Below are 288,358 nucleotides of genomic sequence, written 5' to 3'. Positions count from 1 at the left end.
AAGGCTGCTTTTAGGCCTAGCTCACTCTTTTATTACTTTTGTTTTCAGGTCGATTTTTGGTTTGCAGTGTTGGCCCCTTAACGCTTAGTGAATAGAATAGAACAGAATAGCCCTTTACTGTCAGTGTACATGTACAATGAAACTGTGGGTGCTCCACGCCAACTGTGCAAGAATAAAGTATAAATAGTAGGACAATAGGAATAAATGACAAACAAGAGGAATATAAGAAAGAAAGAAAGAAAGTGTACTTTATTGATCCCCGTGGGGAAATTCCTCTCTGCATTTAACCCATTCACTCAGTGAAGCAGTGGTCAGCCTTTGGGCGCCCGGGGAGCAGTAGGGACGGTACCTTGCTCAGGGGTACCTCAGGGTAGCTGTTCAGGGGAATCGAACCCCCGACCTTCCGATCATGGGGCCACTACTCTACCTACTGAGCTATCCCTTCCCCTATATATACAAAACAAGATCATATTTGATATGATTTTTTGATTTTTGAAATTTCTGCATCATCAATGTGATTTTCCCCCCTGAAAAACCTGAATAAATTGCAAAAAAGAACAAAAAAAGCCAGATATAGCAAATATGACACAAATAAAAGCTCATATATACAAAATCAATATTTAATTGATTTTTTTAGGCTCTAAAGGGTCAAAGGGTTAGCCACACTAACTTCTGTTTTTGCCAATATCGCGATGAGTCCTGCCCTCATGCCTTTCAGAAATGCTTTACATGCATTCTCCTACTTAGCACAAGAGGCTGTCTGTGTAAACAGTGGCCTTTTCAAGCTCTTCAAAAGAAATCGACCACCATGTTGTTTTTCAGGGTCAGACTGGCTCTCACACGGAGAAACATGGAGGACTTTAATTTTCTCCGATCAAAGTGAGCTGTATAGAGGGAAGGCTTAAACGAGGAATTGAAATGACGTGTTTGAGTCTCAGCTTTAATTCTTGGCCAATTTTCCCACCAGGTGCTCTTGGGGAGGAGGGGGGAGTATCGCCAGTACTGCAGGCGATATAATAACACAGTGCTGCCATAAAAATAACAGATAAGCTAAGGGTATTCATTAAAGCTAACGGCACTGTAGTCTGTTGTGCAGTGTTGTTGTTTAAAAGAAATGCAGTGGTGACGTAATGTTTTTTGTCGTTGTTGTTGTTTGATTTGGGAAATCGAGCTGAAAAATTGCACTGTCACATACATTTAAATGACGTAAGCATACTCATTCATCCTGTTGTCCATGCTCCACTCCAATTTCCCAGGTGCACCGGGCAGGTCTTAACCAAGCAATGATAATTATGAGCTAGTTGGTTTCTGCATTGTGCATCACACAAAGGGGATTTGCTCCAAACTAAGGTCATGCTAAAAAAAACAGGCCTGCGCACATTGCACATAAGCCTGGGTGTCTGAATTGCTGGTTATGTCACGACGTCATTTCTTTTTTTCTTCTTTTCTTCTCTCTCTCCATATTAATCATATCAAAAATAGTGGCGTAACAACAGTAACCACAGGCCAAGCAATAATAGTGCTTTACAAATAGTAAAAACTATCATTAAATATAAGGCACATGCAAAATTATTAATAACTAGCATTTATTTCAAGGGTTAAGAAATACTGTTTTCTCTGCACAAGAATGTTTTTTCTGGATCCACACACCTTTGGTGCCCTTCTCACTCTGTATGGATTAGCAAATGGTTTGTTTCTGTGGTTATAGACACCCAACCCTAAAAGCCTTTATTCACACTGTTCTTGTACAGCCAGACATGAAAGTCACCCAACCAGACTGCAAACATAACAACAGCTACACTCTCCATTGTCCCTAAAGCTAAGTGTCTCTCTCTATTTTGTTTTGGACTGAAAATTGCCACACTTCAAAGCAAGTAAGCATTTGGGTCAAACTTTGTTATCAGATTTTCCAAGCTGTTGTTGACATATTAAATTCTCATTTCGAGTTGCTGGAACAGCCGACATCCTTCAGACTTTATTTGGTTGTGTTTCTCTTACTTTGAGCAGAAAAATAATGGCCTTTATCTGGAATAAACATGCTCACTTATTAGCTGATTCCCAGCCAAAACCCATTTCTTGTTCGCTTCCCCCCTTGTGGGTGCCGGGCTCTCTTCCAGCGTTGAACTTTCACAGCCTCAACAACAATATGAGAACAGAGACAATAAAAATGAGCATCTGCATTACTTTCTGCACTGAATGTTTTGGATTCAAACAGGAAATCCCACATCGTACACACAATCTGCTGAAAACTGTCACTATGTTTTGTCGTGGAAAATATGTTGAAAGTGAGTTGAAAACAAGTTTTCAGAAAACAATCAGTGACATCACAGTACCTACATCTGTCTTTTCAATCAGCCTAATCCAGGAGTAGGCAACTCCAGGCCTTGAGGGCCAGTGTCCTGTAGGTTTCAGATATCACCCTGTGTCAAAACACCTGAATCAAATAATTAGCTCATTCCCAGGCCTCTGGAGAACTTCAAGACATGTTGAGGAGGTAATTTGGCCATTTGAATCAGCCGTGTTGGATCAAGGACACATCTAAAACCTGCAGGACACGGCACTCGAGGCCTGGAGTTCCCTACCCCTGGTCTAATTAGTACAACTCATTATTCAGTAGCAGGTGGAACCAACTACAGCAATAGCTTTAATTTTTATGTATGACTTTATCACTCTTCATGACAACATTGGTTCAGTTGATTGAGGTTTGTGGGTATTCTCTTAAGTGCCGACTACAGCATTTCAATCAGGCTGAGGTCTGGCTTTGATTAAGCCATTCCAGCACCTTGATCTTTTCTTTGTTTCCTTTTTCAGTAACTCTGCTGTGCTTTGAATCATTGTCCTGTTGCATGACACAATTTCTTCCAAGCTTTAGCTGTCAGGCAGATAGCCTCACGTTTGAAACACAGTTGTTTCAATGACTGCAAGGCACCCAGGTCCTGTTGCTGCAACACAAACCAAAATAATCACCCCGCCACCACCGTGTTTGACACCTGGTGTGAAGCGTTTCTGCTATGCTGTGTTTGCTGCTGTTCATTATAGGCAAAGAGCTCCAGAAGTCTTGTGATTTCTTCAGATGTAACTTTGTAAGCAGTGCTGGCAGAAAGAAGAGACTTTCTCCTGACAAGCGTTCCAAACAAACCATATTTGTGCAGTGTTTTTTTCTAACTGTACTTTGATGAATGTTATTTATATTGTCCTAGGCTAGCACAAGCCTTTATGCTATACTTAATTTTGATGTGGAAAAACACAGATGTAATGTATAATATTAATAAGGTTTGCATTAAGGTGAGCCCATTAAGCACTACTATTGTGCAGGCCTCTCTTACAATAGAGATTCGTGCCTTTTAAACCAGTGTAAGCACAGTGGAAAATGTCATTAATCATGGCTGGTTTACTCACTGGTAGGGCAACTCTTAAATGAAAAATTGATGTTATTAAAGAAAGAATGAATAAAAGAAATGTAATTTCTATATGCTACAACGCAACACAGCGGACAGAACATTACAAAATGAAAGACAAAGCATTTCTCCAGAAGTTTATTGGGTACGTTTAAATTATATATGAAGATGCAATAAACTAGATTTTGTGAGTAATGTTAACTAGATTGGCAGTTAAAGACTTGGAGTCTGCAACTTAGTGGCTACGGTGTCAGAGGTCACCACGCTATCCATTTCCTCAGTGACCCTTGCTTCTCCATCGGCAACCCCTGACATTTCACCCCAGTTTCCTCCTGGCTGGACCCACCTTCTAGGAGCGGTCTCCAGGGAAAGTTTGAAGGCTGTGCTGAAAGGTTAAAGATCACTCAAGCTACTAATAGTAAAAGTGGTATTTTAGCACTATTTAAGTGCTATTATTTAACTTTAGGTCAGTTCGACTGTGCAAATTACAAAGCGCCCAAACTCAGAACCAGTTTTAAATCCTCAGCATTTTCACTTTTCATTCACACAGTCAGCAAGAAACAAATTCTCATGATTCCTGTAATTGTTTGGCGACAGATAACACAGGATATGGAGAGGATGTAATCCTCTGAATCTGAACAGCTTGCTGATAAATCAAAAGTAAATATATTTGTCTTGCAAGTAAATTACCCCTTTTCTTTGGATGTTAGGGTAACCAAAGTGTGCAAATTCATTGTGCTGGCCATGCCTTTAGAGTAGTATTGCACACAAACAGTAGATTTCACCACTCTCTGCTCTGTTGGTGGCCTTTGCCACAACAGCTGTGTTTCTCTAAAGTTTCTCTGCTCAGTAGAATGACTGGTACGCATGCTTTTCCTAAAATGTTTCATGTTGCATGTGAATAATGAAAGTATAAAACTGATTTTACTGGATGACTCTCAGAAGATTTCGGCTTGTCCGATCATGTATGATTTTTTTAACGCAGCGCTTCAGGGTGTGTAACTTTGAGTAGATAATGAAATAATCGCTGTCAGCAGGTACTGAGTGTGTCAATTCAAAGTCACAGCAGGGTGTGATCAGTGCAAATCTTCAATGCCAAAAAGGTCTATATTTTATGAACCACACCTGCCCAGTCTTTAATCATCACCTTCACTTTAGTTTTCAAGTTAAACGCACGGGTCACTCCCAGTCCAAGATTTGAAGTGTTGTTTTCTGCTGTGGCGTGGCATGGCATTTTACAGAAAGCGGTCAGCATAATGAAAATGCTCTTTATCATTATGGTCTCTGTGTTTATGTGTGTGCGCAAGTGTTTACAGGGTGAGCAAGTGTGAAATTGTCTTCAGCACATGTTTTATTGTGTTCCATGGCAGGGGCAGTGGAAGCAGCGGTCGACAGGCTGCAGTTACGCCTTTTCCTCCAGACTCTTTCCCTGTTCCTTCCACAGCTGTTGCAGCGGTTCAACCCTTTTCCGACCTATGGCTCGTACACACAGAGAAATACTCGGTGCTTGTTATGTTTGCAAATGCATAAAGAAAGCAAATCACATTGCATTAAAAAGAAAAAGCAATCGCCTCATAAAACCCTGGCATTTGTAAAGACCTAACACTGAAAGATGTTAGGTTAGAATGACAATATTTACGAACTATTCAAAAAGTGGCACTCAGATCAAGCGGGCAATGTGGCTTGAAATAAGTCTGTGCATGGTTTCCGCAATGATTCTACGACTGTGTGCGTCACATAAACAGGATATCTAGAGAGGAAAAGCTCAGGGTGGGAAAAGACAGAGGTGGGCTAGGATTAGAAGCACTGAAACAAATGCATGAACAAATAATTGTACAATTGAGAGGAACTACTGAATCACCACACTGAAGAAAAACAAACATCCAACTCCAAATGAGAAGATAACTGCAGACTAAACTACTTTACCAATGAAACACTGCTGGGAGCTGCAAACTGTGATGTTGAGATAAGAACATAATCACTGAAAACCAGCCTTCTGCCACAACGTCTTATTATTATTATGCAGCTTATCTTCTCAAACTTGGTCTAATCCGTTATTGTGGCACAGTGTGCAGTTACATAACTTGGAACAGCATCAATAAGATGGAGGAGTTCTCACACATACTGGAAGACCATCATATGATGGGCACAGCAGACTACAAACGCACAATGAAGTGCAAACAGGTGCAACAAGTCCAGCTGGAAAACAGTGGGCTTCCTCTTAAGCTGCTTAAATGAAGTCAGAAAGTTTCAATCTTTTGGTTTTTAGGGCGAACAGTGGCGTATTGTGCCAAAGCATGTCGAGAGGCTGATTTCTACTCTCGGGCGGTGACCCTCTTTCCAGACAAAGTGTTTCCCCTCACCATCACTGATTCACAAGGTAGCGCCTATTACACAACCGACGGGTTGAACGGGGTTAGAACAGGGGAGGTGAATTACTGATGGATGATCCATTTTTCTGGATAAAAGATTTTAACAAAGTGGATGACTTTTGCGTGAGAACGGAGCTCAGCACACGTCCTATTTGCTGGAGGCTGGCTACAAGTCAATTATGCTGTAACTGCCAGTGAAGAGGAAAACCCATTGGAAAGGTCCAGAGGAACTGAGAGAGACAAACAAGGTTATTATAGTTAGCGAAAACTAAGAAACTACAAGTAGATTTTAATTGAATTTAGTTTAAAATGTAAATAAAAAGTAGACGTCTGAAAAGAAAAAATGAATGAACATCTTTATTGAGACTCTGGATGTCTTTAAGTCGACTGCTTTCAAAAGGTTTTGTGTTTTTATTGTACTGATTTTCCTAAACCTTGCCTCTGACACATGCCCTGCATACAATAACGATTAAAAAGACTAAAACTAACACAGAAATGAATAAAAGCTGAACTAAAACCAAACACTTTCAAAGAATAAAAACCAAAATACAAAACTATCATAAGTCTGGAGAGAAACCAACTGCCAGGTCGACCCACCACGTAGCCGGATTATCGCTTTATTTGGTGGAAAAATTGAAGATTTATGAGTAACTTAATCTTCCAACTTGTGACACTGTTAGGGACTGTACACTCAGTAATTATACGATTAGACTCTGACAGCTTATTTGTGTGTTTTTTTTTTTGTTGGATCTAAGTTTCCATTTGCTCTTAAACAAACAAAGGGATAGGCCGTGACAAGTGTTTCCAGTAGAAATGAGGAAAGAAGTCGAGAAAGAGTAAAGGGTGTGTTTGCAGTTTTGCGCAGCAGAGATTCCTTCTCGGTCATTAATTGCGAGAAATAAACAAACAAAAACTAATTAAAGAGCATAAAACAAAACAATAAAACATAAGAAGTGGATGTAATTGACTCACAAAGTCTTAACAAGCTCATAAAAGTCGAGTGCATAAAACAGTGCAGAGCACCGTCTCCAACTGTTTGACCTAAAGCTGCTACACTGGTTACTAAATGATAGATGGAATAAAAATATCAGGAAACCAGCTGTACAAAACAACCCCATGTGTACAGGAGAGCCTTTCAGATAGTCCAGGACCGCAGCTAGCCAGGGGGAGTCTCCTCTAATCCTTCCCCACCCCAGACATCTCGTCTCTGGGATTGCATGCCACTCAGTGCACCCTCAGGTGGATCTAAATTAGATCTGGCAAAGCCTGGATCAGTCGAGTATTCCATCAGAAGAGACTTTTCATGGTAGCTAAACCCTGGAAAAGTCACATATTCACTCACTAGCCATTTTAAAATACTGTTATTATTATTATTTGCTCTACAAAATGCAGGAGAGGTGCAAGTTGTGTAGAGAAATGAGAATCTGCATTAGCATGGCTGCTGTTGTCAGTGTTAGAGATTCCCAGAGGGGGACTAAAAACAGGGCTGAAGAAGGTTGTCTGTCAGCCAGTGTTATTGATAGAATAGACTGACAGCTGCTGTCATGAAAAGAGCCGCTGTGTTCTCTGTGCTGTCACTCTGCTCCTCACAGAGAAAAGGGGAAGGAGGGACACGGGGAAAGATGAGCTGGCAGCGTGAAACGAGAGCGGTCAGAGAGTCAGAGGGACAACAGGTGATGACTGCAGAGATTTACGGGAGGCATCAGGCAGGTCCCGACACCTTCACAGCGAGCACCGGCTCTAACCTGTCCCATTTCTGCTCTCTGGATGCAGACACAGACAGGGTTAACTTCTAAAATCACTATATAAAAGTACTTATAAGTGTTAGTGTGTGACTTTGTGCTCTTTTTTTTCCCTCTAACCACAAAGAGACACATCTGAGAGATGCCTGTTTGCTGTTTTCCACACGTGCTAACTAACTTTGGATCTAAAAATGAGAAAGCGATGAGTATTAAACCTAACTTGAAACAGAAACAAACAGGCCACAGCAGTGGATTTTTGTGCATTCTTGTTTTGTTGAGACACAGCTTCAAACCGCAAGATGTATGCCTGTAAAACATCAGTCTGCACCAAAAAGTGCCTTAACTAAAGGCTGTGAACATGAATCAAACTACCACTAACTGATGATTAACCATACAGACAGCTTGAAGTCCTATATCTGCCTGCCTATCTGCTAAGGTTTGCAGTTTTTCTAAGCACATTTCATTTCTTTGGAAATTCGACTCTGACAAAACAGGGAATAAGAATGAGTCACTTCAAAATAAACCTTTACATATGTGAAAGCGATTGAACTTTATTTTACTGTGCCAGCGTGTCAGTCACAGCAGGTATGCTTGTAGTAACACAGCAAAGTTGTGGCTCGGGAAATGCTTTTGTTCTGTGTCTTTCTTCTGTCTGTCTTACAGATAGAAAGATGATAGTGACAAATATGTCTAGTGCCTCAGGCCATCTAACCAGGAAAAGATTATACTCAAGCACAATTTGTGCTTGGCTTCCTCTTTGCCATTGAGAAAATCGTATTCTGTTTTACTATTACACTCTTTGGCCTCTCTGGGAAGGTCTATGTTAGGCACTGGAGAGGAAAGTTTGTCCGTTAGTCGAACCTGGTTACAGCAGAAACAGTGTGGTTTTTGTCCTGAACCAGCTTTTGATCCCTTCAAGGATATTTGAGGATGTGTGGGAGTTTGTCCAACCCCTCTGCATGTGGTTTGTGGACTTGGAGAAGGTATTCAATCGCATCCCTCTGAGATACCTTTGGGATGTACTTTAGGATTATGTGGTGCTCGCGATTGCTACAAGCCATCTGTCTCTGTGCAACCGCTGCAGGAGCCTGGTTTTCATTGCTGGCAATAAGTTTGCGTGTTGGTCACATTTGTCACAGATTCTGTTGATGGTTTCTGCGGACAGAATTTCTACGTGTAGAGATATGGTGAGGAGTTCAGTAGAGCCGCTACTCCTCTAAATCAAAAGGAGTTAAGCTGTTTCGAACATCTGGAAAGTATGACTCCTGGTCGCTTCCTGGGTGAGGTGTTTCAGCCATGTCCCACTAGAAGGAGGCCCCAGGGCAGGACACATTGGAGAGATTACATCTCTCTGCTGGTCTGGGTACACCTCGATGGTCCCCTGGATAAGCTAGAGGAGATGACAAGGGAGAGAGAAGTCTGGGTGTTTTGCTTAACTGCTGTCCATGAGCCAGCTGGATAAACAGAAGAAGATGGATGGATGGATGGATGGATGGATGGATGGATGGATGGATGGATGGATGGATGGATGGATGGATGGATGGATGTTTTCTTATTAGCAATCTTGTGAAGCCATTTGGTTTTTCCCTGATATTTGTGTTCTGTGTGAATTCAGGACTTCTGTCTGGCTCTCTTTCCTTTCTTGCTCGTTGTAGTTTGTAATCAAAGGCAAGTTTAGCAGATGCAGATGGGACATTTATTTGCCTAGATGCAGATGATTTTTTTTTTTTTTTTTTTTTGCAGCTTGCTCATTATAGTCAGAATGTTCCTCGTAAAATGTAATCATCTTAAAGTAAAATTCAACTTCTTTGTGAACTAACACTTATCGTCAGTGTAAATAGAATATATGAGTTTTGAATTACAATGCCTCAACAACGCTCTTCTTCTTTCAGCTGCTCCCTTTAGGGTTCCCCACAACTGATCCTCTGCGTCAGTCTCATCCTATCCCCAGCATTCTCCTTTGACATACCAGCCCTCTCCATACGCTCCTTCACTACATCCATGAATCCTCTCTATATTCTTCGCCTTTTCCTCCTGCCTGGTGCCATCCTTTGTTCACTTTAACCACAATCTCACCTCTGCAAATCCCAACTGTCTCATCTTCGTCTCTCTACTCTATCTTTGCCATCTCAACCATATAAGCCAGCTCTCCTTCCACTTACCAGCCATGTCCCCTGTATTTAAAGTCCCTAGTCTAACCTCTACACACCTGCCTTCATTTTTCATTTCATGGCAAACACCATTCCTCCTGATTTATCCAGGATTGGGACTGACATTAGCTGTATACTTGCTTGCAGCTCCCCTGCGGCTGGGTTAGTGCCTCAAGAAGGTTACAGCCATAAAAATCAAAAGGATCCATTAATGTGAAACTGTAGACAGGTTCTGAAATACTTGATGTTCAGAACTGGAAAGAGCAGAGGAATGTGAAAATTACTAATTACAGAGCAACATGTGTAGAGTGAGCTCATGTTCTGCAGACCCAGGATTTCATAGTGCTCTTTTTTATATGGTATCAATAATAATGCTCCTCTGTTTTAAAGGGAGAAGAGCTAAAAAAGCTTGTTTCGGTTTGTGGATGAGATGAGAGGCTCCACATTTCCTCTGATCTTGAACTGGATAAGTGCTTATCAAATGGATGCAAAGCTAAAGTAGTGGTGACCAAGAATAAAAATATAGAGTCGAAATGAGCATAATACGTACCCGTTTAGGTACGAATGACTGAATGCAACAAAAATATTCAACAAATAAACAAATAACCCCCGAGTAAAGCATTCCAAAACACTGCTAATAATGTGGGTCATCAGCTTGCACTGGATCTTATCCGAAAATAAATGGGCTGAAATAATTTAGGCCACTCATTTGGTGGCAGAATTTTCTGGGCTGGTATTTTAGCAGCACAACGGACTCCAAATATCTCCCGGCTTTGCTGTGATTTTGATATCACCATATCCAAATTGACGTGTGATCGGACCCCTTGCTCTCGGACGCTTCCTAAAATAGCTTGTGTGAAAGCAGGGTCTGTTGTACGGAGCTGTCACTGACCCTTTCGGCAGGGGAAGATGCATTCACACTGACTGCCTTCCTTGTGACCGTAGCCTGCACAAAGATAAAGCATGTCACATTCAATCGCCATAGACACACGGTACCCATGACATCATCCTGTGCACAAGAGGCCGACGAAGCGGTGTGAAGAGTGAGAGCAAAGCAGAGGAACGTGAAGAAGAGCACACAAACCAGGCGCCCTGTGCATGCTTTGAGCACACAGAGCAAAACCAACATGGGCAGTGATGTCAGCTGCTTTCCCATAGAGAGGCTATGGGAAAAAACTGGGGTGCAGCCCCCCTTTTTAACATCTTCTAGCATAAATGGCATATTAATCCCTCACATTTAATTGGAAAAGGTAACATTAAATATGTCACTCAAAGAGTTGTTGTACATAACCACTTAGTTTGAATACAAAACAGTCACTAAATTCTGATGCTGGTTGATGTAAAGCTTTAAAACCATAGAAAGGATTCTTGCAGTTTTGTGAAAAAAGGAAGAACATCTTAGTAGTACATTACATCACATTTCCAACTACAGACCCATGTTGCAGAAATAAAAAGATCTAAAGCACAGTGTCTTAGGCCAGTGTGCAAGGCTCCGGATCTGAATCTAAGAAATGGGTTTACAAAGGTTGCCCTCTGTTGGTGATTATGAATCCTGCAGAATAGTTGCACCAAAAAGCTGCATACCATGCAGCTTGTACACCCAAGCTGACTGCCTGTGCTGACAAAGGTTTTTGAAAACCAATTTCTATCTTAATTAATTCAGAATTTATGCTAAAGCTACACCTATTGTGTTGGGGAGTCATGCAGGTATTGAAATTATAAATAGATGGAACGAAAAACAACAAAAAACCCTGTACACCCCCACCCCTCTTTGTCCCACAATGAAACAATCCCAAACATTAAAGAAATTATATGGCTTAACATTGTCCCTAACAAATATCTGGAATATGTGGAAATTATTTTCCATTCCTTAAATTTTTCTACACTTTCAGCTGATCTGCTCATTAAAGTATGCACAGTTGTAAAGTGTAAAGTATTTCCCCCCCTTCCTGATTCCTTAGGTTTTTGCATATTTCTCACAATCACATGTTTCAGATCATCAAACAAATTTTAATATCAGGCAAAGATAACCTGGGTAAATAGAAAGAAAGAAATTTATTAGGGGAAAAGTTATCTACCTTCCTCCCCATGATGAACTAACTGTGATTAACCACGTTTATCAAAAATAGTAAGGTCAGTTTCTCCAGCCACACCCAGGCCTGATTAATGGCCTGTCGAACCAAGAACTCACTTAATAGAACCTATCGGAGAAGTGAAGTTTGCTAAAAGATCTCAAAAAGTAACGCATCATGGAACGATCTAAAGAAACTCGAGAACAGATAAGGAACAGTCACTGACATTTATCAGTCTGGAAAGGTTTGGAAAGCGATTTCTAAGGTAATGAGACTCCAGTGACTCACAGTGAGAGCCATTATCCACAAATAGAGAAAAAAATGGAACAGAGGTGAACCTTTGCAGGAGTTGCCGGCCTACCAAAATTACTCCAAGAGAGCAACGATGACTCAGCCAGGACGTCACAAAAAACCCCAAATCAACATTAAAGAACCGCTTCACACGTCTCAGTTAAGGTCAGAGTTTATGATTAAAAAATAAGAAAGAGAGTTGGGAGAGTTCAAGGAGAAAACCATCGCTGACCAAAAAGAACACAAAGACTCGTCTAACAAAACATCTTGATCATATATTTAGGAATTTAAGGAAAATAGTCTTTGGACTGACAAGACAAAAGCTGAACATTTGGGAACGTTTGAGTCCCATTATATCTAGCATAAAACTAACACAGTATTTGGTCAAATGGAGCATCATACCAGCAGTCAAATACTGTGGTGGTAGTGTGATGGTCTGAGGCTGCTTTGCTGCTCCAGGACAGGGACGACTTACCGTAATTGATGGAACTTTGAATTCTGCTCTCTACCAGAAAATCCTGAAGGAAAATGTCTGGCTAGCACTTCATGTCCTGAAGCCCAAGCCTGTTTGGATTATGAGTGGGACAATGATACAAAACACACCAACAAGTCCACTTCTAAATGACTTAAAAAATAAGAAAAACAAAAACAGAAGCAAAATAAAGATATTTTAGTGGCTTAGTCAAAGTCTGGATTAAAAACAGGTTTCGAGGGCAATTACTTTTTCACAAATTGGGATTTATTTACTAAAATAAATCATAATTTATCTAATTAATCTGTGTCTAATATTAAGCTTTGCTTGATGATCTGAATGATCTGTGACAACTTGTTCACAGTACTGTATAATTGCATAATGTAATTCTTGAATTGTATTTTAGGTAACATCACTACCACTTCAGTTTTTGCGCCTCTTTTATCTACATAGCACAGCCGCGTAGATCTTCAGCTGTACATTGCGTAATTTAAACAGAATCCACCCACTGTTATATAATGTCAGTGTCTCACATTATTCTCCTTCCGTGTTACCGCCAATCTGCACGCCAGACTCGTGCGGCTGTGGTAACACGTTACAATCCATAGATGATCTGCCTCGTGAATCTTACAACCGGTTCTCTGCTGGCTTTTTCCATTTGCACTCCGTCTCACTGCACCAATGTGTTCTTCCGCGCAGCATCGTTCCTAATGTGTTTTTTAAACTTTAGTAAACAAAGAAATAACACGCGATAAATGAAGAAAAATGTAATCACAAATCTTCTGAAATATTTTTATATCGCTAAGTGCGATATTTATTACAGTTTTACACACGTGTCTCGGTAACGGCGGTGAACGGATCTAGTTTATCTCAAAAACGAGTTCCACCCATCTCGCCATTTTATGATTCACTGCTGCTTTGTTGGGAAGGGGAAGCTAGCAAGAGCCATTTAACAAACAGCACGTAACATGTTAGCTTAAAAACGACCTCTTATTAACAGCAAGACAATTGATTGGGTATTAGCCAGCTGATACTAACCACTGCGAGATCTACATTTGTCGCTTTAGGGGGGGGAAAAAAATATACGTTAGGACATTAGTTTAGCTAAATCTGCATAGCTATTCGGGCAGCGTGTTTGCTGCTTGTCGCAATTTTTTTTTCTCTGAAATTGTTATCTGCTAGAGGACACATTGACGACCACCGTGCAAGACTCGAAGACCGAGGAGATGGCGAGCTCAGTGGGAAACGTGGCCGACAGCACAGGTTTGCTGTTTTTATGCAAGTAATTCTACACAGAAGGCAACAAGGCAAGCTTCAAAGACGGTGTCCTTGTGTAGGTTTTTCCCCCTTAGATGCCATCGAGCTAGTATCTAACAAATAGACCTTAAAAAAAAAAGAAAATTGGTAAACTATTTTAGCCACGTTTTTATTAAATTTGTCTTTTGTCCAACGTGGAAGAACATGTTAGTAATAGCAACGCGGGCTCAAATTTCTACCTCGCATCGCGACAATAAAAGCGCTAAAGCTAACGTTAGCGTAATTTAGCGGTTAGCACAGGTTTGCGTCGAAGTAGCCGTAAATTGTCTGCTAGTCACACTTTAACGCAGACGAATCAGCATTCCACGAAGGTGCTTTAGCGGTTTGCTCGGGGTGCACCATTTTTGTTTCATGTTTAAGGGTCGCTGTAAAAGCTAAGTTAGCACAAAGGGGCTTGACGATGTCTTTGAAATTTGTAATCTGGGGGCCTTGCTACTGAAGTTGGCCCCGCATGCCTCACCGCTTAGCACAGATAGCCTTTAGGCTAATGGTAGCATTTATCCCAAAGGTTATCGGCGATACTGATACCAGAATGTTCTGAAACCCGGCATTTACGCGCATTGTGACTGGTGATTTAAGCAATTTAAGCTATACTCTTTCCACAAGTAATGTTACGTAAGTGTCATGAACGCTTGAGCAAACCGGATCTACTGCATTATTAGCCCTGCAATAAAAGTTTAACTGTATGCTGTGGCTTTGTTTTCTCTGCCCCACCTTGGAGTAACTATTTCGTTTTGTTGGAGCAGAGCGTTTTGATGTGTTCACTACCACTGTGAAGTGGTAGTTATAATACCATAGTTGTATGTAAAACTATTACACAAGGCCAAAAAAAATTAGAAATTGTATTAGAATAAGTTACAATAAAGTAATCTGGTGTTTTGTTGTTGTTGTTTTTTTTAAAAAGTACATATTTGATATGTGAAATTACTAAACATCCAAAATGTGTTATGGAGGGTTTTTGCCAGAACTTTTCACACCTGTTTCATCCATCTGCCTGCCTGTTTTCCCATCACACACTATTTTCCTCCATTTTTTTTATTTGTTAGACTTTATTGTGAGTCCTACAAACACAATAAAATGTAAAATCCCCAAATGTGTATCATGACACCCCCCCCCCCCAACCTTGTTTTATGTTGAGTTCAAATTGTTAGTCACTCTTCTTAAATAAAAGCATTTGTCTTTTTTTCCCTCTAAAAAAAAAAAAAAAATTCTGTTATCATTTGTCTGATTTTAATTTTTTCCATCACCTCTAACGTGTCGTTTTCCCCCTCCTTGGCTTATGTTGGTGCTCCAGAACCAACAAAACGTATGCTTTCCTTCCAAGGGTTGGCTGAGCTGGCGCACCGGGAGTATCAGTCAGGAGATTTTGAGGCAGCTGAGCGCCACTGCATGCAGCTGTGGAGGCAGGAGCCTGATAACACAGGCGTGCTGTTGCTCCTGTCCTCCATCCACTTCCAGTGCCGAAGACTCGACAGGTGAGGTGTTGGGGGGGGTGGAAAAGCACACTGGGCATGTGAGCAGTAGCAGAGAAAAATGGGTCGTCTTGGCTTTGAGTGCACACACTGGGGAGTCCTGTGGAGCAGCTGGGCTGTCTTGTGCAAATCCTGTTATGTGGTTTAACTTGGGTTTTGTGCATTTCTGGTGGTGGGAGTGTAACCTTTCTTTTCAGGTGCTTGGGTCTTTCAAGTAACATGATCTAAATGCTTTTTCACTCATTTCAAATCCTTAAATGTGGACAATGCCAGTAGCATTACAGTCTTGTAATGCTGTTGAATTTGGTATTTAACCATAATATAAATGCTAAACTTAACTTGCATGCTTTTGTTGTTGACCCCAAAAACTGTTGGTTAGTAAAAATGTTCCATGACGGCTCACGGGATCAGATTGAACATGGTGATCTTCTTCGCAGTATTTTCATCATAACTTATGTTGGGCTGTACTGCCTGCACGAGAATTAGTTTGCATAGTAGACATTTGAATAAAGAGTTTTGCTCAGGTGCTGTGGCCCATGTTAATGTGTCTTGATATTTGGGATTTTCATCATATTTGACAATGCATCTTAAACTAATTTTCTGTTCTTTAACATCTTGGGCCTTGCTGTTGTTTCTACACAGCAGTTTGAACCAACTGTGTCAGCTCTGGAGTGTAACCGTTTGTGCATAATCTTTCCTTGCAGGTCCGCTCACTTCAGTACCTTGGCCATCAAGCAGAACCCAATGTTGGCTGAGGCCTACTCCAACCTGGGGAATGTGTACAAGGAGCGTGGGCAGCTGCAGGAGGCAATAGAGCATTATCGCCATGCTCTGAGACTCAAGCCAGATTTTATCGATGGGTACATCAACTTGGCTGCAGCTCTGGTGGCCGCAGGAGATATGGAGGGAGCCGTGCAGGCTTATGTCTCCGCATTACAATACAACCCAGTGAGTTAATTTATTTTTTCTAAATTATATGTGCCAATGCCCTGTACATGTATTTAGTTAGAATGGCCACAAATCGGCTGTTTATTGAAATAGTAATTTATTTATTTTTTTATCTCCACAGGATCTATATTGTGTGCGCAGTGACTTGGGGAATTTGCTTAAAGCCCTCGGGCGTTTGGAAGAGGCCAAGGTATGTTACAGCGCGTTGGCGTATATTTAGATGTGGTGTTTGTATTTTTGTTGTAGATCTTTTTTCTTTCTTTCTTTTTTCCTCCTTGTCCATCAATTTTGTTTTTAGTGTCACTCACTAAGACCATAGATGTTTTTCTTTTCTACTCTTTGACATTTTTAAAGCAGTCTTACTATTCAACCCACTTGCTTATGTGAAGGACAGAAAATGGAAGCATCTCCTCATTTTTCAGAGTTGCAGTGAGCTTCTTATCCCTTTATTTTTAACCTTTTTGAAGTACTGGACTGGAATGGGTCAACACCCATATGAGGAAATCAGGTTTTCTGAATTTCTTTAAAAAAGAACAATACACATATTGTATTTTGTTTTTTAGACAGCTTACTTTTATTTTGTTTTTTTTAGTATACACATTACATTCGTCTCTACCCTATATCACTTTTAGTCCCAATGTCCTTTGCTTTACACAGACCTCTTATCGGAGATCAGTCCCTTTCCCTTTCAGGAAGAAAGGCTGGAATTTCAAAATTCACACAGCTGAACTAACCTCGGCCCATGCATTTCCATAAAGTTGACTTTGGAGGAAAAACGCTGGCTCGGTCTTTGAAGAAATTATGAACTGATGAGAAGTTAGTTTATCTTTGCAGTGCAAAAGATAAGATGGTTTCTAACCTAACTACTATACTCCTGTATTGTTTTTTTTTTTTTTTTCTTTCAAGTGCCCTTATGACAGGTTCTTCTCAGTTTGCTGTCAGTTTGGGGGTGCTACACTTCAATTTGTCACTTTTAAATGTGTCTCAATATTCTTGGGGGGGTTACCTGAATTGGGTTAAATTTGCGATATGGAGTTGTCCCGCTGGTTACAGGCCATCTTATTTCGTGCTAGAGGGGGGTAAAGGAGTGGGGAGGAGCATCAGGGAGTCACAAGCTCCCCAGCTCTGTCGCTCCGCCCCCCGCGCGCTTGCTGAGGATTGGTGGAGTGGGCGCGCTCAAAGCTGTCTTCCTGACCCTTCAGTTTGATTTAATCAGTGCTTGAGCACATTCCCAACAGTGCTTGTCCGCACATATACATCAATTTTTGGATCCACTTGATGGATTTTATCCAGCTGGTTATCTCTTCAGATATCCACTGCTTTTGAATTGTTAACTGAACATATGGATTTAAGAGCAGTCATTCTTACATGCCTTAAAGTGGCACAAATGGTGTCAGGCAGACAGCTTATCATCTGTACTCCACCACCTGCGTCAGATGCTGGGTTAGAAAGACAGAAGCACGCGCAACAGCGATGACCTCTTTATTTCAGAGCTGTGGAGGCTTCTAGATACAAATAATTAAACCACAGACTTTTCTCCATTGGCCAGGACTCAAGAAAGCAGGCCAGGATAAAGAAATCAAAGTTCTATAAATATTTCATGAAAATGCAAAAGAAAAGAAAAGAAAAGCCATGATTAATACTTCTTCCCTTTTTCTTCAAATATGTAATATTATTCCCAAAGAAATGGGATCAGTTCATTTGGGCAAGATCAAGCCAGTAACTGCCCTCCTGTTCTGTGATTGTAAAAACTGAATTGGGAATTAACTGGAAGCCTGACTTTCCCTAATACTGCACAGATCAAAGCCTTTCTTCCCTCCCAGTTACCCCTAAAGCATTCCTTTTGTTTTCTTTGAAATGAAACATTCATTTGCATGAATGAAAACTAAGACTAGTATTATAGTTTTTGTTTGTTTATTTGGACGAAAGTGCTTTTTTAAAAAAAAAAAAAAAAAAAAAAAAATTTATTTCCATATTTTAAAAAAGAATGTATTGTTTGAGAACTTTTACTAACGATCTTGTTTTCTGATTTTGTCTCTTTTGGTTTTTCCACAACTGATATTGTTATTTAGAAGGTTTCAGGTGGGTGACACTATTCCTGCGTAGGTGCCTGGCGGAAAGGAACACTAGGGCAGCCTCAGTCCTCTCCTCTTCTTCCAGCCAGCTGCGGCCACCACTCTGACAAAGTCCAAAAATATGGTAACGGGTTTGTAACTGCCAACAAAAGAAAAACCACCTTACTTCATGCTTGAGCTCCTCTGTCTTGTGGCTTCCTTTTGAAGAGCAAAAGAAAAAAGTTAAAAAAAAAAAAAAAAGACGTAGTAGTAGTAATAATAATAGTAAGAAGAACATTACAGTAAGCATTTCTTAAAATATGCTATACTAATTACCCAATTTTATATTATGTAAAAAAACAAACAAACTTGGTTTTGGAAGCATTAATCATGAAAAACAAGTAAGAACCCTCTAACTCTTACATTTTGGTTATTTTTTTCCTGTTTTGTTTTGATTTCCCTTCTTTATTTGGAGTTGCAGCGTTCTGATGATCATGCAGATAGTGCGCTGTGAGTCTGCAGTAACGCAGGGGCTGCGCAGCGATATCTTCCAAGCAACCAAAAAGGCGGAAAGCGCAAGCGTGCGGCTCCCCATACCCTTCATTCCCTTTGGCCTGTTAGTTGTGGACCTCCCCCCGCTTGCAACCAGCCTGGTTGCCAAGTGCCCCTAAATTTCAAGTGTAATTGGCTTATGACAAAACCAAAGACAACGTTTTGTGACAAATGGCAGTGTAATTGTCTTAGCATTTAACCACTGCCTAATCTCTGTATTCAGAGACATTTTGTGGGTGCTGAGTGTGTGCCAGTCTGGTGTTGCAAGTGTTCAGTCAGGGGTTGTTGGTCTGCAGCTGTTTCACGTGGCCATTCAGCAAGCGTAGCGGCGAAATAAGAACCTTTGCCAGGAGCAAGGTCATGCAAAGAGCATAATATGGTGCCAGTGGTGACCCACGCAGCGCGCTTGCGTTTCTTGCGCATGCATTACAGGGACTTTCACCTGCACATACTGCCCAGCATCCCAGGTTGTGAGATGCCTTGCTAACATCAAATAGAGATTTAATGCAGTTCGTTTGTTGTTACTTTGAATTTTAACTGATTGTTGTTATTAGGGTGGGCAGGCAGCAGATTTTACTGGGTCTAGCAACCACTACATTTGGTAAGGATGTGGTCATAACTGGAGGATGAGGGCCTATGTGTGGGTGTCGGTCGGATCCGCGCAGCGTAGGAAAAAGCATTGCAGCTTTGCGCGGCAGACTTGTGCGCAGGCGAGCCCATGCTGTAGACTCACTTTTTGCCATCATGGAGAATGGTCACTAATTTTGCTTTCTCTTGCTTTTTGTTTTCTCTTGCTTTTATTCTCAATCTTTTTTTTTTTTTTTTGTTTATCAAACCCTTTCCCCCCCTTCTATGCACTATACCTCTCCCATTCTACCTCTTCTCCTTTCCTGTGGTTATTTTAAACCTATTGAAGGCTTGTTACCTGAAAGCCATTGAGACTCAGCCCAACTTTGCCGTGGCTTGGAGCAACTTGGGCTGTGTGTTCAATGCCCAGGGAGAGATATGGCTGGCCATACACCATTTTGAAAAGGTCAGTTGCATAGTTTTTTTTTTTTTTTTGTAATATTTATCAAACTATATTATGAGACACCTTAACAGTATAAAATATAGTCTTTTTCCTTGGTTTTTAGGCAGTGACACTGGATCCAAATTTCCTTGATGCATACATCAATTTAGGCAATGTTTTGAAGGAGGCCCGCATCTTTGACAGGTGAGTCTAAATCATGACAGATTTTTCTGTCAACGCACCACCCTACCACATTCCTCGATACCTCGTTTAATTAAGTCAGACAATGTTCATTTCACCACATCCTTGTCTTTGCTGTTCATAGAACTGTTTTTTTGCTTTTGTTTTCTTGTTTTTATTCCATTGACTGGGCAGGGCAGATTTGCTGTGCTTACTGCTGTCACAGCAGTAATGCATCTGCTTGTGGGTTTTTGTTTTTAGGTTGTAGCATACATTTCATTTTAAATGTTTGCAGAATATTCATAACTTTTATCTACTTCTTCCAGAGCTGTGGCTGGATACCTGAGAGCCCTGAGTCTGAGCCCCAATCACGCTGTTGTCCATGGAAATTTGGCCTGTGTCTACTACGAGCAGGGCCTCATTGACCTGGCTATTGACACCTACCGCCGTGCTATTGAATTGCAGCCCCACTTTCCTGATGCCTACTGCAATTTGGCAAACGCTCTAAAGGAGAAAGGAAATGTAATGTGTTTTTTGTCTCGAATCTTGAGTACCTCTGATGTCATTAAACACTTACTGAGTTTTTAAAATGCTATTTTCCCTAACAGGTGTCTGAAGCCGAAGAGTGCTACAACACAGCTTTGCGTTTGTGTCCAACTCATGCCGACTCCCTTAACAACTTGGCCAATATCAAGCGTGAGCAGGGCTACATCGAGGAGGCAGTTCAGCTCTACAGAAAAGCCTTAGAGGTGGGTTTAACATTGTCAAGATAAACAGATTTGAAATTCACTTTTACAGTAAAAATGATCATGTGATGATACTTAATCAAACTTTATTCATCAGGTGTTCCCAGAGTTTGCAGCAGCTCACTCTAACTTGGCCAGTGTGTTGCAGCAGCAGGGAAAACTGCAGGAAGCCCTCATGCACTACAAAGAGGCAATCAGGTTTGTAAATGAGTGCTGGAGACAACTGTGGACTTTGGAGTTTATGCCTGAAATGAGCTTTCTTTTTCTTTGTTGGGCTCATGTTTAATCACTCCAGTAACTTTTCTAAGTGAGAATGGCAGTCTTAGTAAATCAGTAACATGTCTGAACCAACTTTAAATGGATGTTTGATTTGTAGCATTCCTAAAAGTCCTGTTGGCAACATTTAGCGAAAAAGCTGCTATCTTAATAACTGATGCTAAGTAACTCAAAGTTTGTACATGGAAATAGAGCAGTTAGTATACTGTGAAGCCACCTGACTGTTGCCAGATATGAGTGAAAAACTAAATCCGTTAATTTCTCTCCTGTGAAACTCCTATGACTGTTTACTTTTGTGTAAAAAGACAGTCTGTGGTCTGTTTGAATTTTAGAATCAGCCCCACTTTTGCTGATGCCTACTCAAACATGGGGAATACACTAAAAGAAATGCAAGATGTTCAGGGAGCTCTGCAGTGTTACACCCGTGCCATCCAGATCAACCCCGCCTTTGCTGATGCTCACAGCAATTTAGCCTCAATCCATAAGGTAGGAATATTTCTTAATTTTACTGTTCATATTCTCTCTCTCTCTCTCTCTCTAGATGATGGATAGATGGTTGCTTGTGATGCTGCTTTTCACATTAAATTTAAAGATATATTTTCAGACACCTAATTAAAAATTGAGCAATGGATACTTGAGTTGGCACCCATTTGTTAGTTTAGTGTGCCTTTTTGGAGTTTTAATTTTTGTGTTGTTTGTATTTATTTTATTTTTAGGATTCTGGAAACATCCCAGAGGCTATTGCATCTTATCGCACAGCCTTGAAACTGAAGCCTGACTTCCCTGATGCTTACTGCAACTTGGCACACTGCCTACAGGTGTTCATCTGCTGTTATACTGCACTTCTTTTCCAATTTTATCTATTTTTTTCACTTCTGCTGTTATCAGAACAAATTTTCTGACAGCTTTTTGTTTTGTTTTTGTTTGTTTTGGGGTTTTTTGCCCACCACTTTTTCAGATTGTGTGTGACTGGACAGATTATGATGAGCGGATGAAAAAGCTTGTGAGCATTGTGGCAGACCAACTGGAGAAGAACCGCTTGCCCTCAGTGCACCCACACCACAGCATGCTGTATCCGCTCTCTCACAGCTTCCGCAAGGCCATTGCTGAGCGCCACGGAAACCTTTGCCTGGACAAGGTAGACAAAATGATCAAAGCAAGTAAACCTTTAATATATATTTTGGGAGGGTGGAAGGTGGCTGGTGATGGAAGTGCCTGCAGGGTACGGGGAAGGTAAGGGGTACTGGGTATAAAGAAGTAGAGAAGCTGGTGGTGAGTGGGTCGCTTGGAGTGATGAAGGTATTGGGGGGGGGTAAGAAATGATTTTCGGGCAAACAAATTTTTATGTTGTCAGTCAAACGTCTGCCATGTAGACTTTACTGTCCTATTGTACACGTATTCTTATGACATTGCTTACTCCACAGATTAATGCACTGCACAAACCGGCTTACGAGCATCCTAAGGATCTGAAAGCTAGCGGTGGACGTCTGCGCATTGGATATGTAAGCTCTGACTTTGGCAACCATCCAACCTCCCACCTGATGCAGTCCATTCCTGGAATGCACAATCCTGAAAAATTTGAGGTAATTTCAACTCAGAATTGTTTTTTATGGTTTTAAAAAAATGGTGCTTATTACACTCTGCAATGTATTGACACAGGGTTGACTAAAGTCTTCATTTTGTTTTCCTTACCCCAAAGGTGTTCTGCTACGCACTCAGCCCTGATGACAGTACCAATTTCCGTGTGAAAGTGGTCGCTGAAGCTCATCATTTCACGGACCTCTCACAGGTAACTCGTAACATGTTGTTTCCTCAACAGTATCTTTCTATTTATAACACATCAACCTTGAGCATTTCTGTTTGTAACTTGGAAGGCATTTCAACCATTGTACTGTCAGATGTAATGTCAGGAACTCTAGCCATTTACACAAACTGTAACTTTTGTCTCCAGATACCTTGCAATGGCAAGGCAGCTGATCGTATTCACCAGGATGGAATCCACATTCTAGTGAATATGAATGGATACACCAAGGGAGCGAGAAATGAGCTCTTCGCCCTCCGCCCTGCCCCTATTCAGGTAAGCCTTATATGTAAATTGTTAGCCTGTCCAGGGGATAGCCATATTTATAAGCATGTGCAATATACTGACAGTGAAAACGCACAGCTAACAATTTATACCTATTAAATAGGCTATGTGGCTAGGTTACCCTGGAACCAGTGGAGCTCCCTTCATGGACTACATCATCACAGACAAGGAGACATCACCTACGGAAGTGGCTGAGCAGTACTCGGAGAAACTTGCCTACATGCCCAATACCTTCTTCATTGGAGACCATGCCAACATGTTCCCTCACCTCAAGGTTTGTCCAGCCTTACAATGCTGCAGATTGATTCTGTGAGCTGTCTTGTTTTCCTAAAATTTTACTTTCACTGTTGTAACTTTATTTCTGACCAACAGAAAAAGGCAGTGATTGATTTCAAGTCTAACGGGCACATCTTTGACAACCGCATCGTTCTTAATGGTATTGATCTGAAGGCCTTCTTGGACAGCCTGCCAGATGTCAAAGTGATAAAGGTCAGTAAGGAAAAATATCCAGAACCTTTATTAAAACAGACTTTAATCGAAACAATAATTCTGATTGTTGATGAAAACTTTTCTTTTTTTTTTTTTTTTTTTAAATCACCAGATGAAGTGTGACAACAACCAGGAATCTACTGGTGACACAAATGGAGCCCTGTCCATGCCTGTAATTCCCATGAACACAGCAGCTGAAGCAATCATCAACATGATCAATCAAGGCCAAATCCAGGTCACAATCAATGGCTTCACTGTCAGCAATGGCCTAGCCACCACACAGGTAAGAGTCACTTTTAGACGTACACTCTTGGCCTCTTCTGCTTCATGTAAACTGTCTGGACACCCTGGTCACTTTCCCATATATTGTCACATGCTGCTTCTTTTTACAGAAGTATTATAGTCAGTGTTCCCTCATTTAAGATCTTCAACACTTTAAAACAAATGTAAGCCTTAAGGCCACTCCACGAACAGCAATATTTTCATTCCTCATGTTTAGATCAGTAACAAAGCTGCGACTGGGGAGGAGGTGCCACGCACGATCGTTGTGACAACCCGTTCTCAGTATGGTCTCCCAGAGGACTCCATTGTCTACTGCAACTTCAACCAGCTCTACAAGATTGATCCACCCACCCTCCAGATGTGGGTCAATGTAAGTTTGGACTGTCCTTATTACAAAATGGACTTGAATTCCTTTAACTAAGAAATTCTTTTTAGTATTAAAGGGTGTTTTTAAAAAAAATAAATCTCTTAACATTTGTCTTGTTGCAGATCCTAAAGCGCGTGCCCAACAGCGTATTGTGGCTTCTTCGCTTCCCTGCAGTTGGCGAGCCCAACATCCAGCAATATGCTCAGAACATGGGTCTGCCAGGCTCTCGGATCATTTTCTCTCCTGTGGCCCCCAAGGAGGAGCATGTGAGAAGGGGCCAGCTTGCTGATGTGTGCCTAGACACTCCTCTGTGCAACGGTCATACCACAGGCATGGATGTTCTCTGGGCTGGAACACCCATGGTCACCATGCCTGGTGAGCAGAGTTTTCAGGGATAGGCTTGGCTACCAATTGTTGCCATAGTACAAGTTGAAGAATTAACAGATTTTAAAAAATGTAAAGACATGAGCGTGAGAAGGAAAAAGAATGTTAATTGAAACCTGTTTTCTTTTAAAATATTGATACCACTGTAGGTGAGACTCTTGCATCCCGTGTGGCTGCCTCACAACTCAACTGTCTGGGCTGCCCTGATCTAATAGCTCAAAGCCGCCAGGATTATGAGGACATAGCAGTCAAACTGGGCTCCGACATGGAATAGTAAGTATATGTATATCCTAAACACTACTTTTTTTTTCTCTTTTTTTTTTTTTTTTCTTTTTTCTTAAAACATCCTTTGTCACCTGCCAACTCTGATTACTCGCTCTCCTCCTATAGCCTGAAGATGGTCCGAGCACGTGTTTGGAAGCAGAGAATCTGCAGCCCTCTTTTCAACACCAAGCAGTACACAATGGACCTGGAGAGGCTCTATCTGCAGATGTGGGAGCACCACAGTAATGGCAACAAGCCAGATCACTTGGTCAAACACCAGGCAGTAGAGGCTAGTGAAAATGCTTGAACTGGAAGCATACAGAATTCTTTTCCCCAGCCATTTTAAACCCCCATCAGCACCATAGTTTGAATGGTCCGTTTCCACTCCAGCCCCTTCTTGTCGAACTTTTGTCTGTATCGCTCTCCTTTGCTATTAATGGGACTCTTGTTTTCAAGGAGCCTACACATGTTCACATTTGTCACCCATTTACACTGATCGTTGCCTCTCACATCTGCATCTACTGAGCCAGATTGATCCTGAGACATTCAGGCAACTCTTCTGAGACTCTTGTCCTAAAACACAGTATAGGTATTTGGTGAGCATGAAAGGATCGTGAATGCCTGGCTTCCCTTTTTTTTTTTTTTTTTTTTTTTTTTTTTTCTTCCTTTTTGGTACTTGGATGGATCGATGGATTTACTTTCTTCTGTCATTGTGCATATGGGACTAAGTGCAGCTTGTGGAGAGAATTTCCAGCCGTCATTACTTGTTGATCTATTTATAAATGGATTAAGCGTGTTGTATGTTTTTTTTTTTTTTTTTTTTTTTTTTTTTAATGACATTGTTGCACCAAGAAAATTGTACCTGACATGTTTCATCAGCTTTAACATGCAATTATAAAATATAAATTGCAACTCCTCTTTAGTTTGTTTTTAAGCTCCTCTCACATACCTGCAGAAGTAGGTGTTCTAAGTTTCTGAAAATATGACAAAATGAAAACTTCCAAATGCCAACTTCATTAAGCAAGGACTGTTTATTACAAGGACTATTTATTATCAGGACTATTATCAGTTCTTTACTTGTTCATAAGACTGGACAAATCTAGATAAAGCAACTCCTGTTAAGTCAGCGGGGAAGACCTAAATGTAATTTTAGATTACATACCTTATACATTCTTTTTTTTTTTTTTTTTTAAAAATCACACAAACCTGAAGCAGGCTGGTAAGTATTTCTAAGCCAATTTTCTTTGTTTTAATTGTCTGTTTACCTGTATGCTGTCAATGATGCCATGAGGCCCTATATATAATAAATATTGAGATGGCAATCACTTTGTATGGTGTTTTGTACTTGATGGTAAAGCCGGTGAAAAACTGAAACCCTACCCCTTTGTTTCTTAAATCCTCATCAGTGTGTGGTCAGCAGCACTTTGTTAAACATGGCAGATTTATGTACTTGTATTCAGCTGTGCCTTTCTGGGTCCATTGAAGTTGGCTGAGAAAATAAACTAATTTCCTGTGCCGAAATCTTCAAACAATATTGGCATTTATGGAAGTGTAAAAAAAAAAAAAGTCCTGCATTCACAAGCATACCAGTCCCAAAACCAGGTGGAAGAGGAAATCGAGTTGTTAAAAACCAAATGGCTGACAATTTATTTATTTTTTTCCATGTTTTTATTTGAACAATAGTGGTAAATTGTTTTTCCTCTGGATATTTATGTTACAAGCACTTAATATAAGTTACCAATCCTTTTTCTCATTGTCATTGGAGTTCAACATGCCATTCGCCTTTGCTTTATGTAACTACTGACATAAGTTAGCAATCTGCATACCTGTGCATGATCTGTGGAGCGAATGTTAAAATTCTGAGTCATAGTTGACCAACATTCTAATCTAGAATACATAGATGATAAATTCACTGACTGTAGGACAGGTGGCTGTCCAATAAGACGGTCATAAATCATAGATAATAAAAATATTTAATATATAAATGCATGGTTGGTACGTCTGGAGCTACTGAAAGCCATGGTGATTCCTTGTCAGACTGATGCATGACAGCCAACCAAGCCAAGTGATACAGGTAATACCAGACTTTTATATTATCTGGTAAGATGAGATATAACAAATGTGCACATAGATCAGTTTAAACGGCTAATTTAAAAGTTTAGTTAGCCATGATATTACAGTGTGACTAGTTTGTTTTGGGTGACGTATAACGGCTTGCTGTAATTCATTTCTACCACAGTAACTTAAACATCAAATTGATAGATTATTTATTTTTTCCATTAAAAGTAGAATTGCATTAAAACCTCAATTGAACTTTATCTTCCTGTGGAATTTGTCTACGTGAATATTTTCCTACAAACGTAGGCGTGGACAAGATGGTTCAGTGCCACTCCGAATGCGCTACGATTGGTCCAATATCACGGTGACAACTTCCGGTGCAATGGAGCACAAGATTTGAATTTAACTTCGTAGTTGCTTCCCTATTCTCTCAGCCACTCTTCTTCTCTTATAATAGAAGCGCAATTGGTAATGAAATAACAAATATTGTCGGGTTTGGGGTTTTTTTTATAAGTCGGTAATTCAGTGTGTGCTAATGGGGGAAAATGAACCAGCTAGCTCTTGTTAATGTTAGTTGATTAACGCTAGAGACCCTGTTGCTAACGGTAACGCTAACACTGCTCAGCTAAAGGCTGTAACGCCTCAACCATATAGATATATTTTGTTCCAACCAGAAAAATTAGTTGGTTAAATGAAAAATGTTTGGTAATAACTATCAATTAGCCGCACTCTGTGGTTTTATGATGTTATAAAACACCAGCTTGATGTTAGCGCTGGAGCAAACTTTAAATGGCTCGTGCTATTGTGTGCTATTGCAGACTTGAAGGAAACTATGAACGATGCTACGTCCAAGTCTTTTCACAAAGTGGCTAAAAGAATGGGGTGGATGGATGAGGGAGGACTGGAGGAAACAGAAAAGAAGGTTTGCTGCATACTTTTTTAAACCTCTAAATTATCGTGGACTTCATTAAAAACTGGTAAACACACACTGGCGCTATTAGCCTGGGTTGCTGGAACAGAGAACAGCTCACAAGTACAGCGTTTGAGACAGAGGAGATATGATCGATCGTCTCCCTTTTAGCTTCATATATCAAATACCTTTTAAGAGAGATACATTTTTTTAAATAGTAAGTCGACCCACGTCCAGAATATTTTTTCCGCACTTTTACATCTGAAGAATTGTTTCAGCATAAATATCTCAAAACTATTAAAGACAAACTCTTCAAATTTCAATGGTCTATCTGCCATAATTGTAATAAATGGTAAATGGCCTGTATTTGTATAACGCTTTACTTAGTCCCTAAGGACCCCAAAGCGCTTTACACTACATTCAGTCATTCACCCATTCACACACACATTCACAAACTGAATGTGTGTGTAATAACTGTAATTTGGGGCAGATGCATCAAAAACTGTGTGATGTCTGGCTACTTAAATAAATATTTGTATAAAAAATGATTTTTGAATGGAGTACAGTTGTATTTCACAATGTCAATTGAAGCCTGTAGAAACATTCTTGGTTACAAAAATGCTATTTTCATTCAACTTTTATGCTGGATTGAGATAATATGGTAAACACCACAACTGATAGTCTAATGTCAAAATGTTGGTACTCAGGTAGCACTTTAATAATGTCTAAGAAAATAATTTTGTTAAATATACAGATTTTTTTTTGGGGGGGGGAGACTCACTACGGCAGGGGTAGGCAACTCCAGGCCTCCAGTGCCAGTGTCCTGCAGGTTTTAGATGTGTCCTTGATTCAACGCAACTGATTCAAATTGCTAAATTACTTCCTCAGGATGTCTTGAAGTTCTCCAGAGGCCTGGTAATGAGCTAATCAATTGATTTAGGCCAGTTGACCCAGGGTGATATCTAAAACCTGCAGGACACTGGAACTCGAGGCATGGAGTTGCCTACCCCTGCACTAAGGTATTAAAAATGCAATGTAGCATTTTCATATACATAAATTCTTGCAGCATTCTGACAGTTGGCATGCTGATTATGTGATCCCTGCTTGCCTGTAGCAGACGTTGCATTCGGTTTGGGGTTAGGGATAGGATCTTGTTGTCATATGGACAAGGTAACTTGGACTTGCAAGACTACTCATCTGAAATGAATTTCTAATCCTCTTTTTATCACTCATATTGGCCCTGCTATATTTGTTTTTATGTATAAAATATTTTACATCAGTACTTGTTGCATTTTTAATGCCTCTTAGTATATTTCAAACTTAACCTATTATCATACTCCTTGGTCGCAATGTGTATACTTGAAAAATGGGTTAAAAAATCCTTTTCAACTAAATTTCAACAGCTACATTTTTTTTGTGCTTGTGTGTGTGTGTGTGTGTATATATATATATATATATATATATAAGTAAATGATTGAAAATGAATAAATAAATAAACATTATTGTTGTTGCTTCTGTTTGCAGTTGATGAGTAAAATTGGTAAGAGTCGTCATGCTGGTACAAGTGGTCATGGATCAGCAAGTGAGTGGAGAAACTCTGCGTTGAGTGAATCGAGTGACGATGAATTTGACAGGTGTAAGTGTTTGGGCTTTTTTTTTTAAATTTTATGAATGTACAATGCTTAAAGGTGTGACTTTGGTTTCATGTATGGATTTAATTTTTTTTCCTATTACCCTTTAATGCCTTAGTTCTTATGGAAAAAGCCACACCCAAAGCTAAAGCCACTTCATACAAGCCACGCAGTCCTGCAAAGACAGGCAGGTATGAAAATGTTTTCATGAAGCATTTTGTCTTTTTCTGATCTAGATTTTCTATCTGATTTGTACTCTCACACTAATGACTATATTATGATATAATTAAAGTATTTAAAAGGACTTTTATTTTTTTCAGTTCAAGCATTGTTGTGGTGAGCTCAGATGATGACGATACCACTTTTGAGACATGTAAGTGCTAATGTCATTCTTCTGGTTAGATTTTGTCTATATATCCCACCACGGAGTGATTTTTATTTTTATATATATAAAAAATTCAATTTTTGGATATTTTATCTTTGCTCATTGAAGTTCTTCAGCGTACAAAAACTCCCAATACCAAACCCAAGAAGACATCTAAAAGTGGCAGTGAGGACAGGTGAGTCTGATGAATTTTTATCCTCCACTTTTATTTCCCGTCAGAAGTAAATGTCATTTACTGCTAAACATTTTTCCCCTGGGTTAATTTCACAGCCTCCATAATTTCATAGTTGGCGACTACTCATCAGATGATGACTTTGTTGAGCCAAAATCATCTTTCAAAGGTAATTTTGCTGTTGTTCCTCACTTCCAGCATGATCCCAATTAATGTCGGGAGATGTCACATGCAACAATAAATGACATAGCCTTCACATTTACCTACCATTTGATCCCGGGAGGAGAAACAACTCCCTTTGGAGTTACATCAGCAAGGCAACCTGTTGTGTTGCTTCTAATATAACAGTGATATTGATTTAATTCATTAATAGGAAAATGAGCTAAAATCTCATCTTGGGAAGTTGCACCTGACTGATCTACGGCATAGATTATCAGTCAGTCACAGCCAGTTGTTTATGCCTATGTGACAAAGTGTTCACTTGCTGTGTGGTTTACAAACCGGGAGAGGGTTATTCTTCGCTTTGCAAATTATTTTCTGGTTGTGTACAAAGCTTTTGTTGCTGTATCAGCAGTCTTGTTTTTTCTTTTCTTTTCTTTTTTTTCTAATTTCTTGTTTTTTCTTATTTTCCTGTTACTGTTTTTTAAAATATGTGTCAAATGCATATGTAAAAGTCTGTTAATTTATTTTTTTGTCTCTAATTTTTTTGTAGTTCCTAAGAAGACCAATACTCCAACATCCCAGCCTCAAACAAGGCGACCCCTGTCTCTGTTTAATTCACCTGTCTTTGTAAGCAATGATGAGGATGATGATAATATTGTGGTGAAGAGCACTTGGAGAAACCGTCACACGAGGCCCAAGTCACTGCCAAAGACCAGAGAGAATACTCCTCTGTGCAATGACGATGAAACTTCGCCGTCACTCCCCTCTCCTCCTGCTCCATCTCCTTTGTGTCATCCTTCAAACGAAGCTAAAACATTAGTGATCTCTCCCAAGCGCACTTTTTCAGTGCCTTCTAAGCTGGATGATTCAAGCAGTTCTGAGGAGGAGTTCACATCCCTGCTGGAGAGACTGAAAAAGAAAAACAATTTCATAGGGAATTCATTCCTACCGAACAACAGCAAAGGTACAGTAACTGCTTAATTCTGAATGTTTGAATCTGGCAGTCTTTTGTTTTTTTGTCAGGCTCACATCTCTTGCTCTCCTTTTTCCAATTAAATTTAGAGAGCAATAAGGAGCCTGCTGGGACAGTGTCAGTTCCTCCTGTATCCCAAACACCAGGCTCTAAATCATTAGGTGTGAAGACACCCGGAAAATCATCAATCTTGAAGCCCGCCGTCAGTCAGAGCGAGCCGAGACACGGTCCAACCAGCAAGTGCGTCAGTTTTGGAGACGAATAGTGGATGCGCTAATTGGACACCAGATATTGAGCCTTTTTCTTTTATACATGAACATTTATCTTCATTTTGCTCTGTTCGTTTCCTTCTAGGAATGTGCTGTGTAAGACCCCAGGCTGCTTCCTGCAGTTGCTCACAAATCCCAGCTCCAGCTATGCGGGCAGCTTTAAGCAGAACAAAGAGGCACTCACAAGTAAACTCTACCAGCTGTACAACACCACAGTGTTTGAGAGTAAGGTAATGAAGAGTCATTGTTTACTAGACTGTTTTCCATTTGAAGTTGAGGAATATTTAATTTGATGCACATGACATAAAAGAAAATCTCCAGACTTTGTGAAATACCCCTTGCTTTCACTGGTTGCCTAAAGTCCATTGGCAGCCATAGTAGAACCACCATCTGTAATATATCGTGCGTTACATTCTTAGACATAAACAAGTCAAGGATGGGTCACATATTGAAGCTGCAAAGCTCTCTGGTTGTTTTGTGTAGGATAGCTGGTAGGATAGGATAAAATGCTCTCTTATGAGTTTCAAGAATGAAGATATGAACTGTGAGCAAAGGCCTGAATCTCCCATGCAGTTCTTTCAATATTGATGTACAATTTAAAACTCCAGTATTCTTTTCAGTATTATTATTATTATTATTATCATTATTATTATTATTATTATTAGTAGTATTGTAAATTGAATATGATGAAACGCTCTGTGTAAAGAACAAAATATTTATACTTTGCATTGTTTAATGTCTTTGTTAACAGAGTGAGTTTTTGTTTTCATTTATTTCTAACTTCCTTTCTTCTTAGCTCCCTGTGAATATGTCAGTGACCTGGAATAAGAAAATGCGTAAAACAGCCGGCTACTGCGTTACAGGACAGGAAAAGGGTGGAGGGAACCGCTACGCCCGCATAGAGCTGTCAGAGAAAGTTTGTGACTCTGCAGGTAATGGCTTACTAAGGTCCCCTAAAATTATTTGCTCTTACTTGTCAGGGAAGCTGCAACCCTGTGGAGCTTTAGAACCTCTTACTGTGCTCTGTTGTTTCTGAATATGTGCGTGCGCATATATGTGGTACCTCAGCTTGTATGACAACATTGTCTTTGTACTTCCCTGCTAGATCGTCTCAGGGACACACTGATACATGAAATGTGTCATGCTGCAACATGGCTGATTAACGGTGTAAGGGACGGGCATGGAAACTTCTGGAAGCTCTATGCTCGCAAAGCAACACTGGCACATCCGGAGCTGCCGATGGTCACGCGCTGCCACAGCTATGACATCAAGTACAAATTCCAGTACCAGTGCACTCGCTGCAAGAACACGTATGTAAACTAAAACCACTTACTCTGTTTTACTCCTGTGTGTGTTTCCAGTGCGTTTGAGCTCATTTCAGCCTGATTAATGTCTCTTTTTTACTGTGATTCCTCATAGGATTGGCCGTCATTCCAAGTCACTGGACACGCAGAGATTTGTGTGCGCCCTCTGCACTGGTCAGCTTGTCTTGTTGACGCCTTCTAAGCCACGTGCTCCCACGCCTTTTGCCAACTTTGTCAAGGAAAATTACTCAAGTGTACGACAGGAGCTAGCAGGACAGAGTCATGCAGAGGTGATGCGGAAACTTAGTGCAGACTTTGCCTCAAAGACTAAACTGAGTCAAAGCTGAGCCAGTATGTGTCCTTTACACAGGCAACCTGTGAAATATCTCAGTTAGATAGTCTTACATTACTGAGCAGCTATGATTCTCAATGGGTTTTTTTCTGTTTGTCTGTTGATCATTAAAGTTGCTGTGACTGGAAAAACCGAATGAATAGAAAGTAAATGTCTCTGATTTTGTGGTTGTGTAGATGATAGCATCAAACAGTGTCATACTTAATAAGTGACAGTGCCATGGTAAATGTCTGATATGAGCCTTTTAATGCTGTGCTGGGGCGATTTTTTTCTTTTCAAATTTAATTAATTTTTTTTGTTTGTTTGTTGTTGTTTTTTTACACCTTCAAGTCTTCAAATAAAGTTTAATTCTTTAATGGGGTTTTATTTATTCACTTATAGTGGTTACTGGCAGTTTGGATTATCAGCCTTCATCTCACATTATAACAATGAAACAGTTTAAATCAGGGGTGTCACAGATTTCTATAGATTTCTGTATTTTACACATTTTCTTCTTACAGTTCAAGCTCAAAGAGTAATTTCTTTCATTTACTACAGCAGGATTTCTTTTTCATATAGAAAAAGTGAGACAGTGTTGAAATTCTACTTTTTTTTTCTTATTTGCCTGTGTTGTAACATGAGTTGGAGGTCTGGTTTAAAAAAAAAAAAACGCAGCTGCAGGGTCTTGGTGCTTGAAATGTCACATTTTCTCTGTAATAATTTTACATTGTGTAGTGTGTGTGTGTGTGTTGTCATCATATATGAAAAGCAACACATAAAGGTTAAAATATGGATAATATAAGGCACTATAAACATGAAATATGAACTATAATAAATATGACAAAAAAGGATTTTGAGCCTTGCACTATCAGTTTTTCACATAGTGTCTCTTATATAACAAATGTCCAGGTGTTTTAGGCCCAGTGCAGTAGATAGTAAAGCAGTCCACTCCACCCTTGTAGCAGTTGTAGTCAGCTACTGCTTTGGGCCTAGGGCCGGGCACCCTCTGACACTCACCATCTTCTCCCTCCTGCTATTGCAACAATTTGTCAGCTGTGTAGACAGCGTGGATGTTGCTGTAGATTGAAAGTACTCTGTGTCTAGGGCTGTGTACATTTATATTTAAAAATTGATTCAGGATTTAATGAATCGATATCGCGTTATTCAAGCTAAAATTGATTTGAATTGGAAAATCAATTTTTTAAACCCACCCCTACAGTTAATACAGATTTTTAATAGGAACCTTTGAAAATACTCAAGGACACCTTACAAACAAATTAAATAACAAATTCAAAGTCTGGATAATAACAGCTGGAAGACACAAAAAATCAGAGGCAACAACAGGCAAAAAGCAAGAAAGGAAAAAGATCCGCAGGGACGTAACAGTATTAGAGGACAACCTCCTAGGTCTGATTTTCATACCTGCATTAGTTTACTCATAATGTTGAAATTGTGCGGGGGAAAAGGCAGATCACAGGTGCCTGTCCTCACCTCTGCAATGCTGCCGTCTCCTGCAACCCTGCATGTTTCTAAGGTTTGTTTTCTCCCTTTTTATGTTGTTCTTGTAGTTTTTGTCCTCAGATGAGGTTTGAAGTGTCTGTGTGGTGCAGCTGGTCGGGTCTGTCTCTAGACAGTCCAGGCTGCACCCACCTGTAAAAGGTGGAGGCTCACCAGGACAAACACAAGTCACAAGTTCCTGGCTCTTTTGACTCCTCTGTAGATGGGTTTCTCCGAGAAGGGAAGGGCAGTGAGGCACAGCTCCCCGTCTCCCGGCTCCCTCTGCGAGGCCCCACTTCTTGGGGAAATCCGTTGCAGAGGAGCAGTGATAGCCAGGAACTTGTGAGCTGTGTATGTCCACTCAGGCATCATTCACACCTGCTCTGTAGGTAGTTCGTGTCAGAAGGAGAAGGCACAGCAGAGGCGCCGGGAGACAGAAGGCGGTGCCTCAGTGCCACACTCCTTCTGAGACTTTAAGAAAAAAAACAATCTTATCTTTGTTTATCCATATATATACATATATATATATATATATATATATATATATATATATATATATATATATATATATATATATATATACATATATATATGTATACAGACATGTAATCTCCTAATGTGCTCGATAACCACTTTTTCTCTCTCTTTTTTGTTTTTATTCCGTTGGTGTGATTGAGTGTGTGTCTCTGTGAGTGTTTGCGTGTTTGTGTGTGTGTTGTGCGTCAGTGCCTCTCTCCTTTTGATAGTTAGTGATGCTCCAGAAACAGTTCCTACAAGCTCAAAATCAACTTAAGGAGAGGCAGTTCTTTGAATTGGCTGCTTAACTGGCTGCTTCGGCTTTTCACCAAATTGGCCTCAACATCATGTTCTTAAAATCACATTTTTATACAACTAAATCATCAGTGAACATTTTAACCCCACTCGGTCGCGACAGATGGCCACCCCTTCCTGAGCCTGGTTCTGTCGGAGGTTTCTCCCTTTTAAAAGGGAGTTTTTCCTCCCCGCTGTCGCCAAGTGCTCGCTCATTGGGGATTTTGGGGCTTTTTAAAAACTAACCTGTGAAAAGTTCACTGGCATATTTGCGAGTCAAATTTAATAAATATGATTTCTGGGACACTAAGGCCAACCATAGACTAATTTGAACAATTGAGAAAAAAATAAATGAAAAAATTGGAAAAAATAGATGTGTCATTGTTCCATATATTCATATATTTCATTTCAAATAACATACCATTTGATATCAACATATTTTTGTTACTTTTGCAGTGTTGTGATGTTATATTCTCACGATTCTGTTCATTTTATGAGTCTATCCTTCTGCCTTGCTTCACATATTTAATGCTGCTTGGCTAGCTTTAGTCATGCTAGCATCAGCACAGGTAGAAACAGAGAAACATCAGTGAATCGGCCATGCATCGGCCCATCTAAATATAAATGGAAAAGTACGAAAATAAAAATATAGATAACTTTCAGATTATTAAAGCTATCAATGTTCCCAGTGTTCCCATGGTGAAAACACATTATTTCATATTATGTTCAAGTCAGTTGTTATCCAATTTTAAAACTATAAAATACAATAAAGTCTATTTTTATTTTACTTTGTTAATAAAGAGATTTTTCAAGGATTTTCAGAAATACTAATGTTATACATAGCAAAATATCTGTAGCTGTATGACAGCCATGTATAGTAGAAGTCCGAGATATTTCCACACTCTAGTAGCATTATGACCTTCAATTCAAACCTTTTCCCACGCTGTAGATTTCTTGCAGCGTTTGTGTTTGTACAAAAGTGTTGTATTTTTCAGCCCCCCCCCAAAAAATGAAGGTATCTCACCTGCTGGTTACTTTTCAAATTTTAAAGGTATATATACCAACTTCAAAATTCCTTTTGACAATCAAAAACAATAATAATTTTAAATTATAATATAGTTAAAAAAAGAATTAACACAAAGCTGAAACTTAGCTTTAGCAAAGTTTCCTTTTTTTATTTAAATAAAAATTGAATTACTCTTGTTTAGAGGCTCTAGACGAACTTGATCCTTCACCCAGGCCATTTTACCCTTCTAGAAAACTTCCAGAAGGTTTTCTCTGTCTTTGAGTTTTTCTGGACATGTTTTCTCTCAATTTAGAATAAGAAAAAATATTTCTTAATCTCGACATTTTTTCTCCTTATACCAACTCCGGTGGGTTTTTCTTCTTCTTCTTCTTCTTCGGTGCTTAACGCCAGCTGGCATCCTTTTTGGTGTATTACTGCCCCCTGCAGGATTCTCCAGTGCCTTCAGTCTGCTTCTGGATCCTCAGTCCAGCCACTTTGAGGTCGCTCAGTGCTGTCACCCTTCCTGTGCCACTGTCCTCCCACTTCACTGTACTTTCGACATTATGTACTCGAGCCAGCCGCCGTAATTTCCACCACGTACTTTGTTATGGAAATTAGAGTTACCTACCGTGTATGGCAATGGGAATGATTTGTTTTTACAAATTTCTTAAAGTATGTTTAAAAAGAACAAAGAAAACAAAATGAATACATGAAATACTATACTATTGCCTTAGAAGTAAATACCGCTCAGAGAGTCAGCTTCCTTATCAGAGGTGTGTCTTGTCTTGTTGTCACTGAAGTAGCTGACACTAACAAAATGTTCATCTAATAGAAAATGGTGTTTGAACTGCTTTGAATTGTTGTAACATTTAAAAAATCTAAAAAAAATTGTATTCTGCTCGTCTGTTGAGGTTTTTATTTCTTCCCTTTTTTGCCCTTTTTAAAACTCAGTGCTGGTAAAAGGTTATCCTTTTAAGTATCTGATAAAAGTACGGTAATGTTTGCAGAGGTTGAAAGAGCACGGCATTGTTTTCTGTGAGTCTGCCTTTGCTATTAAGCAAATATTGACAGGTAGAAAACAGCTCTGTACAGATGACCCCCCCCACCAACACCAACGTACACCTGCTCAGACGTTTGCACTAAGCAAATGCAATCAGGACCACATCAAGAAGTGAGTACTTTTTTTTCTCCCCTGTTTTAAAAGTGGCAAAGCTCAACACACATTCTGGAGACTTGCCACTGGATTCTTTGCCCTAAACTAACCAAATGTATTTTCCTGTAGGAGCTAAACATCAGTGGAAGCTTTATATCATGGATGTTGCCTGCAATGTGACAGTGCTAGAGGCCCAGGAACAGATCAACTCCACAATCTACCACCTCATTAAGATGGTCAGCATGTGCGTGAGCTACAGCCTGAACACGATGCTCAGTGTTCCTCTGCTCCTTGTCATCCCGCGCTCCCCGTCACTCCTCAGGCACACTCGGTTCTTGCTCCTCATACACCTTCTCCTCTGCAATAATCTCCAGGTAGGTCTGCACATTTTGATTTGGGATTTTTTGTTAATTAACCAAACCCTTCTTAGATAATATTCTCACAAACATTTGAGCTAAATCATCAACATCAATGCTTTTTCAGCAACTCATCTGGACAATCAAAGAAGTTCTTTTAGGATGTGGGGAAGGTTTTTCTGTGACCCAGTATCTGATCTTCAGCGCTACTAACCAGGCCTTGTCATTGGTTTGTAAATTCTATATTATATTTGTACAGTGCACTGTTTGTTAGTGACTCACAATATACAGCATTTTCTACTGTCATTTACTCTGGAGAATATCACTTGTTTATTTTATGTATTTTGTTTGGAGGCCACATGACAACATGCTGTTTTGGATAGGGATAGGTGTTACTTGGGCTTAATGCACAACCAGTCTGCATATATGCTCACTGGCCACTTGATTGGTTATATCTGTCCAGCTGCTTATTAAAGATCACATCTACTCAACACAATACACTGAAGCGTAGTCAAGATGACCTCCTGAAGGTTAGACTGGCCAGACTGCTTCAAGCTGGCAAAACGTCAGGCAACAGTGACTCAAATAATCACTCATTACAACCAAGATATGCAGAAGAGCACAGAACCTGTCAAACCTTGAGGCAGAATGACTACAGCAGCAGAAGACCGCACCGGGCATAACATCTGTCAGCTAAGAGCATGAAACTGAGGCTACAACTTGTACAGGCTTGTTAAAGTTAGATAACAGAGGACTCCAAAAAGAACATTTGTTTGTCTGATGAGTCTCGATTTCTGCTACAACATTTGGATTGTGGGGCCAGAATTTAGCATGAACAACATGAAATCATGGATCCATCAGTTCAGGATGGTGGCAGTGAAATTGTTCTTGGCACACTTTGAACTCCTTGGTACCAACTGAGCATCATTTAAAAACCATAGCCTTCCTTAGTATTGCTGCTGTACTTGTCCATCCCACAGTGTACTCATCTTCTAATGGCTGCTTCCAACACGATAACACACCATGTCACAAAGCTCACATCATCTCAAGCTGTTTTTTTGAACATGATAAATGTTAAATCCTCAAATGCTCTCCACAGTCACCAGATCTCAATCCAGTAGATCTCCTTTATGATGTGGCGGAACACGAGCTTCTCATCATGTGTACATGTGCAGCAACGATGTGATGTCATCATGTCAATATGGACCGGAATTTTTCTAGCACCTTGTTGAATTTATGCTATGAAGGCATTTCTAAAAAAACAAAACAGGGTCCAGGTTTAACAAATGAAGAGGCTGGTGAGTGTAGTTGGGTGCCCATCATCACACACAGAGTAAACTGATGGATAAATGTATACTTTAAGTGTTAATAGCTTTTTTAAGACATACTTAAAATTATGTCAACCTCGCCTGTAAGTCATTGCTTATAACAGTTATGAAACTTACTGAAGAAAGAGGAAGGGCAACACAAATAGCGAACACAGATAAAGTAGAAATGAGACTCGTTGTAAATGAAGGGTATTTTGGAAATGCTGTGATAAGACTTTATATCTTTACTCTTCGCTTAGGTGGAGCTCTTCCTTAGCACCGCTCTGGCTGTGGATCGTGTCGTAGCCATCAAGTGGCCCCTACACTACGAGTTCTTTACATGTACAAGAAGGAAGGGAGCAACTGTTGCATCCATATGGATGTTATCAGTCTTGCTCAGCAGCGTGGGTCTGTGCATCAGCGTCACCACCATCCAGGTCAGGTTTACCCTTCCCCGCTGTAGATTTTTTGTCTTGACACCCTGCCTATCGATGACATCGGCTCTAGGGCTTTACTGCACTGTGGGCACTGCTCTGGTGCTGCCTCTCTGCTACCTGACCATCCTGGCATGTTTCTGTTTGCTCTGCTGGGACATGCGTGCAGGTCTGTTCTCCACCACCAGAGCTTATGTCACCCTGACCCTCCAGGCTGTTCAGACCATCCTTTTTTCAGTCCCCGTGATCATGGGCAGCTACCTGATCCCCGGATACCTGCATAATGATACTATCGACATAGCAACCACCATCATCTACAACCTGGGAGTGTCACTCGTCCCTCTGGTCTATGGTTACCGCTCTTGGGAACTACAACAGAGGATACGGCAAGCTGCACATCTGAAACTTAGCAGCCAAAATCAGTGATAACTCATTTGAGGAGTTTTAAAAGTTTAAAAAACTTTAAATGTATTTGTTTGAAAAAGCACTGATTAATAGCTCAGCCAGTATGCTCTCATGCTTAGAGTAGAAGGAAGACCATATCATCTGTGTATAATAGCATCAGAAAAAAAATTAATTCAAGCTTTTATGATGCAACTTAAAAGAATCGGAGATAAATCCAAAGTCAAGTCACTCCAATGAGCAATACTCATTTAAAAAATGAAAGTAAAAATAAACAGGACACGAGGACAAACTGCTTCAATGGGTTTAATTTTAACTGAAATACTGTTGTGCTGTTTATATAATTTAATTCACAAGACATTATGTAAAACATTCAGGAATATAGAGGATAAAATACACACTAAAGCATGACAGAAAATATATTAACAATCACTTTAAGAGAATGGACCAAAAACTGTATATAAAAAAACAAGGAAGCAGCTTCTGCACATGGAAAGGGAAGCCAATGCAAACTGACTTCAGCCTGCATTTCCTTCACAGGCCACTGGGGGCAGCTCTTGTAGTTCCAAATGTCTTTAAACAAACTGTTGTAGTACTTATTTGACCTATAAGCTCAGTAAACAGCTTCCTCATTAAATAAGGGTCTCAGACACATGTTTCACATCAGCATGGTAACTATTTGACCACTTAAAGGTGGTCAAACCACACCTTTATTGATAAATACAGAGGTGTCAAAGTTGTCATTAAAGTTACGTGGAGGCATTCAAAGGTCGTCTTTAAGGACGAAAAAGTTATTTTTAAAAAATGAAATGGGCAAATTGTTCAAGTGAAGGCTTCTAAACAAGGTTTCACAAGGCTACGTCCATGTTTTTTTATATACAGCCTTAAGGTCTTTACACACTGGACGCATAAAATCTGTGCGAATATTTCCTGGGTTAAAAATATTTTATCGGAGTCACCTATTCTTAATGCAGTTATTCACACTGACAGCATAATTTGGCGGGACAAATCTGCAGCATTTATATCTTTGAAACAAGCTCGATTTTTTTGGGGGGGGGGTTACATTTGGTAAGAAGTGTGCTGTACCTCTAATCATTCACACTACTGAATATACAAATAGTTAGATAACAGTATTTTACCTCAGACACTGCTCTGGGTCAGTCGGCTCTCTGAAATATTTTCTCTGCCTTCACGAATGTGTTCCCAACTCTGCCAACAAGAGCTCAAACTGCCCCACTGACATCCTGATATATGTCTGAAAGCGGTCGTAATACAGCTTGGATGAACCCAGAATCTCCCAGGACCGACTCATCATCGCTTGATGTTGGTTTTGAGGACGAATTTCCCAGAAAAGTTTGGAACAGAAAAAAAATCTAAATTTTATGTCACTTTTTAAAAATGCACCCAGTGTGTAATGGCCTGTAAGTGAGGGATCCAAGAGGATGGTGTGCTAAGAGGCAGCTTCCCTGATTGTGAGAATTGCCCCTTTAAGAGGCACAGGCACAAATCCACAGGCAGCACGGAGATGAGACAGAGTGCTCTCCAGTCGTCAGTGGTTAACAAACACCTTCACTGCATTGCAAATTTTCCCAGGAAAACCAGTATAAAAGAGCTGAAACATGAGATGGTAATGGGAGTCACCAGTATACGAAAGTGAACAGACACTGCTAACATAATGCACAAAGTATCACACAAAGCGCTGGAATGTACTATGTGTCACTGTATTGGTGCAGGCATGATGAATAACCCTTGTAATATTATCAATATATATCCTTCATAAATGAATGCAGCATTCTAACAGGTAAGAGGGTGTACTCTTACAGTTTTGGCAGTATGTTGTCATGTAACTCAAAGAAGGATGGTTTGGCATTTTGCTAGACTTTTTGTTCAAGTCTTTAAAGGTTTCTGTAATGATTGTAGTTTGTGAAGCTTAAATGTCTTGGTTGATAAAAAAAAAAAGTATGGCACTATACAACGATAATAAGGTTTTGTTTTCTGGATAAATGGATGAGCAGCAAAACACCCTCACACTGATCCAGCCTGGTCCACCCAACCTTAATGCCTTCCACTTGCTTCAGTACAGGCAGGTTTTTTTCATAATGCGCAGGAACTCCTGCTGGTTCACTTCCCCATCTCCATCCCTGTCCGCTTCATCTATCATTTCCTGCAGAAACACACAAAACACGAGGAAATGAAAAGAAGAATGGAGAGATGGAGAAACCAAAACAAGCTGGCTTGATAGCATTCACAAGCAAATGCTATGTTGACATTATTCTAAATTGCCTTCAGAGCGTTTGGCTTTGTCAACACAACCCACCAACTAGATACAGTAATATGCTTTTGATATTTTATTATTAGCTGTTTTATGGCATGATATAGAGCCTCACCTGCAGCTCTTCATCTGTCAGGTTCTCCCCAAGCTCTTTGGCTACCCTCTTCAGATTCTTGAATGATATCTTGCCCGTCTCGTCGTCATCAAACAGCCGGAAAGCTTTTAAGATCTCCTCCTTAGAGTCTTTTTCAGCCTAAAATTAGAGAAGAGGGAGAGTACTTTACTCCGGACAATAAAACTCTTTAGTAACATAGAAGTAAAAGCAATGCAACACAGGTCTACCATTTTCTGTGTCATGACAGTGAGGAAGTCTGCAAAGGAGATCTTTCCTGTGCCATCCTTATCAACTTCACCAGTCATCTTCTTGATCTCCTCTTTCTTTGGTTCAAATCCCAGAGCTCTCATGGCAACCTGGCACAGAGTAAGAAACACAAACATTCAAAGTATACATAGGTAATTAACTTTCCTTAGCAGTAGCAGGATAAATTATGTATCGTATCAGTGGTACAAAACAATAACAGTTAATCTGGTCTTTAGCAGGTCTTAAAATGAGGGTAAAAAAACTTCAAATAAAAGACCGCTTCCAAACAATTATTCCAAACAGAGTCCATCACTGTACAATGGGAATATGTGTCTCCTTATATATTTAAGCTCTTAAAAAATAGTGAACAAAGTCTTTACTTTGGGCCGATAGTCATCATTTAAGTTTAACTTAAACAAGTTTTGGCTAAACGAAGCACTAAATGAGGAGTGTACCAAATAACTATATATGCAGCTAACTGTACATGCAGACATCAGGGCATGAGTCCTTTTACCTTAAGCTCCTTCACATCGATGTATCCAGAGCCATCAGTGTCAAACAGCTCAAAGGCCTCCCTGATCTCCTGCTTCTGTACCTCCGTCAACTCTGGCTTGGGGGCTGTCTTCTTGCGAGGAGGGGGCACCGGACCCTGCAGGGATGGTCTCTTGGCAACGGTTGCCTGGTGGTGGGGACACAGGAGGAAAAATATAAAGTATTGTATTCAAAACGTGTTTTTCCCCATACCTTTAATAACCACTGCCGGTTTACAAGTTATACCAGTCAGATGCCACACACGAAAACGGAATTACGTAATTACTAGATGATGAAATATGTTCACTCACCATCAGTTGCTGTATGTGTACCTGGCAAATCTGGCTGCAGATCTTTTAGGCCAATCACTGTTTTCGTCTGGGCTGTGACGCTGTCATTTTGGGAAGGGGAAGACAACAAAGCGGTTTCCAGTTTACATCACTGCTTTAATGACACCGAGTGTGGGAGAAATATGTTATACAGTAAAGCATCGTGCTTATTTAGCTGTAACAGCCTACCTGCTAAAATGTGGATGAAAAAAGAAAAGCGCAGCGAACCAGCTTGTGTCACGAAGCGGGTATTTGATTTGTTTACCCTTTGTGCCAGCGGACAAGCCAGTGGTTCCTGGCCGTGGAGGAGCTAAAGAAAGGATGCACTGAGGCACAACGAGAAGTAGAAATCAAACGCAACAGTCGGGAAAAAAGCTGATTGGTTGGTGGAAATCACGGGGTTCTTTACGGTAACAACATTCACAGCGGCGCAGAAGGTGTGCCACGGATAGAAGCTGCTTGGAGATAATGTGGAGATCTGAGAAGTCATACCTAAATAGATATGATCTTATTTCATTATGTAAATGGTGTGATTCCTCGTGGTAATCAGTTTAATTTCCTCCGTGCTAGGGATTCAGATTATAAACACACTGAGTCTAAAACAGTCTGATGAGATAATAAATCAAGTCAAAGTCAGCTTTATTGTCAAAAACCATTAGTACAGATCATAGACAGGAATTTGAAATTGCAATGCTCCCACGGCCCCCAGTGTACACTAGACAACATAAAGATAAAAAGAAAATAAAAGTCTTATATACAACACAATATAATGCAATCTTGTATAAACGCATCGTTGCTCGCAATAATGCACAATGATAATAATAATAATAATGCTGATAATAAGGATGAGCATGACGTGGAAAAAGCATAATTTTCTCCAGAATCGATAAAGAAGAACATGAAACGAGAAGTTATTAGTCCACGTTATATGGAGTTTGATACTGCAATTAGAAGGCTCTTCTTATTTTATTTATATATCTCTTTATTTAATTTTTCAACACACTTTTCTACACTCTGTGATATTTGCATCCAATGTGAGCAGGTTATTTATGCTGAAGCACAGATCTTGTAATATATGCACCGAGATAGTGGAGATCTGTGCCAGAGATGCCGGCAGGATCAACAAATTAATCCACGAGGCTGGAAGCATCATTGGCCAGAATCTGGAAGCGCTGGAGTAAGTGAGGAGCAGTGGGTCACTGATATAACTGCTCTCAGTCACGCACAATCCATCACCCCTGCTTCATTCCACCCAGCAGACCTCATTCTCCCTCAGACTTGCTGAACCCTGCTGCCATAAAGAATGCTTCAAGAAATCAATTCCGCTGTTCTCTGTAAAACTCTCACAAACACACGTCTGTATTATACCTTCTTGGCGCTGTTTCTCAGACTCACGGTGTGCATATTATTTATTCATGCTCTTTTGCACATCTTAGTTTTATATTTTTTTTTCTTTAACGTCATTTTTTCTATTCTTCATTTTTATCACTGTTGTATATGCAAACACGCCTCACATTATAAAGCCTTCACTCTGCCTGCAGTACTTTCATTTTTGGCAGTTGTGTAAACCTAGGTTGAGTGGCTTGTAGAACAAAATGTTTGAAGTAAGGCTGAGATGGTTTTGACATGTGCAGAGGAGAGATAGCGGATATACTGGAGAAAAGATGTTGAATATGGGGCTGCTAAATATCAAATATCACGATTTTCATTCTGGTTCCTTGAAGTTAGATACTTTTTCAAGGGGCGTGGTTTTTGAGTTGGGAGGCGGCTGAAATAAGCTTCTGCCATCTGATTGGTCAATATGGTGGCGTTCTTTGACGTATCCCAAATACTATTGGCTTTTCGCAAGGGTCAGCTTCGTGACTTGACCAATGAGAGAGCAGTTCTCTCTCAGCTGATTGAACAGTTCAGGTGGGTCGTGCGCGGTTTCCTTGGGCTCGCTGGGTTCATGTATATGACACAGGAGTCAGTGTCGCGTGCTTCTTGTACGAAAAGTCGTCACATTTATCTTGTCTGCGCTGAGCATCGATTTTCTCCACGCCAAACTTGTTCCCACGCTGCCTGAGACCCACCACGGTTTACTTACTTGTTGGTCACTTCTCATTGGTTTGCCATGGCTACACGTGTGCGACCGGTGAGTTAAAACATCATTATCAGCCCAGTTGTGCTTTGATCTTTTGTGTCAGCGCCGTTTATATTCACTTGCACGTGTCAGTAATCGCCCCCTGCTTGTTTTGATACAGAGTAGTAAACGGTGTGCGGTCATCGGGGGGTCCGGTTTCTTGGGCAGACACCTGGTGGAGAAGCTGCTGGACCGAGGCTACTCTGTTTCTGTGTTTGACATCCGTCAGAGCTACGAGCTGCCTGGCGTAACCTTCTACCAGGGAGACCTGTGCGACAAACAAGTGAGGCTGCTCTTTCAGATCTCTGAGGGCTCAAAGGTCAAAAAAAAGAAAAAATTGCTAAATCACAAAATATTGGGTGATAATCGGGTTAAAACACCTTAAATTATTGCTACCAGGTCAGTTTAAAGAGTAAAAGACTTAAATATGTGCAGTTTGCTAAATAATTCTTGCACCAGATACCCTTAAAACAAAACTCCTGCCCTTGGACAAACAAATGCAAACCAAATTTCACCAGGTGCCTGCTTTGTTCTGCTCCAGGCTCTGCTGGCAGCTTTGAAGGATGTGTCCTTGGTCTTTCACTGTGCCTCCCCATCGCCTGCCAGTGACCGTGCTCTCTTTGAGAGGGTCAACATCCAGGGCACACAGACTGTTATCCAGGCCTGCATAGAGTCTGGAGTACAGGTGAGGGAGAGCATTTAGGTGCCTAAAGTTCACTCAATAGAGAATAAGAGAAGACAAAGTTTCTTTAATGTGCAGTTTTGTTTTGTTTTTTTCTTTGCCAGAGGTTGGTCCTGACCAGCAGTGCCAGTGTGGTGTTTGAAGGGACCGACATTAAGAATGGGAGAGAGGATCTGCCGTATGCCAAGAAGCCCATTGACTACTACACAAAGACCAAAATTGAGCAGGAGAAGGTAGGCAGGAACGTAGGAGTTTGTTGGTGTGACTGGTGAGGCCCTGTAGTTGGCACTGTAGCCCAAAGGCAAGATAGAAAATTTTATTTATTATTTTAAACCAAAGTAGAAGTGAAACGAAGGCTCTAATTTCCACTTTTTGGCACAGTCAGTCATACATTTTAGAGAGAACAGGGAAAATAATAAACAAACTCTTCATATGCATTTCATTTGAATGAATTTACAAGTATAATTTAGCCTCTTGTTTTCTATTGTCACATTTTTAAGCCTCATCTAGACTGTTTGTATCTGTACAGTTAGATACATAGAAAAAAAACCCCTCATATTGATAATGGCTGAACAGAGCTGCTGGAGTAATTATGCAGATTAGGGAGATGCAAATGTAATTAAATAGAATAAATTAAAATAGATAATTTAAAACAAATATAACAGCATAAGGAGGAGAGAAGAACGAGAAACAAAGACCTCACAGTGGTGTGTGCATGAATGCTTGAATATACAGATATGTGTACTGTTTCCAATCTGTAAGTTGACTCATCTCAGCATGCCATATTATGATGAATAGATCTTTTTTGAACTCTCAACATATTATTTGTCTATCTGACATAACTTCCTATCTTCATTACTCAGTTGTTATACAATGGAGGGCCATGTTTGAGCCATCTAACTATGATACACTTTATTGTTGCAGTTAACAGAATTCTATCAATTCCCCTCAAGTATTTGACCCAGCAGTACCACCTTCAGGTCTTTTTATGAAGTTTTGGTGGTATACCTCTTTTTCCATCCATCCATCTTCTTCCACTTATCCAATTCACGGTCGCGGGGGGTTGGAGCCTATTCTAGCTGTAATAGGGCGAAAGGTGGAGAACACCCTGGACAGGCTGCCAATCCATCACAGGACTAATACATGAAGACAGACAACCATTCACACCCACAGCCAGTTTAGAGTCACCAATTAACCTAACCTGCATGTCTTTGGACTGGGGGGGGGGAAGCCAGAGTACCCAGAGTACCCAGAGTACCCAGAGTACCCAGAGTACCCAGAGTACCCAGAGTACCCAGAGTACCCAGAGGAAACCCATACCCACAGGGAGCATGCAAACAAATAAACATATAATAGCCTACATTTCACTTCTTTTGCTTTTAAATGCATATATACATGCATTCTTCACTTGATCTTGTTGCATTATTTTGTTGAGATCCAACATTTAATCTGGTAACATTTTAATGTTAATGTTTTCTATATTAACGTAAGTTAGGTTAAAAACTGTTCTTGAACCATCAGAGCCAATTCAAAGAATTCAAATCTAGTCACTGCTAGAACAGCTGCCTTGTGGAAAAACAGGTTTTTGGCTTGGATGCACAGCCTATGATACCTGGCATCTAAATGATGAGGTTCAAAAGCACATAGGCTAACATTTTTTTTTACTTACTTTGTTATATACTTCCACAGTAATGTGATTACCTTTTAGATTCAATGCAATTACGTCAAGGGGACCAATTGCAACACTCTGACTTCTTGCGTTAAAATAATTTAAATAGTTTTCATATTAGTGACAATGTTACCAATTGTATTGTTAGTTGGTGCACATGTATATGTCCCTTTTGTCAAAATGTGGCTAATGTACTTGTTGTAGTCTCTCATTTATGAAGGAAAATGTAATTTTTTTTGTCTCCCCTGTTATAGCAAACGAATACCCAACAATGCACGATAAAGGTGCCCTCTAACTTTAGCTCACTACCCTGTTTGCAGGTTTATTTTAAAAGTTTATAAAGTTTGATTAAGAAAGTCCTTAGTTGAAGATGTCTGAAGATGACTGTGTTATAAAGGCTGAATTCGTTTCAGCCTTTCAGTTGACTTAAGACCGCCATCATTGGGTAAAAGCAAGTCCATATCTGATCAATTTTTTTGTACCTGTTTGGAGTGAATAAAGTCTTGTTTTTTTTAATGCGTATTAGTGCAGAGAGAGTCCAAATGTTACATTTATTTCCCTCCAAATTTTTATTCCTTAATTCTTGTTTCTTGTCCATTTGCTATTCTGTGGGTTGTTTGAGAAAAGCGAGGCCTTCTAGGGGCTTAGAGCTGAAGTCTGGAAGTTGCAGACACTCTTTTGCAGCTGTATCCTGTTCTGTTTTTTGTGTTTAGTTGGTCCTCAAGGCTTGTGACAATCAAAAGGGCTTCCTCACAGTTGCAATTCGGCCTCACGGCATCTTTGGTCCTCGAGATCCACAGCTGGTTCCCATCCTGGTGGACACGGCTCGCAGGGGCAAAATGAAATTCATCATTGGGTGAGTCATAGCATTTTAAATATTTAATAATCACTCACGTAAAAGAAACAGCTTTTATCTGATTAAACACACCTAACAAACTGATAAGACTAAATCATAATCACTTCAGCAACAATCATGGCTGATGATCTGAAGGTCTGCTGATTTTTGTCCAATCCCTGTGCTTCTTTGACGACATTAGTGCACATGTGTCATAAGAGCTCCTAGTAAAGCCTGCATAAGCAAAAAGACAAGAAAAACACCCCCCAATATATTTTATGTATTTGAGGGAGCCAGCAGCTGCTGCATCTGCATGTGCTGCCTTCAGCATAAAACACTGTGATGTGTTGTTTGTGGTGTGGAAGGCTGGACTCACAGCATTTGACAGAAAGTGACAACCTGGAGTTGTAGGATTTGAAAGCGAGGCTTTCTTTGGTCTTGAGTGGGTTTTGATGGTGAAACAAAACCGAGTTGAATCAAGGATTTTAGCATTCTCTTCTAATAAACAAGGTAAGTTATCAGTGGAGTATTGATGTTTCTGAAATATGAAGCTGAAAGCAGCCTTGAGAAATTGGCTCAGCCCACACAGCCATGTGAAAAACAAAACAAACTTGAATTGCTTTCTGTATGACGTTATCAATCTCTCACATAAAAGTGGAGGAATTTTGGCCCACTCCTTTTTACAACATTGCTTCAGTTCATTGATGTTTACCCACAACTCTGTTTAAGGCCTTCTATGGCATTTCAGTCAGGTTGAGGTCTGGACTTTGACTGGTTCATTGCAACATGATTCTTTTCTTTTTCAGCCATTCAGCTGTGTTTGGGATCATTGTCCTGTTGCATAACCCAGTTTTGCCTGAATTTTAGCTGTCAGATGAATGGCCTCACATTTGCCTTTAGAATACTTTTCATGGTCGACTCAATGACTGCAAGGTGTCCGGGTCCCATGGCTGCAAAACGAGCCAAAATCATGATTCCCTCCATTACCACGTTTGTGTTGGTATGATGTGTTTGGGTTTTGTCAAATGTGGCACTGTGTATTCTGGTCAAACATCTCAACTTTGGTTTGGTCCATCCAAAAGAAATTGTTCCAGAACTCTTGTGGTTTTTTCAGATGTAATTATGCCAACCTAAGCTGTGCTGCCATGTTCTTTTTAGACAGAAGAGGCTTTCTCCTGGCAGTCCTTACAAAAAGCCTGTACTCGTTCAGCCTTTTACTAATTGTAATGTCATGAATTTTAACATTTAACATGCCAACTTACACATGTACAGTCTGAGATGTAGCTCTTGGTTTTTTTTGTTTTGTTTTGTTTTGTTGTTTTGCAGTTTTTCTGAATATTACTCAATCTGACCTTGGGGAGAAGTTACTGGATCGTTCACTCCTGGGAAAATTGTGGCATTGTGTTACCACGCACCTGACTGTTCAATGCCGATAAAGCGCTAAAACTTTTGCTTCATAGCAGTGCTCACGCTTGCTGATGATCAACTAATCAAGTTCATGTGATTAGCAGCATCTGACTGCTACTTAACATTGTAATTCCTGTGGAAGCAGCATGGAAGCGTGCTACTACCACTAATTATTAGATCCTAGTACTTATTTTCAAAAAGGATTTCTTGATATTTTTCAGTTAAATAATTAGTTTTTGTCTCCTTCAGTGATGGAACCAATCTGGTAGATTTCACCTTTGTGGAGAATGTAGTTCACGGACACATTCTGGCTGCTGAACGGCTGAGAGCAGACTCCCCAATATGTGGGAAGGTGAGTTAAAATCAAATCCACAGCAGTGGTGGCACCAAGTGGTTAACATGTTTTTTGTTCAGTTAATTTACTTTAATTTTTCCCCATTTGTCTTCCAGCCATATCACATAACCAACGATGAGCCAATTCTCTTTTGGGACTTTATGTCTCAAGTATTGGTGGGTCTCGGATATCCTCCTCCCCGCTACTACCTCCCTTACAGTTTGGTGTACGGACTGGCCCTTCTCCTCTGGCTGCTGTCCGTCCTCTTGAGTCCTTTAATATCTTTCAAGCCAACTTTTACACCTATGAGAGTGGCTCTGGCTGGAACCCACCACTACTACAGCTGTAAACGTGCCAAAGAAGACCTGGGCTACACACCGGTGGTCAGCCTGAAGGATGCGATTGCACGCACCGTGGAGAGCTATCCTCATCTCAGATGCGAGGCTTGACAGGTGGCTGGAATTACAGACTGCTGAGACATGTAGAGCTCTGGGCATTAATACAATTAAACTCATAATGAGAATATTGTGATGTGGTTATACTAAATGGAAAATGATGGAAGTAACTAGTGATAGTTAAACTTCACCATGTGAAGGATTTGTATGTCTTTTTTATTTTTCATGTAGCATTTCCACCAGTAGATGGCAGCAGATGGTGTTGGTACTGGTGTCCTTGTTGCCATCTGATCATACACAAACTGTACAGTACATCTACTCTTAATACCAGTACAGTGATCACAGCTGATTTTTGTTGTCTTCTGTTCTTTTGTACTTGTAAACACTGAGATGCTGCTCTTGAGATTTCAAAATGCCTTCTTACATTCCTCTACATGCTCTTGATAGAACATATATATTTACATGTGAGTAATACAATATATGATTATATGTATGTTTGGCCTGGAACAGACTTTGCACAAGTTTCTGACTTGCTGTTAAGTGAAATGTTCAGCGATACTGTAGACAGTCTTGTGCTTACATATTTGTTCCAACTGTCTGGGCAGAGAGCCCTTTGCTGATTAAACATGACAATGCCCTCATGCACAAAGTGAGGTTTTCTCAGGAAATGTTTTTCAGAGTTTGGAGTTAAAAGAACTTGAATGGCCTTCACAGAGCCCTGACTTCAACCCCGTCACATACCTCTGGGACAGGTTAACTGGCTGATTGTAAACCAGGTCTTATTGCCTAACATCAGTGGTTGACCTCGCTGATCCTCTTGTAGCTGAAAGGGGACAAATCCCTGCAGTCAGGTTCCAGAAGTATGTGGAAAACTTTTCTAAGAGAATTGACTGCACCGTCACTGCAAACACCCCCACACAAACAAGGCTCTCAGACACATCCTTCCACCGTAAACTTCTACAGAATTTTATTGAAACACTAATTGGTTAGAAATGCATCTGCAGTGTGGGACATTGCAGAAAAAACAAGTCCTATCTTGTTTGGCGTCATGACAGAAATCAGTATTTTAGCAGTCAATACATTTGGGTTTCTCTTCATTACACACTGTGTTGAAGCCAAGAGGCTTTTCTTTGTTGTTGTTGGGGTTTTTTTTGTAGTTGTAGTTGTGGCAGTTAGTGTAGGTTTATTATCTGCTCTTTGCTTACCTGGCAGCACTTTTACAAAGTTGCCCACACCTTACCCGCAGGCAGAGCCATCTGTTATTTTTATACAGTCTCTGCAGTCTGCTATAACTCCACACTTCCCCAAGGGGGAACTACTGTTCAAGTATATCCTAAACAACACTCTCATATCATTATGGATTTTATTTTTTTTTTACTTTTTTGGGACTGTCCATATTCCCTATGAATATCCACCCATTCACATGTCTTCATCCAGTTTGGGCTGGAACATCTCAGCTGTCATAGGGTGAGGGGTGGGGAACGCACTGGACGCACCTGTTTGTCACATGTCTAATAGAGTGATTCACGCTTACACCTACAACCAATTTTAAATCACCATTGTGCCTAATGTGTAGGTCTTTGGACCTACATGGGAGGAAGCCGTAGTACCCACAGAGAATCCGTGAACTCCACACAGAAAGGTCACGGCCAGGCATTGGATTCAAACCCAGGATCTTGTTCCTGCTGCTATGAGAGAACAATGCTAACCTCTGCACCAAAAGACTTCATTGGGTCAGTATCTTGTGTTGTTATCCACGGGGACAACATCCTGAGGAGAAAATGAGCAGAATTTGAGTGCACCGTTTCTTACATTGGAGCTGATGTGAGAGGAGAAATAAACGCAGCCACCAGTAGCGGTTTTAGTGCATAGGTAAATGCATGCACATCAGTCTAATAAAATTCTGATATGACATTATCATGTGAACTAGATTAACATCCACAGGTTCCAGTCACATTGTCACGCTGCAGTGGCACTCAGCTGTTAGATGCTGGATGTCATAAGCATGGCGTGTGCTTTGATGAGTCAGGGAAACACTGTGTTATTCAAGCACCGTCATTAAATACAATGATGGGCTGGGTAATACTAAAACACAGCTATAATCCTAATATTTACACATCCATCTCCTACATGGAGATGAAAAAGTTGAGATACTAATGAAGTCGTCGACACTGACGTGCTTCGTTTTCACAGCGTTAAATGTATAGGTTACATTAAGTTTGTCTTTTCCCTGTTCAGCATTTTTGTCATTCCTTGTCTTGGTGTGGTGAGAATAAGGTGGGGGTTAAGTTCAGATACTTTGCATTCTCATTATAATTCTGAGCCAGCAGCACCTTAATGATTCACTTGCTAGAGTCAGAGCCACTGGGCAAGGCCGTCTGACTGGTTTCTTCTACAAGGGAACAGGGGAGAGAGATCAGGTGAATAATGCACGTTAGCATTTACACTTGCAAGTGTGCTCACCAGAGCGAAACTTTGGCACTCAGAGTTGCCAATTTCCTCTTCCACCTACTTTCTGTGACGTGTTGTGAAACCTATCTACACCCTTTCTGTGATTTTGAAACGGCCTTGTAAATATGTGCACAGATTGTTTATGGTTCTTTGTGCTTTTTCTAAGGCACAGTGTGCTTTCAGAAAGTTGAAACTGTGGCCAAATGCTCAGAAAGTGTTCTTTTGCCATTTGTAGGAGAAAAAAATTGCTCGACAATTGCAGGCACATCCTTGCCTTTCTCTTACACAAACATGGATATAGTCGCTCGGATTGAGCAAACATTTTGTTTACAATGGGCTTTCATCTGTTTTTCTTCCTAGGATATCCTGCGTATTGCAAAGCACAGGGTAATCCATAAATGACCTTTACCAGAGTCTGCTTATACAAGAAATTCAATGTTCAGGCCAGCATGCATGACTTTTCCTTCACAGAAACACACGTGAAAGTATAAAACACCTTTGCTTTAAGAATAAAATTAAGAATGTTCCATGCTTGTGTTCTATTTTTACTGCCGACCGCTGTTTCTCTTCATTATCTCGGTTCTGTGCCGTGTTCTTGATCTTGTTTTAATGCGTGTGCTTCCTGGGTTTTCCTACCCAGTGAGCATGAGACGAGCGTTTCCCAAAGGAGATGTTGCTGTGTGTCGCTTCGTTTATGTATGCCATGCAGTGCACCTTGTCTTTGCCCCTATGCCTTGCTCGTTCAAAGCATTGATTGCCAGCCACCTGTGCAACAGGTATGTGCTTGCTGTCATCCATGAACAAAGCCCAGATGTAGTAAACAGAAATTCATTCTTAGCAACCTCTCTTACGCACATAGACACACACAAGTGGATAGACAAACACACGCTGCTCCACCCCATATCTACCTCCCTTGACTGGCTGGGCTTGTTAGTGCTCACGCCTGTACCTGTTGGCTAATACGTCGGGCTGAGACACCTGTTAGACAGAGAAAGACTCTTCGTCTGTTCACACCAACCACACTCACTAGGACACAGATTCTCAACAAATCTTCCTGTGCTGGATATAAAGTGACAGCAGGTAGGAACTCTGGTGTTCACTTATTCATGCTATGATAGTTCGTGTATTTTAAAAGTGTCAGAGTGATCGGATTGGTTGGGTTACATAAACTGTTTGTTGAAAGTGTTCATTATGAGTGTCTGCCCTCTCATTTTCTGGGTGTTTCTTTGCCATGATTGCTTCCTATCGTGCTCGGGGCTTGCTTTAAAATTCTATTGGCTTTCATTAATCATTTATCTCTTATAGGCTGATGTGCTAAACCTAAGATAAATATGGTCTCTGAGCCCTCAGTTAGTTCTGTCACCAATATTCAGGAAAATCCTCAAGAGATATTTTGTCGACTTACTCCAAAGGGAATGAATTCACAGCCTAAGGAAGGACTTTTTTTTAAAGTGATATTTGCATTCTGACTTTAGCAATACTCCACAGTTTTGCATAAGCTCTACTCTGTGTCTACTTTCAGATAAGGGAACGCTCGTGATTGTTTCATTAGTATTTTCCCCTTTCTACTGAAGTTCCCCTGAGGACGTGGGCTTGCCTCTGAGCAACTCGTTTCTGTTTTCTGATTCTAAATAACTGGGGCTCAGTTCATTTGGAAATGAGTGAATAGAAAGCGATATTTGTGTAATCAGGTTAACCTTATGTGGGCCAGTTTATATTGTTACAGAGTGTCAGATACACAGAATGCCTATCTGCGTCCATTCATATTTGGTCAGTCGCTGCATATTTTGGAAAGTGCACAGACAGGATCGTCGGCATGTTTTAAGGATGAAACTGAGGAATGTTTGACACAGCACATGTTTCTCAGTGGGAGGGGACATAGTATGGGAACAAAGTTGCAACTCGCTGTTCATGTCAGACGACTTGTTTTGACAAAATGCCAATCATCTCTCTGAATATAAAATTTAGTGGCCTGCAAAGAAAAGAGAAGAAAGAAGAGAGCGAGAACCCCGTGAAACAAGCATGTCAAAAGGTGAGCAGATTTTGATTTTAATGTGAGATGATGTGTTTCCTCCAATAAAAGCTGGGAGTATTATGCATCTGTGCCGGGCTCTTGGCTATAAATTCACTTATTACCCTGATTTAAGGCAAACTACAAGTGGTTGACGATATAGTGTCTGCTGACCCAAAGGGGGACTGTATATCTTAGAAGCTATCAAGCAGACAATTATTAAGCTGTCGTTATGATGCATATAGTGTGTATCATATTTCAAATGTGAGCTTGTGCGTGGGTGTGTGATGTGCACATGTTTGTATTTCAGAGGGAGACAGAGCGGCCGTGCTGCATACCACCAAAGTCCGGACGAGGCTGAGGGGAGACGCCAGCTGGTTGCAACGCAGCAATGACTCTAAGGATGAAACGCAGGAGGAGAAACCATGGTAAACACCCCTGTTTAAGCAGGATACCCATCATCCCATTATCTTCTACTCTGTCACAAAATAAATAAATAAAAATAAGATAAAACCAAGTTCCATTGCAGGATAGCGGAAGTTAAAGCCAGCCGTCTGAGCGGAGCCCCTGCTGAGACCAGTCCAGTGTCTTCGCCAACAAATTCTACTCCGCCACCAACCAAGTCTGACACAGAGAGGTAAACCCAGGTTTTTAATGTCACAGGCTTATCTGCAGTTCTTTGAAACATGACTGTGCTGATAACAAGTCTCTGTTTTGAGTTTAGGCAACCAACATCCGGATACCTTATCAGGTAAGAGAAAGGCTTCTGATATTCTGAGCACCACCATCTGGGTTATAAATAACATTTACCACAAAGCATATAAAAACATGGTATATATTTTTATATGCCTTTTTATATATGGTACATATAAAAAGGTATGTATATCTATATCTATATCTATATCTATCTATATATATCTATATATATATATATATATATATCTATATCTATATCTCTCTCTCTCTCTCTCTCTCTCTCTCTCTCTCTCTCTCTCTCTCTCTCTCTCTCTATATATATATATATATATATATATATATATATATATATATATATATATATATATATATATATATATATATACATATATATATCTATAGATATAGATATATATAGATACATGTATGTATATACATGTATCACCATCTGGGTTATAAATAACATTTACCACAAAGCATATAAAAACATGGTATATATTTTTATATGCCTTTTTATATATGGTATATATAAAAGGTATGTATGTACACATATATATATATATATATATATATATATATATATATATATATATATATATATATATATATATATATATATATATATATATATATATATATATATATATATATATATATAGAGAGAGAGAGAGAGACAGAGAGAGAGAGAGAGAGAGACAGAGATATATATATATATATATATATAGATACATATATGTATATATGTATATTTAAAACAGAGATTTTAGTCAGCCAAAGTGGAGTCTGAGTCAACATCACAGTGAACACTTAAAAATAAACAAATAAAACACACACACACAAACTGTATAAAGAAATAAGGGCTTGTTCAGGAATTTCTTTCTTTTTCTTCAGGGGTGTTTTCACTAAAGTGGACAAGCCTCCTCCATCCTCACCATCTAACGGCTTTAGGTAAGAGCAGCTGAACCACACAGCATCAACAAGCAGTTTGACCTTTCCTCCATTACTTATTATCTGGTTTTATTGCAGCAAAGCACCGCAATTCAACAAAAAGCCTTCAGAGACCTACAAGAAAATGTGAGCAAACGTAAATTCAGTTTAACTGCTGGCAGCTGGATGAGAGAGTCTTTTCACAAGGTGCATGTTTGTGCTTCTGTTCCTCAGAGCCCCCCACACTGTGCGGTCTGCTGCAGAGAAACAGGACGGCCAGCTTAGCCTTGAGGAGCAGGAGAAGCGGTAAGACTCTCCTTGCTTCCTGAAGTTAGACACCCGGGAAAGAGATTACATTAACATTATTCTGATTCATTCTGCAGGACGGAGAAAGCCAGTAATGTTCTGAGGAAATCTGCAGCCAGGCAACGGTCTTACGTGCTTTCAGCTGCAAAGAAATACGAGTACGTATTTTCTCATGCCACTATTCTACTGCTTATCTTGAGATACAGCATGCTTCTGTAATGCTTTCATAAAAGAACAGAGTGCATATGTTTAAAACTTCCCATGCAGTGGGAAATTCTTTTCACTGACGTGCCCTGCTGTGCACTTACGGAGGCATTCACACAGGCTTTGTGTTCAAAACTCTAAGGTCTCAAGAAATGCCCGACACATTGCTCATCAATAGCAGTCCAGCATTTGTGGCTACAAGGTAAGCCCTTTTCCTAGAGGCAAAAAGAAAAAATATGTGAAATATGTGCTCTACACTTGCATGCATTTCTACTTGTGCCATCATGTGGTTGACTTAAAATGTGCAGGGTGGAGATTACTGATGATGATGAGCCTTCTGAGACTCCTGCACCTGCCAGCACTGTGCTGCCATCCCCTGTTGTTCCTGTCACATCTGTTGCATCCAAGCCTGCGCCTGAACCTCAGAAAATGTAAATCCTGCACCATGTTTCTATTTCCAGTGCAACAAGTGATTTGAGTTTGATTCATTATCTCTGTGGTTTACAGTGCTGACACCACCACTGAGACAGCTGCTGCTGTGAGTGTTAATGAGCCGGTTGCTCCAAAGCTGGAGAAGAAGACCACCCCAGAGCCTGCAAAAGAAGAGGCCCCTCAAGTTTCTGTTACAAAAGAACAGCCAACTTTTGACACCAAGGTGGCTGCTCCCCTCCCTGAACTAATCAAAGATAGTCTTCAAGTAGCCTCTAAAGAGCCACAACACAAAGAGTCTGGGCAGACTAAAACGCCTCTGGTTGATCTTTCGCCACCATCAAAACCCCCAATATCATCTAATCAAAAGTCCCCTGAGTCGACCACTGCAGTGTCTCCTGTCCCAACCTCTGTCACCAAGTCACCTGCACCTGTGTCCCCTGATGTGACTTCAACTCCTGCAAAATCAGATGTCAAAGTGTCTCCTGTCCCAACCTCCACTGTCCCAACCTCCACTGTCCCGACCTCCACTGCCACCAAGTCACCTGCACCTGTGTCCCCTGATGTGACTTCAACTCCTGCAAAATCAGATGTCAAAGTGTCTCCTGTCCCAACCTCCACTGTCCCGACCTCCACTGTCCCAACCTCCACTGTCCCGACCTCCACTGCCACCAAGTCACCTGCACCTGTGTCCCCTGATGTGACTTCAACTCCTGCAAAATCAGATGTCAAAGTGTCTCCTGTCCCAAACTCCACTGTCCCAACCTCCACTGTCCCGACCTCCACTGTCACCAAGTCACCTGCACCTGTGTCCCCTGATGTGACTTCAACTCCTGCAAAATCAGATGTCAAAGTGTCTCCTGTCCCAACCTCCACTGTCCCGACCTCCACTGTCCCGACCTCCACTGCCACCAAGTCACCTGCACCTGTGTCCCCTGATGTGACTTCAACTCCTGCAAAATCAGATGTCAAAGTGTCTCCTGTCCCAACCTCCACTGTCCCGACCTCCACTGTCCCAACCTCCACTGTCCCGACCTCCACTGCCACCAAGTCACCTGCACCTGTGTCCCCTGATGTGACTTCAACTCCTGCAAAATCAGATGTCAAAGTGTCTCCTGTCCCAAACTCCACTGTCCCAACCTCCACTGTCCCGACCTCCACTGTCACCAAGTCACCTGCACCTGTGTCCCCTGATGTGACTTCAACTCCTGCAAAATCAGATGTCAAAGTGTCTCCTGTCCCAACCTCCACTGTCCCAACCTCCACTGTCCCGACCTCCACTGTCCCGACCTCCACTGCCACCAAGTCACCTGCACCTGTGTCCCCTGATGTGACTTCAACTCCTGCAAAATCAGATGTCAAAGTGTCTCCTGTCCCAACCTCCACTGTCCCGACCTCCACTGTCCCAACCTCCACTGTCCCGACCTCCACTGCCACCAAGTCACCTGCACCTGTGTCCCCTGATGTGACTTCAACTCCTGCAAAATCAGATGTCAAAGTGTCTCCTGTCCCAACCTCCACTGTCCCGACCTCCACTGTCCCGACCTCCACTGTCACCTGCACCCTCCTGATGTGACTTCAACTGCAAGTCAGATGTCAAAGTGTCTCCTGTCCCTGACCTCCACTTCCCAACCTCCACTGCAAAATCCATGTCACCAAATCACCTGCACCTGTGTCCCCTGATGTGACCCAACCTGCAAAATCAGATGTCAAAGTGTCACTGTCCCAACCTCCACTGTCCCAACCTCCACTGCCACCAAGTCACCTGCACCTGTGTCCCCTGATGTGACTTCAACTCCTGCAAAATCAGATGTCAAAGTGTCTCCTGTCCCAACCTCCACTGTCCCGACCTCCACTGTCCCGACCTCCACTGCCACCAAGTCACCTGCACCTGTGTCCCCTGATGTGACTTCAACTCCTGCAAAATCAGATGTCAAAGTGTCTCCTGTCCCGACCTCCACTGTCCCGACCTCCACTGCCCCAACCTCCACTGTCACCAAAGTCACCTGCACCTGTGTCCCCTGATGTGACTTCAACTCCTGCAAAATCAGATGTCAAAGTGTCTCCTGTCCCAACCTCCACTGTCCCGACCTCCACTGTCACCAAGTCACCTGCACCTGTGTCCCTTGATGTGACTTCAACTCCTGCAAAATCAGATGTCAAAGTGTCTCCTGTCCCGACCTCCACTGTCCCAACCTCTGTCACCAAGTCACCTGCACCTGTGTCCCCTGATGTGACTTCAACTCCTGCAAAATCAGATGTCAAAGTGTCTCCTGTCCCAACCTCCACTGTCCCAACCTCCACTGTCCCGACCTCCACTGCCACCAAGTCACCTGCACCTGTGTCCCCTGATGTGACTTCAACTCCTGCAAAATCAGATGTCAAAGTGTCTCCTGTCCCAACCTCCACTGTCCCGACCTCCACTGTCCCAACCTCCACTGTCCCGACCTCCACTGCCACCAAGTCACCTGCACCTGTGTCCCCTGATGTGACTTCAACTCCTGCAAAATCAGATGTCAAAGTGTCTCCTGTCCCAAACTCCCTCCCACTGTCCCTGTCCCGACCTCCACTGTCACCAAGTCACCTGCACCTGTGTCCCCTGATGTGACTTCAACTCCTGCAAAATCAGATGTCAAAGTGTCTCCTGTCCCAACCTCCACTGTCCCGACCTCCACTGTCCCGACCTCCACTGCCACCAAGTCACCTGCACCTGTGTCCCTTGATGTGACTTCAACTCCTGCAAAATCAGATGTCAAAGTGTCTCCTGTCCCGACCTCCACTGTCCCGACCTCCACTGTCCCGACCTCCACTGCCACCAAGTCACCTGCACCTGTGTCCCCTGATGTGACTTCAACTCCTGCAAAATCAGATGTCAAAGTGTCTCCTGTCCCGACCTCCATTGTCCCGACCTCCACTGTCCCGACCTCCACTGCCACCAAGTCACCTGTCCCAGTGCCTGCTGTAAAAGAATCTGGACTGAACACAAAACCTGAAGCCAAAATGGAACCAGAGCCACAGACTAAATTGTCTCCAAAACCAAGGTCAGATTTCCATTCAGTCCTGGCACATTTTGTAGCATCAACAGGTGGAATGGAATAAACTCAGGTGTTATGTTACTAGTTCTTGCATGAATTTGCGCTTTAATGTAACTGTGTTGATCTATAATTGTGCATTACAATTTATATAAGCTTATATAACCTATTAAGTTACTATTTGCTTTATATGGCATTTGGTTTGGTATTTTACAGACAAAGATCAACATAGTATAATTTTACTCTGTGGATTGTTAAAGATCACACTAAGAAACATTAGAAAAGGAAGCTAAATTACTTCCACTTAGACCAGCTACAAGAGTAAAATTCTCCTTGCACATTAATGTGTCCTTTCTAGTGCTCCAGTAATGTAGAGTACAGCAATAAAAACCTCACAGGGACCATTCATCTGCCTGGAGTAGTTTTACTTTGGGGTATTTAAAGCTGTTTTAGCTGGAAATATTTCTCTGGATGTAATTTTACTTTTATTTTCGTAAGTAAAAGCTCTTAATACTGCTTCTACCACTCCATCAATATAACATAAATCTACCTACCTATATAATGAGCCTCGAGCATGATTTTTAAGCAAAGCCATGTTTGTTATGAAAATATGCTTTCAGTGGTTTAAGTGGTTTTCTTTGTTTAGGTGTGTTTGCTCTCATTCTTTCACATGTGCAATTGAAAGCTGCTCTGGAATGTGATGTGTTTGTTGTCCATCTTGTTTCACAGCTCCACTGCTGACACACTCACCGCTCTGTCCGACACTCTGATTTCTTTCGACACCAGTTCATCCAGGTACTTCCAGAAAAGAAAGATGAAAGCCGGAGAAACCAGAAATGCAATGACACATTAGTTCCCACAGCCTCAACAAAATGCCATCTGATAATAAGGGCTTTTGTTTTTTTTTCCTCAGTAGCTTTAAGAATGATGAGACAGCCCTGGCAAACCAAAAAGGACACTCAGCGGACAATCACCCCACAGAGAACAGGTATAAAACCAACAACTTCCTCATTATTGTCATAGCAGTGTTGGCAAGAAAACTGATGAGGGCTAACTGCCACTGAGCTCACTTCAAAGTAATTACAAAATAATGCACATCTCAATTTCAGGGGCTCAAAAAGCCTTATACCAGGGGGTGTCTCTAATTATGCTTGATTAAGTGTGGCACATAAACATTTGATATAGAGCTATGTGCTTTCTTGCCAAAACAGGTGCACTAATATATCTTTTCCTCTCCCGTACTGCAGTGCTGAACAGAAGCCAGCTTCAGAGCTCAACAACTGTGAACCAATAACAGACGATCTCCTGGGTTTCAGTGATGGGTTTGTTAAAAATACATTCTTACGATTGCGCAATTAAAAAGTTGTCACGGTGGCAAATATTTGAATAGCTCTCACAAGGTGGCACTGTTGGGCTTCTTATAATCTGCCCGTCCTTTACCTCAACTGGCCTGTTCTAGCTCTGAAATCGCCACTGAATCGTAAATCCCCCTTTGTTCATCAACTTCTCTGCTTCCTCTTCCTCTGCTCTTTCTACATCTGCAGTCCAGAGGAGCCAGCAGAGCCTGTTCCCCCCAGCCCAGGACGCTGGAGTCAGGATCTGCTTAGTGGAATGGACAGGTAGAGGAAGAACTCTTTCTCCTAAGAGTTATATGTGGAAAAAAAAGAATAAAAATAACTTCCTTGTCAGTAGCAAACCAAAATACCACCTCAGCTTTCCTTTCCAGAGTTGGATGTAGAGTTTCAAGAGAACTCTCCTCCATATTTAAATTTTTCTGTTTGATGTCTTTAGTGAACCAAACCCAGTGAAGACCAGCGGCACTCTGGATCTCCTGGCAGATGATGTCATTGTAAGAGGCACAGAGGCACGCAGGTGAGAAAGAGACAGACTTGTGTGACGGCTTCTCCTCCCATCTCACCCTCCTTGCTTATGCATCCTTATTATTAAGAAGATCCCGGCTCGCTGAGTTGAAAGACTTTGATAAACCCTCATCCTCCTCCAGTTTGATCCACAAATCAGGGCTCCGCTCCTGTATAGCATTTTCTATTTTAACCTCCTGCTCCATGTTAAATAGAACCAAAGTCTCAAATTCCTGAAACGACTGACTTTGAAAGGGAAAGCCACGTTTCATCTGCAGCACGACTGGAAATAGAAGGGAATGTTCTGTACTGATTAGTATTGCCGCTTTGTTTTGTCTCCACCAGCCTCAGCATGCAGCGAGAGGAGGAGAAGCAGACCGACAAGACAGCCAAAGAAACACAAAGGTAGCGGGAGATGACAGGCTGCTCTTAAACAATTATCTATCTATGCACAACTGTTCCTTCTAAGAAATGCATTCCATACACACATGCCTTGTAATGATTTATACCAAGTCTGCCTGCAGCTATGCTGCCAGCCAACCCCGCAGAGACACAGAGTCACTATAATGACCAAACTGTGATCATTACCTAAAAAAGCATGACAGCACACAAAGCTAAAGTCTGTGCTTTGTTCAGATGGTTTTTGTGATTGCTAAATAGTTGAGTGCATCTCGAGCTTTTCTAAAGGATAGACATTTTAAATAGTGTATGAGAACAACCACACTAACCTTTACTTGCCCTCTCTTCTCTTCCCATCATGCCATTCATCTGTACCGCCCTCCTTACTTCTATCTCACCGCTGTGCAGTGAAGAGGACAATGCGGATCCCTGGAGCTCGCATGTGACAACGGTGACAACCGTAGTCACTGAGTCAAGGTAGTTTATTTACTGTCACATGTCAAATGCAAACCAGTGTGCTTAAAAATAGTACATAATAACACACGGTTTCACTCCAGCTTGGTAATATAAATGACCGGGTTGGTGTAATTGTTCAAGGGTTAATCTTAGGTGAAGAAATCCCAAAGTCCGCTGATTTTGCTGTTCAGCAGTAGAATAGTGTTTCCATTTGTCAGCGACATCCTGATTCTGATTTTGATTGAGTTTTGCCCCACATCCCTCCGTGTTTCTGTTTACCATTCAAACTGCATTAAATCTTTCCATTATGAGTCAATGTGATCAGAATTCCTTCGACACAAGATGGGCAACGCTGACAATTGAGAGTGAAATCAGTGTGAAATTGTTTTTCAGCTCGGCTGATCCATTTGATCCATATCCGATAGGGACCACATCCCCTAACAGGTAATCATATTGGTTTGGAGCTGTGACTGTTTTCCTGCAAGACAGATAGCATCTCAGCATGCATAATGCAGCAGTTTCTGATTATGAGCCACTTTTCTCTATTCCAGCTCCTCTGACCTGCGCCAGCCCCTCTCTGATAGTTCCATCAACAGGTACGGGAATGATAATGCAAATTCCCTTTTTCGATACTGTAACCTCTGTTTGTGGCGCCGATTTCATCATGTTAGCACACGGTTTCCTCATTGCTACAACTGCTTTAGTTTATAACCTAATGCAAGAATTGTTATTCATAATCAGTAAATATGACACAAGAAGCACCAGGATTCTGGATTTATTGACATGCTCACGCTGATTTACTTATTTGTTTTCTTTTTTAATTTTAATTTTAGTGCATTACCAGCTTCAGTGGAAAAGAGCTCAGAAACAAAGTATGTTAGTTATTGCTTACGTGTTTCAGCTAAAAAAAAAAAGTAATATTGTGAGTATTGATGACATTTTTAGCATTAGGGGGTTCTACAAAGTCCTCCACAATGAGTTTTTTATGCACCCATTCATACACTTACACACCAATTACACTGGAACTGTGAGGAAAGGGAGATTGCCTGCCACTGGGAAATCTATAGAAACGTTCTCTGGCACCTGAAACAAAGTTGTCCCTGACACTGACAAAACAAGGTATTGAACCAACTCAGTTGCATACTTGTGTGATGAATCTATGATTGAGAAATGGGAGTGGAAGGGAAAGTGCAGACCCACAGAAATCCTTTTTTCAAACCTTCCTGCTTGAGCGTTGTCTGATGTGCTTCATCTGTCACAACTCCCGAATCCTTTCCCTCTCTCTCTCTCACTCGCTATCTCTCCCCACTTTGGCTGTTTTAGCATCAGCACTCAGCGGTCATGGAAAACCAGCACAGCCCAGGAGTCGAACACAGAGGAGAGGTGATGACATGCTTTGATGTACTTTTGCACCCCCACACTATACACTCTGTGCTTCATTCATCTGCTTTCACCCATCCGTGTCCATTGCGTGTTAAAAGCCTTTCAATGTCTCTCCCCTCTCAGCCAAGAAGCGCAACCAGAAGCAGAAGGCCAAGCTGAAGATCAACAGACGGTCATCATGTTTGAGAGGAAGTAAGTCATCTTGGATATTGGCTCCTTTTTATTTCTGTAACCTCCTTCCCTTTTCACCGCGGTGAAGTAGCGAGACTCTTGCAGCGCCTTGCTCACCGAGTCGGAAGACATTGCGCACTGGCGCTGAGGAAAATAGGTCAGACATATATTTGTTACAACTTTCCTCCACAACTGTGGTAAACAAATCCCCCCCCCCCCCCAGCCTTTTTTGTCTTTGGAAGAATAAACATCATGTGAACTGGTCATCTTCCAATGCTGCTATGTCTTTGTTTGTTTGTGTTCAAGGTCCCTTGAGAATGACTCTCCGTGGGACCGATGGACATCACCGACTGTCTATACCATCACCACAGAAGAGGAGGAGGAGGATGAAGAAGAAGAAGAAGAAGAAGAAGAAGAGGAGGAGGAGCAGGGAAGGTATCTTCGGTATGGTTAAGCTCATTAAATGCACATTACAGCACCTTTTTGAAACTATTTTAGCAGGATGTGATTATAGCACCTTAAAATTCAGCGGCTGTCAAGCATTTAATTGAAAGAAAGCTGAACACAAGATGAAACATCCTCCCGGCTCAGTCGGAGAATAATTAACTTTTTCAGTTTGTTCTTTTTTTTTCTTTTTAAACTTTAATATTGTCTTATCTTTACCTGTACAAACTCATTATAATGCAGGAATTTCCTCTGTTTTGTAGCACTGAGGATACACAGACGGTCACAACCATCACTACTATCAGGTAGGGAAAAGGGGGTTTTTGCGTATTGAGAAAACTGTAGAGATTAGAAGGGCTTAGGTTAAGAGCATGAGAGATGTATAAGTGAAGTTTACAATCACACTGCTTGGGAGGAGGGCCTCAGATCAGGCAGTGCTGCAGTACTATAGAAAGCAGACCACAGCTGGTCAATAAACCGTGACCCCGGTGGAGCTGTGAGCCAGAAAGATCAGTTTCATACACATTTTTAAAAAATGCAGCAGTCTCGCTTGCTGGATTGCGTCCAGCTTATTGACTGCTTCAGCCTACTATAAAAGTCTAACACAGTTTTCTTTACTTTCCAGGGAGATACGCAGCGAGCCTGAGCCCTCTATGGATCGGTAAGTTTATGATCTTGTAAAGTCAGACAGCGTAATGCAGAGGGTTATTTTCTCTCTCATCTGTTGATTTTCTCACTTTTGTAACAACACTGGCTTTTCCCTTTTTTTCTCTTTTAAATCCTTTCATGCCTCTAGAAATTTGAGCAATGGAGCGCTGCTGCATGAAACTTACATTTACCTGTTCTTCAACGAGTGGAATAAATGGTTATTTTATGAAATGTATCTAAAAACAAATGCACGCCATCAAATATTTAGCACGTGTGGGTTTGTGTTACGCTTTCACCTTCTGGATGTGCTTTTGTCTCCTTGTAAAGCAGCCATTTTTAGTAGGCGGTGAGAGATTTGGGCCAAATGCTTTAAGAGCGCAGCTGTATCCAGTAACTGAAAGTTACCTGTAACTCGTTTATGACACCCGGTTAGACAGATTTCCATTTCAACTCTATTACTGAAGTTGAATGACAAGATCTGCTCTTCCATTGTCTTTCAATTTGCCCTCATTTCCTTCCCTCTAATTATCAGCCTCCAGATGTCAGAATAATGATGTGTATTAGAGATGTCCTTTTGTCAAATCACAGCCCGTTAACCAGCGTGTCATTAACAAGCAGTGGCAGAAGTGATTATCTCCTGAGCTGCATTTGACAGATGTGGGGTCCTTCTCTACAACCCATCCCTGTAATGCCGTCATTGAGTGAAAGATGAGACTAACGTTGCTGCACTCTGTCTCCAGTTTCGATACCTATTCCAGGACCATAAGACAAGAGGAGCAGAGAGTCAAAACCCCAGAACCTGAAACCAAAAAGTGAGTGACTGTACAAACTAGAAATTTAATTTGGATTGACAGCATATGTAAGTGTGTCAGAATCCTAAATACACTCATGGGTGTGAACGTCAAGATAATTTGGGGCTGTTGAAAAGTATACATACACAGGCTCAGACATATACTTACACGCCCACTAATATTTGGTTAAATGTCCCTTAGCCAGTTAGATGCTAAGGACCCAGCTTTTAATCCTATTCCACAAATTTTCAAAAGGACTGAGGTCGAGGCTTTGGGAAGCTCATTCCAGAAGCATAATATTAGCCTGCCTTATCCATTCAAAAACCAGTTTTGATGTGTGTTTGGGATCATTGTCCTGCTGGAACAGCCAGTTGTGTCCAAATTAAATCCATCTAGCTGTTGGTTGGATGTAAAGGTGAAGAATTCAGAGGTGGTAGTCCTTTATTATTCCACCCACTTTGTGCAGTGTACCAGTACCACTAGCAGCAAAACAGCCCAGAGCATGATGCTACCACCACCATGCTTGACAGCGTTCTTAGGTTTGAAAGCCTCACCTTTAACTCCTCCAAATATACCTCTTATCATTGTGGCCAAATAACTCAATCTTTGTCTCGTCTGGCCATAAATCTTTTTCTCCTAAAAGCATTTGATCTGTCCATGAGGACAACCGCAAATTTCACTCAAGTTTGAAAATGTCGATTTTGGAGCAGGAGCAATTTGTGATAGTTTGAGTCTTCTTCTGGATTTTGGCAAAGTGGTGATTGAACTGATGAACCTGGATTCTGCAGTTGTTTAGAAATGGCTCCAAGAGACCCTCTCAACTTATGTAAATCTACAATTCTCCTTCTTGGAACAATGGAAAAGTCCAAGGAACTCAGCGAACATCTGAGTATTGGTCAGTCCAATGAGTATTATTAAACAAATCATTTTTATGCTGGCAAAGAGAAACTACCAGTCAGTCATGGTCACTAATGAGAAGTTAGCAAGCTTTGGCTTTGTCAAGTTAAAAGGCATTGTTGAACCTTTAGCACTACTTATTAAAATATTTGTGTATCCAAATTTTTTTAAGCCATTAAAGATGTATGTCGTACAATCATTCCACCCTGAAAAAAAAAAAAAAAAATCACCATGACATTCATACCCACGATGAGTATATGCAAACCTCTGACCACAATTGTGTATATATTTTAGGTATGTGTATTAACCCACCCTTTGCCTCTCCTTTAAGGCCGTTTGTGTTTGTGAAGGAGTATGTCAATGCAACTGAGACGTCTTTGCAGAACCCCAGAGACACGCTCGATAGGTGGGGCCAATAAATTATTTACAGTCAACTGCCATATTGATATAAAATACTGCTTTAAAAAAACTGCAAGCACTGCCCTCATGATGATTTACTCATTGCTCTTGTTTCCAATAGTAGGTCAGATTACCTGACTTCAAGCTCCACCAGCTATTCTTACAGCAGCCCATCTCTTTACTCCAGGTAATAACACAATCTCTAACCCTGAACCCTACTTCTCTCTCAACACTTCAACTGCTTTCACTTCTTGCTCTTTACGTGGCAGTTCAGCCTTTTTTTTCACTAACGTCATTTAAACTGTATTCATGCGTTTCTCAAAACTCCTTCTTAATTACACTTCAAACCCTTTTAGCTGTGTTACTGTGTCCGCTTTCAGTTCTCACAGTTCAAGTAGTTCAGCTGGAATCACTGTTTATAAATCTGAACATGTTTCAGGAATAAATCTTACATAGTAACATTTTAACCTATGACAGAGAAAGGTGTACCATTACATAATTCAGTGTTTTTTTTACAAAACATACTTCACACTTTTTGAACCAGACCTAGAAGTCTCTCTATCAAAGTTTGAACTACGGATATATTTATAATGTATAGACAGACTTTATGACATTAATTGATGTTTAAGAAAACAAGGAGAATATTTGTTTTTATGAGATTTCACACTCTTTGTGTGAGTATATTGTTCTACAGATGGAAAACCTCTGTTATTATGCAATAACATGCCCCATTTTACCAAAGGCATGAAAATATAACAGCTATGATTTAAAGATCTAAAATCATCTGAATATTCACAGGTCAAATGTAATCTGGAATGATAGTTAAGGCAGCAAGGTGGCATGGTGGTTAGCACTGTTGCCTCCCAACAAGAAGGTCCTGAGGTCAATTTCACCATTAGGCCGGGGCCTTTCGGTGTGGAGCTGCATGTTCTTCCCATGTTTGCGTAGGTTCTCTCCAGATGCTCTGGCTTCCTCCCACATTCCAAAGACATGCGGTTAGTGGGGATAGGTTAATTGGTAACTCTAAATTACCCATAGTTGTGAATGTGAGTATGAATGGTTTTCCGTGTCTATGTATTAGCCCTGCGACAGACTGGTGACCTGTCCAGGGTGTACCCTGCCTCTCGCCCTAAGACTCGTAGGCTAGGCTTTTTCCATTTTTGGCAGACTGAAAAATACTGCAAAAAGCAGAGATACTGCAGACACAGCTGAGAAATTCGGTGACATGAATCAGCTGAGATGATGCTTAGAAGACCCGAGTTGTCAAGGAGATCAAAATTAACTATAGACACCAAAACCATTTTTTGTACAAGCTTGTAAACATGTTTTGTTTTTTCCCTATCATAAAGTTTATTATTTTAACATTTGAATCTGTGGGGGTTGCCATGGTGCTTACATTTCACCTTTCAATATTTCTGTCGTGACTACTAGCATTTGTTTTACCGTTTGCACTATTTGACATATTTCAGTTGCATATTTCGAGTGCTGAGCATGTGTAGCCTCTTGGTTATCCCTATGGCACCTCCATAAACAAGACTATTCCCTAAATGCGTTTTAAAGCCGCAACCACAGCTATAAGCCGCAGCTCTTTCTCCCCCGCTTTGTTATTTCCGCTGCTGACAAAACTAGATACGTGCAAGCAGCAGGGCAGAAATTCCACCAAGCCTGCTCATTAAGAGGCTAAGCGGGGACATCAAAGGATTATTTACACTTATTAAATTCCCTCACATAGGACTCCAAAGATCTTGTTATTCAACCAGACTGAGCTTCAGTGCACTGTAGCTGTTCATGATTCAGTGGTCAACCTATCTTTTCTCAATCAGCTACTCCAGGATCCCACTGTCAACTACCTGTACATACTGCGGAGAGCAGGTGGGAAATGATGCCAAGATTACCATTGAGCACCTCAACATCAACTGCCATCCTTCCTGCTTTAAGGTAATTTAGGCAGATACAATGTTGATTTTTTTTTTTTCCCTAAATAATACTGCAAAGAAAATACACCTTTAAAAAAAAATTGTTTGGTGAATCAAAAATAGTGTCTTTGCCAACAGCAGTAACATAAATGATGTTTGTTGTTATTGCCCGTCCAGGCAAGTTTAACCAGATAATTACGTTTTTGTAGCTCAAATAGTTTTCCTGCAAAAATTTCTCATCAAGGCGTTATCTCGTGGTTTTCTTATCTTTCAGTGTGATGTGTGTAAGAAACCCATGGGAGACCTTCTCCACAGTATGTTCCTACACGGCGGGAAAGTCCACTGCGAGACCTGCTACGCTGCCATCTGATCATCGAAAGCCTCGCAGACCTCCTCGCTCTTTCTGCATGTTAATTCGCACACAAAGCGAGAACTGCTCTTTTTTCAAAGTTTGCACTGCATTTGTTTGAACTCACGATTAATGTAGCTTAAAGTGACCGGCGAGTATGATTTCTTAAACTTGATGATGACATATTTTAAAACCTTGCGTTGTGTTTTGATGGTGGTGAAAGCTTTATCTGCTTCGGTTTACTATGAAGGATACGTCTGTCCAACGTCACACACTGATGTGAACAGACTAATACTGGTGAGAGGGATACAAGAATTTAGCAACAAGAGGGAAAAACCCCCAAACTTGGTTACAAAATATTTACTTATTTTTTGCTCTTCTTGATACAAAATAGTGTTTGCATGTATGATGCTTTGTTAGCAAAATAAAACGATTTCTATAATCCTGGTGTAAACATGTCATATAAAAGTAGTTTGCTACCAGATGCATGAGTCTCAAGAGTGTTTCAGAAAAGAATGATTGCAAATTATTGCACATGATCCTAAATGATGTAACAGAAAATTGTCAGACAAGGTGATATTCTAACATAAAAATTCAGAGTTGTTCCAAGCTGAGCTGATCCTGAGAACAGTGGTAACGTCCCTATGCGAGGTTGTACTAAATTTACATTTGCACCTCTCCTCTGCTTGGCGAAATAATATTTTCCTTGCATAGTCACAATAGCTTTGCATCTAAATGGGATTTTAGCTAATAGCCATCAGCTACCTGCTGAGTAACTGTAAAGAAGCTGATGCAGTCGTTTGGCTACCGCCTTGATGGTCTTCACACACAGTTAGGCAGAGCTCCCGCAGTACAGAGGACAAGTCTTTGGCTCTGCCCCAGTCTAATGAAAAGCCGCATCCCATGAGAGTGTGCCCATTTGGGACAATGGTCCTCCAAGTAGTTAATGCTAACTATGGGCAATATAATGGAACCTCAGCTACGGTGATAAAACCGGTTGGAAAATATTAGCATATAACAGTCTAGAACGTTATTTTCCCATTACTGAGCGTGGGATGAAGGCAAAGTTTAATGTCAGCTCAACAAAATAGCAAAATTTGTTTCAGGATAACTAAACTACTCACATGGGTAAAAAGGGGGTGGGGGTTGGCTTGGGTGCAAAACTATGAGCAATGTGTACTTCATTCCCTCATTTAAACAAGAGGGGGGATAGATAATCTGGGGCACTCCTATAATCCTGGACGGACTCCATCCTCCGTTTGTTTCAAGGCCTGTGTCAGTGTTTTCCTCTGGCTCTGCTCACAGCAATGCTTTGCATGTGCTTCCACAGCAGAGAAGGGTCTGACTCGTTGTGTCTTATCAGAGACTCCAGCCCCTCTGCTTGGTCGAGGCTCTGCCAGTAATCCTGAGGCCATATTTGCAACCATCTGCGGACAGATAAACAAACAGATTAGGCTCATCACAGAGGATATTTTAATTAGACTATTAAAACAGACCGATTTCGCTCCCCGCAGGACATTATTGTTCACATTTCAGTACAGGGGAAAAAAAAGATTATGTTCACACCTGGTGCTGTGATTCATTTAAAGACAAACTCACCCATCGTCTGAAGGTAAGTCTTTGACATCTCCATATCCCGGGCTGGGGAGCGGGCAACCCATGTGAGAGTTATTGGCCATTTTAGGCCGAGGTGGTTGATTCATCTTAGGGGCCTTCTTATGTGCTCGCTCTGCAGCTAATCGAGCATTCTCCTGGTCACACACGTAACATTCAAATCCATTCAGGTAGTTGGGTTTACTCATGTCATTCACCCCCCACTCGCGAGTCTTCAGTGACTCTAGCAAACGAGTATTAGTGATGCGGCTGGGGTTCTTGAACTCTAAATATTTCGCATATTCATCGTCATTCTCGTCCAGATGTATGAGGAAGTCAGCAAGAGCTTTGGGTGAGGGGAAGTCATCTACGATGATCACCGAGCGGTCGTTGGGCATCCAGTCCGCCACCGCGGAGGCACCTCGATAAACGGGAACGCACCCCTGGTGGAGAGGCCGCCACAGCTTCTCAGTCATGTAATCTGGACAGAGGCCATTCTCCAGAGCCAGGTGGAACTTGTAGCGCGCCACAAAATTCATGAATTTCGGTTCTTCACCGGTAGCAGTGGCCGTGTCCTCCAGATATTCTGGTAGGGGTTTGTTGTTCAAGCATTTCCCATAAGAATCGATCTACACAGAGATAATATTTGGAAAGATGGGAGACACAGTTAAGGCATATCTGGGAACAGATTCATTATTACACAATGACAGATTTGGCTGTTCCACTGAGCATTATCTATACAAACCATTTACACATTTGCTATTGCAATCGGAAGCACAAAGATTAGTGATTTTTATCTGCTGTGCAGTGCGTAGTAAAATAAGAGGAGATATTTACCACTGAGAAAGAATCTCAGCATTTGTGTGAAGCAGAAAAAAAAACATTAAGGGTAACGGACCGCTATATCATTCATTTAAAAAACACAGGACCATAATCTCTTTCACTGTGGTTATTACACAGCAGAATTCTTCTGCACTTTACCTTTATGTACTTCATGAGCTCCTTTACATATCTGTCTCTGTCTGACGGTACATCACAGTGAGACTGCATGTAGAGCACTGGAGCCAGACCCTCCCTCCTCAGGCGGTTCTTCTCTTCCAAGGACACAGCTACAGGCTCCAGCAAGTACTCCAGAGAAGGAAGCCACTGAAGGGTCAAGGGATAGTCTGACTCCCTGCGAAACGTAGCGGTGTAATTGAACAGCCGGATTCCCGGTCCATGAGAGAGGACATAGTTATTCATAGGTGACTCTTCGTGGAACAGTGCCCAGGTTTGGTGGCGGAGACGAGGGAGAGGCGCCTCATATGCCCGGAAGTCTGTCCCATAAAAGATGATGGATGTTGTCCGTTTGTACAGCTGCACCTTTCAAGATCAAACTCAAGATTAGTTGCAGAGCAACCTGAGAAGCTAATTATTATTAATGTGTGCATGCATCTTCCTCCTGTCTAAGGGAGGAGATTCATGAAAGGTGTTTTAGGAGGGTAAGTATCTCGGGTACCTTACGATTGCTTGTGACCAGACAGGAGGACGTGGCACAGTCGATGCGCTCAGTGTCGCCTGGAAAATGTGGGAAAAGCCCACCGCTCCACCAGAGGAGAATGGGCAGCTCCTTGTTACTGCGACGGTCGCGGTTTCCTGGTCCTCTGTATGAAACCACAGAGGCAAACTCCATCTCTGAGAGAGCACTCTGAGGCTGAAAGGCTCCTCGGTCAAGTGCATCCAAGGCCTCCAGGGGAAGCACCTGGTCATCTGGAAAGGAGGCAAAGGAGACCCAGACCCAGCACAGGACCCCGAAAAACCCCAGACAAGCAAAGGGCAGAAGCCTGCTCCTACCCGCCATCTGCAGGGGTGAAATGAACAAAGACACACATTTAAAACAAACACCACATTACTGTGTAGGGACAGCAGTGTGATTCTTTTTGCTTTATAAATACAGTTGTATAAATGCGGTCCGCTACGCAAACAATCCAGCGACTTACTCTACAGAGCCAGCGTTTTCAGAGCATGGAGAGCATCGGAACATTCACACTGTTTCCTACCATCATCTCCGCGGGAAACACGTGAAAGAGGCTTTTTCTTAGCTTACAAAATAAAACATCTAGCGCTACTTTTCACGCAAGCTCGCTTTGATGAACAGGGCTAACGAGATGCCCCAAACATCAGTTAACAGCTGACTTCTTTTTTTTGTAGAGTCCTGATTTTCCTCTTCTTCGGGTCTCAAAGATATCTCACTCTAGCGCCACCTACAGCCCGGGAGTAAGACTATGTCAGACAGGTTCAGTTCAGAATCTTTTGATACTTAACGGATTTTGCCACAACAAACACAACAAATCATACATAAAAACATAGATTATATGTTTTAAGATAAACCCCCCCCCTAGAGATTCATATTAACTTTAAGCAAATACAAAAGTCATTCTAAAACCAAACAACATTAGCAGAATTAATAACACATGTCCTTTATGTCCTAAAATAAGATTATCTTAGCAAACTCACATTAAATCGGCTTTGCTGAAAAAACATCCAACAGTGGGTAAACTTATTGCAAAGCTATCTCCTAATTCAAAGTAAGGTAAAGGCTCAGTCACAAGGAAGGGACAGCAATCTCCTTGCATCTATGGTGGCTGCCTGCAACCAGTTGGAGATCGTGGTAACTAAATGGCTACATGGAGCTTGAGGGTGTTGCACTCTCACGACCAATTTTGATCACAAGACGATTGCATAGGTCAACTGATAGGAGACAACCTTTATGCAACAGTCACAGTCCGACTTGGACCAACTACAGTCTCTCTGAGAGAGACTCTCAAAGGTTTGCAAATAACTGTTGTCTAATTTATAAATGCAGACAGATTGCTAGCATATTGCCATCAGTCTTACTGAGTAGACTGATGGCAATATACTGAGTACTGAGTTCACCTTTACTGCTGTTAACAGTGCAATACTGGCAGATCTTGATTTGGATGTTGGTGTAAATCTGACATAAAGTCACTTCCCATTTAAAAAAGCATTTTTATTATTTTTACATCTTTGAGCTTGACTGTGCAGAAGAACGTTTGCATAAAGCTTGGCACTGCAGGATGTGTTCATAGTTTCTGCTAAAGGGAGAAATTTCACTGAGAAATTCATGAGCTAATGGCTCGTGTGACTGAGCCATTAGCTTGCTCCGAATGAGGAGGCAGCTTTGTGTGTCCAGTATTGGATGGTTTTTCGGTTGACTTGATTTAATGTAAGTTAAATTAATGTCGGTTAAATTTAATGTAAATCAAATTAATGTTTAATGTAAGTTAAATTAAATTAGGCCAGAGTTTAAAACTCATACTTAAAAGATGACTTTGTGACTTTGGAATGAGGTGGGGAACCAATCATGATCCAGTTTTCAGTTTTCACAGGTCAAACGTGGAACTTTAAAGTCTACGGTAGATATTTAGAGTTCAACAGTGGAATGAGCAGTTGAAGAGTTTGTATAATTTGATTTTCAAAAATAATATCAGTCTCACAATAGAACTCAGTTCTAAGATTTTTGTGTAAGTAAAAAGTGACAGAAGTCAGTTTCACATCATGGCTACACAGAGTTTAGCGGAGGGGGCCACCCTTGTGAGGTCAGGGCCATGAAATGCATCCAGAGTAACATTTAGCATACCTGAAGTGAAAACCACATCAGCTCAACTGTCAGGTCAGTGCATCTGGTTTTGTGTACTGAGAGACAGAAAGGCCACTTCATCACATGATGTGTCAAAAGAAGGATGGTTAGTGATCTCAGAGGATGAATAGTTGTCACTAAATCACTGTTAGAGAAAGGAAATTAAGTCTAGTTCTGGGTTTAAATGGGTTGGAAAATTATCAGTAAATCAGTAATCAGTAAATTGTGCTTGGACAAGTAGAAAGAGACAAAGCAAATAGTAAGATTTACTAAAATTCCTGCACATTTTCATAAATCCAGCTTTTATTCAAACTGAACTCAAATGCAAAATGTTACAAACTTACAGTTCTTAACAAAACGATTACCCACGACCCAATGTACGATTTATGTCACAGATGCCCTAAATAAACAGTATTGATAATTTCCAAAATTATTTGTGTTTCTGTAAAGGTTAATGCTAAAATATAATTACTGTTGTTATCCATTCATTTTCAAACTCACAGTTTTACAAAAAGCAAAGCATATAAATGATGTTTTTTTACTAAGATGCCAAATTACAAATTACTAGCATTTAGTGTATTAATGCAATGCTTAAGTGTTTTCTTCCGTTTGTTTATCATTTGGGGTATCCCCTTATTTTACGGGCTTTAGGACCCCGCTTTGCTTGGGCGGTGTGCACGTGCAGGTCCGCGATGGGGCGCGCACGTCACGACACTGAATCTCAGTCAGATGTAGGGTAGCGGGACAGCCACGCAATATTACCTACTAGAAGCAGGGTAAGTAGAAATAAATGTTTCTACGATATCCATTCAGTTTTGAAAACACCAGCCCGCTGCGACAGTCGCTACTGGTAACTGCGTCGCCTTTTAAAACACTTCTGAGCCGCATATAAATTAGAGCTAACGGTTAGCCTGACCGGGATGGAATGTCAACAAGGCATCAGACTAGTCGGCTAGCTTGCTAGTTTGATGGGAGGGTTGCTAAGCCGCTATATACTACAACCGCTGTACTGTCTCGCATGGCGTGATTTAGAAGTCTTACCTGTTTCGGTTCCCATTTAACTTCTTCTCTGAAGCACTTCTGCGGACAGTTTCACAAACAGCATCGTCAAGAGAGTTCAGCGAGAGTTTTTGTTTTCTAATTACCACGGTTTGGCAAGCTGGTACATATTTGTGGTTTGCGCAGGTGCAGTGGTGGTGCTGTACAGAGTGGGTTTATGGTCAGCCTGTTGTTGTGGTGTTGGAGGCTTCCTCATGATGTGCCACAAAACAAACGTTTTCTTTAATGTTTAATTTTTACTTCCTAATCTGTAGTTGGCATCTGTTCACTGTAGTGCATAATGTGTGGACTAGGCATTATTATAGTTTCATGTCGTAAACAGAAGGGCTGTCTGCTACCCTGTATTTTTCTATGCCAGAGACCTTTGGCAGACATCTCGGTCCTTCACCCCGTCATTTTGTCCCTGAAGCTAGTCAACCATTACACTTCTGTCATGTGGTTTTAATTACGCAGAAAGGTTTACTTCCAAGTTATAACAGTTATCCTGTGGCTGCTGACTGTTCCTCTAATTACCTACTCTGAATCATCAGCGAACACAATTCCACAGACTGTTTTAGCGTTTAAAAGTTTTCTGAGAAGTCATTATGTTTCATATCCCAATGACCAGCAGTAATTTCCACTTCTCGTTTTCACCCTTCCTTTTTCTAGGTTAGGTTCACCCCGGTTTACCACCAAGTGGGGAGGACTTTAGCCCTGTGAGGAGGCCTAGTTGGGTGGGTGGCACGATGAGTGGGAAGAACCTGCTGCTCAAAGTAATCCTACTGGGAGATGGTGGAGTGGGCAAGTCCTCCTTGATGAACCGCTACGTAACAGACCGGTTTGACTCCCAGTCTTTCCACACCATTGGCGTGGAGTTCCTTAATCGGGACTTGGAAGTGGATGGACGCCTTGTCACTCTTCAGATATGGGACACAGCTGGTCAGGAGCGCTTCAAGTCATTACGTACACCTTTCTACAGAGGCGCCGACTGCTGCCTGCTCACATTTGCCGTGAACAACCTGCAGAGCTTTCAGAACCTGGGCAGCTGGAAGAAGGAGTTCATGTACTACTCTGACGTCAAAGACCCCGAGCGGTTCCCTTTTGTGGTACTGGGCAACAAGATAGACATGGAGCAGAGGGAGGTCGGGGAGGATGAAGCGCGGGCCTGGTGCGAAGAGAACGGCTGCTGCCCTTACTTTGAGACCAGTGCTAAAGATGACACTAATGTCACCGCTGCGTTTGAGGCAGCTGTCAGGGAGGTTCTGGCTGCTGAGGACCAGATTGATCACGCGCTCTTGAGTAGTACTATTGATCTCCATGGCAACCGCAAAACCTCCCGAAGATCTTGCTGCTGATTGGATAGGTGTGAATCTACCCTGTTTTAATCCCTCTGGCTGAAACTTGCCTGTGGTAGTTTTAAGAGCCAGTCATATATTGTTTATGGTACGTGTACTGTTGGTACAAAGTACTGAGTGCAGTGTTCCCTGAAGATAATATGAATAGGATACACCTGCTCTGAGGAGGCGTATCAAGGATTTAGCTGGTTTGTAGAATGTTGAATTATTGCTCCTACAAAGGTACCGGCACACTTACAAGCTGTGCTGCCAGTAGTATGGTACAAATCATTGTTTCCAGCTTGTGCAGGGACTATAGCATCTAGTGCATTTAAGGGATTAACTTAAATCAAAATAATATAATTTGAAATAAATGCATTTGAACAAAGAATATACCAATCCACCTTTGAAGAGCCCTCCTTTTTTGCTCCTTAAAGCTGTGTTTCCACCATAGGAACTTTCCTAAGGGACTAGGAGCCTTTGAAAGGACTGTGTGTTTCCATCAAAGGGACAAAGGTCTAAAGATTAAATTCTCTGGGAAATATTTACCTCCAAAAAGCTCCTGTTTGTGCAACAGTGTTTTCCCTTGGTTTAGGGACAGTGATAATAATGTTTGCAGCACTAAACTTGTAGCATTCAGCCAGTCCATCTTAGTCATCTTACTTCAAGTTGTTGCAGTTGCTTATTTTGCTTACTTTAAGGCTTATATCGGAGATTACTGTTGTTAAGCACAACACTCAGACTTGGTTCGCCTGCCTGGTTTATCTAAAAAAAAATATATATATATGAAGAGAGCAGTTGTAATTGAGTAAGCTAGAGAGTGCAGTGTTTCGCTCAGAATTGGATTGTAATTGTGATGGTACCAGGGGTGCGTTTGTAAATGTGCCCAGAAATTATGCACACCCACACATTTTTTTAAAATGAAATTAAATAGCGTCTCATATAATGTGCCCCTCTGACTCTTTTAATTTCCAAATATTTTGGGAGAAATAAATAACGTATATATTCAGCTATCTGTCCACTAGATGGGAACTACCAGACACCCCACAATGTATTATTATTACAGTATTTTACTTCCGATAAGAGATTACTGTGATTTTTAGCGTTTATCATTTTTTAACATTTTAACCATTTATTACCTTTATTTAAACTGCAAATTTGATCCTCAGAGTAAAACTTTGTAACAGTTCTATCCAATAAGATAACATTATCTAACTCCAACTCCACCAACACTATCACTAAAAGCTGCGGTAAATGTTGCCACAAGATGGGGTCAGTCTATTATCAGTCTGCGATTGAATGGGGTCATCTTGACGATTACATGCAATCTCTTTCTGATAATACAAGAAATTAATTGTGGTAAATTGTGGAAAATCTCAAATCTCTGTTGGTGTATAGATAGAAAGAAATTCACATTTGTGCTCAGCAACCTTCCCGTTCTATAGGAATGTAACTAGAATACATCCAGCTGGCAGCCAGTTGACTCGAGTCCCCTTGTATGTGCCTGTATTGATACAATATCGCCACACATAATGTCACGATACTGTGCTGTAGCGATTTTTGATTTCTGAGTCGTTCATACTGCAGATTTGTCCAGATACAAACTTCCACCTCCTTGCACTGCATTTGGAGACAATTGTCTTTGTTCTTCTCAGCTTTAGTGACATATGAAGCTGCTCTCTACCTGCTGCAGATGTTTGTTAGTGGTCTTGTGGTTAGTGGTCACATCTACAGAGCAGAAAAAACAAACGAACAAAAATGGAGTCCTAGACTGTGGATTCTGAGTCCATGAGATAAGAAATTCTGGTCAGCCTGCTGAAAGGCAGAAAACAGGACCGGAAGTTGGTGCTAGCTGGTTAGCACCAACTAAAATTTCAAAATAAGACCGAGGGGACTGTCAACTAGTAAATTGATCAAGAATGGCTTAATTCTCAAATAGATGGAAAAAAAAATCTAAAATGACTTGCAAAATCTGCTTTGACAGCTGTTAATATAGCTAACGACCTGCCCAAATAAGTTCTGTGTTAGGGGTAAATAAAGTAACTAGAGTAAATAAACAGAAGAAGCAGTGTTGGTGAATTTGGGAAATACAAGTTTTTCTGATTAGAAATGCTGTCACCCCTAAACCACCCCGAGGAAAGAGGCCTATGCCAGACTTTGTCCAGGCTTCATCTTGTTGACTGTGACCGCTCCGTTTTCTGTGTGTGTGTGTGTGTGAAGCTCTGCCTGTCAAATAGGCACAAAGACCTACATAACTGAGAGGGACAGAGGCAGCCGATGTAACATGGTTACTATATTTTTCAATAGTCAGACATGTTTAAAAAAAACAAACAATAAAAAAACAGCCAGCACTTTTTAATATGTCCAGCTTCTCTATGGATCTTCCACTGCAGAGGAAATGGAGACTAATGATAGTCTGAAGGAACCTTTTTGTTATAAGAGAGGCTCAGGTGGAAATGCAGCTTAACACACAGTAGCTCTAGTCACTGCTCCGTTTTTCTGTTCATGAAGAAGTCTCATTTTATGAGATGTGTCGGCAGTTGTTGGAGAGCTAATGTATTTTCCTGACACTGACTGTGTCTGTGAATGACAGTGTTCCCAGTACAGGCAGATATTGAGCTTCAGAAGTCCCCATATCAGTGAGATAACAGCATTGAAGGTACGGGTTATTTAAACGATTGCTGCACTCAAAAGGAAGATGACCTTGTTTGTCTTCAGTAGCAAGGGAATTGTAAGCTTTAATTTTGCTGTTTCAAATTTGAGCAACGGTGCGAACAATTGTGGTACCCTTATTCTGTTAATTATATTTTCTTCCACTGCATTGTAGCTGGATGTGTCAGGGAATCAGACATTATTATTTTTATTTCTTGTAATTTTATGTACATGTTTACTAAGGTCAGTTTTTGTTTTGTTTTTTGGTCCAGAATCAGAAGAAGTACTACTGGTGATAGTGTTTATTTTTCTGTGAAGCACATTCCCATCCTTCAAAGTGTTATATTTTTTTTGTAGTTTTACATTTTTATCTAACAAAATTGGGCTTCAATGTTTGATCAGGTACAGATTAAAGTCTCTTTTCCTGATGAGTAGAGAGGTTTATAAATATTAATGGCACCTTTGTAATCCTGTGCCTGCCTTGTGAATTGTGCAGTAGGCCTTAAGATGCCAGTATTGTAGCTTTGCCTATTCTGATGGGCTCCTGTACTTCACCAATATACAACATACGCTTTTTGCTGTCAGTTCAGTTATTATAGGTCTCAGCTGAACGTGGTAGTTTGACCACATGGATTGTGTCCTTCCACATCCATTCTAACAGTATTTAGTGAAATGTACAACCTCATATTCGGATACTTAGTGATATTTACTTGTTTTCAGCTGTTTGTTTTTTTTTTTCACTTTCTACAGATACTGTTGACTTTTCTTCCCCTTGTTTTACTGCTGTCTGCCTGAGGGGTTTGCTTTTTAAAAAACATGTTTTAAAACAATAATATAGCTTAAATTCATTTTGAAGAATGTAATTTAACATTTAAATGTATTGTTATTCTTTTGATCTTGAAACTGCATCTTCTCAAGCAACAAATTCAGTTGCATGAATCGGATAAAATATTTCTCTTTTTATGGGATGCATAAAGTTCTCATTATGGCCCCCGTGTTCTCGTAACTGTTTCTGTAACGTTGGCGGTCTTGTGTCGTCCGTCAGCGTGGGCTCACGGTGTTTGCTTTCCGAGTCAAAATTGCATCATATTTCAGTGAGCGTGCAGACTAATGGCGAACATTACAAGAGGCTCACTTTCAAAGTGCACCAAATCTAATCAGGTACTGTCGTATTCTCCTATTATGGGCTTTTTTTTTGGAAATGTAGGCTTACAACAGCTCGTGCATATGATTGTGTGTTTGAGTACTGGTATTTCTTTTTTTTTTTTTTTTTTTTTTTTTTTTACTGTGAAGTGAGTAGGGCTTTTAATATCAGGCTGGTAGTCTACATTAATTCAAAGCAAAAATGAGGGCTGTCTGCTTATTATCAGTGTTAATGTTTCTGTAATGAGACAAAAGGCTGATGTCTTACAATACGATTCCAGTTTTAATCCTGTTTCAGCAATGTAGCTCATCTCACCGTTTACCTGAAGTCTGACATGCCTGAGAATCCAATATTTATAACCTTCAGTATCACGATACCGTCTCCTGTGTCACTGCAGTCCTGCCTAATGTATTTTTTTTTTTTAATGTTGCTGTAATATTGAATGTAAAAGCTGATTTTTAATTTTTTTTGTGGGCTTGTCCTTGTGTAAATTGTATTCATTTTCTAACATCCGTTCAACCTTCAGTGCTCAGCAAAGGAGTACGAGTTAAGCTGTGTGAAAGTTAAGTGTGTTCATCTTGATTCTGTGTTACTGTAATGAAAAACTTCCCTTACTTCTTATTGCACTGCTGAGTAGAAGCCTGTCATGAATGCGCTCCAGTGCTCGGCTACAAATAAATCATGCAAACTACCAAATGGAGACCCTATTTTTCTTTTTGGTACATGTTGCTTAAAAATCCATGTGTGTTATTAAAGTTTAAAAACAATACCTAAACTTGTTTTTAATCTCTAAACAGGTCACTAAAATAAATCTCTATACTACTGGTTCCCTTTTAGCAGTAGCTACTTCACATTTAAAGGTTAAAATGAAGCATCTGGATTTCCAAATAAAACGGGTCTTCAGATCTAACCCCAAAATGTGCCGTATTTGAATTTCTTCATATCCTTGAGTGTCACTGAATGACTGTGTGGGAACCTGATGGTCAACGGTGTTCCTCTCCATTAAAAACAAAAATCAAACCATGTGCTGCATTTTTATTTTCCCTTCATTAGAAGGATATGCTGCATACTGTCAAATTAGATCGAGGCAGGAAAGAAAATCCTTATGTTTGCCTTCAAAGGTACATTTTAACGAAAAGAAAAAGTACATAATCTATAGAAATTATTCACATGCAGCACATTGTGTTGAAATAAGGATAAATATGAAGTTGTAATGCTTGGTTAAGAAAAAAAACAAAAAAAAAAACAAACTGCTTTCGTATCATGCCCCAACTGTTGAAATATGCCTCTATGATACTATTAAAGTGGAACAATCTACAAAACTGTAATTTGTTGACATGCTCTGGTGTTACAGTTATTGCAGAAAGCTTGTTAGCAAAACTGCTACAAAGTGTCCTTTCACAAGGTGTCAGACGGGTTGTTCTCAGAGTACGGAGAGCACAGTATCTCTCCTCTGTCCCTCTGCGGTCTCCTATACAGGTCGTAGCCTCTCTCGTTTTTTGCCCTGTGTCGTAGCATCTTCAGGTATGCCTGGTACACAGCCAAGTGAAGGGAACAGTGCACCTGTGGACACAGGAGGAGAGAATACAAAACACCTTACAAAACACCTTGGCCTCCTAATGTGGCAACAAGCCAAGGATGAACCACCAGCTTCACATCCTGATAATACACCAGACACTGAGGTCTCATAAAGGCTACAAACAAATGTTTTCAGAAGCCATGTGTACAAACAGTTCAAAGCATTCTTTTTTTTTTTTATTAAATAGTCCCAACATATGAAAAAAAACTGCTGCAACCTGACAAATCCAATATTAGAAGCTATGCTAAGCTTCCACTAAATCTACTTTTTAGGATGCAAAAGAAGGTTTTGTTAGAAATATCCAAATGAAAAAAAAATAAAAATTAATTTAGCTACATTAAGTGAAAAAAGTGTGTTATACAATAACTACAACAAAATCCCTAAAGAATTAGACACAAAACAAAGCTGTCCTTTTTCTATTTAAGTACCTCAGCCATTCATTACCAGCAGGGGGTATCACACCTCAACAAAGTAGTTTTGGGCTTATATTATGCGGTTACTTCAAGTATAAGCACCTAGTGCTTCTGCCATCTCAACATTATGAGAAACAATTTCAGACCTCACTAGATCTAAACAAAAACAAAATGTCCCTTTGTCAATAAGAAACTATTCAAAATAAAATTCCCTTTGTCCCTTCACCATGAATCCATTTTACATGGTGTTGGTGTTGGGGGTGGGGTCCATGCAGCAGCATGTGGACGAGTTGTATGTGTGTGTTGTTGCTGTCCCAGAAGAGCTACATTGTAGCTGTGGAGAGGTCTAACCCTCTCTTTGTCCAGAGGACCCTCTCCCTTGACATGCAATATAACCCCTGGCAGAGAGTAATGGTGCAGGTGGCCCCAGAACTGGCTTCTTATTGGTTAGCTTTTAAAAAAGACATGACTCCATTGTTGGAGCTTTTCTCTGGCCCGTGAGAAAAGTCCAGGAGGTCAGCATAAGACCGCAAGTGGATGCTTGTCTGCTACCATGGCTGCCAGATGTGATGGTTGGTAGCCATAGTAACCTCTACTCCCCAATTCTTATTAACAGCTGCAAACTACCTCCACATCTTCCAATTTAGTGGTCATTTAATACATATGGTAATTTGTTAACGTCGTGTTATTTGTGAGTACAGCGGGAGGCAGAAATTCATTTCAAACATTTAACTTGGCAAGTGACAAGAGCAATAACTCACAAATATTTTGGCACAGATTGAAAAACATCAGAAAAAATGAAAGTACGATTTCAAAGCAGAAATTACACCCACAAAAAAAAAAAAAAAAAACATCTAAAAAAACTTCCTTATAATAAGAAAAGTAAAAATATAACAAGTTTAGAAAAAAAAGTCCAGGAGCAGACGTAGTAGTGTGCACATCAGATAAAAAAGAAGAGTTGCCATCGATTTAAACTCCCATGTTCGTGGTGAAGCCAGAAAAGACAGGAAAGCTGGGTCCTAACACCGTGCACCTATGCCCTTTCTCCCCAGATACCGCAGAACGGCAAAGTTATAGGTGGTTGACACAGTATAGGTCAGCTATGAAGAGACAAAAAGAAAAGAGAAGAATCAGAAAAGAAAACGAACACAAAAAAAAATCCACAACAGTCATTTTAATTTGAGAGCGGATGCCATCCACATAACAGCTTCTGTAATGAAGCATGTGAGTATAATGGCTGCACAATTTGCTTGCATGGCTGGAACACCAGACATTACAGCATTATTATGATGTTTGCATCAGCTGACAAAGAGGAACAGAGAGCAACAGTACAAAGGTCATCAGTCACGGAGGCCTGAGATGCCTTGTCGCCTACACCCTGAGCGTCACTAAGTCACATGAGCCATAACACCGGTGTTATATTACAACACTGCAGCCAGACTGGCCTCGACCTCAGCATAATCACTCACCAGAGCCAGGAGCATGATGCCAGCGCCGGCAAAGGCAGCAATGTAGAGATCGTAGGTCATGCGGTACTAGTAGGGGGAGATTACTGTTAGTGAATACAACATGTTGTATTTGTGTTATGTCAGTCAAATTGTACAACATGACATCAGACCTCGAGTTGTTACATATTACTCACTTCTCTTGTCTTGCAGACATTGGACAGGGTCATACCACAAGCTTTCCCTGGTACTGCATTCCATGGCAAGAGTCCTGTTGAAAAAATAAACTTATGTTCTCAAATATAACAATTGCAGACAAAAATATATTATATTTTGTTCTTACTGCCTGTAAAATTAAATGAAAAGTCCACAACAAATCAATTAATTTGTTCATTCTAAATCCTTTTTGACTTTCACGGTCTACAGCTCTCAAATCAAACCACAGAGCCAGGCATGTTAAAATGTATTAAACTTCCACCAAACAGAAGAGTGTGTGTGTGCGTGTGTGTGTTGGGGACTATTTTCAGCTGCAGATTAATACGCACATTTGATGTGTTAGCGAGTGTTTAACCCTCAGGACAGTGTAATGAAAGAACAAATCACTCAGTGCAACAGTGTGCCTCATTGTGTGGCAAATGTGTTTTAGCCACACTCTGGGGCTCCAGGGATGGCAGCGTTGTGCTGTGGGTCTGCTGACACTTTTAGTCTGGACTGATATCTTGACAGCCATTAGCTGGATTGCTATGAAATTCTGTACAAAACATAGCCCACGGAGCATGAATGAAAGCTGACGTTCTGGGGGATTTTAGGAAAAATGTCTTTAAGTGGCATGCGAGCTGCCACGAAACTCTGTAGCCTACAGAGATTGATGTTCCCCTCTGGATTTCGTCTGACTTTTCCCTCCAGTGTCTTTGCCTTGCTGAGATTTTAATTTGATCAGCACTATGATATATGACAGAACTGCTGCAAAACTAATGAGATCCCAATGACCTCAGGAGCACTTTTTGCGTTTACTGCTAATCATTCACAAACGACACCAAACCAAATAAAAGGTGCCGTAGAGAGAGCGCAATCAAGCCAGCAGACAAGTCTCAACCAGCTCTGGATGGCGTGACGATGCCTCCTAGTACATACACTTTAAAAGAGCTAGGCCTTCAGGGAGACTCAAGTACAAGATGTGAGGCGTCAGGAAGAAGAACAGGAAAAACTAAGAATCTAACACGCGATGCCAGTGTGCAGTAAAAGTTGTCGCCACTGAGTCACAAATCCAAATCAATGTATCTACAAGTTAGGCAATGTATTTTGACACCATGCAACTTGTACTAAAGTTGAGTGTGGATAATTCAGAAAGGCATGAACAGGGGTCTTGAACCCTTCTAGAGCTGCATTGAGCTCTTCAGGCTATTTTAAGTGGCTCCAGTGAAAAATGGAAATGAGCAATAGCAATTATTATTTTTTTTTTACTTTTTTTTCAAATCATAGCTTTAGGCAATTCTTGATTATAAAAAAATATCTCCAATTATAAAAACTGAATTTAAGGTCAAGTTTTAATAATTTGGTACCTAAAATGTGCGTCAGTGTTTGACTATCACGTGGCACTTTATCCTCTCAAATTTGCTGAAGTCGGACTGCAGTGGCTTGTATGGCTGTATACATAAATAAGTAGTTCTGAGTCCCCATAGTTTTATGCATTCAAATCCAAATAAAGTAAATCCACAGAGGAAAAAGAGAATTTAGAGCTTTCACCACTAATGCTGCTGGCTTACTGGTAAGCCTGATCTCAGCAAGGACTTTAACCGGAATTAAACTCAAACTGGCCCGTTTTTTTTTTTTTTTAACTATGATGCAAAATGTTTTATCATCATAGTAGACTGATTTTAATTTAATTCATTTACAAAAACACTGACTGATGAATGAAATGCACATATTCTCCAACTAGTGCAGGTTTAGACTCTCCATAGAAAAGCTAACTTAAAGTGACCTGCATAGCTTTTCTGTACATGCTACTAGATATATTTTCCATCTACTTCATAATAACAACTGAAATTAATCAAACTAAAATGAACTTTTTTCTTTGTTCCAGTTTCACAAATGCAAAATGCCAACTAATCACTTCACATGTGTTAAAAGATCAAATAAGTTTTGTCACACCATATAAACTTTTGGGGGTCAAAAGTGTTCAAAAATACCTCTTTTGGCAGTTGAGTTTTCCCACCACTGACCACTAGCAACAATATATTTGCAAGCACCTCAGCTAACTACATTAGCATGCTAATTGCGTCAACACTAGGTGTGCGGCCTACTGTTTATGAGGCCATTGCTGTAGCAAAACTACACGCACAAATAGTTTTGCCACAGTAATAGCCTCATAACCGTTTCCCCTCCAGCTGCTTTGTCTCTGTATTAATTGTTATATTGTTTGTATTATGTCCTTAGGTTAAGCCTCAGACAGCTGTGGGAATGGCTGTTGACCTCGAACGTGCTAAATAGTTTTTGAACAGTGGAGGTTATGGCACAAACCATAATCAGGGTTTAATTTCCCCAATTCTTTGCCAAGAAATCATCACTGGAAATGGTCTTTTCAAGACATTTGTTTACAGTAAGATAAATATGCAGTGTGTTAACAGGTTTGCCTTATGTGAATGGGTTTTGCATGAGGAGGCAGTAACACTGACTGCCACGATGGGAGTTCCTCTTACCGTACTGTCTTGCATCAACACAAAGCTGGTTGATACTTGCTGGGGTCTCAGTCAGAATATCAATAGTGTGGCAGGTAGCGTCCATGTTGTAGAAGAAGTAGACTGGCAATGCCGAGAAGGCAAACACCAGCAGCCACAGCACAGCGAGCACATACGTCATCACTATAAACTGCACAAGGAGAGAGCAGGCCACAGATTAGGGTGCATTATCATATTAAATGGATGCACACAATCTAAGAGTGTTTTTATGAGGAGTGACTCACTTAATAACCACACTTGTTTTTCAGGTTAGTTCTACTTATCTCCCTTTTTGCCTCCTCTTCCAACTACTCAAGTCTTAGACCACTCAAACACTCACTGTATGCTTATCTTTGCATGTCCCTGAAGATTTTTTGTTTTTTTTAGAAGCTTTAAGATTTTTCAGCTCACCACCCACCAGGGAGTGATATATGTATTAATCCTATCCAATCTGTCCAATCCTTTTACTTGTCCCACTCAGGGCCCTCTCACCGAGGAGCTGAGGCAGCGGCCGCACATGGTGCTCCTGAACTCTCCAAAGGTTTGCCTTGCAGCGCTCGTAGTGTAGAAGCCCTCAGCCAAAAGCACAATACAGTAAAGGAAGAAAAAGGAGGCCAAACCATAGATGACATACTGGAAATATTGAATGCTGAGAGTGGGAAAGGAAAAAGAAAACGTTAAGAGGTTAAAAGGGTTAAACCTTCAAAATACAGACCAAATCATGAGAAGTCTCACGATCAGGTTTGATCACGCTTCGATGATAGAAATGTAGGACGACTTACATGTAGGCTAGGGTTATGTAGTCCTGAAGGTTACGTGCAAAGTATGTCTCGATGAGCCTCTCTGTCTCTGTGAGAGCCTGGTGCCCACAACCACAGAAGAGGGCAATGCCAGAGAAGCAGAGAAGTGTGGCAACAAGGGAGCAGTATGGCACCCCACCCAAACACCGCATACAGCACTCATAGCAACCTATTAGTTGACATGCAGCGCCATGGAAAACAAAGCATATTATGAACAGAGGAAAGTCATAGTACACCATTAAAACTTACGAAATATTAAAGAATATACTGCATGTTTGGGTTTTTTTTTTTCAAGGACAGGAAATATGTTTTCACTCTTTCAAGTTAATGGAAATTAAATTGTGCTGCAACTTTTAAAATGATCTGTTCAACTAAAATTACTCTCACTGAACTCCAATTTGTGCCATGCAGATAGTTTTGATTGCATTTGTTCTGGTTTTGAGATATCCCTTTATGAAATTGTTGCTTCCACCCCAGCACAGACAAGCTAAATAGATTTTTTTGTTTGTTTGTGCTGCTTAAAACTGCAGAACAGTTTATTGATTGTTCTTTCAATCTAAACATGTGTAACTGAGAATTAACTTTGTGCGATTCGTGCCCCAAATATCCAACAGCAGATCCTTTCTACAGAAACTATTTCATGTTACCCTTGATAATTTAAAATAAAGGCCTCTGTTTACAATTTTCATGATTGGGAGTAGACAAAAAGGTTATCGTCTCATTTCATAGCATGAACACAGCATTTGGCATACAGCTGAACTTGGTGGCGACAGAAAACCCCAGAGATAGGCATCATAAAATCTGACAACCTGAAAACTTACTTACATAATACTAGGGGTAAAAAAATAAATAAAATACAGAAAAACACAGCCAACCAAAGCAACCTTTTAAAGATAAAATGTCAGCATTGATCAAGCTGCAGCTGTAAACACACAAGTTCACTTATTAAGTCTGTGCATTCCCCCCAGTAGTCATGTGCTGTTTGAATGGATGCCAAGGGCCACAGGCATGGGGACGTGTTGACTCTGACCCCATCTCACACCCTGACTCCATTCACCAGCCAGGATGGAGAGTGTGAGAAAAGAGGGAAGACGCTGAGGAGAAGGCAAAGCGAAACATAAAGAGAGGCTGCTTTTGTGACTGGAGAGACAACAGTCTTTGTGCCACACCATCATGGGGGTACAAGGGCCACCAATGTCAAGCAAACAAAGGCCAGAGGCACCTCTGTGCTTTGCGTGTGCGTGTGCGCGCGCGCGCACACACACACACACGCATATTCACGTACTCAGACTTCCTACTGAGAAGACACAGGAACAAGAAAATGATAGTGGGGAGCTGCCAGTGCTGGAAGAGGATGGAAAAAGCAAATCTAGAAACAAACAATGCAGCTGTGTAAATGTGTACATGCATCCACACAGACATGCACAATAGAAGCAGGCAGACTGTAGCTGGTACCATTACAGTAAACACAGATGGCCGGAGGGGCAAATAGATGCCTCTTTAAGCAAACGCATAGCTTTGTTGGGTGTCTGTACATGACCAGACATGCAAACTGATTGCATGTGATTCACATAGCAAGGGTTTGTGCACAGAACGCAGAGTTTGACAAGAAATTGTGAATAACATAGTTCCACAATAAATTATATACGGTACACATAAATAGAAAAAAAATCTTCACGAGTATATACACACACATTGTATCAGCATAATCCATAAGTTTTAACACCAACCTCAGTCAGTCAATCAGGCCGGCCTTCAGATGCACCTTGTGCCAATTAGCCAATTAGGAGAGCTGCAGCAGCTCTCTGAATCACTGCGGCCCTCTCAGGCTCTTTGATTGTGACCCAAATGAAAAGACAAGCCCAGCAGGAATAGTCTTGAAAATGCAAAAGCTGGGGCCAAATCGCCTCTATAAAAATTGAGAAGGATTGCGAGCGAAAGCAAATGCGACAAGGCTCGTCTGAAAAGTAGCCCTGCCATCTCAAGCATGAAATAAATCTCATAATATCAGCGGAGCATCAGCCGGTAAGAAGCCGACCTCTACACTGACACACAAAAAAGAGAGCCCCCACTTTAATAACTTCTGATACCCTCTCACTGCTCCCCTCCTTCCCAGAGCAGTCGCATACAATCAAGAAAAAAAAGTGATAATAAGAACATACTACGAGCTAATAAAGGTGGACTCTAGTCTGTGTGAAGTTTCTTACCCATGTCTGGAAGATGCGTTCAAGGACTTTGAGCTACTGTCTCGCTGCCTGCACTGCAGCTGGTCCGCTGATGATATGCGCAACTTGTCTCCGGCCCCCGTATATCAATCTCAACTCGCTGTTCTGTTCCCCCCAACAATGGACAGACCCGCCGATGACTGCGAGTGCAACCTTAAAGAAACAATGTCGCTTTTCAATGAACTTCAAGGCGCAGAAATAATGAGGAGGCCGGGGGTCCTTAAACTTGCGGACATTTACTAAGTTCATTGTTGACGCTCATCTGCATACAGACGTGCGCACACGCAGAGAAGAATACATTTTTCTTCTTCTCGTTTGTGTGGGGACAAACAGTGGTTAACTAAGACCTTTTTGTCTTAAAAGTCAAAATGCCAACATGTCCAGGCAAATGAGGAATGAGTCGTACATCATGTTGAGTCGAGCTTGTTGTTTCAGACGCCGTAGGTCTACGACCTCTGATTGAGATAACGCTGGCTATCATGGTGTTGCCCTTTTAGCGTTCAGGTGATAGTCTTACAGGAAATTGACAGATATCATCTGTTTGCAGTGAGATACACTTTACCATGACTGAAGTGGCATCCCAGCAACCCAAATAAACGGTGTCACGGATTTTTAACCTCTTTTGGAATGTTCCGAAAGGAAAACTATAAACATGTGCACACTTATGAGAGGTGTTTATTTTTTAGCGATCTAACAAGATAGAGTTTCAATGATTCCCTTTCGTTTTGTAATATGCGATCACTTATCTGTCACGCCAGCTCTCTTTTTTGCAACATAGCCATTCATCAAATGTTCAGCATAAGAAGAAGAAAAGGAAACATGATTAAGATAAAAATGTCCTTTTTGTGTACATCAAGGAAACATCCCTGATCCCAGGGCACCTGACTGTGTCGGAGTGAGAGACTGTGCTCTGATTCATCTCCCCCCTCTGGCCTAATACCAGAAATATAAAAACAAAATTAGCCCTATTTTGCTTCATTTGCGCCCAGTAGATGGCAGGCGTTGCCCTGCAACAGCATTGTTAGCGTTTGGGTTTAGTTTCATCCCACAGTGGACTGTAGTTGGGGCTAAAAATTGGCCAATAAGAATCAATAAATTATGTAAAAAAAACAACAAAAAACATCCCCCCACTTTCCAAACACGCTTGTATTTTGGCCACCAGATCAGGTACATCATAAAAATAAAATAAATATATTTTAATATACATTTCTACATGTTTTTTATGTAAAGATCTGCTGTTAGTCTGTAATTTTTATGTGGCAGTCTTTGTTTCTTCTCATTTGATATAGTAAATCTCACACCGAAGTGTTAATAGATTATTTATTTTTTGAGCCGCCAGCTCAGAAATCCTCAGAGAGGCACCACTCATGTTATACAAGCCTTGTTCCCCACTAACCAGGTTGTTGTACATTGTGTTTTACAGGCACCGAGTCTCTGCTTCCCTTCTTCCCTCTAACGCAGGTGTAGCTTCAAAGGATTTCTTAATGGTTTATGATACTGTAAAGATGATTTTAAAAGGTGGGGGAGCTTTTTCGTTTGAGAAAGCTGAAACAATTACCCTGCCCTCTGTGCGTGACTGTGTGTTGACAGATTTGCAAACATCCTGACTCATTCATACTTTATGCATCACTTAACCTGGTTTGATATCTCAATTGTTCTCCAGCATGCAAATGCATCAGTAAAACACAAGAGCAAGTGTCTTTTGTAATTGTGTCTTTGAACACGGTGTGATTTCACTCCAAACATCTGTTATCAAAACAACAAGCCTGTCAGGTTACTGGGTGCAGTACAGTAGGTTTGTGTTTTTTTTCTCCTGCCTTTTTGGTGTGATCCAGCTCTGTGGGTGAAAAGCAGTGCTATCAAGTAACAGGTGTGAGGCGGTTACTTGAGATGTTGCTGTGCCTTCCCTCTGCCGCCTCTCACCTGTCCGTGGCCACCCTCTGCCTCCTGAGCTCATCTCAGAGTTACTTCTTGAGAGACTTTCATCACTTCCCCAACCGAGGAACATTAAACCCTTTTGTGTGTCTAAATACTTTAGACTCCCCATCACTCAGTCAGAAATCTGAGAAAGGACCAATCAACCTAACAGACCATTACCTCAATCTTTCTACCTGCAGGGGTCATGGGCAATAATCCTTAAAGATAATGAGTGTAATACTGGTATCTTACTCATGGCCTGCTGTGGAATAGATCTGTGAAATACAGTTGAATTTAGTTGTTTATTTCAGAGAGTTGTCAGGGAACAAGTTTTTGTGGATGACTCGACATATTTCACTTATCAGGTCAACGTGTATATGCTTGTTTCGTTATCAGAAAATGGATCAACTTTATTTCTACAGAACCTGTCAGTTTTGCAGTCGACATGTTTGAATACACCGTGCATCACACTGAATCAATGGCTTATTACAATGCAAGAAGCCCTTGACAAATACACTGAATACATTTAATTCACAGGACATTTTTATCTTTGAGACTGTGAGCTTTACACATTGCTTGCTGTTATTAATCAGAGTAATATTTGTCTTTGAGCTTGAGTGGAATCTCATTCGCCTCAGTGTATGCTCCCTTGTTCATTTTCAGACTTCTACTCCTCTGTTTTAGGCAGCAAATAACTGTGGCCACAAACAAACATGTGGACACCAGCATCATACCCAGGCCTATTAACAGCATCAGTTGTGAAAATCTGGCTGTCTCCACGTCACAGATCGGGGCCTTTGAAGGGGTTTGAACCAAGTTTAGTGTCCCTGTCCACGTGGGAACCTGGTCCAAGTGGCAAGGCTCTGTGCTGTCATTGACCAACAAATTCATCCAGACAGTGGTATAAAGTGGAACTGGTTTACCCCCATCTCTGACCACAATGAACAGGTGATGCATTCCCAGGTCTTCATGAAGGAGCTGCTGGCTTAAGGTGATGTTCCCTGACCTTGAATCTATCTGAAAGGGACTGCTGTTTTGCAAAGGCTCCGGTGCCGTGGCTGAGTAAGTAATCTCTGAATTCAGTCCAGAGTCCTCATCGATGGCATAGATCTTTCCTACCGTGGCACCTGCCAGGGTACCTGGAGAGACAGTCAGGCATGAGGAGTTGCTGCTGGGAAGGATCACTTTTGGCTGATTGTCATTGATGTCTTCCACAAAGATGGTCACTCTGGCAGTGGAAGTCAAAGCAACTGTCTGGCCGTGATCACTGGCCAGCAGGTAGAGTTCATAGCGGTCTTCTCTCTCGCGGTCCAAGTTCCTAGTGGTGCGTAGCATCCCCTGGGTGTTATCCACAACAAAAGGTGCACTGCTGTTTACAACATGCAATTCTGTTGTCCCATTCTCCCCTTTATCTGGGTCTTTCACCTCCACCCTCCCCACCTGGGATAATGTTGGAACATTCTCAGGAATGAAAAAGATGAAGTGAGGGGTGAGAAAAACAGGTGCATTGTCATTCTGGTCACGAACGTGAATGGATACAGTGGCCATGGATTCCAAGGGAGGAGAACCGCTGTCCCGAGCAAACACAGTGAGTCTGTGCACATGCTGTTGCTCCCTGTCCAGAGGAACCAGCAGAGACAGTTGACCTGTTACAGAGTCAATGCTAAACATGGTTGGATTGTAGTTTTCAAGCCTGTAGGTCACCAGGCCGTTGTCCCCGCTGTCTGCATCTGAAGCCGAGATCTGAAGCAGTGACATTCCTGGCTGATTGTTTTCTTCCACTTGGAGCTCGTAGTGAGGCTGTACAAAATATGGCGCATTGTCGTTGATGTCTGCCACCAGCACCGTGACTACACGTCTAGAAGGAACGATGACAGATCCCTCAGCTGATTTCACGCGTGCTACCACGGAAATATGATGTTCACGATTCATCTCATAGTCTAAGGGCTTTGATGTGGAAAGCAGATACTTGTCATTCTGTGGGCTCAAAGTGAAAGGCACTTCACCTTCAATGGCAAGAAATAAGTCTTTAAAGCTGCTGTCACCCTCGAGCTCTAAAACGGCTAAGGCGGTGGGGTGCTGGTTCTCTTGTAACACCATAGTCTGGTTTTGATGCTCTGCTATGAACCTGATCTTGATCGTCAGCTCTTGGTTCGCCTTGGGGAGCACGTATATGGTTACCTGAGTGTCTGCTGGTGGGCAGTGATGGCTGCTGGCTAGCACTTTCAACACCAGCTCCTCTGAGTTGTCGCTCTCGAGGTCCTGTGTAAGGCTGATGGACCCGGTGAGACTGTCGAGGCTAAAGAGCTTCTTGGCCCGCTCAGAGACTTTGGGACTGAAGGAGTAAACGATATCACCATTTGGGCCTAAATCTGGATCTGTGGCTCTGACCTGAGTGACCACCGTGTTCTTCTGGGAGTCTCCTGGGATGGTGACACTGTGTGGGCTATCAGAGCTAAAGGCTGGACAGTTGTCGTTGACATCTGTCACTGTGACTATTAAAGCTGCAGACACACTTAAAGGGTCTACACCACAGTCTGTGGCCACTAGCTGCATTTGAAACAGGTCCCGAGTTTCCCTATCCAGGGCTCTTTGTACAACCAACATAATTAAAGAGCTGTCTTCTTCGATTTTTAAACCGAATGCTCCATCAGAGCCTTTTAGGTGGTACTGCACCTCTCCATTAGGACCACTGTCACTGTCCAGAGCCTGAGTATCTAGCAGGAAACTGGTCCCCACGGTCGTATCCTCGGGGACCCCCAGGTGTATTTTGTTATTTTCAAAATGCGGTGCATTGTCATTGATGTCCTCTATGATCACAGAAAACTGTATAAGGTCTTTTGAGGGCCCCACGATGGCATTGTATAAAGTAACACATTCCTCAGCTTTTGTCTCTGCGGGGCAGATGGCCTCGCGATCCATCTTTAACTCAGTGGTGTAGAAATTCCCCGTGTTTATGTCCATCCTCAGGTAATTGTGGGTCAGGAGCTGATATGGAGGAGAAAAGTTTTTACTAAGTGATCCAACCAGAGTGTCAGGCTCCATTTCCTCTGGGACGGAAAACTGGAGAGAACTACATATGATCTGCCTGATGTGAACCACAATCAGCAGCTTCTGACAAAGACAGAAAACAAAACGAAACAGTGAGCAGTAGTCTTTGTAGAGTTACACAGGCATTTATTCTATTTATAACTTATATACAAGTTATTTAAAAGTTTTCAACGTGGTGATAAAATTTAAACTTCATGCCTCAGTGAGCTCTTTTAAAAGCAAGCAGCTGCACAATAAGGTAATTCGATGCCTCCCTCTCGCTTATCTCCAACCAAGTGCTCTTGTAAACAAATAACACAGAAAATTTAAATAAAAAGGAAAATATCAAAGCAGACATTCTTTATTAAAAACGAATAAAGGGTCATAAAATGTAACACCTCTTTAGCACATGATGCTCTACAGTACACTGAGCACATTTGTGTGTTGCTGCAATGTATCACTCAATTAGAAACGCTAATACAATGCAGATACCATCAAAAGAGATAAACTCAGCTGGCTCTTACCTGCAGTAGTCCGGTCCAATTCATATTATCAGGAGTCCCATGGCCCATCGCCCTCACACATGTTAGCCAAGTTCCCAGCAGCAAGTGAACGCTGAGGACTGAGGCAGCAAACTAAAACTGCTCAAGGCATAATTCATTATATTATGCTCCTCCTACAACACTTTCCTGTCAGGCTGCCACAGGAGAAGATGGAAGAACAACAGGTTTACCTGGCTGAGCTGAATTCATGTGTATTAAGCTGGAACTACGAATGCATTGTTGCTTAAAATTACTTAAAACTGCACGCACGCAAGCCCGCACACAAACACATTTATGAATATATATAAATATATGTCCACATACTCATGCATAGATATAAAGTGCACGTAGATGTAATAGATGTAAACTGTCATAAGAAACAATGACTCCTCAGTTACAATAAAAGTACATTTGAGAGTGCAGTATTTTATTTAACGTATGTAACCTCTGGTATGCTTTTTCCCTGTGCCAAAAAACAAGACAAAAAAACAAAACAAAACAAACAAACAAAAAAAAAAAACGAAACGCAAAGAAAAGAAAAGAAAACAGAAGAAAAAAGAAAATGTTTATTTTCTTTAGGGTTAATCATCAATCACGCTGTTAAGTAACAGTAAACGGTTGGTGAAATTTGACCTCTAGTCATGAAAGCAAGATACATTTACTTGAGATCTCAAGATTTCAAAGAACAAGACTGGTTATGCAGCATTTATTTGTGTGGTATTGCTTCACAGCAGGGCTTTTAAGTTTCCCTGACAGTTCCAAAATACTGCATGGCCCATAGGCTTGCACTCTAAGGCCCTCTACAGACAGAGTATAGTAGTGCACGTGTGAAAGAAGAATAAAGTTTGTTGTTCCGAGTTTTGTTTTGGAGTGTGTGCGACACTTCTCTTTCCATTCAAAGTGTCCTGTGTTTAAGATTACTTGTGTCACAGCCAGGAAATTATATCGGGTACATAATAATATAATATTAATGTACATAAAACCCAAACCCCCGCATTACGCCCCCTCGCCAAAACGGAATAACTCGAGGATTTGACACCTCTGTTTTCTGTCTTCTTCTAAAACCACAACGGATATTTTTTTCCCACAGCCCCGCTTACAGCATTTAATGGGTTATTCCAGTCTCACTCTCTTTCACTTGCGTAACACTTTCCGCCCCCCTCCCCATTTCCACTTATAGTCCCCTAGACCTCTGAGGTTTTTAATCTGTGACATGATTGGCTGGGCAGGCCCTCTTGCAGCGCGGGCGTGGAAGGCTTTAGAATAAAAGTACAGTTGTGCTTTTAGTGACTGTCAGCATCAAACCGCTTTGAACCCAGACACACAGCAGCTTCGTGGCGCTTTTCTTTCACGTCCCGCTATGTCCTCAGACAGTACCATGGGTGAGTCCAACGCCTGCTTGAGCCAATAATTTGAATTTATTTCAGTGATGGATCATAGAGCACGTTTTCCCAGCCTTTTATAAAATTTACTAAACAGATTTAAAAACAAAAAAACAAATACATGTAAAAGAGAGAAAAGCTTTAGGAAGATTTAAAAATCATCTCGCTGTGACACTTATTTTAAATTCCTAATCTTTTTTGTAGTCGTACTTTTCTGTAATCATAAATACGTACGTATTTACTTATCTACCAAACACACCAAAGTTGTTTTAATTTTAGTGTCCCATAAGGAAATTTAACTTTGAGATATTTATGTGGGCCTAATAAAATGTTAGAAAACCTAAACTGCGTTTATGCAACACCCATTTTTAAAATAATGGTGCCGGCGCTAAAAAAGTTTTTATAGCAGCCCAGAGCGTACAACTCTGATTTATGATGTAATATATATAAATATATTTTTAATCACACTTTGCAGACCAGGTGTTTTACTGTTTTATATGCCATATGGGAACATGTCCAGTTATCTGATGCAGCACGCTGACATAAACTTCGGCTGGTAGTTTTTAGATTTTCCTTTTTTTTTTTATTTATGTATGTTTCTTAGGTTTAGGAATTTGGTATCTTTGAAACGCCCTTTAAAACATTCTCAGGTCCCCATATTTAATCAAGTCTTTAAAAATATTTATTTCAGTGCTTCTACTATTTTCTTTTACTGCTGAAATAAGCTGAGTCCATCTCGAAGATTTCTTTCCAACTGCTGTCACATTTTCCACAGACTTGGACTTGGAGCTTGGTGAGTTGCTCCAGGAGTTCCAGGATGTGGTGGAGGAGCTGAAGGCCCCTTCTCAAAGCAGACCGCATGCTTACCAGAAAGCACTGCACGAGGCCAAAACTCTCACAGGGCTGAGTGAAGACAGTGGAGTCGAGGACTCAGATTACAGTAAGTTATTCGGAAAAAAAGAAAAAAAGTACGTTAGAGCAGTGATTAAGATAATATCTTCCTAATGTACAAAGTGTGGGGGAAGGAAAGTAATTATTTAGTGCATCATGCTGGTGAGTGACATTGTTTGGAGTCCCCGTGGACTCCAGTTGAGCCCCTTTATCAGCCCAAACAACTGCAGCTTGACACATTTAATTTGCATGAAATTAGTGGTACAAGAGGACACATCCCTACACACTTCCATTAAAGTGGCTGTTTGTGCTCGTGACAATAGCTGTGTACTGGAATGAGCTGCAATTACGGATATCCCATCTTGTGTAATTGTCTTTCCCCCCTTTGTTCTGCATTTGTCGACGGTTATAAGATAAAAGAAGAAACCGTTTCCCCCCCCCTCTGCTCCCATGTGTCGTCATTATTGAAAGTATTTTGCCCCCCTAACGATTCAACAGGCAAAGTGCTTTCAAAGACTTACACATGGGAGTCACTAGCGCCGAACACTTACCTTTTAATTTTTTTTATCGCATGTTATCGTCATTATGTGCAACTCCTGCATTATGTTAGAGTTTTGTCATTGTCACTGATCATTTGCACGGACTGCCCTTAGTGCTTGTTATCTCCTTTCACTCCCTCTTTGCTTCTCTCTCTTCCCCCAGGCAGTGAACCATCTATGGGGAACAGTTTGAATGCCAGTGAGGAGGAGCTCCACACAGCAGGAATAACGCTGGCATCAAAAGGTACTGGAGCCTTCTATCAGCTCATCTCCATCTAGATAGCCTCAGTTCTTACAGCGATCACTATCACTTTATAAGAGCCACACAGTAAGCATCTGCAATGCCCTGGAATCTGTCTTGGTTTACACAACACAGCAACTTCCACTGTGGCTGTGACGTCTCAGCGCTCTTCTTTCAAAGCTCCTGCGTGGAGTCATTTGTGCTGTTATATGCAGTGATGAGACCGGCTCTTGGCTGCATGCACATGTGGATTAATGAGTGCTGCTGCAGTTGCATGCACAGACTACTGTTAAAGTTAAACATCAGGTGACCAGAAAGTGTCAATCATATTTTTTCATCAATTTTTTTTGGCTTTGCATGGAAAAAGCTTACAACAGAGAGATCCTGGTGGGAGCGAGGCTGCCAAGGTTTTTTTTGGAACTCTTAAAATCAGCTTTATCTCAGTTTGAATAAAAGGAACCCAAGATTTATTTTTTTTTGCCAGTTCAGTTCGTACTTTATGTAATGCAGAGACTTAGATAACTTCAGCGTTTGGTCCAAAGGAAATAGGCTACCACTGAACTGAGCTGCATTTCTCTACAAAAATGTTCCACTGCAGCTCTTTTTTTTGTTATAGTTTCTCAAATTCCATTTCTTTCTGTCCTCTTTCTGCAGCCAAGCTGGGAGACACAAGTGATCTTGAGAGTTTTATCGACATGTTGGACCGGGAACTTGCTGGTGCGTATTTAAGAAAATTACACCCTCTATCATCCAATCTTTTCTTGATTTCTTTTGTACTGAGTTGACAAGCCAGCAGGGTGGAGTATGTTACAGTGGCAGAGACGCGCTAACATGAGCGTGGTGTATGTTTTGGACTGTGTAGCAGTATCCACCTTGTTTCTACAGTGTACTGTACCCCCTGCTGTTTATCTCTGAGCACCCTTTATGTGTAAATGCCATGTCTGGGGACTCAGGTGGACTATCTACACGCCCTTTAGTGATAATGGCATACTTGACTACATGAGCGTCATGATCCTGCTATCAGCGGTAAAGCAGTGGTGTTTCAGAGGCCCCTAAACACACACGCATCACCCAGAGCACGCACACAAGCAACAGGGAGCAAAGCATAAATCCACTGCTATCAGTGGTCTCGACACAAAGCGAATTAACGTTACAAATTAATCGTAACTCCCCATGTATCTCTACAAGTCTCACTTAGTCACTGCATGTTTATGTGTTTGTTTACATGCCTGTGCTTTTTTTTCTTCTTTCTTTTTGCAGAGATGTGAACGGAGAGCAAAAGTGAGCCACGTACAATAATGGAGGGGGGGATAGGGAATAGGCTGGGGGCGACACGACTGGCTACTGCTGAGCAGAAAGAGAGATATACACCAGAGCAGATCTGATGGAGCAAATGGTCCCCTCGCCGCTCCGGGGGAAAAGGTTAACATCCGAAATTAAAAGGGCAGTCCATTCCGAAAATGCAAGAACTCCCACAGACCCCCGGCGATGCTGCGTCCAGCCAGCAAAGACAACGTCTCCCTGCAGCATCAGATCCAGGATGTGTGACATATTCCTGAAATGAGACAAAGCTTCCATCTGTTTGGGCATATGACAAAAAAGAAAGAAAAAACACAGCAAAAACACTGCCTGGAGTATAGAAAGCATGTTTATCCCACATAAAAAAAAAAAATCCCATAAGTGCAATGCCCAGAAAGGGCTCTAAATCCTCACGGCTGTGTAGTTTTGAAGAAAGCTGAGCTTTGTCTGGATCAAAATCTTAGATGGCACAAAAGTTTTAGGCTAATTTCAAAGTAATTTTAAGTAGAAGGGCATTTCTGGTGTACAGGTCTTTATGATATTTGTTTTTTTTTAATAATATATAATGTATATACAGATGAATGCATGTAAAATAAAAAGAGATTTGTAATGAATTTGATGTTTTCTATCCATCCATCCTTCCTTCCATTTATCCTTATTAGGGTTGCACGGGAGCTGGAGCCTATCCCAGCTACCATAGGGCGAGAAGTGGGGTACACCCACCCAGGTTGGCAATAAGATGCAGGGCTAATATGTTGCCATTTTTTAAAAACATATTTACTCTGTGCAGAGGCTCTGGCCTTACTAGCCACATATGATTTGCCACAGAAGCCTGAGTGGATGTCATTTTTCTTAAAAAAAAAAAAAATACCCAAAACCTCCTGACAGTGTTCACAACGAACACTCAATGTGCCCACATCTTCTTTCTCTCTAAACTGACTTTTGCTATTGTCACACTTCATGTCTCATAAGACCCTCAAATGTTTTTCTTTATTTTTGCAGTTGCTTCCTCTGTGTCTGTTCTGATTATTCTTTGAGTTTCACTTCAGCAACCAGCACAGGAAAACCACAAATTTAGCTCAGACAGGCTTAAAAAGGAAGTGCGTTAGTGCTGCTGAGAAAAACAATGCTCATTTAGAACTTACTCTTTACACAAATCTAATCTTTGAACTGAAGGCAGGAAACCGCTGCGTTTGGACTAACATGCAGACTTTCCCATCGTGGTTTTGTGTATATTCTGCTGTCATTTCACAGGCGTGTAGGTGTAGCGAGTGACATGCATGTGCAGGTGTCTCCTCCAAACTGTCAGAGCACCACAGAAACACACGAGGGTGAGGTGACTGCTGTGCTTGTAAAGTTGTCACTCTTTGTGACTTGTAATTTTACAATGAGGGACAGAGACACTGTAACCCAGCTGATCTATGCAAATGTATTTTCAGCCCGTGGTAACATGTCAAAGCGGAGTTTCAAATGATTCTGAAGAGGAACTGAAACAGCCTGAAATATTTAGAGTCTTCTTATTGCAATCACACATCTGCTTGCTGAAAAACATAGTTGTCAAGGTGGAAGTTATTCCGACCGCCATTGTTTTCTCATTAGGAATCTCTAGGCAGCTATAGCTGATATAATCACCGGCCCTGGTGGTGATATATTATGGATAGACTCCTTGGGTTGGCCTATTTGTTTGACAGCATGTCAGTGACAGAGTCCAAAAGAGGAAAGGCTGGACACTTAAGTTACTGTTCTTGGTCTGTTTATGTCTCATTAGCAGACACTTTGCTCTGAAAGTTCAGCTCCCGCTTTGAACTGTGGCCAACTATTTAACCGTGCTGACCGGGACGAGAGCCGCCTCACCTCAAAAGGCGAAAGAGGGAGAGACAAGAGTGTAGTGGCGAGAGCAAATGAGCTTCAAATGTGACGTTACTGTAAAGATAAGAGGAATAATGGGAACCTGAAAGAAAAATTGAGACTGCTCAAAGAGTAAGGAAATACAGAGGGGTAAGCGTGGAGTATCCGGCTTCTACTGCGTTGTCTGTTCCACTTAAGAGAAAGGCCAGACTGACTGATTGAGGCCACAGCTGCTCAGGATAGTTACAAAGCTGGCTTCCACATGATGGAAGTTCCCTCGCAAGCGATGGGCACATCCTGTTTATTTTAAATGAAGGTGAGGAACTGCAAGAATGCAGGAAACATAATGGTGAAGTGCAAGCAAGAGTGAAAGGAATTTCACCGGCATCGCTTCGCACTTTGTAATTCTAATGTGATGTTTCAGGTCCTCCATCCCGCTCTGGTGCTTGCTGCTGTGACACTGCTGCCACACTAATCCACGCAGGCTACATGAAAAGTCACCAGTGGCTAATTATGCGGCATGATTTTTATTAGATTGCTCTTCAGTGGGATCTGATGTAATATATCAGTTTGTCTTTTGGGAACGCCTCCTCGTTATTGTTTATCCGCTCATTACTATGAGACTGGCGCTTGATTGGCAGCACAGCGAAGTAAGAGGTCAATATGTCAGCCAGTCGTTGTTTAGATAACAGACAGACTAAATGATGAATGAACTGAGTCCATTAGCTGGTAAATTAGAATGAATTGATGCTATGATGAGACAATGAATAGTCCTGAGAAATGAAGACGTAATAAAAATCACGCTGTCCCCTTTACGACCCTCACCCATATACTCAGGTATCCTTGTAATAAATGTCACAAAGACTTAAAATCGCTACACACAATACTGGTTTGTTTTAAACTAGTTAGCAAGCTAATGAAGACATAATTGAGTGCAGCAGAAAGGAGACACTTGTTATTATCAGACAATGAGTAAATGAAGCAGAGATATGGCCTGTGCAGCGAGGCCATCGTGGCTGAGATGAGTGCAGCATGCAGAGCACGCAGTCTTCTGTCATCTGCCTGATGAGAGACCGGAGCAACGCCTTTCCCCTGAGAGTCCCCCAAATGGTCCAGGCTAACAACGCTCTCCCAAGGAATTAGCTTGCTCAACCACCCAACACACACACACACACACACACACACACACACACACACACACACACACACACACACACACACACACACACACACACACACACACACACACACACACACACACACACACACACAATGAATTGTAAAAGTCTGACTGGGTCTTACATAACTGAGGCTGCTCTCTGAGCCCAGATCAAGGACTCAGAGCACTACTTTGTTATTCTTGCAGAGCTCACAAAAGCAGGACTTGGTGGTATGCTTTACAATATAGATATAACTGTGGAGAAGCAGAAGGATGGATGGATGCATGGATAGTGGTGGATGCTCATAATAAGCATGGCCAAAATTTAAAATAATGAGGTCAGTCTATGTGGAAATAATCACTGCAAGCAAAAAGCTCTCGGACTTTAGACTGCTCTAAGTGCTTAGTTTCCAAAAGCCTTTTCTACCTTTGGACTTGTATCATGTCAGTAAGAGCAAAAATCCCTAATTTGCTCATCTCAGGTTCACATCTCTTTCTGTGAGCACCACAAACCATCTAATTGCAATGGCAATCAGAACAAAGTTGACTTAAAGTGGGCGCAGTCTTAATGGGAGAGAAGCTCTCAGGGAGAGGCTTACATCAGACTGTAGATGAATTAAGAGGCTATAAATCCCAGTATAAGATAAATAAGGATTATTTTAAACTGTGAATCATGCAAAGCTACACCAGTAGGCTTAGAATATAATTTAAAATTTCCACAATCAGGATTCCTTTTTTTCAGCTTTTGTATTTCGAAGAAATTCTAAGTGGCTGTGCGCAAACATTTGAAGAAAGGCTAATTTTTAATGCATGTTTGCTGCACAGGTTGTATTTATTTCTTTTCACTTCAAAAATCAAGAATACAAGCAGTTTGCCTGAGGATGCCCAAACCTTTGACTACAGGCATAAACAATCTCTAAAATAACATCACTTTAAAGTCGTGTGAGATATTTATGTGTAAGCCATAAATGCCTTAAAATCATTTTTGGCTCAATGAAAGTAAACACTGACCTGCAGCAGGACTATTTTTTTTTCACTGCATAGCAATTTCCACTTTGACTGCATAAAGGTAACATGACAGCTTCCTATGTTTCTTTTCCTCAGCTCTGTATAGCTCAAGACTGGAACCTAAAAAGATGTTCTCCAGCTTTGCATTCTTGTAATATCCCACAGGGTGTTACAGGAATTCATTAAAAGGATTTTCTGTTCCTTGCACTTCTGCATGGGTTTCACATAACAAGCCTACACCTGAACACATAAAAATTGTTGGGCTCACTAAAAAATCGCAGTTAAAATTATTTTAGGTGAAAACTAAGACCATGAATTAGCTAAATGGAGGGTGAAGATGGTGAGTGAAGAGTTGGAAAGATGATGTTCCTAGTTCTGAGGACATAAAGACCACCTGGTTGAAGCTTGTGTTGTTTTCCGGTTGAAATTCTAAAACTTTGGATTTATTGCCACAAACATGTAGATATTTGAATGTTCCCATAGTAATATTCATTTTGTTTGCCTCAGTTACGAACATTCCCATGAGCCTCAGGTGTATTTTGCTTAGTACAAACTCATGCTGGCTAACACGTCAAACTACAGTGATGGGCACTGTATACATCACGCCCACTAAACATCAGCATCTGTTCCCAAGCAGAGCCAGAACAACGTGTAAACCTTCTCCAGTCAACTGAGTGTTTAAAAAAATGCAAAATCAGCAGTTTGTGGATTTTCTGTGGAGTTTTTCTTAATAATAGTAATAAAATTGTAAACTAACTATGAAATAACAATGCAATACCCAACTCATTTAGGTTAAAAATCCCTGCCCAGGTGGAAACAGTTTAATAGTGTGTTTAGATTTGAGTGGTTTCTGTCACGTACAGTAAATCTCTGCTTTCATCCATGTCATTTCCTGTTTTGCTCTCTGACGTCTGTCTCATTGTAGATCATGGAACAGGAAACCAGTGTAATTCCTTTTAAAGGAGTTCATTCCCGAGGAATGCGATTCACACAGTGTTCCTGGCCTCAAATTAGCCATTACATCACTGCTGACTGGGGATTTCTTGACGCCACTTCACTGTTCCTCTTTCAACTCAGGCAGTCAGTTTACTTGAATTCATTACAGAAAAGCAGGCATTACCAAACAATGAGCTAAAACATCATTGGAGTTTCATTCGTGCGTAATGGAAATCATTTCTATCTTGACTAATGCCCAATTTAAGCTCAATCCATAAATCAAAACACTGGTGGGAAAAGGGAGCAAAACCAAGCTGTGAGAAGATGTGGATGTGTGAATGGAAGTGACAGCGAACATAGCTTTAGCAAATGCCATGGGCTACCTAGTGGGCAAAAAAACTGTATCGCAAAGTAGCAAGCTAGTAAGCTGTCAGTCATACAAGGAGGTCTCGGGGCATCTTTGCAGCTGTGAAAATGCTTCCAGTGTGTTTTAACCGTTTCTGGAGTGGACAGAAACGAACGTGTGGAATTTTTTAGGATCCAAGAGAAGACTTCCGAGGTCCTCTAGTGACTGAACTGCCTTGTTGCTGTATTCTGCGCTGTTTCCATTGCGTAGATCATTTTTGTGGCTTCGTTCTAATCATTTATCTGACATCTGACCATAAAGTAGGCAGTGTTTATTTTATTTATATTATGTACAAACAGTAGGCGAATGGACAAGTTTGAAATATGATGGATTCCCAACTCCCAAACTAAAAGAACCAAAAAGGATTTTGAAAATGTTTTTTAATGTCAGATGTCTTATAAGCTACATGATTAAGTATTAACTATATATCTATCTTTTTAGGTAAAAAAAAAATGCAAACGTCTATTTCACTACACTCGCTAATATTTAGGCTTTCGCTGATAAATGAAGCTCTCTGCCTCTTGGGGCAAAAATAGGCTTAACTTCAAAGGGTGTTTCCAGTATTTCATGGAAAAAAAAATGGTGCAGATTTTCTTGGACTGAGCTCACACACTAAAGTCAAGCTCACGGTGTATTTGATCTGAAAGATCTGTGAAATGCCTGGTAGCCTGGATTAGAACTAAAGATCAAATTGGTGCTACTGAAAGTCATTGTAATGTGATCTAAGTGATAAGATACTTTCGGGAAGTCCTGTGGGAGTCCTCTGTAGTCTGCACCGAAGCAACACAGGCTGGTGAGTTCTGACACCAGAAGTCCACTGACGCAACCTTCCCCCTGCCACCAGTAACCCACATCTGAGAAAGGCATTAGTGGACTGCCATCTGATGGTGAACTCCAGCTGATGCAACAGAGCGATAGCAGCTAGTGTGGCTCCAGTTGGTGAGGAACGACCTTGCAAAAAAAGAAAAGAAAAAAAAGAAGAAAAAAAAAAAGCTCTGAATATGCAAGATAATGCTATGAGTGATGAGTGCAGTTAGAACAGGAAGGAAACTTTTCCCAGTCAGAAGTAGACCAACTAGTAGGAAAAATTAGATGTCAAGTGGGAACTCCACAGTAACAGGTTTTTTGGAGGATGGATTCTCTGCTGAGGCTTAAAATGTGCTTGTTGCCTGCTGTTGTTACTTTCCCCACATACTGGGAGTGTGCGGGCTTTAGTCTCAGCGGTGTCAGTGGTATCTCCAGGCCATCTATCTTACAGAGGGCAGATCATTATGTAGTCGACAGGTAGCTTTAGGTTGGAGCCAGGTGGGAATGCCTGTGCTAGATGAACTATAGGATACTACTGTTGTTCACTGGACCTCCATAAAACCACACTGACTCCTTTAACTCTTGAATACTACAGTACACTTGGGCTTGTTCTATTCTTGCACTGATGCCACAGTTTATTGCACCCAAAGCTGCATTTAAAATGCTGGTGTTATTTTATTTTATTTTTTTTTACCACCTAATCCCATAAAACCAAACACATCAATGAATTTATCCCGCTAACAAGTGCTGTCTGTGCAGACCCAGCTTGTAGCTTATGGTCTGTGCCACACAACTCCATCACTGCATAAAAACCACTTAAATCACATAAAGCATGCATACTACTGGGTGATATTCTCCCTATTTTGACAGCTCTGCCGCTGTATTTTGCCTCGACAGCAGCTCCGTGTCGAGAAGGCATCACAGAGGATGCAAGGGGAACGTGTCTCCGCTGCTACTCGGATGAGCTAAAGAAAGAAAGCTTTACTGTTTGTCCTTATTGTAATTAATGAATACATCTCTCAACACACCATTCTGGCTTTTGGCTCTATGTTTTTCACAGTTTCTGGACAATAGCGAGTTCAGTGGCACAGAAACATATGCTTCATTTGGCTGTGAATGCAAAGACAATGCTTGTTAGTGGGATAAATTCCTTGTTTGGTTTTGGTCTGCTTGTGGGATTTGATGTTAATTATAACAAAGATAAAATATGCCAGCCTTGTTCATGAATGCAAAAGGTGTGTGATTTTTGGAGGAACATAGTAGTCAGGTATATTCTCTGGGACTGTGGTGCTTTCTCCATAAACATTTTGTTTGATTCATACTTTGTGGCCACTACATTAGGTACACCTGTTCAACTGCTTGTCAACACAAGTATCTAATCTGCTGACCGCACGGCAGCGGCTCAATGGGCATGCAGGGATGATCAAGAATGGGGAAGAAAGGTGATTTAAATTACCTGGATGGAAGTTACATGGTTGTTGGCGCCAGATGGGTAGGTCTGAGTATTCAGAAACTGCTCATCTACTGAGATTTTCCACACAACCACCTTTAGGGTTTACAGAGTATGGTGTGAAATGCAGAAAATATCCAGACTGTCATGGTCCTGAGTCTGCCGACTCAGTGTTTTGTGTTTCTTTATGCTTTTGTTTATTCTGATTATGTATTCCGTTATGATTTGCCATTTGTTAGGTTTCTGTTCTGTGCCTGCCCTGGTCCCACTTCTGTGTTCCCTCTGTCTGTCTATGGTGTCACACTGTCTGCTTGTGAATCTGTCTGTTTAGTTCAGTGTCTTGTCTGGTTCTCTGTGTCTGAGTTTCCTGTTTTATTCTGAAGGTCTCCGTCTTATGTGAGTGTGTTCAGTTTACGTTTCCCCTGTCCCGTCAGCTCTGATTTCTCCCAGGTGTGTTGCCCTCCTGTCTCTCATCCCCTGATTACTGCTGTGTGTATTTAAGCCCTGTGTGTTCTCCTGCCTGTTGCTAGTTCGTCTGTGTTCTATGGTGTTCTGTTCCTCTGTCTGCGGCTCTCTGCACCGCACCCCGTTTCTTATGATCTCAGGTTTGTCATTTAGTTTTCCCAGTCTAGGTTTTTCCAGTCATTTGTCATACCTCACTGCTTGTTCTGTCACTCCACTACTTGTAAATAAACGTCACTAGTATCATCAGTCTACTGCCTGCATTTTGGGTCCTTTCTCCCTCCAACACCACACGGCTCGCCTCGGCAGCCGTGACACAGTGAGCAACTCTTCTCTGGATGTAAATGCCTTGTTAATGCCATAGATCAGGGGAGAATGGCCAGACTGCTTCAAGCTGACACGAAACTTGGCATGTAGAGGATCACCACTGAATGCACAACATGTCGGACCTTGAAGCAGATGGACTAAACCAGCAGAACACCACACCGGGTGCCACTCTGATTAAGACCAGAAAACTGAGGTTACAATTCATGTAAATTCACAACAATTGCGCAACAGTTGTCTGATGTATCTTGATTTCTGCTACAACATGGGATGGAATAGTCAGAAGTTGTTGTATAACCCATAGAAAAGCTTGGGCCCATCCTGCCTTTTATTAACATTTCAGGGTCCTGCTGGTGGTGTAATGGTGTGGGGGATATTTTCTTGGCCCCTTAGTAATTTAAACACCACAGCCTACAGAGATGATCAGAGTACTGTTTCTGTTATGACCACAGTGTACCCATCTTCTGATGCCTGCTTCCAGGAAGATAACCCACTGTGTCACAAAGCTCAGATCATCTGACTGAGTTCACTGTGCTCAAATAGCCTCGAGGGTCATCCGATCTCAATCCAATAGAGCACCTTTGGGATGTGGGGGGGATGGGAGATTCACATCATGACTGTGCAGATGACAGATATGCAGCAACTCTGTGATGCTATCACATCAATATGGACCAAAATCTCTGAGGAAAGTTTCACCTTGTTGAATCTGTGCCACAAAGAATGAAGAAAAAAGGGGGTCCAACTCAGTGTTAGCAAAGTGTACATAATTAATGTGTCTGGCGGGTATGTACAAACACACACAAACACAAAATACCCAAACCTCTTGACTTCAAGTCTTCTGAACATGGATGTGATATTCTATATTCACGAGAATCACAATGAGATACATAAAGAATAGATATTTTATTTTTGATTACTCCAGTTTCCGTGATTATAAATACATTCTATGGACATAAACATAGAAGTAACAGGGCATCTTTAGTAATCTGTACAATAACACTGAGAGAACACAGATTTATCAGAGATGTATCTGGGCTCAAAGCCCATTGGTTTTGTTGATTACAGTCCTCCTTTCCAGTGATACATTGTGTTATAATATCTGCGTTCGCATGAAACTCCTCATTAGATGAACCTGAAAAAAAAATGCCACAGATTTGTCTATGCTGTATGGGTACAAAACTTTTTTTTTCAAGATTGCATTTTTCACATGGAAATAATAGATTATTGATGTTTTGACAAAACACATTATGATATCCCTTTTGGAGAAAAACAGGCTATTTAAATTCAAAGTGCAAGAGTTTTGGTTCACTGACTGACTCGAGTCTGCTTCTCAATAAGTAATGTTCATTAGCTTCGTAGTCAGCAGAGAAACACGGTAACTCAAGAAAATTAGATTCTAAATGAGTGGAAATGAGTAGCCCAGATTATGGCACTTACAAAGCTGGAGAAAGAGAAAATGGGCGAGTCATATATGTGCGAGACAGAGGTAGAGCTGCCCATATATATTTTACATGAGAGGAGCAGAAAAAAAACAACAACATTTGAGCACAAAAGAAAAATGGGAGAAAAAGATGAACGAGGCTCGAGAGCAGAGAGATGAAGGTGAGGAAGAAGGTGAGAGGAAATATAGGTAACAACGTGCTCTCTGTGGTAGAAATAAAATTCTCAATATCTTCACGCAAACACAAAGACACCCACAACTGCACACACCTGCAGCTCTCTCCCAGCGGGTGGGATTGTGTAATTTGGCACATCCATTTTCTAGGCTGGGTTTGTCTTCGCTGCTGTCGAGGCAGTCACAAACCCCATCGGGGTATTCCAGCCATTCCTTGAATGATGTCACTTTCGAAGCACACTCGCTGAACTGCAAACAAATCTTGGTCGTGGAAACGCGTCTCACTCATAACCGCCCCCCCACTGTGCCCCCCCCCCCCCCTTTTTTTCCCCCTCCTGTGGCGATTCGTGTCATAGGAAGTTTGGACTAATTTCATCAAGCCTTCAGGTTACTGAGTGCAGAGGAAGTTTGACCCCGTTTTTCCTCCTGCTGCAGTTTCCATGGTCTTCCCTCTTTGGTCCGCGACTTAATTATGTGGCTCTTCACAGGGCCATGTATCCCAAACTGTGTCCCTGAGGCCACTAGGTCTGCCCCTGCCAATACTCAGTGACATCTGCTCTGCTTTAACAGCATATGGGAAAATTACATGGCAAAAAACAAGTTGCCCTCCCATGACATTTCTTCCCTTTGATAGTTCACTCTCAGCTCCACCACTCAATTTTAATTCTGTGTCACTCTGTGTGTGTGTGTGTGTGTGTGTGTGTGTGTGTGTGTGTGTGTGTGTGTGTGTGTGTGTGTGTGTGTGTGTGTGTGTGTGTGTGTTGGGGCCAGTGGACACCGACCTCACACCACTGCACATGAATCAGAGAAGGGAAGAATCCGCTTTGATTCATAACGGTGCTGTTCACCCAAATGGCAAAAAACCTTCCAGGCTCAAGGTGCGTTTACTGTAAAATTTTCATGAGCTTGCTGTAAACTTGTTAGCAAACAGCTGCTTATTCATACATTCAGCACAGGCAGAGCTTTACAGGGATATTTCTGGCCACCTGTCCAGTAGTTATCCTCTTTTCAAATTGAGCGATCAGTGCAGCAAAAGAGATCCAAAATACGCTATTATTGTTAAACTTGAAATATGCTGAAACACGAAGGAGAGCTGCACAGTTATGTGATGACTGGGGACGATCTTCCAATAGATACCGATGTTTAACTTAACAATTAGGCTTTTTTGTTTCCTTTGTTTTTATTTGTATGATTTTTTTATTCTCCACTGTGTGCTCACAGACTCTTTGAACGTTTAACCAGGACAAAATTGATGTGATACAACAGAAAAAATACACTGATCAGGAATAAGATTATGACCATCTGCCTAATATTGTGTTGGTCCCCCTTTTTGATTCCCAAATTGCCCTGAGCCATCCAGGCATGGACTCCACTAGACCCCTAAAGGTGTGCTGGGGTATCTGGCACCAACATGTTAGAAATAAGTCCTGCAAGTAGTGAGGTGGGGCCTCCATATGGATCAGGTGTGTTTGTGCAGCACATCCCACAGATGCTTGATTGGAGAATTTGGAGGCCAAGTCAACACCTCAAACACATTGTTTTACTAAAACAATTTCTACACCATTTTTGCTTTGTGGCAGGGAGCATTATCCTGCCACAGGCATCAGGGAATACTATTTCCATGAAAGGGTGTACATGGTCTGCAACAATGCTCAGGCAGGTGATACGTGTCAATGTACCACCTGGATCGATGGCAGGACCCAAGGCTTCCCAGCAGAACATTGTCCAGGGTATCACGCCGCCTCTGCTGGCTTGCCTTTTTCCCATAATAAGTCCTTGTGCCAGGTGTTCCACAGGTAAGTGCAGTAAATCAGTGAGCCTTGGCCAATCATGACCCAGTCGCTGGTTCGCCACTGTTGCTTTCTTGGACCACTTTTGACAAACACTGTCCACTGAAGTCTGGGAACACCTAACAAGAACTGCAGTTTTAGAGATGCTCTGACCCAGTTGCCTAGCCTTCATAATTTGTCCCATTTTTCCTGCTTCTAACACATCAACTTTGAGGACACAATGTTCACTTTCTCCCTACTATGTCCCACCAACAAACAGGTTCTGTGATGAAGAGATTATCACTGTTATTCAGATCACCTGTCAGTGGTCATATTGTTATGCCCAATCAGTGGATCAGCTACTCCCGTCTATAAATCTATAGTATTTATAGCCAATATAGTGATATAGTTAGCCAAGTTGTAAGTGTGGGTCACACATGAGCTGATGCAATCTAAAGATAATGACTACAGCAGTGGAAAACTGACAAAATGTGATGCTGAAATATTCAACAGATCTCGCTGTGAACATTCTGTCAAAGAAATGCTCCCTAAAAATTGCAGTCCAAAGAGTGTCTTCTGTGGATTTCGTAAGCAGTGTTTCAGTAACTAGATCTCACATTTTTGTTTTTATTATATTCAAAACATACTTATTTTCCTGCCTAGAGCCCCACAAACAAAATTTAACTTACTTTTATTATATTGAAGTATACTATACATTATATTGAGGGGGCAGCAGAAATATAAGTTCTCATAAAAGTTTGAAGATGTTTTTAAATGACTGAATGAATCAACCCTTTATGGGTTTCAGTAATAAAGGACTGCACACATCTCCCAATCAGAAGTATTTGAAAAACAGCTTCGCTCAACAAAGTGTAATCAATGCAAAGACTGTATATCAAAAAGGACACACCAATTTGTTAGTAAAGTTATATTAAGAGGTGCACTTTGGCAGTTTCTTGAAACCGGTAGTTCCAAAGGATTGATGAATATTATTGAGAAATACAACATGCTCATAATGTAGCACCATTGAAATCTCAAAGTAGGCAAAACCTAAACCGTGCCTTGCTTTCTAATTGATTCTTAAATAATGGCATTTACAAGATCAACCTCATCTAATATTCAGCAATACTTGAACCTAGAGACTGTTTAATTAGGTCAAAGTTCAAGTGAGCAGAAGGGTCATTTTTCTTATATATTTCTATATAATTTCACTTCTTTTTTGCCAGCAGAGGAATCGCCCCTAATCCTGGTCAGTAGAAAGAATACAGGTTTAAGGTAGATCTGCATTATTGTTACTTTTTAGGTTTGGAAGCCACTTCCATCTTTTGATATGCAGCCTATAAATCAATGCCACAATGTTTGGTGACTGCATTGTCCAGTTTATAGTTATGGACACCTTATAAAGTGTTTTCTGTGTGCACAAGAGCGCTCCAGGTGGAAACCAGCTGCTTGTTCCTTTCTTAAACATGTGGTTCAGTTGAAGCAAGTGGCTGATTAGTAGGTGATTCCCAAATAAGGCAAGATGAGCAAAAAACGAGATGACTCGTATAGATCAGTCTCAGAGCAATTTCCCTCAAATAACCCATTTCTCTCTTTCTGCTACTGGCAGGATCGGTGATAAGCTGACCAGACTGTGCTTCTCGCTCTGCTACACCTCCAATCATTAAATACCAGAGGAAGCTGTAATGGAATACTTCATAAAAATGTTGAAGTCTGTGTGCATGAAGTCTCTGAAAATTGCAGCGCTGATCTAGGATCACTAGTTGGGTTGCATTACTGCATTTCGCTGTAACTCGGGAGACAATCTGTGTGACGCCAAGATACTTAATGAAAATTGTCAGTTTTACTCACAGAATCAATAACTCCAGTTTTCACCTCGAGAATAACACATAATAGGATGCACTGTGAGTACATCAAGGCAATCTTTTCACAATCTCCCATTGCTGCAGCACTACTTTGCATGAATTACAGTAAAATCTAGGGTTATGCACGCAGATAGGCCCCAAGCTGTTAGCCTGTTTTTCTCAAAGGTTTCAGTGAAAGAAAAGGAGAGAGGCAGGAGGAGGGGGAGGAGGGGAAAGAGGAAGAGGGGAGGTAGAGAGGAAGTCCTGGGGGGAGCCTTGCACTTGCTGCAAGACTATTTCTTTTTTAACTCATTCAAAATGGAAATAATAAAAAGTCATAATAGGAAGGAAAAGAACTTTGATCAAGAGAGGGGGAAAAAAAGTTTAGTGAAACTTTATATTGTTCATTTTTTTAAAGTTTTAATTTGGCACATGGCACAATCAGCATGTATGCATCTGGTATACATAAATAAATATTAAATATTTTATACATAAATATACATATAGAGCTCCTACAAAGACACCTGGAGAGGTCTAGGCTTGGTATGTTTCAAATCACAACAGTACAAAGAAACTAATTGCGTTGGTGCTTTTCAGTCTAAAGAGAGTTTTAAATGTTTGTTGTTTTTTTTTTTTAAATGGGAAATATATCTTCATAGAAGCCCTATACATATATGTATGTATGCCCATATTTATATATATATATTCAAAGAAATACAAGTGTGCACTGATGTAGGTTTATTCAGTGCAAACAGGCCACTGTCTGCTTTCCAAGAGGAACTCTTACAAAGTCAATGGAATCATGTCAGTTAGTTCAGTTGAATCTTTAGCTATTTTTTTCTCTTACACATAAAATAATAGATTTATTTTGTAATCTTTAAGCAAAAAATTAGACATATATAACTTTAAAAATAACAAAAGTGCTATTTTGCAAAGACAGACACCCAGAGACGCAGCAGAAACACTACTGGTGGATGAACCGAAATCAACAACATGGGAAGGTACTCAGCACCCAACACCCCCTCCCCCCACCCATAACCACACAATATAACCTACAAACAAAAAAAACAGGTGCACGGACACACACACTCACTCGCTCGCACACTTTCGTTCTCACACGCGCACACACCCGTTCTCGCTCTCTCGCAACTCTTGAGCTTGCAAGTTCCGACAATGTGTCTCTTCCTTTATCTCAGGCTCCTGACCGCGCTTGCACGCAAAGGAATGAGAAATCATGTTCACATGCACACAAACACACAGGTGCTCTAAGCAGCATGTGTACGTGCACACCTCGTGGAGATAATATCGGATAGCTTGAACAGATAAATTGGCTGTAAAAGATGCACTTTTTTCTTAACCAAACAATCACAGTAACATAGTATTTATCTCTGCCTTCTCATCTCTTGGCAAGAGCTGTCCCAGACAAATCATTTCTATATGAGCTAGAAAAAACAGAAAAGGAAAAAACACCATTTGGGTGGCTGTTGTGTTGATATGCAACAGAAAAAAAAAGAATGAGTTTCCCAAAATGAATTTTAAAAATCTCTACATCTGCATATCCTCTAGATTCCCATCCTGGATTCAGTCTCTCATCTTTGAGTCTCATCTGTTTGCAACACACCCCACACGGAATAGTCTCGGGGAATAGAAATAATGACAAAAAAAACCAACAACAAGCTTTTTGTAAGGCATTGAAACGTAAAACAAAACAAAGAAGCAATTAAAAACATTTCGTGAATATCGACGTAGAGGCCATTGTTCTAGACGTGTCTCCCGCAGGAGGAAAAGGGATGGGAAATAAAAAGCACTACTCTTTGTTTTTTGTTTTTTTGTTATGAATTCAAGAAAAAAACTGTTGATATCTCCTCAGTCTGCTTAAAAAGGCTTTTAAAATGATTATTTTAGAAAAAAACACTGCAGAAAGACCCCGCAACCCCTTCTCTCCTGGTCGGGAGAAGGGAAGCAGTTTGATTTTGGCAGCTCTGCACAACTTGACATCCACGGAGAGCTCTCAGCAACTCTCCTCGTAGTAAAAGTCGAGTTAAATCTCCTCACGTTTTAATCTGACTGATGCCCTTCCCCTCCTCTCCCGCCCCCCCTCACGGCCCTCCCCCTCCCTGTGATATTTATAAAACACAATCCTCTCCTCCATTCGTTCATCCGGACCGCTCCTCCTCTTCCACCCCTGCACCGCCGCCTCTTCCTCCCCTCCCCGTTTTTCGCCGGCTGCCCCTGGCCTCCTTAAAGCTATACGCGGGTGGTTGAGTGAGAGTGAGGCAGGCCGGTGGAGTTGAAGCCAGTTGTGAAGGTGTTGTAGGGGTGCAGGTTGGGCATGCCTACCAAGGAATTGGGGATCATGGTGATGGTGTTCGGGGTCATCAGGGGGATGTCGTCCGGAGAGCGCCGGAGTGTGAGCGTGTAGTCGGGCAGCGAGGCCAGGCGCAGTGCCCCCTCATTGCTGTTCCCAGCCTCACACTCATGGTGCGTCTGGTTCATCTGCAACGACATGATCTCCTCCTCCGGCGCGTGGTGGCCAATGTCGTTGGAGGTGGTCTGCCGCTGCGGGCTGGGCTGCCCGTGGCCAGAGTCCTGCCGCCGCTTGTCCTTGCGGTAGTAGAGGGCTGCGAAGGCCAGGACGTTGAGGAACAGCAGCGAGGCCCCAACAGCGATAGTGACACTGAGCTCTGTAGAATAATCCCGTGGGTTCTCTACAACCAGTGGCCCTGTCTCCTCATCATCGCCCCAGGAGTCTTTCTCCTCACTGTTGTAGGCCGGGGACATAGGTGGCCTCTTGGTGTTGAATGGCCAGTTTTTCCCATTGGGCCTTTTGGTGGACAGTGTGTTCTGCGTGGTCTCTGGGGGCGGCACTTTGGTGGTGGTGGAGGTGTAGTGGAACATATCATGGAGGTTGTACAAATGGGGCACTAGGTGTTTCCAGAAGGCCACTTTGGTGGCACGGTAGTGGTCGCGCACACGTGGCTTCAGGCCAATATGAAGGTAAAGCTGATCCTGGGGGTTGTATTTGGACCAGGCCACCTCTTCGAAGCGATTGGCCTTGGTGTGGATGAACTTGGTATCTTGGGGAACTGGTTTGTTGGGATCCCTGGAGACAAGAAAGAGAGACTGTTAAATGTGATTCTGAGAGTACATTAAATTATTCAAGCTTTGACATTCATGTGGGATAGGAAACGTCCAAAAAAACTAAAAATACAAGCGTGTGATTCACAGCTCATATTTTGGCGTGAAAGGGGTTCAGCTAGTGGAGAATTCATTGATCTTGCTCAGTGAAATCCACAACAGCAAAAGCACAAACTCACATCGACCAGCCAAATCCTTCTGATGATATTGGATTCGCGTGTGCATGCTGTTGTGTGTGTGTGTATGTATATATATACACATATATATATGTATGCTTTCTTCTTAATGAAAGAGTTGAGAACAATTTCATGTTATTTTTTCCCAAGTGTCTTTCTGCTTTTGGACACCTCTTTGAGCATAACGTGCCTGTCTCTCTAACCCCCTCCCCTTCTCTTCTCTCTCCAGATGTTGTTCTTATTTCATTTCTAAGGCAGCCCACCTACAAAAAACCAGGGCAAAGGCTTTTAAAGTAAACACATATGAATAAGTCAGCAGGCTTTAGGGCTCGCGTCAGGAGGCATCTTGTTGTTGATAATCCAACGCTGGTGGAGCCCGTTCGCTAATTGCTTAGGGAAGGCGGCACAGTGTGCATTGGCATCCAATGTACTGATGTAAAGTGGACCATATTAATCAAGATACTAAAGGAACTGCTCAGCCCTGTGTGTGTATATATGTGTGTGCATGCATGGATAGCAGGATGTTTGCATGCATGAGAGCGAATGGATCTTTATGAGACTGAGCATGACAGACAAAAAGGAAAGAGCTTCTTCTGGATGCAGTACCTCCTGTGATCTACAGAGTTCACTGTTCCACTTTTCGGTTTGCCTCAAATGACCAGCCATTTCATTTACAGTGAAGCTATTGATTTATTGAACGAATTAACATATAGCAATCTCCGACAATCACACAACTCTTTGTTGCCGTACAATGTCAGAAATGGGAGTTCTGCAACCCAGAGTATTGCTTCTGGTACTGATGAAAGAATTGTCCTGTAGCCACGAAAACACAATAATTGATGTTGGAGCGGTGATGTTAAAACTTGCGCTGTTGCAAGGAGGCGAGGAGCAGTGCGACATTTCTCTAAATGTCATGAAATATCCCTTTGTGGATCTGACTGCAATGTCAGTGGCAAGCAAAGTTCAAATTTAGCCAGGGATTTAGGGATATAGTGGCTACAGTGTTGTGTTTTTTTTTCTGTTCTTTCTTTTTTTTGGCAGCGGCTGAAAAACCACCAAACATGGCTAAGAGAATTAACAGCCATGCCAGAAGAATTCAACCTCCATCCTCTCTCCTGTTCGTTTTTCTGCTGTCAATTTTTCTTTTTCAGGTCAGTGCTTCTGGGAGAGGTGAGAGAGAGAGATAGAGAAGGAGAACGAGGAAAAAAGACCGAGAGAGGTAGAGCAAATTGAGACGGCTGGAGCTGAATTCCTGGACCACGGCTGGTGTCAGCAGAGCGGCCCGTAAATAACCTCTTTTATTAGGCCCGTAATGATCCCCGATGAATATTGACAGGCAGACTATGATGACTTTGTAGCTGAATATCAGTAATTAAGTTTCAAAGGAGTGGGTGGTGGAGGTAAGGTCATATTGATCTCCCCGTGCGCAACATGCCAGAGAACAGGATGTCAATGGAGCCGCCTCAGACGTAGCTGTCTGCAGCCTGCGTGCTACATGAATTCTTGCAAGAGTGCACCAGTGTGCACACACCCATCCAAGCACAGGCTCTCGCCCTCTATCTCACACACGTGCACGCGCATCGACAAGAACGATGCAGATCGACGCTGCCGCAGTTAATGGGAATTCTTTATTTCCATAACACCATAAATGCTCTCTTTTCTGGAAGGTCAATTTGCTGAATGGTGATGGCACAAATATTGCAACCGTCCTCCGACAGATCTCACAAAACAATCAGCGTGTGCATGCGGGGAGTGCAAGGGAGTGGTGGTGCAGAGGAGTTAGAAAAGCTCTTTGGTGGCTGGCTGGCTGGTTCAGTGCAAGTGTAGATGAATAATTTAGGGAACACAAAGAAATCAATGTGGCATCTTTAGTTAATTTGATTTGCCGCATTAGAGAACAACTGGCTGCCTTATCTAATTACACACACATATGCTTGGTTAATTGTTGCAAAGTCAATAGTAAACAGGCTACATTCCTTTGAACAATTTCTACCACTGCTGCTCAACTTTGGGCTGCTGTGCGGCTTTGAAGTGCTGCCCTGAGCTGCAGAGTCACAGGGAGTGATCTGAACTTAAGCTTTACTAGTCAGTGTAGCGAGGGCAACTAGGTTACCCTGTTCGATTTGTATCAGTGGGTGCTGCTGTGCGCCGTTGTCAGATTGACTGTTTCTCGAGTGCTGTGCTGCTGTGCTCTCCATCTGTGGTAAAATAGTGCTGTAATCATTTGTTAAAGTCTCTACAGGTGCCAACCTGTCTGAACTGCATGCTCATCTTATAACAGGTCTACTGTAAAATCCAACACAATAGGCTTTAATATATACAGCAAGAATGAAGGTGCCACGTTTTGTTGGGAAGTGTTGTTTCTTTCTTTGTTTAGCATGTATGCGAGGACAAAATAGTATGATGCTTCAGTAGATACTGTGTTTAACATGTGAAGATAATAAAGACACTTTAAAGGAGTTCCAGTGTCTAATTTGGATGCTAATTAGAAGTTACGCCACAGTGTGAATTTTCATTGTCATTAAAAAAATGAAAACATATATTAAAAACAATTTTAACCTGTTCAAACACATTCGGCAAGCTGATATTAAATGGGAGGGTCTGTAGCTATTCATTTGAAGTGTCTGAATAACCTCAGATTAAAGCCAAATCTTGTGATCGCTGGCTCATTTCACTTTCAAACATCACATCAGTCTGGTGACAAAACTCTGCAAAGTGCACCGTTGTCCCGTCTCACCGCATGTGTTCAACTCTGTGGCGAATGCCTGGTTGTGACTTGCATGAAGAGCCCTGGCATAATGTGATGTTTGTGGTCCTGTTGGTGCTGTCAGAGCTCCCCTGCATTAGCTGATAGCCTGCTTCCTGTCAGACCTCCCACCTAATCTGGGGATGGCCACTGAAGCTGTGGCTGGACTCCCAGGCAGAGGAGAGGGATTATTACACCCATAAAAGCAGGCGTTTTAATGGCCTTTCAGATTTCCTCTGATGTGTTCATATGGCCGTGGTAGTATAAACCATCGCCTTCATCTCCTCGTCACAACCCCCCCGCCACCACCAATCTCAGTGACCTGCTGACCCCTGCTAACCTTGGCCTGTCAAGCGTATGTAAGTGTTCCCATGTGCTTTTATTTATGATTGATGGAGAATTTGGATTTCATCTCGCAACTGTCATGCATGTGCACGTCTGTGTGTGTGTGATTGTACTGTATTTGGGCCACATTATGGTACAATAACCTCTTGGACTGAACAAGTGAAGCACTTAAACACAAGACATGTCACATTTCACAAAGCTGTTCATGCTCTGTGGTGAGGACAATGGGCCTCTCCCGGCTGATATTAAAAGTGTTAAGCAGTTCTGCTATAAGAAGCCGTGCCACCTGGATGACAGACACGACTCTCGGCTCTACCTACACATGTGGCAGAATGGGACCGGAGCTCATTACTTATTCCGAGCTCTATCTGCAAGCGCTGATGTAAAAGGTAGATAAGGGGGGAGAATGAATATCATTTTCTTTCTTTTTTCATTCCCCGTGTACCTCCTTCCCCTTTTCATCCTGATGTAATTTGAAGCGCTTGAATGATCATAGACCTAGCCATCACCAAATCTGAAAAGACACGTTTAGGTGCCCTAAGGCGGAAGACAAGAATCTATTTTCACTGCACTCAAGGTCTCTGAATCCTGAGCTGAGTATAGCTTCTCAATTTATATATATATACCAAGGAGCATGCATTAATTTAACGGCACTGATGCTCATTTTGCTAAGCTGCAGAAAAAAAAAAGCTTTCTTTGGTATTGTTGTCACTGTTGCATAACAAATTCATCCCCTGCAGTTGTTTATCTCCTTACCAGGTGACACAAAGTAAGGAACTAATTGTAATTTTCACTCCATGAGAAGGTTACCAGATCTTTTCCCCCTACGCTGTGTTTGAAATTTTGAAGAAATACACTCAGTCTCATTCTGTTTGTAGACTTTGTCTTGGTTCAGTGTATGGGATGGGGTGGAGGGGGGCATCCTCAGCGCTGAACAGGCAAATTATCAGGCTGTGCTCTTTTACCCTTCATGTGGTTGCACGCTGGGACATGGGGCTGAGTGATGCGAGGTTCATATTTAATGGCAGCCTTCGGTTCAGCAGGCTAAGTGATGCGGGGCGAGGCGCTGTGACTTTGGGGTGTGTAGAAGTGTTGGAGGACACAGCTCTGGGACCGCTCCCTGTTATAGATGCCATTGATTTGTTTGATTAGATGAGTGGCAGCGAAGAAAAACGCTTCTCCTGGCTCTCCCCAAACTTTCCCTACTTTCACTTTGTCCTTTTTTTTGAACAATCGGGAGCTTTAAGCTACGTCTGAAGTTCATTTTACATGAATACGTTTAAGAATATTATTCATGTTTTAACCTGACAACCACTTATTCGCAGACGCATACATGCAGATCTACTTCGTCTTCTCCTCCCCTGCGGCCCTCCTCTCATTACATTCACTGCACAGCATGGACACCGATCAATGGCATCCCGGCCCCTTAACAAGCCACACCACTTCCTTACCTTCTCTAATGCAAATCAGGATATTGGCTACAAATCTCCTATCAAGTGAGTGCCTATTTAATGGAGTAGGTAGGTTGCTGTTGGGGGCTGAGCTTTTCGACAATGCCAAGCATTCAGTACTCCCGGTGCAGGTTTAGTCGGTTGGGCCTAACGAAGGAAACTGAAGAGAACCAGGGATAATCCAGACGAAGGACAAAGAGGGAGATCAGAGTTGAATGATGTAACTACTAGACAGCTGGGGTAAAAAAAAAGAAAAAAAAAGGCTGAAGCTTTGCGTGAATGAGGTCAGACAGGAGAAACAGCTGATGTATGTGTGTTGTTAATCCTACAGAAGAGGAGTGTTCGATTGACAAGTAGGAGGAAAACAAAAGAAAAATCAACCAGCAGTGTTGTAAATCAGAGTGCTGGCTGTAACACTGCGCCACAGACACAGTGTAGTTACTTCTGTCTACATTTGTTTAGTTGGCAGCCTTTGTCACCAAACCAATCAATAGTGCATATTTTAGCTCACGTTGTGATCGTAATACACGTCTGTATAGAATAATGAGAGAGAGAGTGAGAGAGGAATGGCGGATCTGCGGAGGAGAATTAAAAAAAAAAAAACCCAACACGTGACAGCGCTCTGCTCTCTAACTACCTATACCCAGCACTGCATGTGGCAGAGCTCAGACACAGAACTGGGGAAATGAGCACAAGCCAGCAGGATAAAAACAAGTATGAAGATGGACCAACATATTTCTAGCACTAATGATATATAATGATTGATCTTTTCCGGGCCTTTCATCATCCTGTCTTTTTCTGAAGACTTCTGCCAACGTTTCTTTCTTTCTTTTTTTTGTGTAAAGTTGTGTCGCTGCTGTGCTCGCATCAGTTGCTGTAGACTTGTGCACGAAAAAAAATGAAAACCAAAGTTTTGACGAAACAGTTCAGATGAAGTTGTTGTGGCAATAAAGCCCAGGCCAATTTTTGCTTGTCAATAGTAAAACAAATGTTGCAGCCAGAAAAAAATAACTCAGAGCTGAGCAAATCCCTGTGCTTCGGAAACATCTCTAACTCTTGGGAAAGAACAGCCCCATAGTGTAAACGCGCACTCTCGCTCTGGCTCTCACAATCACACCCGCACACATGTGCGCACACACACTAAGAAGATTTGACAGTGTGCACTCTGTATGCTTTTATGCTTCACTGACGCTGATGGAGGAAAAAAAAAAAGGGCATGGGAAGGGATTTGCCCTGTAAAGATGACACAAGAGAACCAGGGACAGGAAGAGCTTTGGGGGGAATGCTGCTATGATACCCACTGTTGACATGCAGCCCAAGTGTTTCGACATCGTGTCACACATGTTCCTACAGTCGATTTAGAGACAGGGGCAGGAAGTGCAATCTGGGTCAGTTCATTATGAACATCTGGAAGGGGAGTGAGAGCTACTCTGTAGATACAGGCGAGATGGCTGTTGGACGAGCCACGAAGGCGAAGCCAATTCAACTGGGTCTTAATTAAAAATACGTCCTCCTGAGCCAGATTGCGTTGGGTGGTGTTAGAAGAGAGTGATATCCCCTCACGTGGTCTAAATGAGAGGGATGAACTTCAGAATCTGTGGGAAATATCTTAAATCCTCCACTGCCCCCCCTTGAAGAGGTAGATTGGTAGATTCCTTTACATAGGCCCGGGTAAAATTACCCTTTAAAGCAGCACGGTAAGTTTTTATTCTGCTGGCATCTAATCCTGGGCTCTTTACCATCTGAGTGCCTAATTGTGGTTTGCCTGTAATCTCCCTATCTGGAGACAGGCCAAGGCGACACACCACAGGACAGATACCCATAACGTGGTGAACACAGATCTAGAACCGGTTTATCCTCTCGCTGCTCTGCCCCTAATCTCAATCAATCAGTGACATGGAAATCTACAAAACTGACATGGGGTCAGTTGTAAAGTGCAGTTTGCTTTTTCTACTCTTGGCGCATGCCAGGGTGAAGGCTAGGTTAGGGTTACAGCAGGCTCACTGCCCACGGCGCTGTGTTGAGTCTGACTGGATATAGGCATGACAGACATGCTGTCATCCTTCATCAGAATTAATTTCGGTGACATCACAAGATCCAAGATCAGAGACATAAGCACCATGCATTGTTAACTCGAGACCTCAAACTTCTGTTTGTCATTTAGATTAAACACATTGTCTCCTCTCATGAGACCAGATCACTTTCTTGAAATGACAAGTAAAAAAAAAAGAAAAAAGAAAATCAATCTGCGCGCATCTACAAATGCAGCTTTGTACGTGTTGACACAAAATGGCTGCCAGGCAGACGAGACAGCTGTCCGGGCATCACTGATGGACTTCAGTGCTTTCCTCAAGGAGCCAAAACAGCCGACATCAGTCCATCTGCACTAGTCAGCCATTAGCAGCTCAAGGTCCTATCAGCCAGACGATTGGATGTAAATGCCACCTGATTGGACGGCAGATGATATAGAGACAGATAAAAAACAGAACAAGATTTCAGATGGCATCCCATTCAGGATGGGATCAATACTCCTCTAGGAACAGGGATTGTCAAATTAAATTTAAGTTGTTAGAAATGATTACTAGTAGTCATACAAAATGGTCCAGTTTTGTGATGGGTGGAGGGGAAATTGAGCATAGTGGGGAGCAAGAGACACCCAGGGCACGAGTGATCGACTGGGTCCAAGCTTAGGGAATCAATACCGCTGAGGGCAAGAGTTTGATATGCCTCCCTGATAAGTCTTTGTGTCTTTTGGGCCCTGGTATAATAGAGCATAGATAGTATTTCCAGCCAAACACGCACACACGCAGCCACAGTACACACACATACGGACGCAAGTATACAGAAGGGCAAGCAGCCATGCACCCAAACAGGCAGCCAAGCACGAATAGCACAGCACACATTCTGCAGGAACATTTAATCTTCCTCACATTCAATATGTCTCAGGTTTTCAGACTGAGACTTAGGAAGTCCGGGCAAAAAATACCTCAGAAAAAATGTCTTTCTTGAAAAATGCCTTTTTTGTCCTATACAATCTATTGTAGAGCTTCCTTTCTCCTGCAGCTCATTTTCTGCAGCACAGAAGTGCGGTTAATAGGACTGAAATAGGATTTTTTTTAAATCTGTAACCTTCTATTAATAACTTAGCAAGTTCATAATTGCATGAGCACTAGTTTAACCAATGTAAAAGTACAGTTGTTAGAAAACACAAACCAGGGGGAATGTGGAGAAGCACTGTGTTTCTGCAGGAGGAAACACAACACGAACACCTGCCTGATCTGAGATCAGAGATTAGTATGTTCAGTCTACCCACTGTTAAATGAACTTCTGCATTCGTAGCTATCTGTTCATGTTCCTTATGGTTTCTTACCACTGCACAACTACTACAGCATGCTGTCGGTGAGTTTATGCTCTTAAGACTGTCTAGTGGAGTGGTAAAAAATAAGCTACAGGAGAAAGAGTGAGCACAAGAAAACCACACATAAACTATCAACAGCATCCATGCATGTGGCCATCGCTCCATCGGTTCACCCGGAAAATCTTACTGAGCTGGCCTTAAGTTGAGATAACACTCTGTAACCCTCGGGGTAAAACCTCTGTCATCAATTTTAGAGAGTAAAGCTTCAGGTAAAAATGTAAGTTAGTGTATACCAGGACTGCAACATATTTTTTATTATTTACTAATATATTTGTACGATTTAAATGTCCTGCTTTATCCAGCAAACAGTCACAGCAATACAAAAGAAAACACATTCACGTCTTGATCCAGCAAGTGTTTTGCATTGTTTTCTTACAAAAAAAGGCTTAACGATTAAAATAACTGAAAATAACTAAAACAACAGCTAATTTATTAAATGACTGATCCTTTTATCTTTACAGTGTGCTTTTGCTGAGTAGAAAATGAGCAAACAGGAAATTGACTGCTTGTGCACATAGGCATACATCAATATCAAGCTGCTACCCAGCACCATTATGAATACGTTTATAATTTAAAGTCAGTGGTAGCTTCCCTCTGATGGAAAATAAAATAGTACTCACCCAGTCTTGGCAAAGTTGGTCCAGTAGGTCATGACCACAGCACTCAGCATGACATCGTTCTTGGAGAAGTTACAGGGGAAAAGGTCAGTGGGACCAATCATAGGAATTCCAAAAACATAGGGCACCTCATCGCCATGGGCGGCATCAGACCAGGCGGGCTTCATCAAGCTCTGGCAGTGATGGTAGAAGGCGTAGAAGTAGGTGGGCGAGCCATAGCGAGCGTGGAGATCAGCCGTAACCACCGACGGCTCGACCCACTGGTGGTCGGTAAATAAAGCCACCAGCGTTTTTCGTCTGGTCTCGGGATTGTCCCTGTCTGCCCAGTCTGTGTACATGAACTTAATGGTTTCCCTAAGTGTGTCCTTGCCTTCCGGGTACCCGTAAAGACTGTCCACAAAATCGGACACAGAAAAATCAAAGTCATTTCCAGATACGCCGTCCTCTGAATCTACCACGTTCTCCACAAACCGAAGCCCTTCACCCTGGTTGACCCCCAGCATGATATCATAGTTGAGAAACTCTCCTTGCTCCATTAGGATCTCAGGGTCGTCGGGAATAACATCACCATCAATTACAGGTCCAAAGGCCACGTGGTACCTTGCAGGCTGTATGTCCTGCTCCACCAGCTCCCTGGAGCTCTTCTTCCTCAGACAGTCCACCATGTCTGATGTGTCCAGCACATTACAGCCCACCTTCTCTGCCAGGAGACGCGTATACTTGACCGGCTGATAGTTCACTGCCCAGCTGGAGAGGGCTGACCCGCTCTGAATGATGGCTCTGTGGAACAGACCTGCACAAGGACACAAGAAGAGACAAGATGATGTTTAGTGTCGTTATTCTGAAGGATAATTCAGTTATGCGCTATACTACATGATAGCAGTTAATTTTGTTGCTGCCATGATCAAAAGGGGGCTGTCTGCTACACAGTTGATAAGAATAACAAAGGCCAGACAGAAAAAGTCCATGTTGCCATGCAGAACAATAATGGAATCATTGCCGTGATAATGAATGTGCAGATGGCCTGGTCTCGCCGACAGCTCGCAGACATGGGAAAGAATCAGCGCTCTGTCTGTCATCCTCTCTTCCCCTATCCATCTCTACGTGCCCTCTCGGAAAATGAATCAAAGCTGGCAAACAAGTCTATACCGTAAAATATATTAACGCCTTCCCTCATGCACATGCACCACAGTTTGATTTCAGAATATATGAACCCTGTTGCCCAAACCCTCCTTGTGATAACGTTCTTTTCAAGGTAGCTTAAACTGGGTGAAGCAATTACACAGACACGTTTTATGCTCATTATATATGCATAGCACCTCTGCATCAGTTATATGTCAGTTTTTTCCACATAGGAAAATTGTAGTCTTTCACATTTTTTTCCATGTGTAAGACCACTAAATTCTACGCTAGTGGGTGGGTGGGTGGATTTCTATAAATAATAATAATAAAAAAAACCCGACTCCCTCTCACTGCATTTGCAGAAGTAGCTGCAAATTTTTAAACTGGCACTAGAATGCACTGCGGTGGCAAGCAATGAAAGAAGACCAGACTGCACAGAAAAACCCAAGGTCTCGCCTGCTTGTGCGCTGCAGAAATAGACACATGTTGAAACAAGAGTCAACAGATCACGCATTATACGAATCTACATGGAAGTTTGTTTCTTGTGTGTGGGCTTTGAAAGGGGGGTGGAGGTGGTTCAGAAATCAAGGCAAACGCATTTACAGTCTCACGGGGAGCTCTTGCAAATTAAATTACATTTTAGCTGCACTGATGTATGAAGGAAATCTGAAATGACTGTTCATCACAAGGAACAAATCCAAAATAACAAACATAATTTCCTTAGAAATAATTGGAAAATTTGAGAAGAGTGAAGGTAAAACGACATGCACCCCCCTCCACACACACACACACACACACACCCAGTGTCAGTTAGCCCTCCCTCATATCACCGGCAGCACCCTGCAATACCGTCCTCGACAGCACCACTCATCTGCACTCCAGATATGGTTTTCGAAAATCACAAGTGCTATTTTACTGATCTCAGAGAAAATCAGAGGCAAAGCTCCTACCACTTGACCATGCCGCTTTATTGCTCACGGCGCTATCATTGCCGGAGTCAAGGAATTCCAGTGAACTCATGATATTGAAAGCCACAGCAGAAGAAATACTCCTGAAATGGCATGCATTAAAAAAATGTCATTAGACATCCCACACTGAAGCCAAAAAGACTAGCAGAGAAACATACAGGCACGCAGACTCAGTTTGTGATTTTTCAGCGTCAGTGTGGGTGGCTGTGCTGAAATCTTTGTGTTTATGAGATAAACAGCAGACTTAAGTGCCAGATATATCACTTTGGTAGTCTTAATCAGAGGCGGCAGGGGGTTTATTTCTTCTTGGCGAAGACGGAGTGTTTATTTACAGAGCTATTTACATTTATTTGTTCTCAAGTAGTAAGTAGAATTAATGTGTCTGGGTGAGTGAACTGTAAAGCGTTTCTGTTGTGAGTCTGTTCACTAGTATATGATGCATTTATTGTTTATTTCAAGAGCTGATCTATTCTATTTTTCTACATGTCTGAATATAAGTTTTTGACTTAATCCCCCGTGCCACACTGTCATTTTTGATGTCTTTGTGTTTCTGTCTACGTGGATAAGACCTTCTGCCTTCAGTGGCGCTGGCCTCACAGTGCCCCTTGAACTGCACTGTGGTTGTGCATCTCCGCAGGACGGTGGCCCGTGCTGTGTCCCACGGAGCGGAAGCAGATGTCGAGGGCTTCGCCCACTTGAAAGCATTAGAGGGGCAGTCGCAAGATGAAAGATGGCCGCTTGGAGGCTGAGAGAGGGTAGGGGGTGGGCTGGGGCTTAATCCTGCCATCCCTCCCTCCTCTTCTTCCTCCTCCTCCCCTCTCCACCCGCCTTCCCCTCCCCTCACTCTTTAGTGGTATTGCCTCTCTTCACATCTCAACTCTGATTGCGCTGTGCAAATAGAGCCAGTCATGGTGCAGGAAGTCTGTCCTGAATCCCAATGCCGCCAGCCATACCACAGCCACTTTTTGAATGTCTTTGATCAGAAGTTGCTGTAGGAAAATGTTTGCCAGCGCACAGGTTCCTGTGATTGCCAAGGCGATTTGACAGACATACGTATATCAAATCCGTTTGCAGTAATTGGAGAGAGCTGCTTGAGTGTACCTTGGCTGGGTCCCATGTCCAGATACACCCCAACCAACCAACAGATGGCCAGCTGCTGAGGAAGCTACAGCCAGGTTGACACTCCTGGATTTATCTCCTGCTTTGGTTGATGAAAAGAAGGACGAATGAATAAGGTTTTACTATTGTTTGTCAGGAAACATATAAATCCAGCACTCAAGAGCTGTCACTGGGCCGATAAATATGTATTAGAGCTGTGTGTGATGAGCCCCACTGTGGTCGGAAGCTCACTGGGGAAGGTCAGAGAGAGAGGAGAGAAGTGCACAGGCTTTATCACCCACTGAGGGAATCCACTAATTATCCACACTGGGACGAGGATGTCTGCGCATGTGAGAGCACACTTGTGCGCTCGCATGTGTGTGTACGTGCATCCACGCATTTTTTTGCCGACTTTGATTGATAAAGCAAAGAGATGGGCCTGTCGATGGATAGAGCAACCGCTGACAGGCATCATCGTGATGGGAATTAACCATTTGTGACACCGTTTTGTCTCTAGTATCTACCCTGACACCTGCGGAGGGAGTGATTCCTTACGCGCCATCCGGGTGAATTAAACAGAAAGTGCACGGATGCACGGGCGACATTAATATCCACCAAGTTTTATTTTGTAAAAGCAACAGATAGCCTGATTATTATCTGCCTGTGTTTGACATGCGAGGACCCGACACCCAAACTGTGAGCAGATCCATCAAACTATAGCATTGCTGGCAGATTGAGGTCACGCTGAATTATGACTGGAGCTCCAAGGTAATCACTCATTGGGCCCCTGCTAAAATGCTGTTGCGTCGCCCCGCAGCCGCCTCTGCGCTGTGGTTTTCTGACCTCGACCGCGTTGCCCCCCCCCCACACTTCATCCTCGCTAGACTCCCGTTAAACAGGAGTGCGGTTCAGGCCCCGTATTGGTGGAGTGGCTTGTGGAGATAATTCACTGATGATAGGAAAGAAAGAGCTTGACCTTGGGGCTAATGATGACCATCGCATCGGTTGGAGAGCCACACACACTAAAACACACCCACAGGCTCAGACAAGTTTAAACCTTGTTTTGACAATACCAATATGGATAACGTGCTGATACTAATGAGCAAATCCTGCATCAGTGTAGAGAGAGGAGCATGACGTGGTTGTACTTTGGATCACTGTGATGTATTATGCGGCAGCTACGGGCATGTGTGAGAGTTCAGTCTGTGTTAATGGACAAGGATGCTATGCTGGTGCCAGTTAGTGCGATAAATGACTGTACTCTGTAATCTGGAACAGCTGGCAAAATGCACTCAAGCGTCAGTGGTGAGTTTCATCAGTCTGCGGCGCCGTGATGTTTTTAATGGCAAAATCCATCCCACAGAACCGCTCCAAATGCCATCCGCACAAACAACAAGGAAAAGGAAAAAACAAAGAACACCTTTGTAAGTTTGGACCGGCTAGGTCTCTTTTTATAGGTCAGCGATTCATTTTTCCTTCCAATATTCCTACACGACTTTCAAAGCTATTATGGACAAAAATATGCAAGGCAGCAAAATGTTATCAAAACTCTTCTCCAACACATAAAAGCCATCGCAGGGGAGAAATAACGTAGCCACGGGGACATGTATTTCTCTCTCCTTTTTCTCCTCGCTCACAACTTGCTTTTTTTTTTGCTTGCTTCAATCCATCCCCTGCTCTGGTTTTCCTCCCTCTCTGTTGCATTCACGCAGTCTCCTTTTCTGAGGGACCACGCTGAGTCCCTCCCTGCTGATTATTAGACATAAGCTTGCGTTCAGCGGAGCTTGAATCCTCTGAGCCATCTTACCTCCACCATCTCATCACTGTAAGCAAATCTCCACAGACCCGTGGACTTTGCAGAGCCCCCCCTCTGTTGAAAACATTTCTCTCCGTCTACAGCCAAACTAGGCTAGCACAGTAGTTGGACACAGTAAGTGTTGTTCTGCCTCTCTTGCTGCGTTTCACTCAGTCGGTGCTGTTGTTATCTTCTTCCAGGAATCCACAGTGTTAGTGTCTTTTTTTTCTTTTTTAATAAACTACGGGAATAAATGAAGTGAACTTAATGCAAATAATCCCATGTGAAATATTTAAAGCCAGGTGGGAGACCAATACTCATAAAATTTGTCAATTTATGTATCCTTGGCCGGTTGCAGTTAAAGCTGTCGTCTCCATGGCTACAGCTTACAGGCAGCATCCACTTAAACACAAGTGCCTCTGGTCTGATCATGCATTAGTCCATGGGTAATTTCACATCGGTATGGCAGCCCCGAAACAACACCTACATTGTTTTTTCTGTTCCATTAAAATTTCCACCCAACACTGAACTTGTCAACTTCAAAATGACACTGACAGAATCTACATCAGAGCAAAATGACTTTTAGGACAGCAGCGTCTTTGAAAATACTTTCTGCATTCCCTTAGGCTGCAAGGACATTGTTTAAAGGGACAGTTCAGCCCAAACTGAATGTCCATATTTTTCCTCTGGCATGTAGTGCTGCTTTAGTCATCTAGATTGTTTGGCGTGACAAAAAAAGCAGAGAACAACTTTGAAAGTTTGGACTGGCTAAGTCTCATTTTACAGTATAGGTCAGTGATTCATTTTTCTTCCAGTGCTCTACTTTGGGTGGCTGAGTCTCAGGACGTACGGTAGGGCATTGGGAGGTTGGTGGTTCAATCCCTAGCTGCTCCAGTCTGCATGCCAAAGTATCTCTGAGCAAGATATTGAACTCCTGTTGCTCTAAGTGCATTCATTGCGGTGTGAATGTTAGATTTAAAGCACTCAGATGTGGAAAAACGTGTTTGTGAATGAGACACGTTGAGTGCTCGAGTAGAAAAGTGGCATATACGAAACATTTACATGACTTTAAAAGCTGTCATGGACAAGGTGGATCGATCCATCTAGATTGTTTGGGGTGAGGCGGCCTTAGTCTTAGACTCTTTGGTAAGAAAACACGGTCAAACCACCAACAAATACATTTGAAAGCTTCTCTTTCTAGATGTCATGATGCGGTCAGTCAGAAAATTCCACAAGCCTTGTTGTGAGCATGTATCCATGAATCATTCCTTTCCTATTTCCTACCAAGACACACCTCCTCACCCATTTACTGTGGAAAGGGAGGCACAGAAGTCCCGTCAATGAGAGACTTGTGCTCATGACAGTGAGACATGATGTAAACATTAATGGCTTCACCTCCAGGCTGAGCTGCAGTACCTAGGTCCACACTTCCTGTGACTGCTGGATGGAGACTGGTGTAAATAACATAACTCTTGCATTAAAAAAATGCACTAAGGTTTGTGGAATTTAAAACAAATAATTGTGTCATCATTTATGTAAAGGATGTTTTTTAAAACATGTGTTTGGTGCTGTGTTTTTCCAGGACAATCTCTCCAAGTATTCTGGCTTCCTCCCACAATCCAAAGTAGTGTTAGGTTAATTGGTGATTCTAATTTGCCTGTAGGTGTGAATGTGAGTGCAAATGGTTTTCTGTCTCTTTGTGTTAGCCCTGCGACAGACTGGAGATCTGTTCAGGGAGTACTCCACCTCTCACCCTATGATAGCTGGCTCCAGCCCCCTGTGACCTGGATAAGGGTAAGCAGAAGAGAATGGATGGACAAAAAGGAAAGTTCTATCTAGCTACTTCATTTTTAAGAGAAATCTATAGAGCCAAAACTGGGCAACCAACACCAAATACAATCTAGATATATAAATACTATTACAGATCAGAAGAAAAATGTGCATTTTTGATTATTTTTTATCAGGGTGAACTATTTCTTTAAATAACAGTGGCATCTAGGCAGTGGGTGAGTGAACATTCATCAAGTAAGACTGTTATTTGTAGTACCTGCTTGCTTAAACATTAAAAATGAAAAAAGACATAAAATAGCCCACTTATGATTGATTGCAAGCACAATTTATTTAGCTTCAGAGCTACAACTGTTACTGGTGCCTACAGTAGCTTCAATTCTTTTTCCCTTTAAACTAGATTTACTCTGGACCTGTTTCATAACAGATGATCCAACAGGATAGCTGCCAAAGAAAATGTATCGTCCTCCCAGAAACTGACAGTTTTTTCTTTTTTTTTTTGCTACCGATTATAATACAAAGTACAATGTTACCTAATTTGTAGCAAACTTTAGCCTGCCTTAAATCCCAGGTGGCCTTGTAGCAATATTTAAGTGAAGAGCAGGCTTTAACACAGGAGGACTGCCCTCTGTCCATGTTCCATCATGCCTATAAAGAGACAGTGGCTGAGGGGCCAGTGTTTTCATCTATCAGTGTGAGACATGCTTCATGCCAGCCCTATATAATGTTGTTTGAAGCTGTTGGTCTTCTCCTCCAGCCTCTGTAGAGACTGCCTGCTTGCCTGCAGGCTGTGGCTTAGGCCAGATAAAGAGTTTGATCCATGAGGGTGGATGGATGGAAGAGGGAGGGAATGGGGAAGCAGAACAGAGGAGGGAGGGGGGGGAGTAGAGAGAAGAGGAAGGCTGGGCAAAGATGAAGGTATTAGTGAAGGAGAGGCGAGGAAATGTGAAACAGCATGAGGCAAAGGGGGAGGAGGTGAAAGAAAGAAAGGAAAGGAGGGTAAAAATGACCCCGCTGACAGGCTGTACCTAGGTTTAAGGATCGATGTGCATCTGAGCCCAGCGAGTGTGATATCTCCTACTAATCACGACACGACATCCACTGGTCAATACCTCACACTCCAGGCCTCATCATCACACACGCTGACCTCCCCCCGTCCGCACGCACAGCACAACAGGGCCACGGCTCCTCCTTGAACTCATCAATCTGGCTGCTAATCACATGGCGTGCACGCCACACCTGAGTCAAACAGTATTTGTGGACTAATTCTCAGAATTCAATTTAGCCGAGGATCGGTGTGGGCGGAGTTTACTACATCAGGACATTCCAGATTAGTGTGCGTTGTCATTCAGAATAAAGCAGATTACTCTGCATACATCTTTGTGATTGTCTGAACTTTTTGTTGCTTCTGCGCTGCACTGCCCGATGTGACAAATTGGATCTGACATTTTCAGCAGGATGACGCTGCCATTTACTCGAGCATCATACGTGATCCAGTTATGACGTCCACTCACAGAGCGAGAAATACAAATACAAAGGTACCCGCATCACTTACTACACTTACTACTGGATGATAACAGCATTTGTAACACTTAAACGAAGGTTAGAAGAGCTTTAAAGCTCTCTACCGTGGTTGCTAGAAGCCAGAAAAGCACGTGGAAACGTGTTTGATGGATGAAAAAAAAAATCAAAGGGTGCATACAGGCTTGTTTTTTTTAGATCTAGGATTCACTATGCAAGAAATAGAATATGTATAAAACATGAATGGAGACCTTTCTATGCGACACAGAGAGATTCAGTTTAGAAAGGAGGCGATCATTCCACAGTTTTTATTATTGACTTTATGCATACTTAAACAATCTGCCCTTTTCATGCACTTGCTCGTTCAGCTGCTTCCTGTTTGGATGCTACCTGTGCATTCTCAGCACTGCTCACCTACAGTATGCATGCATACACATCGAACTGATTTCATTACTTCTTTCCCCTCTCAGACACTCTGCTACACCGAGAGAGACAGAGAGCCGGCGCTGTGATTTTTTTTCCCATTTGCACTCATGCATGTGTCACTAATGCTGCAGCCTCTGAAAAGCAGAGAAAGCTATCTCTCTGTCCTTCTAATGCTAGCTCGCTTTGTGCTGTGGCTTTTTTTAGGCGATTTTTCGCCACGCTCACTCCTCACTGCTGCAGTGCTAAGATTGGCCTGATAGCTGTGTACACACAACAACGTGCACTGTCAGCGAGCCTTGACAAGGCGTCGATGTGGAAATGTGAAGAATAATGAGTTATTACAGGGTTATCTGTGTGTATCTCCATGTCATGACTGTGTAAGCGGCTCTGCTAATCTCATTAGATGAGACAAGTTGTTAAAGATGTTTTCTGATTTCCTCTCTCTTCTCTCCTACTGCTTCCACAAATAGATTTCAGATCAGTGTGCTGAGAGGAAATGATTAGTGCTTTTAGCTCCCACGGAAACTGGTTTTTCACGAGAGAATTGTGCAAGTGGCTGCTGCGTAGCGCCAGTAAAAAACATCTGACTCCTGTTGTTTCTAAATATATGCACCATATTTTACACCCCATCTGCATTGTATAGCAGCCCCAAAGCTTGGTTCATTTTTATATATGCAGCCAGCAGTGACAGCTGGAAACAAAGAGAGCACTGACTTCAAGGAAGCTAGGCTCCATAAGTAAAAATCAGATGTAAAATATGTCTAGCATGGGTGGGTCAAAGATATAAGTCACACACAAATACGACAATTCAGCCATGAAATGTGAAAGGATGGGAAGCTTCTATTCTTGGCGACATCTTGCCAATGACAGCCAGATGGGACGGCTGAAACTCATTTTTGGGCCAAGGAAAGCCACGGAGAGGGCGCAGTTGCATTTGTGACAGACAAATTATCACAAGGGGTGTACAACCCCCTTGGGGGAGGCAGAGAAGTAAAGGAAGAGTGACAGGGAGAGAGAAAGAGAGCCCCGGTCAAAGTCTTACGAAAAAAAAAAAATTAGCTGTGAGCTGTAGGGGTATGGGAGGTGAAACTGAGATGGATACGCACAACCCAGCTAAAAGCAGTTGGTGGGTGGAAGCTTACTGTGCCTTTTCACAGACTTCCAAAACAGCAGATTGCTTGCCTGCAAGCCTTTGAGTCTTGTTTCGAATAGACGACGTCCCTGATCTGATTGTAGCTTACAAACAATGTGCGTGGCGTTCATGCGCACAAAGCTGATGGCCAAGCATGCACATGTGCGTCCTCAAACCATCATTTGTCTCTCCAGGGAAGTCCAATCCTACTCCAGCTTACGTAGAAAATACCTAAAGGCGATGTTTATTATATATACACTATGCAAACCACCCACATAAAGACTAATGCACACACACACACACACACACACGGGCACATTCAACAATTCAGGAAACTCATTAAAAACTGCATGCGGACCACCTCGTAGGCAGCAACCTTTTTTCTCTGACCAAGAACATCAACAACTCTTTTAATCTAAAACAGCATTAATGAACCAGAACCAGAGGACACACTGGAAAAAAAATACTCCCCTGGATGTGCTGTAATTCCTGCTCCACTCTCGAAATTATAGTGCTCTTCCTATTAGAAAGACTCCCTCCATTACAGATGCCTTTAAGGGTCAGTGCTCACACCAGCAGCAGAATCTGAGCTGATTAACTATTGTACCATGCATGAATGTGCCAGGGCGGGCACGGGTTCCAACAGGGTAAACATATTCTTCTAGCTGTGCCTATGTCACTCTGTGTTCCTCTCTCGCAACGTCTGACACCACTGTTCCCTGCTCTGCCCGTCGTGCCAGCAGCCCTGCAGCCAGAAGCCACAAAAGCTTTGTTTAATTCAAGGCGGCACTCCATGCAAACAGCGGCCAAATATGGGAGGGATATGCGTCTCCTTCTCCTCAACCTCATTCTTGTGCACACATTAAAGATAGAGAGCGACGCTGAGTCTGGGATGGGACCTGATCTCAGCACCTGAATGTGGAATTACCTGCTTTGAAGAGGGCAGCTGGGTTTGTTCACACAGACACACACTGGCCATGTGTGCCCATCAGTAGCCTGCCTACTGTGTGCAGTGAAGAGATAGCAACAGTGTGACAACAACCTATCCCTGGAGAGCACTATGCCTGCCTTCCCTGCCTCATGCTTCATACTGTAAATTCCCATTGAGTCAATTACCGTGGCAGCCTCTTTAGCCACCACGGCCACTTACTGTAAGTGGACGTTGAGACAATTGGGTTATGACATGTTCTGCTGTAAAAATGGTTTGGAAAAGTTCCATCGGCAGCAGCGGCTCCCAGAAAAACTACTCAAACAAATCAAGTCAACTGGAAATCCCAACAATTAAGAGCTATTTGTGCAGCCTATCTGAACTCAGCAACCAGCGACTGAGCATCGATCCGCTGCAAAACTAATCTCGATCAATCCATTCAAATGTTTTTATTTTGATTAGAAAAATACACAGAGTTGCTGAGATGTTGACTTTAGTAATAGAGATTAAAAATGTGTTGACCAAAGTGTTCATCAATCTGAAACGCCTTGGTTTTTTTTCACCCCCTCTCTCTGAGAAAAAAAACGTGCTGACTACACATTTATCAGCCGTCCAAACTAAAAAAATATCTCGCAGCGAGACAAACAGACCGACGTATGGATGAACCGAGCCGCCGACATCTATTCTCATTGTGTCACAGACAAAGAACAGAGGACGGGGAAGAAGAGGGAGGTCATGGGAGGATAACAGGAGGATAGGGGTGTGTGTGAGTGTGTGTGTGGGGGGTGATAAGACTCTTAAAGTTCCTCAATGTGTGCTACTGTCCCCGGAGAGTATTCAAGGCAAGGCAGAGGCTCTCTGCATAGGAAATTGCACTCAGCATGCTAACTGTGACTTTGCATTCATTGTGAGGAAGACACAAGCATCTTAATGTATCGGGTGACTCATGCAACCATTTCATCTCGAATACGCGCTTGCTCCAAAAGCTCGGATAAGAAGGCTTTGAAACAATTGCAGAGTGTGATTTGGAAAATGTAATTTCTCAGCAGTTTGAGATCGCAACGTACCTGAGATTTCCGACTGAAACGGCTTTCCTACTAATGCAGATTTGTCAAAACCAGTGCTTGAACTATTTGATTTTTTTACTGAAGTTATAAAAAACCTTAAATAAGTTTGTTTCTTCATTTGGGCAGTTTTATTTTCTCGGCTAGTCGACAGCTAAGCAGCATTGCTGGCACTTGGAATAATTTACTGTAAGTATTTCCATTTAACTGTATTTTGTGCAGCTCTGCCACCTCTCTGTGAGGTCATATTCGGTTATGATGCTCTGCAACTGTGAGTAAATATAAGCCTGTGTATTAGATTTTGGAGCCTGAGATGAAATCTAATTTCTGCGAGCTGAGTGAGAGAGATTGCTTGCTGATACATATCCAAGGCCACATCTGGTAGACCCTATCAAATATACATGAACTTGTGGAGATCATGATATGGCTGCGCTCCCATTATTTCCCCACGACCGCAGCACATTCGTGCTCCTTGTTTTCCTTGTTCGATACTGGTGCCGACATTTACTTTGATATTTACAAAGTTTGCAAAAGACAAACACAGCGACACACTCACACACACACCTTCTGTGTCGGTGCTCGCCAAAAAATCCTGGTTACTTTCTGATCTCTTAAGGATACCATTTAAGAACTGAACATTGTAATGGAGGCAATAAAGCATGGAGATGACTTTCCTGATATTGAAATGTGACAGTTAATTTCAGTCATTGGTGGAGCCAGCTGATAACAGATTGATAGTGTCACAAACTGTAATGGACAAGTAATTAATATCTATTGCGCTGCCTCCATTTGGAACACTAATGTATCATATTGAATTTCAGATGAAGAGGGGGGGAAAAAAAAAAAAACGAATGACAGAAAACATCTCAATGTCTGGCATGGAGTCAACCTCATTTCAGTCCGGGACGGTCTAATAACAAGGACTATATACATTCCCCTTTCAGAGCAGCACTCCAACCATTTTCAATTTTGGCAGGGGAGAATGCAGAGTATTTTTACCTCCAGTCTTCTCTGTCAAACTCTGAAAAGGCCAAATGGGAAGTGGTGGGCAGTTTCTTCACCACCTCAATACCAAATATTGTGGTGGCTGTTTACAGTGGAGTCGGGCTGCAGGGAGTAAAACACAGAGTGACAGGCCGAGGTCTCGGCACAAGGGCAGAAAGCTGTGAGTCTCTTCCCTGGTCACTTCATTCATTCCTCTTTTGTATGTGTGTGTGTGAGAAAGCCTGACACACAGGCGTCACTCTCTTCGCTTATGTTGTATGCATATACAGCATATACATACATCTGCATTCTGGTTAACTTTTGTCATGCTGCTGTGTGCCCGCCTCGCCGAGGTAGGAAAGGCATTCAATAGTTGCCGTTCCACCTCGGCGATCACGCTTCAGATTATCAGTCTTTCACAGTCAAAGCGGTCCGTGGCAAGAGGAGACGAGAGAGGATAACAAACAAAAAAGAAAAAGAAAATATAATGGTCATGTGAGAGCATGCGCGGTTATCTTTGTCATGTTTTTGTCCTCTTTCTTGGTGCTAAAATGCTTTTCAGTTTTCATATCCTCCCCTGTATTCTCTTCTCTCTGTTGTGCCTCTTGCTGCCAGTGCCATCAGGCACACAGCTGTAGCCACATGAATCCGCCCGGAGAGGGAAAGTATGTGGTCTTACATGAACACATGGAGTGTGTGTGTGTGTGTGTGTGTGTGTGTGTGTGTGTGTGTGTCTGTGTGTGTAGCTGTGGTGAGGTGAGTTGAGCACAGAGATTGGGGGAGGGGGGTGCAGTATTTACACAGGACAACCTTTAATGACAGTCAGTCCCACGGGTTTGGACCTGCCAAAACCAGACTGTGTGTATGAGCTGTGTGCTAAAAATGTCCACCCCACTTTTTGTGCATGTTTGTGCAGTACTGATGCGAGTCTGCAGAGATGAGTTATGAGCGTGCACGGGTGTGTGTGAGTGAGACAGAGTGTGCTAGTCTATCAGTTAGGCCGCATACTGGCATGCTTCACTTTCTCAATGTCAAGCAAACACATATTCAACAGCAACTAACGTCACAACACTTGACACATATCGCACCCACAGACATTCTTTTCCAGCGCACATTCAGAGTGGCATCGGTAAGCCTATTGCCATTACTATAGAATATGTCATTGTCAGCTTTCATCACCACCTAAAGAAATGACAAGCAGGTCTGGGGCCTCGTTTATAAATCAGTGCGTAGGTTTGATGCTAAAAGTGTGCATGCACACAAAGGAAAATGTACGCACACCTGCAGTCAGTGTACCCGTTATAAATCGCAGTCCACCTGGAAATAGGCGCGCATGGATGAGCTCCATATCCCATCATCTAAACACCCACATTCAACTATATATGGTCAATGCAAATGAATGCGCATCGATAAGTGAAGCCGCTCATCAACAGGTTACGTGGTTCTCTAGCAGTGCGAATCCTTGCACATCCATCATGCAGCTTTATGCATGGGTGTCAGCATGGTTATTTCTTCATACCTTCCCAAAATAATCAATATTATTCAGGTTGATACACAACAAGGAAAACAACTTTTTTATTGGGCAAAAAAAGCCTTAATTTTATTTTTTCACTAAAAACAGTTTGATATAACAGATGCTACAGTAGCATCTATGCTATCGCTTGAGGAGCCACCATGGTTGTTTTTGAACAACTACTCTCACGCTACCTAACACTTGTGCTGATTGGTCAGAATCGATGTGGTGTAACTAGCTAAAGGCTTAGGAACATGGATTCCCCGAGGATTCCCTTGCTAGATAGTAAGAATATCGATTATACTATTAATAACATGTTATTCCAACTGGATTTTTCATTAAAGGCAGTAATAAATCACTGAAGGCTGAATTTTCTGTGCACGTTTCTGTTCATAACGCGCCACTGTGACAACTTATTTGGATTCTTTTAGTAACATCTGTGTTTTTCCTGCTATGAATATCATAATTTCAGACACGGGCGTAAGCCATTGTAATGTTCAAGAAACCAGTTTAAGATCATTTTAGCTTGGTGATGTGGAGCTTTATTAGATAAACATCAACAACACCACAGGAGTGACACCCTGTGTGGTCTTCTGCTGCAGTAACCCATCTGCTTCAAGGTTTGACATGCTGTGCATTCAGAGATGCTCGTCTACATACCTTTGTTGTAACAATTGGTTGAGTTACAGTTGCCTTCCTATGTGCTTGAAGCAGTCTTACCATTCTCCTCTGACCTCTGACCTCAACAAGGTATTTTCATCCAGAAAACTGCCGCTCACTGGATATTTTCTGTTTTTTAGGCCAGTCTCTCTAAACCCTGCAGATGGTTGTCTGGGAAAATCCCAGTAGCTCAGCAGTTTCTGAAATACTTAGACCAACAACCATGCAACATTCAAGTCACTTAAATCACTTTTCTTCATCATTCTCATGCCGACCATATCAACATGCCTAAAAGTATTAAGTTGCTGCCTTGTGATTGGCTGATTAGAAATATTCATATTAATGAGCAGTTAAACAGGTATAGTTAATGCAGGGGTTGGTCAGTGTCCATATGAACATGTATATCTGTATGAATACAATACATATATGGAGGTGTGTTCTTTTGACCAGTAATGTATAAGTATATAAGTCTCTATATTATATTACTATATTTATCTAAATGTGCTTGTTTTTCACAATAATTTATTTAAGGCCCACCAACTATTTGTTTGACACTCTTTAGCAAATCATATGGTCTATCCATGGATCCTTGGATAAAATGACAACGGCCACTGAGCAAACACCATCTGCTGACTGTTAAAATGTATTAATTGGAGCTGGAGGTTTTTTTTTTTTTGGTCGAAACAGCAAGCAGTAGTGTTTCATGTTTACTAAATTAGATTTAAATTACTTCGTTTTTAAGTGCTATATAGGCAGTATGAATAAACCTCCTGATCACAGTGTGTATTTGTAGAATATCGCACATACTGAATGTTTATCACTTTGACAGATGTGCTCTGTTTAAGACTAAAGGGCTACACGGATATATTTGCATTTAGCAAATTTGACAGATGAATGTACTTAAGTGAATTAATGAAAAATGCTGTGTTCTCAAACTTTAAAATACTTAAGATTCATAAGTGCACATACTTTGTTTTATTCTCAACTTTTTGCACTTTAATTGTCTCATGTCAGCGATTGTCTTATGTTTGTCCAACATGGTTTTATTACTCGCCGGGGAAAGAATGACTTATTCTGTGTACACTCTTCCTGAGATTTCAAAGTGACAACAGAGTCTGCACTTGCTGTCATTTACTGTAAATAGCTGGGAGCATATCTGTTCTACCACACACTGATTCCTGTCAGCCTCTCACCATGAAGCTGTGCACTTTGTTTGTCTGCATTTCTGCATGGAAACTGTTACTGACTGGCTTGTGTTAATTCAATGAAGTACTTCCATGGTAACATGTTTTCCTGTTTGAATTTTAATCAAACATGAGCCAGTCTTTTTTAGCCAGGGATGTGTTTTGGCTGTAAGAGTGGGTGCAGTGTTTTTGGCTCTGATCTGTAGCTGTTCCAGTGAATGCCATCAGATATTCACAGTGCTATCTCTGATGTCACAGATTTCCATCCTCCTTGCCAGCTTCATCAGTTTTGACACAGAGAAATAGATTTGTGCGTTTGGGTCTCTGACAAATTACAGCAATACAATCTACAGTCTTTGAATAATTTAACACCGTACTACTTTTTCGGGGGGGAGAAGTTGGAAAAAACAAAAAACACAGACACACCAAACTGCCCACTTTTCTCCACAGAAGGTATCATCTGCCTGTCCTTTGAGATTTTGAAATCTTGTATCTTTCTTTATCTACAAGTGAAGAGCATTTTTCTGGCATCATAGATGCTGGTGGCTGTCTCCAGAGAAAGCGCAGGTGCCCGTGCTCCAAACGTTTCCCTGCGGGTTTGGGTCGGAGAAAGAGAGGGGGGCAAAATGAGTTGGAATAATAGTTGATCTACGCCGGGAAGGATTATTTTGTACATCTCTTTAATAGAGACCAGAGGGAGAGGAGGAGCAGCAAAAGCTGGTAGGACTGTAGTAAAGTGACTCTGTTTCATATAGAGTCTCCCTCTCCTCCTCCTAATGAGCATTCTATTAGCAGCTAGGGGACGGATTTAGGCAGTTAGGCATACGGAGAAGGCTGGCTAACAATGCAAGCGGTTAGCTAAACAGCTGTTCTCTCTCTGCTGCCACCTCCCATCTTCGGCTAATGAAGCCCTCACCGATGAACAGGAGTCCCGTGACATGCAGGAGAACAGCCACAGACATTCAGCCAGGGACTCTCAGTCACTCACAGTCCTCCTATAAAGTCTATGTCGAGGATAGCTTCACCGATAGGACAACTTGGGCTCCAATTAGATAGTGGCTCTAAGGGGAACCCTAAGAATAGCACATTGGGCGAGCGAGCTCAGACATTTTTACGAGCACTCCGTCCTGCTCCGTATTTGGAAACCAAACACCGACTTTGTGTTATTTTTCTGGCTGGAAAATGTCCGAAGCTATGAAGCATTTCATATCAGATAATAAACCGATCACAGGGATGATTTTTGTGAAATGTTGCACTGTTACATTTCATTATCCTCTACAGTGTGAGCAGTGTTCACAGTGGTGGGCATCGATCAAGATTAGTGGCACGCCATATGGGTTTGTCAACATCCGAACCACTGCAGAGGATGCGCGCTCTCCAAACAGCCTTCACTTAAACAAGGAGAAATGATTCAGGGGTGACGCCTATTTTTCATATTATAAAATATGATGCAGCATTATGTCTGGCTAACAAAAAAACACTATTTGTTTTACTTATATGTTCAGTCTGTCAAAGGCTTGATTATGTACTGAAAGCCTGGGTCACCTTCAAAATGATACACGGTTAAGATTTACTTTGCAGGTATTCTTGTTTGCTTTGTTGAGCAGTCACTTTAGCTGTCAAAGCCTGCTGGCATGCTTAAATGAAGGGCTGTTTTGAATGTGCGACTGCATCAAAGCTTGGGCAGGAAGTGTCAGGATTCTAAAAGTCTGCTTAGATTTTGAAGCAATTAGCCAGGTGCGCTTACTGTGGGTGAGAAAATAGGAGTTCAGTGCAATTTCTTTTCTGGCCGTTGTTCACACGGTTACTTCTGCCACTCTGTTGAATATTAAACACTACATCACGAACAGCTCTGAGGCATAAGGGTTCCTTTTAGTGTTTTATTTAATCTGACTTTGTTACCTTTGTTGGATTTTGCGCGAGTTTGCTTTAACTCGTACATCGCTGTTCTTGTTTTTAATTTAATGAACTGGAGGCTCACTGGTTCCTGATCCACCACAACCTCGAGCTTTGAAAAGCACTCGAGGAGGCATAATCAAGTTGAGGCAACACCTGTTTTCTTGTTATTGTATAAACAGTTCTTTTTTTTTTTTTTACTCAAAACTATTGGATCAAAACAAATCCATGAACCGGTGCAATGATATGAAATATAAAAACTCTATGTGTGGAAATCTTTCTCATCAGTACACATTACTGTGCAAAAGTCTTGAGCCATGACTCATTTAATTTTTTTGCTTTCAAAGTGGTCTTGAGCTATAGTGCTCCAGCCTTTCTGGATGTCTTTCAAATTTTTCCTTTGGACATTGACTGCTTTTTCACTTATCACTTACTTTCAGTCCAGCCCTTCTACCAAACTATTTTTAGATGAATGTGTTTGTGTTTGTTTGTTTTTTGTTTGTTTGTGAAGCCACTTATGGCAGGAGGTAGTTACAAGAGAACTATAAGGAAGTACACCAGCCACCTTGGAAATCTTAATCTAATCATATTACTTGGTAGTGGCAAGGCCTCGATGTGACAGGTGAATCTCAATCATTTATTTGATAATTAAGTCAATTAATCAAAAATAAGACTGGATCTGCAGCAAACAAAAGCCCAATAAAACCCATAGAATTAGAAGTATAAGTGGGTAGTATGATGGTGCGGTGGTTAGCACCTTTGCCTTACAGCACGAAGATTCTGGGTTGAAATCCTCCATCTAGCCAATGGATTTCTATGTGTGTTCTGTGTTTGTCTGTTCTCTTTGTGTCTAAAGACATGCAAGTAGTGGGGTTAGGTTAACTAAAGATTCTATATTGCCCATAGGTGCGATTGGTTTTGTCTCTCTTTACTAGCCCTGCAACACACTGACAGCCTGTCCAGGGTGTACCTGTCTCTCACCCGATAGTAGCTGGGATTTGTGCCAGCGCCGCCTGAATTGGATAAGTGGAAGAAAATAGATGGATAATAAAGTATTATCTTAACCATTTCAAAAAGACAAGAGCTACAAACACAATACTAAAATAGTTAAAATATCAGCCCAGCAAAACAAGCAAATTAATACAACTACCTTGGGGAGGCAATTTACACTGAGGAGTGCCCAGGGGTGCAACTTACTACAGAACAGACGTGTTTCACTGCAAACTGAAATCGTATTCTTTGTATTTGTGCCCCAATGCTTTTACTCACAGGCACAAGTCTTGGGAGGGGACCTCACCAAAGGCTGACTGCAAAGGCTGACTGAAAGGTAAAACTAAACAAAAACAGATGAATATTAACTCTACAGAAACCTAATAAACCAAATGAGGCAACTCAGTTCAAATACAAAACACTTCTGTGGTTAATATATTGAAATATGCAATCAAGCTAACATACAAGAGAAAACAGAGTAGCAGGGGAGATCACTGCAAAGGAGAAAGTTGGCTGTTATCTGTCTTACTGTAGTCCAAACTAGAGATTTAATGCCATGATCCTTTTCACCACTGTCAGGCTCTGGGCAGCCAAACAGTCACCAAAGCATAGATAACAAAGCTAGTCCACAAACATTAGGATCAGGAAGACTATAACAGAAAGAGAGTTACTACACATGTTTTAACAGTTAGTTTAACACATTGAATGCATTTTCTAAATGCCTACAAGCAGAATGAGAGCGAAAAGCAAAGAGAGACTTAACAGTGGACTACAGGTGCCCCTTGTAATCAAGCTCTGATCAGAGAGCTAGAGGACAAGTCAGGGTTAATGCTGCGTTCAAAAGCAATACTCAGGTGAGGAGTGTTTTTTCACTGGGAATTCCCTTACTACACACTTAACACTGACCTATGAATCATTCAAGCATAAAAAGACCCCTTTTAACTCAAGGGATGAACCAGTGTTGTGTCTACACACAACAAGAACCCTAAGGCAATTTCTTACCACCTTGTTGCAAAACCACATAATTTGTTCCCATTTCTTTGGTCGAATCGCTAAAAAATGTCAAAGATAACACAGTTTGACAGGCATAAAATTGTACTTTTGAACCAACAAGGTGATTTCCAAAGAGCTAGTATCCAAAAACCTGGCATAACTCAGCATGGTGTGCAGCATGTCCTTAAAAATGTGAGGAAACCAGACAAATAGAGGGCAACAGGAGAAGTGGTAGGTCTGAAAAACTATCTACAACATCTGAAAGTCAAGGCCTTAAAAAAATAGGAAAAAAAATATCGAAGCGGTGTGTATCTTTACAGAGAATGTAACAAAAGGCATCATCCAAAGAAGAGCTTTAGAATATCCTTCATGAAGCTTGCCGAACTAAAGACTACTTAAAGACTGTAAAACTTTTCACACAGGTCCTAAAACCCCAATATATCCCCCAAATATAAAAACAGTTACACGTCTGATGGTTGCTAAAGTCAGAAGTTTTCAAATTCTACACATGAGCAGTTTAACGTGGCTCAGGAGAGCCTTTTCCTTCTAACCACTGAATTGTAGCTGCAGTGTTCTAACCTGGTTATACTGTCGATGCTGCAAATGTTGTGTATTGATAAATCATGTGCAAAGATTGTGAGATTTCTATGTATCAGTACACAAATTTCCAGGGGTAAACCCAGAGCTGATTATTATTTTTCTTCCTTGTCACACAGCCAGAGATTTAGTAAAAAGATAGACCCATTGTCCCAGGATGAGACACTTGTATTGACAATCTGTGCATGTTCTGTCTCCCAGAAAGATGAGATAGAGGAGCCAGGAGCATACAGTGTAGACGTATAGGTACAGGGCAACATGCACATCGATAACTTTACATCACACACCGGTGAATTACATGAGCACAAAGATACTGCAGTAAACTTCAGCATACTATTTTATTTGAGGCAGTTGTGGCAAAGGGCAAAAAAGTAAATTGGGTTCTCCTCTGTTTTGAAGTCCTATATCTGTGGCACGAAGGGAGCAATTTGTAGAGTGCACCGATTTATATTATTATGATTGCTCAATCATTATGGTATAGGAGGTCAGCTGGTGGGTGGGCTCCACATCTTTGTTAAAAGCATGCAGAAGCCATTACCTGTTGCTAAGATAATACTTTATTTGTAGCATGTGGATGGTATAAAGGTAAAAAGTGAACTTCTCTTCTCAATTTGTCTCTAAAACCTGTAACAGGTAACCTCTTGGTTCAAATACAAACCAAAGGTGATCACTGTAACCTGAGATAGAAGTTCCTGTTCAGGAGAGGGAAATTGTCTTCGAGTTGTGAAATAGCAAATTGGCAATGTTGTTCTGTAACAGTTGCATTCGATTTGGTGAGTCACTCTCTTTTACCACTGAAAAGGATCTATAGCTTATGTTACCTCTCTAAGCAAAAAATCTATTACAGCCTTGTGGGCCTGAGAGCTAAAGATTTAGTCTTTTTGTCAGGTTGCACAATGTTGGCCCTTTACAGTAGGGGTTTCTGCTTGTCAGCATGTTTGCTGAAGTTCGTCTCATTGGGGATTTTATTGTGCTCAGACTATGCAAATTTTTACAGCTAAGGCTAATACATTTGCACTGCCCGGAACTGAACGACTCGAACGCGGAGCTACAGCTGACGACTGCACGTCACAGCCTCACACACGCACAGTGAAGAGCTGAGGTGTAAATTACAGCACATTATGTCACTGGTAGGAATCCAGATGGTATACACGAATATCATTGTCTGCATCACACTGTGATGGGCTCTCAGCGAGAAAATCCCACGAGCTCGGCCCAACTGCAAAGTAATTGGACTGATGTTTTTTCCTATGCGACACTTCTTATCGCACGCTGAAAAAACAAATTTCCCTTCAAACCATCTTGTCTGTAAGCACGAACTGTACCAAGTAGGGTAAATGTAAACAGAACGACGCATATGTTTCTGGATGCCTATAATCATGAAGCAGGCAAGTATTTTTCTCTTTGTATGGATGGAGTAGTTAGAGGAGAATGGAGTGAGAGCAAAATCATACATTTCCTATTTCAAAATAATGTAGGAGTTTGAAAAACATCACCGAAAAGCACTCAGAAACACCTGGTAAGGCTCCCTTTTCCACCAACGGAGGATGTATACACATAAATCACATGTTATGAAAACCTGTGAAATTGACGAGAAACCCGATGGCGCTTTCAAGCATGGCGTGCCTTAAAAGCAGCTCCACAGTATCCATCTGTTATTCATGCAGAGACACTGAGCACTTTTTTTTCCCTCAGCCGAGAAAACAGATGCACAGCCACCGAAGGACTGACCCAGCTAGCCGTGGAGGTGAGCTGTCAGCTACAACAAGCAAACACGGAGTGCTCGGGGTCATCGCTAAAGGGGAAAGTTCAGCTAATTACACTGTAGTTGTTCATCTGGCAGACAAACACAGAAACAACCATGTATTTATTAACACGTTTCACCGGCCTTTTTTGCCTGGTGCAGAATGCCTAATGAATGAGTCCAAACAATCATGGGTATAACAAAAAAAAAAAGAAAAAGAAAGAGAGCGAAAAACAAATTTTAACAAGCAGCAAAGAGGGCAACAAATTAGGAAGACATAAGGAGAGGAAAAGAAAAAAACTAGATGGACATAATGAAATGTGAAAATGGCGTAAAGGGAAGATAGTGAGCGGTGAGCGGCGGCAGAAATTGGGCCGGTTTGTGTTGAACAACAGCGACCAAAGAGAGAGAGAGGGAGAGAGAAAGCGAGGGAGAAGGTGTGAGAGGAGGAGGGAGGTCAGTAGAGATGTGGAGATGGGCGGAGGAGGAGGGGGAACGATGAGCCCTCAGTGCTCAGCTGTCAGTGCTTCCTCTGCAGGTGGGGCAGGAGGAGTGCCAAGTCCCTCTCTCCCACTCACACAGACACCCATGCATCGCTCTATAATGGATGCTTTACACTGGTGCCAGAGAAAGACTGAGGCAGAGAGAGGGAGACATGGTGAGAAGACGAGAAGAGACACGGGGGAGGGCGCGCAACAGAGAAAGAAAGAAACTGCTTTGAGAACAAGGAAAAGGAGCTCGAGAAAATGCCTCGGAGATGAAGGTGCTAGAGTGGGGATGAGTGCAGCGAGGAAATAGACAGACAGACAGACAGACAGACAGACAGACAGACAGACAGACGGAAAGAAACCTCCATCAAGTCATTAGACCAATAAAGAGAGGAAGCAGACCAGACAGTCTGGGAGCAATATGATGCCGCTATTGGTATGATTGATCCAAAGCCTAAGAGGATCAAAGAACAGTAAGGGCACAGTGAGGAGCTGCGCCACCATTCCCCTCACCACTGCTGTCACTGTCTATTAGGAGCTGTATGAATGCGCCCTTGACAATGATTTATCAAGAATGATTCATAGATTACATCTACCTGAACTAATGACTCGCCAGCGTCTTCACCGGGGACTGCAGGTCATAAACAGATGACATATTCTGTAGTGACCTCGTTCATCAGCTGCGATTAGATCCCAAAAGTAATCTCGGCAATACATCACCAGATGGGTCTCCTTGTATTATCTTGAAGAATGCTGCTTAGACAGCCCGTGTGTGCCACGTGTCGCTCAAGCTGCTGAGGTCTATCGTACCAGTTGTGGGTCCTGGGCTGCAGGTATATGCAATGCTCTGAGGTATTACCTTGGTTGATGGAGGCATGGATTTACTAAAGTACTCAATTATCCACTGCTTCTTACTCTGACCTGCTGCTTGTCTCTTTAACACCTATAACTCCATGCTTTATAGGCTCAAAGAACTGCTGCAAGCTGAGACAGACTGATGTCTGGAGCACTTGAATAAACTGCCTTCTCCGTTTTAGGACCATTTGTCAATTCTTCATTCCTCGGCTCTCTCCTTGCGAGGGATAGGTAAAGCTGCCACACTCTGATGGACAGTCCGACTGGATATCATTTTCTAGAGTGTTAACCTCAGACTGGCTATCTGACCTCAAAGGCTTCATCTTTACCCTCATAACACCCCTCCCACCTCACATTACTCGAGTGGGGCTCTTTTCCTTTTTTTCCCCTTCTGCTAAGCACAACTTTGGTTTCAATTTCCTTCTGCAGAGCTTGGGAAGAAAAAAAAGCCAATTTGCTGCTTGAATTAGGCTATTTACAATTTATTTCAGATTCAAAAAGAGTGTAATACCTTTTATTTGGTGGGTAATCCTCAGTCTTTGTTTAGGAAAAAATTAGGCAATTTTGCTTCACTATACAAAGTCGAAGACACCGTCCTTCAAAGAGTGACTGAAAAATGTCACAAAGACCACTTGTTAAAAGCAGTTTGCTTTTTCCACACAATGAAGGCGACGGTATGTGCCAGACAACAAAGCCGAGTAGTCAGCGTAAATAAATACAAGCATTCTTGCTCCGCAGAGATGGCATCCCCCTGGTTTAATTATCGCTCTTGTCAATCGAGGTGGAAGAATACAGCACCTGACAAGGCGCGTCCCCATTCTCTCATCTTGCATAGGTCTTTTTCACACCCTGAAATGCACAGACACCCTTCAGCAAACAGCCAAATCAAACCTCGAGATAGAGGCATTCTGTTGCCCCAAACACCCAGGTAACTTTACAGTGTCGAGTCGCTGAATGCTTTTGACACCTTAGAAATGGGGTCTATTCAAGTTCGACAATTGTCCCTGAATTTTCTCAAGCTGGATGCATTTGCACAACAATGGCAGCTGCATGGTGTATGAATAACATCCCAGGCATGTGGTTATGCTGCTATCTTTCCCGGCGACTCTGAGGAAAATTCCAGCTCTTGCAAGGTACCTTAAACCAGACAGGGAAAGGATGGGTGAACCCACACAAATGAAGTGGGCCAAGAATGTAGATGGATTGCACCTCTAGATCTGTACAGCAAGAGCTCGGTGCAGGGACATTAGCAGGCCTGTAGGCCATTCCGCAAGGAGAACGTCCCATGGGTCTTGTTTCAGAAAGAAAACCCACACGTGTTATTTTTCAAAGGTCATAGCCAGACGTAGACCAACATTACAGTTAAAGAAGTGATTCACTGCAACACTTAGGTGCTCTTCATGCAGCCTGTTGGCCTCCTTCTTCACTCTCTAAGACAGGGTAATTTAAAGCAGCATATATATTAGCCTTAAATTACGTGTTGTATCTCAAGATGCATCAGTGAATAAGAGCACAAGTTTTCAAGGCTCAACACACCCTTGCAATTCCAACCATGCATAGAACAACAGTGTTTGTGTTCTTTACTCTAAGGACAACTACAAGCCTGCGTGTGCATCATAAACGCTTATCAGAGCAGAGGTTGGGTGCACATGCCAACACAAACACTGAATTAAAACAGAGGCAGATTGATTTGAGGTCAAATAGATGACGTCAATATTATTTCCTCCCCTGCTTTTGCTTTGGAATCAGCCAGATTCAGTCCCTACATCACCCTTCAAAATTTGAATCTTCTCAAGCTGAAAGAGATTCAAAGTCCAGTGTACTACAGAATGAAAGCCTACAAAGTTATAATGTATGGAATACATAAATTAACGGGATCACACAAGCCATGACACCAGTGAGCTCTTGGATCACACACACAACACACAGCCTTGCACGTACACACCCACCAGGCTTGAAACTGTAACATATCACATATGTTAGCCAGAGCTGAACATTAAAAAAACATCCAGTCCTTGTTAATCATCTCTGTGTTTTTACTGTTTTTTTTACTATTTCTTCTTGCTGAAGAATAATAAGTGTTACCTGATTATCACCTCCGCGTTATTATGTTGTGACACCAATGAGCCGCCCACTGGAAGGCTAAATTAATACTCTCAAAGGCAAAGGGGAATAAAGAGGCGCAGAAGTTGCAGCGTGGCTGCTTTAAAGAACAGGTACATGTCAGGCTCTGTATTTTTGACCTATTCCAGGTTCCTGCTTGTACTTCTTTGAGTGTTTATTTCTGTACCGTGTATGTAGAAACTGCCATTCTTCCACACTATGTCTGGTATTTCGTGCATGCTAATGAGCATCCTTCCATCTTGTCTTCGTTCTGGTGTGCTGATATTTTCTTTACGCTGCAGATTGAGCCATGCTCGCCCATTTTAGAATGAGCAGCGGCCACTGTCGTGGTGTAAGAAAGCTAAGTCCAATATTTCTTTAAATTACAATCACTGTCAAGCTAACGCCAGCAGGTAACACTACAATCAACTATTTTTGCAAGACCTCTTACTATAAACACCGACTGAATGCTTTAGTTAGCCTTTCGTGTAAGTGCATACTTATGTTGTAATATCCATCACTGTATGACTCACTGCTCTAACAAGCCTGCTATTTGTTTTACTTGGTTTTCACTTGTTGATTTTAATCCTTTGGACTCTCTTTTAATCTTTCCTTTCATATTTAGTTTGTTAGGATTTGGGTTAAAGAATCCCCCTTCGCAGCATTAACCTGCACATTGATAAAGGTTTTGTTTATGCGATGATTTCAGGGCCACAGTCCCCGATGGTAATAAATGCCATACAATACCTTGTGGATCTATCAAATCCCATGAAACAAGAAGGGCTAAATCCATGTTCAAAATCAACCTTTACTTGAATCTCAGTTGTACTCCTAAAGCTTTGTGGCTGTACCTTACCTTCCTGGCTAATTATGCTCTGTAAGTGTCACATTTTGAAAGAATGACACATTTTGAAAGAATGACACTGGAAACACTAGACACTCACAAATTTAAAACAACATCAGTGGCCTGTAATAAAGTTTGTATTTAAGATTTTTTTTAAAAGCGAAGACAGTCAGTCGCTCTGATCTTCAGTTTCTACAGATTGAATGACACATTCTATCACTTAATCAAATCCTCTCCTGTTCTTCCTAGTAAATAGATTCAAACCCATGCCCTCTCCTGAAAACAAAGTACCTGCTCCCTTGCCCTCATGGTTCGTGGGGTTTAAGTATTTGCGAGGAGGTGTCTTGCATTAAAATGCATTTGTACTCCTTGCACTGCTGTAATAAAACCCAGGCATTTAACATGTGTATTTATGGTTCTCAATAACCCAGAAGTCTTAATAAAAATGAAAGCTGACATTGGCATGAAGGATCCTCCTCACTAGCTGTCTTTAATGTCCAGAACATTCCATTAAAACGGGAGCACTTCCTTAGAAGTGGAGCTTTTATCCTGATTGCTTACTGGAAGAGAGGGAGGAAGGGAAAAAAAGAAAAAAGGAACCGAACGACCTTCAGCGCCTCTACACCTAGCCCTTCTCTCATGTGTGCGCTGTGAATGGACACGCCTGTGCTGACATATGTGCAGGGATGAGATGCACACTGACACTGAGTGTGAATAGCATAGTATATTTCCTTTGGGGTTTGAATTGAGCAACACTTTTTTGAATCTCTAGAGATATGTACAAATGCACATGTCTGAGTCACTGGGCACTTGGTATTCTGCTCATGCACAGAAAAGCCATCTCAATTTTGAAATCATAACGATTATTAGGAGATAGGGGAAAAAGCCAAATCTGCATGTTTAATTAGCGCCTGTGCGATGCCAGATAGATAATACATGGGACTTGCTAATGTCCTTTCTTTTGAACTTCTTTAGCCATTTTCTTTTTGAAGATGGAGAAAAAAAGAAGATGGGGACAGAGATTTTCCTCAGTGGGAACACAACTGTTGAGCTACATTTAATAAGCTGGTCAAAAACACTCTCCTGCCGAGAGAGACTGCGCTTTTAATGACCATTCTGCTTCTAAAGTCTCAGATGTGCAGCAAGATTGCTTGCCACATACCAGACAAGGCAGCCATCTTATTAATAGCAACACACCACACATGCTGCAGACTAGGGAGCAGAAACCTAGAGAGGGAGACAAGGGGAGAGAGACGCACTGGCACATGGTGAAAAAGAGCATGTCCCGTGCATGCTTTTACTGACTGTGTAGGCAAGGAGACAGATGGGTGAAGTAAGGACGAGATTGGATGTAGGAGGAGGCAGGGCAGGCACCATGGTCTAAAAAAGCTAGCCCTCGCGAGAAGGCATCCAGACCAGCCACCACACGGGCCAAGAGGGGAAAACTCCGTGATGGATGTACCCTGTGACTGGAGCCCTCGGCACGCCCACACGAAAACGCCACCAAGGCCAGGCCAGCGGAGCAGGCAATCAAAGAGAGAGGCCAGAGGGCCAGGATGATATAGGAGAATTCAGCTTATTAAATAAGCTTCAGGAGGAGCATGGAGCATCTAAAATAAGTTGTCACTCTGCCACCAACAGGCATGAAAAGAGTCTCGGTTAGATGGAAAGTCTATGCACTGCAGGCGGTGATGACAGACTTTGTACCGTAAGAGTGGGAATACTGTCATTAAATACACCAACACACCAGGGAGCTTCAGTACAGTGTGCCATCATTGATTTCCTCTTTTTTTAGTTTTTCACCTGGGCTTCATTATCATGCATCTGAGCAGAACAGGAAGGGAAATGTTTGCGTATGTAGGGATGTAAATCTCATTCCATAATATCACATGTACCACTACTATGAAAACACTACTTCTCTAGTGGAAAAGGGTTTACATGCAAGCAAGTTGGAGTATAAATTCAGGAGCTGTGATGCGCCGTGAGTGTTGTTTCTGACTTAATTTCCATTCAGACTGCAAAGTAGGAAACTCAATATAAGAGGCTCTATCAGAGATGCAACAGTCTGCTGACACGGATAGAAAATCATTACACAAGTCCATTACTAGAGGCCACCTGAAACCAGGTGTTCTTGTGTCACAGTCTGTAATTCATTTGATTATATATTTTTACCCTTAATTTTCAACACTTTGTAGACCCGGACACTTTGATTCCTTTCTTGTTTGTGACGTTGCCTTGGCAACAACAGCATCTTACCAGTTTTTGCTTCGACGCTTAAGACCGAAGGAGGGGCGGGGTGGTGTACAGTGGAGGCTGTGAAAGCAGGTGCAAAAAGACATTTCTTCACTTGTATTTCCTGTCACATCCAGCAGCCCACTCCAGTCCTAAACTTTATATAATTACAACAATCTGTGCTCCGAGAGAGTCTGTGTGAAATCTGATTGCCATTGGTAACATTCGCAGCAAGAGTCCTGGCGTGATAGAAGGCTTCCTGTTTCAATTTGCTAGGATCGCTCAAGTTTTACTGGCTTTTTCTTTTTTCTTATCCCATCAGTGGGGCATACATTTCCATTCAGGGGAAAAAACAGAGCCGGTAATATCCAATTTACTGGGAGGAGATGGTTTCTCTGGCAGTATAATAACATGCTACATGGAGCGTAGCATTATGAAGTATGAATAAAAAAAAGGCATTTATGGTAAAAATTCAATTCAAAAGCAGTCATCAGTCATCGGAGGAAATCAAGGCAATTAGTAACACTTTAATGCAAATTGGAGAATGCAAAACATATCACAAATCCTTGGCACTGTAATGGGGTTCCAAGGAAGAGACGATCAAATGACCTCTTTCAAACTCACCCCGGTCGGTCCACTAATCAAAAATCCAAGAAGAGAGATTTCACTCTGTTCTTGAATAGTGTGTGCTTCTGTGTGTGTGTTTGAGCTGGTGTGTGTAGTGATGGGGGTGTATCGCTTAATAGCTTTGTGGCCACAACACTGTCTGGGACCAGGCCTCTATCTACTGCAAGAGTGGTTTCTTTGATGTGGTTTACTTCCGTGTAATGTACAGTAATAGCCCAGTGTTACACCTCCAGCCATCTGTGTCCAAAGCAACATGTTTGTGGCTTGTTAACATGTTTGCAATGAGGCTACATGAGCCTGGCTAAATGTAAAAATCTCTCAGTTGGAAAATAACATATAAGAAAATATAGCATCGCCTTGCTGACTGGAGCCTGTCGCATTCACACGACTGTGGTCAATTAAGAATTAATTTATCTGAATTTTAGGAGCTGGACAACACCTCATACACTCCCCTTCGAGTGCTTTGACTATATGGTGAATGAACTGGTACTTACATAAATATATATATAGCGCTTTTCTACTCTAACTGAGCACTCAAAGCAAACCTTGTTCACTACAAGTACTTTTTTCAACACTTTTCATAGTTTGTCTAATACTCAAATTGCAATGGATGGATCTGGGGAAACTCAAGGTTCAGTATCATTCCCAAGGATACTTCAACATGCATACTGGAGTAGCCACAAAACTGTGCAATGACCTTCCAATTAGTAAACGATCCGCTCTACTTGCTGAGCCACAACTACCCATAATGCCTTAAATGACCCTTCCTACACCACAGGCGATTCATTCTCATTTTTGTACCTCACTCTACCTCCCCCAGCCGAGCTTGGGAGCTGCAACCAGTCCTTATGAAGGTCTTCCTCCAACTGCAACCTCAGATCCATGCATCCATCCATGGTGTCAAATCTAATTGAGGATGCGGTCCCTTACAGTAACAGGCAAGACGGCTTTTAAATGTTTGCACAAAAACATGTAATAATTTCACACTCAGTATTATGCATTTGGGCCTCCAGCTATTACTTACCTGTAATGCTCTATTTGAATTTAGTGATGCGTTAGAGGAGGATTAGTATGAGGGATGTTTATTTCATGTCCAAGTCAAGCTTGCATGTTGCATTTAGCATTAAAGACAAGGCCAACATGAGCAGTAAATCATCACGAGGTGACATTAAAGTAGCAGCTAAACATTGTGATTTAAAAAAAAAAAAAGGTCACTTGCAAGTGTGCACCATTTAGCATGACATGGCTACCTTGAAAAGCTCTCCTTGACATACAGTCTTGCTTCCAGTGTCACACTACACCTATTTTTTGGTACAGGTAAGAATACTAACAAACCGGCAGAATATGTCAAAGCCCACATGTGGCTTGAAATCCACCGTGAAGTTTCCATTTCTGGACTGAAAATCACATTCATTTGAATGCAAACACGTTTCATCTTAAAACATTTTTTATGCTGCACAGTGAACTAGATTACATTACTTGCTGTAGCTCACTACCTGCATGGCCAGATAATATCAAGAAGCCTGCACACCAGCAGGCACGAGCTGAACAGCTATATCACACGCAGCCCCACCACCACACCATTGCCTCTTCCCCACTGTACCTTCAGAGTGATGGGAGAGCGTGAGCAGGCTGACACAAGAAGCTCCAATCCCAGAACCAAACACTGTGATGCGATTGGAATCTCCTCCGAAGAAGCCGATGTTCTCACTGATCCATCTCAAAGCCTGGATTTGGTCCAAGAGCCCATAGTTCCCTTTAGCTGCCTGGTCACCTGTGCTGAGGAAGCCTGCAACACAAAAAGAAGAAATTAAAAAGTCATGGAGTGAAAGCAAGTCAAATGAATCCCAGGCATAAAGTTGGTAGCCACTAAAGGTTATCCACAATGACGGACACCCCACCCCGGTTTTGTCAGAAGAACCACAACACCAGGTGACTGCGGCTGTGAAATCATGACTTATTGGATGGCTCTTGGTAAAATAGGAGTGTGTGTGACCGCATGCCATCTGCACTTTATTGGAAATCAATGCCATGTCTCCCTGGGTAAACACCCATCATCAACAATATTGAGCAGCCGTGATGAAAACCTTGCAAATCTATGAAAACTCTGCGGACAGAGAAAGAGGGGAAAAAAAAGCTTCAAAAGCTGCAAAAATAAGCAGTATGGAACACACACACTGCACACATGTTCTGCGTTTTATCCCATCATTACCATTCTCTCTCATGCTCGGTAGTGCAACGCACTTTCAATCTAAACATTCACATCCAGCACTATTTATGTACATTTTCCTCCATGTCAGTAATCTGCTAGATTTTGACAATGAGTTTCTCTTGGCTACGTCAGCGCTCGTGTTCACACGCCACCCTTTCCCACTTGCTCTCCAGGGCCTGAGCTCTGACGACTGATGGTTAATGGAGAGTCACGGGAGAAGATCAAAGGCAAGCAATCCCCGAAGTCCCCACGGTGGAGTCGGTGTCCGTCAAACCCGTGAACATGCATGTGAGGTGACAGATGGGTGATGTGTGGAAACCAGCACCCCACTCTCTTTAGCAGCAACGCTGCCAAACACTTCACAAGCAATGAATGTGTTGGTGGTGAATGTTTGGAAGCCTCCGGTGGTCCTTCGGCATCTCTGCATTGTTCCTAACATCTATTTCATGGTCTGTGCCTCCATGTAAGGATAAACTGTCAAAGCGAAAGAAGTTTACGGTTTTGATATGAGCAACGCATAAAAAAAAATTAAATGTTTTTTGACTCAGGTCAGCATAACAATGCTCACTTTAGATGAGCACTGATTAGAAAGTAGCTTTCTCTGTGGTCAATAGCTTGTTCATTGTAAGCAGTCTATGTACAAAAACCCAGCATGTACTCCACTGCTTATCATTTCTCTTTGTCTGAATCCGGGCACAATCTCCTATCTCAACCCGAACAGCAAACCCGCCTCGCCCTGAGGGCCTGTTGGCAGACACAAAGAGGGTGGGCAGGGGAAAGGCCAGGCCTGATCATCGATTGGAGAGAGGCAGTGGCACAGGAAGCAAAGCAGGAGACAAATGGATCAACAGATGGTCTCCTTCAGATGCATCCCTGAGGATGACAGAGCAGCAGGGCACATGCAGAGTGAGAGTGAAAGAGACAGACGCAGACGGAGAGAGGAGAAATCGGGGCTCCAATTGAAGAGCTTTTCCTTTTCTTTTTCTCTCGCGGCTCCTCCTCGCTTTCCGTCATCACTAAAGGACAACAGCTTTTACAACCTTCTCGAGGGTGCACGGAGGAGAGCGAGAAGGAGAGAGAGGGAGGAGAGACGTGACTCTCCCAGAATAACCCTCATTTGCAAAATGGTTCACACTTCACCAAGTGTATGTCAGTTGGGTTAAGAAATGTCAGGAGACTGGCATGTGAAAACGGACTCTGTACAACTGTTAGCCTAATTGAAAAGATACTGTAAACACTATCCATGTGGCATTGTAATGTGTGGCATTGCTAAATGACAAGATGTAAATCATTAGAGCTGAATCCTCAGCTGGCACAGTTTAAAAAAGAAAAACAAAACAAAATACAGTTTCATGCTACGGTCTTTTGTGGCTTCTTGTTTAGCCGTGTTGATTCCTCTGCATAAATAAAACCGGTCATTAAAATGTAGAGGTGGAATCCAATATCTTAGACAGCAAGACATGCTGCAGGCACCATTTAAAAATACATCTAATATAGCTCCTGGTTATGTTTTAATTGGAAAGGTGACAGAAAGTATTTTCTTTGGAAAGCAATTAAGATAGCAAAGTAATTGTTTTTATGCATGCCTATTGCTATTTTTACATTTTTTGCAGACTTTTTAGTATGGATGTGCCATTTTGCACATATTTGGAGTTGACGACCTATAAAACACCTCAGTCTCCTCTATGATTACAAAAAAATTACTAAAAAGTAAGCTTACTCCAATGACACATAACGCACCGTATAGCTTTACTTTGGTTCTGGTTTGAGCTCTCCAAATTTCTCCTTAAGCACCAGCGACAGGGTTATAGATTCCAGATATAGCAGATGATCCCTGTCTGATCAGCGCCGCGTGGGCTTTGGCTGCACATGAACCATGATGTGCATTGCACTCTCTGTTCACAGCTCACACCTACACAGGACCTTGGGATTCTGGACTGAAGCTCAGTGCTTCTGAAGTGTTTGATCAAGCTGGCAATGTGCTTGACTGCACTACTCAACCTGACTTCCATTTGATTTTTTTTAAAAAACACACATTAGGTGCTTTGCAAAGAGCATTTAATTCTAAACTGTAATACAGTATCAAACAATATCAATCTTTGTTAGTTACCCAAATTCAAATCAATATGCAAATTATCTTTTAAATGATGTCAACGATTAACTTTCAACCAAACTGTATATGCAATTACAGTGTCCCAGTCAAGTTAATTTAGCAAACGTGAAATCATCATTAAATACTAAATAGTTCTAGTTGATCTGTGTAAACAAATAAATTATTAATTATTAAACACATCATTTGTACTCATTTAATTTTCCCTGCTACATTTTTATTCTTGCCTGCTGCGAGCTCTGAAACAAACTATAGATTTGCTGTGGGGTATTTTCACTTCACTCAGTAAGTGAGGCAATGCTCAAAACCCAATCCCTATGATAATGTGTGATTTACTTAATGCTTTGTTTTTCTCTTAAAACATTAAAAAAAAGCCACCTCAAAAACAATACTCTGTCTCCTACGTCAAGCTCGAGAGCCTCAGCGGGATGTGTTGGCTTGAGCGGAGAAAAGAAATCAAAATAAGCGTTATTTAAGTCGCTATTCTTAAATCATATAAACCAAATCCATAAAGTTTTCAATAACATCTGGTGAGACAAGAAGTTATAAAAGAACCACATCTAAAAATAATAATAATAATAACTTCAAATGGTCTTTGTGGGTGAAACAAAGATTCCTAAATATGGAATCCAACAAGTCTGCGCAGTTCAGCTGGATTATGCATTATATTTGCATGAGAGTATCTTATTCACCACAAACTGTGTGAGTTAATAACAGTGATTGTGTGGCCTTTCTCTGTGTGTTAGAACTGTAATTTGTACTGACTGATTACATGATGAGTTTTTGTATCATGTCCCAAACCTATTCTTCCCTGACAGTGATGTGGTTCACTTTTTCTGTACGCGGGCAACTGGCATTTTCCCCTCTTGGCAGCACAGAGACAGAGACTCAGTCGTGATCTCAGCTGCAACGGCAACGGAGAACGTGGTCCGGTCACAGCTGGGTCAGGTCACACCTGTCTCCTTGCATTGTCCTTGCTGGACGAAACACTGTGTGCGTCTTGTACGGCTACCCCTGCGAGTACCATTGCTTCCCTTGTTACCTTAACGTGACCAGAGGGTCGGACAGCGGCTACGGCACGTCATCGTCCCCCTCATGATGACGCGCTCACTCCACTTTCACACATTTTTGCACACCAGCCACAATGTGCATTAGTTGTGCACATTGTGGATTAGAAAAAAAGTGCAAAGCGTGACGCCACATAATGTGTGTGCGTGTGTGTTTTTTTTTTCTTTTGACTTGATCATGTTTCATCAATATGTGCGTGCCACTGTCTCAGTCTCAGCCGAGAGTATGTGTTTCCTCCAGAGCCGAGGCAGTGATTTCCTCTTGCCATGCTTCTCAGCATTGATATTGCTTTATTGATTATGATTTAAATGTCTGTTTCCTGTACGGTGGGCTATAACTCACAAGTGTAACAGCAAGGGGTGATGATAATGATCGCTCTGACCCCAGACATCTCTTTTAGCCCGCTCTCCCAGATAATAGAATGTGCGTAAACTAATGGACGAGGTTAAGAAGGGGTGAGGGGGAGGGCAAAAGCTTGTTGAGCTGAAGATTGAGCTTACATGGGGACAGATGGAGGGAACAGATAGGGAAGGGTAGAGGAGAATGGGAATAACACAGTGACGTAACATAGGGAAATGGTTTTTTGGCTTTTTTAAAAAAAATTCATGCTTGGTGTTACTTTTCCCTCTTTCTTTTCTACGTCTCATCCTCTCTCTCTTTGGGGGAGCCGGTTAACAAGGCCTTCTGTGTCCAAACTCTCCTTTGGAACCACTCCTCCCTCCCCGGTCTCCCTCTTGCCCTCTCCCTCTATCTCTACCCCTTCCCCCCCATCTCTTTTCTGGGGAAATAAAGGCCCACACAGTCACAGCCTTGACAGCCCCCACTAAGAATCCCCCCCAATACAAAAGAGCTTCAACTTCCCCCCAGCCAGGCCTGGGTTGAATGAGAGCCTCTGGGGTGTGGATGAGAAGCAGAGGATGGAAGGGGCCACCCTCCTCACAGCCACATAAAGGGCCTATGTGTCAGGCTCACGATGAGCAAGGGACATACCCAGCGGTCCATCCTCCGCACAGGGAGCTGTACCCATTACATTTTTTATCAGTTTTTTGGGGGTGTGGATTTAAAACACTGACGAGTCTCAAAAAGAGGGAAAAAAAAGAAATGGTGTGTGAGGCGACTGGGGCATGGGCCTGAATGAAGGTGACTCGGATCAGTGTGCCGCTCCTGTTTACAGCTCGCTGCCCAATAGCGTGGCTGGAGCACAGTCTGATCTGAGAAAAGGAGAGCGAGAGAGCTATAGAAACAGGGCGAGCGAAAGAGTGAAGTGCGGACAAGCACAAGAAAGCCTCTTTATGGCTGAACACAGAAGACTCTGTGCTCCACGCCACATCACAGCTTCTGCGGTGGACAGAAATAAAAACTTGGGAGAATCACATATTTTCTGATTGTCACTCCAATAAATTACTTATTCCATATTAATGAATATAACATGAGCACAGAATTAAACTAGAAAATGGTTAAAAGAATTTATGCATAAGCCCCCATCCCCTGCATACCACCCCGATTCTGTCCTGGCCTCATTGCAAATTAATAATTAATTTAAAAAATCACAACGCTTCACATGGCAACAAAGCCATCTGATGTTCGAGGCCCTAGCCCTTGACACTTTGCAAGCTCAAACCAAATCATAACACAGTCAGTATACTGCAGGTCTTTCCCCAAAACGTCAACACACGGATGATTATAAGAAACCTAATTGCTTTGGCTTAGCATTAGTCTCAGCTGCACAAAGATTCCCCGACGCAGTAGATGCCGGGTGTCGGTTGGACGCCGCTAGAGGTAGATTATTATGCATACAGTGCTGCTACATACAGACCGAGCCACTCACATGGAAAATGTGGTTTGTGTGCAACAAAGCAATGAGAAAAAAACAAAACAAAACAAAAAAACCTACAACAAAATGTCAAGAGGGAAAATCCATGCCGCACAGACACCAGAGCTCATCTGACACATATCTGAGCCCCTAAAACCCAGATCTCTTACAGACAGACGAGGGCCTGTTATGGCAGGCGGGGGATGAAAAACAGATACTGTAAGTCAAAGTCGGTGGTGCACGTGGCAGCTGCTGGTCGTCCTGCATGTGATTTCGGGGGCTTCTTAATCTGATTGTGCGATGTGTCCCAGTGGTCAGACGACACTGTTCAAGGGCTCTGGTGAACAGCAGCTCTGGCAGCAACTACAAATGAGCAGTTTGCATATGTATGACCCCTGGCATCTGAGCACCACTCCATCAATCACACATCGACTATTGCGGCTGTCAGTTTCGTTGCTTCTCTCCCGATCTCCCCTTCGCCATCCCTCCCTTTGGCTGGCTCAGTTTCCTGTCCACCCCTCCTCTTGGTGTCTTTCTCCATTCTGCCTCCCCCAACCTATCACCTTTTCTCTTTCCTGTGTCTCTTATCGTCGTTCTTTTCACATAATAGCACAGACAGAGGCTTCTCAAAGACAGCAAAAGGCTTTTACACGAAGGGGAGCTTTGCATCTCACAGCTGGTGCGGAGGCGGGCCTGCATGCTTCCACAAGGGGAGAGTGAGAGAGTAGTGTTTGAGAGCCACAACTGTGAGGTTAAGCAGCACTTTGGTTCTACTTGGAGGAGCACGCGTCGTCGGGATATATTTCACATTTGCACAATAATTTTCTTTTACTAATGTCTAATGTTTTTTTTAAATGCACTCTTAGAGCGTAATCATAATCCTTTGTTCAAAACAAGACATCGTCAGGGTGCTCTGCCTCACTTTTTTGGCCTGTGGCTGAACAAGTTCAAAGGCATGGTGTGAAAAATGACATCAAGCCTGGGTGATGTAATTTGAGGGCGTGGCGAGAAAGTTTAGCGCAAGCCAGCTCGGGGAGGACGGCGCAGTGTGCAGTGATACCACAGAAGAGATCAGAGCCCAGCTTATCAAAGCACATCAGTGGAGCAGGGTAGGAGAAAAAGGTCATCATTTAGAGCATCTTCAAAGCCTAACTCCGCTTCTCCTCAGGTTGGAGTAGCTCTGATAGCTGGCCATAATGAGCTTAGTTTTGGTTGACCCTACCGCTGAAAAAGTTGAGAAATAAGCCCCAGCGGCCAATTTTACAGCTTCCATTTGCGATACTGTAAATCCTGCCTTCAAGTATTTGTTCATTTATTGAAACCCCCCAACTTGAGTTGTAAATCTATTGCAGCAAATTTGAACGAACATCTGTTTTCCAGAGGTTTAGCACTGTGGTGTGTGTGCTGAATGAGTGATTTTTTTTTGTGTTTGTCTTCAGATGGGTACAATATTGTTGGCAACACAACGCAGCGCTCTTGCCAATGGGGCTGTGTTCTGATTTGAAACTGGCTCAAAGCTCACAAGAAGCAATAATTTTACAGAAACGTGCTGTTTGTGCTCATCGTATGCTGAAAGAAAAGTTGCAGGTTACACCTGTTTGACTGTACAAATCAGAATTGTGAAGCAGAAGAGTGCTGATAATATATGTTTTCTTGTTGTCAAAAAAATTTCCTGAAAAGAGAAAAAATATATAACAATGAATTATCCTTCTCAAGCACTACCTGTGGAGCCAAAGCCTAATAAAGCTTGTCCCTACTTACTAGAACCTCCATTGTTGGTGAAAACCACACAAAGGAGCTACTTGATTGGATGATATGTTCCTCCATTACAATAAACTTGTAGTTTATTCAGAGGCTGATGGAATTCATTGTGCTGCCATGAATACTCTATAGCGTAACAAAACCAAGAACGAAAATTGTCCTCAACAAATACACTCTAGTATTTGCTTAAATCTTCCGTGTCTAGCTATTTTATGAACAAAATTGGGATTTAAAAAAAAAGAAATGAAAAGAAAAAGCAGACTGGGGACCAAAAGTCTTACGTCGCTCGAGAATATATTTGTTTTTTTGTGTTTATTATGAATTAAATACAATTTTAAATGAAAATGGTTTATAATTTCCCTAAATTAATATAATGTAATCTACATAAATCATATAACATGCAATCTACATAAATCTGCATATGTTCTCCATAAATTTAACTACAGACTATCTTTGAATATTTGCCCTGCCATCCTTGTGCTTTAGTGACAGCATGCACTCGAGCTGGCAGAGCCTCAACAAATTTGTGTAAAACCTGACAACCCACATTGCCCCAGCATGATTTGAAAATCTTCCAAAGTGCTTTTTTTTAATGATGTCACTACATGTCTGACTTTTTGAGTCCAGCAAAAAGCCATTTTACAGTTACCACTGTGCTGGTAAGTCTTGGCCCATCCCAAGTGTTTGGCTTAGTTTCCCTTTCCAAGGCTGGTTGACAGACTGGCACTCATCCTCAGAGAAAACTATATAGACTTCTTTACACAACTGGTCAGAGATTGATGTTCTTTTATTTCCTTTAGCTCTGCTTACATTGATGTTCTAGCTCCATGTATGGTCACTTTTAGTCTCTCTTTTGTACTTTGGATACACCTGATCCAGCTTCTGTGCTGTTTCTTTCCCCCTTCATAACCTTTGGCCAGGGCATGACTCTGACTTCTGACACTTCCACTTGGTTCTGATGCCATGTTCCATGCTACAATGGCGGCAAAATCATTTACTGAGACAAGCCTCTAATGAGCAGATTAAATCACAGTGAAATGTGTTCGTGTGCTTTTTTCTTTCACAAAGGACGTAACATGGTCAGTGTCACAAAAGTGATTCAGTATAATTGGTGACCTAGAAATGTGCAGAATCAGAGATCATTTGTGCCATATAACTTTTTACTGTGGTTGAATGATTCGAAATATGTTCTGTCATTAAATAAATAGTAACAGATTTTCCATGTTCAAGTCAATTCAAATTTATTTATATAGAGCCAAAAAACAACAACAGTTGTCTCAAGGCGCTTCTCTTCTATATATTGTATCAATAAATTCTGGTATAAAACTACCTTTAGTAGTAAAAAACAGGCTTGGGAAAAGCATCACAGTTGGAAAGTCAGAAAGTATTGAAGGATGTAGTAAGGAATTATTGGCAATAGCAGAAATATAGGATATCACTGGCTTTATCCTTTAAGCTTGTCAAAGACAGCAGTGATAAAGTGAAATGGAATCATGGCATATAGTATAAAGCCAATCTGAGATGACAAATCATTTCCTACTGTATTACATATGACAGCAATCTCTTTTTTTTTTAATAATGCTTTCACAGTCACCACAGGAGAAGGACCCAAATGCAGGACGCACAGAGGCAGAATAAGGTCCAAAAATCCATTCATCCATTTTACAATTCAGGGTCATGGGAGGGGGGGCTGAAGCCTATCCCATCTGTCAAAGTGTGAGAGACGGAGTACACCCTGGACAGGTCGCCAATCTATTGCAGGGCTAACACACAGAGACAGACAATCATTCACACTCACAGCTATGGCCAATTTAGAATCACCAATTAATCTAACCCCATGCATGTTCCTTCTGTGGAAGGATGCCGGAGTACTGAGAAAGAAGTCGGGGAGAACATGCACACTCCACACAGAAAGGCCCCAGACTGGTATTGAATCCAGGATCTTCTTGCTGTGAGGTGATGGTTCTAACCACCACACGATCAGGAAGGCAAGCAGCATGACAAACAATCCAGCAGGAGCAGCCAAAAGGGCGACATCCAAAAACAGACACACAGCTCATACGTGGGAAATCCAAGAAAACTACAAAACGCATAAATAGGTAGCTTAATAACTGAGTTGATTAAAGACAATCAGTCAACTTAAATGTAGAAAGCAAGAGGTACACTCACTGTCACTTTGCTAGGTACCAGTTTAACTACTCATTAATGCAAATATCTAATCAATACATTTATGCATTTAGAGATGGCCTGCTGAAACTGAGCATCAAAATTGAGAAGAAAGATGATTTAAGTGACTTTGAATTTGATTGCTGGTGGTTGTTGGTGACAGACAGGCTGTCGTGAATATTTCAGAAGCTGCTGATCTAAGCAACCATCTCTAGAATTGTCTAGAAAAAAGACCAATGCATGCAGAACAGCTCCTCTTAACACAGGCTCACCAAAACTGGACAACAGAAGACTGGAAAAACATTGCCTGGACAGCTGAATCTTAATGTCAGGCGCCACATTAGGATTGTAGGATCAGGTTTTGGGATGACACGGAGCATGAAAACATGGCTCCATCCTGCATTTTATGGTTCTGGTAGTGGTGGATATTTTCTTTACATAATTTTGGCCTCTTATTGTGGCCTCTTACTAAATGTCCATCATTTAAACACAACCTACCTGTGCATTGCCACGTTGCAATGCCTATCCCTTTATGACCGCAGTGTATCCATCTTCTGGTGGGTGCTTCTGGCAGGGGAATGTGCCATGTCACAAATCTCAAATCATCTCAAACTGGTTTGAGAAAAAACCCCATATACATACATATATACATCCGAACCAACCAACTCGAACCCACTGAAAACTACAAGGACATTTTTTGTTTGGGACAACTGGGAAGGTTATGTGTGCGTATCTGGCTTGTCTCTGGGCTCCAGCCATGTGTGTATTACAGAGTAAATGGGAGTGCCATGGCAGTGAGTGCAGGTGAGTGCAGAGAAGGGCTTCCAACAGTGTGTGTGTGTCAGTATTTGTTTGCTTGTGGATGTGCATGTGTGGAGCAGTGGCGGGGTGTTGTGTGAGTACGGTGGTGGTGGGGTTATGCAGCGCAGTGAGGGAGGTATGGATATTAATCACGATGAGAAGCATGGTTCTGTGGCGCTGCACCGAGATGGATGGGGTGTGAGTGCAGTGATGTCACCCTGACAAATGGACTGGCCATGTTGGCGGAGACTTGCACATCGCCTCTCATTTCAATTAGTTCCTCACACAACAACCTTCCTAACCCACAATCTGCAGGTTACACATGCACAAACACATACACTTTAGCCAAAAACACACCCCCTCGAGCGCCTCAACCCACAGCCCTCTAACAAGATGCACTGATCTGTAAGAATACAGTGGAGCTCCTTTAATTAATCTAACTCAATTATGACAGCGCTTTTGCTTTCAATCCCAACAGCCAGTCACTCATTACCATTCATATTATCAGCCAAAAGCACTGACTAGGTCTATGGCCAGCACACTAGCCAGTGGAAACTGGCAGAGAGTCTGGGTGTGTTTATGAACTAAAGACTGGGCACTGCCCGTGTGTTTTCCCACAATATCAATTTGATGAAGTGCCGAAATGATGGCAATGTGAGCAGTGGCTGTGGCCAATGGTAATAGCATGCACTTACTCTCTGTTGTAGAAAAAGGTACAAGATCTGTACCAGCCGTTGCAGTGAGCAGCACTGCTGACAAACTGAGTTCAGGTATAAAGGGTCTAACCTTCTCACTAGCTGCTTATTGGCTTGTTCTTAAAAGCTTGACACCACTAAGTAATGGACCAAGGCTGATTTTAAAGTGTCTGTCACTTTTAAGGGAAGTGTTGGGCCCTGTTTTCAAAGGTCTGATGCTGCTAGCCCCAGAAGCACCAAGCCTTGTAACCAGCTCCTGCCCATCTTGCGTGAACTTTGACACCAGAGGAATTCACGATGCCGTGGACATTCCTGGAAGCGCCGAGTACCTCTCAATCATCATTCTCCTTCTTACTTTCTTCTTCTTCATCTGATCTCCGTCTCTCTCTACTGTGAGCCTCCTTTTCAAGCTGGGAGAATGGTGAGAGAGGATCACTTTGGTATAAGCTGGGGCATGCTGGGCCATGTGAGGGTGAAGTAGGCTACGCGGTGCACAGTGGAGCGTTAAGTTGGGGATTTGATCACAGACTCCTGGGGCTTCAGCTCAAGTTCCAGCTTAACATTAATATCTCTTTATCTGCCCACGAAGCAGCAGGAGGTTAATACCAACCCTATATCTAAGAGTGAGGGCGGTGGCTTCATTGTGCCACATTTTTAATTAGGCACTGTCAACATGAGCATTTAGTGTATTAAAGCCAATTCCCCCCCTCAAAGTTCCCCAAAAATGGATGCTGCAGAGAGATAACAAAGCACCTTTAATAAACAAATATGGGTCAGTGCTGCAGCTTTTTTCTGAACTGTAACCAAGGGCACAGTTTTTTTTATTAGACCAGCAGAAGAAGAAGATCCAGCACTAGACTGTCACCTACTGAATGTGTGATAATGTGGTTTTGTTAACAAAATGTTCACCAGCACTGAGCAAATGAGATATATCCATATTAGCAGTTCTGTATCATAGAATCTGAAACCACTGGTTTTGTGCATATGCAGAATTTATAACTTTCCACCTTGTGAGGGTGCTAGTCTTGCTTGGCTTCATGTACTGCTTTGTTGATGAAATATGCCTGTTCTCTCACCCCGAGAACAGTGAGAAATGAAAAATAGATGAAAAGCTTTTGAAATACTGTGTGTGATTACCATAATTCTTCTACAGGGGGGAGCGTGGTCGTTACGTGCCTGTTGTATGTACCACAAAGGGCACGCACTGTACAAAACACACTTGTATCCATGTCCCACAAAGGACGACAATATTTACTCTATTTTCTTCGTTTCAATTGATATGGAAGTTCTGTCTCCACTAAGGGTCTCCGTGTTCGAACAGCTGAAGTGATTCCTTTTTCATTTCACTTCGCAGTTCTTGCTTTTAATCTAGCAGCACTAAAGAACTAGGTTCCATCAACAACAAAAAGGTTAGATCTCGCTTTCGCTTTCATCTCGGCCTCCTGCGATCCCCAGGGACGTCTCTCTGTGCTCGTCTGCGCTGCTTGGCGATGGGAGATTGTGCCAGGGCTCTGTTTGTTTGGCTTTCTTCCCCCTTCTCATCGTGCTGAAATCTGCCTGACAGTTCGGCAGCATGGCTCAGGCCCCACAGGAGCTACCGTCAGATAAAATGTCACTGTGGCTTTGTTCCATACACCCTATAGGCTGGCCAGATGCACTGTACACCTGAGAGCCTGAAGGCCAAAGCGCAGAGCAAAAGCGGTGTGGAAGAGGGGGAAGGATGGAGACAAGAGCAGCTTCCAGTCTTGTTAATTTCGCTGTCTGTGCCTTCGCCGCGTTTTGTTAACCGTCTGCTTTTTATCTTCATTGGCAGAATCGGCTTTGATGGAGAATTAGATTAGGGTTTTTAACCTTACAGTTATGTGATTAAACTACAAATATATCACAGATCGTTCATCGACGGCGCTAAATCAGCATCTTGTGTTTCAAGGAGATGTGATTGGATAAGAGCCCACTATCCTCGCCATCGCTTAACATAACAGCTCCTGAGCCTCAAACTCTTGACATCTACAGTCGAGCCTGATCCATTTTTCTTTCTCTGAAGGGCAGCAGCACCAGACCCAGCTCCTGTCTCTGAGCCTCAGATGACTATTCTCACTGTATCCCTAATGAGGCTTGAGTGAAAGAGCCGACTGGTCCTCTCACAGCCGAGTGCTAGGGCGGTTGCCACTGTCAGGTCCTGTTAGCTCCTCTGGTTCACGTTTCAAAGAGCAAAAACACACTCATCCAGAAGGAGCTCCTCAATGCTCCTTTACCCCACCCTGCCAATAAATTAATAAAAGGAGGAGCAGCTCCTGCAGGTAATTTGATTAAATACGACATCCCTGCTCTAAAGAGGATGCTGACGAAGCAAAAATCAGATGGGACGTTGTCGGAAGAAATTGTCACTGTGCTCGAACACGACCTCCGCCATGGCGGCTCTGCTCTCCTCCTCCCCTCTATCAGCTAAACTTACTCCATTTTCCAAGACGTCTGCAAGTGATATTAGATGAAAACCGCTATATACTCCAGATTACCAAGCTTGTCAGTCACCTAATTTGATGAAATCCCTGCCAGATCGCTTCTCTTAATTGAGTTTCTTTTGTTATTTGATAGCAGACGTTTATGAGTTCATATGTTTGAGTGGTGGCTGCATGCTGCCTAAGCCTATGGGCTTATCTAGGGCACATGCTCATACTTCTCAAAACAGACATATGTAAACAACAACAACAGCTCAGACATTTGCTGTGCACCAGGGGCATAAATGAGTCTAACCACTTTCTGACAACGTGCTGATGAAATTATATTAACATAAAAAAACACTTTATATAACTAAATGCCACAATCTTGTATTTTGCCACGTATTTGTAATATTATTATTAAGTAAATGGAATAAATGCCACTGTGCATTTAATTCAATATACACTGCATATATCCCTTCTCCCTGGTGAATACTTTAGTTATGCCTTTCTGTGTTTATGTCACCCCCACTGTCTCCTCACGCTTGAGAGCGCTGAGTGGAGCTGGCGAGGATGTATCGAGCTACGACGTATGAATGGAATGACAAGCCATCTAAGTCAGGAGGGAAACCACTCATTATACAGATTGCATTGTGGTGTTTCTGGGTCATCAAGACCAGTGTCACCTCTCCTCAGTCTGGCCTTAGCCTGAGTGGGCATTGCTGCATGTCGTGGAGCTCCCACTCTGTATCTTTGAGTTAATACACTTTGTTGTTAACTTTGCGTCCTCGAGGGGCAGTTTGCCAAGAGGTTGCAAGGGTGGATTACAGGCTCAAAAACAATGCCATTAATGCAAGGGAAAACAGACACCTTTTAATGGAAGAAAGGATTCTGAATCTTATTAGCAAGACATCTTGTTTCAGTCAATGCCCCTGTAGCCCTCTGGCTCTTTGACAGCTAGCAGCTGCACAGAAATGAAGCCAATTCTGTTGATCTAATCATCCTGTTTCTACAAGCCCGCATTTACTTTGGTCGACAAACTGGCTATTCCATTGATAATGCACTGTAATATTTGGTACTGCTCTGTGTTGTACTATGAAGACATATGCTGATGGCAACACTTTTCTCTTGTCTCTGACAGGAGAGCTACTCCTGAAAACCTCCCATGTTGGGAAACAGGTGATTAACGGCTTCTCCTATCTCTTTCCTTGGAAAACTGGAACAAGCTTTGTGTTGTTGCTCACTGTCAGTAACATCCCTACCTGTGGATGAAAATTCTGCAGCCTTGCTACCTGTAGCAGCATGTGCTGTAGCGGTAAGTCTGTAGCATACTGAGCTCCAGAGTCGAGCCTTATCTCCCCCAGCCTGAGCCACTGTCCTTGGGACTGGCACGGGGAACAGCCTTGAGTGGCAGGCTCCTGTTCTAATTAAACCAGCAGAAGCATTAGTCCCGCTTGTGAGCAGTTTTCATAATTACCCATGCAATTCATTCATTATTTAACTTAACAAGGTAGTTCAGTGGCCAAACATACTGTGGGTTGCTGGTCTAATTGGGGAAAATGCCATTAAGATATTGGATACCTGAGGTTTTGGCACTAGTCACCTGTAAAACTCCTGCATGATGAGGGATCAAGAATAATGACAGAATATTTGGTCTTATTAAATCTGAAAGTGTCTGCTGGTGATGTAGGCAAATACAGAAAAGCACTCTTATTGCAATGTCTATTAAGTTCAAATGAAATGTAAGTATGACCTTTCTAAGTGCCTTAATTCAAGTAAATTGGCTCCAGAGGAGGCTAATTTAGCCTTTTAAAACATGGGGGGAAATGGGCATTAGAGCAGTAGTGCCACCAGCAAATGGCATTGGACCTTGACTTGTTTGCACAGAAAAATGTGTTAGCTTTATATCTTAAAAACACAGAGCCTTCCTTTTTCCTTTAAAGCTTTAAGGGCTCCCCCCACCCCTCCCTCAAACTATTTATTCTCAACCAATTGCTAGTATTACCGTTATAATTTAGGAAACAGTGGTATTGTTAGTAAATGTAAATGGGAATTTATGTGAAGCTGCAAATGCAGGCTGCAAAAGCATGCAGTCAGCGTTTTATAATCCTGCATGAAAACGGGAGCCACCTTAGGAGGTGCGTATATTGCCTCCTATGCCTGAACCAGGATACACCAAATCTAAACAGGGCTGAACTCATAACCTGCTAGACACCGGGGATAATTGATACATAATTCAAGTCTAAAATGATGGGGGTGGATGATCATGTTAGACTGGTATGATGCAACCCTTCAAATTTATTGAGCCAGGAGAGAAACTGTTTGATGTAGCCCTTACACCATCTAAGATAATTCATACCGTCCAATTTTCTCATTCATACATAACGGCTGGAATGACTGATCGCAGCAGCAACTCAATGCCTCTTCCTTTTCATATTTAATAATGAAAAAAATGTACAGGTAAACATGCTCCTGTTTGTTGCTGTCAGTTGAGTCTCGTAAACCCATTTCTGTTTATCTTGACATTTCAAGTCAAAGAATTACACAGATCCCACGTGAGTCAGGAACATCCGTGACATGCAAAATGTGAATGCAACTTACATGGTCTGACACTTTTTACAGTAAAACTAATATGATCTGTGTCATTGGATTTCTGACTCTCAGAAATCCATATGAATTTCAATGCCTGTCAAGCATTGTTAACTTGTTTACTGCTGTATTAAGCACCAGATTTGCTGTCTGAGAGAGAGAGAGGTATAGCCTGTGGCAATTTACCTCCACTGAAAGTATTAAGCTCACAGTAGTGTTACTGGAGCCCTGAATTAAATTACATACGTGCTCTTGTATAGTGAAGTTCGTAGAGCCTATATTTTGATTTCATCAAATATTTATCAAATAATGAGCCCTATTTTCCAGGATATATTACCTGCATTGGTTCAGTGCATTGAGTACTGAGCATATGTGAGATGATGGCCATGTGTGCCTCAGGCTTAGATTACTTGTAGCTAGGTTACTGCTCATGCATTTGTATTGTCAGTGCCGTGTTTGCGGCACAGCTTGCTGTTGATTTAAGGACTACTGAGTTTGGGAGCGCAAGATTAGAGTATACAGTATAAAGTAAAAGCCTGAAAATCTATGGCATTGTTGCAAGTGCAAACCCGTTGAAACGTGGCAGCGTGCGTGGTGTTTTGAGCGCAGAGATTTCACATCAGAAATCAGACAAAAGCCCAAGTAAAGCCACTTATTCTCCCTCTGCTGTCTTGAAATAGAATAGTATTACTAGACTTGTAACTGTGTTCCAGTGACCCAGAAACACATATTTCTAATTGTTCTAGCTGGCCTCTAGGGCTTCCTTTACAGAGCTATAACCTCTTTGCAATCAGACCACAGCGCATGGCCCATCAAGACCCAAAGGAGAGCCTGAGTGAGTATGATCCCCTCAGGCATGGGAGCTCTCCCCTGAGCAGACAACTCGAAATGCCACCTCGATGTCTGTCGGCGAGTCATGTTTTATGTGCCTGAACAGACACAAGTGCTTGCACACGTGCAAACATCAAACACACATTTGCACTCTCGCACACAAAAGTCAAACACCCACAGACAGCTCTATTTGTTCTTCCAATCCCCTTGAAAGTGCACTATAGACCAAACTAAGACAAAATGGACTGCGTATGCTTTTTCAACCTTTCTCCCTCACGAACAATCTAATAACATCAGATCGCAGCGATGCAGCAAGGTTTGCCCTGGTCCAAGGTCACTCCGCTGGGTCCACAGCTGAGGAGGTGTGCTCAGAGGAGGGGAGGGGAGTGGCGCACATGCGGCCAGTTAGATGAGATCTGATTCCAGATCCACGAACCCCTTTTGATTACACCATAATACTTTTATAATTGAGAGCGATAAGGAGCGGTGCCATTTAAAATGTTGCAAGTGTGCTGTTGATAATCAGTGACCCAGGAGAACAGGCAGTCTTCTTTTCTTCACAGCACAGCGAGAAGCCGGCGGGGCTTGTGATGAGATCCTTGCTGATGCCGGCAAAATAAAAGCCACCTAAACAGTCGAGAGATGGAGAATTACGTACTTATCAAGCCCGATCTTATCAGCAGGCAAGCATGTTTTGAAATCATAGCTGCAACTTTGTTGTGATGCTATTTGGGACTTTGAAATAATAATCCCCATAGTTTGGAAAATATTATCCACTAGAGTCCTCTCTATCTGTTTTCTGGGAGACATGTCAGGGGCTAATTGTTCAGAATTGAGTTATTGAGCTGTATGCCCTTCTTCAGCCCCTGAAGGACTAGCACCAATACAAACAGCTCCCAAACACTATTGGAATTCCACTGGAGTGCCCCTGACTTACCCTAGCCATAATATTGTTCTAATAATTGGAGCTCACAGGCCATCAAATATCATGCCAGTTTGTTCAATTGATTCAGACAGGCTAAAGGAGGGAGGAAAAAAAATCGGCATTTGCAATTTTTTCATTTGTAATCCAAATGGCATTCCTCTGCTCTGTTTTTAATGATGGAAAATTTTCTGAGGCGAAAGCATTTTGTAATTTGTCCTCTGGCTAACTTTTATGTAATGCAGTATGCAGGGGCTGTTCAGGCTTTGACCGGACTGCAAACCAGTACACATGCAAAGAGTATGCAGAACTGAGCTGTACCGTTTGACTTCAAGTACATGGGTTGATATTTCACCTACCTCACAAATGGAAATGCCTTGGTGATAGCTGCACCGAAACGCTGTAATTGAATGTATAATGTAATCAGGTAATTTGATAGGATTCATTGTGAAAGTGTTCTGTTCAAATGGAATAGCAGAAGTGAGGTGTCAACTGCCTGTTTGCCACATTCTGCAGCCGACGCGGCAGCGCTGAAAACGATGAGAGCGATATCACAGGCCATCAGTGAAGGCAGTGGATTACTTTTTGTGGGAGACTGCTGACTTGGCACGCGGCAGAATGAGGTTGAGTGAAGGCAAGTGGCAGAGCCGGATGATAATGAAAATAGTTGTGATAAAGATGTAATGGATGTGGGATCTGGGTAAAAACATTCCTGAATAGCATCACAGGAAAGGTGTATGATGTGGACTGACTCGGTGTGATTACACACAGACAATCTGCACTTTAAAAATACATCCCCACCGACTCCCTTTGCAGACTGTGCTCTTATCACCTGCGAACAGGACGGTGCCAGAAATGTGTCCAATCAAATAGTTGTCGTTCAGAAGTGTTTGAACATGTTTTAAAGCATTACAAGTGCAAACTGAGTTTAATTAGAATTGCAGCTGATTAAAACTGCTGTGGATGAAGATGAGCCTCCAAAGAATATCAACAGTGCCTCAGCCACAGTGTGTGCTCGTCTGGCTGGGCTCTAAAGTTCAAAGTGGCGGAAAAAAATGGAAAAGATGCTGAAAAGAAACTGTATAAAGAGGTTAGACGATTCAATAATATAAAAATAATGTGTAAGTGATTTGCACTTTTCTGTTCTTTTCAAAGCATTGAAAGCACATTGGGGGTACATACAGTCTTAGCTGAAGCAAATGCATTTGTGTTTGTGTGTGTGTTTGTGTGTGTGCAGTGATAAACAGGCTTATGTGTATTACTAACATAAATTAACAAGAGTATGCTTGGAAGATTGCTTTAACGGAGCAGAAACGCAACTTGTTTACTGTTTGTGCTTTTTGTACTCAGCAGAAACTAAGTGTTCTAACTGCCGAGTGCAAATGTGCTAACTAGCTCTGCATCCCTCCTTTATGCTCCTTGATATACAATATACCAAAAGGGAAGCGAGAATAATAAAGACTTCAAATGACAGGCACGCAGCAGGGTTAATGATAAAGGTCAACTTGCCAGCATGCAGCCAGCGAGTGTAAAGGACAAGTGGCATGGGGGTCACAACTCACACGGGCTCCTGGCCAATATATGGTAGGACCCACAATTCTCCACATCCACATGAGAGCTCCTTCTCTGCAGCAACCGTTCCCAGAGCGGCTGCCATGTGCTGCACACTTCACTGATGCTTTTATTAACCTGCTACGTCGGGTTAGCGATGACAGAATCTAATACAGTTTGATATGGGAAAACACAGCAAGGCCCATTTCTGTGTAAACAAAACAGAAACAGATGAGATCTTAGAATATGGGGGTGGGAGGGTGGGGGTCTCTACAGTATGGCGAGGTTGTGGATTTTCAGTATTGCGCTCACATTGCGGAGGAAAAGCAAGATATAGAAGTGCAGCGACTGTGCTATTGAAAAAACCTCATGGAAAGAGACAGAGACAGCTCTCCAGAAGCCCTGCATTGATTTGACAGGCAGCTCCACAGAGAGAATGTCAGCCAACACCTGAAGCCATGCAACTTCAACAAGACATTCAGGATTTATCAACACATTTCACCGCTATTATTCATGAGAAAACTGGCATTCGGCAGCACCTGACACTCACATCAGTCCTGCATGATATTTACAAGAATCCCTTGAACTTCTTTCGCCTGTGAGGAACAAAGCCGCCTTCTGTTCCACAAAATAATCTCAATTAGGCCCTGCTGTTGATTGCGCAGTCTTTGAAAGTCAGTAAAGGTTGGACACTATAAAAAGAAAAGGCAAGTCTAATAGCACTAATGTATTTATTTTTAGTTCTGTACAATGTTCAATTGAATTATCCTCCTGCAAGTCACCACTTTTAATAGATTTACTCTTTTTTCCTTTTTCTTTTCTTTTAAAAAAAAGTTGAATATCTAACTGAGTTTTTATCATTACATCACACTGGCTGTATTTGCTGTGATTACCCTGTAAGCTCTTTTGCTGGAAACCCAAACCCTTGAAAAAACATATTTAATTCTCTGATAAACGTAACAAATCAAATTAAACAATAAAGACTGAAAAAGTAGAACTGTTCAGCATCTGCACTGTATTACAATGGCAATATTTTGCATGGGGGGGAATGAGGGGGTTGTATACTGTTTACTAAGGTAAACTCTACTGTAATGAAACACACAAATACTGCATGCTGAAAAGCTTCCTGGTAGTTTAACCTGAGTCTTTGCATGTTGTGATTTTCATTTTTTTTCCCTTTATTTCTGGTTATTTACACACAAACCATGTCAGATTTATTCTAAAATACAATTGAACTGTTGGATATCAACCATCTGCACTGCTTCCCTTCCTCTGTAAGCTGCTTTGTCATGCTGGAATTTCATTCCCCATTTAGAACGCTCTTGATACGCAACTTTCTTTACTTGCTGTTTACTGACATTAGAGGAATACTACTACTACTACTACTAATAATAGTAATAATAATAATGATAAAGAATTCTTGCCCGCACAGTGATGTGTAAAACTGTTTGTTTTTCCTATAGATCAATGCATCATATAGCGATATATTCTTCGTCCATCTCTTTATTGCAGGGTTGCTAATTTGCCAACTATTTTTGTATTATTAGCAAATCCATATAATAAAGCCAATTAATTGCCAAGATATAAAATATGCTGTTTTTTACTGATTTGACAACAATGAAAAACTGCCTTGATGATGAGAAAGAAGTTTAGGCTTTAAAAGGAATTTAATTTCACAGTAATTTGGGTAAAAACTCCTTTCAAACAGACCAGCAGAGGCTGTTGTGCATACCCAACCTGCTTTGCCCAGGGGCCGCTATTTAAAAATGACTAAGGCCATGGGCCATTTAATAAACAATAATAAGTAAAGATAAAATTGATTCACATTAAAAGGCTCATAATTCATCCTGCTTTGAAACAATTTATTTTCAAATTACCTGACTAAACCACACTATCTCGGTACGAGGATTGATGCCAAGGCTATATGACAGAGATATCATACATCTTACTGCACTCAATACCTGCTTCATTTGAAAATGCTTCAGCTATATTTGAAAGCGTTTATACAACATTAAGCATAGCTGGAACCTCTTCAATCAACTTTATCCAGTAAATTAATGATAGTTGGCAGGCCAGCACTCTGTGGCAGCCTACTTTGAGGATCACTGCTGTAGTGTATATGAAGAGGAAAACAGGGGTGGGGGGTGTCACACATAAAGTCCCATAATTTGATCTAATTAAAACAATAATCAGTCTAAAACTGTAAACTGTGTAACTCAGGTCCTTTCCGAACTGTTAAAAACTCTAGTGCAATGATAATGTATCTGATTATACCAAATGACTGTACCATAAAATGTGTTTTCACTGTTACAAAGTTGCCTGGCGCTATTTGGCATTCAATATGAAGGTACATAAAGCCAATTGAATTCTGGTACATGTCAGAGAAGTCAAGTTTAGTCCTTAGCACCAATATCAAGCACCATTCTGCAGCATGTCAGCAATCAGTAAGGCACAATAAAAATATCTACAATAAAAAATTGCTGGTTTAAAATTACAGTAAAATGCAAAGGTCTTGCACCGCACCAACCCCTTTATTTCTTTATATTTTGCTAGGAAAATTTATTATAACTTATATGTAATTATTTGTTGTGCAAAAATATGCAAAAACTGAACTTGTACAAATTTAATGAGCTTGAACGTCAAGAATTGGTATGACTACTATTTTCAACACAGCTCGAACACTCTTAGTAAGCTTTCTTGTAATTTCTTTAAGTAGTCTTCAGGAATAGTTCTCCAGGCTTCTTGAGGGACATTTAGAGCTTTTCTTCTCTTGGCTGCCTTTTGTTTTGTTCTCTGTCAAGATGATCCCACACTGCTTCAATAATGTTGAGGTCTGCGGAGGCCAGTCCATGACTAATAATGTTCTATTGTGTGTTCTTCTGTCCAGATATGCCTTTACTCCACTGCCAATCAGATGCTTTTAGTTTCAGATGCTTTGCATTGTGAAACTAAATCTGATGGTACTAATTCTATCAATGCTGACAAGACCCCGAAACCTGACTGGCTGAAATGCTGCTCCAAACCATGACAGAGCCTCCACCGTGTTTTATAGATGGCTGTGGAGACTCACTGTTGTACCCCAACTAATGTTTAGTCCAGTTCTTGTGTAATTTGCCACAACTAAGCCTTTTCTCTGTGTTTCCCATAGCATCTTGACAGTTATCCTTCTACTGACATCATTTCTGATGGGGCCAAATGCATCTTTCAGGTCCTGTGTTAGATATTTTAGGTATATTTAGGTTTTTTTACTATTTCTTAAGAACACAACTTTCAGATACTGACACAGGACTGTAGATATATATTTTTCTGGGCTGCCACTTCTTTTTTTGTCCACCACTTGTCCAGTTTCTTCAATTTCTTTCATATACACATTGTAGTATGCTGAGATATGCCAAGTTTTTGTTTAGTTGCTCTACGTGAACCACCTTGCTGGACCAAAAATGATATTTTATGCCTGTCAGAGTGTGTTATCTTTAACATTTTATGCAGATTCAGCTAACGAAAATGTGTTTTTGTTTTTTCAGGAACAAAACATTGACTGAAAATGGCTGATAAAGCAGCTAATGTCCAAAGAAAAACTTTGAAAGACCTTCAGAAAGCCTAAAGAACTATTGTTCAACACTGTTATACAGTATTGTGTGTATGGTCACACCCTACTTAAACTTGATTTCTCACCTAAAGATCAAATATGCAGAGTTTCCGCTTTAGGTAATCATTTTTGCTACTGTTTTGATAATGGCAGTATGTGTTAGCACTATAGCTTTGGTTAGGATATTTCTTGACTTCAGCAGCTAGGCCCTACTCATCCATTATTCTGCATACATGAAAGACAGTGACAGCAAGTGAGGAGAAGGGAGCTGTCACAGGATCAGAGAAGAGATGCAAAAGGGGTTTGGATGTACAAGCAAAGTCTGAATCATAAAAAAAAACAGGGGTACTGAGGCTGTAAATAGGACAGTGGCATGAAGTGCTATGTGATGATGCAATCACGAGCCCTGACTGACAGGTTTTACATGGAAATTAATGAAGACGGCTGATTTGACGTGTCATCTTTGTGTTTTGCCCTTTATGGTAAAATAATGTCCCGACAGCTATGATGGAGTTCAAGACTCCACCTGAGGATGGCTACTGTAACAAATGAGCTTAAGTGTAAATGAGAAACCCTGTGTGTGTCCACAGCTCAGCTGAAGGGTATAAAAGTACAAAATGTCACTTTCCTTGAGATCAGAATCAATCCTATCTGATGATTTATAATGGGACCTATACATAATTACTCAAGATATTGCTGCTGTGCCACATGTGTGCATGCACACAGGTCTTTGCCTCAGGAAACAACAAACTAAACTTCAGAACCCACAAAGTTGATTCTGTTCTTGTGGACGTAGCGTTTTCAGTGGAAGAAATGTTTTGTCACTCATCCAAGTGACTTCAGTCTCAGCTGACTGCAGGTTACCCAAGCCTTTTAAACAGTAATAATAACTGAAACTAGCACCACTGGCGAACAATGGGCTGTGAGGTCAGTTTTCTTGATCATTAATATGCAAATTGTCATGACCCTATCAGCAACCACTGATCAAAGACCACTGATCAATGACCATTGATCACTGATCAGTGGTCATTGATCATTAGCCATGAATACCATTTACAGAGAGTGTTGGGGAATGGCCGCAATCGCAGCAGGTCTTGTTAAAATTTTGTCAGAATCACTTTACATTTATTTTATGGTTGAATCTATGCCTGTTACAATATTTTACACCCATTTCAATGTAACAGATAACATAGTAATAGAGTTGTAAAGCCATGTAAATGGTGCAAAACTCAACACATATGCAATAAGAGCCTCCTTCGAGGAATTTAAAGTGTGTCTTCTCTTATTGACTAGTGTTGGTGCTGAAATGTGGAATCCCTGGAAATCCCTTTTGTTCTGTGAAGACAGAAAGACTATTTGACCTACTTTTTTTTTCACAGGGTCAGCAAGGCCTCTCTTATTTGGCATGAGATTATATGGTCAGTGTGAAAGTGTAACAAACAGCCTGAAAGCAGTGTCATATGCCAAAGTGTAAGAGCTAGTAAATCTGCTGCACCTAACCTTAAACCCCAAACATGAACCTGTTTCCAGCCTACTCGACTCCTTTTGCTTGCTGCATATAGAATAAATAGCTATTGTCGATATTTAGTTTCTTAACTGAAATACAACTCATAACTTGAGACAATAGCAACCTGACTGCTAGACAAAAAAATTATAATGGCCTTGGCTATCCGGAGAGTGATTCCTATCTGACATGCTTAACTAACATGAATTTTTTACATGAGAAAGACTGTGGCCACATTCGCATGAGCAAAATATCATTTTAGCAGCTGTGCATTAACAAAAAAAGGAAATGGAAAAGGGAAGTGCATGTAAGACTACATTTTAGCCAATGGTTGACAGATGAACAACCAGCTCTAGAATCCAGCTCATGCACTGATCAACTCTCTCCTCCTCCATGTCTGGCACTACATATGTTATTTCAGTGTTATGTGAACCTTTAGTTAGTCCTCTCCTTTTTTTCTCCACTGTTAGTCTTCAGAATGTAGTGTAGTGTGAGGGTATAGCAGAAATATGAAATATAGCTTTATTCCAAAGATAATGGGAATAACTGCACTCAAAAAGAATCACAGGCCACTTTGTTAGGTACAGCTGTTCAACTGTTCGTTAAAGCAAATATCTAATCAACCAGTCGCGTTGCAGCAACTCAATAAATTTAAGTATGTAGACATTGCTTAAGACAAACTGCAGCGGTTCAAATTGAACATCAAAATGGAGACAATTTAAGTGACTTTTACTGTGCTTTTGTTGTTGACCAGGCGGGCTGGTATGAGCATTTCAGAAACGACTTCTCTACTTGAATTTTTCCGTACAACCGTCTGTAGGTTTTACACAGAATGGTCTGAAAAAGAGAAAATATCCAGTGTGCAGCAATTCTCATTTGAGCATCTTTGAAACACCACAGCCTACCTAAGTAATATTGCAGTCCATCCCTTTATGACCACAGCGTACCCATCCTCTGATGGCTGCTTTCAGCATGATAACACACCATGTCACAAAGTTCAGTTCATGACAAACTGGTTTCTTGAACTCTCTCTGTACTTAAATGGCCTCCGCAGTCACCAGATCTCAATCCAGTAGAGCACCTTTGGGATGTGGTGGAATAGGACATTGACATGATGGATGTGCAGTCGACAAATCTGCAGTAACTGTGTGATGCTATCAAGTCAACACAGATCAAAATCTCTGAGGAATATTTCCAGCACCTTTTTGAATCAATGCCGTAAAGAATTTAGACAGTTCTCAAAGCAAAATGGAATCCAACCAGAAAATAGTAAGGTGTAATTAATAAATTGTCTATAATAATTGTGTATATAGCTGAATATGTGAGAGGATTTGGCTCCATAATCACGACTAAATTCTATAATCTAACCTGAAAAAGCAGAAGTGCCTTTTCATTTTTCAGAGACTTGATTTAACTTCTTTTTGCATACTGGTAAAGAATTCTACTGCTGAAGTTCATTGAACCCAACTACACATCAAAGCTTTGCAAAGCTAAGACCAAAGACGACCTCGGAGAGCTGACTATCGTGGACGTTCCTGTACAGTCACACAGGACATTTATGGGGGCCCTTGAAGACCTTCAAAGCCCAGCATTTCTGGCATCTCTTTGAAACACTGTGAAGTCACGCTGGGATATCAGGTGTTACCTGGATTGTTGCAAACTTGTGAAGCCTTTTCCATTTTTGAGCACTGATGTCATTAAAAAAATATAAAGAACAAGTCAAACGGCGTACTTCTTGTACATGTTTTCATTGATGATAATTATGTAATGAATTTAAAGCAAATACATAATTGAAGTCTGCACTAGTCTTTTTATTCTAAGTAATATTTTGCAGACACCGGGTATAGGAGTGCACATGGAGGCCTGCATTTTGAACGATTTTAGTTGCATAGCCTACATGAGGACTTCTAATGCTACTGTATTGATCTGCATACAGTTAGTAAGTCTTTTTCACTAGATATCATCGCTTTCACATTCATAATTAGCACCTATTTCAAAACATTCTAAACATACATTGGTCATTCAGGTCATATATAGAAGCACAATGGTGTTTTTCTACCTATTAAAAAAACAAGAGAGAAAGAGAAAAGAAAATAGAGAAGACAGAAAGCAAAAGATATTTATTATGTGTAATATGTAATTATTACAGACACAGAAATAGTGTATAGTGTATACTCCCTACATAAAAACATGGCAAAAATTACATAAGCAATGGGCCTTCACATAACGGTAAGGCATAGAGAAATCATTCTAGGCTGGATTACAATAAGAAAGCACTTCCAGAGTATCTCCACCTTTACGGGGTTTGAAAAGAATGGACGGGCAAAGGTTATATAGGAAAATCCCTCATGGATCAAATTTATAACAACCAGGTTTCCTAAATAGTGAGGGAGTAGAAATTGGACTGAGGTGGACTGTTGCCAGCGCTCCTTTGACTACAGAATTTAAGAATATACTGCACCTCTGTTTCACATTGCAGGAGAAAACGACTGTATTCTCTTCAGTTTGCAGAAATACCCTCCCACACATTTGATAAACCCTCTCTGGGTTACCACACATTCAAAACCTGATATGACCCTATAAAATCAGGCCTCATAGGAGGAATGAACTTAACTGATGTAATAAACCCTGTCATGGATATATTGTCACCTATTTACTTATTATAATCCTTCTCTGGATTTTTAAGTGTGCGGGTTACACTGGATACCTGGCTCTAAATTAACAGCAGCTTTATCAGTTGTAATCTCTCTCAAAGGTCCAAGCAGCCACGATTTTCCCCGAAGAGGTGTAATTCTCACCTCCGTCAGATTCTAATCATAGAAAACTCCAACTTGAGGGGTGTGATTAAAAGCATTGTTGCTAGACCTTGCTCACATGCTGTCCCTCTCAACCTTCCTCCCCCTGATTGGTGGTTCCACCCACTGTACCAGTGGCACAGTGTTAATTTGCTCCCTCCCAACCGCTATACTGCCCACTTCAATCCATTATTCCAAAATGTCCACCTACCTTTGCTTAGCAATCTCTTTCACTACAGCATCAAATGCCACACTTTGCTTACCACACCCACAAGGTCATCACTAATTCAGCCGTATTCTTCACCACCTACTTTAACCTTGTCAGTTCAACATCCTGCTCTTCACTCTTTTCAAACTCCTGCCTCTGTTAGGCCCTCTGCAGCAGCCCTTTGTGATGAAAGCTGTGGGGAGTATTTCCCACATGAGCTAGGACTGCTGACCTTGGTGGTTAGACTTGGCCGCTGCTATGATTAATGTGTCTACAAGACAAGAAGCAAGTACTTCTACCTGCCTGGCCAACATATATATCTTCTTACACACATCATTTCTGTCAATGGGCAAACCAGATGATGGACAGATGTTAACCCGCTTCGATTCCTGTAATCCTCACTGCACAATGCTGCTAAAGAGGGAGGAAACAAATGAAAGAGAAGGGAGGTTTAGCTTCACACATACTTTATTTCTTCTCTGAATGATCAAACATGCTGCACTGGGCTCATCTGGAAGGTGTACATGCCGGCTCGTGTTCGATAAGGCAGTTACCTGTGCGTATTTTGCCCTGAGGAAGAAGAAGTGCCTGTGTGTTTTAGGTTGTGATGTTAAAAATCCCTCAAGGACAAATGCACTAAGAAGAAAAGCTGTGCTGCCATTAGGAGCCCCCATACTCCCTCCTAGAGCAGAGCATAAAGCAAAACAAAGCATTCAAGCAATGAATCACCACAGATAGATCTTTCAGGCAGCATAAACAAGGAGCCCAATACAAGTTGGGAATAGACTAAAGTTATAAAAGTCTGAGAAATACAAATATTCACCTTCAGGTATTGAATATATGGTGGCGGTGTCATCTTGTGATGGAATGAGATTTGTTCAAAGAATTCATACCACGATATATGCTGTTTTCATTTAATTGATTTTTAGACCCTGTGTCAATATCTCAGCGGAGAAACACAGCAGTAATTTGCAGATCCCATACAGAATGCATTGTTTTTACTGTGCTATTTTCTGCCACTGAATTCACCCCAGTTGTGGAAATGCAAAGTGGTTTGCATTATTTAGAAGTACACGCTAATCCACATACTGGTTATTAACTTCTAGACATTTTTTTTTTCACACATGCTTTGAAACTTGTTTTTTTGAGTTTATGCGGTTTAGTTTGACAGAATGAGCACGACAGCACATCAGTTAAAACTATATGGTTCATGATGTGATGATATAAGGTGATATGGTATTCAGTGAGACAAACTTTAATTTATATCCTTGAGAAACCAAGGTCATTTTGCAGCTGCTGAGCAATAAATCAGTCTACATGCCAGCAGTTCCCACAAAGTCAAAGGCTTGTAAATGGACTGGTTCTTATAAAGGCCTTTTCTACTGTACCTGAGGACAAAGCACTTTATACACTTCTATCATTCACACCTATTCATACAAGCATTTTCTTCTATGTTTAAGTGCTTTCTGTGTAACATTCACACTCCAATGGACACATCGGAGAGCAGCTTGATTAGTATCTTGCCCAAGTGTATTTGACATGTAGTCTAGAGCAGCCAGGGATCGAACCACCAACCTTCTGATTTGTAGATGACATACAGCCACCCCATTCATTCACAGGTATGGCGATTAAAAGGTCATGTGGTTCTGAAAAGAAAAGCTGAAAGGTTAGGGATTCACACGGAATTCTGAAATGCATATTTTTTTGTGATTTAATGACCTTTTGCAACAAAAATAAAAGAAAAACAAAACAAAAACGAATGAAAGAAAAAACACTGTGTGTGCAATGTATGATAAATTGCCTATTTATTTGAGTCTCACACTCACATGCACTAAATGTAAAGATCATTTTAAAACAAAAAGATTGGCAGCGATAGATCCAGATACCTGGAAATTGGAGCCCTGGCCCTGATTCTGTGTTGGGTCAGATTGTGCTGAAGTGGAAATGGAAATGTCATCTCTTGTTGCTCTACCATGTCATGTCAGTATGGGTGAGATAGCAGCTCGGTAAATATTAGTCTTCTGTCTTTGAGAAACCACTCAAATCTCTGCCTGCAAAAACTCTAATTTTTGAATGCTGCTAGACGGAATGGGGATAATGTTTACCCGTGTTCAGGATGCAAATAAAAGCTTAAAGAAGAACATGCTCCATCACTAATAGAAAAGGTCAAACCTCCAGCAATAAAGCATCTCAACCACAAAGACTGACACAAGGTTGACATTTTCTCCCAGTGAACCGTTGTTCCATCTGTGCACTTCATATTGCCATCTTTGGGTGAAGTGCTCCATTTTTACATGAGATGCTACAGAGGACCCCTTGACCAGATGAAAGCAATTGTCGGGTTACCTCTTTGATGTCTTTGTAATGCATATTTACTGTTTTGGCGAGAGTACTGCAATCATCTAAACATGTTTTCATCTCTGGAAAGTGCTACAGCAAAGGTTGTTTTGCATAGTGAAACGCATTACTGTACCATAGAAATTGATTTCTTAATGTCACAGTTTTCCGAAATGTCATGCTTATGAAACATAATGAGCTTTGTTCCTGTTTCGATTTGTGCTGGGATGAAGAAAAAGGACAAACTCTCGTTAACAATACATCAGCAATCTGATTTCAAGTTATTTGTTCGCACAGTATTTGTTAATCTAGTGTAGTACATCTTTTTACAAATCTACTATAATGACTCAGACCTGTTGGTTCAACTTAAATAAAAGGCTCTGGAAAGCAGACTAATCATACACCAGCTCTTTAATGCCCTTTAACACAAGAGTGTTGATTTGAAAATGACAAAATTCGAAGGTTCTGAAGCAAAGTTCAAAGTGAGTCATATCCCATAAAACTCTGTCAAACACTTGTTGACCAAAGGGGAAAAGAAGAAGGAGAAAGAAACTATTTCTGTGGTCAGATGATCAGATAGCAGCTGTTTGTGAAAGAAAAGAAGTCTTACAATGTGAAACATGGAAACTGTCATGTTTTGTGCCTCCATGTAAAACTGATGTCTTGTCAGAAATGCTAGACACGAACGGCGTACTGTGTAGAAGAACCTTTGATGCGTGTTGTTGATACTACCACCTCTTTCATCTCTGAATAGGATGAACTGCCAAAGTTAGAAATCTAGTTAATGAGTGCTTAACTATCGGTACTTAAATAAAGTACATAACAAGAAAAATGCAAAAGGTGAAAATGATAATGCATATTGGAACACCTTGAACACCTTGAAACATATCGGATCTCAATGGAGAAAAAGAAATCATGCTGGATATCGATACTGATATAGGCTGGATGATGTGTTAGAAACAAAAGGATGCCACATCATTTTATATTGGCCCTGCTGATGGATCAAGGCCGTTTCCAGCTCTTTTAAAATAAATGGCTATCTCCTGGAATCTCCTCCATGCTTTTGAGACTGTACTGGGAGACACAGCAAACCTTCTGGCAATGGCACGTATTGACGTGCCGCCTAGAGGAGTTTGACTACCTATACAACCTGTGTAGGCTTCAGGATTTGCCTCATGCTACCAGTAGTGGCACTGACCCTCGCCAAATGCAAAACAGTCAGAAAAAATGAGGAGGGGAAAACGTCAGTGGACTCCACCTGTAAAAGCATTGCTGTTCTGGGGATTGTGTCATTGTTTTTGTTAATTTCATTAACACCAAAGCAGCTAAAACTGATTAACAACCCCCTCTGCTACTTAACTCACCAGATCAATATCACAGAAGTTGAATTGACTTGATGATATACTCTGATTAAAAAGTGTTCCTTTAATTTTTTGAGCGCATATGTACGACAAAAAAGAGTAAGTCGCATGTTTGCAAAACTAGCACTCAAAGAGTTTTTTGCTAAAAAATAAAAAACAAAGTGCCACCTTATTCACACTTCAATGCAGAAATAACATGAAAAAATAACTCCAATGGGAAAGGGTAGGAATGTCAGGTTTGGTTTTCTATTCATTATGCAGCACTCGACCTGCCTTTCAGAACCTGAAAAATACCACATTAGCCAGGTAACCTAGCATATAACAATGTGAATATTTGTTAATAAGCAGCCATAATTAACACTTTTATTTTTAAAAGGTTAGGAGACAGAGAGTAAAGGCCAATCATCTCCACACGCCCTGCACGAGTGGGTTTTAGTGGCTGCTTGATGAATGCGCTTACAGCCTTTGGGATCATTACAAAATAAAGGAATGGGGGTTGTCCAACTGGGTGCAGCAACAATAAAATGAAACAATACAAAGTAACGCTGAACAATTATTCTGTTCTTCTTGTAACGTTTTTTTTTTTTGTTGTACTTTTAGTATTTGGCAAAAAAATGACTAAATGTAATCTGACAACTTCACCAGGAGGTCACCATTCCCCAAAAATGCCTTCGATAAATGACTGTTGTCAGCCTAAACATCTTCTAGACAAAAAAGACATCTTTTGCTTTTGCTAATAAGTTGATTTTAAGGCAATCAAATATTTTTAGATTTGTATTTTTACAAACTTATTACATCTTAACAGGACAACAGGAAGGTGATGAGCTAACAGTGAAGCTGATATCAAAAATGTAATGTAATGCAGTAATGCAGACACAGAGAAAATAGTTTTAATTTCCATTTCAATGGCTACTACAAAATAAATGCTTTATTGTAAATAGTTCCCAGGAAGACACGATAGGAAGCCAGACTTCCAATGCAAACATTTTCAAAGTAGCCCTGTAAAAAAATCCCAAATGAAATAAATTCATTTATCCACCTACTGCACACACACTTTTCCTGCTGAAGAGCAAAATGGTCTGCTGTGTATAAAACAAAGACATTTTGCCTGGTTGAAGCTACATATGTGGTTCTACAGACACTGTTTCGTGTCTGTCTGGTTTTACATTCCTGCAAAATACCTCACAAAGGCAAAAGTGTGAGGAAATTCATTTGCAGGTTTTGGCTTTTTCGACTCTGCCATCAGTGTGCGAAAACAAAATTAGCCTTGATTGGTTCGCCTCCCTCAACAATGGACTAAATCTTTTTAATCAGGAAAGCCTGCAGCATTTGGAAATGACACACCCTGCATGCAATATGTACCAATTAAAGCCCAATTCTGTGCTTCAACCTAGGATGTACATTTGAAATGTAATGAATTAGGTTTTTTTCTTCTCACAACCAAAAAGCAATTTATTAAAAAAAAAAAAAGTTAATAACATCACACATTTAAATGAGCTGCGCTATCTTCCAAACTCATCACACACAAAGAAGAATCTCGGTCCTGCTGTGAAAATGCTGTTTGACATAAATGCGCCATTATTTCTGTGGGCTTCAGTCCTGCTCAGCATGATCCCCTTTTAGTTTTAATCAATATTTTTCAAGTTTGAAGCTACAGAGGAAACAACTTCTGGAAAAACACTGAGAAACAATAGGCTCCCGTCTTGGTCCTTTCTTGCAAAAGCCAGACGTTTGTAGCAGTGTGTCTAGTAAGAGCGGCTTAAGAGTTAATTTCCTGGCAGTGATTTGTAGGAGAGCAGCATCAACAAGCTGCTGCAGACTGGAGCATGAAAACCATTACTTCAATCCCTCACTCCCTGACATTAATAGGATGAATAAATGTTTTTGTTCTCTGCTTAATTTGGATGGATTCATCCAAATGGCAATGAAAACAAGTAAATATCCATCTCAGCTCTCCTCCCGATAATAAAAGACAAAGAGAACTCACTCTGCCTTCTCTTTTTCTTCCACCTACTGTTGGAGAATTCCTCTCCTCTGTGCTGAGCTCATATATCAGATGCTAACCAAAATGACTGAGACTAGGAACATGTACTGAGGGAGCCCCGTGTTATGGGAAGGGTTTATTTTAAGTCAATAAACCACACAGGAGGTTGTCATGTTGAGTTTTACTCTGTAGTAACTCAGAAAGATTTTTTTTTCCAGGGGGCGGGGTCCCAGATGAGGGATGTAACAACTGAGACACGGCTAGACGGATTATATAATCGACATGAACTAGTAGGTTTAAAAAATAATGATAAGGGTTCTATTTAATCATAACAAGCTAAAATAATATTGTGGAAGCAAATGCAGATTATTTTGCTTACACTTAATCACTTTACATGTCCGCACACTGAGTGGAAAATCATCCAAGAAGCACAGAAGCAGCATTGGTCTAATATGCAATCTTAACCTCTGCAAGATGCAAATGTAGTCTTTATGCATATGTCTTTAATATAGCTGTCTGTCTGTCCGTATGTTTTACTTTCACTCCACAACATTTTATTAGGGAGTTGCAGTTACTAATTATATGTTGCAGCTGTTAAAACCCTACGATAAAATTACAAAATCCAATGCACTGTTACATAGTAATGTCAGCAGCTCGGTGTTATATAAACTTTGTAAAAAGGAGCTCCTTTTCAATACAATAAAACTATGAAATGCATCTTTTCCTGCATTCATTCATTTTCTTAGCTGTGTTGAGTTGGTGGTGCAGGTGTGGATGTCAAACGGCGAGAGCCATCCACACCTGCAGCCAATTTAGAATCACCATTTAACCCAACAAGCCTGTTTTTGGACTTTGAGAGGAAGCCCGGTGCATGAAAACTCCATGCAGAAAGGCTCCAGCCGACCAAGGACCTCTTTTTTCTCTGAGCACTCAGTGCTAACACCTGCAAAGCCTGTCCCTGCAATGTATCTTATATGCAAATGGATATTATACAGTACAATAATAAATGTATAAATGATGTAACACTTAGAGAAGTATCTGTGGCTGCAAAGTACTTTCCTGCGAGTATAAAAAAAGGGCCACTGCTTTTATAGCACAGACAAGAAGTGCTCAGATGACATCGTGTTGTATTACTACTGAATCAACATCCAGCGGAGTACAGTGTTTGGGTCAGAAGGCCATGAGCGCACTGGGTGCTTCTCAACTCTCAGTGGAGCTCAGCAGTTATTCTGTAATGAAAAACGACTACACAAACTCGTGCAATGGACTATATTTTGCTCTGTAATATCGTTCACACACAGACACAAATATCCTCTGCTCCCCAAATCCCTGGCTGAATTACCAACAGTCACCATCTTTAGTTTAGGAGAGGGGCATAACAGAGAAAGACAGAGTCACTTACCACACACAGAATAACCCTGGCAATTCAGCAAATCAATGCTAAATCACCACACTGCCGCCTCAGTGCTGAGAGCGCTTTCACATACGCTCATGCTGTAGGCTGAGGTTATTGTGATTGGATCTAAAACTATACTTTTGAAGGCCTAATCAACTTCACTAGAGGTGACAGTCCAAAGCAGAGATGGTTGTGAAGTAAAATGGCTGTGATGGCAGAGATATGGAAGATAGAAATCAAAGGTCGCATATAAACCCCGTCAGAGGTGAAAGGCGTCTGCAAGTACGCGCCGTACTTGACCGTTCTCCTTTTCAGAGCATACGGCCGAGAGGATGAATCTCACCTTGGGTTTTGGCAAGAGAGGCGGCCTTTGTTAATTTTTAATGCATTTGGAAACTAGTAATTAAGTCCCCCCCCACCATCAACCCCACCACCCCCAACAGACTGGGAAATTGACATGCTCTGGAGAGCCAGTGAGTAATTATATTTGTAAAGAGCAGTGATACAAGATACTCCCCTCTGACTGGGACTCATTACACATCATTAGAGAGGAGCAGCAACTAGACACATGCATGCGCAACACGTGCACGTGCGCCACATGCACACAACACCCCCTCTCCAAAAACCAACCTACACATGCATGTGGGCATTTTGAGGCACACACACGCACGTCTCTTTCTCTTTGTCACACACAAATACAGATCAATGAGAAGAAATCCAAACACTGTTCCTCTTTAGTAAACAGACCCGGCTCCTTGAGCCTCGGACCCGAGCGAGTGTGACGAACCCTAACAGGACAGCACGGACGGTGTAAAACTCCACGCTCGATATCTCGTCTGGCAATAATCGCACCGCGGTGGGTCAATGTGTAATTAAAGATTAAATCTGAAATTATTTCTCATTCATCTTAACAGCGAAAGGTTGAAACGTAAAAGTTTAAAAATGGGGCCTCAGAAGTATTGTGGTCCACCCTTTGAAGCAATAATTACCATTACAGCAGCGTAGGGCTAATAGCTACAGGGGGATGAGAGAACAGCGCTGGAAGCTCAGAAGATTCCTCTTTAATTGGACCGGGCGTGATGGCAATTCAGCACATCAGGGTATCTGAAATGAATCTGTACATCTCTCCTCCATCATGTTCATCTCTTCCTTCTTCCAGTACTTCACCTGAGTCTCAGTTTCTTTCTCTCTCTCTCTCTCTCTTTTTTTTCTGTGCTTCACTTTGGCAGCTATTTGCATATCATAAAACCACATTAAATCCACTGTGGTCGCTCTTGCGGAAAACACCAAATGCATTAATCTAAATTTTATGACACACTGAGCATCTCTCAATAATTTTTCTCCATTTGAGTAAAAACGGTCTAAAGAAAATGAAATTAAAGAAAAAAACATAACAAAAGTATTAATTATCTCGGGTCTTGTTCACAAGTGGGGGCAGAGCAGAGGGGGAAACTGTCAGACAGGTTGAGTGGAAGACAGAACCCACTGTGGAGATGAAAGTGACACCAGGCAATCCGAGTCACCCCTATGGTCACGAGCTATACTGTCGGTAATGATTAAAACAACAAGATCACATTTACAACCAGGTGTCTGTGCTCAGTCTTAGACGCTCAGTGATTCAAAGCAGAATAGAGCCAATGCTCCTCTGAACTCCCGGTTGAGGTGGTTCGGGCATCAGATCACCCCCTAGGTGAGGTGTTTCGGGCATGCCCTCCTGGGTGGAGACCCGTGGGGGAGGCAGACACATGACATGCCAGAAAGATTATGTTTGTTGGCTGCCTCAGGAATGCCTCACATATACAAGCGGAGGAGTAGGATGTGGTATCTGGACATCTCTGCTTAGACGTCTGCCCCTGTCACCCGGACCCGGATAAGCAGCAGAAAATGGATGGATCGATGAACGGATAAATAAAACATTCATCACTGACATTTAACATTGCTTGGTGCTGTTCAGTTTATTGAAATCTTGCTAGTAAAATGTTTTTCCGCCTCTAAATGAAATCCTCTGAGCAGACACATTAGTGGTGTCTGTTGTTGCCTAATAGTTTAAGTGTATTTTTTTTTCTCTGTAAAACGATTTAAATATTCAGATTGTTGTGTGTATTTCAAAGGTGTTTACTGCATTATTAATGTACTATTCAGACTGCCTAGGGACGGAGGGAGAGCTGTATTAGTGTCAGAAATTGTACTTTGAGTTGCCTTGTCTGTTTTCACTTTAAAAATCATCTCGTCTAATTCGCTCATCCCTTTAAGCAGCCTAATTAAAACAGCTTTCTTTTAAAAAAAATTTTTAACAAAGCAAATATTTACCATTTTAATGATTTATTTATTCTTCATTTATAGGTGTTGTGGTGGTTTAGTCGTCTCACAATGAGGAGACACAGGCCCGGCTGGAGCTTTTCTGTGTGGAGTTTGCACGTTTTCTATCCAAGTACTCTGGCTTCCTCCCACAGCTCAGAGACCCCCAATCCACGGCCGTAGGTGTGGATGTAAGCGTGAATGGTTGCCTGTCTCTACGTATTGGCCTTGCGATGCACTGGCCACCTATCCAGGGCGTACCCTGCCTTTTCGCCCTATCGCAGCTGGAACAGACTCCCCCCACCCACCCATGTCAGATGACCATATATTATCTAGCTGTTAAAGCTTGCAGTTCAGTGTATTCAAAACAAGCAGTTAATCCCCTCCATTTAATACCGTTTAGGGTAGATTAGGGCTGACACTGTTAACGACACTCGTTTTCTATATAAAAATGCAAACAAATAGAAATAAAATCATGTAATTATGAATTCTCACACTCTGAGTATTACAATTCGTACTTTATGGCCGAATATATGCAGACAGCATAGTGTTAATTGGTCTGTCATGGTGCGATTTCTCTCTGGCCCTGGTTTTATTTGGTTTATATGAGTGTGTCTGTAATAACAGTTTAAAGCCGTACCATAGGGAGATTATCAGGCCATGCTACAGTGATGGACATTATCGCTCAACTACATGCATCGCTTCTTCTCCGCTCATTGCTCAGAATGGCTGTTGGGGAGCTCACCAAGAGAGCTGCTTTGTGAACTGCATTTTGGAGTGTGTGCGTTTGTGCAAGCTGCCAAACAACATCAGTATATGTGTGTGGGGGTTGCTGTTGCTTTGTCCCAATGCCTGCACTCATAGTGTGCATGGGTGTGTGTTTAAATGTGGCCGGTAGTATGTGTGTGAATGTGCTCATGGGTGCTCACGAGTATTTGTATGTGGTGTATAAGGGTGTGTGTGCACGCATGTAGAATGACATTTACTGAAATGTGGCAGTGAGAGAAGAAACATCTGACTCATAATTGAAGTGCCATGAAAGAAATATGAACAAGAATCTGTATTGGGCTTACGTGCTCAGCTTTAACCAGGGGCAGGCGCATGAGGCAGCATGCTAAGCCAGTCCTCTGACTATCTTACCACCCCAAAGGCTGATTACAATGCTCAAAATGATACTTGGGGAAAAAAAATGACAGAGGAAAACACACGGTATTCAAGGTGAGCAATCCTGATGATAAAATCGATAGGCCGTAGCTCTGTGATCTCCATCAAAAAGAGAGTCTAAGGATGAATGCAGTTTCTGTGTTTCAACCACAGCAATCATCTCAATGTCCTGGAGGATAAAGCAGTCACCCTCCCGCTCTTAATGTGTTGGATTCTCTGAGCACCAAGTTGAGGCAGACTGTTTTTTTAATATATAAAACTGGTGACATCCTATACTTTTACTGTTGTAAACAACTGTCATGAAGGCTACTACGAGCAATCATGAATTGATCCTGCTAACAATTTATTTGCCTGACAACCCAAATCACGATGTACTGTAGCTCAGTCGTTTTCATCCCGCATGTCTGTTGCCCTTTTGAAAAATAAATCACATGTGACAGCTCGTCACAGGTTGTAGAGCTGGGAGGAGTTCATTTTTCAACAACTGTTAACTGTTATAGGCATTCCCAAGCTACAACCTCAAGAGCTGCTGATGGAGATTTTTTTTCTCTCCACAGTTTAAATATGCAGTCTGAATGAAAGTATCACTATTAGAGACTTGATCAGGTTCTCTGACCATTATACAGGTGGCTATGGAATTTTTAATATTTATTTATTAATTTTTTTCTGACTGATAGCATGGCTTGATGTGACTTTTTAAATGTTAACAGTGTGTTCAAGAAGTCCGTGCTTCAGTTTTGGAGAATGAAAGTCAATGTTTCTTAGCACTAATCAAAGGTATCTATGGCCGTAACCATATATGTACATATGCACACATACAGTTTAATGTACGTTCACACCAAAAGTGAAGCAAAGTTTCGTTTCACCTCACCTTACCACATTAATTCAGTGTCAACCTGTGAATATTCAGCCCTAGCAGTCATGGGTATAAGGACTAGTGCAACCGGCAAACAAGTTACAGTAACATATTTTCACAACTTACCATGAAGTAGGGACGTTTCTGGTTATTTATTTGATAGTTGTTTAAACAAGAGAAAAAGTGAACACTAGTTGAATCGTACAGCTCCAGCTGCCCTCAAACAGACTCTGTATCTCCCTTCATTTCCAGTTGTCCATTACTTTAGGAGAGAATCACAGTGGATGGGAGAAACCAGTGTGATGCAAATTGTTTACCAAAGTAGAAATACATTAATCTGCATGATTTGCCTCTATCTGCACCACCCAGCAATTTATATATCAAATATGTATGAAGGGTGACTTTGCATTGTGCAATTGGGGTTGTTACTCAAAAAAAGTAATTTATTACAAACTACTTATTACTTTTCATAAAAGTAATACTGCACTCAACTTTGTTACTTTATGTTATTGTTACTTTACTTTCTTGTTACTCCATAAACTGACCTGAAAGCCATTGTCACATAATTAAAAGTTAACAATACAAACCTATGGCTACAGTTCAATACATCAGTGCAATTGTCTATCCTAATGAGGACACAGATGATCTCACTTTTAGTTTTTGCATATGACCACAACACTTACAAAGTAAAAAAAAAAACGAGGCTTTTAAGGCACTGTGATGCTACTGTAGAAACACATACAGGTGGAACTGGAGGTGACAAAGCTGCAAGCCTCACTGCTCATCACTGGCTTTGTTACTGGTTCAAATTCAGGGTCTGGCCGATGAGCTCAGGTGATGCTAAAGCTACACTCAGTTTAAATGTGAATTTTAGATAGAAAGCACGTAGATAAAGAAAAAAGTGCTTGTATGAACGTGTGTGTGACTGAGTGAATGAGAGGTTGTATAAAGTGCTTAGAGTGGTAGAGTAGAAAAGTGCTGTACAAAAACCATTCCTTTCACCATTTACTCTGGGTTCTTTGCTAGCTTTGTGTTAGCATGCTGTCTGCGCAGATGCTTGCTGAGAGCCACAGTTGTGTTAGCAGTATAGCAGTTGGCTCCATCCTGGACACAGTTTGCATTTCACCACTGCACTTTTGTCCTTTTGTGCAATAAAAATCAAAGTAATGCCGATATTTTCAATTCTCAAAAGCTGTAGATCGCTTTCTTTCTCCCAGTATACGAGATGAAATCAGCTGACTGTAGCACAAATGTGCGGACAGAGAAAAATACATTTGTTTGTTTGTTTTTTCCTTCTGTTCACAGTGTACAGATAAATATAGAGTATTTCCTTTATCTGCAAGTAACTGTAACCTAATTGTAACTGTAATGTAATTACTTATTTTAGTACAGTAAAGTTACATTACTGCCTTACTGAAAAATGTAATGTGATTACAGTAATATGTTGGTTTTGTGTTACACCCAACACTAACCAAGCTTGCTAGCATTAGCTAGCATCCCAACCATCGGAAAACAGTCTCTTCTGGAGCCAAAAAGCTAATAAAGCAGAATGATGCCTATATCCACATCTTATATAAACAAATCCATAATTGCACATTGTTCTTCTATAACTATAAATACATTCACTGAGCCATTTCCTCCTCAGTTGCATGCATTTATTATGATAATTCATTGGATGGTTTTTGTTTTTTTGTTAATCCTGCACATGATACAGCAGCTCCGAAAGCTAATACACAAAATGCTCAGCTAAATACAATCACGTGCTCTGCTACAGGCCAGCTCAGTGTGTAATGGCAACGGTTGCTAATGTTGTATAATGTTAGCGATCTTTAGATTTTGCAGTTTGCTCGACTGTGCTTTTGGTGTTTATCTGCATTGCTCAATCACTTCGTTTCAACACCTCATGATTTTTCCAATTTCTCTTCAGTGTTCTTGCATGTTTGCTGCTTTTGAGTGGTGGTGACTAAGTTACTCGGGCTTCTTTTAAATTGTGCCTGAAAATAAAATGTTTTTAAATATTCACAGTACGTTGGAAGCAACTGGGTTTGGGCTGATAGGGCAGTGAAGTCTGAAAGCACTGAGGAAGACTGGGTTTTTGTCTTTTCGTGGGATTTACTGACAATAGGAAACACAGAATAAAGCGGCTATATCCTTTATGCTAACAGCTGCCAACAAGTTCGATAAAATCTGAAGCAATATTCTAAAGAAATTCAGCAACATGGAAATTTCATTTTATATTCAAATTGTTTGTAGTCAGGCCACATCCACTCTAAATGTAAAAAAAAAATAAGTGAGGAGGGAAATCAACTGTGTCAGAGAGATGGATGGAAAAGGTACAAAGCTCGGGTAGTGCACTAACAAACTCCATTTTGTGTTGCTGCAGCTGTTTCCATGGAGCTCTCTGTCTCTCCTTTTTGCTCTCTCACTCTTTCTTTCTCAGCTTCTCCCTTCCCTCTCTCACTCTCTCTCTCTCTCTCTCACACACACACACAGGCTTACACATACACACACATGCACAAGTGTCTGAAAGGGGATTCAGCTGCATGAGTCAATGCAACCAACCGCAACTCAGAGAGAACCTCTCTTTCTCTCCAGCACACTCTTCCGCACTCCTCTATCCTTCCAGCATCACGCCCATCTTATCATTTTTTTCTACTTCATTTCAATAATTTCTTAATTTATTCTAAACCCCAGTCACAACAACAAACCCACATTATGCAGCACACTCAATTACTGTGATTTTGATACATGAGCACTACATCAACAAGCCAGTCCATGTATTTACAGTCCTGCTTTTCTCTCTCTCTCTCTCAGCCTTATTTAGAGTGTATGTGGCAATCAGCAGAGCTCATTACTTCTAAGCTAGGTGCCCTGCAAAGCTGCCCCAGAAAATGTCCTTGAAGAATAAGGTGAAGGAAAAAAAAAACAGAGAGAGGAAAGGATGCTTACCGAGGACTCCAACGCGGTAGTTGAGAGTGATAACGATGACATTTCCGTAGCTGGCCAGCACGCTCCCATCGATCATGTTGCCTGTCCCCTCCATGTAGGACCCTCCATGGATGTAGACCATCACGGGCTTGGCCCCAGTGTCTCGTATGTCTGCAAGAGCGGCCATCATTAACATATTCACAAAGCCGTCCATCCTCTCTGATCAAGGGTCAGCGCAGATTCAGATAAAGAAGTTATAGCACATAGTGGTCACAAACAGACAAGCTGACGATCACCTCCCAGATACCAGCTGTATTCATTCAGTCTTCTGGCCTACTAATGGAACTGGAAGCATTATTCTTTTCATATCAGCTGTACGAGAAACAAATGACTGTCCACGCTTTATTTGCAGTTCAGCTCTATTATAGCAATCAGCTATCTCATCTAAAAACATGGTGAGTCATTTACTTCATATAAACCAAACTATTAGGCTTGTATTTGGTTTTGCATTGCCTCCCAGGAGGCAGACCCACTTCCTAATATAGACATGCAGGAAGCCATTAGGGAGAATAAAGAGAGAGGTACTCTGACACATCTCCTAAGCAGGGAGAAGGCTAATCTGGCCTGACAGTGATAGGGAAAACACACTGGCTAATTACACAATGCTACCTCGCGCCTCCTTTTTACACAGGCCTATCATGCCGCAACAATTTATTTGCACAGTCCTGCTTGGGATTGCAGGCAGTTAAAATTTTCGCTTCACTTTTGGCAAAATGCTGTTTATTTTATTCCTGGAGCAGTTTTTGATACCCAGCTGGAGCGACACTCCAGCCAGATAAAGCACATCCAGAGGTAGAGGGATGAAAAAAGCCTCTGTCTGAGGAATAGACTGAATTACTGACTGGCTAGCTAGAGCTGGGAGACAAGACAAGAAACTCTCATTTTCACTCGTGCTCCCCCCTGCATTCGGTGCAGCTTCTTGCCTTCCCCCTCCCTCGCTTTGTATCACTTTCACTCACAGACTCTCCCCTGTCTCTCTCCCTGTTTTTTCTCCCGCCTTCTCCCCGTCTCTGTCCAACTCCCTGCCTTTCTTTTTGTCCCCCCCACAAGCCCTGAGAATGGTGAGAATGATAAGGAGCAGGAGGGCAAAAAGTGTGGATGACATCGGAACAGAGAGGGAGAGAGAAAAACACAGAGACTGTGAGGAAGGAAGGAAAAAAGAAAGGAAAGGAATACAGATAGAAATGGAAAGGATATTAAGAAGAGAGCAGGAGAAATAAAAAAGGAAAGAAAGCAATGGGCTCGGATTTAAAAGGATGGTATTGTATTCTGGTTGCTATGGTGACTGAGAGCCAAAATTCAAAATCCTCAAGAACAGCTAATCGCAGACCACATCCTGAACAGGCTAATCTGCATCGATCTGCAGGCGCTCCTCATCGTTATGCACCCCAACACATTAGCATGCTCAACACAGAAGACAACTACTTAAATGCATTTTGTACAGACACCTTTTTTTTGTAACCCTCTATAAGAGAACTTAGCCTGTTTCTTTCTTTCTTTTTTTTTTTTTTACATTATTCCCTTGGTTATTCATGGCCCTGTTACATTTTAAAGCAAAGCAATAAGTTGTACTATATATGATGTGGCCTTATTTATGGATTCCTTTATCTTGCTGGTATCTGAGAAGGCTGCACAGTGAAATGTGATTTATAGCTGACACTTCTCTGTACACACACTTATCTTAGACAAGAGGAGGAGGGGATGCATGGGGTGAGAAGGCATGAAAAGTACAGTCAGAGAAGGGAGGAGGAGGAGGAGGAGGAGGAGGGGTTCGGAGCAGCAAAACGATATCCTACACAAGCTATTCAAAACAAATGGGCCACAGATACAAAGAGAATGGCAGAAAGGAAGAAGGAACAGGGGGCAGAAATAAGAAAAAAAAAAGAGATTAGTCATGTCAATGTTATCAGTCACCTCTTTTGTTGATTCACATCGTGTCTCCATGACAACAGTTAAATCCCTTTGGGAGAGCGATACAAAACATTCGAGCTCCACTTGTTCTAATCTATTCATTGAGTTGATCTGATGTGGGAGGTGTCACATAGATGTGATATACAGCTCTCACTCATCTGTTGTCAGAGGAAGATATGTACGCAACAAATCCCAATCGGATTCTGGTTTACAGTGAGAAATGATAATCTTTTACGGATACATCTGGGCCAATGACTAAGTCTTCTTAACCAATCAGATCAGAGTTTACTTGGTCACGGTTAATGGCCTAATCTAGTGAAGCAGGTGACTAAGTGGCTACCTCAAAATAAAAAGCTGCTTCCTGATTCACCGCTTCTCCGGGGGCAAACACATCATTACATCAACACACATATTCTTAGAATCAAAATTTAGCACAGAGCTGTGGCGGAAAAGAAACAGAGATTTATTCATTAATGCATAGGCTGGTATATTTGCAATATGAACTCCATGCACAACGAGCTCAGAATATTACAGAAAGACAAAAACAAACTTGTGTTTTGGAGATGAGCAAAAAAACATGTGATTGATGGCAATGTAGATGAAAGCTGATGTGCAATGAAGAATGAACTCAGCAGGAGGAGAAAAAACTAATGTATGTACACTTTTGTCACATTTATTTTAATGCGACGTGGTGTCATGCAGCAGCTACTACACAGTGACACTCATACACTCTCAGCACGTATTACACAAACAGCAAATAAATGTCTCACTACGGGAAAAGAAATTGCCTAATGAATGAATAAATCAAATGTTTTGCGTTTGGATGGTAGGTGCAGTCGGAGTTAAAAATATATAGCATGAGCTTTAAAAAGCAACTTAGGGGCACAACCTTTCACAAGTTGCCTCACAGTGGCTCTGGTCTGATTGGAGTGTCAGTGGGAGGCATAACTCAGGCTTGAGCTGAGCCCCTTAGTATTGCTGCTGCAAGCGAAACCCACCAGGAGGGCTTGGAGCACTCCTTCCTTTTTTCTGCAATCTTATTTTCTCTCACTACCTGTACCTCCACCTTTTTGTCCTTTTGCTTCTCACTCCAATGAAAGCAGTCAGTCATATATCTGACGTTAAGCGCCCCGGAACTGGCCTTGACACTCCGGACTAGGACAGGACAAAGGCAAGTGGAGATAAGTGTCGGTGGCATTCACTGTGTCAACACTTGGTGAAACATGGTGGCTGTCAGCGGCTATAAGTGGGGGCTGAGGTTTGGGGGAACAGGTGACAACGTCCTGATGTGGCAGGACATGACACGCAGCCTACTGTAGTGCTCTTGTCAGGTCAAGCTTCACGGTCCACCCGTGATAGGCCCATTACTGGCATGTTTGCATTTAAGAATGGGATATCGCTGAAACATCTCGGGAGGATCTTTAAAACAGGGAAGGCAGCTACAAGAAACTATATAGCGGCTTGTTTCATTGCCAGTGTCCCTGGTGGCATTCTGAAAGTCACTGAATGTTTCCTAATATTCACTTTACACCGAAGCTAATGAACTAGTGCTGGGTGGCTAGGTGATGGGAAAGATAAGAGGCTCAAAAGAGTGAACACAGAGACAAATTACAAATTTTCTATTTTGTGCTAAGAAAAGCCAGGTGAATAAGGAACATTTATAAAATTTAAAAAATTCAATAAATGTTGAGCCAGTAGGACTTTTATAAGGGCTGGAGTAGAGCTGTCACGGTGTCATATTTTTCCCTTCGTGACTATTGTGGTCAAAAAAAGAAAACACACGACAATCTAAATATCATTACAGCACCACATCAATAATGTCATCAGTCAAGTTCATCAATAACTTTGTTTATTGTGTGTTGTCTTTTTTTGCAGAATAATTAAACTGATAATATACAGTCAGGTCATTTTTTGATACTTTTTTCCCTTTTCTGACTCTGTGCACCACCGCAGTGGGTTTTAAAGCAAACAGTCAAGATTGTGACTGAAGTGCAGACTTTCAGCTTTAATTCAAGGGATTTAACAAATGTATTGCATTAACTGTTTAGGAATTACAGCAGTTTTTATATAGAGTCGCCCGTTTTCAAAGACTCAAAATTAATTGGATGAACTAATATAATTTTAAATATGAGGATTGTTTTTAATATTTGGATCAAGAGCCTTTGTAGTCAGTGACTCCCTGAAGCCCGTGGACATCACCAAGTGCTGCGTTCCCTCTTTCGAGATGCTCTGCCAGGCCTTTACTGCAGCCTCCTTCAGCTGCTGCTTGTTTGTCGGTTCCTCTGCATTCAGTTTTGTATTTAATGACTTAAAAGCTGCTCTATATTGGTTCGAGATCAGGTTACTGACTTAGCCACTGAAAAGTTTCCCATTTTGTTGTCTTGAGAAACTCTTCTGTTTTGCAGTGTGTTTTGGGTCATTATCCATTTGCACTGTGAAGGGCTGTCTGATCATTTCTGCAGCATTTCTCAGGCTGAATCTGAGCAGAGAGGGCAGAACTGTATACTTCATCCTGCTACTTCCATCAGCAGTCACATCATCATAAACACTAGTGACCCGGTTCCAGTGGCAGCCAAACATGTCATTGCCATAATATTGTCTTTGAAGATGATGTGCTTTGCTTTGGATCATGAGCTGTTTCTCTTCTTCTCTGCACTTTTTCAAGTTAATCTTATCTTTTTTTCTTTTTTTTCTATATTTTCTGGCAAAGTCTAATCTGGTCTTCTTATTCTGTATTTTATTCTGGGAGGCATCTCTTGGTTGTATACAATGATATACCTACCTCCTAGAGAGGGTTCTTGACTTGGCTAGATGTGGTGTAATTTCTTAACCTAGAAATATTTCTACAATCCTACAATCCCACTTGATCTTTTTGCCTGAAAGATCACAGTTAATGCGAACAATTAATTGAATCAAAACTGCTCCCAACAAACATAGATGTTTACATCAGTGCTGTAACAACTTCTACTGTTGTTACTGCACATTACTTTTCTCAGCTTATATATACACTAACCTATTGGAGGTTACATGTCTACTTTTTAATGCACAGGTACAATACACAATCTGCACTTTTCTAATTATTCTAAATATTCTTAACTATTTAAACATCTTTCAGTATCCTGCTCTGTTTGCACTCTATCTGTACGCTACTTTTAACAACTGTACTGTACTCTGCTCTGGTAACTATTGTCCATGATGTAAATATGTAAAAATTGTGTTTTTTGTTTTCTGTTCTGTGTCCTGTTCTTTTTGTATATGTGTGTGTTTTTTTTGCTGCTGATACAACCAAATTTCCCCTTGTGGGACAATTAAAGGATTATTCTATTCTATTCTATTCTATTCTATTCTATTCTATTCTATTCTATTCTATTCTTCTTCTAATATTTTTGTTAAACCCCTTGAATTAAAGATGAAAGTCTGCCCTTCAATCGCATTGTGGATTGATAACTTGCCAACTTTGGATCATTGTCCAAATATTTATGGACCTAACAGTGAGTGAACAGTAGTGAGACAGTCTGTAACCAAAACTCTTCCAATTATTGAAATATTTATAATATTGTCATATATGTATTAAAACACCTCTACGCTAGACTATGTGATTGCTCTCCATACCTGATATGTCTGAGTAACTAAAATTAAATTAAATAAAAAAACTGAAAATAGGATAGAGTAAAAGGGAGAAGCTTGTGAGCATGTGTGCCTCTATTAGGAACCTTGACTACAGTAAACTTAATGGGAGGAATGACCTTTGTGTGAAGATGACATCTTGCTTCCTGGCTGCTGTGCATGGGTGTTAAATATGATGTTGGAAACAGGGTGGATAGAGTGTGTAAATGCATGAGGATAGAGAAATGGAACACAGGGATAGCCAGTGGTTGAGTTAAATGAAAGCAAAGACAGTGTGAAAAGCCTACAAGGCTATTAGCCAAAGCCCCCTACAGCTGGCCAGGATCTAGTTTAGAGGAGGAAAGCAGTAGAGGTGCTGTCATCCCTAAGACTCACAGACAGCTGTTTGCTGCCAGAATGAAAGAGAAGTAACCCTTTAGTCTTTCAATGAAGCCTGCTGTCCTTGACATGAGTTTAAGAGCTGGTAACTGTACAAACACACTGAAGGCTCGATGACAGCACACGAACAAACACACTGCAGCGCACAAACCCTTCAGACCTGCTCTGGCATTGCATAAGGAAAGAGTCAAAGTGCCTCTGTGAACTAATTCAAAGCCTTTCTCCACTCCATTCCTGACAATTTTTTCAAAAGAAGTCTGTTTTTACATGTTTTGCCTTCCCAATTATTTTGTGCCACTCAAGAGGAAAGGACAAAGAAAAAAATAAAGATGACAGTACCAGTCTGGCTCTCCTACCCTTTGAAATGGCTCAAATGATGCCCGTGCGGATCAGCCATTAGCAGCAATGCTTATCTTGGAAAGAAGCTGAGCAGTAGCATTCCAAAGATCTCTGCATAAATGGGCTTCAAGGGGCATGATTCCTCTTCTCTGCCACATCAGAGAGAATAGGATAGTGGCAGAATAGAGAAAATGGTGTGTGAATTGCCCCCACTGTCGATTTGCCACTCTCCAGGCTGCCTGAGCTGAGCTGAGGGCTTTGCTGGATAGGGATCCAGTCAGGCCTGTGCGATGGAATTAATGGTAATACCCAGGCAGGTGGAGCTCAGCTCTGCTCTCTGGCACAGCCCGAGCATCTCTAAGTGTGGGGGTAAGTGTGCGTGTATCTGCATGTGCTCGCTGTCTTCTTAAGTGTTTGCTTCTAGAGCTGGGCAACAAGCAAGTTTGTGTGTGCACTGATTTAATGGATGTGAGCGTACATGTCTGAGTGTGTGCGTGCACACTCTAGGTGGAGGCATTCCTTCTGATTAGAGCTAAAGTCTCAAAGCGCCAAAAGACAGAAACACACAGTTCTATTTTTCATCATTGGGATAGGGCTGAGGCAGCAGTGGTACAAGACAGTCCAGAGGTGGAGAGCGGACTGCTGCTTCTCACAGGCTATCACTAGGTACTCTACCTCAGCACCATTGCCATGTTCCACCTGGAAGATTTAGCCCCTACATGGACTCGCTTACTCTATTTACATGCCCACCTTTATCTAACAGCAGCAGGTAGGTGATTGAAAGCTTGCACTCCCCTTTACAGTGCAATAACAGCCTCTGTAAAATTGAGTCTTGATTGTGGGCTGGTGTAAATCACAGCAACTTGGCCTCCACGCTTGTTTTGCAGGCGGAAGTGTTGTGCAGAATTTGAATGCACTTTGGGGGTGCCAATGGGTTGACTGTTACTCAGACAGACAGATGGACACACAAAGGGACAGACAGCAAGACACAGGAAGGGATAAACAGGCACAAATGTTAAAAACATGGAGCCTTAGAAAGAAATACATCAGTATAATAGTAGTGCAGTATAATATATTCCAGACTACATATTTCATTGCTCTTATCTCTTTGTCTCATTTGAATCCTTTTACTGGCTGTTACCCAGCCTCTTTATTGTAAATTTATATATTACGATTCCATACGTTATATTTCTTTGGCAATAAAAGAAATTCTTTATTGTTCCAATATTTATTTTGATTTGACTTTGAGAACATGTCTGGAGGGGCTATAACAGGGAGGAGGGCAGTTCAGATATATTGTAGGGAGGAAGCAAATTAGGCCAGGATAGACAGACAGCCAACTGAGACCGCATGGTAATGCTGGGAGGAACAGACTGAGAGATGGAGGGGGTTAGACAGGGAAAGCAGGCAAGACAGTAGCTCTCGCAACTGAATGAGAATGTGTGGATAAGATGTGCACCAGCTCAGCTCGGGTGAGAGTGGGAGTCATGCTCGTGTTGTGATTCTACTTGCCCTTTAACTTGAGTGCAAATGTCTAAATTTCACTGGTAATGCATGCCGTACATTGACTGTAGGCAGAGTTTTTGGTAATAATAGCGGTGCTACTTGTGAGAGCAAATGTACGTAGGACTTACAAGGACTTTGTGGTTTGTGCACTTTACTCCTTCAGGGAGTAAAGTCTTTTCCTCCTGAGGCATCAGCTCTCTGCGGGGGGAATTACAGAGGAACAAAGAGGAGTCCCTGAACAGCGGTTTTCATATGTTGGGCCATGACAGTTCCACACATTCACCGGAACAATAAAAATCTTCTGGATCATGTTTAGGGATTGATGGCCAACTCTGTCACACAGGCATTAGTTACAGTAGTGTTTCAGAGGCTCTGCTGGGACTGTATTGTACTTCTACGGTGATGCTCTGTAAATAGCATTAGTTGCGCTCAGTAAAGAATAGACTTGTCACATTTTCAGTGAGGCTAGTCTAGCACAACAGCTTGGAGACCAAGCCACTGTGTACGCATGCATAGACTTGCCAGACAAAGGGATCGGCACTTGTCAGCAATTTTAAACGGACTTAGGGCTGCATACTGTCGCATGTGGGCTTGCTTGAAGGAAGAAAAACCTTCCACGCGCACGCACATACGCACACAGTCGAGCTGAAGACTGAAGGCAATTTGGCTTCGGTTGCAACAGCTCGCCCTGGGCTTGAATGAGGAAACACCTGTGTGTCAGAGTGGTGCTATGGCAACGCTTCCTGTTCTGTGATCAAGGCCAGCATGAGGCTCCTTTTTGAGAGAAGAGCCCACTGAGCAAGGAGGGAGAAGACACCCTATATCTGGAAAGAACCCAAAGCAGGATCGATCCAGTGCTCATTGTGTCAGTATCTAAGAGAAATGAGTGGTAAGACATGGCGCTTTGGTGTGACGTTCAGTCCATAACATAGTCCTTAACATGTGCTAAAGTCCCGAAAAGCTTCCCTCCAGATTCAGTTGAATCATTTTCACCAAATATACACATCATGCGCGAAGATCCAATCTGTCCAGAACAAACAAACGGAGCATAAAACAAGGGGTTTACCTTGATACCCGACATCATGCTCGCATCACCTGCCCTACTATGGCAAAGGAGGACAAGGGCGGGCGATATCAAGGGTTTGATTTAGATTCAGACACTTAAGCCGTTTCTGTTGCAGCACAAGAATCGTCTCTCATTCTAATCTCAGCAGAGATCCACCCTGAGCCAGGAATATCCCAAGATAAATATGGAAAGCGAACAATGCGATTGCTGAGCAGCAACTTCCCATTTTCTACACCTCTCGCCTCTAATCCTCTCCAGCAGCACTCCTGAACTGCCGCTCCTCATCTAAATCTGCCGGCACTCCGGGTGAACAGTCTGATATTACACTGCTGCTTCACTTTCCCTCTGTCATTATCGCCACCAATTCAGCTACTGGCCACACCTTAAAAGGGGGCTCTAACTACCGACGCTCCCCTTGTAATAACAGTTGCTCCAGTCCCTGTGTGAGATATTAAAATTATTCAACCCGAGCCTGGTTATCTAGTCAGCAACTAGATCCCATCTGCCTCTAAAGCTAAACACTCCTTTCACTGACTGAATTCAGATGCTTAGGAACAAGAGCCTTCGCATCGCTCACATTCACACACATGCACTCTTTTTCAGTACACTGCTCTACAGATTGAAATGTGACAGGGGTGCTTGATGATTGCATTTGCAATTGGAACAAAAAAACAAAACAAAACAAAACAAAAAAAAATCCATAAATGATCAGAAAACAGTGTCATTTTTGTAAGAAAATCATGCACCATCTTTGATCACCATGGAAAATACCTTCATCTTCATCACCGTCGTTATCCGATAAATCCTCGCCCTGTTTTTTTGCATGGGCCCCTGTTATTGAAGCAGGGAGAGACATAGAGAGGCACAGGGAAATTCAAAATAGCACGTTTGGAAAAATAGAGATGGGAAGAGAGGCATTTCAAAAAGTACACACGAATTACAACAGTGCTGATTTAAATACATTCCCACCACACAATTTTCATTTTGCACAGAGAGCATATACAATCGCAGGATTACAAACATTTAAAAAAAGAAAACCCTTACAATGAGGAGAAAAACAAACATTTCTATCCTAAAGAATTATATATGAACACAACTTCACTGCTACTATAACATGTATCTGTAGCAGAGTCATACACCACTGACATTTTCAGAAAAGCCATTTAAAATTTATCAGGAAAAACAACCCAAGCCTATTTATGTGAGTTACTTTTTTCTAGTCTGTTGGAGAAGCGAACAGATACACCAACTCATTCAATTTTTGTTTTCTTTTTATGTTGATCTTTGGAGGATTTTGTGCATTTAAACACTGTAGGAGACTCTAGGAAGTCTCCTTGGTATTAATTTGTAACTTGATAACAGAAAAATGATACTTGAGCACAGGAAAATCAGGAAGCTTTTTGAAAGGAAACGTTTTAAACTACAAATGCAATTTCCCCAGAGCTGCTGAGATCTGAATAAATCCTAACAGTGCATGTATCATGCATGCAATTGGTCTGTCTCTTTGCCCAAAAGAGTCGCTAATATCTTGTCCTTGTGCTGTGTGTCGCAGTAGTACATAAATGTACTCCCCTGGGTCTGCAAGCTATATCTTCACCTACCATTTCCCATAAGCATTTGACATCCTTGTCATTTGTTGTTGTTCAACAGCAGCACAGTCTAAGGATATCAGTGGTGATTAGTCAACAGGGCAATCCATCAAAACCATCCATTTAGCAGTCAATCTTCCTCTGACAAGCTTTTAAAAATATTGAGAATACAAATAAAATAGAAAAATGTTTTCTAATCTTTTCTATTTCTTTTATAAACCTTGCAGATCTTTGGTGATGCCCTGATCCGTTATCTTGATGCCTGTTCAGTTCAGTTCAAGTCAGGTCCGCTCCTCTTCTGTACTCACTACAGCAAATCCTAATGCTTTTATTGACCTTGGGTGTTTCTTCCAGTGAAAGACCAGAATGAATACAAATTGATAACAAAATATAATGGGCTGATTGACATTGAATTAACAGAACCATTCATTATTCCAAGAAGATGTCTTATTTGAATAATGTTTTTGCAGCATTGATAAGCTTGACCCTTGCGTGAAACAAATGCCACATCTTCTAACATCAATTTGCAGGCAATGAACATGATTTCACAGGGAATTTCTGGTCTCTGCCCATGTAATCCTTTATTTTATTCTTATGACCTTGGGGGAAATTGAGGTGGGGACCATGAAATGTGCTGTAGATTCCCGATCAGTAGGGAAGATCCCAGTAAGCACAGAGGTTCCAAACAGTAATGGCACAGCAGACAAAAGTGGATGCACTCAGACCACGAGACTCAGCCAATGTTAAAGCGTGAAGCTCTCTATCCTCTATTTGCTGTAACGGAGAGTTTACAGTATTAGGAAACTTTTTCTGACGTTCATGCCGGAAACGCAGTCAGTCTGGTGGACTCGGACTTGAACGCTATAACTCACAGAAGTCAGAAGCAATGTGGACCTCATCGATACTGGTTAAACAGGCTCTATTTGAATAAATGCGTTGTCCTCTTTGAATACCTCATGCATTGTTAATTGATAGATGCAATACAGTGTTATGCATAATGTAAAAGGCTGAGCGTGATGGTATTTACTGAGCAAATTTATGCTCTGAACTGGAGCCATGGTTGGTACAGCAACTTTGTTTAATCTGCCCATCATTTTTCAATTATAGGGTGAATGAATAATGCAGACTGTATAGCATGCTATATTACTTTTAGATAAACAAAGATAATGATATGAATATGCCAACTTTAAGCTTAAATGCCAACATTTGTGTCATCTCGTTGACAGCAAAAGGTAAATGGACTGTTGGTGAACAACACCGATTTGTTATTGATGAGATTTTGATTAATAATAATGCCAATATCCAGTCTACTAGTATGTTCTTTATCATTTTCCTTACTGAGTATCAACTTTCTTAGTAGAAACAGAGCAGCATGGGGGCCGCTGCCATGCGTTTGAAGTCATTGTTTTGCAATGCACAACAGTCAGAAAAAAACATATCAGTATTAATAAAAGCAATTTCTAAACTTAGAGGCACAGTATTCCAATGCATTGGTTCTCAAATCCCATCTACCCTCTATCTACAGCCAAATAATAACAGAAATGTGGGACTCGTATAACAAAATAATTAATCTGGTGTTCCAGTCAGCTACTTGGTGAATATGTTGCTGAATATGTTGTAACTTCTGCGCCAGGATATATTTTTGGAGCCCTCTGTGTCAGCAGCCCAGTTATGCCAGCACAGTGATCTTACTGAAGCAAATGTGTTGCTTCAAGTAGCGCTAATGTCAACCTCCCTTTGTAGAAATCAGCTACCATTAAGTTATCAAATGTCACATCTATCATGTTGGCTTTGTAGAAACCTACAAGAAGATTAACAGCCTGAACAGAATATAGAGCTGTGGTGGAGACCGGCAGGTCAGGCAGCTACAAATCAGCATGACCTGTTGGGCATGCATCATGTTGTTTTATTCTCTTTTTGCCTTTTTAAATGCATTTTCACAGCCTGTAGTGACAAAGAAATAAGATACATAATGGCACCATCTTGACAAAGAAGGAACAACAAGCCAACTCCAACTATGTTTTATGGATTTTTGGGACACATAGACAATACTAGCTAATGCTAACTGTTTCCAGTTCTTCTTTCATATATCAAACTCTGGCTACTGTTTATTTAAATAGTAGTTTTGCATAAACTCAGACAACACAAGCTACAGAAATGATGCCAGTAAGCAGGCTGGCATTGCTGGGGCCTTTAGGCAGTGGGTGCTATTACTGGCATGGCTCACTGTTGTAGAACTGGTGACTGTAATAGCTGCACAGGAATTTTCAACTGTCAACCCGGTTGGCAGCAGCCATATACATGGTTGAAGACCTTGGAAAACAATGACAGAATTTGGTCTGGCTTGGTTCTGGTTGAAGGCAGGTGGCAGTGGCTGATGCAACTGTGGAGATGCGGTCACATGAGGGGGCCATAACAGTGAGAGTGACAACGGCTTTGTCGAACAGGGAAAAGGAAGCCCCGTGGAGAACACTCGCTGTCTTAAAATGCTAAAGAATAAGGCCCAAAGAGGGACCTGCATGATAGGAGATCTGGACAAAGTCTCAAATGAGTATTTGCAGGAAAAAATTACTGAGTGAACATAAACTTCATAAATTATGTAAAAGTCATATGAGACCTATATATAATAAACCAAAGGGAATATTTGGTGGACATTTTAGAGTTTGCAGTTTACTTCCTAAACATGATTAAATAAGACGTTGCTAATTGATTCAAAGCTGCTATTAATGTATGTCCCTGGGTACAAACAGAAAGCACAGAAAAACTAGGAAAGGAGAGGGAGCAATAATCTGCACTGGAAACTCAATAAATATTCAACAATTGTAATAGAGTCTGATTCTTGCTATTAATTTTTAATAGCTATTACTTTTTTGTCTTAAGTAGCCTTTTGGATTATGATTTTATAAAATCCTCCTGCTTTTGACAGTGTGTTTAATGATTACAGAGAAATAACAGAAATCAATCAACCTTAAATCTGAAATCTTTCTCTTTTTGGTGATTGTAACAACGATCGGTCAACACTTCAAATGTTAATTACAACATTTGACTCCTATCAAATTATTAAAGATGACATGCAAATCACAAAATCTGTCAGGTAACAAATTAATTCTTTTGTTTTTATCAGGAGAGAGCAGATAATTAAGTCATATGAAGTGTTGTCTACAACATCAAATTAACATTACTGAAGTTAACTGTTAACCTAAAACTATACACAGTATATTAATTGTTGTAAAATGGGACAATTTTAGGAAGGAACTTGTTAAGTGTGATGTTCTTATTGTATTTTTTATCAGATTGTTTTGTAAGACTTTCTTTAAATTCTATATAAATAAACTGATTACTAAAAACGAATAGCAATCAATCAAATAAGAAATGTTTAACCTGATCCAGTGAAGTTCGATGAATTCATGAACATAGCTCTATTAATAAAGTCTACAGTGTAAGAGACCCGTGTTATCCAAGATTTAAGACACATGCTGCTTATACTGTAACTCAGTATCAGTATCATAGCCCTACCCCAGCAATGACAAAGGAAATAAATACTATGAGTTACAGCCAACAATGAGTAAACATAAAACTGGGGTAGTAACTATAAGTGCTTTTCTAATGAATTCATTTATTTTAAACCAGTGCACTACCTTTACAAAAGTAAAAAAAACTACTAAGGATTTTGTCAACCTTTCCATTATCATCAGGACTTTTTTTTAAAATAAGGCAGAGTGATGCTAATTTATAAATCAGGAGCAGCTCATCAGATATGCAATTATAGTCAATTAGTATCCTACCTGTATTTTCGAATCTTCAGTAAAAAGTCGTAGCTCACCATTTCACGAAGAAAGTAGAGTCAAACCATTGTCTACAGCCATTAGATTCCACCTGAATTATTCCACAGAGACTGCTAATTGCTTTTTTTATAGAACAACTTAAGTCATCATTTGATAAAGGTGAAGAACTCTGTGCAGTTTTCTCTGGATCTTAAAAAGGCGTTTCACACATTAAATCATGGTATTGTTAATCATAAACCTTGCACATTTTATTTATCTGATATAAACTTATTTTTGGTTTGTTTAAATCTTTAGAACAGTGGACGATGATTATGTCGCCTTTATATATACAGTATGACCCACTTACCGAAAACTTGTCTTGAAACAAGTTTTTAAATGTATGGAGATGATCCGCTCATAAATGCGGTCATTTAACAGCAGCATGGATTGGAAACTGGTGTTTTATACTCAGCATGAAAAACAATTCTTCCGGGCCTTGGTCCTCAATAAAAATAAATGGGTTTAAACTAAAGATTAATAGGCACTGTATTGAACAGGTTTGAGACATAAAATATCTCAACCTTGCATTATTCAAACGTTAGATTTCAGAAGCATCCAAAAATAGCAAGAAGACTCATCAGAGGCTGCTTGCTTTTTCTCTTTGAAATTAGTCTCAAGATCATCGCTCAAGAAATGAAATAAGTTTTGTTTCCATCATTTTATTACATTTGCTAATACCAGCCTCGTAAATAATGAGTTCTGGGCTAAGTAGTGTGTGGAGCATCTGGCTGTAATTGTAAGGTGCCCCGTAAATCCTCTTTTGTACAAACACGTTTTGTTGTAGCTTCTAAAGATGGAAATTTTCATTTCATATTGCATCATGCTTTGTGTTTTGTATTGTCCCTTCAATCTGCTCAGGCTTTGTGTTTTTTTAATGTGCATATATATACTTATTTATTGTTGAGTCTGTGCAGTGGGTTCTGTATTTGCTGTAGGGTTTATGCAACCTAAAGGCCTCTCTAGGGACACTTGGTTTAGGCTTCTTGTCTTTAAACAAATACAGATTTAATTACAAAATAAATAATAAATAAAAAGCTTCAGGCCTTGCTATGAATTATAAATGATAGAAACACAGTGATTATAGAATGCCTTTGCTATCGACATGCTAAAACAATTAGGTTACTGAGAAATAATCCTCAAGACGGGCGCAGGTGTCGACAGGCGAGCTCTGTCATTTTGAATTGTTGTCTGTGAGCCCGTGTGTGTGTCAATCGCTGGATCTTTACCAGGGACTGCAAATATGTGACATCTGCAGTGACTCAGCCGGCGATCCTATACTTGACCTTGAATGTTTGAAGCGATGCCACAGTGAAAAGTGTGCGCCATTAAAATAAAACTACAATGAAGTGCCGAGTTTCCTCTTTGAATAGCTGGCCTTCAGGTGTCTAAATCTGCATTGCTTCAAAACAGGCAGGCATGTAGAATAACAGCTATTATTCATGTTCCTTGACAGGTAAAATAGAAACCTGTCGCATTTATCAAATCGGGTTCAAACGAAATCGCACTCGATTGGGCTTACTCGTTACACGGAGGAAATCGAAATGAAACATTTCATAAAGGGGGAAAGTGCAAATAAAAGACAGCCTAGTTTGCTATATAGTTTTACATGAATAAACCCAAGCATGCATACGTATGTACACATACACCCACGCACTTACACACAGACATTAAGATACAGAGTGCTCTCACACTCTGGAGGCTTCTTGACTGAATCCACAATTCACTCAATACATCGTGGAAGGGCTGAATGTTAACTGCCTTTCCTTTGCTGGAAAAGGGTTCGCTGACAATAGACGGGCCTTGGAGTTAAATATCAGAAAGGTCAGAATGTGGAAAGGGACTTAGTGAAATGTGAAATGTTGCAGCCTTGACAATTTAGAGCAGTTATATTCAGTCTGTAATCCTCAGGTGGCCGTTTTTCCTTGTTCTTCTCTCTTTTTCTCTTTCTGTCGTTTTTTTCTTTCCCTCTCTGTCTGTCTGTCTGTCTCCATCTCCCTCAATCTGTCTTCCTACATAGAGGTGAAGGCACAGCTTGGGAGGGACACATAAGAGAGAATGATGGAGAATGCAGCTAAAAGGTTAAGGAGGCTGTAATCCTGCTGTAAAGGACAGCCAAAACTCACACTGTGATTCAGCTGCTCCCAAAAATTTGACAAAAATAAATAAACAAATAAATACAAAAAAACTCCCAAAACAAATAAAGGCCAGCAAGCTGTCTTTCTGCCCGACGACAGCTTCATAATAGAAAGGGACAAGTTTCACAGAGGCCGCAGGCTTCTGAGTATAAATGCAACCTAACACAATGGGGAATCAATATGGAAATTAATAAACACGCCCGTAAGCAAAATCAATAATGGCACTGGTATCGCTGGATATATTCGTTTCACTATACGTCCCTACACACGAGTACGTGGGCACTGCAATTCCAGCCCTGCGAAGGCAGTAAAGATGAAGACCGCAAGCTAACAAGCAAGTGTAAATGTGAACAATGGATCATTTTGAATGTTTAAAAATCATAAATTCCCCTTAATATTTATCTTACACCTCAAGGAGACAAATAGCAACGCATTGTGGTGCTTGCTTACAAGTAAAGTCCGCAAGGCACCATTAATCTCTTTATCCCTCCCAAACACACAGACAGGTGTGCAATTACAAATGCATGATGTGTGTGAAAGTACTGCTCAATTTTTTTAAGATACCAAATTTGGAAGACTGAATTCTTTACGAAAATATACGTGTAGCATTATATGTCACAGTGTGGCCAGGGACATGCGTGTGAATAATTTATCACACTTAAGAGGAAATGCGAGGGGCTGTGGAAGCTCGGTCTATCTTAACAAGAGATAGGAGATGCAACAAATTGTTTTTTCCTCTTTAAATGGGCTTTAAGACTCCACAGGCTGTGTCCACCATTTCTTTTTAATTTGGGATAAACAAAGAACAGAACAGAGATATTGAGCCTTGGATTGACTGGGGAAGCTGGACAGCACAGCAGCAGGAGGCCACTGAATAGGAACTTCCTGCTTAGGTCATGCTTTGCATCTCAAGTCAGCGCGATTGCATCTGCTGGCCGGCAACAGCCTTCCCTCACCGGGGTCATCAAACATCCCAGATAGATAATTGTAAAAGATCATAGGAGCAATTTTCTCTAAAACAAAAACAAGGGGCATCTGCTCTGTTTTCGAATCACACAAGCCAATATTTGTTCTTGTTTTCTTGGAAAGTTTTTGCCCTGTCTGCTTGGCGTACAGATCTCCTCGGCAGCACTCAGGGAGCAGCCCCTCCTTCCTCGAGGCAAGCACAGTCAGCCAACCAACAGGATTACCATGGTGTGTTACTGTTTGTTGCGGCCCTGCTGCAGTCTAACCAGGACTGGGGCTCTTATACAGTTTTCACATCTTTCTAGCATCTGGAGGTCATCTGGTAAGATGGAGAAAAAAAACTGTACCATGTTTCTTCTGGGGTAGTTAATCTACAGGTTTGGCAACCGATCGGACTGTTCAGTACTGGCACTGAGCTGAGTAACACATGGCAGCCTGCTGCCTATGAGGGCTGCATAGGAATGATAGTTGAGTGGTCCAAATCAAGCCAAAACGTACAACAGATTTTGCTGCACTTATCTCAAATGGACTCATGATGAGGGATGAATTTAGGAGTCGGAAAGGTTGATCTCAGAGTGTCTCTCAGAATCAGCGTTATTCAGAGACGTGAGCATGAAGGACTCTGAGGACGGGTTTTACAAGCAGGCTGCAAGCAATGAAAGCGACACGCTGTAAAACCTGGTACGAAATAATGTGAGCATTATACAAACAAGAAGCGCACGGTGCAGCAGGAACGTATTATAACCAGAACTCCACCTCGTCGAAAGCATGTGAATTTACAGGTCTTTTTTTTTTCGTGTTTGTCGATCAATTTAACAATGCAAAGCTCTTTTACAGATAAACATTGACCTCGTCGGGGTTTGTCCTCACAAAATTGACCCATCTGCAGCCAATCTAGCACTCTGAGGCTGAATACTGCTTAGCTGAGTCCCCGCACATCATTACCCCCCTCTTCACTCCATTCACTCTGACTCAGAGCAGGAAAATGACTGAGTGATATAACCAAGGCTCCAGTGTCTCCAGCGCCGTCGCTGCTCCGTGCTCTCGGTACGTGCTGTAAAGCCACATCAGAGAGAGCAAAAGAGCAGTGGGCTACGGTGCTGATGTTGCACATTAGATCACCTACACATGACCTCAAACGCTACCTGCTCGGACATCTTGGATTTGTGGCACTTCGGTAGAGGGCAGAGACCGTGTCTGTCTTTCTCGCTCGCTCTTCCAGAGCAACACTGTGGTCAGTGCAAACATCAGATTGTTTATGAACAAAGAGAAACGCTCTGGTGAATTAGCCCTGTCAAAATTAGCTGCAAAACCTGCGCTCACTCTAACAATCAACCATGCTGGTATTGAAAAAATAAACAGCTAGTGCAATCTGTATTTAGCTTTATGTTATTTTTTTATTTAAGGAGTCTTTCTTTGATCTTTGTTCAGGGCACTGCTAGAGAGGTTTAAAGGCTTTCCCTCTGTTTAATGGAGGAAAATGAGCCGCAGCTTTGATATCAGTGCATCAGATGTTTTACTTGCACAATGCTCTGCAGGACGCTAATGGCACAGAATCCATACGATAGGCTTTCTCTATTGTTTGTTGGAAATGAATCCTTTATAACTGAATTCTATAACCTCATATTTAACCATGATTTTTTTTTTACTGTGGGTTTACTATGCAAAACACTGTCTGAGTCATTGTATGGGAAGACTTTACCTCATGCACGCAGGAATCTTATTACGATCACATCCGATGTGTCTTTTAGGGATTTGTACTTTTCTCACTTGATCAGCATCACCACTACAGCAAAGGTGCTTCATGCCATTTACTCAGCTCCTGTCACAACTGCATACTGTTGCTTGGCAACAATCACACAACCATTTCATCCAGAATCACCTTTTTTCTTTCTGAAAATCAATTACGGTTACAGATTGGAAAATTGGTAGTGGAGACGTTATTGGTACTGAATATGAGCAGTGTGTATGACTCTACTGCATTATACCGGGCTGTACTGCAAAAACATAAAACCTTGTGTGTGCATATCTGTGTACATGCACAGAGATACACTTGGTTATAGTGCATTTACATATAATTTTACAGAGAGGATTTAACCAAAAGTAGGAACTAAAGAACAACAATTAAAAATATATATTATCATTCACATGACTCATGAAATGTTTCCTCTTCAAATTCCATTTTTTTAAAAAAAATCTTCCTTGTTCGAAGTATTTATTTATTTATTTATTTTATTATGACCGAAACCAAAGTGCGCCTGGTAAGAATGAATTATGCTTCATTTTCTCGGGTGAGTCAGCAAAAGCTATGGTTAGTGGAAGCAGTTTTAAAAAAAGGTGAATATCATATAAAGAGTTTCCATAGACTGAAAATGATGAACTTTGTGTTTATAACAACAGAGGAACTATACAACAGTCAGCTCTCTGCACAATAATATGTCAGAACAACCAACATATAAAACTTATGATAAACCATTTTCTCATTACCAAACACGGGGAAGATAATTGAAAAATTCCAACTGGAAGGGGAATATTAAATAGATATTTCTGTGTATATTCCACAACTGGGACTAATTCAGAAGCAGAAGTGCCTGAAGGGCTAGTCTGTCTCGAACAAAATTGGTTTACCAAAGCTGAATGTACGAGGCACAGAGTGAGGCCAAGAGCTGTCTCCTGCCTCCGTGGAAATCAACAGCAGAGGTCTCCCAGCTGAAACGGAATCTTTACTGTGCAGCGAGATATGCTCAGGATCACAACTTTAAGGCTACCTGGAAGGGCCCCCGGTGCCTTAAGGGAAAGCTGGGAAAATTAACACTCTTTTGTCACCAGTGGTTCTGCTTTAGCCGCTGCTAATAAAATTGTGATGTGCTTTTCCGTGGCTGCGCGTGAGGCCATTTGCCACACGGATAGATCAAAGCTGTCGTTCCAGTAAAACACCCCACCGCCCCTTATTTGAACAATGGGAATAATCAATTTGAGATAGAGGTGGCGTTACACTTTTTTTGGTGAAAATTAAATCAACCGCTGATGCTGGGGTGCTTTCAGGTGTCGTGCTTGACGAATACTTTCAATAAGCGGCTTAAGTGCCGTCTGAAACGTGACTCAAGTTCCTTGTGTAGCAAATTAACATTTCAGGGATAGCTTAAAATATTAAAAATATTCATTTAAAACGGCATTTATGCTTCTGATTTAATCAACAGTTGGATTTACCTTTAAACAAATGCACTTTAAACATGAACAATCCACACAGTGTTGTGAAAAAAAACACAGGTTATCAGTAGACATCACAATCTATCGCTGAACAAAAATTCTGCTGCTTATTTGGAGACCTGCAGTTTTACTCCTTGACTTCAGCTCGCACATTTAAACAACACAACAAGCTGAACACACACACACTTACTCACACAGGCATGCAGCACAGCACAGCCACTCACTCATCTTTCACACTCATGTCAAGGTTGATCTGAGTCACAAGTCCCATGTTCATCCCAATTAGCACTTTGATTTGGGAGTTGATAGGTGGTGATATTGGCGGCTTTGGAAGGATGCACCCATCACTCTCCTCTCTCTTTCACTCTTTCAATTCCTCCCTTTCGTTCCATGTTTTTCTTTTTTCTTTTTTTTTCTTTTTTTTTTTTACATACCTCCTTTTCTACACATTTTCTTGTTGGGTTTCCTGGCACATTCCTTGGATATTCTTTTGACTGTAAAATGAATGGAAAAACTACAAAATAACAGAGAGCTCTGGAAAAAATCGCATGTGACATGCAACAACTCAGACTGAGTTAGAACCCGTCTTCTCCCTCTTTCCCTCCTCCTCCCACCCTCCCGGTCTTCATCAACAACAAGAACAACAGAGGACCTTTTGAAAAAGTAACTGGGGTGTTGCTGCAGAAATATTCCAAAATGGTGGAATGAATTTGCTGCACCCTGGGACACAAGAAGCCCATATTCACATGCACTTCTATTTAAGACCCATTACGACCACACGGAAGGCAGACAGGCTAGTTTGTGGAAGATTTTGGAGCTCACATCCGAATCTGTTAAGTGTTATTTGACGTTGTATGTGCGACTCTCAGAGCACTTAAGATTTCAAGCCCATTTTCCTGTGTGGCTCTCCTTCAAGTGATAAAGAATAGGGGCTGTTTAAAAGAGATATATAGAAATCAAACACTTTTAGCAATGTGAGTCTTCACAAATTCCCAATCTGTGTTTGCCTTTTTGCACAAAGTCTCCTCTTGCATTTCTCTTTGTGGAAAGACAAACTAGAAATAGAAAGGAGAGTAAAGGGTCTTACATAGGTCAGGCTGATGCCACAGGCCTCTCATGTACCAGACAGAATATTTCACCAACCCTACAGAAGATCATTCACTTATGAGGCAGGCTACTAATTGCTAATATCCCCAGAACAATCAAGACAGTGAGGGTAGGAAGGTGCACCGAGTATTTCCAATCTGTTTCATGTCTGATTAGATTTCGTTTTCTTTTATTTATTTTTCTCAATAAGTCATATTTAAGAAGTCATTTAGTCATCAAAAGAGGAACCTCTAACAGTGGCATGGAAGGGGAGAGTTGATGAAAAGACTAAATGAGAGATCTAGTCAAGATGGGATGTCGGATGATGGACACGGACACAGCATGCGCTAAACAACGGTTCATGCTTCGCGCAAAAAACAAAGGTGGCACAAATCTTAGAGAAGAAGACAGAAGGAAGTGGGAAGCAGAGACAGGAAAGAAGAGGAGGAGAGGTTTGGTTTCTTCCTGTGTACTCGACACACTCACCATCCTCTGTTGGAACATAGATGTTTAGGTAAAGACAATCCTCATGTTGATCTTGTATGTATGTGGTAACTATATCCAGGTTGAAAGTGAACCATATCGGCATCATTATCTCTGGCACGGCATTGTGTATATTTTGAGGGCAGACAGGAGCAAAATGGGTGGCGTTCTTGATTCCTGACCAGGAAGATGGAGGCTCCGGGGGCATGAAGCGTTTTTCTCCCACGGGGGAGGCAGCGTACGGAACCCCCAGATACTGGTCGACCGGCCCGAGAATCTCGCTAGGCAGGGGGACCCTCACCCCTCTGAGTTTCCCATACTGTGTGTTCACAGTGGGGTGGTAGTTCTGACCGCTCACAGCCGCAAAGCACCAACAAAAACTTAACACCCACAAGGACACGTTGAAATTGGTGCAATTATAGGCACCGTGCCAGTTCTGCGAGGGGAAACGATTTCTCCCGGGAGAAAACCACATGGTCCTTGTGAGCGAGTACAAGTGCAAGTGACCAACATACAAGCCAGGGCACCGCCCTCAGCAAATGCACAGGCTTCCCACTCAGCCCTGTAGTCCAGCCACCTGAGGGACAGTCATCAGCTGGGATACTGGAGCCCACCAGCTTACAGATGAGACAGTCAAAGTTGCGCAGTTCCTGTCTGTGGCGAGGTCCTTATTCACTGTCCTCCCTCCGCTCGTGAGATCTTCTAACCAGTGCTACAAAAGAAGAGGACAGAAAAATTAATGACAGTTCCTTGAAAACCCACTAGTTTGCTCCCTTTTCCAATCAGTCATTTTTATCCACTTGTTGAGTCCTTTTTTATTTTTTAGTCATGACATAAAAATGGCTCACATAAACATGACAGAGCTCTTAGTGCAATCATCAATCCATATAATCAAGAACCTGTCTTTGACTTGGATATTGCAATTAAGTGTTGGGTAACTTGTCAAGATGTACCAAATAATGCTAACAGGACAATTGAAGTGTGAAAGCCATCAGCTGTCAGTAGGTAATTATTCTCTACTTTACAGTCTGACGTTTATATTAACAGTTAATATTTAGACAAAAGGCAGTGGTAAAACTAGCAGTAGGAGTCATACACGCGTAATAACACGATAAAAATTTCATGTCATTTTTAATGTTGGCAGCCTTTTCACTGCGTAGCCCTTTGGAGTAGTTATGCACAAGGTATAAATTAAATGTCATTCTTGTTGTTTGCTCATTCAAGAGATCACTTTTTGGGATGAACACAAAAGAGGGGAGGGGAGGATGTTCGCTACAGGCAGCAGGTCCCTCCAGTGACAGCGCTGCAAATGCTAATCAACAGTCCCAGGGTGAACCAGTAACAACACCTTCCCACGCTGCTTGATCAATTTTCAATTTCTGTGGCTTAGGGTCCCTCTCAACCTTGTGTGCCTACTGCAGAGTTTGCTCTAATAACAATGGAGAAGAAAAGCCAGCATTTAGAGGAGGATATTGCATTCCAAAATGACTGTGTAAATGATTTATAATGTATCAGCAGCCGTTGGAGGGCACCTAACCGCTGAGAGAAACCAATCCTGACGTTTCTGGAGGTGCTGTTATCGCTAGGCAGCTATTACCATCCGCCGCAGCCGTGGATCAGCAGACAGTCTGCCGGTGAAATCTATATGCTTAGTTGTATATGCAAAACCTCACTTCAGATCAAAAACATAATGCATACGTGCATGCACATATTTAGTAAATACCTAAAATCAGGCCACTTTCAATGATATTTGGATAAATGGAACATGTGTGCTGGACAATTCTGCTCAGAGACTGCGGCACACAGACTCCCTGTTAAATGATAATACACGAAAAAAACATCCATATCCAATGTGGGGACTAAAAGGTATTCATTGCTGGGGGGCAAATGGTAGAAAAGGCTTCAAAATTCAAAAAAAGCCAATCTGACAAAGTCAGGTCCCTGCTCAGTAGGATCCCTGTACCAGAAGCAAAAAAGCTATCTCACTTCACTCATATATATATATATATATATATATGTGTGTGTGTGTGTGTGTGTGTGTGTGTGTGTGTGTGTGTGTGTGTGTGTGTGTGTGTGTGTGTGTGTGTGTTTGTGTGTGTGTTTGTGTGAGTGTGTTTTATATAAAGCATTTTGTTTATTATGTAAATTTTACACAAGACATGGACCTACAATAAACCAATTCCATAGCATTCAAAGGCCGAGCTAATGTGAAACACTTGAACATAATCAGATATTGTGAAAACACAGCTCTATAAGAAATAACCTGCAAAAGCATGATAAATAAAAACCACACTGTAAGAAGTTTCCCCATTAACTAACAGCAAAGCACCGTCAGCTACAGCAATCAAATTTGAACTCCTATTTTACAGTTATTGTTTTCTATATCAACAGCTTATTACTGTAAAAGAATTGAAAAATCACAGTACTTTGCCATATACAATACAAGTCTCACATTATAGTTTTGATAACTTGCCTGCAACCATACTGAAAGGTTTATTACTGTAAAATCTAATAACATGTACTTGAACTTCCTGCACTCTTTACACTGCACAGTTATGGGAATGCTGCCATATTCAAGATGAGAACTAACCAAATGCTAAGTGTTTTGGTCATTGTGGCTTATTTTCTTGACCAAGAAACCATGACCTGCATCTCAAGTAATTAAAGCTTAAACACAAAGTAACTAAACTTAAAATCACAGAACTTAAATAAATTATTGAAGCTTAACGTTGGCTCTTGTGTTCACCGAAGAAAAAGTACTGCATTATACCATAAATACACACAGCAGCTTGCTGATGATTTTTTTTCCTGCTTTTTAAAGTAATTCGTTACAATGTTGTTCTATTCAATACAACAGCCTTGCGCGAAATCCTACTATATGGATATATATTTTAGAGATACACTAAAATAAATTTGCTGTACGTCTAACAGTCACTCCACCTTATTCATATCCAGCCTATTAATACCAATAAAATGTTGTCCACATCCTTTACAAAAAATAAAAGCACCACAAACTATACTTTTAAATTACCATAGGGTCAAATAAATACCACTACAACTATTTCTAAAACAGATTTTTCCTAGTATTCTAGTCTTCATAACGGCAGGATACATTGCAGTAAAGCTAAGTAAATAAGTACTATTAAATTCTAATGACAGCAGCTAATGGCCAGGCCTATATGTCAGGTTGTTTTTCAAAAACAGTTTCTGCTTCAATTGCACATGATTTGTGTTTGATTTCAAGTTATGCCATAAAAAAGCTCCACATATTGATTCCCTGAAAAAACAGAAATGCTTGACAAAGGAGGCTTCATAAAGGCCATCCATTCACACATTTGCAGATACACAGATAGTCAATTTTCCATCGCAATTTTAAATGAAGTCTTTTCTGTTTGGATTTTCTCACACCATCTGAGAACAGGAGTGATGGGACTAATTCTAGTCAAGATAAAATACATCAGGTCAAACTTTTTAATCAGGACATAGCAAGGACATAGGACAGTGTGATGGAGTGTGTGTGTTTAGAGGACACACAGCACAGAGGACTTCATCAGTCTCTTCTCCAACAGCATCTCAGAGGTCCTCCGCTTTGATCTCTCTACCTGCTGAAGCACTGCCAAGGGAGAAACAGAGAGAGAGAGCGATTGCATGAGTTCTCCCTCATCATCCCAGAAATATTGATCGTCTCATCACTGTGGCCTTGCAGCCCGTAATAAATACAGCTGGAGTGATGGAGGCGGAAGGAGAGGGGGAGTATGGGTAGGTGGGTGCTGTGCTGACTCTAAGTCAGGTTATTAGCCCTTAATGCAAGACGGCACTCCACCAAGTACATGCCATTAAACACCCTCCTCCCCAATTCTCCAGTGCCTGATTAATGGGACATGTTAAATTCTGGCAGTCCAAATCATATTTAGCATTATTCAAAATGACCACACTGGTGCATCATGTGAGTACAGGTCTCATATATAGAAGAGAAAAAAAGTACATTTTATTTCTCTTTATATTGGTCTGAGTCCAGAGCCGTGCACACTTACTGTAGAAGACCCTTTGTTCTCCTACAGCAGAGAGATTTCTGCATCGCAATAAAAGTCTGAGCCAAATGTACTCCTACGCTCCAACATCCCTTAGAGAGAGGCTGAATGGACTCTGATAAAAAAGGAACCAATAAGAGTTCTGAGTAGATGGAGCATCTGACTCGCCACACTCTGTTATTATAGTAACTAGTCTGCAACAAAAGCATTCACAAAAGCTGCATTAGTCTTCTGGAACATCTAACTTCAAATGAAGTGAGCCATCCCGACCTCAGAGGGTGTAATCAGTGATTACAAATGCAGCGCTGTTACATGGAAACCGAGGGACAATGTAATGTGATGCAAAAAATGATTAGGGCAGCCCACTGAAGGTCAGCGTTTTAAAGCATCAATCGAAGATCGCCAATTCAACCCAGATTCTCTGAGTTGCACATTCGATTACCCGTGTGACATCACATGCTCATGGTCAACCAGTGGGAGGAGCAAAAATCTAAGATAGAGTGTTACTATTTTCCATCCATCCATCCATCCTCTGCCACTTATCCAATTCAGGGTTGCACGGGGGCTGGAGCCATTTGGAAAACTTTCAAAAACTCAGGCAGAGCTTGTCTAGCTTGTCTGGAGCTTGACGGTGCTTGTCAACAACAATGTTGTGTGCTACCTGGATAATTATACAAATCATTGTAATACCTTGGTATTATCATGAAAGGATGGGCAAAATAAGTAAAAAATAAATAATGAGTAGACATTTAAATCATTATACTGAATGAGCTAATCCCATTTTACAGACAAAACTCTTGTGCTTTTAAGGAACAGTCGATATAATGGAAAGCAGACCAAAGTAACCAGGTGGTAACTTTAGCTTGAACTTGTTAAAAATGTCTTCATCTTTGATTTGTGCTACCGAAAGATGCTAAGGCCACTTTTTGAGACAAGCTCTTTTTATGACAGGATTACTCTCTGGTCTCTTTTTTTTTTCAATACTGTGAAAAATACATATCTCTCTAAATGGTCTGCTTACACATGTTTGTTTCAAATATGCAAGGGATCTTTATACACCAAAATCAGTGATGAATGTATGCACACTGTGCATGTGTTAGCTCACAGACACACTCTTTATATAAGCTCCTGGGCTTGACAAAAACAGCATGCCATATTAAATCAATGAGATTGGCATGTTTCAGAAACAACATTCACAAAATGTCAAAACCAAACTGCGGCATCATAAGGCTCCTGCTGGGAACCAGTGCAGTGAGCAATAAGGGGCCACTCTTCCCTTCTCTTCCTTTTTTCGTCAGACAGAGTTGTGCAGTCATTATTACTTAGGAGATTTGGCACTAAATCAAGGACAAAAACGCGGCACATACTGACTGCTAATCACCGCGGTGATGCTGACATATTTTTAAAGAAGCAAATGGGAGACGACAATGGTGCGGCTGTGGCCACCTGCTAAGCTGTGCGTCTCCACCCCTTCCCCTAAGTGCTGGATAAAGGCGTCCATGACTATCATCACCAGCCGAGCAGTCAAGGAAACGCAGAAAGATGGGCTTAGCAAGCCAAATAAAGACAGATTCCAGGTGAGCACGTGTTGAGATGAATTCTGCGGCTGCACAGCAAATAAATAATGGCCATTCTGTTAACTGCTGACGGTGCTTGAAACAACTGTTTGCTCTTCGAGACTTAAATGATAGGGACAGATTTGATCTAGAAGTTTTAAAGCTGCGAGTCGAGCCAGAGAGCCCATTCTTACATCTATATTGCCTCTTTCTCTTTCACTTGAATTTGTGTGTGTGTGTGTGTGTGTGTGTATGACTCTGAGTGTCAGATACAGTTTAGTAAGTAATATGATGTGGGAAACAATATGTGGGGGTACAGGGATATTAATCAGAGCTAACCATCTCAATTAGATGGGAAAGGACGGAGGAGTTTACATTTTAAAAAAATGATATATACGTAAATTTCCCAAACAGTTCATCATCCCAACTCCTATTGATCCCCTACAGAGTCCCACAAGACACTCCTACTGAAAAATCTTAAAGTAGCTAATCACTCAAGTAGCCCACAGGGATTCGTCGAGAAACCGCAGGGGCAAGTGTTGGGTCCGTCTCTAATCTAGCCGTATGTAAACACATTACGGCTTTACACATGGCATACTCATTATCCAAGCTCCCACAGATGCCGATTGCAGGGAGAGATCTGTTCTCTTGACAAAGTCTTTTGTGTGCAGTTTCCATCACCCTGCCAACACAGCTTCATAGCACTGCTTACCAAAGAGCAGAAGATGAAGGTGGCCTGAGTTAAGTCTTTGACCATAACAGTGACAATTAAAATCCTGTGATTTTGTTTATGTAATGCTTTTCACTTTTCACTGCATAACTGTGTGATTACATATTAATGTTGATCCTTTAAGTCAAAGATGCCTTTGTCACGGACAAAGTCGCACAACAGCGAAAATATTCTCATTAGCAATATGCAACATACACTTAAATGCTGGAGTATCATTATTCTAAAAACACATACACTCGTCAGTATCCCGTTTACTAGCAAGGCACATCTCACTCATTCGGATCTCCTTTTGCCTTCAGAACTACCTTAATTCATTATAGTATAGATTTAACCTAAGTTCAGGAAACATTTCTCAGAATTTTTGTTCCTATTGACATGAACGAGTTACAGACTTGCTGCAGATTTGCTGGCTGCACATTCATGATACCAGTCTCCCATTCCACCACCTCCCAAAGGTGTTAAGATCTGATGACAGCTGAGTACAATGAATCCATTGTCATCTTCAGGAAGCCAGTCTGCGATGATTTGGGGTTTTGTGACATGGAGCTTTATCCTTCTAAAAGCAGTCATGAGAAGATGTGATCACAGGGGTCATGAAGGGATGGACATCATCAGCAAAAACACTCAGGTAGGTTGTGGTGTTCAAATGATATTCACTTGGTATTAATTGGTCAAAAGTGTTACCAAGAAAATATCCCAATACCATCATACCACCACCACCATACCATCATATCACAGCCTAAGTTGTTGATACAAGGATGGATGCCAAATTCTGACACTATCATCCAAATATTGCAGCAGAAATTGTGACTTATCGGGGGATGTTTTCCAGTTTTCTTTTGCCCAATTCTGGTGAGGCTGTGGTAATGGTAGCCTCAGTTTCCTATTCTTAGCTGACTGGAGTGGTACCCGGTGTGCTCTCCTCCTGCTGTAGTCCAACTGCTTTGAGGCCAGAGTGCTTCAAGCTTCCTAGCTTGAAGCACTCTGGCCATTCTCCTCTGACTTCTGGCACCAAGAAGACATTTTCGCTCTGAAAACAGGATATTCTTTTCTTTTGTGGACTAATCTCTGTAAATCCTAGAGATAGTTGTGTGGGAAAATCCCAGTAGATCAGCAGTTTCATAAACTGCTGAACACTGCCACGAGCAATCACATTCAAAGTAACTTTAATCGCCTTTCTCTGATGCTCAATTTGAACTTTGGCATTTTGTCTTCATCATATCTACACGCCTAAATGCACTGAGTTGCCTCTGATTGGCTGATTTTGTTTTAACGAGCAGTTGAAAAGGGGAACCTCGCAACATGCCTGTTGAGTGTTTATAATTTTGGTGTAGAAAACAATGTAATCACTCATTTAGGTGGTTGGTGGGTAGTCATTTAGCTACTTGACTATGTAAATCAGCGCATTAGAAATGCAACCATGGGATGTCCAATTTACTAAAACGAACATTTTTCTGAATGTTTTGTTTTCCATAGTTGGTCAAATCATCCTACATCTGTGAAGTGGAAAAATCATTTGATTGGGCTCGCTTTAACGTATGTGGAACATAACTGAGTTCCTGTAGAGGAACCACTCGAGCATACCAAGGAGAATTCAGCAGATATTTCAAACAGCTTCCTTCATCTCCTCCACTGTGAGGACAGCACGTATAACATGGCAGCACAAACATCAATTTCTGGCTTACAGTGGAAAAGAGGATGGATTTTTAGCCTTCTGGGATTCTTTCCTAATAAAATTCAGGCAAGAGCAGGGAACCTGAACAGTACGGGCATGGCACTACGTATATAAAGCAAGTGTAAGTTTATGACCATTGCTTCAAATGTGAACTGCTGTGTATTACTTTTGCTGCACTCTTTTGGCTAAATGCTTGTCCTGGAGTTCCCTGGCAGTTAGTGCCTGAGAAGAAAACGCTTAAATTTGCACTGATTGATTATAGTTATAGAGATTAATGGGGATATCGGTGGGGATAAATGGCTTATTTCCAATTTAAACTCTGTATTGAATACTTAAAGTATGTCATTTTAAGTAATGCATCTAACAATATGCAGTACACTGCACATTGATCAGACTGGCCTAAGTGGATGGGAGTGGGGAAACATTTTTCTTAAAGCAGCTATTAACACTTAACAAACATATAGACTTGAACTGAGGGTTTGCTTTGAGTTAATTGAGGTCTGGCTGGTAATTACAACAGGGAGTTGATCTCTCGCAATCAGGGTTCCTAGTTCATTGGCACCACATTATAAAATCTTAGATGGATCAGCTCCTATGGCCAGTATTGACTCTTCTACTCTGGGTTAAAGCAACCATTCATTCGTTGCCCTACAAAAAACCATTTGCAGAGCCAGTATCAAATACTAATACACATTTAAATGAACTCAGACTGAGCAGTGCTTTAAAAAAAACAAAAGACTAGCTAAAGAAGAAGAACAGTTATAATAACAAAGTAACAAACTGCATAAAATACACATTTGAAATAGGAATCATTAGTAGATATCTCTCAGTAGGAGCAGACAAAAGAAATTCTTGCAAATGCCCCAAACACCCACTACCTTCCAATAAAAAATAATAATAATAACAAGTAAAAAACAAAAGAACACAGAAACATTGCAAACCATATAATGCCACAGTGCTTTGAATAGCTGATCGTCCCGTGCAAAAAAAAAAATTGCACCATTTCAGAAAAGCAGTGGAGCCCTGTGCTGAGTGCATGTAATTCACCACTTTCATCCACTGCATTTTGAATTATGTTTTCTCGAGACGAAGATTAAAAATTCAGATCATCTTGTCCAAAAGAATGTGAAATTCATTAATTTTTTTTTGCAAAAAAAGACGAAGAAGGCCTCTGGGGCACCACTGTGGCTTTGTGCATCTGCATGAACATATACTGTAAGTATGCTGGGAAAATGAATCTTTCCGTGGCCTAATGAGCTAAATAAGAGCAGTAATTTAAGGTAAGTAGGCTGCGGCTCTGACTGAGAATCCAAAGATCAGCTTTATCATTCGGTGCGAACGACTTACAGAATTATACATATAGGAAGCAGAGACATGACCCAGATGCTACTTGTTAAATTAATGAGCTAATAATGCCTTAAGTACCTTAGCATTTGCAGCAGTAATTTGGAAACAGCGATATTCCACATTCAGGTAAAATATGATGTCTGACTCAAGACTTACTTCGAGAACATAAATTACGGCAATTTAAATGTTTTGATCTGAAAGCATCAGAGTCTCTACGAGCGTGCCGTTTCTGTAACGGGACTCCACTGCAGCATATAGAGCAGCTTAGAAATAGCTTCACCTTCTCCCCGGAGACATGTACTTAAATGTTAGCTGTTCTTCTTAAGCGGTCCTAAATCATATGCCTGAGAGTCCTTAATTGTGATTGATGAACAATTAAGCCAAGGTGAATTGTGAGAAAATAACATGTTAATGAAAGCGACAACACACGACACATTATTGTGATGTTTCCTTTCAAACACTGCGACTACTTGGCTTCCTTGCAGAGTATTTCACAGATGCCAAAAGCACAGTGGTAGAATGATGTTATTGACATGCAAATGTCTGGTAGTTGCAGAGAAGTGAGAGGTGCCAGAGTGTATTGTTGTGTGACAAGCAGAATTTCTGAATACAAAGCTGGAAGCAGAGATGTACACAAGTGTGTTTGATACGGCAAAACCCAAAGCACATATACCCACACTACTAAAAAAAATAATGGATCTGAGAACATGGTGGTGGAGGGGGGGGGTCCTATTTACAGAAGGAGCGCAGGGTTACTGTAGCCTAATGACAGAAGATTAAATGAGGTCTACACATGATGCCAGGAGTTTTATGGGAGCATAATTAAGTTTTGAAACAACCCGACAGTGATGTGCTTTTAACTAAAGGTCAACAGTAAACAGCAAGGTGAGCCACACTTGATTACTATGTATATCACAACATCAAAAAAGATGCTGCTGCTCTAATGAGGGGGTGACCTTCATCTTCAGCATAAACAAAGACCAAACGGACTAATACTGCTCTACGTGGCCTCTATCAGCCATTAATAGGAGGCGTTTAAGAAATTAATAGTACTTTAATATTCAGAAGAACTATTTAACATCAAATCTTTGACATTTCAGAGGCTGTCTGGTATTCCCTTCGATGCTTTCCAATCTAAAAAAGATCAAAAGAAGATGTGATGTACTTAGCATCCGGACAGCCTGAATACAGATGAATGGAGACGAAAACCCACAAAACATCAGAAACAAAAATTCCTGACGGCATTATCTTCAATCCAGTAATAATCTGCATTTTTACATGTAAATATGGTTTGGGCATTTACATCGTCATTCATCGCATTATAGGCTTAATTATAGCTAAAGCCGAGTGAGTTTAGAGGAGATGTGGACAGACAGCTGCCATAGCTAAAGCATCCCCTTTATCCAGCACCGTCACAGCCACTGGCTGCTTCTCACATTGATCCCACACAGGCGACTGTTGGACTTTAAGGTACAGTAAGTGTTCCAATTTCTGTTCCATAAAAATCAACATCAAAATCATTTTATATCAAATTTTAAATTATAAAACTCAAAAGTCAACAGAAACCTCCAGCCTCCAAAAATGTATGGTAAACATTTAAAAGGCGCTGTGGATTATTATTATTATTTCCAACCAGTGTCTCTCCCAGTTGTCTTTTAGAAAAGCAGCTGTATGTCTCTGTTCATTGCATGCTCACCCTGATATTCTAGATATTATTAGTCTGTCTGGAGACTCCACGTGATGATGAGCTCAGAGGGACATTTTAAATGACAGTGCCTTTTCTTGAAGGGATAGCATAAACAGCAGAGGCAACCATCTTTGTCTTGTTGCTAACACTGATCTGAATTCACTGGAAAAAAAAATATCTCAGGAGCAAAGCTGGTAAATGAGACTGTTACTGTTAGAACAGGGAGGTTAGGGTTGGCTGGAGGAGTTGGGGGTGGGTGCAGATGAAGGAGACATGCCTCAATATCACACGTGGAGGAGGGAACGCTGTCCCCTGACAGCAGTCCTTTCAGCTAGCCCTGGCAGATATGTTTACTCTCTATTCACTATTTCTAATCCTGTCTGAAAGCCTAGCTTGAATGTCAGGCTCCTTCCTAAATTGGCTTGTGTTCTTAGTGATTGATTAAAAGTACTGTAACCCAGCTTTATCAGACTACCCTGAACTCTGCATTTCTGCCAACTCTATTAGGTAATGCATCCTTTGTTATTGTACTTGTTGGTCTCACCGCCCGCCCGTCTTTGGGAAATGCTCAGATCCATTCACTGTGATGCAGAATACCCAGTCGTACCTGGCTCTATAGTAGTACAGCAGCCTTCAGATCAAACAGGAGAACTGCCTTAAGCTCAAAATAGTTTCTGACAAATGTGGCATCCTAATTCAATATACCATTATTCAGTGAAATTGGCCTAAATTTATCAGGAGTGTCCAAAACTAGCATGCTGAGGGATATACTTAAAAAGCATTTCATAATCTTTCCATTCTTTTTTTTCTAGCTTTTGACTGATGCCATGGTGATAGCAGAAACACGTCTCTGTCCCCTGACACTGAGCTAAACAATATGGCTATAATTCATGCTTTCTAATGCTGTAATATCCCCATGCCATTGCACACAGAGGAGAGGAGAGGAGAAGTTGCCCTGATATTACTGCTGACGCCTAAGTCCTAGACGTTGTACTTAGAGTGTCTCCTGCAGGACATTATTCAAACACACACACAGGCGCTACAAAGTCCATAAGACAAGAGTAGGCTGAACACATACGTCCTCAGATGCGGCAGCTCGCTGAGGGTACTCAAGGTTGTATTATAAGATAGGATGTGAAACCAGTGATATTTTGACCTCACCATATGTACTTTAAGGTAAAATCTTTGAATTTAACAGAACGGGAAGCTACAGCACAGACACTATGCATATGGCATGAATTAAAATCCCATTTGTGCACTTTAAGCAGAGTAGAAGACCACATTAATGACTGCACGCTTAGAAGTAGGCCATGTCCAAACACTGCAGGCAAATTTGGCCTCGGGTTGTCTGCACTTCCTCAAAAACTGCACCAAACACACACTGGATGCTGAATCTCCCTTCCTATTCTGTGCCTACTCTGCACCAATGAAGCCCAGAGCAATGACAGCACATACTGTAGATACTGTATGGGAACCCATGCATAACTTTGATCACACATCTACACTGATTTCCAAATTCTTCTAAAATAAACTCGCCTTGATCTGCCTCTTTTTTACCCTTTTTCTTCTTATTATTTTTCGCCTGTTTTTCTAAACATCCTTTCCTGTTCCGTGTTTCATTAGCAACCTAAGGGGGGGTTAAAAAAAAAAGTTTTTCCTCTAACATCTGGATGTTAGCTAGCTCGAATGAAAAGTCATATCAGATCAGATCCCGCTACATCAAATGAGACTGGAGGGTACATTATTTATTCATTTCACTGCTGACATCCAAACCATGCCCTAAACGGTGACACTTTGAAAACTATTCCTCTGTGCCTGAACTGCGCCGATACGAGTGCAACTAGCGGGGGCTCGCAGAGGGAAGGGAGTTTTATGTTCCCTTTACCAGGGATGAATGTAGAGGAGACAGAACAACGGGGCCATTGTTGTTTTCTAGCTTAAGAGCCTTGGAGCTTCTGCGAGGAGCAAACACAACAATGAGAGTGCCTCCATGCCTGCTGTAAAATTTCATGTGACTACAAGGCCTTCCTGCAATTTTCACAGACACTAAAAGCAGAGCCCTTAGGACCAAAACTGGCATGTCAACTGTTACCAATACAACTGTTACCTCTTTGGTGAATGGAAACTGTATGTAGGTAAATCTCAGTGTGGGTTTATGTGCCTGGTGATTTGTTTTTTGGGGGTTTTTTTAATATATGTTTTGCAAAAATGGTGTGAAAAATAATAAGGGAACTTTTACTCTAGCTTTTATTCAGAGTTTCTTTGTATTGTCAGCACAAAAAGGGAACGCTTTAATTTTGCAGGAACAAAAGCGCCTGTTGTTGCAATTAATGCACCTTTCAAACTCAATGCTATACTTTTCTAGAACTAAAAAAAAGAAATGATGATTCTGTATCTGCACCTCATGCAGAACCTAAGAGCTGCATGATTGCCCTTTACATCCAGAGGTTAGCATCACCAACTTGGTATGCAGACAAGCTCCAAGAAAGAAATCCACGTGTGATGGATACAAAGAAAAGGTTTTCAGAAGAGGGGAGAGCCTCCTCTGTGTAGGATTAAGCGCTTTAGATGTAATGATGAGAGAGGCCCTGTTTTTATTTGTTTTCAAAAGGCATTTTGCTCTTAATGGAATAGCGTCTGCTTTCCGTCTCCGGAGGATGTGAATGCTCATCAAAGACCTGGCTTTGTCAAACAATCCATAAACTCTTAATGCCACACGGCAATAGATAGTTGCTAGACAGGTTCAGAGCAAGGGAGAAAAAAAAATCAATGACAAGTTATACCAATTTACAATCTCATTATAGTGCAAAAGGTTTTATATCATACTCTTTTGCTCTGTGATCCCAGACCATTAAGGGACTGCTCATGTTTTGGGAAGTTCCAGCTCAGAATTCCTTGGTGGGATTCTCGCGCTTCCTATCAATATCTGAGGCGGTGGCTGCCAGAAGATTTGGTAGCACTCGATGCCCAGGGCTGTAAATCTGGGCCAGGGGTTGTGTGGGATGCTCAGATAAATGGGTTGGGCTTTGTTTTATTGCAGCGCTGCTTGTCTTAACTTTCTGTGTCTACCAGGGATTTAGAAAATGTGCTACTGTCCTTGGGCCTCTCTCTGCAACAGCAGCTCTGAGTCGGGTTTGAGTCAGCCCTGGTGCCCCCAGATTACATAAATATCCTCTATAAGCCATTCACTACTATATCCGCGCACTACTGTTTTGGTTGCTTTTTTATCTCCGGCAGCATTTTGTTGTTTTTGCACGAGTACGGGGTGCACGTTTCAGATTAAAAAGCAGAGGAAGCAGAGGATCCTCATTTAACCCAATTTGACGATTCCGCTCACGCTGGGTCGAACAATTAAATGCAAAGAGTAAACATTCTGCTTTCAAGTTGTCTTCTTTGGACCTTTGCTAATGGACTTGACTAGAAAGACCTTTACATGTGATGCAGCTGTTTGTCATTTGTGTGCAGCTAAGCATCAATATAAAGGAAAAGTGGGCCACGGAGACACAAAGCACAATTATCCCTGAGGAAATATGTCACATTTCCAACGTCCTTTGTGATATGGTTCCTTTATTCATTCTTGTTTCAAAAAGCACAGTGGGAAACAAAGGCAAAGATATGGCTTATTAGGCCAGTTTATTATTATTTTTTTGTAAATATATATACAAACTGATTGTGGATCTGCTGGATAAATCGCATGGGTATCATTAGAATCAACCCCGAGGAGTCTCCAGCTGCAGCGTGTTCGTGTGTGTTTAGGATGGCTCATGACTTTCCGGTGTTTTTTCAACATCCAATCAAGTAAAACGATGTGTAGCAGTGTGGCAGCCCTACTGAAATGCATCTGTACTCTTGCAGAGCTCTGATGCCTTTTTGCACTGTAAAACACACACACTTCTTCATTTAAATAATTTATTTCAGAAGCAGACTTAGGAGACAGCTCGGTCATACAAATCAAGAGGAGGCTCAGAGAATGCAAACTCTTTACCCTGCCTGCTTGTTATCCTTCAGCATAAGCTAACCTTAACCCTAACTCTATTGGACATCGCATTATTTAACGTATTGGTGGGTGCCAGCCTTCCAAAAAAAACCCCCAAAAACTTCAACAATAAATGCGTATTGTCATCATTTGCTTTGGAGTTAAGGCTTCTGTAGAATTTTAAATGCGCAAAAATTTGAGTGAAGCAGGTTTGGATTCAAAGAGGATGTGATTAAAGAGCATATGAGATGAGAATGCCAGTAAATTCTGGGGTGTCAGAAAACATTGAATCATTTAATAATATGGTATGGAGATCTGCCTCAATCAAAAAAAAATCTTCAAATACAAAGACGGAATGAAGAAAAACTTCAGGATACAGTTGACTAGGATTTGTATTCTGCTTGTTTGTGTACTGGTGTGTGTGTTTTGTTTTTTTTTTAAAGATAGTAAAGCTGTAGTTGTCCGCAGCATGAATAAAACAAACGTGGCAGATTTTTGTTTGACTGGCTTTCTCCAGCCCAGAGCTCACTTGTCAAAAGGCTTATCCAGGCTTATCTTTCTCCACCCTAGCCATTTTCCTCTTGTTTCTTTTCAATCTCACCTCTTCCTTCTGTCCTTGTTCTTATCCTCTCTGATCCCCTCTCCATTCCTGCTACTCTCAGAGAACCATTTCTATCCAACGGTATCATTTCACTCTTCAGCTTCAGGACTGAACTGCCCACCACTATTATGTCATTCAACACCTGTACTTAAACCGGGTTGAAATTCACGGTGAGCCCAGGGCAATGGAACTACAAGAGAAACTACAGCTCTGGAGTCTCTTGTCCCAAATCTACCTTCCCTTGCTGTAATGACTCGAAAGACAAAACGCAAGCGCGACTCTTCAGGTTCGCACTGGACAACAAACCCATGAGGCTCTATTTACTTTTAGCTCATGAAAAGTACAGTATGTTAATAGTCAAGGTTCAAACAGCAACCCACATATTTACAGCTTTCTGCAAATAATATGCGATTATGGGCTTTTGGAGCACATAATTTGGGGCGTTTTAGCAAAACCCTCAAATCTGTGCTACTTAAAGGCTCAGAAGAGCGCCTCGAGGATTCCTCCCTGGTCTTATGTGCTCGCCCACGTCACCATACTCCCCAGAAACAAAACTTGTCTTTTTTTTCTAGATTAAAAACCTCAAACCAAAAAGCTCATCAAAATAAGGCTCCTCCCCTCAGCCTCACTTTTTCACTCAAACTATTGTCATAGTGACCTACAGCCACCAATTCATCACAGCTGCCATCTTAGGGGAGTAAGTCGCGAGGCTATTTCTGTAATGACCCAGATTCTCAGGTAAATCTGGATCCATATCATTGTAATGAGCAGCGGCAAATCAAAGGAGAGCATATTAGGTCAAAGAAACGATTTTCTTATTTATGCTCATTTACTTTCACCGAATAGCTAAACGTTGTGTTATTTAAACTTTAAGACTCATGAAAAGTGTGCATCCTGTATTGAAAACACAATCGATGCCAGAGAAAATTCCCCAGTCTAATTTCCTTTCTTGGTAATTTTGTCAGATTAATATCAAGTCAATTTCCTGGAGGCTGTTCTTACACAGAGTGATGGCATGTTGATGGTATCATTGGAAGAAAGCTATAATTGTGGAGGATGGCTCCTTTTGGGAGAAATATGGGCACAGATGGGCCCTGAGCTTGATAGAGGAATTTCTCTGAAAGGGAAAGGCTATCGAAAGCATTGCCAAGCTGGCAAGAGATATAAATAGACGACAGCGAGGAGCAGGTCTACATGTAAGCACCAAAATAAACTAGTCCCAAAGTAGGTAGCATCCTATTAAGGCAGAGGGTTTGCAATGTCATTAAGGTAAATTTACAAAGCATTATCCAAAGCTGCATAACACTGCATTATTAAGAGAATCTGATTAGATTTGCTTATTTACTACTTATTGTTTTATATAATGGCTTGCGCTTGTACGATTACAATGGCATTTATAGTGCATTTTTATAGCTTTACTCAATGCTATGCTTATATATTACATTTATATGATATTTCATTTACATATAAATGTTATTTATTCATTTATTCGCTGAACTGTTACACTGCATTGCACAACAACTAGGCCAAAACACAGTGGACTCCCTCCATCAAAAAGATAGTACAGAAACAACCACTCACTCACTCACATTCACACCTACAGGCAATTCAGTCTCCAGTCAGCTTGATGGGGAGGAAATGCGAGCACAAGCACAGGCAGAGACACAGCTACCACCGAAGACACGAAGGACCCGCGCTCAGTACTGTTTTGGGGGAATTTGAGGGGTTTTAATAACCTGAGGAAGAGCTTACATTCTGCAATTACACACACTTTACACGTGAAATTTTATAGCCTGCTCTGGTCTTCTGGTCTGTAAAATAAACGATTAGGGCGAAAACACGAAAGTTAAAGAAGCGCTAAATTTGAATTTCAATGTTTACTGAAACGTATTAATGAAGACAGTGTAGTTCAGTATTTACTTTTAGGGGTTTTCCTTGATAAAAATCAGTTGCTGTATTTCTACAAACTGCACAGGGACAAAACAAAAGCCCACACATAATATTCTACTGGCCTTAAGACTCCTCAGTGGCTAGCATAGTGAAATGGATAATAAAAGTGAAATAGATAGCGCCTCAGTCAGCTGCAGCTTCAAACAACTCGGAGCTGTGGCTAACCTAATGTACATGCCATCCAAAATACTAAAAACCCTCAAAAAACAAATACAAAAAAATCCTAATACAGGTGAAAGGTCTGGTGTCTAGATAAAAACACACACAAATAAATGTGTTTACATTATTTCCACATTGTCTTCAGAGAGGAAGGAATAACAGGAGATGAATTAGCATGACAATGGTGCTGAACTCAATGTCAACATTTCACTAAATCCCAAACATAATTTCAAAAAAGTAAAACTTCAATATTTGTTCTCCAGAGTAGCAGATGTATGTGTTTCTGTCCAAGTAAAAAGGCACAAGGAAGGGAGATAATAAAGGAAAGATTATCCTAAAGAACATACAGCAACTGTAATTGAAAACCGACTTGTAGAGCAGAGATCTGCGATTTTATGACGGCTGAACGGTTGCGACGAAAAGTTTGTGCGTGTTGGAGTGTGTGCGTGGGGGAGAGGGAGGACGGATCTCTATTAATCTCTTGCATTACTGCAGTCATTTCCACTCTCTTCATCACCAGAGCATGTGCTCTGTGAGATTTAAAATATTTAAATCTGTAATCTGTCAGCATTATGAGGTTAACGCACGCCCGCGAGACTGGTGTCCTATCCGTCACTATGCTTTCCACCTCACATGGCCCCCACATATATCACAAGGACCTGACATGGCCTTTTGTAGTTCTGGCTGGAAAAGACTTTGCACCCGATGTCTGTAATTTCTCAACAGCGGAACAGACATGCTGCCGGACCCTAGAGAAAAATTACGGGAAACGCGTGCAGATGAAAAAAAAGAGAGAGAGAGAGAAAAACAAGCTGCAGCACTGTGAAGTGCAAAGAAGCCTCTAATTGTTTCCCCAGTGTATGTGACCCAGTGACTCTGGAGGAGCTCTTTCTTGTTCTTTTACTACGGGCAACCCAGCATTCATTATTGATTTGGTGGCACAAACTCATAGTCTCACACAACGCACTCTTATGAGTGGGCCTAAGTGTTCTGTCACTCTGGTGCACAACTACATTAAAGAAATGCTAATACACCTTTTTCCCCACCTAGCTTGCGCACATTGCTATATTTTCCTAAAAACTCTGAATTAATAACCAAGAGTGAATAAATTGAATGGGATTAAGCCTGAACGACAGTGACCCATATATGAATATTAGGTTGATGGAAGACACTCCAACGTAGCCCATTTAGCCAGCTCCATGTCATGTCTTCATACGACAGGCTTTTACTAAGCTCCTTAAGAGCCTGCCCCGGGGGATCTATGGTAGGCTGGAGGTACTGACTCAGGCCTTATCTCCACTAATTTACCCCATGAATTAGACAGCCCCGTGTTTCTGTGTACTGCCAGACCCACACAATACTCACTCCATGTTAAGAAAATGAGGAGAGAAAGGGGCTTAGTGATTGCTTAGTTGGATAAGAAGCTGAGGAATTGACAGAGGAAAGGCGCACTCTGCCACTTAAACTTTACCTGGACAGTAACGTTCATCCCCTGGGATTAAAACGTGTTGACTCCCTGTCACTTGTCTCTGTATTTGCAGGGCGGATTAGGTAAAATAAAATGCGATTTAAATCATAAGGATTAAGGTGACTTTTCGAAAACAAACAGACAGGGTTTCACCCCTGTCGCTCACAACACACAGAAAGAACGACTAACTTCTTTGTTCGTTTCCGGCCGGCCTTAAATATTACGATGGCTGACGGATATTTTACATTTCAAGTGAGCTAGCAAGCCTCATATGTTGTCTTTAAAAGCTGTGCATGACTCAGCAGTCAAAGGTACAGAAATCTATATGTAACGCACATGTGGCAAGCATGCAAATCGCAGAGTCAACAAATAAATGCAACAGATTTGCAAAGTAAAGTCAGTGGAATGTGAAACACGCACTGCTTCAGTGGATTGATTCTTGTATGCCACAGCAGAAAAAAAAAAGGTCATTTATGTTTGCATGTTACACATGAATGAAAAGAAGTGAACTTTACATAAGCTTACGTAAGCTTAAACTACAACTTTGCTTTTCCATATCATGATGGTCTCCCGCACCCCGCTCCTGCTGCCTCTCTCTCCGTGTGATGCATTTTTAAAAAGTCTCAGTTAAAAGGGGGAAACAATCAAAAACAGCTCCTCGCTGCTGCTGCCGCCGCCACTGCTGCTTCTGCTGCACGTTCGGCTGTCCCTGATTATAGCTCAGTGGGCTTCGTCCTTGGTCTGTGTGTTATTGAGAGTAAATTGACTAATTAATAAATAATTAATAAGTAGATAACTTCTGGCAGACAGTGAGTGGAGACATACTGTGTGACATCTGCTTTGTAGTTAGAATGGCGATGTCCAAAAGAATCTTGTTTACTAAGCAGACATTGGTCTTTGGCAGGGAAACCTGTTAGTCAGGGGAGATGTTTTTTGGGCCATGAACAATGTAATATCTCAGTTAAATATGTTATGTGCAAAAGACTTGAGGCATATCTTTGTGCCTCGGGCCAAAACCGCTTTGTTAGTCTAACAAACACTCTTTCATCTTTTTACTGATTTAACAAATACGTCTTATTCATTATTGAAACGAGTGTGACACAAGTGTACGGAGCACCGCCGCTTGTTTCGACTAATGTTTAATAGAGAAACTATCAGGGTGTTTTGCAGCGATTCAGTCATATCGAGTGTGATTTAATGATGATGAAGGCGCATCCTCCTGAGCAAACATGAAGAGACAAGTTGATCCTCCTGCATTAGTCACTGTACATCCATGTCTGCGAAAGGCAGGGGGAAAGGGCTCGGGTGACACGTCATGAGGCCCATTTTTACTTGGTTTTTGAAGATTTGGGCTCTTTCTCAGAGGCCTCTGCGCCACAGCCATTGTGAGAGACCATTAAGACCCTGCACGACTCAGAATCATTTACATTTTAAGTAGCAATAACCTAAAAGCTAAATCTGCTCTCTAGATGAGTCTCAAGAAGTAAAATAAGTCTGTAAACTTTATGTCTGTTTGGGCAGGCATTTGTTACCTGTGGATCTTCAAGAGCAGCAGTCAAGCCAAGGCAATTATCACGCTTGCTTGGTAACGTGGTAATAAGCTAATCTGTTTTAGATTCACAAACATCACACCTCCCCTCTTGCTTTTGTTTGAGCGATGTTGCAACGTTGTGAGAACAGCGCTAGAACAATGACAGGCCTTTCCTTGGCTGCGGGATAAACAGTGATAGGACATATTTTCAGAAGGTCAGAGGTATCCATTTGGGAAATTATTCAGCTCCTGCTCCTGCCTGCTTCGAGACAACACGTCAAACGCAATGAAGAATATTAGAAAACACAAATAACCTTCCACAGCCTTCCTTATATGTGCAACGACACACCGCCGCATATACACAGAGGAGCACATGTGCTTGCACACCTCTGCCCATGTGTCTGGACGAGAAAGCAATAAGGAGCGCCATGCTTAAAGAGAAACTGAAGGCTAAGGAACAAGAGGCCTCTCGGGCCAGAGACCAATGAGCGGCTCATCCATGTTAAGTCAGGCCAAGACACACTCAGGTGTATTCACGTTAGGTCAGCACGAAGCCTCGCTGACCTTTGCAGTAGACAGAGAGTCTCATGGAGCTTTTCTTGAGCAGCCCTGAGACTCACAGGGTAAACAACGGACTCAATGCTGCACTCGTGTGTGTGTGCATGCGCATACGTGTGCACGTGTGTGTCTATGGGAGTGTGTCAGCATGTGTGCCTGTCAGTGATCACATGTTGACCGCTTCTCGATGGCCCAACCCCTTCCAGTGTAATCTGTCTAGCAAATGAACACACTGGGAGAGCGCCTTTCTCTGTAATTACTCTCCAACGGCTGAAACCCGAAAGCTCAGTTTTTGTTGTAAATTAAGCTGCCACGATTGTTACACAGCTCAAGTACATCCCAGAAAGAAAAAAAAATCTGAGAAAAGGGTGAAGAATGGATATTAAAACAGCAGGGAGCTTGAAAAAATAGCACTTTGCTCGACTGGAATGCAAACACTGAAGGGTCAGAAAGAGAATTCACAAACACCAGCAGCAGCACCAGCATGCATAATTCTTCACATGATATTGAAGCGCCACATACAACACAGACACACACCATTCTCCTGCAAATCAAAACTGAATTCGAGGAGCCCTGCTCAAAATTTCACAAGGCCTTTTTTTTCTTTTTTTCTTTTTTAAAATATGTGCGCAACAAAAACTAGAAATTCTACGTGTCTGTGCGATTATCATTTATTAGGGTCTTCTTTTATCAGCAGTGTGGTTTGCATGCCAAATAACAGGCTGAATCACTTCCTAAATGTTTAGGTTTCAGGGACACATTGGTTATTCAACTAATCACCATGACAACTCCTGCTTGACATTTCCACTTCCTCCTCTCTCTTTGGAATTCAACTCTCTCTCTTAATTATTCTTACTGCCACTGATAACAACCAGACTATTTATTTATAGTATATTTCTGAAGCCATGTGTCCAGGAATTTCACACTGTATGGGAAAGTAGACGTGTGTGGCCTACAAGATCATTACACTGCTTTATGCACAATATACTCTTGTCTTTGCAAGCAATATGTTCAGTTCTGCAGCTTTTATAGATATTAAAGATGGAAAAAACATAACTTTTTCCTTCTTTTTTAATGTTTTTTTTATGTGATTAAGCCAAAAGGTTAAAAGGAATGAATAAAAATAAATGTTAAGCAGTAAGTAGAATAACATATACATATACATCTATATATATCTATATATATATATGGATATATATATCTACCACAATGATAACATGTTATTTTGAACTGAATCTGTCACTCTAAGAAAAATGGCCTTTAATAACCAGTTAAGCTCACACTGAAGCTTCTATACTGAGCCACTCATCTAATCATCCACAAACCAATTAGGAGAAAATGTTATTAAAAAAAGGGAATAGGAAACGGGGGATACCCATGTATCCCCGTGGCAGATTATCCTGCTCATTCAGATGGAGGTCGGTAGCCTGGTGCAAACTGGTCCCAATCACATTCAAAAAAAAAAAAAAAAAAAAAGATCTTAGATCTGCGTCCACCCTGATCTATTTAAGCCATCAATTCTTTGTTAAATGTACCTTAAAGTTCAGAGCTCGCTCTTTCCGCCCTTTTATTTCTTGTTTTTGCACAAAATTAACTCATTTGGCGTTTTCGGGGTTTTTTCTTGCTACAGGATGAACAATGACACGGAGCTTGCGCCCATCACGCTCACAAGATGTCTTTATGCCCAAGTAACAAGTGCTCTGGACGTCTATCGCAAGCATTTGTTTTCTGCATTGACGCTTGCCGTGCGCTGGTATCGCAACACGCTACATATGGCAGTGCGAGGAAAAGATACAGACAGTTAGCAGCATCCAAAATCCCTGCGTCTAATAAGACTCCGGGTAGTCCGTCCAACTCACAAAATCCAAATGCGTTTTGGAAGTATACGTGCCTCCGTGCCGGGTTACAGCGCTGCGTCGATGTTGCGTTAGAAAATAGCTCCCACTCTTAATCTTTTCCACACACGCACACAAATAAAATAGAAGCTTAAGTCGTATAAAATAAATCCAAGTATCCCGATATACCCTCTTTCCCCCCTGCACATCTCCCCAAGTCACTCAGAACGCAGACCGCCTTAGATTTTCTCCCCCTTCTCTAGTTGCTCATCAAGTCTCATGAAATGACTCACCTGCCTTGTCGAGATCTAAATCCCCCCATGCCTTTCTGGAAATAAAAAGCCGGGACAATGTTTCACTGTTTCGGGGTCTTCACTCGCAGTCGACTCTCTGTACTCCAAATATCCGTATAGTCTGCGCACCGCTTATATGTTTTTCGGGAATGACCTTCCTTTGAAGCAATAACGGCTCTTATTATCCTCACTCCGCTGTCATTTTAATGGATTTCTCCCACGTTTTATTTTATTGATTAATTTTCTTTCTTTCTTTCTATCCTTTTTTTTTTCCTGCGGGAAGTCTCCTCCTAGTCCTGGTGCGTTTTGCTGCTTTTGCCTTGACTCTTGAGCTCAACACGAGCTTCGCGGGGACGCGCGGCGCTATCCCGTATGAATATTCGGGAGCGCCGATTGGAGATGGAGAAGAGAGTTACTAGGTAACCAAGGGCACACGCATCATACATGAAAAGGAGCAGACGGTTTATGCCTTCCAACTATTCTCTACCTTCTCTGACAGCTCATCAAACATAACCTTTTTTTCCCCTCGCCGGACTAACGTTTCTCACCAGAACAAAATCTATAAGGCAAGACAGACACGTATGTAGCCTATTTAATAATGACTGTAGAGTTATTGGGGCCTCTGAGAACTTCGTTTTGAAAAAAGATTGTATTTCTATGGGAGATTTGCAATTTATAAAGAGGATAAAACGTTAAAGGCATCCAAGCACTTGGATGAGGTCGAAGAAAAAATAAATGAAGGAGAGGTGAGATCTATAAATGCTGAACTGGCTGGTTAGAAATAATTAAATTATCACAGCATATTTTCAGATGGCTCCAGCATTTCTCAATTTATAAATGAACTAGCTATTATGCATTTCTTAAGATTTACGTGACATTTATTTAGCTCCCATCTTTGTATGAGTCAGTGAGATAATAATATAACACAATGCAGCACAGGTGAGTAAAGATTAGGCCTGGAATCCTTCAGATCCACCAACACTGGATGCCGTATTGAGCTAAGGCAGCTTTTGATTGGTCTCTAAGCATCATAAAAGCCCCCATTTATTCCTGCTGTCAGTTTCCAGTGCAAGCTTTCTATTATAAATCATACTTTACGCCATTATGACATCATCAGGCTAATTCTCTCAGGCTTGACATACCTCCTCCAGAGCTACAGAACTCATTATATAATTGTTTTCAAACAAATACTCATTACTGGGAAATCATCTTTTTTTTTCTTTCCAACGCTGATTTTAAAAAGTGTTTGCGATAAAAGGATTACAGATCAGACAAATGGATAATTTGTGGTTTCAAACGTTTTGTTTTCATTACAAGTCATTACATTACCACCTCTATATATCACCGTAACAGTGCCTGAGTAGTTTATGTAGAATATGCTTTATGTTAGCTGCATTAAAATACACATATAACTGGAGATGAATTGGCCAGTGTCAGCGTGGGAAAAGCAGAGAATTTGGGTCCTCGTTTCAGATATGCAAAATAAGATTACACTGATTAGGAGAAAGATAGAAAACTCTGACAAAGAGCAAAAGAAAGATTTCCTCCTCTGGAACAGACAGGCATGCAATAACTGTCAAATGAATGCTTTTGAGTAAAACATTTAAGTAACTTTCATATAATTTTAATGAAACGAGCTCTCGAGTATTTGCAAACATTTACTGTATTTTCTTGAAACCATAGTGCACCGTTGAAATATTAATGCGAGACTGCAGTGAAAAACAATTCTATGATTTAAGTCTAAGTCATTTTAGCTCTGTAGTAGCCATATAATACTATGGAACAGTTTATCTCAACACATCTGCTCTCTCTATTGATATTTTAAAATCTCACATCGCTTCTCATTGGCCACCTCACTGAGATCGATACTGTATCATCTGTTGTTCCTCTTTTGTCCTTGCATGTGTTCTGCTCTGTTTACACTTTATGTTGTTACCCGTTTCTTCTTCTCAGCTTACTGAAATTGTAATATGGCCAATAGTAATTATTTCAGTTGTCACAAAAGTAATGCAAACATTAGTTCTGAGATGAACCATAAAAAGCAGTCCTTCCAAATTCCCCGCAGTATTACAAAGACTCCTCTATAACGATCTGGCAGAATTAACCTATCTATGAAACAGTAAAATAAAAGTAGTGATGACTGCGTTTTAGGACAGTTTAAATGCAAATAAAAGGACTACTCAAAGGTATAAAAACACTATTCAAAGTGTACCACATAAAACAGGTAATACTAAGTGCAGGTCTAATTAGAGTTATAATAGTCACTTATACATTTTAAGAGAAAGCTGGAAATCACTGAAATCTAATTTGGTGTTTGGAACAGAAACCAGCATACACATGACTCTTGTGAGCAGAGACCTTTTAATTATAGAACAGCAAGGGGTTGATGCTGCTGCTGCTGTTCTTTTTCACTGATGTTCAACACTCACACAGTGGAAAGTATGAAAAAAAAGAAGAAAAAAGGGAAGGGGGGCTACTGACACAAACAAACCAGAGTGCAATGCATCCACAAGACATATTGTGTTTGAGCAAGACGCTCAATCATGACGCACTGTTACTTTTATGAACCAGTCAGCTGAAAAAAAAAGAAGAGCAAAAATTCAAAAGGTATTGTAAATTGTTGTAACCCTTTAGCATCTAATGTTGAGGGATAACTTCGCGCGTTCCAAGTTTTAAAGGTGGGCACAGTAAAGTCATTCATTCACAAGGACATTTTTTTCTTTCCAAAGGAGAAAGTCAGCTCCACGCAAACAGATGAATGTTGCCTGAGGCAACCGGATGGGTTACATCAAACGCACACTCAGAAAAAGTATTTATGTGTTAGAAGTGAGTCATGTGAACATTACAGAAATGCAGCAATATCAACAATTCACTGTCTCGAGACTGTTTTCTGACATTTTTTGCAACACTGTTTCAAAAATATTAAGTTTTAGAGCACTGTCTACATCAATAACAATTCACGCAACACCCACATGAGAGGGAAACAGGTGGAACTGAGTGTGAGTGGGATGGGATTTTAGATGTACACATAAAAGCTTCTTATGGGAGCGCAATACTGACTGTGTTCAATTATCATTTAGTCTTTGGCTGAATGATGTGAAATGGCTCTTTGTGGACAAAACAGGAATGCAAACAGCTGGAGTTGTCTAAAAGGTAAACCAGAGCTTTTCTTTTTTTCTCAGTTGTTTTGACCACATGTTTTGAAAATGATGACATTAGTCAAAAAACATAAAGGGAAATAGTTCACAGAGCAGAGCAAATAAAGAAAAAACCCACATACATATAAAAATAGATAAAAATAGAGTTCATGTCTGTCAAATGTGGTAGGGCCATTCTTTAGAAAAATATGTCTAGCAGGAAGTACAAGAAGGAAAAGACAAGTAAATGAGACAGGCGGGCAGGATGAGAGTCAGCAGAACAAAATTCTGATGACCACTGCTGTATATTAACAAAGAACTGAAACCTAAACAAAATGATTTGCAAATTATTTAAAAACAATATTTTGTTTAAAATGTGCAAAGGCAACATGGTCAATGTAGAAACTGATACTTTGTTCTAATAAACCAAGTCTGGAATAAATGTAGAATATCCCTCACAGAATATTTTACATCTAATTAGATTAACTGGAAGTAGTAGAGTAACACAACTGGGTATCAAAAAATCATCACAGAGACCTCCCTGTGGAAGGATTAATAGTTCAAAAATGTAAAAAGCACACCTTAAGATTGGAAAAAATCTATAGAGATCTCTGTACTCAGTGTAAAAGGCCAAAAAACAAAAGTTTAAAGCTGTGTAGAGGCAGCACTGCATTAAAAACACAATTACATCGGCACTGGTAATCATTGGATGGGTTGAGAAACACTTTTGAAAACCATGGCGAGTGTACGGTTCATTGCTGCATCTACAAATGAATGTTTAAGCATTGCCATACAAGAAAAAATAACATATATAAACAACATCCAGAAATACTGTATCCTCTCCATGCATCAGCTCATGTAGGATGGACCACTCAATATCTACAATTATTCTTGGGAATCATGGATGCTGTGAGAGGGATCATCTGGCTTGTCATCAGTGTACAGTTCAAAAGAAGCACACTCTAAGCATACCATCATTGTTGGTATATGGGTTCATTAGTGTCTACGGCACTGGTAACTTGTATACATGTGAAGGCACCATTGATGCTGGAAGACATGCACTGAATATGGAACAACTTATGCTCTCATCCACTCAATTTCAGCAAGAAAATTACAACCGTGTGGTTCTGTAGTGGTAAACATTTGATACATAATAAATAGAAAAATACCACAATGTTGTGAGCAGCCAAAAACAGTTCTTTTTCCAATTACAGGGACTAGTTTCATATATTCCCAAACATTTGCCAAACGCTTCTAAAGAGAAGAGAATCTTTAAAACCACTACATTTCTCAGTATTTGATGTGTTGTCTAATATGTTACCCTTTATTCTAGTTATGACTGTAACTATTTGTAAATTATTGCATTCTTTTTTATAATTTGCATTTTACACAACTGACAGTTTCATTTCTTTTCTTGTTTTTTGTCACACAGATATTGTGCATAAAAGGGGCCCACCTCCCTCACTTTCTCGCAAATCAAGATAAAACAGAAAAGGTAAAGACAGAAATGCAGAGGATCCAATATCCAACAATAGTCAACAGGTTTTCCTACACTGACCTAGTTCTTTTGTTATATATTTTAAAGACCATCTTGATCACTGCGGAGGTCTTAAATGCTTCTGTCAGATTAGTGGAAGTTATCCTCTATTTGCACAGAAATATCTAAATGTAATATAAGTAATGGGAGAGAATGCTGAGATTTCAAGCCTTTTTATTTACAGACTTTTAGTATTTGCTTCTGCAGCAACTTTGCAGTTTGAATACTGTACGACAATGTTTTCATCTATAAACCCAAGTTAAGCATCTCATTTCTTTGTCTGCGGGAACATCATTTTCTCAAGAAGATTAATAGTTTCTCTTATTTCATTCCATCCTGATCTGCAGTTGCTGAAAGTGATTAGCATACATAGCTATTAAACAGCTCCAGAATTACACTGCTGGGCTTAATGAAGCAAGATAAGTTCAAGAAAACCTGACTGATATGAACTAGAAATATAAAAACTTTGCAGAAGACATCTACTAAGGGAGGGAAAAAACAGATGTGCAAAACATGAAAACATGTTCAACATATTTTTTATATTTCTAAGCCACTTATTTTTTTCATCCACATGACAAAACCACAGTGTTTTCAATTTTCTGTCAGCAGATTATTATTGCCGCTCCTCGCTCAAAATTCAAACCAGTGGGCATTACACAATCATCATCACATAAAAACATTTAAAACAAACAAACAACAAAAAACTTCATATTGCACAGTAATGGAAAATGGGGACAATAGAAACAGAGAAACAATCAATAGTAAGGAAATTAAAGAATAATTTCATCCGGCTTTGGTCAGTGATCTGCTATAAGCATGTTTACAGAAAGAGCAGGGCTGTTCAGCTGACATTTATGACATCCCTGATGGATTATCATCGAAAGCAAAGCGATCTCAGTGCTGGTTTTATACTGGAATGCACTTCCTTTATGCAACAACACTGCAGAATTTCTATTATTTTGACTGATCGGTTGCAGGCATTGCTGTTTTGATGATCTGTGATATTAGGAAAACAACACAGGCTACCACTGAGAACTTTCCTTCAAGATCCTTCACGTTTGAGTGTGTTGTATGTGTTGTGGTAAAATGCTAGTTAGAACTACCACCAAGGCAGTTTTGAGTATTTTGATGGGTGTTTATAGGTTAGCTGGCATTACACAAGGTCAGGCATGAAAATGATTGTGGTCTGACTTATGAATACTGAACACTCTAGACTGGGAGCCAAAGGACTACCATCTCTCCACTTTAGGTTTCTGTCTACATCCCTTTTTATTTTTGCAGTGTTTTTGTAATTCCTGATGTCTCTCCATCTTTTGTATGTTTTTGTCTTTGCTGGTGTTGCTGGTATCATAAAATACCAAGATTTTCTCTAGTTCTCTACCTGTTTTTAAACCTTTCTTCCCTGTTATTGTTAATTGTGCAACACAGACAGTATTAGGGTAAGGCTGAACTTGTGTTATCCACTTGTTAAGTCTGATGCTATGAGCCATTTCCAGGACTAAGCATTCCTTCAATTCCAAAGCACCACTTAGAGTTTAAAAATGTTCCAAATTCTTTCAACTCCAGTTAACGATTGGTTTGGTTGCTGCTGTTCAGTAGCTAACTACAGAGCTGTGGATAGGCTAATATAAACACATAAATGTGGTGAAGATGCACAATAAGTGTCAAATTGTTTCCAATAAAAGTAAATAATGAGGACAAAGAAGGAACAAGAGATGGGAATGGATGAAACTTCAGCCAACAGGACATTTGGTATCATCGCATACGCAATCAGAGTGTAGTCATCAGAGATACATTGCTCACTTAGGTAAAAGTTAGATACCTGGGTTAAAAAAGTACTGTTGAATATGAAATACTGCTTAAACTTTTTTACTCAATTAAAAGTGAAAAAGTCAAGGCCCTAAAAAGTACTAAAGTGTCAAATGTAAACAGAACTGTAGCTTGTTGGAGGACATTTCTACCAGCTATTTTTATGCAAAGGAAATTGAACCCTGTGTCATATTATTTATAATAATAAAATAATGTTAATGCATGGGAATAAAACATTCATTTCAAGTTAAATTCTAATTCTAATCAGTGTATGCAGCTTGAACATCTGTTATGTAGAACACGAGCAGAGAAAAACAAAGAGAATAAGAAAACAAAAAAACCCCCAAACTAGCTCTGTAGCTCTGTAGCCCTGTAGCGATCATGCCACCTTTGAATAACACAAAGTGAGTATGCTTCAGTATACATAAAAGCTTTAGATTTCCAGTTTATCAAATGTCACTGAGCAGTCCTTACCTTTAAAAAATAATATCGCTTCTTCCTCTCCTAACCTTTTTATTCATTTATTATTTTATTTTTTAAAATCTTTCTCCATCTCTGAGTGAAGTTATCTCACATCCTTTTTTCTCTGCCTGGAAAATACTGCAGCTGTACCTTTAGATAGCAAACACCTTGCAGCTCTTCTGTAGCAGCTAGAAAGACGCTGACCACACCTTGTGGACATCTGCAACAACAATGCAGTTCTGGATCCCTTTTTTGCCTCTTGTCGCGTGTGATACAGGGGCGCCTCCAGAATTTTTTTCACAGGGGTGGCCATATGGGGCCCACTAAAAATATTGGGGTGACACACCAAAAACAGAATTTCCAGTTTTATTGTGCTGTTTCAAATGTAGAGTGCTCTCCTCTGTCTTGTGCACACGTTTATATAGCACCCACCCCCAGTGGCACCCCGCCCCCCTGGTGGCACCCCTGGTGTCATAAGCACCAGTAATGGATACACCAACATCATGTTCCTATGTGTTATTGTTCCCTACATTTATGTTCAAATCAGTTTGATGTCCGGAAGGCGCACACTATCCCCCCTCAAATCTGTGAAGCCTGACATAATGAGCCTGTTTTGAAGATGTAAAGAGTGTAAAATAAAGATATCTGTGTTGAAATTTAAGAAGTAAAATTATACCACAAAAATAAATGCTTAGGTACAGATATAGGTACAGATGTACAGATAAATAATACTGAAGTATTATGTGTATATTCAGTTATTTCCCACCTATTTTAGTCATTAATAAGTTGCTGGATGGTTTGTATTAAAAGACATACTACACAGGAACAATGAGTACAGGCCTTGGATGATAACTGAGTAGTTTTTCGGGGCTGTGTCTATACAAAAAACTAGTGACACAGCGCTATAAAACTGTACCCTCATCCAACACTTGACCTGGAAGCAGGGTTGTTATATCATCACTTAACAACCACACTGTGTTGACCTTAAGGGAATTGAGTCTATGTTTAACCTACTAACCTAGCAATAGAGTTTATTGTTTGAAACTGCCTCGTGGCTGGGTCTTGTGATGCCTGTGGCCTATAACTATGTCTCTCTACATTCCCATCCTCACTCCACATTCCTGACTTTTATCTGAATTGTTAATAATGACATACTGGGTTCGACTAGTAAATGGCAAAAATTTTCATGCATAATAACATAGTGGAAAAAAGCTATTTGATAAATCAGTTTAAAATTGAGGGTAGGGCTCAGCGTTTCTGGGGATTCAATTCATTTTCCCCAGAAGCTTGTAATGTACTTAAGCTAGTAATAAAAATCATTAAAATCAGAGTCTTGTGTGAAATGATTAATATGTTTGATAAGTGGCTACATAATGAGTAAGATAATGCAGCTTACATTTGCAAGTGATCACAGATAAAGGCAGTGGCTCAGGCGATTGTGTGGTCAGGTGCTTTTTCTAAGGATTGGGACTAATGACTTCTCTCAAATACAGTTTTATATTTGGGATCTCCAGAAATAGGGAGGGTTTATGTGTGGATCAAAGCATTGAGATTAAAACACATTTAGAGCTTCATACACAGTTCAAAATGATAAAACAAGTGATTACAACCTAATGACAGTACTTTGTGACTGTGTTATGTTGACAGATTGTCATTTGTAGTCTGCAGTCTGCAGGTAAAATTGATCCCCACTCCAGTACTTCTTTAGAAGGTCACACTGAATCATCTTATCCACAAATATCAGCTCTTTGATGGCAGAACCACAAATAGTCTGATCACTGTTAAAACCTGAAGAAAGTCAAGTCTGGTTCAGACAGCCTGTTTGGACTCTGTGGGGCACATTGTCAGAGACAGAACTCTTAGGCATGCTTTCACATACAAGAACAAGTTAATCTTGTGCCAAAGAAAAGGAGCACTTGAGAAAATATGTCTTGTGACTGGGACTTTTGTACGTGACAGAAACCTGCAGAATACAGATAGGTGAGAAATTAAAGAAAAACTTTGAACCATTGTTGAAGGAATCCAGTGGCTTTGCTATGCATCTTGGTAGTGGCATGGGAATAATACATTTCTAAAACCGATGTGGAATATATGCAAAGGCTTATGCAGTAAACAGCTCTCAGCCCAGGTGAAGACGTTACTGGAGATTATGGACCTGTAAGACCTGTATCAATAGGTGTGACTGAGCTTTCCATCACTATTCCATCCTACTAAAATATTTGTCAGTACCAGTCTATCAGTATCTGCATTTATAATGACTGAGGAAAGAACATTTAAAATATAAAGAAGAAACAAGAGAAACACCCTTCAGCAATGTTATGAATGTTGCATAGTTTGTCCACTAGAGGGCACTCTGCTACTTCCCTTCAGGCATCGCATGTGTTTGGAACACTACAAACACAACAAAAAGCTCATCTGAGCAGAGTTGGAGAGAGCAAGTAAATCAATTTGTTTAAAAAAAGGGGGGTAATATATTGGAATATCACATTTTCATATCACTAGATATATGTGTTAATAATTCTATATTGGTCAGACACTAATCAAAATGCTAAATGAGTGAATATTTTAAAGGATTTTGAATGGTATTGCGTCTCTCCAGCATAGTTCCAAGGCATGAGTGGCCAAGAGCTTACTAAAGGCTTAGTCACACAAGAGTTAGAGTTAAAAATAGGATAACCTCCTCGTAACTCCTCGTAAATGGTTTTGTGTCCATTATAAATGCTAACACTGATAGACCGACAAATAGCTAATATCAGCAGATAATATTGGCCTGCTGATAAGCCAGTCTGGCTGTAGTTTTGATGATAACGGTGGAAAGTGCAGTCAAACACAATGATCCATAATCAGGTCTTTTAACTGGGCGGAAATCTGTTCATAGTCTTTGCATATATTATTAATAAAATATCATACAGTTATTATTTTCCCTCATGATGACAGTGAATCTTTTTGCATTCTGTGACATTTCCAAGCACTTGTGTCTCTGTCACTTTTCATCACCAGGCAGTTTCACAGGTTGCAGTCTCCAGACAATCGTGCTCCAACTCGTACGACTGCAATCACTCGCAGACAGATTGGTAAAGGTTTGAAAATCATCACTGTCTAATTTATAAACACAGACAGATTGTCAACATGTTGCAATCAATCACTCATCAAAATCTGAAGAGTGAACCTCATCTATGATGCGTCTCTTTGCTATAAGGGACTCAAATGGTTGCCAAACAGTTGTATTCCAGTTATATTTTGCAGTTAAATTGCCATCCTACATTCACTATTTGTGAAGGAATCACAGAATTTATTTTTTAGATGCATGAAGTTTTGTCCGGACTCTGAATATCAGGTGTTAATTTTAATTCCTGGTTACGTAGGTATCTACAGATTTGCAACAGACAACAGCAGATTGATCACAGTGAACTGTCCACGGCATCTATCACAAATAAATATTATGGTAATGCCAACTTGACGACAAATGGGGTCACATCACCTCTTAATGCCATTTTATCGTTGTCCCAATGCACTTCAAAGCCGCTTTGAAGTGCTCGCAGACCTGGTTCCCATGTTTGAAGCAACCATTTCACAGAGAACAAAGTCAAAAGTTCACTGCACAGAGTTGCAATAATTTTGGTCACTGTTTCCCCCCGAGTGACTGTAACACAGCACACCTTATGTAGATTTTTCCTTTAATTTGTCACCTGTTTTTACACCTTCAGCGTACCCATTTTTCTGACTATGTAAATGTCTTCAAAGCATGTGCTCCTGGCATCTAGGCCAATTAGTATATCATCTCTATATCCTGCTCTTTGCCAGCCACACAGTCAGATGTCTATTTACGAACAATAACTGCTGTGTATATACAATGCAGGCTTACTTTCATTCATTAGCACCCGCATGCAGTCTCCAAAAGTTGAATCTGTTCATCTGGACGTAGCGTTTTGTGGGAGAAACGTTTCGTCACTCATCCAAGTGACTTCTTCAGTCAGACCCGCATGCAGTGATACCAGATAGTCTACAGTTATTTAACTGCTGCAGGACAATGCCAAAAAGGTTAAAGGATGGAAAAAATTGCACAAAACATAACACGAATTTTCTCTCCAGAGAGATCTGAATCATGTTGACAGTTTAAAGCTGACATCATGTATTTCAGTTGAACCTTTTACAGATTAATCAGGATCTTCTGTTCTCCTCTGTTGTTTACGGATGGATAAATTGAGCACTTCTGTCAGTTCTATCTGTAACAGATGTCCACGGCAGAGCATTACATGCTTCTCATATGGACACCATAAAATAATTCCTGCTGTATTTTGAGTAATTTGAAGCCTGCTTATTTCTCTTATTGTAGCATCACCCCAGAGACTTTATGAGCAAATTCTGCCAAAGCAGGACCGTCTTCAGGACCTTTCACACTCTTCACCTTTGGGTTGCAGATGGAAGAATGAAACAAACAAAACAAAAACAGAATGCAGCCGTGGCACGAATTTGAACCCAGAAAAACTGAGGTCATACGACATCTTGATCTCGCTGTGAAATGATGCTCACTGCATATAAAGATAACTATAAAAAATGTAAGACTTCCACTATTATATGCTTAAGCCTGAAAACATGAAGGGGATGATAACCCAGCGCTTTACCTTGCCGCTATTTAGTGTGTTGTTTGCCCGTTTATTTATCTCAACAGACACCAACCAGCCCAAAGTGCAGACACTCAGACACACAGAACCCCACATTTTGTCAGGATCCATCAGGACGAGTCCATTATTCAAAATACTGCGCTCACAAGATGACGAAATCACAGGTTATCTTAAAAACAGCAAGGTCAAATAAAGAGAACGGAACGAACATTGGCTGATTGAATAAAAAACTCATGCAGAGATGCTTTTTACCTTTTTCCAATTTTTTTGAAGCCAGATATTTCTGCTTTTCAGTGTTCAGACTTCCAGGGAATCTTGATAGCGTTGTAAGACTTTCACGGTTTACTCACAGTTTATGCCCACAGTCAACTCACGTTAATCCCTCTGTAAATTGTACAGACCCTTTCACCATTTCTCATTATAAACATCCATTTTCAGCTTGGCTGAACTGCTTTTTGTGGTTTCAGGACACATTTATAGTCTTTCAAGACACTTTCCTCTTGTGCTGATGGGGTCTCAGGCAGTGGCTGATTATGGCTTCCACATCAAGCACTTTCCCAGGTAGTCTCAAAAATCAGAAGATCTCCCTGGGATTCCAATAGTCAAGGGAATAAAGAGTTTTAATCAAGCCGTTGAAGCATGCTCTTAATACTGATGTTTTCAGCAGACGCACTTTTTCGTTGGGTTTAATAGGTACCGCCATACTATTTTTATTAGGGCAAGCTTTTATTTTCTGTACAATAATCTTAACAGCATTATCACGCAAAAGGGTTAGTCACAGCATGTGTCACTGGCCAGGGTTGGAGAGGGGATTTAGGGATATTTTTGTGCCAAGCGCCCAGGGCTCAGCTGAGCTTTTTCTTACCCAAGTCTTTAGAAAGCTAAATGTAACATGCAAAATCTAATGTGCACACATGATTTCACTGTAACAATGATCATACCTGCCATGTACAATTACGGACAAAGTGGTAGAGGTAAGCAGACATGTTTCAGTCCGCTGTCCAAAATGTTTTAAAAGGGCGATCATGTTGAAGTAAATAGTTGCCAGTTGTGAAAACTCCAATCTCACTGTTTGCTATTAGTCTGTTTATGCTGAAGTGATACTTGACTAAACTGTGCAATAGGCAAAAAGCAGCTAGACAAGAGCTTGGCTCTCATGCACAGATTTCCATATTTATTGCTTGAAATCCTGCAGGGAGTTCAACTGAATGCCAATCATAGCGCTGACTCACTGAGACAAACGTGCATCTGCAGCCTGCGCCATTCAACACACCCTATACTGTATGACACCTGATTGATGTAAATCTACCTCTTCAAGCTAAATATTGTAGCTTAAGCAGCTCACTGTATAACAAGGGAAACCGTTATACGGCTGATGGATTGTTGTTCTTTTCAATATTCTAACAACAACAAGAGTAATGAATATATTATAAAATTTACAATTTGCTGAGCACTTTTGAAAAACAGTACTAAAAAGATTCAAAGAGGGCAGCAGATTAAAAGCAATATGCTTTATACAATTAATAGATTTCATTAAAATAGATATAAGTAAATGTCTTAAGTAAAACCAGGATGGTCAGTTCAAAAGATTATACTCACTGCCCTTCACCAAGTGAAGCTGAAGCCTCTTTTTATTCCCTCTCACTGTTGCTGCTTTTTAATGGTTTTGTTCTGTGTCAATTGTGCATGTGTGTGTGTGTGTGTGTGTGTGTGTGTGTGTGTGTGTGTGTGTGTGTGTGTGTGTGTGTGGGTGTATACATACATATGACCTGCTTCTTTTTCTGCATTTGATTTCATTTACTGTGCAGCTCTTTATCTCGAAATTCAAAGGAACAGACAGAAAAGAGGAATAGACCTGCATGCTTAGCAAATCAAACAGCTGCACTACAAAGCCAACCAACAGACCTGCTGAGCCTTCCAAGGTTAGCAGTGCCATCGCACTCAGATCTCAAAGCAAACTTAGTTCCACCCAGAGCACCTCATAGGATGAATCAAGTCACTCTTTTGTCTCCATACCTGCAGGCACAGACATATGCGTTCTCGCTCGACAACATACTCTCAGACACACCTCAGGGTACCGAAGTGTCTATCTAATGCAAATGTATGCAGTGTCATTATAAACTACAAGTCAATTATAATGCCGCGGTTATTCAGAAAGGACCGAGGGTGGAGGCACCTCAAGACATTAGTATGCCAATGTGTTTAAAGGCCAATTTCACCCTGCATGCCTCTGGAACAAAGCCCTCAAAGAATTTGCATTTCAACAGAATATCACTTTTCACTGGCTGTTTATGAATCTGCGTCCCGTCGGCGCTCCTATTTCCCATTTCCTAGCCTGGATGCATAATCACTTTTGTGTCAAATTGTCTTCATTGAGTTGTAATAAGCAGAAAAAGATGCCAGTGAAGAACAGTTTTCTTTTTTTTCTTCCTTCCTTCCTAGAATTTTGCTGAGAATCAGCGTTCATCTTTCTTGTGGGGATTTCCTCAAGTGTGTGAAGTTGGCTTTTTTTTAAAAAAATGCAGTAATTTTCCCGATTAAACACAAGATAACAGCGACTAATAAGTGGCATCCACAGATGCCCGGACTGAAACGTGCAAGATGACACACAAAAAAATTACTGTATATCTCAGCCACGTCTCCTGAGCGCCACACAACGTTTCCTGCCTTTATTATTGGTAGTAATGACAGCTGGGGACTGCTGGCGCACTGCCCTGTCACAGAAGGAACTAAGTAGCAGGTTTTCTCCTGTCATGGCTGCTATGAGCTTAAGCAACAGGGAGAAGAAGGCAAAAAAAAATCTATTTTTTATAACGGAAAATATAATGACCTGCCCTCTAAAATGCCCAGTACAGTAGTACAAACATACTAATGTCTCCGTCGATAACAGATGGAGCCATAGTGAATAATTTTGCAGCAAGACATTCTTTGAGACCTTAGCCTGATTTTAAAATGAGAAATATTTAAACATTTCTAAGGCTGCACTAATGCCATTTTGAAATTGTTTTGAGCATATGCCGGCTGTATGTCAAGCAGTTCTCTTAAAAATACAGCACTTGCCAGAGAAAAAAAAATGTTTCTCAAAGACAGTTTCTCACTTTGAAAGGGTTCTTGCCTGGAGCATACAATAAATGAGGCTCCAGTGAGCAGGCAGTAACTTTTGTCAACAATGCACTAAATGTTGTGAACTATAGATGTGCAGCATGTAGTTTAACTGCATCCTACAAAACAACCACATTAAAAGCCTATTTGTACTCGGTACAAAAGGAAGACAAAGGCACTCATCGGCTGTTGTTTTTGGAAATTAGCGATAGTCACGTCGCACGAGGTGCAAAATTTGTGTTTTCATGCCTGCTTTTCTTTCTGGTAATATAAAGAAGAATCAAACTGTATATAAATATTAAATTAAAGAGACTGTCACCATGAAATCAGTGGCTGTGCTGAGGCGCACTCTGAACTCAGCAGGAATAGAGTGCTATGAGAGCAGATTTTTACAAGGTTGGTGAAAAAAGCATTAAAGTACATATCAAAGGAGAAGAGCATGTCAATTATTTATCAAAGTGAGGAATAACCACAAGGGCAGATGCGTGAATAAAGGTAAGGGGTCATCGGGATGGTGCTGGAAAGAGGAGATAGGACAAAAGCCACAAAATGCTCCGAAATACCTTGAATATGATAAAGACTGACATGAAATCAAACTTTGAACGTTTTTGTATCCAAGTTAAAATTATTCATTGGCCTTGTGTTTGTTTAACCACACACACTGCTGCCAAAAGCATTAGTGTCTCTACATGCGTACAGATTTAAGTGTTCTTTGTGACCCATAAGAGCTGCAGGGCACAGAGAACCAGCAGCCTCCGTCGCCAGTGTTTATTTGTGGTAAAGGTCAGTGTGCGCACATTTCCAGTGTCTTTGGTATTTACCTCAATTTGCAAACACGTAAGCATGTGCACACAAGCAGTCAAACTTGATTGCATTTACTGTACTGTATGTAAATACAGAAATATTCAAAACATTATACAGCTCTGTGTTTGCATCCGTAAAATTTAATCTAGATATGCCGCATGCTGCCACAGGCACTAAGGTCATGTATATATATATATGAACACATGCACTGAAATTTGTAAGCCCCAGTGTGATAAGGATCCCTTGAAGAATTACTATCTATTCTGTTTAAATGTGTACAAAAGGAGCTGAGTGACCAAATCATTGAACCATGAACTTGGTTAGTGTCGCTTTTGCAGGTCCATTTATCACCCTCAATGCTGTGATATTAGAAACCCCAGAGAGGCTGGGATATAAGAGGCAGACATACCGCTCCTCCTCTCCCTGCTTCTATGGAGAACAGAAGCCTGATTCTCCCACCTGCAAAGTCTCCATCTGCTCTCCCTGCACAGCACAAAAAACACAAAAGCTCCATAACCCAACACACAGTCAAACCAACCTTGATTGTAATACTCGCTGACAGTTTGTATTTGACACAGGCGTATCCTCGTGATGCTTTGCAGCGGCTACAGTTGTCTCCAGAATAAATGCATTTTCTGTCTTTCTGAATTACATTCAGAACGCGTGTCACATTATATCTCAACTCTTTAAGCTGGTAATCTGCAGTGAATCAGTATAAGAGATGGTGCGGCACACAAACCTGGAGAGGAAAGATAGTGAGTGTAGGTTTTTGGTCCAGCATTAGTTATTCATGTGTATCTGCTCTAAAGAGCAAAAAAAATAATAAAATCCCCAACTACCCCTCTAAAAGTGAAGTAAAAATGCAGCAACATATAGTAGATACGAACAACCTCTGGAGAGGAGATTTATGGGACCTCCATGAAGTGAATCTTCCAACAGTGATAGAGGAATGAGGCCACTTTAAATCCTGTTACTATGTGATCAAAAGTCCTTTTCCACTATAGATCATCCAGCCACAGTGCGATCCTGTAAAGACAAACCTGAACTCCTGAGAAGTATTGGCGGGTGACAATGGTGAGAGCACGAGGGGCATATATTTCTCTTCATTAGGAGATAAATAATGCAGGGGAATCATATGAATAATTTTCTCCCTAATGGATATTGCATGCTGAGAAAGGATTTCCAGTTCCACTTTTTAAAAATTTAGCATGTGAAATGATGCGTCGCTATGTGACAAAGTGATTTTTCGGGCCAAGAAGAGAGTAGCGCAAATGCATCAGAAAGCTTTAAAAGAAAAAGAAAAGCGAGATTGAGGGAAGGAAGAAGGAATGATAGAGGGGTGGGGCATCCTCCAAGTCAGACAGCATCAAATTGTTTGTCAGGGTTAAACAGAAACACCAACACATCTGATGTAACTGTCAAAAGTTTGGGGTGATATAAATTATTTAAATTCTGCTCTACTAAACTAGAGCTGAAATTCATTTGAACACCTCAATAGAGCCCTCAAATTGTGCACATGTTCACACTTTTCCTATTTTTCCATTGATCTATTTTGCGTCATTCATATAAATCTCCTATAACTTTGTTTTTCCAAGAGATAAATGTGAATTGTTGTGATAGGTGGCCACGACATCAAATACAACCCTGAAAATTGTTACACTTTATATATAAGTGCAACCGCATCTACAAGATAAAGCCTTTTACTCGTGAAATTCAGTCTTTGATTAGAAATCAATACGGAAAATGCTGACCATATGGTTGCCGAGTGTGGAAATTTCAATTCGCATCTGTCTGAATGAAGAATTCCTCATACTTTATTCTCTTCATCAAAACTGAGATGGCACATCACAGATTGCATGTGCGTTGGAAATGCAGCCTGTCACCAGTGCATAGGATAGGAAGCATGACAACCTATGGAAATTCAAATAGCATATCCAATAATACAGCCTCTTTCATAATGGTGAGATGGACGGATGATTTTAAACACAATAAAATGGCTCATCTTGCCGTCAAAGTAGTCTTAAGTCGTAGTGACACATCTGCAAAGATATGGAAGTAAAAAAGCACGGGTACACAGTTAGCTTGAGAGCCTCCCTAAAAAGGACGCAGACTTCTTTCAGCCCCTATGATCCCAACCTGCATCCAGCAGCATGACATACAATATGCATATGTTATCAAAGAAAAAAATCTGCCATGAAACTTTAATGAACGTAGAAATAGAGGGAGCAGTGCAAAAGAGAAGCCGATTTGCTTAAGGCAATGTGGAACTGTTTTAGTGAAGCGTAACGGACACGAAGGAGGAAACCTGGGAAAAGAACAACTGCTATAGGCATTTGCATTTCACATGTGAGCGTAAGACTGCAATTATACATACCACAAAGTAAGGACATGGCTGCAATCCACAAAACAAATTTCCATGCTCTGAACAGAGCCACAGCTTGCCTGGGGGCTTGGCAGCTCAGGTGGCAAGCATGGTTAATTTCACTGTGTGAGAAGTTGTAAGCTTTATCCTACATGGTCAGCAACAAAACAGCGCTTTCCCATCACTAGACACTAGCTAGATCTTATTTGTTGTCCTTGGACTCTAGTCTCTTAATCTTATTCTAATTGCAGCACAGTCTTCCATTCTCTGCTACATCCACTTATTTATTTTTTAAAGACAGACAGCACAATTCAATGCACGGCACTGATTGGGAGAACTATCCTAGAGCAACAGCAAAGTTTGACCCCCGCCTACATTCAACCTATTTTGAAATCAGATTGCCCCCCGATTTACCTCCACACACCAGACAGCATTAGTCCACACTAGGGCTGGAGTTGCTAGGCAACTGAAGACACTTGCTGCAGACTGAAATGATTCTTTGATTCAAGGAAAGATCTTATATAATGCCTTACAGGGGAGAAATTTTATATAATTGCATAAAAATTGTCTTTGTAATTAGAAAGAGTGTAATGTTATGTCAGTTGGCACAACACTGCGAATAAGAGCGCAAGCTCACTCAACATGAAACGGCGAAATCACTGAAATATATTTCCCTTCAAGCTACTTACTTTGCATAAAGTAGCTTTGCTCTCATGAATGTGGAGAGTAAAATACACACATTGACTTCATGATAATAGCTGACTGAATGCTGTGCCAGCTAGCTAGTACAGACATTAATGTATGGATCATCACTGGTTCATATGGTAATACAAAAAAAAAAAAAAAAAAATCTACATTGTGTTCAGTTCATATGTGTTAATTATGTTTTTTATAGGGTAATTCATAAATCTAAGCAATTAGAGCTCATGACCCAAGTGCTGCAATTAATTGTGGTATTTTTAATTAGCCCTTTATTTCCATTCATTTACATCCTGCTACATTTATTTAGTGCACGCGCCATCACTTCTGGTCATATTAGTTTGCCAGTGTTAACAAATGCTCTAATACTGCACTGCACCAGCTATCCACTGTGCAAAACACTAGACTGTTTCAGTAATATGTTAATTGTGGTCCATCGAGTTGATATAATATGTGGGTAGTCTCAGACACCGGTAATTACCATTTTCTATATGCTTCTCGGTGCTGCAGAGACCCATGGGAAATTACCAGGGTTAAAGGTCCAGCGGTGAGAGCTCCATGCTGTGGGTGACCCAAAGAAGCTTCCAGTAAATGAAGGCAAACTGGCTGCAGGGAAATATGAAGCGTTATATGTGCCTGGATTATCTAAGTCATGAGTGAAGAAGCTCATAAATATGCATATTCATTATCCAGTGCTGCATCCTTCTCACAGAATCTATCATGAAGATTAATGGATATTATTCAGTCATTCATGATTTACTGTAACTTGCCGTTTCAAACGTGGGCAGACAGCACCACCAACTGACTTTAAGTGAGACATTGCTTCATTGTAACAGTCTTACAGTTAGCTTTAGGGGTGTTTTATTAATTTTTTAACCACCTGTATTGTTGCTTTACATTTACTTTAGCTGCTGTTTTCATATTTTATTAATACTACAAATGCTATAAGGTCAAGGCTCAAGGTCAAGTTTATTTGTATAGCACATTTCCAAACAGTCCATGCCGAACAAAGTGCTTAACAATGTAAAATGCCACTAAAAGAAATAAAATGTAAAACAATGATGCAGTAAAATATAGAAAAAAAATAAATTAAATAAGTCAATAAAAAAATATAAAGTCTGAACTCAGATTGAAAGGAGTTTTGCAAAGTTGATGCCACTAAAGGTATGCACAAATGCAATTACATTTGATGCAAATGAGCTAAAGCATAGGTGAAAAATGTGGACTTAGTCAAATACTTAACTAATATTTAACTTCATAATCAAGGGTTTCTTGTACTGATGCAAATGCAGTCTAGCAAATTATCACTAGATGGCACTGCATGACCAGTAGTGAAGCAAAAGCAGACTAGTGCAGTGAATGCAAATTATGAAAAAAAGGTTGCATAACACAATAAATCTCAGATACCGATCTCAGACAAGCTGTGGGAAGTAGTGTTATTGTCACTGAGACTTTGAAGCACATTAATTTACAGTCTGACCTCCATTCACATGCCGCAAACACACAAGCAGTTAATATAATTAAAATAAATAAAAACAAAGCGTTTGTGTTTTCTTGTTCATGAATATATTTAATTCCTGTTTGTATTTTCTACTTTGACTGAAAAACAACAAATTCTCCAATTTTTTTTTAATCTGCTGCACTATATGTTCTTCAAGTTGACACATGCAGTCTAAGCACAACACGAAATGTTTCACTTTATCGATCTATAAATCAGACTCTGAGAAATTAGTGGTAAAGTTCTTGTGATGCCCATCTGTCTTATTGATGGAGCTCTCTTTCATGTAGCGGTCGGTGGGGTAGCGCTGCAGCAGTAACAGGCTCTGGTTCCTCAGCTCTTTGTTCATGCAGAGCAGGATTATGGGGCTGAGGAGCAGAGGCAGGTCGAGCAACAAGTCTCTAACCATCTCCTGACACACAGAGGGGTGATCCATTAGTGCAAACACAGCACCTATAGCACAAAAGAAATACGCAGACAATGGCAAATACAACCTTTAAAATTGCTTTCATTTTTAATCCTCTAACAGATGGTAAGAAAGAAAAAGCAAAAACAAAAAGATTTTTCCAGCTAGTAAAATTAGGCAAAATGTTTCCCTTAATTTATTTATTTAAATTAATTAATACATGCTGTCCTGATGATTATTCTGTTTGAAATGGGAGGCATTGTCACATGTTTTTGAGTGCTACAGCCGGCATTTTTTATTTTATCCATTTGTACAGCTTTCATAAATGAAATAGGGTCATCTTTTTAAGTTTAGAGTCTATACATGTAGCTGTGAGAGTGTATCTGTTATACTTTGGAACTGAGATCATACTCAAAAACACTTTCTACTGGTCCGACTGAAATGAAATGAATTAAAACGCTTTACTTTTGTAATTGTTTTGCAACGGAGAGACAGCAGAAATTACATGTACATTAAATAAATTAAGTACATTAAGGAAACACTAAGTAAATGTAAATAATTTTAAAATTATGTGTGTTATTTACATATTATTTATATATGTTATTTATTTTAAAACTTCCACAATGAGGGGAGACTGAACGGAATTGGTGCAAAGTACATTTGAAAGGTTATTGAAGCTTAAGGAATATTCCAGTCTTATAAATTGACACGCCTTTGCTGGGCTCTGTTGGGGGGGAACTGTACCTTTACTTTCTAGATTGCTAAAGCTTCAAATTAGAGGGGAGAGTTGTGGGAGACTCTAAAAGAACTGCTGATTTATCTTCAGTCATTTTGAAATTGAACAATCAGGATGGGAAATGGAGAAATGACTGTTAAGGTGACTGATATTTATCCAAAAGAGAGTCCGAACATGCTAAACAATCTGTAAAGTAACTTCACTTACCAGGTATATGTGCTGTGAAGGTAATGAGAGATATGAGGCTGAACACCTTTGCCAGCTGAACGTTAACTCTCTGACTCCTGTTCATCAGTTTAGCACTTTTGACGATCGTGTGTAGAACGTGAACATAGAAATACAGGATTAATGGCAAAAACACAACAGTCTTCACCAGTAGGAGGATCCTCATAACTTGATCGTTAATAAAAGAGAAACAGGTGAGGTTGACGGGATCCAGGTGATCCACGCTGGTACCTAAGAGTTTCACAATCATCTCCTTCAGCCCCACTGGAAGCAGAGGAAAGAGAAGCTCTAGGGCTAGGAAAACCCTGCTGTCAACCAGGTGCCTGCAGCCACATACCACTGTCAGGTAAATAGAGAAGGTAATGAAGGACACATAATGAAAGGATGCAGAGCTCGTCAGGTGTTTGGCACTCACCATGACTTCACACAAGTGAGAGCCCAGCATCCACCGGCCATGCTGCCTCCAGTGAATGGTCATGGGCCACAGACTCAGGTTGACAAGGTTGCAACAGGTGCTTCCGAGGATGAACATCGCCACGTTGCTCCTTATCTTGCTCCGCCGGCTGAGCAGACAGGACACAATGGAGACCAAAATAAAGATATTCAAGCCAAAGCCAGGTACCAGAAGCAGAACCTTAGAGGAAGCACAAAGGTTTAGGTAGACAGAGATGGCACACAGTGAAGAAGACGTCTCATTCATGGCAGGCAGCAGGTAAAAGAGATGATTGTGTGAGCTAAAGCAGATGTGGAAGGCTAATTTTCCTCCCATCAGACGATAATATAAAAGCTATGCTTGCAATACCCTGGAGGATTCTTAATAAGGACAGAAATATAGATAGTGCAACATGTGAAATGCAGACTCATGTCCTAATCATGTAAACATGTTTTCTTCCTCTGCCTTACTTCTGCACCCAATCACCTTGACTTTTGCTTCCTCTGAAATGTATTGTTTCTAAGACATTCACCCAGTGGACCTAATTATATGGGATTCAGTTCATAATCCCTTTCCTCAAGTTATAATCCTCCAGGAAAACTGGAACTTTAGCTGCTGTGCACCAACTTGAAAAATGGATGGGACATGACATATAGTCATTTTCCCAGTGATTTTACAGTGCTTTCCTCTGCTTTTATCAGATGCTTATGGACCACAAAACATCTTTCATTTGCCCTGTTTTCTCCTTTGTTTTCCCTAACCTCGGAAAGCTTTTACTAGTGATCACTCATGTATTACCTTCAGCCCCTATTACCAATATTCTTATTCATTCCTGACACCATATAAGGCGCTTTTGCTCACGTACCCATAATATTCTGTCCATGAACTGTCAGGGTTTGTTAAATCTAGGTTGTGTCTAATTTATTATCTTGTGATCTACACGTCATTACCCAGCAGCTTCCTTGCGGTCTACCAGTGCAGAAACATTACTAATGAGACTGGAAAACGCATTTGTTTACTTCTCTGGGGCTTTATTAATGTGACACAAAATCTGGCTGACTAAGTAGCTAACCATTCTGACATTACCCGGAAAACACATAAAACTGGCCCCTTTACATGAACACAGTGATATTTAGTAAATGTTTGATACAGTGTTGAATTTAATGACTGTTGCTATGCTGCGTACAAAATTAGATTTTTTTCCCCCTGTAGTCTGGTTTAGGATCAATCACATGGTGAACTGAGTCTCCCTCAGGCACTTTGTATTTACTACTACTTAAAATTGTTAGCATGCTAACAGGAGCATGTTAACATTCTAAACATATAATACCTGATATATAACTGCCTGTCTGTGTTGTTATAGCATTCATATTTATTATGATGTAAAGATTTTTATGTATAGAAGCTTAAAACACAGCACAACTCAAAAGTTTGAGGCACAGTCACATTGTAGTAACAAATCGGACAACAACACTCTTGCAATTAGGAAAAACTTATGGTTGTGTTGATTTTCTTTTTCAAATTTGGCGTACTACTTTCTCCTGGTGGGAGCCAACTTGTATCCAAACAATCACAGTCTAACTTGGTCAGACTGCAATCCCTATTGCACAGACTAGTAAATGTTTGCAAATCATCACTGTCTGATTTATAAATGCAAGATTCCTGCCAACATGTTGCAATCAATCTGTGTCAGTCTGCACTGATAAATGCAACTTATCTGCAAAATGTCTCTTTGCAATAGCGACACAACTCAACTGGTTGATTATATTAACATATAAAAGTAAAGTTGCCGGGCACTTATATCGTTTTGCACATAAATGGCTGTCATGCATGTGAATTTGCGATGTTTGACCGATTTATTACAGTTAATAACCATATTATCACAAACAAATTGCACGTAATTGCCAACTTGACCTCATTTAAAGGCAAAGTGATAGCATCATGTTTCCAGGTTACCTTTGTCTTTTCCCACCAAAGTTGCTTTGAAGACACCAACTGACTGTCTTTGAAGCAACCATTTCAAAGGCAGCAAAATCACAATTTCATTGCACACAGTTGCAGTCGTTTTGTTCGTACTGCGGTCTCCAAGCACTCTTTTCCATTGTGTGATTGTAGCATGTAGAAATGTCTTTGTTCTTGAAAGAAAGCACATCTGCTTTGGTCTAATGTAGCATGAAATTGATAAGAAATGCTTCAAAAGACAACAAATAATGTAATCATTAATCAAAAAGTATCCATTAGAATTTTTTCGAACATCTTTGAAGCCACGAGGATGTGTGTTTTCTGCAAATATCACATTGTCCCAGTGGTATATATTGTTACCTAGTGCAAATTTATCTTGATTCAATTCGGTTTCATTATGCTAGCAATGCTAACTGCTCTGTTGATTAAAGAAGCAGTATGTTTAGAGTGCTCGGGGCATGAGATTATTTTTTATTGTTTTAAGAAATAAAAACTGTCATGTGAAGCCAATAAACAAATAAGATTACTTACAGTAATGTGTGTACTGCTCCCTTCATGGCTTTTGTTTAATAAGGCTACCGGTTTATTTCACTGACACAAAATTTCTTAACCTGCTCATTACTTCTTATTTCAATTTTTCAATTGATGTTACGCCTCATAAGCGATTATATGTATATATTTTTAGAAGGTTTTGTGAATACTTCAGGTTCTTGTGTAATTGGTCATAATGAATAGGCCTGTCACGCTGCTATTCACTTGGCATCACAGGTAATTACTTGCATTAGCCTTGAGTTGGATTTTCCAGCTTTTAACCAAGATTGATATTTAGTACGCTCAAAATAGAACTGAAGGGTAGAGAAGCATCACAGTGGTCACAAAGTGTTATTCAAACGTATAAGTAAATGGTGAACGCTATCACGTTGTCACCCTGAGGGATTCAGCTTCTACTCCCTCCACCAGTGGATGCTCTGAAGACTGACAGACAAGCAGACAACAGAAGTGCCGTTGCTGAAATTGATTGAAAATCAGAGATGCTTGCAGGAGCGGTTTGATCTAAACAGACTGCAGAATGAGGGGTTGGAGGGACAGAAAATGGAGATAGAGGAACAGAGACAAACAGAGAAAGGCAGGGAGATAGAGAGAGGGAGTGCTGTCAGTCAGTCATGAGAAAGAAAAAAAATTGCCCCCAAGGTGACAACTCCTTCCATGAGATGGTTTTCCACCGAGGGTAATGGAGCTTGGGGCTTGTCTCACAAAAAGCAATTTATAGCTAAGCCAACTGAGGTCTGAGAGATACAAAATCTCTCCACGTGTCAGATATTTTCTGAAACAAATTGTGCTGTGTCAGGCCTGTAGATTTCTACCTGAGGCCCATAATACTCTGATGAATACATGCCGCTCTCAGAAGAAGTTCAAGTCGCTAGAAGCTGTAAAGCAGGCATGCTGAACATATTCTTAAGAATACAAAATTCCTCTATCACTCAACATACCCACAGGATCCCTCTTCTCTATAAACATCATTTTAAACTCCACAAGTTAATTAATTAGAGTGGTTGCTATCACACAGCATTCCTGCTCTGTAGTTGCAGAAACTTAACAATAAAGTTAATATGAGCAGAGTGCCAATTAAGCATGAATATCTCATGAACTAATCCTTACCCTAACAGAGCCCAAAAGAAAACAAACCCAAAAGGCAACCCAGGCAGTAGGAAAAACACTTTGCGATTATAGTATAAGAAACTAGCACTGTATGTATTTGGTGCCATCTGCGGTGGTTGGAACGCTGAATCTAATTTTGATGAGAAGATTATCATCTTGCACCTTAAAACTGTCTAGTAGTGAGCCAATAAATCCCGACGAGGGTAACAACTGGTCTCTTTCCAAGTTCTTGTTTGGACGAAAATCCAAAAAATATGGCTGGCCTAGCTGAATAGGATTTAATGTTGCTTCCAGGGAAATGAAGAGACTTGTGCGGAAATCTCTCAAGCATACACACCACTCTCCAAATCACAGACTTCATTCTTTGATCTCTCTGCCAATTTCCTAAGCTTTTGTTTTGAAAAAAAAAAAAGACAATGTTGTAGGGAATCACGCTCGTGCAGAAGATGGTGGTAAACTCTCAAGAAGGCTTTGATAAACAACAAGGTTAACTGCTTCAATCTCATGCTAATTTTAAGTGAGTGGACCTGGTGTTATGATAGTCTCAGTGACACCAAAGTCCTTTCTCTTCAATTATATATTATGAACATCATTATTATTATTTGTTATTATATTAGAACAGTCTTACTCCACTAACTGTAGTAACATGCACTGTTGCAAAGTGTAAGTCTTATCGCTGCCCTGCGTGCTTGGAACTATCTGGGAACTCAGCCCTTAAATCAGATTCTCTGCAGCACAATTCTCATTCGACCTTCAGTCCTTTTTCATCAGTGTCTCTACCACTGCCTGAGCCTGCCATGTAAATTCTTATGGATTCGGGCTCCGGAGTGTCTCTCTGTGTGGGCTGGTGTTAAAGTCTGTGAAAAAACCTCAAGGACAAAGTCAGGTAGAATAGACCAAAGACCTCTCACACATTTTAATAATCATCTCTCTCAAGTGTGCCAAGTGTGGCCGGAGAATTTGTGTGGTGTGAAGATCAGGCCGAAGACAAAGGGAGGGGAGTAGCATGCTAAACTCTCTCTGATGAAACCATCATCTCTGATTTGAGATGGCCCCAAGCAATTGTTATGGTTACTGTCTGCTGTGAGAGCAGAGTGTTGTGTGGTTAATGGCGTTTAATGTGGCCGTAATAGGAAAACAGTCACATTGGGCCTGTCGTGGAGTTAAGTCTTTTTTTTTCTAAAGCCGGGGATTAGATTTGCTTTTCTTTCCTGGTCTGGCAGCTGTGCAACTGAATGTTTTAAATTTTTTGTCTTTTAAATTTAAAGTAGGCTGATAATTGGTATCCAAAACAAATAAAGACCCAGAGTGGACATATATTTCAAACTTGGCTCACTGGAAACAGTGGTTGTGGATTTGCTAACTTGATGACTTTGTTTAGATGATGTTTGGACAAATATTTTGGTGATTCATAAAGCCTTGAGGTTAAAGTTAGGGAAATATCCGCATGCTTAGAAATGCCAATTGTTGACTGTTTTGGAGGAAATGAGATGGAAAGCACAGTCTAATCATATTCACATGTACTGTTGACAAAAGCATCGAACCTGACCGTCCTTCCCATGAGTTTTGTGGTGGTAGACCACTGTCATGGCACTTCTGCTTTTGTTGTGAACGTAAACACATGACAACAATTCACAGTTGCTGGTTTGTTGGAGAGGGCAGTAATTACACACAAAGTATCACTACAGGAAAATGCAAACATATGTGTTTAGGTGGGGATGCACCGACAGGGAATTTCAGGGCTAAAATTCTAACTGACAATTAACAATACAATGACTGTTAAGGTAAAAATCTAAAGAGGAAAAATTATGTTTCTATGTTTCCTCAATTCCTAATTTTTCCTAAAAACAGGGAAAACCTTTAAATACTAACGTCTATAACCCAAACTAAAGAGGGTTAGTACAGTCAGGGCTAGCTGTGTAATGTGAGGAGTGATTACTAATTACTGCTGTCACCCTTACTTGGTAGCATGGTTCATGTGGTTATTTAGCAGTGATTGCAGAATCTCAGGTCAGCTCGATTCTCTCTTCGATGACCTGATTGCTGTGTAAGTGTGTGTGGTCTTGTGCAATCAGAAACCGCCACAGATAACAGAGTAGAAACAGGCAGAACACTGAGAACCAGCGTCTAACTGGCATCTTGGCAACAGTCATGCTCTGCATGATCAGCAGTAATTATGGGTTGAAATTATAATATTGGAGCTATAATATTTCTGTCTAACTTTTTGGCAACTAACATCCTGACCACAAATATACTGTGAATAAGCAGCTTCAGGCATATGTATAAAGGACCAATTTTGACTTGAGATAAACTTTTCAAATATTGGGAACACCTCGTACTTTTGTAGACTTATGTTGGTTTAACTTTTTACCACAGTCATGTACTTCAGGAAACCGTGAAGGCTGGAAACATAATTTGTTAACATTTTATGTAGTTTACAGGTTTACGGGCAGGTGGGGGTGGCCAGTGGCGAGACAGTCTGCAAATTACAGGACTAACACAGCCAAGCCACAAGGGAAACCTGAACACCTCGAGAAAACCCCAACACGTTCACAAGCCTAGACTAACATCTCCCGTCAAACCAGAAAAAGGTCCAGCCAAGTAGGAAGTAGGGAACCCAGAAGCTTCTTGCTGTGAAGAAGAAAAAGTACCTCATTACCATGCCATCCCAGCGAGAAATATGATGAAATGAATGGCAAGAAGAGTGAACCCAGCAGTACAGGTGTTTGAAAGTTTCCATATTAAAAGTAAATCTTAGGCAGCGTGTAAGTGCCGCTGGACATTTTTCTGTCTGAACATTTACACCAACGCAGACACTCAGCCTGCAATAGTATGACATCCTGATGTGTCCTCTTGCCCTGTGACAGCTGGGCCCAGCTTTGAAAGCAAATCTGAATGGGATAAGAAGAAAAAATTGATGGATGGACGGTATATAATTGGAATGATTTGTATTTATCAGGTTAAGCAGGTTTTCTGACACCAATTAATCCACCAGGCTTCTAGCATCACTGAAATGTAAATTTAGTTGTTTAGTTGTTTCAGTTGATGAAAAAAGAGTTTTTGGCCATCTTACTTCTCTAAAAGCTCCAATTTGAAGATCCACAAACAGACAGCTGGGAGCTTTTAGCAACGTCAAGAGAACTTTGGAAGGGCATTTCATTTAAAACATATATCTGATGCATGATGCACTTGTCCTTTATTTACCTAATTTCTATTTCTTTGTGCAAGCTTTCTTTATCTATACTGCAAGCAAATGGTGCTTGTTAGGATAAACAGTGTGCATTCAGCAGGTATATAACAAAAATACGTCCATATGTTTCTCTGCAAGAAACACTCGTACATATAGGTGTCTGAGTTAATCATCATTCATTATTTTGAGGATGGCGTTTCAGAGCACTGTCTAACAATTTGTTCCAAAATCTAAGTTGCGATGTTGTGACATAGGAAATATGTTTTATACAACAAACTGTTCAGTGAGCTGTCATGCCCCGCGCTGACTGATTTGTATTCATCTGTTTCTACACTCGTTTATTTGGCTTCCTTTAATTTATGAGCCATCTATATGCAAATACAGAACATGTCAAACTAAAGCCATATCAAGCTAAACAAGGGCATGGATGCAATGCAGCTTTCTATTGGAACCCTTTGTTGCCAAATTTTTGAAGTTTGTGTGTAAAAAGCATGAATATGCATTGACCTGTATAACTCAAGTATGTACAGCACAGACGTTAGAGTGTGCGTAATTTCTTTTTTCCAGTAGTAATAACTGACACATTGGATCTATTTTGACTACCATCTGACAGATTTGTTTTTCAGTAAATACAACATGTCAATGATAAATTGTAACTATAACAAAGCAATTTTTCAAGTGGATCTAGCAGCAGTGATTTGTGTCTCATGTAAACAGCTTTGATAAATGCACTCCGCTGTTTGTCATCCTTTTGCTCAATCATTTTCATGCTTAAATGAAGCAATTTGTTTCTCAGAGTGCAATCTGTTGGAGTTGATTATCCAAGCTGCTGATGTCCACCTCGATAAAAATAGAAAAGCCGTCTAGCCACCCACTCCAAATGCCAGCAGAACGGCAGCGGGCTCTGCTTCTGTTTAAGTCTGGAATGATTGCAAGGAGTGACTTCTGTGGAAGAATGTGAGAAAACAGAAACTTTAATTACTGTAATGAATCTTTCTGGAGGGGTATTGAAAGTGCGGCATTCGTGTGGTCTCAGCGAGAGCTCATTTTGGCTTCCAGCTACATGGTCATTCATCATCAGCTGAACAATACAGTGTGTGGTGGAGAGTATGATAAGAAACACACAGAGAGCGAGAACGAGATGGAGTCAGAGACCAGGGGAGATACTGCATAGTTTCAGCCAAACCTACAGAATCGTAGTTTTCAACTTCTACAGGAACATCAATAATAATAAAAATATATATATATATATATGCTAAACTAGTATATTGAGAACAACAGTGACTGTCAAAGAAGCCAAGCTGTTGCCGTTGGCCCCGACAGCTGCTGCAAAAGAAGCTTTCTTTGATAAACTTTTGGCCTCTCAGATACCAAATTTAATCCTTCACAACAGTAAATGATGGATTAAATTAGGGTGTAATTCAATGTTGCAGCTAAACTGGCCTGAATTCTACACAAGCTACTTATATCTTGAAGCCTTTGCAATATATATGCAAATTTATTTTCTGACACATTTCTACAAGCAAATTAAGAGTGCTAGTTTCTCATAATGGCCAATCAATTCCTCATTCTGAATATTCATTTCAGCAGCGGGGAAAAAGCCTCACTCTTGCTCGTAGCTGAAGTTCTTCCGCTGAGTGGCGAATTTGCACCTTTAATTTCCCCGTAAGAGATCAAATGTGCACCAGTTTTAGTTTCTAATTCGCTGCTTCCGTTTATTAAGGTTTTGCTGACAAATAGGTTTGTCCCATTGAGCCGATGCACTTTGCTGAATATTGTTCGAAAGTTTGAAATGCAATCATCAAACACATTTGCACTCCGAGACAATTTGTAGTCAAGAATTGAAGCATTTTTCTGTTATCAACCACTGAACCAGCTCATTGCTACAGTACCTTGCGAGGTGCCAAACAAAGTATTTAAAGTATAAAAGGAAATAACCTGTCATGTATAATTTATGATTTGCCTCTTTCGATTTCTTTGAGAGCCCGCTTCAAAGGGTGAAAGTATTTTTGTGTTTAGTTGTGCGTGTGCGTGAGTATGTTGGCTTTTTAGTAGTATTTCCAGAGTCTATAGAACTCCTCAATACACTGCTTGCAGTGCATTCCTCATTCCCATGACATTATTTCTCTTTCACCTGTGATCACAGTTTTGTTTTAACATTTCTTTAATCAGATTTTCACGAAGCTGATTCATGTTTTTCACACATTCACCCAGCGCTGCCTTACTTTTAATTTTCATTAGCGCTTTCAGCTTGCTAATGGTTTTACCCTTTGTTTGACCTAGTATAATTTGGATGGAGAGCAGATGTGCATGCCTGTGTCTGCGTGCGTGCGCCTGTATTTTGCAACAACACATGCAGCTGTCCTTTTGTGAGTCACTTCTGTGGGCACAACAAAACATAATTACTCTGATGAACATGGTATGGCTGAGTGGTTCCCCGGGATCACAAATCTGCAGGATCGTGGACCCAGACCAAGTCATTTATTTCACTTTGACGCAGAGATAAAGGAAGAAAGGATGAGAGACCCGAAGCACTGACCTTAAAACGTTATTGTTGGTGTGCCACTATAACCTGCTCTGTGTTGTATTAATTATAGTCATTGTTTTAGATAGGCTACTGCTGTCCTGTATATCTTTGAGGCATACAGGCCTCACAAATAATAATATTCATCTTGTACCTACTTTACTGTAATATTAGAGTAAAATATTGTAATAACGCCACGCCAGTTTTAAATATACTGCTTAATAGCGTGTAGTAATGATACATCGACTGAGCTTTAATCAGCTGAAGCTGATGTCATGCTGACAAACTTGGACTTCAGATTTGAATGACACCACTAGGTGGCACTGGTCTTCTAATCTAGACTGTACAGCTGGAGAGCAGAAAAAGCATAACCACCTACCTTCAATTTACATTTACATGTCGACTAGCACAGGGGTGCCTTCTCTCAGAGTGGAACTGCTTGAAAACAGAGAAGAGCGTTTTCCCACCCACAGAGCTGGAATACCAGCTCGCCCAGTATAAACATTTTTACATCAAACTCTTATCTCATCAGCAAACTGACGATATGTAGGTTTAGCATTACTAGATCTGTATCCATATGAATGCAGAAACAATATACTGCTTCACATGTGGCTTAATAATTTATTTTCTTTTTCAGTGCCGGAGCTGCTGTAATTAAAGTGAACTCTCATGACACACTTTTGTGAAAAATGGGGAAAGAAGCGGGGCAGTGGTGAAAGATATCTGTGTTCCACTGATGTAAGCTGGCAATTCATTCTTATAGTAACGCCTATAGCCTTGATTCAGACAGCAGCTATACTTGAAAAGCACTGCAATGAAGGTTTTGAGCTGCTGTCTGCCATGAAACAAGCATGACAGAATAATGGGGATGGAAACATGCATGGAGCTGGCCTGTGCTCTCTCCATTTCACCCTGACAAATCCATCCTCTTTAGACATTAATGAAAATAACAGAGCCTATTCTGAAACTGATGCCCCCTCCCCCATTATTTGTCAGGCCCTTTTCACAATTTCAGCATTTTGACTCGTATTCATCTTTCAATTTCTCCTTGATAGAGTGCTTCCTTTTCATTGGATTACAAAAAAAGTCATTGAGATTGTCAGCGTTCTTCAATCTAGTATGTTCTTGTCAGCTACACTATTACACACACAATCACAGGTACAGACGCACAAATGCTGATACAAAGATTATTGCGTTACTGTGAGGTGACAATAGCGATTATGATAGAGTGCATATATGGCCGACAACAAATCCAAACATATCCTGTGTCCTTTAACTGAAAATCGCTTACATCTCCAAGTATTTCCCATGACAAGTCATTTTCTGTAGTAATATGATTTTTTTTGCACATAATTATCAGTTTAGCTGTCAGAACAGAAGCCAGAGGAAACTGCTGTATAATTTCTTCTGTGGCTCTGTGAGTTTTGTCACACTGAGAAAATAACCCAGATAGTATCCATAATGATGTCATTCCACTTGGAGACTCAAGTATAAACAAATGTTTTGTACTGTAAACTCAGGTGTGCAGAGATTTATGAATTCAGGCGTTTACTTGGGTATAAAGACAGGCTATTAAGCTGCAACAGGGGGGAGTATGACATTTTTTGATGCAGCTCAATTCTAAAAAATTTCCTTTGAATTTTTTGGTGTTGTTTTTCTCCTACAGATCGTCTCTAATATTTATTTCTCAAATGCTGTGCCGGTTTAATGCTTCTTCACATGATTCGCTGTCATTTACTAGTAGCATCTCAGCACCAAAGCACAGCAGGGGGAAATTGTCTTTGCTTTTGTACACCTTGGACTTTCTGTGCAAGTGTTACCATTTGCTGATGTTTTCAGACGACTCTGCAGTTTTGGAACACGCTGCCAAATGGCAGAAGGAAGAGTTTGTGTTTTGGAACTGATGTGAATACAGACGGGCTCGAGGAGATTATTGTGGGCTTTCAGAGAACCAGGTCAAAAACAAATATCATTTGTCAGGGCTGAGGTGACAAGGCCAAATCGTGACAGTAGATGGAAGCGAATTTGAGATTCTGACCATATTTCACGTTCTGTTGAATACTGAATTGGTGGCATTAATTGTGGCACTGTTTGCTGGGCCAGTTAAATTCTTTCAAAGTCCTCACTACACACGGCAGCCTGATAAGGCATGGATGTAAACCAAAAGGCTGTATTTCTATTTTTTCAATTAGCGGTATCATTCAGGAAAGCAGTCAAGCCCAGTAAAACTAATCCATGAAACAACAGACTGCAGCGGCAAAGGTGAGGACTGTTGAGTTACTTAAGAAAGGATAATAATAACTTCTAAAAGCGTTTGACCTTTGCTGTGCTGCGTAACTATCTGGACAAACACTGAGGAGAAGTCTGTAGTGCGTTAAAAATGATTCAGGTATTCATTTTCGCAATGAAACCCCTGAGTGATGCCGTATAGCAGAGGTTCCCAAAGTGTGGGGCCCGCCCCCTAGGGGGGGCGCAGAGCCATTGCAGGGGGGGCGCGGTATGAAAAGAAAAAAAAAAAAGAGCGCTTGGACACTGTGGACAGGTTTTTGACGGGGCTCCCACACAAACGCAAAGCAGGAGATGAAGCATCGCCAAATATGTTTCCAAACCAACTTCCTTCCAAGCCAAAGACAGGAAAATATGGTGAAGCATATCTTCCTTTTGGCTTCACCTGCACAAGTGCCAAGGTAGGTCTCCCCTGCAAAATTAGTTTCCCTGCGTCGGGAGCAGCGCTGGGCTCTCCAAATCACGGACAAACAGTATCCCACATTCTTGATTTTTAGTTCACACTTCTTGTAATAACTAACTACTCCCGAGTAGTTAGTTATTACAAGAAGTGTTTGTGAACTAAAAATCAAGAGCTAACATGATGTTAGCTCTTTATGCAGTAAAGTTACAGCGGGATACAAATAATATCAGGCTGATCCTGCCGTAATTTGTTCCCCCTGTTCAAATCACGGACAAACAGTATCCCACAGCTGTTTATGTGTTTAAACCCATTTTGCACAGAGAGGCATTTTTTGAAAAATGTATTGACAGCAATGTTGAATATTATTACACAGGAAAAAAAACAACTACACGTAAAATAATCACACAGTGACGCCTCTGCCTTTCTAAATGCAGGGACAGTAACTGCGTGTGTGTATGTAAGCGTGTAAAACCTGAAGATAGTCAGATTAACAGTAACAGTATTTTGTCTCTATCTGCCATTCTGCAATTCATCTCATGTAAACAATAACGTGGCGCACAGCGTGACGTGAAAAGAGGCACATACCTTTGACGTTGCGTGACGAACTCTGTAATCCTCGTCCACACGTAAACGCAAAAAAGGAGTTTTAAATAATCTCCGTTTTCGGTGAATCGCAACGCCGTTTACGTGTTGACGAAAAGCCCAAACGCATAGAAACAGCTGAGTTTTCAAAACTACCCGTGTAGGTGTGGACGTAGCGTAAAAGAGTTAGTAGTTTATTTTATTACTACCTGTAATTTATTGCCGTTTACTTGTATTTGCTTAATTGTTTACTAAATGTTTGAGGTGTGAAATAAACCGCAATGGAGTTTGTAAACAAAATATGGGTGTGTGTGTTTGGAGGATGTGTTTGTGCGGGGGGGGTTAGGTGGTGGGGGGGCGCGAACATTTTTCTTGTAAAAAAGGGGGGCCTGGCAAAAAAAGTTTGGGAACCACTGCCGTATAGTGTGATTGTGATTACAATGTCCTTTACCTGCCAAGCAAAGTATGAAAAATGAAAGCAGGGACAGCAGAGACTTATCTACATGCAGAAACAATATGTGCAATCACACAGACTTAATTGAAGTTTAAGAAGAGCACATCAAGGTTAGGACTGTCATTACTGACAGATTCTTGCTAACAAATTAGGCTAACCCTAGCCTACGCAATGGTCAGCTGATGGTTATATTCCAGTGGACTATTTTAATTATATTTCTTAATTGATTGTGTTTTAATATACTTAATTATTGAGTCACAGGTTTTTATCATCGTATAGAGTGACCTTGCCAAGGAGATATTTTCCATTTTGCTCCCTGAGCATACCACAGTGTATCATTAGTATTCTGATAATGTCCACTTATGTAAATTGTTCATGGAGAGACATATTACTTACTATACTAATTTCTTACTTGGCTCAGCATCACAACTGATTTAGTGATTTCCTTATGACAATAATGTTTCCCCCTTTTTTTAAGAGACACTAACTAGCTTGGCACAGATTTAAAAAATGTGTGTGTACCATAGGAGGCTACATGATTTCATGTGAAACAGGGCCAGAATTTGCTCAATTAAATTTGGATTCGGGCAAAGGCAGTTCAAGGACTTAAGTTGGCACAGAGTTACAAGAGCCTGCGGGCAAGACAAAATCAGTTACTCAACATATGTTCATGCATTTCTACTCATATACAGCCCTTCTGCAGTGAAGTGAGTGTTAACGAAACCTTCCTGCAGTCTTTATGTGCAGTTTAATGGACCACCTCATAATTGCAGCCTGCTGTACCTTATACTATAGTACAATGCTCATGACTGACAGGAAATGTAGATAAAAACAAAATGCAATGATCTGCAAATCTCCCGGACCATATTTTATTTATAATAGAAAACATCAAAAAATAAATATCAAATGTTTACATGAGAAAATGTATTATTTGGGAAAAGAATCTTCTCTGATATAAGAATCTAGTTTCTCGACAGTCCTGGATTTTCTTTGTCATATTTGTGGTTTTATGATGAGCCAAATGTTTTCAGTTGGTGAAATTCTCTTGCTGAAAAATACTTACGTATATGTATATATACTGAGTGCTGATAACAAGCCAGCCCCTCTCCTGTTTCATCTGGAGGAGGCTGTTCCTTGTTTCCATGTTTTCCAAAAAGATTTTTACCCATTTTAAATGATCTTTGGCCCATCATCATGGATTATGTTCACATAAGTTCTTATCTTATCACGATAGAGCTTTAACTTGCCTTTGTGGTTGCCATAGTGAACTGCGTTCCCAGACCATGATTTCTGGACGTGTTCTTGAGTCCATGCAGTGATGTCCATGACAGAAACACGGCTGATTTTAATGCAGTGGCGCCTGAGGGCCTGAAGATTACAGCTTCCAATATTGATTTTCAGCCTTGTTCCGTGTGCACAGAGATTTCTCCAGATTCTCTAAATCTTTAGAGGATGTTATATACTATAGATGATGATGATGACTATAGATGTTCAAAGTCAAAATTTCTGCACTGGCACTCACTTTCTGAAGAATTAGATATATTGTTGAGCTTACAAGTGCAAGCCTGGAGAAGTGTCAGTCAGTGGTAGAATACTACTTCACACATTATTAATCTAATGACCACTAATAAAAGAGGTCAGGCGGTAAAAGGGGCAACATCCAACCAATTCTTGCTTAATGAAAGAATTTTCTTACAAGACACAACAGGAATTTACAGAACAGAAATGTTAAAATAAATGAACTCTGTAAGAAGACGACACAGAGCAACTTTCATTGTGTTATTAAAAAACACCCACCTCACCCACTTAGCCTCCACAAACTTTCCCTAATATTGTGTCGGTTCCCCTTATGTTACCAGTTGGACACAGGACTTCTCAGAGTGTCCTGTGGCATCTGGCACAGGGAAGCTGGCAACAAATCATTTGGCTCCTGTGAGTTATTGGGAGATGGGGTGGGGCCTCATTGGATCCGGCTTGTTCTGATGAACACAAACAATAATAAGCTGGATTGGGATCTGAGAGGTTTGGCCTCCAAAGCCTTGGGCTCCTTGCTGTGTTCATAGAGGCATTCCTGAGCAGGTTTTGTAATGTGATGGGATGCATCATCCTGCTGAGGGAGGATGCTGCTGTCGGGTGGTTTTATAAGAGAGGGATGGTAGGGGTTGCCTTGCAGTAATATTTAACAGGGTGCTATGTGTTAAAGTGGAACCCAGGTGGATGTTACGGCTCAAGCTTTCTCAGTAGAATATTACATTTAAATGAGCTTATCAATGTCATTCACCCCGTGCGCCATTTAAATGTTGTGGCTGATTGGTGTAGCTTCTGTTGAAGGTATGTTTTTCTTTTCCTTAGGTGTTAAAAAAAAAAGTAGGAGAGATTCAATATATAGACTGACCTAGATGTTCTTTACCTGTCTTTACTGGTTTTGGGGGAATTGATTTTCCATGTTTCTAAAATTCTTCAAGATTTATTTTCCAGGAAAGGTGAGCAGATTATTAAAAGAAAAGAAAAGAAAATATCCCCACCCTTTTTTTCAGAGTTATCAAGATCTATGGTATTAAAAGTCCTTTTAGTTGTCTTCATTTGATATTGTTGCCATCACACTGAAAATTAAATATTGACAAATATTGACTTATTCGGTTCTGTCAAGGTGCTGCTGTACATTATTTCCTTTAACATGGAAATAATGTACTTAATAACATGGATGCATCAGTGGACATTGGAGAACTGTATGCCGAAAATATGGAGCTTAGCCTTTATGTACGTGTGACATTAAACACACGCACACAACCACACGCAACATGTGTTAAACATGTAGACATCATATCTGTAACACATGACAGATGTAAATCACATATGTATCAGATATATCATTCAACTTTAAGTCTTGTAAGTACATTACTGTAAGCACAGAAACACAAAATGCTAAAAATAAAATCTGCATTATAACATTTGCACAGTATGACTATGCATAGCTACACGCATGCCGGCTGCAGCTAGTCAAAACTTTGATCCTCTTACTGGCTTTTGGCATACTATTACATAACTGATATAAAAGCTTTGATACATCATCAGTTTTTGCTACTTCTTTTCTTATGGTGTACTGTATTTCAGCAGGTGCTGCGCATTTTCCCATCTGCGTGATTGATGGTAGTAGATCCACAAGTGCTATTTGTGTGAGATACACCTGAAATTCAAAAAGAAGTCCAGTAAATTACACTGATGTGGTTATAGAACTGCTCAGTCTCTCTAGCATTCACCTATGATATAGTGTTAGCTCCTCACCATATTTTTGTAACAGTGTCTTGAAATTTCAAAGATGAAATAAATGCCTTGTCGCCTGTAAAGAACAAGCATAGTGTCTCTCACCATGTTGGAGTTTTCTCATCTAAACACAGCATCATGGCTGGCTGCGCATCCCTTTTCACTTGGCACGCCAACAGAGGTGCACCCATCTGTGGACAGTTGCAAAAGGGGTGTAGGTGGGTGGGACTGTTGGGGGCTGGAGGATGTCCCTTGAACCTATTAATAGCTCCCTGACAAAGCGCCTTGGGAGATATCACACGCTCTGCTGACCTCCTGCACAGAGAAACCTCTGAGTGGCTCTTTGGAGATGGGCTTTCCTTGCAGGCACAGAAGAAACACAGTTCAGATGAAGGACATCATACGGTCTTCAAGGGGAACAAGCTGAGTGTGTCAGCAGTTTAAGGCAAGTGTAAAAAGATAACTTCATACAATGTATTGTACATACATTTAGATGTGAAAAAAACAATTTGCCAAAGTGCCTAAAGTATTTGTATAAACAGGATTTGAAAGGCATGTAGCAAATCTAAAGCCACACTACCTGTCTTTGAGGCTGAATTTGGTAGATCATTGAGCTACATGATTTTGATGCACTGTACTGTCACAATCCTATTATGCCAATTTGTTTCCCCATAGCTTCCAGATGATCTGCAGATGATCTGCTATGGCAAACCTTCAAGGGAGCAGCTGAAGTTTTTATCTTTTACGTTTTTAGCATGTTAGCATAGATTGCAAATTAGCATTCAAGATAAAATCCACCAAGGCTAGGTTTAATACTGTTTTAATAAACTGCAGTCATTATAGTTATTTAAGTTATGCTGGGCAATATGAGTTATAACTAATGTCAAAATATTTTTGGGCAATATCATAATACACAATAAATCTTCACATATGCCAGTTTACGAATTCAAAAACTTTCTGTAACTTTGTACTGTTAAAACTAACCCGAATATTCTTTGGGCCCCGATGATAAATCTTCTTTTTAGACTACTTATTTGTTTTTTTCTTGACATCTTGTTTTACAGTGAGAACCAGCTGGGGGTGCTCAGCCACACAACACAGTTAGATTTGCAGAAAATGAATGACTCCACGTGAGTGGAAGCATCTGCATTTTTTGTGTTATGCACTTAATTATTGAGGCTCTTCTTCTTTGTCACCTGTCTATACCATGATATAAAATATCACTTTATCTGTACCAAGATATAAAATTGTACCAGTTTTGTTGACCTATTGGTCGCACAAGAGAAAAGGTTAAGGAATGACTAAAATCAGCCAAGGAACTGCCATAAACGGGTGAATACAATATTGTTCCCTGTTACCATCTGGAGTCTGCATTAGGCTGTGGCATCAGGGCAAGCAAGGCAAGCAGTGCTTCTCCAGTAAAGTCTAAAAACAAATACCAAATAAAATATAAAAATGATCTCCATCCCAAAATGTGCCTTGCAGAACTCACTTAAATAGAAAATGCAAAAAACACAAACCAACTCGATAAGTCAAAATCTAAATATGAGATTTTGACTTATGAACGTGTAAGTCAAACGCAGATAATTCAGTTCAGTTTCATTTATATAGTGCCAATACAACAACAGTTGCCTCAAGGAGCTAATGTGGTGTGAGGTAGTAAGGACTTTGTGGCATTGTGGTTGAAACAAATGTTAAAGAAAGTGTTCAGAAGTCTTCAGTTTCTGAAGCTCTATGTCTTGTAAATGGTGTGGAGAGTGGTTTGGATTATCTGTGTTCGATAACAATTGACCTCCCCACCACTAGAAACAACAATCATTTGGATGACCTCTGCATCAACCGATGGAGGAATCCAAACAGTGTGTTAATTCAAAGTGGATTCAGTCAGCAACAGGAATGACTCCTTTGCAAATTCACTATCTTAATTTGTCAACATTTTAATCTCCCTGTAGATACAGACCCTTAACAATGTTGCAGAGTTCAAAAATTTTGAGTTAGCTGTAATTATTTAACTATATAATTCAGTAATCATTTGGATTATTAAAGAGAACGATCATGTTGAAAAAAAGAATATCATGTTGCATTTTGAAGCTAAAGCATTTTGGCACAGTTATGACCCAAGAGCAAAAAATGAATTAAAAAACAAACTAGTGCAAATGTAGAAGAAGCAGTGAAAAAAAAAGGATTGAAAACAAGGCAATAAAAATGCTTTACAAAGTAACACCAAATAGGCAACTGTGTCATAAAACTGCTCTTAAATGATCTAAGGATACATAACCTAACTCAATGTGAGTCAAGGACACCTTCATTAGCATTCACCTCTCTCTTCATCAGCGTAGGACGTGTTGATGAGTTTGACCTGGGGCTGGTGGATGCCAATGATTTTCCTCATTCCTCAAAAAAAGCAGTCTTGAGTCTCTCAAGTAAGGAAAGAAAGTTGCCGTATAGTTCCTCCATTATTAATACTTCTAAAAGGAAAATTCTGTTTTCAGGCTTGTATAGTGACGTGAAGTTTGAAGAATTATGCCTTCTTGAAATTCAATGAATTACTTATGACACCATCAATATCCCCACTAGTGTCCAGTTTTTACAAAAAACAGAATATAAGCCCTTAACTATATGTAAAATATTTAAAAAGAAATCATAATAATTAAACACAGACATGGGATGAGAAATATACACGATTTTGTAGAAAGAAGAAATTAGTATTAGATTAGCCTGATGTTACAAAGTTTTAACTGCTTTTTAATGACCTGATTATAAGTTGAACTCTGACATGACTCCCATAATACTATCATAAACTTCACTGGACCTCCTACCTAAAGATTACATTTGCAAAGTGACAAAAATGACAGTTCAAGTGACAGTGTAAATATAAGAATATAATTTTAATGATGTTAAGGTTAAGACATTCAATTCTGTTCAAGAGTTTGGGACTGATTGAAAATGAATTTAAATCAATACTTACAGCTTCTGCTAAATCATCCATTTTATTGTTATTATTATTATGTGGCAGCTCAGGAAGTGGGCTTGTAAACTCAAAGCTCAGGTTGTGGGTTCTGACCATCTGGCCTGTGTGTCTTGCCTGTCAGCTAAGCAGAAACCTGGGGATAACTAGGAGCAATCAGAGGGCACAGAGCCATGGGCTGCCACTGAGGCTTACACTATGCATGTGACTTTTAGTTAGACAGGTGTACACGCTAGCAGGCGGCAGCTGGTGATCATGGAAATTGTTCACTCCGTTGGTAGAGATATGATAATTGCCCATATTTTTCCTCTTCTTGTGGGGCCATGACGAGTCGTAATGTGCTACTGTGCATGATGTCTGTCGCCTTCAAGCCATCAGCATCGTTTTGTGTGAACACAGATGCAGAAGAATAAAAAGACGCATAACAGAACATGTTGACAATGACATGATGAATTCAGATTTCACTGTGAAGCAGTTATGAACTTTAGATTGCCTTAAAAAACGGTTATGTGCAGACTGTAGCACTGCAATCAGTCTGATTCAATTATTTAGCAGTGCTTTCTTTTACATTAAATAAAGATCTTTTAAAACAAAACGTGCTTTGCTGTTATATTATTTTTCACTTTGACATGCTGTCATTTGCCGTTTGCAGTCATTTCGGGACAAGTTATATGTAGCAGCAATACACTTTCAGAATTCCCTCAGTCGTTCCTAGCTTTAGTATAGAAATTGCATGTTTCCATTAATGCAGATTTTAAAAAAACAGTAGGAGATACAGTCTAAAATACAAAGGGAGCATTTTGAGGTCAGCTAGCAAAGCTCAACTTGCATTACTTCAAATTTAATAATGAGAAATTCAAAACTTCCTAAGCAGAGCTAACAGCACAGATGTTACATTGCAAAAAAAGCATTTACTGTCTGCTAGTTATAGAGATGGAGGTCTGGTTGTTGTACATGTTGGGCTGTTGTGAATAAATACAATCTGAACTGAATCAGTCATCCCACCACCCTAAGCCTCTGAAGTAGCCAGAGCTTTTTCACAAAGACAGAAAGCTCCAAACAATGCCGCTCTGCATGCAAAACACTTGCTCAAATCCCAGTATAGTAAAGTCAAAGCTCATTAGATTTTGTTGGATTCACCTAAAGGATATTACTGAAACTAAAAATGACAAAATGTTTCGGTTTCAGCAGTTTAAAGCCATGTGGCACAGCAAGTTCACATTCAGTAGAAAAAGTAGAAAAAAGGAAGCATTTGGTTGATTTTTCAAATGTTTTATCTATTTAATACAATCTACAAAACCAAATTCTATTTGATCTATTTTCAAATTAACAGTAGTGTTTGATAACATCATTTTACTGGTGATGAATGAATGTATTCTAATATTTGTGAAATTATTTTCTCACAACACAGCGAATGTTTGAAGATGTTTAATGATCCAAAAAGCCCCATGATGTTTTTCTGTGTTTGAAACACAACAGTGTGTTGTGATTCAGTTTCTCTTCTACACCCGTAAGACATATCTGCTTCATCTAATATTCTGCACATCCATCTGCCCCCCGCCCCCACACACCACCCCAGCCATGTCATTTTCATTACTGCAGCCTGATTTTAAATTAAATTAAAACCCAAATAATACACTTTAATATAGCATTAGCAGTTACATACTTTTGAAAAAAGGGGAGAAAAATATTACTTACTCTTAATGTAATACTCGAAACATAATAGCACTGCAAAAGAATCAAGGCCTAAAGTAGTGCAAAAAGTGTTCAGACACGAAAATGAAACGCAAAGGATTTAAAAAAAGCCAAGATGATACATCATCTCCTCTTTCTTCTTCCAGCTGCTCCCTTTAAGGGTCGCCACAGCGGATCATCTGTCTCCATCTCACCCTATCCCCAGCATCCTCCTCTGTGCTCGACTGGCTCCAACAAACAGCCTAGAGCTCCTTTCACACCAACCATCACTTATTCCATGAGTCTTCCCCTCGGTCTTCCTC

At 41.0% G+C, this 288,358-nt stretch overlaps 12 protein-coding genes across 24 annotated transcripts; 7 read left to right on the top strand and 5 right to left on the bottom strand.

The window, feature by feature from the left end:
* Positions 1 to 13,399: 13,399 nt before the first annotated feature.
* ogt.1 (O-linked N-acetylglucosamine (GlcNAc) transferase, tandem duplicate 1) lies at positions 13,400 to 26,245 on the top strand. Of its 5 annotated transcripts, none has more exons than XM_031745198.2 (22): positions 13,400 to 13,760; positions 15,139 to 15,289; positions 15,991 to 16,234; positions 16,356 to 16,424; positions 19,757 to 19,873; positions 19,974 to 20,053; positions 20,356 to 20,551; positions 20,638 to 20,778; positions 20,873 to 20,973; positions 21,384 to 21,537; positions 21,768 to 21,869; positions 22,010 to 22,189; positions 22,476 to 22,634; positions 22,751 to 22,840; positions 23,003 to 23,128; positions 23,241 to 23,411; positions 23,510 to 23,626; positions 23,739 to 23,909; positions 24,126 to 24,278; positions 24,398 to 24,650; positions 24,809 to 24,932; positions 25,050 to 26,245. In XM_031745198.2, the coding sequence occupies exons 1-22, from the start codon at positions 13,724 to 13,726 to the stop codon at positions 25,228 to 25,230; spliced, it is 3,117 nt and encodes a 1,038-aa protein (XP_031601058.1). In that variant the 5' UTR covers positions 13,400 to 13,723; the 3' UTR covers positions 25,231 to 26,245. The 5 variants fall into 5 exon arrangements, with proteins under 5 accessions (XP_031601058.1, XP_031601057.1, XP_031601056.1 ...); XM_031745197.2 differs by having other exon boundaries at positions 24,797 to 24,932; XM_031745196.2 differs by having other exon boundaries at positions 15,109 to 15,289.
* Positions 26,246 to 27,323: 1,078 nt separating this feature from the next.
* Positions 27,324 to 33,969, top strand: gcna (germ cell nuclear acidic peptidase). 2 transcript variants are annotated; one of them, XM_031745136.2, is made up of 13 exons: positions 27,324 to 27,449; positions 27,800 to 27,903; positions 29,416 to 29,527; positions 29,641 to 29,713; positions 29,843 to 29,895; positions 30,016 to 30,082; positions 30,178 to 30,248; positions 30,792 to 31,205; positions 31,304 to 31,454; positions 31,569 to 31,713; positions 32,280 to 32,415; positions 32,589 to 32,793; positions 32,903 to 33,969. In XM_031745136.2, exons 2-13 carry the CDS (start codon positions 27,814 to 27,816, stop codon positions 33,132 to 33,134), a joined length of 1,749 nt encoding a protein of 582 aa, XP_031600996.1. In that variant the 5' UTR covers positions 27,324 to 27,449; positions 27,800 to 27,813; the 3' UTR covers positions 33,135 to 33,969. The 2 variants fall into 2 exon arrangements, with proteins under 2 accessions (XP_031600996.1, XP_039472799.1); XM_039616865.1 differs by lacking the exons at positions 27,324 to 27,449; positions 27,800 to 27,903 and adding an exon at positions 28,860 to 28,910.
* A 6,412-nt stretch (positions 33,970 to 40,381) lies between these two features.
* cetn2 (centrin, EF-hand protein, 2) lies at positions 40,382 to 43,877 on the bottom strand. Of its 2 annotated transcripts, XM_031745167.2 has the most exons (6): positions 43,766 to 43,877; positions 43,559 to 43,638; positions 43,231 to 43,395; positions 42,698 to 42,826; positions 42,471 to 42,608; positions 40,382 to 42,247 (listed from the first exon to the last, which is right to left on the bottom strand). In XM_031745167.2, exons 2-6 carry the CDS (start codon positions 43,559 to 43,561, stop codon positions 42,158 to 42,160), a joined length of 525 nt encoding a protein of 174 aa, XP_031601027.1. In that variant the 5' UTR covers positions 43,562 to 43,638; positions 43,766 to 43,877; the 3' UTR covers positions 40,382 to 42,157. The 2 variants fall into 2 exon arrangements, with proteins under 2 accessions (XP_031601027.1, XP_031601026.1); XM_031745166.2 differs by lacking the exon at positions 43,766 to 43,877 and having other exon boundaries at positions 43,559 to 43,744.
* Positions 43,878 to 45,461: 1,584 nt separating this feature from the next.
* nsdhl (NAD(P) dependent steroid dehydrogenase-like) lies at positions 45,462 to 51,673 on the top strand. Its single transcript, XM_031745165.2, has 7 exons — positions 45,462 to 45,710; positions 45,820 to 45,981; positions 46,240 to 46,383; positions 46,485 to 46,613; positions 48,763 to 48,905; positions 50,541 to 50,643; positions 50,742 to 51,673. Exons 1-7 carry the CDS (start codon positions 45,690 to 45,692, stop codon positions 51,072 to 51,074), a joined length of 1,035 nt encoding a protein of 344 aa, XP_031601025.1. The 5' UTR covers positions 45,462 to 45,689; the 3' UTR covers positions 51,075 to 51,673.
* Positions 51,674 to 54,422: 2,749 nt separating this feature from the next.
* Positions 54,423 to 59,620, top strand: LOC120443657 (flocculation protein FLO11-like). Its single transcript, XM_039622830.1, has 12 exons — positions 54,423 to 54,551; positions 55,440 to 55,503; positions 55,793 to 55,910; positions 56,012 to 56,119; positions 56,207 to 56,233; positions 57,070 to 57,126; positions 57,205 to 57,252; positions 57,340 to 57,411; positions 57,489 to 57,569; positions 57,758 to 57,817; positions 57,924 to 58,046; positions 58,123 to 59,620. The coding sequence occupies exons 2-12, from the start codon at positions 55,494 to 55,496 to the stop codon at positions 59,618 to 59,620; spliced, it is 2,202 nt and encodes a 733-aa protein (XP_039478764.1). The 5' UTR covers positions 54,423 to 54,551; positions 55,440 to 55,493.
* Positions 59,621 to 60,673: 1,053 nt separating this feature from the next.
* Positions 60,674 to 71,230, top strand: LOC116324533 (flocculation protein FLO11). The gene is made up of 21 exons (XM_039622827.1): positions 60,674 to 60,743; positions 60,794 to 61,085; positions 61,806 to 61,871; positions 61,990 to 62,064; positions 62,324 to 62,398; positions 62,621 to 62,695; positions 62,868 to 62,948; positions 63,281 to 63,340; positions 63,743 to 63,811; positions 64,184 to 64,234; positions 64,342 to 64,386; positions 65,114 to 65,173; positions 65,297 to 65,365; positions 65,651 to 65,788; positions 66,052 to 66,093; positions 66,414 to 66,449; positions 67,177 to 67,248; positions 68,456 to 68,530; positions 68,648 to 68,710; positions 70,347 to 70,461; positions 70,714 to 71,230. Exons 1-21 carry the CDS (start codon positions 60,674 to 60,676, stop codon positions 70,807 to 70,809), a joined length of 1,725 nt encoding a protein of 574 aa, XP_039478761.1. The 3' UTR covers positions 70,810 to 71,230.
* fut11 (fucosyltransferase 11 (alpha (1,3) fucosyltransferase)) lies at positions 71,136 to 77,178 on the bottom strand. Of its 3 annotated transcripts, XM_039616810.1 has the most exons (6): positions 77,063 to 77,165; positions 76,022 to 76,077; positions 73,880 to 74,221; positions 73,363 to 73,743; positions 72,388 to 73,010; positions 71,136 to 72,215 (listed from the first exon to the last, which is right to left on the bottom strand). In XM_039616810.1, exons 1-6 carry the CDS (start codon positions 77,076 to 77,078, stop codon positions 72,065 to 72,067), a joined length of 1,569 nt encoding a protein of 522 aa, XP_039472744.1. In that variant the 5' UTR covers positions 77,079 to 77,165; the 3' UTR covers positions 71,136 to 72,064. The 3 variants fall into 3 exon arrangements, with proteins under 3 accessions (XP_039472744.1, XP_031601015.1, XP_031601014.1); XM_031745155.2 differs by lacking the exon at positions 76,022 to 76,077 and having other exon boundaries at positions 72,065 to 72,215; positions 77,063 to 77,178; XM_031745154.2 differs by lacking the exons at positions 76,022 to 76,077; positions 77,063 to 77,165 and adding an exon at positions 74,361 to 74,607 and having other exon boundaries at positions 72,065 to 72,215.
* rab9b (RAB9B, member RAS oncogene family) lies at positions 76,685 to 82,958 on the top strand. The gene is made up of 2 exons (XM_031745156.2): positions 76,685 to 76,797; positions 77,729 to 82,958. Exon 2 carries the CDS (start codon positions 77,806 to 77,808, stop codon positions 78,412 to 78,414), a length of 609 nt encoding a protein of 202 aa, XP_031601016.1. The 5' UTR covers positions 76,685 to 76,797; positions 77,729 to 77,805; the 3' UTR covers positions 78,415 to 82,958.
* A 251-nt stretch (positions 82,959 to 83,209) lies between these two features.
* plp1a (proteolipid protein 1a) lies at positions 83,210 to 91,827 on the bottom strand. Of its 3 annotated transcripts, none has more exons than XM_031745264.2 (7): positions 91,351 to 91,826; positions 89,126 to 89,312; positions 88,836 to 88,992; positions 88,326 to 88,494; positions 85,824 to 85,897; positions 85,651 to 85,716; positions 83,210 to 83,752 (listed from the first exon to the last, which is right to left on the bottom strand). In XM_031745264.2, the coding sequence occupies exons 1-7, from the start codon at positions 91,352 to 91,354 to the stop codon at positions 83,588 to 83,590; spliced, it is 822 nt and encodes a 273-aa protein (XP_031601124.1). In that variant the 5' UTR covers positions 91,355 to 91,826; the 3' UTR covers positions 83,210 to 83,587. The 3 variants fall into 3 exon arrangements, with proteins under 3 accessions (XP_031601124.1, XP_039472761.1, XP_031601125.1); XM_039616827.1 differs by lacking the exon at positions 91,351 to 91,826 and adding an exon at positions 90,874 to 91,306; XM_031745265.2 differs by lacking the exon at positions 83,210 to 83,752 and adding an exon at positions 83,759 to 85,281 and having other exon boundaries at positions 91,351 to 91,827.
* Positions 91,828 to 93,573: 1,746 nt separating this feature from the next.
* pcdh20 (protocadherin 20) lies at positions 93,574 to 96,922 on the bottom strand. Of its 2 annotated transcripts, none has more exons than XM_039616802.1 (2): positions 96,840 to 96,922; positions 93,574 to 96,396 (listed from the first exon to the last, which is right to left on the bottom strand). In XM_039616802.1, the coding sequence occupies exons 1-2, from the start codon at positions 96,885 to 96,887 to the stop codon at positions 93,871 to 93,873; spliced, it is 2,574 nt and encodes an 857-aa protein (XP_039472736.1). In that variant the 5' UTR covers positions 96,888 to 96,922; the 3' UTR covers positions 93,574 to 93,870. The 2 variants fall into 2 exon arrangements, with proteins under 2 accessions (XP_039472736.1, XP_031601156.1); XM_031745296.2 differs by having other exon boundaries at positions 93,574 to 96,399; positions 96,840 to 96,918.
* A 1,162-nt stretch (positions 96,923 to 98,084) lies between these two features.
* On the top strand, positions 98,085 to 101,823 carry si:dkey-27i16.2 (regulator of cell cycle RGCC-like). Its single transcript, XM_031745316.2, has 5 exons — positions 98,085 to 98,239; positions 99,015 to 99,179; positions 99,833 to 99,913; positions 100,565 to 100,627; positions 101,171 to 101,823. Exons 1-5 carry the CDS (start codon positions 98,218 to 98,220, stop codon positions 101,176 to 101,178), a joined length of 339 nt encoding a protein of 112 aa, XP_031601176.1. The 5' UTR covers positions 98,085 to 98,217; the 3' UTR covers positions 101,179 to 101,823.
* Positions 101,824 to 116,971: 15,148 nt separating this feature from the next.
* On the bottom strand, positions 116,972 to 245,553 carry nlgn3a (neuroligin 3a). 2 transcript variants are annotated; one of them, XM_031745243.2, is made up of 8 exons: positions 245,235 to 245,553; positions 221,841 to 222,549; positions 220,703 to 220,762; positions 209,316 to 209,375; positions 199,679 to 199,828; positions 157,884 to 158,069; positions 126,732 to 127,521; positions 116,972 to 117,940 (listed from the first exon to the last, which is right to left on the bottom strand). In XM_031745243.2, exons 2-8 carry the CDS (start codon positions 222,310 to 222,312, stop codon positions 117,085 to 117,087), a joined length of 2,574 nt encoding a protein of 857 aa, XP_031601103.2. In that variant the 5' UTR covers positions 222,313 to 222,549; positions 245,235 to 245,553; the 3' UTR covers positions 116,972 to 117,084. The 2 variants fall into 2 exon arrangements, with proteins under 2 accessions (XP_031601103.2, XP_031601108.2); XM_031745248.2 differs by lacking the exons at positions 209,316 to 209,375; positions 220,703 to 220,762.
* Between the last annotated feature and the right edge of the window lie 42,805 nt (positions 245,554 to 288,358).

The sequence above is a fragment of the Oreochromis aureus genome, linkage group 2 (genome assembly GCF_013358895.1).
Source record: "Oreochromis aureus strain Israel breed Guangdong linkage group 2, ZZ_aureus, whole genome shotgun sequence".
NCBI classification, from domain to species: domain Eukaryota; kingdom Metazoa; phylum Chordata; class Actinopteri; order Cichliformes; family Cichlidae; genus Oreochromis; species Oreochromis aureus.
The sequence above is the reverse complement of the archived record's forward strand: the minus strand, read 5'-3'. Positions and strand labels throughout refer to the sequence as shown.

What these genes read in the sequence shown, in the direction of transcription:
- ogt.1 (XM_031745195.2), top strand. Translation starts at nt 13,724, where the DNA reads ATGGCGAGCTCAGTGGGAAACGTGGCCGACAGCACAG. An exon ending in ATTTAGCCTCAATCCATAAG is followed by an intron (nt 21,538 to 21,767) that starts GTAGGAATATTT and finishes TTTTATTTTTAG; the next exon opens with GATTCTGGAAACATCCCAGA. An exon ending in CTGGGCTCCGACATGGAATA is followed by an intron (nt 24,933 to 25,049) that starts GTAAGTATATGT and finishes CTCCTCCTATAG; the next exon opens with CCTGAAGATGGTCCGAGCAC.
- gcna (XM_031745136.2), top strand. Translation starts at nt 27,814, where the DNA reads ATGAACGATGCTACGTCCAAGTCTTTTCACAAAGTGGCTAAAAGAATG. An exon ending in AGTCCTGCAAAGACAGGCAG is followed by an intron (nt 29,714 to 29,842) that starts GTATGAAAATGT and finishes TATTTTTTTCAG; the next exon opens with TTCAAGCATTGTTGTGGTGA. An exon ending in TGCACTCGCTGCAAGAACAC is followed by an intron (nt 32,794 to 32,902) that starts GTATGTAAACTA and finishes GATTCCTCATAG; the next exon opens with GATTGGCCGTCATTCCAAGT.
- cetn2 (XM_031745167.2), bottom strand. An exon ending in TCGATGTGAAGGAGCTTAAG is followed by an intron (nt 42,827 to 43,230) that starts GTAAAAGGACTC and finishes ACTCTGTGCCAG; the next exon opens with GTTGCCATGAGAGCTCTGGG. An exon ending in CTGTCATGACACAGAAAATG is followed by an intron (nt 42,609 to 42,697) that starts GTAGACCTGTGT and finishes CTCTAATTTTAG; the next exon opens with GCTGAAAAAGACTCTAAGGA.
- nsdhl (XM_031745165.2), top strand. Translation starts at nt 45,690, where the DNA reads ATGGCTACACGTGTGCGACCG. An exon ending in CCAAAATTGAGCAGGAGAAG is followed by an intron (nt 46,614 to 48,762) that starts GTAGGCAGGAAC and finishes TTTTGTGTTTAG; the next exon opens with TTGGTCCTCAAGGCTTGTGA. An exon ending in ACTCCCCAATATGTGGGAAG is followed by an intron (nt 50,644 to 50,741) that starts GTGAGTTAAAAT and finishes TTTGTCTTCCAG; the next exon opens with CCATATCACATAACCAACGA.
- LOC120443657 (XM_039622830.1), top strand. An exon ending in ACCAAGTCTGACACAGAGAG is followed by an intron (nt 56,120 to 56,206) that starts GTAAACCCAGGT and finishes TTTTGAGTTTAG; the next exon opens with GCAACCAACATCCGGATACC. An exon ending in TCAGAGACCTACAAGAAAAT is followed by an intron (nt 57,253 to 57,339) that starts GTGAGCAAACGT and finishes TCTGTTCCTCAG; the next exon opens with AGCCCCCCACACTGTGCGGT.
- LOC116324533 (XM_039622827.1), top strand. Translation starts at nt 60,674, where the DNA reads ATGTCAAAGTGTCTCCTGTCCCAACCTCCACTGTCCCGACCTCCACTG. An exon ending in CTCCTGGGTTTCAGTGATGG is followed by an intron (nt 62,399 to 62,620) that starts GTTTGTTAAAAA and finishes CTACATCTGCAG; the next exon opens with TCCAGAGGAGCCAGCAGAGC. An exon ending in GCCATCCTTCCTGCTTTAAG is followed by an intron (nt 70,462 to 70,713) that starts GTAATTTAGGCA and finishes CTTATCTTTCAG; the next exon opens with TGTGATGTGTGTAAGAAACC.
- fut11 (XM_039616810.1), bottom strand. An exon ending in TGATGTGGTTTTCACTTCAG is followed by an intron (nt 74,222 to 76,021) that starts GTATGCTAAATG and finishes TCACCCCTGCAG; the next exon opens with ATGGCGGGTAGGAGCAGGCT. An exon ending in GACTTACCTTCAGACGATGG is followed by an intron (nt 72,216 to 72,387) that starts GTGAGTTTGTCT and finishes ATCTGTCCGCAG; the next exon opens with ATGGTTGCAAATATGGCCTC.
- rab9b (XM_031745156.2), top strand. Translation starts at nt 77,806, where the DNA reads ATGAGTGGGAAGAACCTGCTGCTCAAAGTAATCCTACTGGGAGATGGT.
- plp1a (XM_031745264.2), bottom strand. An exon ending in TACATAACCCTAGCCTACAT is followed by an intron (nt 88,993 to 89,125) that starts GTAAGTCGTCCT and finishes TCCCACTCTCAG; the next exon opens with CATTCAATATTTCCAGTATG. An exon ending in GCATCATGCTCCTGGCTCTG is followed by an intron (nt 83,753 to 85,650) that starts GTGAGTGATTAT and finishes CTGTGTCCACAG; the next exon opens with GTGCACTGTTCCCTTCACTT.
- pcdh20 (XM_031745296.2), bottom strand. Translation starts at nt 96,887, where the DNA reads ATGGGCCATGGGACTCCTGATAATATGAATTGGACCGGACTACTGCAG. An exon ending in ATTGGACCGGACTACTGCAG is followed by an intron (nt 96,400 to 96,839) that starts GTAAGAGCCAGC and finishes TGTCTTTGTCAG; the next exon opens with AAGCTGCTGATTGTGGTTCA.
- si:dkey-27i16.2 (XM_031745316.2), top strand. Translation starts at nt 98,218, where the DNA reads ATGTCCTCAGACAGTACCATGG. An exon ending in AGTCGAGGACTCAGATTACA is followed by an intron (nt 99,180 to 99,832) that starts GTAAGTTATTCG and finishes CTCTTCCCCCAG; the next exon opens with GCAGTGAACCATCTATGGGG. An exon ending in AATAACGCTGGCATCAAAAG is followed by an intron (nt 99,914 to 100,564) that starts GTACTGGAGCCT and finishes CTCTTTCTGCAG; the next exon opens with CCAAGCTGGGAGACACAAGT.
- nlgn3a (XM_031745243.2), bottom strand. Translation starts at nt 222,312, where the DNA reads ATGTGGTTTTCTCCCGGGAGAAATCGTTTCCCCTCGCAGAACTGGCAC. An exon ending in CTATGTTCCAACAGAGGATG is followed by an intron (nt 220,763 to 221,840) that starts GTGAGTGTGTCG and finishes TTCATTTTACAG; the next exon opens with TCAAAAGAATATCCAAGGAA. An exon ending in GAAAATGTGTAGAAAAGGAG is followed by an intron (nt 209,376 to 220,702) that starts GTATGTAAAAAA and finishes CTTCAATAACAG; the next exon opens with GGGCCCATGCAAAAAAACAG.